Source organism: Colius striatus, chromosome 1 (genome assembly GCF_028858725.1).
Source record: "Colius striatus isolate bColStr4 chromosome 1, bColStr4.1.hap1, whole genome shotgun sequence".
Classification (NCBI taxonomy): domain Eukaryota; kingdom Metazoa; phylum Chordata; class Aves; order Coliiformes; family Coliidae; genus Colius; species Colius striatus.
The window spans coordinates 148,459,548-148,683,963 of NC_084759.1; the positions used below are offsets into that span (position 1 = coordinate 148,459,548).

A 224,416-nucleotide genomic window follows, 5' to 3' on the forward strand; every position below is an offset into this window, starting at 1 on the left:
CTCCTGTACTTGGCACCGGTGAGGCCGTACCTCGAATACTGTGTCCAGTTCTGGGTTCCTCATTACAAGATAGACATAGGGGTGCTGGAGCGTGTCCAGAGATGAACAACAAAGCTGGTGAAGGGTCTGGAGAACAAATCTTATGAGGAGTAGCTGAGGGAGCTGAGGATGTTTAGTCTAGAGAAGAGGAGACTGAAGGGAGACGTGATTGCTCTCTGCAATTACCTGATAGGACAGTTGTAGTGAGGTGGAGGCCAATCTCTCTGCTAATGAATGATAGAACAGGAGGAAATGAGTTTAAGTTGCTCCAGGGGAGGTTTAGGTTGGACATTAGGAAGACCTTTTTCACCAAGAGGGTTATTAAGCATTGGAACAGATTGCCCAGGGAGGTGGTGGAGGCACCATCTCTAGAGATATTCAAAAGACCCAGAGGTAAAGTACTGAGGGATATGGTTTAGTTTAGCAATGGGCTTGGCAGTATTAGGTTAGTGGTTGGACTTGATGATCTTAAAGGTCTTTTCCAACCATAATGATTCTACGATTCCATTACACAAAAAGAAAGCTCTTCTCTTGCTGGTTGCACCAGAGGAAGTTAAACAGAAGGTACACTTACGCCCTATACTTCAAGGTCTGAATGTTTGGTATTTAGTTTAATTTAAAAAAAATAAATCTCCAAAACTTGTTCCTGTAACATATCTTCCTTCATAAAACAAGGTATGATGCTCATCTAATGTCTGTTTTACTAATTTGGACATTTTGATAAGATTCTTGTGAAGCAAACCTGAAAAACAATACTATTCAGGGAGCAGAAGAAGTATCAAAACAGAGAAACAGATTAATTTTCACACAAGGAATCATTGTGCAACCCATCCCCATCTCCAGTTCATAGAGGAACCTGAGCAAGCAACAGTAAATTCTGATTTGAGAAACATTTCTGCCACATTTCAGTCTTCCAGAGCAGTTCAAGCAAAACAGCCAACATAATAAATACTGTTTCTCATGATGTGTGGTATTCCAGCTGATTACAAAATAAAAACTCTAGCATTTGAAATCTCATTTGCAATTAATGCAGAGATTAATTAATTTATGTCTTCTGCACCTGGAACAAGAGCTGGGATATTAATCTCAATACAGATTCTTAGGCTGTTCACCTCTTTCATATCTTACTTCATCCTGGGTTTTAGATTGTAAAGTCTAATGCTTGCCCTGTATGTTGAATGTATTTTATAAACAGGGTAGGAACACAGATTACATTTTCCTGATTGCATTTAAAAAAAGGATACTTTTAGTAAAATACTCATGTAAGAATTAAAAAGATGAATAGTTGTATATGAAATCACATCAAAATCATCTTTTGGATTAGAAGCACTTTATAAAGTGCAATGTTTTGTAATGTTTTCCCACCACCGTCTTAGGGTAACATTTGGCATTCTCTTCAGGTTCTTTGGCTTCATTCTTTGTGACCCAATATTGTTAATAAGCACATTTTATTTTTTTAAGTGAATTGTTTTTCTACTAAATATATGCTTGTATACATATATGTGTATGCCTGAAAAATGGCATGGAATTGTGTATGTATGTATATAGTATTTTATGTGTAAATGCATATATTAATTCCCTTTCATGCTATCTTATCCTCTCCTCAAATGCAAAACATTTTTACATTTCACATAAGGTCTTTGGAACTGTGTAATTTTCCTAATAAATATTTATTCTCTTCTGTATTTTTCTCATGGGAAAAGAGACTTTTGGCATATTTGAAAGGCTTTTAAATTTATAAATTGCAACCATAAGAATTCCTTGCAAATCTCTGTGCAAAATATGAGGGACTTTTTCCAGCCAGATGAGCAGAAAACTCTGCAAGCTCAAGTGAGCAGATGGAGCACACGTGGAGGAACACCTGATTAGGCACTAGGGGTTTGGGGTTACCTCCGAAAGCTAAAGATAGCATTGATTCTAAAATCCAGCCCTGTAGCAGCCTAACTTTAGCATTGCACAGATACACAGACATTTTTCTCCAGTAACTGCTAGATGATAATGGCCCTAACCTTCTGCTGGACACATTTCTTTCTGAAAACACGAGTATCCACTTTAACACGGATAGAGAAATCACTGAGGGAAAGTGGGGTAAGCACTTGCTGAGCAAAAGAACCATCACACACTGAGATCACAAGAGCCCAGAAATGCAGGTGATGCATGGCAGAGATAAGAGAAATGCAAGCATATCCTCACATTATTCTTGTTCAAGTCAATGCAGAGGGGAAAAAAAGCTGATGAAATACATCAAATAAAACGCATTAGCTTATTCCTCCAGAAGAAATAGTGTCAACAGCATTGTGAGCTAATGACCTTCCTTCTCATAGAGGACAGAGAGCTGTTCCCTGTCCCCCAATTCTATGCAAAAAAAAAAAAAAAAAGTGTTCTTCTATTGAAAAGTAGCGTTATTTACTCCTGGCCTGTTGTTTTTTGCTCAAGCTCTCCTGAGTACTTGCATAAACACAGCGAATATCAGCCTATGAAGAGGCTCCTCCTGAGCACCACCACAAGAGCAGCAGATCCCACTTCTGAGACAGTAGGATGGGTTTTGAAACAGAAGAGTGGAAGCGGTGTATGTATGAGGGCTGTTGTGAGAAGCCATGTGGCATTCACCTGACAGCCTGCTCAGTGTCATCGTGTCATCTCTGCAGCACGCAGCTACAGAAATGGCAGTGTTGCTTGTGAACAGCCAAGTGTAACACCATAACGACAAGCCACATGTGCCCATTTGCTTATAAAAAGAAATCTCAAAAACAGTGAATTGTAAAATATTACTTCAGGTTTCCTATGAAGCAAGTTTTCATTTATTTCTGCCTTTTTTTTGGGGGGAGCAGGGGGAGATCCCGTATCTGTTGATATAAAATACAACAGTAAGAAATGTTTACAGAATGAGAATCCTGAATCAGAGCCTCACATCCACATTTCATGTAAGAAACTTCATATTTTGTTCCAAAACTCAAATGACTGTGATTGATTCACCTGCAAACCTTCCCTCACGCAGGGCAACTTCATGAGCAGTCCTGCTTTCATCTCAGCGTTCCTTTCCCATCCTACGTCTACTACAACCAGTCTCACCAGTACCCATCTGAGGAGGCTTGCACAGCTTCAGAAGGGATCTGACAATTCCTTTGCTGCTCTTCAACTTTTCCTCCGAAGTCATATGAAAGGAGACACAAGATAATTCTCAACTACCACAATTTGCTGTTATCAATTAATATTTAATTTGCAGATAGTTCAAACCCACCCAATATAATTTTGAATGTCACTAAAAGTCAGTAAACCTCTGCTTGGAAACTTTCAGTACCTTTCCCATACAGGCACTGTTGGGACAATATGAAATCCAGAAAGCATACAAGTTGCAAAGGCAGCACGTTCAAATTAATCTTTCCCTCCCATACTAAGCTCCTCTGGAAAACACACTAACTCATTTCAGGTTTGAGTATTCTGAATCTAAAACAGCTCTTATCTTAACTTGCCTATGTGAGATTTACAAATGAGAAAAGAACAAATAAGGAGTAATTTAAATTTTAATTTAAAACCCCTCCATTTTCTTATCCCTTATCAAACTGCCAGCTTTTTTCTTGCTAACAATGAGCCAAGTGTCATGGGCACAGCACAGCCCCCTACCACAAACCAAGTAATCTCTTTCATCTAAAACCCTGATCCCTTTAATAAACAAAATACGAAAAGGCAGTCAAAATTACGCTCTGGTTTTATGAAAGAAGCAGGGAAATCCTCAGAGCACAATCCCCTACTTGTTATTTTCACAGACCACGTGACCCAAAGTCATTCTGAAGGATAAAAAGACAGAGGCTGCCACCAGATCTCTGCCATGATTTTTCCACAGTTCCCAGCCTTAGCCCATCTGTTATGCAGCGGCCACATGAATGGCATGTGTCAAGAGAGTCATCACTGTGCAAACTGCCCAAAGAAATCAACCAGCCAACTTCCTTTTGCTTCCATGGCTTCAGCAATTGTTGCTGAGCCGGCCACCATATGGTGAATAATTAGTTTTTCGACCCCACTCTAGAAAAATGTTCACTCCATTGCCAGGCATTAGCAATATGTGTGTTAATGAACAGCAGATGATGAATGCCTATACATTAACAAGAGTTGAGGTTTTCTGGCAGCAATCTGCGCTCACCACAAGAATCCTGACGACTCTTAAGGCATCGAGTGATGGATGGCAGCAAGTTATGGCTGAAAGGTGCAATTCAACCAAAGTTATCCATTTCTCAAACACTAAAGCAACTTAGCAATAAACCATCCTGCTCCTCTCATCTTGCCACTCCTTTTCTTCAAATGATGAATTCAACCCACGTAAAGGATTGGCAATGTAGAGCTCTTGAACAGACATCTTCTGTTCTCAGGCAATTGAGGTGCATTGTGTAAATAGCCAGGACACAGGTTCCTCCACACTTCTCTTTGTCTGAGTGCTTGATGCATATGAATTTATGCTGAATACCTGCAATGTGCAAGCCCCTTGAAGAGTCAGTCCCAGACCTCTGAGCAAACACTCACCTCCAAGGACCAAGGCTGGTAAATATGTCTGATGATTCCATCAGATGAACTTAAAAGCTCAGCTAAGACCTATAAGCACATTTCATTCCCTGAAGTGATTTTTGTTTTTCTAGTCCTCTAATTAAAAAGAGATCTTACCTACATTCCTTTGTAGGATGTAATATCCCCATATTGTGCAGACATCATGGACTTAACGCTCACATTCAGGAAAGCTGATGGGACATAAGAAAGCAGGTGGTTCTGGCTACTGTCTGTCATTAATAAAGTCCCAAATGTACCCTTAAAGCTATTTTAAAATAAAAGCAACTCTTTACAAACAGATCTGTAAGAAATCAACTACTGTCTTTGGCAACAAGTACAACTCTGGCATACACATCCTCTGTAGTACAGACACACGCATTTTAATACACATCACAATTATATTAGGAAAAATCTACTCTTCAGAAGGCAGGGGATAGTGCAGGAAGCCAAGACACCTTAATTTCCTTCACATAGATTTAGAGGAGAAAGGCACAGAGCAAAGCCAGGTACACAACCTGATCCATGTTCAGATCCTGTTGCTGTCACTACCAAACCTCAGAAAAGTCATACAACTTCTGTCGTTCAAGCCTGCATCACATCCTGGACCATGGCACTGATAGTGCCCATCTCCCTCCCCAAAACCTCTTCTTGGCCAAATGAGTAACCCAGGAACAAGCAGAAGTCAAATGGATCACAAAGGCTAGCTGTACATAGGTCTGAACTCACTTTCTGGATTTGACTAGCGGACAGGTATTACATTTGTTTCTGCAGTGGTTATTTCTCTCTTAAGCATGTCCACTTGGCAGGCAGGTTTTTTTTCCCAGGACTCCACTACGTTTTGGACACAGCTAACATGCATAGGCACTACCAATGATTTCAGGTTTTCTTATGTTTTTATGAACAGATAGCAGTTGCAGATTTAGTTCATTTTGGTGCAGTCAAGGCACTAATTGTTCCATTTAATTTGTCATTTTAAGAGTGTCAAACGGAGAAACTGTCTGTCAGAGTGGTCCACTAAATCTTGTTGTTAACAATTGTTAGCACAAGCAGAAGTTCATCCTTGAAGTTCAAACAGTGACAGTGCCTATGAAAATGTGGATTTCATCTGCACAAAGTAAGGCAGCTATTTCTTTCTATTCTCTTTTCTTCCCTATCTGTGGGAGTTTAAAGAACTATAAAGGTAGTTTAACTGATGCCATAAGTTCTTTGGTAGCACCTCATTATAGAAAACATTCACATAATTTAAATATGTCTAGCTTGTTTCAGTGGACTTTTTTTGGTGTTTTGGACCTTATTCAGTGCCTTGGACCTCCTGGGTATTCTATTTTAATTTTGATTAACAGGTAACAGGTAACATAAAAAGAGCACTGAGTGGAATTCTGTCAACACAGCAACAGATAGAGTGTCAGGATTCATGTGTGAAGCTGTGGTCCAGTTTCCAGGCCAAACTTGAGATGAAGGTTGGTAACTGTAAGATGCAGTTTCATGTCTCATAGTCTTCCAGGCAAAGCTATTTTAAGACATCTCTGTCCTCTGTGCTTATCTGTGTTACTGCCTTCAAACTGCGTCCACCACATTCTCACCTGCACAGAAATGCTGTGTTTAAGAAATAACTTTAAAAAATGAAAATCCCTTGGAAGTCCGCGCAAATCAGGAATTAGTTAGGCATGAGTTGTGTTATGGAAATTATCAGCATTCAAAATAGAATTAGCTTTGTCAGAGGCATGTCTAATAACAATATGTTGGGCAAAAGCAATAGGCAATTATTCAATTTTTTACATCAGTAGAATTCTTACATACACAAAATACATCGACCAACAATTGTCTTTCAGTATTCCAAATTCTGAGAACTTTTGTATTTTATGTAAATGAAATTCTGATTATTTGTGATTAAATTGATGCTATTTGTACCCAAGTCACTACCTAATTCTCTGTAAAATTACTTACCTGGTAAGCAAATAGCTGTTTTAAAATACAGAGTATGATCAAAAAAGGTGAATCTTCAAGAAGTTTCTAATCCACCAACTTTGACTGTGGATGAGATAATATCCAATCTAATCCTTCCCTTCTTCAGGCAAAAGTATCCTTCCTGGATTTACAAGATTTTAAATAATATAAGTAAAGTTTTGAAATCTTTCAAGGAGAAATATCCATCGCCTTGTGGATGTCACATCTCCTGGTTGCAACTAGTCACAATGGATATTTCAGTGTTTCTAAGAGGCTGGTATGTTTATCTCTTCACTTTGTGACACAGACAATCTTCCAGCACAAATAAAACAGTAGACGGTACTACCTGCCCTCTGTCATAGAAATATTTCTAAACATCTAACCACCTAAAGCATCCATCGAGGGGACCAGCTACAGTAGCTACAGAAGCTAACCATATTTTACTGAGTAATAAACCATGTTTTCCTGTATTACTCTCAAATTTTCAATCTATTCCTGAAGAATGAATACCTACATAATTCTTTTCATCACCGTGGAAAATCACGAGGCAGATGAAGTGCCTTCACTCCTCTAGAGAGAGGGCTCTCCATGGCTGACCAGGTACTGTGTGAAATGGCATAGTTCCAGAGAAAGCCACAGAAAAGCTCTTAAGTAGAAACTAAAATGATTGGCACAGTTTATCTTAAAGAAGAGATTAACAGCATATATTATATAGATGCATACAACAGTATGCATCTATGCAGATGGCCTAAAAATTGGAAACTTTTATGAATGCTGGCTCAACACTACAGGAACAAAGGAATACACAGTTACAAAGTGCCTCTAGTTACTATAGTGCAAGTATAGTGACATTTTTCTAAAAAACAGCTTTGGGAAATATTTTAGATACTACAGACAGCCTGGGATCTTATCTTGTGTGTCAACAGTAACAGGAAAGAGAAAAGTTAGTTGTTTCCACAATAAGCTGTGTCTTGAGATGTTGGGTTTTGTAATACCTGTGGAACTCTGCTGTGCTTTAGAGAATTCGTAGACATGAGAGTATCAAGTAAAAATAAGAAGTTTGCACAAGTGGATCTGTAGCTCTATTTTTCTTCTGCAGGATTTCTGCTTCTATTGATGACAATCTGTACAAAACAAACAGATCTTGATTCTAAGCTGTCAAGAAACCATAAAGCAGAAATATCTGGAAAAGCTAAATCTTACCTGCTAATCAATTAAATTCAAAACGAGTATGAAACCATGAACTCAGAATCTTTCATGTTATTTTATTGCCACTGTTCAGGTAGAACTAGAATTTAAATAATGAGTGCCCTGGAAATCTACTACTGTAATCCTTGTGAAAAGAATAGAAAAAGGAAGAATTAAGTACATTTATTATCTTTACAGAAAAAAAAATCTTAGTTTTAAAAAGAATAGCATATAGCCAGAATAAAAGAAAAAAACAGCTTGAGTATTTACAAGTATGGAAAAGTTGAAAATTTTCTCAGAATAATTGTAGGAAACGCAAAATCATTGTACAATCTAAAAAGTTTAACTGTCTTCCAAAAATCAGAGACATGGAATTCGAATGTCTTTAAAACACGTATTTAAAAATCTGTGGAATATCTTTTTCAACTAGGCTGTGAAAAAATTCCTTCCATTTCAAAAAGAATATCTTTAAAAGTCATTATGTAGTTGAATGATCTTAAAAGGCCACATAGAGGCAGCCAGGGAAAATTCCTGACATGCATTTTAATGGCACTGGTGCAGTGGCATTTAGAGTAACGTTTGAGATAAGCAGCAAAAAACATATACCATTATTTTCATTTTTTTTCAGTTTTTTTATCCACTTTTAGGACTATTCAAGTAGTTAAATAATGCATCTAAAAGATACAGATTTACTTAAGTATTTCTCTTTAAAATATTGAAATATTTGCCTAAATAAAGGTCTTTGAAGCAAAAGGGCTAATACCTTTGCCCAGATTAATCCAAATTTTGCCAAAGAGGGCTATGTTGGCAACCTGCCAGGAGCTTTAAGGCTGAAGCTAATTTGCATGAAATGGAGGAAATTGCAGCTGCCCTCAGAATTAATATGGAGACACAGACAGTTCCAATTGAGACAGAACATTGACAACGGGATTTGTGAATACAAACATGCCACACTTCCTTATTTAAGATGAAAGTAGCTACAGGCAACAGAGTAAGTCTCCATGAAAGCCATTTAGATACCTTTACCCCTACCTTTCAGGTCCAATGACCTCATTGCAAATCCAGGTGGGGGCTGTCACCACACCACAAATGGAAACGAAAGTTGATTCCATAAGACAACCACTTGCAGAAAAAGTGCTTGAGCAGAGGATTAAATCCCATTCAGATACTCTCCTGGAAAAGAATACAATTCAACATGTCCTTAAAAGTACTTAAAAAATCCTTAATCAGGGTCTCAAAAAACTTCTCCTAGCCATTCTTTGCTGTCACCATCAACACACGGTGATATGGCTCAGAATCACACGAATCATTGAAGCTGGATACACGTTGCTTGAACAACTTTGCTCTGAACAACTCTAGAAAAATTGCATCGGAGTATTATTAGTTTTATCATATAGTGTTTCATACTCTTCATATAAAATAACCTCTTCATGTTATTTTCAGGGTTTGTACAAGATGTTTAACTGCTGTGTCTGCTTAATTTATCAATTTAATAATTTAAGTACTACTGTTATGACTTGCAATGGAGGAAAGATATTGCATTATATTTTCATCATGCTCCTCATCTTACATAACATTGAGTTGACTCTCAGAAATTAAAAAACCTGCTTACTGACTGATGCTGGAAAATGTTTGCAAACGTATACACCACAAGAAGTTAAACGCACAAAGATAATCTCAAATGCTGACCAGAAGGACACATGTTGCAATTCTCAGTAACCAGAACCATCATTATCAGCTAGTTCTATTTATTGTTAGCTTGATTTTGCTACCTCCCTTCAAGAGGATGGATTGGTCCCTTACTCCTGTAACACATATTGTGTGAGAATAAAGTTCCAGTGAAATCACACTGTCTTTTCTTTTGTGACTGTAATAATTAATTTGTCCAGTACTTATCATTGCACTGGAAACAATTGCTGCTTCAGTAAGAGACATCGTTTACAGTGTGGTCAATTGTTCACTCTTTGGTATGTATTACAGAGGCTGTGAGGCTTCTCCTTTATTAAAGGAACACTCATCTTACCTGTGACTCAGATGAAGGTTCTTCACCCTCCTCTCTCTTCTTCTCATTTTTTCCCTATCCAAATCTGCAATAGCTTTAATCCAGCCCCAAATATATACCCAAATCTCTCCACCCTGTAAGAATCATTGCTACTTTCCTGTAAGTTCAGGACTCATCCAATGATGAAGGACAAGGCAGCCATGTAGATTCATTGAGCAGACACGTTGCCCTGCTTCTAAGGTAAATACCTAAAGTAACAGAGCAGGGATTGCCTGAGAAGGTGCTTATCTTTCTCTCCTGTTTACAAAAACAGTTTGGACAAACAGATGTTTAGATTAGTTGCCTGACTTCTAGATGGATAATTTAAAGGGGAAAAAAATCACATCAATCAAGATAAATTAATAGAAGAAGACAGGGCAACTGCTGATTTTTGCTATCCCATTTTCTTGTGGGATTCCTCTAAGAACAGGCACATACCCAGTTGTTGGCCAAATCTCTAAAGGTATGCAGCTTCCTGGGCTTCTCTCCCCTTTCTGGACTGGAGTTTGTGATATGTCTTCTACCAAGTGGAGATGTGTGCTAGAGCTGCTGCAACATTGACCAGAACTCTTCCTCTGATGACCCACCAAGTATTCCATGATTCGGAACTGCTTCCTCTCTGCAATGAAATACTGCACAAATCCTCCACAGTCCCTTACGCTGAGCAGACTTTTCTCTACTCTTTCCTTTCCTATTTTTCCTGTTGCTTTGGCTCTCTTCATTTGATCATGAGGGGCTCCTAAGGATAATGTTACTCAAGCATTTCTTTCATAACCAGGACACTTGGGATCTCTCCAGACCCATCACACTATCAGTGGTCTAGCTGTCATCCTAATTCTCTTATTCTATTCTACAAGAATCATAGAATTGTTTCAGCTGGAAGAGATCTTTAAGATCAAGTCTAGCCTTTGTCCCAGCCCTATCAACCACTAGACCATTTCCCTAAGTGCAACATCCAACCATCTCTTAAACACCTCCAGGGATGGTGACTCCACCACCTTCCTGGGCAGCCCGTTCCAATGCCTGACAACCCTTTCAGGAAAGAAATTCCTCCTCGTATCCAGCCTGAACCTCCCCTGGTGCAACTTGAGGCCATTTCCTCTTGTTCTATTGCTTGTCACTAGGGAGAAGAGACTGACACCCGCCTCGCTACAACTTTCTTTCAGGTAGTTGTAGACAGTGAAAAGGTCTCCCTTGAGCCTTCTCTTCTCCAGGCTAAACAGCCCCAGATCCCTCATGCTCCAAATCCTTTATTAGCTTGGTAGTCCACCTCTGGATCCTCTCCAGCAACTCAATGTCCTTCTTGTAGAGGGAGTAACATAACTGGACACAGTATTCAAGGTGTAGCCTCACCAAAGCTGAGTACAGGGAAATGATCACCTCCCTCCTCCTGCTGACAACATTGTTCCTGATACAGGCCAGATGTCATTGGCCTTCTTGGCCACCTGGGCACACTGCTGGCTCATGTTCAGCTGGCTGTCAGTCAACACTCCCAGGTCCCTCTCTGCCTGGCAGCTTTCCAGCTACTCCTCCCCAAGCCTGTAGCGCTACTGGGGTTTGTTGTGGTCTAAAACCTCTCTTAATTGTTTTTGGGCTTCTAGTATCCACTTCATCACTACCCACCTGAAAAACCAAAAGCAGACAATAATCTGAAGGCTTCACCAGGGTGGGAAGTTTACGTAACACGTCCTTAATCCACACCCCAGGGGACCGCAGACTTCCCTATGAAGTGGGTCCTAATGGCATATGAGGCCCTCTGTACCTCCAGGAGAGAGTCACCCACAACAATGACACATCTGGTATTCTTTTTGGAGCCAGTTTTGATGCTTGGTCTAGGGCAACTTGGTCTTGGTGGCCCTTCTGACCTGGGTGAACTAACCACTTCTCCATCAGTCAGTTCCTCCTGCAGGGTCCCATACCTATTCTGCAAGAGGAGCTGGAAAAGTGAGGGAGGACGGGAGGGGATTCACCTGCTTCTGCAAGCAGAGGCTTGTTTCCATTTGCCCCCATCTCTTTGATCCCCTCCTTCTGACTGGTGGCAATAGGAGAGGGGATCCTCTGTTTTTTGTAGGGACTCCACTTGCTGCTTTTGCTTCAGGGAGCGGCTCTACCAATCTACCTCCATCTCACACACCCTGATATTCCTTAACCTCTCCACTTCCTCCTTAAGCTCTGCCACCAGGCTAAGCAGATCATTCACCCGGTCACACCAGACACAAGTGTTATCTCTGACACCCTCTGGTACCAGTGACAGGCTGAGGCACTCCCTGCAGCCAGAGACCTGCACATCTGCATGCTTGCATGAGAGCTCTGTCTGGGTTCCCACATCTTTCCTAGTGTTGAGTTTTGCACAAGAGGTCACCACAGCTTCTTCCTGGGAGGGAGCAATGTCCACTAATGGAATTAGCTCATTATTAGGGAAGAGGGACCAGTTACTACCAACTGAACTTACCTCTTGTTTGACACACCTCTTTTCTCTGTTTTCGCTCTGTGCACAGGGATCTTGACACAGCTGGACCTGCCTGCATGACTGTAAACTGCCACAGCACACCCAGAGGCCTCACTCACACCCTCTGGGTTTGACTTTCCTCAGTGCCCCTGCACTCCTGGGGCGTTTAAGTAGCCCGCAGTACCTGTGGTTCTGCCCTCTCACAAGAGATGCTGGCACTGACAGGGACCCCTCTGCATGCCATGAGGCTCTCAGCTTCAGGAAACCTTCCTGCACTCAATCTGCTGATTTGCTGCTCTGCCTGGGGATGGACCAGCTCCGGTGGCTGCTCTCAGCAACTAAAGAATGTGGAATAGATTTGTACTTCACCTGAAATCTTACTTCATTGCAACTGTAGCTGTTCGTGTGGCTGAATACCCATCTAGTCAGTTTTACACCCAGTCTAGAGTAACTTAGACTGTAATTATCTAGTTGTCACTTCACATGCTTCAAAACATGTGAAGTCTAACACTTCTCATCTAGCCATAGAAAGGAATACACACATTTAATTTCTCAAGCAAACACTTAGGGGAAGGAAATGCTTTGTTTTGATGAATGAGAAATATCAATTGAACAAGGAAACGTTAGAGGAAAATGGATAAGGGTTTGCAGTTCCTACCAGTCATTGCTCCCACTTTAGCAAACTATAACTCTGTAATTGTGGCTCCTGTTGGCAGTAGTGGTAATACATATCCAGATATCCTATGTGATTCCCTTGCCACATATCACGCAGGTCAGTATCCGTACCATATTCTCGGGGACACTGCTTCTCCTTTCACCATAGGACTTTGCTTAGCATCGAAGAGATAAAAGAAAGATGTAAGAGGCTTTATAGTGGATACTTTCATGACACCAGGCTGTAGGGGAAAATGTTTCTACATTCATCATTAATGAATGGCATTTACCACAGAGCGAAAGAGCTTATACCCCATATGTTTAAAATTCTGTTTATTGAGCAATTCTTCCCATATCATTACCCTTTTCACTTTCAGAATTTCTATGGAAAATTATGCTGCACAACCCTGGAATCACTTATCACCAGTAGATAATAGTCCCAAACAATATTTTAATACTATTGGCTACAAAACATAATAGCAGAAGAAGGTGCTCAGCACAATAAAACCATAGAAAAAAGTGCCTCAATTTCTGCAATACATAGCAGAAAAATTAATATTATGTAGTATATATCAATTGTATAGCATGATTCATAGGAGAATTTTTAAAACTCAAAGAATAAAGCCAGTTGTAAAAAAGAGAATCCTAGGCAAAGCAGATACACTATGAAAGTAAAGGAGGAGCTCACTGCAGGACATCCTGCTGCTTGAAATTGGCCTCATCAGCCTAAAAGAGATTTCTTTTCAGAGCAGCATTTGAAAAGAAAAAGTCAGGTCACTGGTGGTGTAACGCTACAGTCAATCAAGTACCAGTCTGTGGCAGAGGGGAGGAAAGTTGGTCTTAGTGTAAGTGAATGGAGGCACAGAGAGAAAAGAATTCTGAAGAGCTGTATCCTATGAAGGTCAGGGAATGCTGAAGGACTGAAATCAGTGGGGCTGGACTCCAGAGCATTCTGTAAGTGGTGGGTATAATATGACAGTCATCCAGCACTGTAGCAATCGATGTGTAAATAGGACACTGCAGTAGCATGCCAGGACAAAGGTGTGGGTAGGAAGGTAGGAAAAGAAAGAATTTATGAAGCCTGAGAAACAACAAATACAATGAGAAAGAAGTTCTCCTGGCCATGTGAGAAAAAGTTCATCTCCATAAGGATACAGAAGCTCAATATTTGAGAAAATCACTCTGCTGGACTGATTTGTTTTGGCACTTACATCTTTTATAACAGATCTTCATCCATAAAGTAGATAACTTATTGTCCAGAAAGCCTATGATAGAGGATAATCAGTTCATATGCATGCTGAGTTATTGTAACAGACCATGACACTGTAATTTGTTAGGTTCAGTGTAACCCAGGTGTCCTGAAAGGTGAAATGGCTGTGAGACTGAACTAATAGATAAAAGCCAGAATCTCTAATTACATTGAATAAATAATAAACATGGAGACACTTAAGGATCTTCTTGTATGTATATAAAGCTTGGGTATGTGAAGTCACGAGTAGAATACTTTAAAAAGCCTTTAAGGTTTTTTTAATTAGGATTTGGTTTTAATTACTGTATACCCAACCCTAAGAGTGATAAATGAATCACAAAAGGTCAAATGCATTCTCCTCATGAAAAATAAGTCATTTCAATCTTTGAAATTAACTCCATTATGGTCACCCAGGGACTCTAATGTATCCTGTTTGCAAGGTTTGAAGCTTCAATTTTAGCTCTGCTAAACCTGAGATTTCAGACCTTTAATCTACCTATAAGATAAAATTGATTACTACTCATCCTATGTTCTGCACTGATGAAAAGAAATGGAAGCCTACAGCAGAGGAAGAGGTAAGCCTCACATTTGCAAGGAAGGAAAGGATGCTTTTTGGAAAGCAGATGTTGGAAAAACTAGAGAGAGCTGGAATCAGCTCACAGAGAGGGAGTTTAACAGTCAGGTGCCGGATGTTGGCAGCTTATCACATGGCTTCACAAAGGCTAACATTAGCATATATTTTCATGTCTAAATAGATATTAGTGAAAAGTGTGAGTCTGTACCTCCCAAGTCACTCCTGCATATGAAAGTTGCTAGATTTAAGGGTTTCTCTGAAGTTGGCCCCTGCCCACCAGCTCCACTCTCCAGTCAGTGACTGAAATGATACACAAAAGTGTTTGCTCCACAAAAGCAGCTAGATAAGAGCATTCCACATGTGCTGCCTGACACACTCTGCAGAACTGAAAAGAAACACAATAAAAGAAAAAAGTACGGGTTTTTAAACTCCGTATTTTAGGCAGATAGGAACACTAGCATAGGGCTTAGTATGCAGACAAATCTCCAGTGTATGATCCATGGGGAAAAATTCAAGAAGCATACCTTATAGAGGGAGAGGTTTATAGAATTCCCAGTGCCTATGGTACTTATAAATGCTCCATCTTTTGTTCCTGTGGGGCTCCAAAGAATAATAAAAGAAAATACAAAGCAGAGGAGGCACCACTGAGTGAGTGCAACAGTGTTTTATTAATCCATGTGATTAATCCAGCATGCTGAGGAAGATTCTTTACAGAATCAAAACGTTCATGTTTTTGATCCACATGGATTAAAGGAACACTGTGCCATTCGCTCAGTGGTGCCGCCTCTGCTTTGTGTTTTGGTTTTATTCTTTGGAGTCCAGCAGCAACAAAAGAGGGAGCATTTATATGAGTACAGAAGCATGGAGACTTGGATAACCTCCCCTCCCTTCCTGAAGGATGCTGCATGAATGTTTCTGAGGGCTACGTCTCTTGTTTGTGTCTACAGCCTGCCCTCCAGAAACCAAACCACTACCAAATAATAGGAGGCTGTTTCTGGCAAATCCTGAATGACAGTCTTGCTGTTGAGCAGGCTTTCTATAAATCAGGCACATACCTGTGTAAAGTAACAAGACAATAACTAGAAACAGTAGCTACATTCAGAATTTTTGTTGGAGGCGAGGAAAAAACCCACAACATAATTCAGCAGTTTTCGGCAAAGCAAAGGATTCAGACATAGTACCATGAGATGTGACAAATACACTTAAGTCTACACTTATGGTTAAAAGCCAAACCCACACTTAACTGCTTTACATTTAACATTTATGTGCTCAAATGTTCCACTGTATAGAGCCTGAATTTCCCCTTGTTTGAGCTGAGAGCGCCAGCAAAACAAAGTTTGCCTCTAACTAAACTGGATTTAAAAGCCAGAGGACAATCTTTCAGCCTGACAAAAAAAAAAATCAGGATCTAATTTCCAATGAGCTGTCTCATTCACATTCAGAAGATCACTTGTTTGCTAAGCATCTAAGTCAAAGCATGCAAAGTTTATAAACTCTACCCAGTACTGCAGCAGCTCCTCTCCTATGCTGGTATCTAAATTTCTCTTTCCGTGCTCAAAAACTACCGGTAATGTCTACCCCTATTTCTGAATTTTACCTACAGACTTCCTTATACCCTTTTCTTTCTCTTGTGATTTGCTTCTCTCCTCTAGACCTCTTGGATCTAGCTTCTCCCTACTACTCTCTAATCTTGCTGATTTTGATCAAAGTGACCATATTCTTGGGAAATTATCTGATTTTTTTATCCTTCGTGTGCTAAGAACAAGGCAAAGAAACACATTACCAAATACAAAGGCTAACTTGTCCAGTCCAAGCCAAGAGAAGTAATTCTGTTAACTCAGCTCTAAATAGTAATAATGTATAAACACTAGGCACACAATGATCACAAGAAGTGCTGTGCCTACATGAAATGTGTTTCATTTCTGCTGAAATAGAGGAAGGCTGTATGGTCAGCGACTAGGTCTCAGCTAGTGGAGAGTAGCAGCATCTAATCCAAAGTTTTGTAACTTCCCATATTCCCTCTGTGGTTGTGCAACATTTTCAGGCACCTCTGAGATTTACAGCTGTAATAAGAGAACACCTGAACATATTCTCGGTCGTGAAGCTTGCATTCTTGTACCACCACAGCTATGCCCAGGTAGGCAGCTCCAGCAAGGGAGGCTCAGAAGGATACAAAGGAAGAAACAGTCAGAGGCTGTGGACTTTTCCAAGACTTTAGCTGCCTAATTGTTCTCTAAATACAGATTTTCCCTCCCCCTCAATTTTACACTTGGCAAAGTTCAGTGCTCTGCCAAAAGGTAAATCCTGGACAGAGTCATAAATCCTGCTAGAGATGTAGTCCTTGCTCCCAGGAAGCACTGCTGTTTCTCAAGGAAACTGTCTAAATCTTTCCACATTAGCAAAGTACAGTTGTTTTCCTTGATACTCTTCTCAGAAGCTGCATCACTGTTGCAGCCAAAGCTGTTAAAAAGAAAATATTCTCCCTGAGGCTGATAGCTAACACAGAAAAAATAAACTCGAATAGTTAAAATTTAGCAATGTGTCCTTGTTGCCTTCAGTCACTGAACTTTAAGAGTAAGATGTCCATACTACATAATAATGAATAAAAACTAAAAGAAGCCACTATAACTGATAATCAATATAACATTAAAATATTTTCCTACTTCTTCTGGGAACTACAACTTATTCACATACTCAAATAGGATGAAGTTAGTCCTTCTAAAAAATCGAAAAACACTCAGAATGCCCCAACTTGTCTGTTTTCCAAAAATTCTTTTTGATGCACATGAATCAACTCTTTTTCATGTCTGTTTATGTCAATCTTCTTTATGTCCAACATTCAACTTCCAATCTATACAAAGATGCAATCCGAGAACACTTAAATACGTTACAAATTAATGACAATCAATCTTGAAACTAAACAAAAGGATATATATTGATATTGCCTCATATTGCTGGAAATTGTATACCTAAGTCATACTTGCTCTGTCAAGTTCAAAATACACTTCAGAAAATTCTCACATCTCTCAGTCTAGAAAGCAAAAATCCAGCAAAAAATCCTACTCCTGTTCTCAGCATATCTTTCCAAACATCTATTGCTAAGAGTTTGAGGCAGTTCCTAAATCTGAGCTTCTTATCAAGACTCCCCGTGATGAATCTCTGCCCTCTCTTAGCAATAATTTCAGATTAACTGTAGCATTTAGTCTATTGGAAGAAATTTCCAAAGCATTTGGCATTTGGCCTCACACCAATTCTCCTTTGAAGCTGGAGGCTATACAGAAAACGTCTTGCTCCCCACTGAGCAAACATTTGACCCTAGACTACGAGGAAGGAACAAACTGGACCTTCTGCTTTCCAGAATAAGCTAAAAGGTTACACAGTTCCTCCTGCCAAGTCCTAACAACTAAAGGCAATATTCTTAAGTAGGTCTCTCGTATCAAGATGTCGCCATGGCTCTTTCCAAGACACAGAATGCAGTATTCATTGAAATCAGTATGACATGTTTCAGTTGCACTTCCAGTCCATCTTGAAAAAAAGTGGAATTTTATGTCAGAATCATATCAAAACACAGAAGAGAGAAATCACGTTGAAAGCTTTCTCACCTATGAACTGCAACATGGCAGGAGAGAAAGACTAAAATTCCTACCTGCAAAAACTACCTTGAAGATGGATCAATAAATGCACAGTACTATCCAAAAGTGGAAAGTTGGATGTAGAAAAGTGTAAGGTGCTGAGGATGGCATAACTGTTAGGTCAATTGGCCTCAAGGAAATACAGTAGACTGCTCACTCTTGAGAAGTCTTTAAAAAGAAATTGTAAATCTCTGCTCCAATGCTACCACCATCTCTCAGGTGATCTGTTCTGGGCTATTGGAAAGATTAGGTCAGAAAACTAAAATAATTGTTCTTAGTAAGAGAAACGTACTTATATGCTTAGGCAAATTGCAAGCATCATTGTTGGAAAAGACAAGGATAGCAAGAAAGTGGTTCAACACACAAGGCATAATATATTTATACTGCGAATAATAAGCAAGTTAGATTAAGTCATTGCCGTAGGATATTTTTAGTCCATTTTCAATTGTTGAAATTCAAAAATTTGCCAAGAAAAGGGCAGTGGTCTGATTATACTGTAGGTCTATGCCACAAGACACTGTTACCACATACAGTGCAAGAATAATTTTGTTGTGACAGTATAGTTATAGTAAATAAATCCTCTCCACTGGAGTCCTGTTAGGCACCAAACACTGAATGGTTTTGTGTAGAACTTCTATCTTTGTATCCACACTAGCTACACACATCTGAACTTCTCTTTGATATTCTATTTTCTTCTTAAAAACAGTCAAACTGCAAAGCTTCACAATTATAACACTAACAATTGCAAGAAAAAATTATTGCCTGGGTTTTCATAGAACCATAGAATCATAGAATGGTAGGGGTTGGAAGGGACCTTTAGAGATCATCTAGTCTAACCCCCTTGCAGAAGCAGGTTCACCTAGATCAATTTGCATAGGAACATGTCCAGGTGAGTCTGGAAGACCTCCATGAAAGGAGACTCCACAACCCCTCTGGGCAGCCTGTTCCACTGCTCCATCATCCTCACAGTGAAATAGTTTTTTCTTATGTTTAAGTGGAACTTTTTGTGTTCCAGCTTCATCCCATTACCCCTTGTCCTGCTGCTAGCTACTATAGAAAAAAGAGATGTCCCAACTTCCTTCACTTGTATTATTCTGAGATCCTAGTTTGACTTCCTTGTTTAGCTGAAACGTAAGCAGAGGACCACATAACATCCTCAAAAGTGCCACAAGTCTGGAGCCAGGCAACAAAGGCTCCTCCTCTGTGAGTGCTGTGTGAAGTGTAACACCAGTAAGATTCAACACATCGGTGTACATGTGCAATGCTGTCCTACTAAACCAAAGCAACAGCACTGTTGTGGACATGTAGGAATTATTTTCCAGCATATTCTGACTTTATTGAAATTCCCAACATGTGAAGATCTTACAAAGAGAATTAATATATGTATATATGTATGTGTTTGTATATATATATATATATATATATAGTTTTGATACAGTTTGAAAATTAGACAGGCTTTTCCATTCATCTTCACTTCTTGTTTTCTCACATTTATTTTCAAACAAGTAACTTAATTTTCATTTTTTAAGGTGAGCTTTTTAGGCTCAGATGTGCAGTAACTGTGCATTTTACAGCCCTCCTATGTTTGCCACACCTCTCACCAAGTCCTTCCCTCATAGCTTCAGGACTCAGGTGAGCATTTGTGACCTTGTCCAGTCCTCTGTGCATCCCAGTCTGGCTCTCCACCTCCCCTCACATTCTTCTGTGCTGCTCAACCCACCAGCTGTCCAGAGAGGCATAGATGACAAATTCTCATCAATACTATACCTGGCAGCTCTACATTATTCACCCTGGGCACTTAACCCCAATCTCCTGGATAAGCCAAAGAACCCTGTGAAAAGCCAAGGGAGTAGGTTTTGGCAACATCAAGCGTTGACATTCATGGGGAGTTAGCAGGAAGAAGTAGCTCAATGGGAGCTCCACCAGCCTCCAAACTCAAGCCTTGGTCTTTGACCCGGGATGAGAACTTGAGTGATGCAGCTCCCAAGCTCCTGGGAGACTGAACACACTCTTTTACCACCCTTGTCTGCAGGCTTTCATTCTCTGTACATAGCACATGCAAAAAAATTTCCACTTTTCAGTTGTATACAGACTCCCTCTTCCCCTCCAGATTCCCAAATCCTTCAATCCTGGTAAAGATGACAGAATAAAAGTGAGTGCAGTGAACAGCAGCTAGTGGGTTGACTTGAGAATTCTTATTACTCTCCATCACCCCATTTTTCATCAAATTATCAACAGCCCTCATAGTTTCTGATACATTTGAGAGCTTTCCACAGCATCAAGAGTTTTATAAAGTAGAGGTTTACGCTCCTGTGTAACTGAAACCCATAAACAGAAGTTAAAGTGTGGCATCACAAACAACATCTGTTTAATAAATCATGGAAGAAAAGAGAGAATAGCAAAGCAGAACATTGAAATGAATAATAACTTCCATTCCGTGAGTAAGTACCTTTCCATTTCACTGAACTGGCCCAAAAACTTCATGGCTTCCCTATAGTCATCTCTAGCATCTGTTTTCCTTGTTTACACTCCTCCACTATGAATTAAATACTTACGGATGAAAGCCTCAGTGCAGGAAAAGGTAGCATGAGAATTCATCGCAATGGATTAAACTCTCTTTTGATAACATAGAGCGAAAAGAGGCAGAGGCAGGGGGAAAACAATGCAAACCAGAGATCTGTCTTTCCAGTAAAATATAATCTTGAAAAGCACACCATTATTACTGGGAAATTGTTTCTGATATTTCTTAATTGTGTTATTCATTACAAATGTTTCCTTGAGGGCAAAAGTTTATTTCCCCAAGTAGTGCACAGAGCTGTATTCCATTGCTTTTCTGTGCTGTGGGTTCAATGCATACTCCTCCACCAGCCCTCACTGTGATCTCCGCCAGGAGGGAGAACTGTGCTCACACAAACCGTGCCGAGGCAGCTGTCCAGGGGTTTTCACTGCTGTTACCAAGCATATTTATTATGTCCCAAAAATACATTTAAAGAAGAGAATGACTGCAAGGATCTAACCATTCAACTGATTTCTGTTTGATTTATTTTGCATAATAAATGAACAAGCCAGGACTATAGGACATGGAGGGTTAAGTGTGACTCATTGTAGAGAATGTGCCCTTTTCAATAATACCCCTCTTTTGATTAACTAAAAGCAAGACCTTATATATTATAAACAATCCTCTTTTTAAACAAGGCAAACTCCCACACCACAAAGATACTAGAACAGTAAATATTGATTTTCTTGGCTGATGGTACACCTCATGCCACACAGCCCACTCAAGCATCTGCTTGTTACCACAAGCTATTCCCTTTGTCAAAGAAGAAAGAAAAGCAGTGTTATGTGCTATCGGTTGTGGATTGCAAATATTTAAAAGAAATACATTTCTCAGAATGAAAGGTACCTTCTTTTGATTAAAAAAAAAACCAAAACCATAACTATTTACTTTAGGTCTATACCCACTCTGAGCACCTGCACTTTTCAATTGTTGGCTTGCCAAGAACATTGCAGTTTTCATCCTGGCTTTTCTCTTAAATAGCTGTTTATTATGCAAAAAATATTTCTTAAAGATGTACAGTATTTTACTAGAAATGGAAGACAGCTTGAAAATGCTGTAGAAAACTCCAGCTATTGATATGCAGCCTGTACATATTCTGGTACAATAACAAGTGCTACAAATATATTCTGTGAAACAAAAAGCATGCACTAAATAAATCATTTAGGTACTCTCACCCTTCTGTTTTTTCAGTAAATTTAAAGTTACATTTTGCTAAAGTTAGATTTTACTGCAATGGTAATCACAAAAGCAGATTTGCAATTACATCATAGTGGAGTAAGAGAGATAATATGGTATAAAATAACCTTTCTCATGTTTTTATAGAAAATAAAAGTTATGACTGTAAATTAAAAGACTGTATTTAGTGGTGAAAAACAAGAGTCTTCCAATCCTCTGAACAAATACAAATACAAATAATTAAATACAATTACTTCACCAACTATATATATATATAAAGTAAAAAAATGTTTACCAAGTGTTCAGAAACAGGGAGATAGTAAATACAAAGGATTAGGAAAAGAGACAAATAAAAAACTCAAATGTATGGAAAGATAGAAACAAGCATTCACCAAATGCATATTTTAAAAAAAAGTCCTACATACAATGAACAAGGCTAAAGAACAATGTGTCATTGCTTGCTCTAAACTATGGTATAGGGCTTCCTATGGGGCTCCTTTTCTGCTTTATTAATTGGATAAAAGAATCATAATTCAATTACTTAACGATTTATTACAAAATACTTTGCCCACACAAGATTTTTCAGCATGTAAACACCACACTATTAGACTATCTACTATTACAGGCATAGCATTTCAGATTTCATTAGTAAATAAAGCCAGGTTTATTTGTAATAAAGTTAAGCCCTTCCAACCACTGACCATGGAAACGAGATTTTGAAATAATTCAGATTTGTGTTTCTGTTCTTTCTAATTAAGGGTAATATCGGGAAGGACAGACAGTGGGTAGCATTGTTCAAGCACCACGGATTTAAGCAAGAAAATCTGATTATCAGCTCATGTCAGAAGCCAAGCGATAATGCAGCTTAGCATTCGTTTGGGCTTTTTCTTTAGCCAAAAGATAATTACTGTTCGTTAAGTCTTACGTAAGTGTATCTAATATCTATGGTCCTAAAAATTATGAATAGTAAAAGCACAAAATAGGCAAAGAAGAGTTATTGTATTTATTATTTACTTGGGCTGTTCCATCATGATAATTTCATTAGCCAGGAAAGTTAAACTTAATGTCAAACTATAATTTCTTAAAGGCCAAAAAGTTAAACATCAACTCTCATGCAACTGACACCAGAAGTTACTTTTTTTTTTTTTATGAAGACACAAAAGCAGTATTAAAACGACATCGAGCCCATTGCTGCAGGATCTGCACTTTGGGATGAGTGTCTGCAGGGTACCCAGAGCCCTCTGCTCCCACTGAGATCAGTCCAGTTAACTTTGAAACGCTGGAGTCCTCTGAAAAATGGCAATATTTCATCACAAAAGCTATTGCTTTTCTGGGTATGGCATCACTGACATAATGTATCAAATGAGCTTTATGCCTTGGTAACTTATCATTGTACAACATAGCAGATGTCACCTGAAGGAAGGAGCTGAACTCATACTCACTGTCTTCAACAGGCTGGAAGGTACTGAAGGGAAGGAGAAGCCCCGTGGCTGAGAAAGGCAGGCAGTGCAGCAGGCACAGGCAGTGCCAGTACTGCAGGCAGCAGGACATACCTAGGGAGGGAGATGGAAACAACCTTGTCACTGCTGGGTTCCACCAATGTGCACGTACCATGGCTCTGTCTTTGACAGAAACCTCAGGAAATTAAGCAGCAGGGTATATATTTAGCCACCTAAATAAGGAGATTTGGCTTCCTAAACACCCTATGATACAAATCAAAGAAGAGAGATCTCTGGCAGAGAATTCAGAGCTGGAACCTGACTTGGATGCTCAAAATTGCAACAGCTGCTCTCTGAAAACATCACTCTGTATAGCACCTTCCTGGGCATGAGTCCCAGGGGCTTCGGGGGTGATCACTGTGCCTGAGCAGCATCAAGGCCTTATGCACCTCACTAGGAAATAACAGGACAGCTACCAATGCTGAAGTTTGGAGGCATATGCTCTCTAGTTCTTCAAAATGTAATGAAAAATAGAAGGCAGTTCAGTAAAATGTTATTACATTTTATACCAGCCACTTGCCAAGGGAGGCTGTAGGACCCTTGGACAAAATCATTGCTTACCCCCTGTACTTATCACCAAACTCCTTCCTTAACTCAAAGACAGCCTTTAAAGGGGTTGGCATTTCATCAGTCACTTCCACACACAAATTCTCTATAGTGCTTTATAGCTGAAAGGCTTGTTTAGGCGTGATGTACAAGAGAAGTTCTCTGATGAAGGCATTTAATACCCATATTAAAGGAAAAAAGTCCTTAGCATCGAGTGAACATTTATAAAATACAGATAGTTCACACTATTATATTTACTTCATTTTAATTCTGGCAGGGGCAGACCTTGGAGGTAGACCCTATCCCAAAGAAAGCTACAGCCTTACAACCTCATCCTCAGGGGGTTCTCACTCAACTCTCTGAAAGCTAAAAGGACTGATTGCTGAGTAGAATAACACCTCGTTCAGGTTGTCTGTCTTGCTAAAAGGCAGGAGAAATGAGTCTGCAAGACAAACAGTAAGAGCTGACACAGAGTCTCTGAACAGGCTCTGCCCAGGGCCTGATTCCGTATATACAGTCACATCTGCTCAAAGTTGCAATTTGATTCACCATAAGCACTACCCTTGGAATAATAAATAAATTTGCCTAATGAAAGCAAAGTACAAGCAAGAAGGAAGATTTCTACAGATGTGAGGCATACTGAGAACTAATTTGAACAAGGTGATCCATGAGAAATGAAAGAAAAAAGTCATTTTATTTGGCCCAGCAGGTGCAATAATTCTAGCTTTCCTGTTAATGGTGTGTAACAGTAATTAGGAGACAAAGTAAATAGAGGAAAATAAATAGTAAAGTTGCCCACAAGTAATTCACTTTAAAAAGACACTATTTTTATGAGTAACAAAATATCATGCAGGGAAAACAAAATTATTGGGCAAAGAGAAACACAGGTGTAATCAATGAAACACAACCTTATGTTTATTTTTTACATAGGTATTTTATGACTGACAGGGATCATTAGGGTCACTTACAATGACTTTCACCATAAGTCAGGGTATAGTTTTGCTACCTTTAAAGCAAGTCATGATGGCAATAGCACAATCGTTCATGCAAAAATCCTTTCACCTCTCAGAATAGCAACCATTGGGTTTGCCCTCATAGGTTTCTTTCATGCAGAGGATAGTTCTTCTGAAACAAGGAAACTAAATCACCACAGAATCTGGTGAATATTAGTTGGAGAGTGATAAAATAGAGATATGATATCACCAGAGTAGCAACAGGACTGGCATCAGCAGGCAGGAAAGTCTCCACTGGAAGAAGTGTCAGGCTGCAGCATTAACATTGTACCACTGTACTCACCCAAGACATTGAAATTGGTCTTGCACAGTAAAACAGGGAAAAAACCTAAATATAGGTGTCCTGAGCCACCTCTTAAGGCCTCAGTCTGTCTATCACAGACAAAGAGGAAACAGTCAGATGTGCTACCTTGCTGTTCGGCAGAAGCTTAGCAATGGAGTTTTTGCATTACAAACTCTTTCAAACAGCCTGCTCTGGCTACACAAATGCGTGTTAGACCTCTATACAAAAAAACGCTGCATCAGAAGGCGAGATAGTTAATTTTGGTTTATTTTGGACACTGGTAAAAAAGTCTGCCAAGAAAGAATTTAAAAAGCACATCTTTCTAACCCAAATAAAGACTATTTTTAAATGTTCTGTTCACCTATACTAACTAAAATTTGCTTAGCTAAATAATAATAACGCAAAGACAAACTGCAATGGCTAGGGAGACCACTGCTACTGGTAAAGGTTAGCTCTCCTAACCATGGAGGTTTTCAAGCACCTCTTCCCAGAAAACATTATGTCTAAGTAAATAGTACTTTTCTCATTCAAGGAGACAGTTGGGCAGAGGTTCACAGTACTCTTTGGTCCCGAAGATCCCAACTTCTGACACATAAAGCTCTTAAGAGGTGGCTCTTTGACCGTTGGTGTTCTCCAGTAGGGATGCTGACTCCCTCGAAGGTAATGGACAAAGCTAATCCCAGAGTGAGGGAGGCAGGTGGACATCACCTTTGGTGTCACACTGGCCCTGGCAGCCACCTCCTGCAACAGCACCCTCCAGCATGTGGAGTTGAAAAATCATACTTGGCTATTCAGGACCAAGCTATATTTTTCATTACTTTGATACTCAGAAACATTTTAGGGGTCTAAAGCCCACCCGAATATATAAATTTCTTGTCATCAAAAATAATAACACACCTCATTACCTTCACTATATTCACATAATTTTATAATGCCATTAAAAATCTCACCCTTATTAATTAGAAAATACTTGCTCCAAAAATTGACTAAACATCTTTGTTCTTTCTCTTGCAAACACTCATGACTATATAGTGCCTCATTGTTTTCCCTCCTTGAATAGGCGTCTTTAAAAAGCGCAAATAAAGAGAATTAAATGCTGTGTCAAACTACTGGTACCGCATGTTTAAACACCTGCTTCTCTTCATCAGTCCTTCATAACATTGTTAAACGATAATTATACATACTGATGAGTAACGAATCAAAATACTGTAATCTATCTTGAAAGAGGTTTTGCTAATATTACACATAAGGCATTAATGGGATATTTAGACTGTTCTTGTGAGAGAAAACATACCTTTGTACACAGAGAAAGAAAAACACCAGAAGAACTTACTACATTTTTGTCTCTACAGCTGGCATCATACAAAACATGGTTTACTATTCCTTTAGGATTTCATATGCAAAAAGAGGGATTTGGGGCTATTTTTGTGCCTTGGTCTGGATCATATACTGAAGCTAGTTTCACAATTTTTCCTGCAGTAACTGTGGTGTGCTAACCACCACCTCCTCTCTGTCTTTGCCTCCTCTCACCGCCCTCCCACACTTGCTCCTGCACTGTGAAATCCCCAAGAGCACTGCCATGGTCCAGTCCCAGCATCTCTCCAGAGTGGGATGCAGAGACAAGGGCAATGCACTGCCTGAAGAAGAGGGGTGTTTTCAACCATCCATCTAACTCAGGACTGCCACTGCTCTGTCCAAGGAGTTTGGGATTCAGGGCAAACAACATAGCTGCTGCAGTAAAGGCTCAATTGCCCTTCCTCTTCTATTCACTATTTCATTTTCTAAGAGCTTTTTTTTAAATTTAAAAAAAAAAAAAATCACCACTGATTAATTTCTTCATACTTTGTCTGGTATAGTTCCAAGGGGAAAAGGAGTTCCATTTCAAAACAGTAAATAAAAGATAGGGATATATTTTACTGTTATTTACCAATATCCTTAAATGTCAAAGATCTGCAGTTTGTTCTGTAGTTTTTCATAAAAATAATGCAAAACCAAACTCCAGAAATCTGTCATAAAAATATGTGAACTGCTAACAGATCAGCACCTTGCAGGTTGGCTGTCTTTCAGATCACAGTCGAAATAGTTCTCTCCAGAGCTCAACTGTGAATGGGGGTGCCTCAGAGGGCCTGCCTGGTAGGTGAATTTAAGTCTCTTATACCTGAAAAGAAGATTACGCAGTTCTGTCGCTGCACCTCTTGTCCCCCGCTGTTCATCCACTGCACACTTTATAATAACTAATAGCCTCACACAATCCTAAACTGCAATTTCACATTATTTTATCTTTAGAGGTGTTATTTTCCCTTGAAGAGAAGCTTTCCACAGAGACTAAACAAGTTATCTATGAGCTAGTCACTCCAGAGCTGCTTCAGCAAGGTGCTGTCATCTCATTCAGCAGCATGTCTTAATCAATACTTCTTAACATGACATAATCGCTTCACAGTTCAGAAAGTAGCCTTGGCTCTTGGTGCCCTGTTGAATCACACAAATTTAAGATGCCGAATCTAGTGTGCCAATGCACTTGTGCATAATTAATCATATTGACTTCATCAGTCAGTGCTGATGGGATTTTCAAAACTTCCACTTAATTTCAAAGGAAGCAGCATTAAGCCAACACAAAGCATTTTCTTTAAATGCCATCCTATCTAAGCTTGACTAAAACCTCAAGAAGCAGTTTTAAAAGCTGAATCTATAAGCATTTAAGGAGGTAACTCAACAGGTCTAATTAAACTTTTGGTTTACAGGGGTGTAAATCTAGAATCATTCCTCAGAAGTCATCAAAATGTCTCCAGGTATTAGTTGAACCCTGGGTACTTTCAGCTTGGAAAGCAAACTTCTAGACCACTGAACTATCTTAGGGTACGGACAATCAGGTTCTACATTGCATCCTTTCCAATCGTGTGTGCAACAAAATGATACAAACAGGAAGTTGGTCTTTGCATACAAAAAGACATGAAAAATCCAAAGTCATGGAAACTTTTCTCAATTAACTGGGTAATTAAATCAAAAAGTTAGTTACAGTAGCAACATTGATATGTTAAGCATTGATACTAGAGGATCAGCATTGCTCATTTCCTATTGTTTTTGATTCTGCATCACCTCCAGTAGTTTGATTTCCCTTTTCTTTAAAAAAAATCATGGAATTGCTGGGATATTTTATGTTACAGTGCTACCCTCCCTGCAACACTAATAAAAATTTTGTAAATTAATATCAAAATGAAGTCTACTGTATTATTAAATAAACAATTTCTCATGTAACTTTTGTGAGTGAAAGATAACTTCCAAAATTGCTCAAGAGCAAAACAGTATAGATCTTTAACACATTTTCTTTCTCCAACATAACAAATTCCAATTTGAAGTACCATCCTTTACTTAACTGTTAAATTATTCAAGGCAGAGACCGGAGATTTTTTTTCATTCATGTATTTTAGCTCTTTCTTGAGGCTCCTCCACAACACAGATACTATCTCATAACCAAAGAGAGACATCACAGAAGAGCAACATATCTTAGTTCTCTTTCTACTAATATCATTGTGGTTTATATGACAGAGCAATAATTACTGAAAAATATCCATTCATCCCAATACGACATTTCTATAAATCTTGGCAAAATACCATGCAACTTTCCACATGCAAATGCCTTAGCAAGAAAAATAAAGTTTTGATGTTGTTCACTTATTTTCTTATTTACCCATTTGAATTCCGGTACTTCTTCTTCTATTTTGCCAGCAGAAATTTCAGTGTTCCCATGGAGTTCGCATAGAACTGGAGGAGTAAATAGCAGTGAGAAATAGCAGACAATAAATTCTCACCTCTGCTACCTGCAGTTATCAGGAGAATAGAATTATTTAAAAGGGCTAACAGCCTCTATATTGTGTAGTTATGCAATACAGAGTGTAAATTACTTAATTAGAAATACAGTACTTTCGCTTCATGTAAATGTATAACAGTAAGAATGAGGTAGCAAAAGAATGGTCTACACCACAAAACTCTGTCTGCCTAATAACAGTGGCTAAGAGACTCAGGAATAAATTACACTCTCTAAGTAGTGCAAATATACTAGTAAAATACTTCTTATGCACAAATCTAGAGCAGTCGTAGAGTTGTGTGATAAAGCCGTCCTGAAGCTGTTCAAGTTGGTGTTTAAATTTGCTGGCAATCCCTCTCCTTTTGCTTGGCAGACCTCGTGTCTCCACTAGAGGGTATTACCAGTATATCTATCTATCTATGTTGCCATAGGCACACCAGCACTGCCTGCCTCCCCTTTTCTCTTTGCAGGGTCAGAATTTGATTGGTACCAAAATCTGCAAGTTTTTCCCCATCAGGGACCAACAGCCTCTCCACAGCTCTGCAACCAGAGTGACATTCTCGAGCTTCTGCATTACAGAGAAAAACAATGATAGCCTGCAAGCTCCTATATACCTTGGCCAGCAAGAAATTTTCTTCTAGGTGCTGTTAGAGAGCCAGGACTTAAATTATCAGGGTAGTCCTGTAGACCCCTACATAGACCCACTCAAGCAGCACATTTCACACCTCAATGCTGTAAGACTGTGGACATGACTTTTGCATGCCCTGACATCTGGAGGAGATATGTCTTGCTTTAAGAGCTCTTTATAGCACAGGAAAATGCAATGTGAAGAAGCTGCTACAAACACTTGGATTATCTGTACTGCAGAGGAAAAAATATGCATGGTGACAGAAAGGCAAGTGGGGAATCTTCCATATGTTGACCAAATAAAAGCATGAGTCCACTGGAATAGTAATTTGGATTCGTATAGGCAAAAGTTGACTAGATAATTCCTTAGAGTAAACTTTACCAGACTGTCTCCTTTCCCTCCCAGACATATTGTCATCTTTGCAACTATGTTTTTTATCACTGTACAGCTTGAGGGACAAAAGCAACCATGCCAAACATGACACAGTAATAATTCTTTCCTCAAAACTCTCATAGCCTAGACAACACGGGCAAGAGGAAAGATCTGTGGCCAAGCTAAAGGAACACTAAAGCCAAGAGGACAGGAACAACTACTGCCTCAGCACCATCACAAGTTACATTAACAGTGAAGTTTGCAAAAGGTAGTAGAATAGCATCTTACATGATGTTTCATCAGCTGCTCCACCAGCTTTCCTTTTTTTCCTGACTGCCTCTGCCCTAAAAAACTCACAGCTGAAGAAATGGAGGTGATTACAGTTTGGGACCGTCATGAGAAAAGAGGAAGAAAATGGGGTTACTGTAGCCCTAATGATGCTTGTTCTACAGTGTTGGGATAATTCACTGGACAAGTTTCTGTGGCCAGCCTGAGCCTTTTGAGTCACATGCAATCTCAAAAAGATTAGATGCTGTCATTGAGTGAGCTGCATGTTATAGTCAAACAAAAGGAGAAAGAGATTACGACCCACTTTCAACTTCACACAGACTTGAATAAACAATAGCCAGCCAACAAGCTGATTTTTATTACTTAGCACTATTATTACTTAGTCATTATTCACAGTTGGTGGATAAGAATTATCAACCTTATCTTGGCACCATTACTAAATATCACTTCTAAGTATAACAACTTTAAAAACAGTCAGCCCCAGCAAAGTTGTAATACTCATCCTCAGGGTAAAACCGCACTCTGAAATTGAGAAATAATCTATTTACTTCACCTACATTGAAGTAAATACACTTACCTGATGAGTTAAAAAAAAAAAAGTGTTTAAAAATGACAGTATACTTTACGTACATCATTCAAAGTTGTCTTAAATTTCCTCATTCAGGAGTGTAAAAGGACTTTACCTACAATGAAAACAAGGTCTAGCAGCTTTTCTGATATACATTAATTCTCTATTCTTAGAGTAGAAAGTCTGTAGAAAGAGATGGGAAACACTTCTGCACAGGTATAACAGACATAGACACAGAGAGGAAATAATGCAAAGGTAACACTGGTCATCTGATGGGGGTGGAGCTCAGACTGCTCAACACTGACACAACAGCAGAGCATGCAGCACAGGTGGGTACCCACTGCTGTGCTTAGAGCAGGTCACTGGTCCTCGCATGCAGCGACCTGTGTTCAGAATAAACCTGGTCTCAATACAAACAGCAATGGAAAACATTAAAGGATGTCTTTATCTATTTAAAACACTGTGGTAAATTCAAGCAATTGCCACAACTGACCCAATCAGAGAGCTTCATAAAATTGAGCTCTGTTTTCTGAAACTAATGCTCAAAGCACTGTCAGTTCTCACACAATGTGTAATAGGTGATGAGTATATATGTATCTGAGCTAAATAATGTTGTCTCCCATAGGCAGACCAAAGCAGGCTAAATCCTTTCCATGCCAGAATAACACAGGGAAAAAAAATGTGGACAGAGTACGTGGCCTGAGTTTGAGGAGTGTAGTGGTCAACCACTGAAGGCTTATTCCCCTAACTATTCATCACAAATAGGAAGGAAATTAGGACAATTAGAATAGTTAAAATGTAAATGACAGAAATAGCTGAAAACCTTTTTTTTTTTCCCCCAGTTCCTACTTGTTTAAACAAAGCCTTAACAAGCTACAATCAGAGAGGTCTGCAATGGATCCATGGCAACAGAAAGCGCTGGCCTATGGCTACCATCTTCCACAGCACACTGACATTAATATACCAGATATACATGTACACATTGCAGGAAAAATCACTAGGCTCAAGCTTCATTCACTGAAAAGGGGGATCATTAGCAAATGAAAGAAAAAATATAACAGGTCAGCAATTTCCTTGATGAACTCATCTATTTATTTTTATTTGAAAGAGAAAGATGAAATTATTCTTGTAATTTTTGTGCTTTGTACCTCTAGTGAAGAGAAAATTGCACCTATAAAGCTGATTTTGATTCTTACAGAGTAGACGAATAATAAAATCAATGCTTCAACATCTATATATTCCTAAAATATTCTTCACAGAGGCATCTGAATAGCACATTAAATGAAAAGGTGATAGTACTAGAAATAGTACCAAAGATTACACCAAGCGAGGTTTTATTTGTTGTTGTTTTGTATTGCTTTACAGTCTTTGTGTGTGGAAAGGAGGTTATTTAATCAGTCAGAAGATCAAGAGCTATCCAACAGCATGAGAACTCTTTCTCCAAGTCTAATCAGAACAGAGATTCCTCAAAACTACATGTGAAATGAAACATACACACACACACACACACAAACACACACAAACTCCTAGCACGTATTAAAAAGAGTTAAAAATTGATTAACTTTGTGGGTAGAGGAAGGTGGTCTAGGATGGTGCTTCCCATTGGATGTTTACATGCTGTCAGCTTGTAGACCTGGCTCACCTGGAAGAGATAAGCTGTGCTATTCCATGAATTCCCTGCGCTATATGCTCAACTCTGACCCTCAGTGCAGGACTTGCAGGTGCCCTGGTATCCCACCCTTGCCTGCCCTCAACAATCCTTCCCCAGCTGCATGCAATGATATCAAGTTACCAAGCATTTGTGATGTCTAAGGTCTTCAGGTTGCACTTCTTGTTACTGGGGGTTTTTCTCTCCCGTGCAGCAGAAAGAGAGAATCCAAAACACAAGCAATGCTTGTTTGTGTGCAGGATGGCTATCAATGAACAACATCAACAAGTCTAACAACCCGATGTGAAAGGAGGACCGGAGCCAATAGAGCAAAGCCCGCAAAGCCATGCTGAATGCAACATTGCAGCTGGGAGACTGTACATGCAGCACAGAAGTAACCATCTCCAACACATAATACTTCACTCATATGGGCTGTATAATAAGGTACAGCCTGAAAAATGTTTTAAAAGTAGTTTAGTTTAATTTTTTTCTATATTTGTGGGCTGAGCACATCACTTCTAGGAGAGATTTCAAAAAGAGGTTTTGAAGATACAACAGATCTAAGGAGACTCCTGAGTGGCACAAGAGAAATTTTAACTTACTTTTTAGTCTTGCCTCTTGCAGCTTTGCAGTATGATGTGTCACCATCAAATTTCCTCAGCTGGCTTCTCAGCTCTGTACATGTGACACTAGTGAACTGTTTCTGAAATCAAATCTTCAACTCATAATTTACCAGAAATTAAATAATCTAGGGCTAGACATTCTTAAAGCCGGACTGCGAGAGCTTCAGTTTCCACTCCTCAAGTCCAATGGCAAGACAAAGCATCAGATTTCTCCATCATATAATGTATGGTCTCCATCATATACTGTATGTACATTCTTGATCCACTCAGAATGATCCTAAATAAGAAAAAATCAGATACTTTAGACTTAATTTATTATTATTATCACAGTAAGTTAAAGCTCTATGTCAATATCAATTGCTCATCTTTACCTTCCAGGCCAAACCCAGGAACTCATCATACAGGTGTTCTGAAGCCAACCACAAAAGACATGTCTGGAGGTACCACAACTCAGTTCCATATTGCATCTAGCAGACGTTTCAGCTGTCTTTGCCCAATGAAGAACCCTAGCACATGCCTACATCTTGGTACTTCCACTAAATTTCAGTCAAGCAAAGCACTGAGTATACAGAGAGAAAGCTGATGGAATCTGTGATGTCAATAGAAATGATTCAGAAAAATCCCACAGCACATATTTGACCTTGAACATTTGAAATAAACCCCTGGGAATCATTCTGACCATAAGTATTAATTATTCCTGGTAGAGATCAGACAACTTACGTAATACATGCCTAACTGTTATGCTGATACAGGACCCTAATCCTACCAAACTATCAACATTAACTGGGAGCAGATAACATCCTCTGATGCAGCAGTGCCACTATAGTACTTCTGTTAAAAGTAATAAATGCAATTTATTGTCTTTCATTGCATAAATTCTCTCATCTTATTTCACATTGCAATCTATTTGACAGGAACATTACACTTTAACTTGTACTGTGCTTTTTTATTTTAATTGTCCTCAATGTCTGACCAAACAGAAGTCTGCACAGTCACTCTGGGGACTCCTTTTCACCCTGTTTATAATTAGGGCAAATGTATTTCTTCAAGGTTTAGTTACCAATAAGGAGTAATTTCCTTATGGCCATAAAGAGCCATTGTGCTTGAGGTGTTCAGCAGGACCATATTCATCACCATTACTATTCAATATGTTTGTGAAGTCCCTTAAAGGTCTAATAAGGCAAAACAGGAGGGCTGTTGATGGATAACAATGCAAACAATACCAGATATTTTGTTTCCTGAGCCCTCAGAAGAACTACAGCTCCAGCTCAAATGCTCCTAGGATCTCCAGGCCTTCATGTTACCATGGCAGAAGTGATAGCAAACAAAGATGAGCCAAAGCTTTATAAAACAAAATATGAAATATAGCCTAGTTATTATGGACATGTATAAATTCAAATAGCCAAAACTTGTTGGCAGGCAAAGCCTTATAAAGCAATAAAAGATTTATTATTCTATGTTACTTATTACTAAGTATCCACAAAAAGACTACACATGCATGCACATACACACGTTTGCATTCAGGTGATCTAGCACAATCAGAATTACCGAACCTTTGTAAATCAAAATACAATATTTTAAAAGATAACACTATGGCCAACATGTAGGAATTATTTCATCCATTGAAATGCAGTCACAAGTGGTTTAGGAGACACCAACCATGCTGATGAATTAACATAATGTACAATAGTTATAGAGATCAGAAGTTAGATGCACTATCTCTGGTAGAGAAAAAAAAAGAGATGTTTAATATTGTTAGCTGTAAAGCAATTTGGTCAGTGTAGTGTCTTGTATCTGCTCTAGGATGAGTTTAAGTGAAATTTGAACTACAGAAAAAGTCAGGATCCAGTTTTACCTCTGATTCAATGAAAGTCCCAAAGCATATTTTCTGAAGGTCTCAGGTCCTATCCAAGAGTCAATGTAAAACTGTATTTCCATGCCCAACTTCCTCGAGAAGCTCCATGAGCTATTTGAGTAGGGGTTGCAGATGAAAAGACACATTCTTCCAATACTGCTTTAGAAGCTTTAGAAGTTCATAAGGGCAGATCATCCTTGTTGGGTGAGACAATATACAGAAGCTGGGGATCTGTGGTCTAAATTATGTACAACTTGATCATTTCTATTGAGCTGTAACAGCACATGGATATACAGAGGTATGCGAAATAGTAATATTTTATCAAAATTTAGCTAGTGTAAAACTTATTACTGCTTTCAATTTGAATGTGCATCTGTCTTGAACCTTAATGTCTTGCAAAATTAGGTAGAAGCACGAGAGTTTGCACCACATACTTGCATGGCAAGATATATGCTATTCATCAGAATTACAGTATGTTTCAGTATGTGCCATCTAGAGATATTAATCTGACATAATCTCTTACAACTGTAGAAAGGCATCGAGGAATGATCTTTGCCACCTTCATTATCCTAAAATGGTTTAAAAAACATGAGTAGTCCCTGTAAGATTAATCACAAACTGAGGATAAACTAGCTGTTACAGGTTGTCTATCTGCCTTTGACAAATATCTTCAGCATTCCACCTAAAGAAAAAGCACCTGCAACATGGGAATGGTTGTGAGCTTTTACAAAGCTTCGACCTCATCATGTTTCAGTTGGCCTAACACACAGGTATTATTTCTTTGTAGATTAAAGAAGTATTGTAATCAATAAAGAAAAAAACCCCATACTTGAAAGTAACAAGTAGCTCAGATATTCATTACTAGCCATTAACCTGATTTTCTAATGAATACGACATTAGGCATTCATTAACAATCATTTGTGTTTATGTGGAATAGTGGCTGTATAATGAAGGTTGATAAATGAATAGAAATGAAACGAGGGAATTTTGGACACTTGTAAAGCAATTAACTTGTTTGGCATTAATTACATATTGAAAAGCTAAATCAAGTACATTTGGAAAGCCACTAGGACAGAGACACACACCAAGGGTAGATATAAAGACGAGATATAAAAGCTTTATTTCTTTTAAATAAATACAGCCAGAAGTATGGTATTAATGACAAACAAAGTCCATTTCTAGCAAAAAGAAATCGGATTGCAGCCTGCATGTTCATAAAGAAAAAACTTAATGAAAAGTGAAACAATGAAGCCAATAAAACAGCTCCTCACAGTTGACAATGAAGTGCAAACAGGTGGTGCACTAGAGGGTTAATGTTTTTGTTTCTTAAAGAAAGAGCCATACAAGTGGCCACACACTTGAATGTATGCTAATAAACGAAACCACCTAGCAAATTAGATGCTAGAAATGAGGGAATATGGAAGATCATATTACAGTTACGAGGATGCATTCCCTCTAATGAGTTGGCAACCTGATCTTTCCAGGCAGTTTTGACTGCATCGTTTCTGCTTAGTGTGGCCCCAGCCCCAAAAACAGAGGTTTTCCATACCCTTTGCCTGCACAAAGACACATTAACTCTGAGAAAGGTGACAGTCTCAGCTAACATAATCCACATATCTCTTTCACGAGATTAAGACATACAGTATCAAATATAAGGAGCAAAAGCAGGAAAAGGAAGACTGAAGAGCAAATAATGGCAATTTTTTTGCATAAAAAAGGATTTTCTAAAGTGAGTCTCTCCTTAGCAAGGAAGAAGGAGTCTCCCATGCCTTTCTGTATTCCTTTCCTTAGTCTCTTCCCACACCTTGCCACAGTGCTCTCAATGAAGTAGTGTCACTTCACCTCCCAAGGAAAAATGCACGACAACCCACAAGAACAGGAGCTACTCCTCTGCTCCCATCTGCTCCAAGAGCACACAGTGAGCTCCTGTCTCAGTGGGAAAGGACTGTCAGTAGAGCAGGACCTTCAGCTGCCAGAGAGGCCATGCAGTCTGACCCAGGAAACAAAGTGAGACACTGCAAATTGAGAGGCCCTTGTGCTATGACAGCAAATAGCAGCTGATGAGAGGAGCTGTCCCTCCATCATGACATCACTTCTCCTGTCAGAGCGCTGGACCTTCTTCCCTGCCCAAACTGGTGATCTAAGTGCTGTCAGCTACCTGCCTGTCCCACCGAGAAAAGGGAAAGTCTTCACTCTATCTGTTACTAGTGCAGTAAACAGAAATTGTAAGTTTGTCTCCACCAAAGATTCATAAAGATGCTCTCACATTCAGTTATACCAAGAGTCAGTAATGTTTCCCATTTCAGAGATTCAGTAACCATCAAGTACAGAACTTGTCTCCATTTCCAAGTCATTATCAGCCTTTCTCTCTCACCAAATATTCTGCCACTGACTGCACTTAAAAATGCCAATATGATCAAACTAAAAAAAAAGCATATAGAAAATTACTTATATCCAGATATTTCTGCAATTAAAAGAGATCTTTACATGCTTCATCTGGCAGGTGCTAAATCCATCAAGTGATCTGGATTTATATCCTATACCAAAAAAAACCTGTTTATTCTCTCCTGTGTCACAAGCCCATTTCTGAAACAGAAGAACTAAATAAATCCCATCTTGCTCCAGCTAATCTTGCTTGACCTCACAGTCAGGCTCTGGTGGTTGCATGTTCCATACCACATGGTTCACATCAAAGACACGCACTACCACAGGTACCTCACCAACTCTATAGAGAGAAAATAATCTTATTTACCTAGGACCAAATTACACATCACATTCAATAAGCAGGAGTTGTCTCACTTAAAATGTGCTTTAAACTTTCTCAGTGTGCTTTCCATTCACCACTATGTCACTTCAGCACTAGCTGAGAACCCCAGTGAATATTCAGAAAGACGCAGCACCACTATAGGAAGCCACAAATCCTTAACTAATATATGCTAACTTTTCTACTGAGAACAAAAGCAGCATCTCTGTTGTCCCCTCAGCAGAAAACACCAATCAAGGATGACTCTTTTCAGGAACAAATGTTAGCTGGGAACTTCAGTTGTGTTTAATTAAGTTCTTCCGAAAGAAGCTGCATGCTGTGGCACCGAAAAGGTTATCAGAGGTCAGCTGCCTGCCATGACTTTGTGACCCCCAAAAGGCAAAATAAAAGATAGTGGTATCCCTGCTGGTAAGATTGGCTTCTGCATTTGTTTCCCTCCCTTTCTGCTTTAATTTAATAGCAATCAGCACAATATGGCTGCTTTTCTTCCAACAATAGGATGGGCAGAAGTTAGATTTACAGCACTGCAAGGGGGAAAGTAAGGGAGAGGAGAAGCATACTATGGCTCTTGATCTACAATAGGAACATGGCTCTGATATCCATAAATAACTTGCAAACCTACTTAAGATTCATTGCTGTCAAGAGCTGACAGATGTGCACTTTAAAAAAACTTAGTGTTACCTTATGGAGCCTCTCAAACTCACCACTGACTTCAAAAATGAAAGATAATTCAGGGTACAGATCTATGTTGAATATATAATGCATTTTCATATTTTCTGAGCCACTACATATATGTATTTCAATTGTTGGACTCAATGATCTTAAAGATCTTTTCCAGCCTAAACAATTTTAGGATTCTATAGAAGAGCTAACATCATAGGAGGTGTACAAATCCACTTCTAAACACCCAATACAGCAAAACTACTGAGGAGGCTGGGACAACACTGTCAGGATCTTCCCCTAGGTTACTTTGGTCAGAGCAGATGTGTGCTACAGTAACTGAGATTACCCAAGTGTACAGCAGAGACGGGATTTGACCTGAAGCATCCAAGGGGAAAGTCTGTATAATTCCAAATATTTCAGAACAGGAATTATTACACTGCCATCCTCCTAATATGTTTAAAGGACTACCAACAATATTAATGAGATTACCTGTCAAATTTAGAAATCATCTTAGTGATGATAAGGTAAAATGGAGTTGTTCAACCTTCAGATTTTAAGCATTTTACAATGCAAGAACTCTAGACATTAGGAGCCAGGACTTCTGTTGTTGTCTGAGAAGACAGTTGAGCAGTGGGTTGGGGGTTTTTTTAAACTATTTCCAATCTCTTCAGCTGTAGTCTCTCATGACTTTGTCTCATTCCTTCCCAGCAAACTACTTTCTGTTGAACATTTCCATCATATGAAACTTTTCAGCAGTTTCCTTTAGATCCAGCATGGGATAGCATCCATGACCTTACTGATAAATTCCCCTATCACACAAAACCCTGACCATATCCAAGTCCACAGCAAAGCTCTCACTGACTTCAGTTGGACTATTCCCAGATCCTTGCTCAAAATCAAGCTCATCTTATCTTCTTCTCCAATCCCATCAATCTGCTTTCTGAAGGGAAAGAAGATGGAACTCTGCTCCCAAAGCCAGGGCAGAGGTGGAGAGACTTGGAGCAGGGGTAGTCTCAGCCCAGAGAGAGAGCCTGAGACCACAGTCACAACAACCACCACCCTAGCTGCTAAATCCTGTTCTCTCTTAGCAGTTGAGCCATTCACCAAAATAGAGAGACACGATTCTGTCTCCTTTCAGGTCGCCTTCATTTTGGCTTAAGGAAACACTGGGAGACAGGAGGATAATTTGCTGTGATGCAGTAAAATTTCCCACTGAAATCAGTATGATTAGAGGCACGCTAGGAATACAATTTATTTGTAATATGAATATTATCTTTGTTTCCAACCTCATTAAATACAGAAAATACCTTTTATATTTCCTACAGGTCTATAACATTGAACATCAGATTATTACCAAGCTAAACAGCACAAAGCAGGAAATTAGCTATGTTATGGCAGCACCCTGGTTGTTTCTTCTCTGTAATCCCTTTAGTGAGAAAGTATTGTTGCTTTTGTTTTGCCAGGTGAAATACTCTCTAGAAATGCAGTCAGCCTCCCAAGAAGGCATATATCTGTACTATAAAGATGTGCAAAGTTATTATCAATAGCTATCAATTCCAACAGCAAACCAAGCTTTGCAGTTCAGAGGCAGACATTTTAAAGTGAATCACAATTAGAAAACCCATTCGAAGATTAAAGTTATGAGAGATAAAAAGACAGAAACTACTATTAGTTTTTTGTAGCAGCAATCAATCCTGTTTTTCCCTCTGCTTGAGTTTTTTTCTCTGTTGAAACACTGTAGTCATGAGGCTTTAATCAATACACAAAGCAATTACTTTCTAAAGTAAAACAATCTTAGGTCAACTAAAGATAATGGAAATCATACAGGCAGTTATTCATGTCTAAATGCCAAGCTTCTGGTTTCACTTCCAGACAAATCCAAATGACAACGACTACAGTATTTGTTTTCCCTAGTAACGCCCTAGGATACCACAGTATATACTTTAACTGAGCACAGTCTCCTGTGTTTGTCCTCAACTTGTTCCACATAATTCACTAAAATACACAGACGAGTGCCACATCTGGATTTGTTACCTAGGCAGCAAATAAACTTCATCTGAAACCTCACAGCAAAACACACTGTTGGAAATTTTAACTGCTGTAGCAAGTGCCTCATTTATCAAACCCACAAGGAGAAAAATGAAATACAAGTGATCAACAGCATCTCAGTGAAAATGAAGTTGCATTGGGGATTTTCAACTTTAATTACTTTAATTTTCCAGCTCTTTCTTTCATAAAACAATTAAATATTGAAGGGAGCACTGGTTTCTATAACACACCAACATGACAACAGAGTCTTGCCACTATTGAGAGAACTACAACCATCCTCATGACAGCAATTACATTACATTAACAGGACAAAATGCAAATGGGAATGCTTGTGGTTCTACCTACTGTATCAGATGGTTTTAATAAAGAACACATTTGGGAAAAAAAAAAACAAAAAGAACAAGATGAGCTTATACAAGACAGAAAAAAGTACTTAAGAGAAAGACTCCAGTCATCCACAACTCTGCTCAGTTCCATGTAGAGGTTAGGAAAATGCTTTTCATGTTTTTGTGACACTGGATTCAAGGGTCTTTTAAAGAGGTTTACAAACACCGTGTCCTTCAGGAGACTTTCAGACAGGAAGTAAGCAAGATCTTCAAGCTTGTGCTCACCTTGTTGAAAGTAGAGTTCTTTTATATGAAGTGCTTCCAAATATTTTTCCAAAATGAGTGAACAAGCTGACATATTGAGCCACTGGTCAGTTTATGATTTTTCTTGGCCCTTTTAAGATAATGTATCTTTCATCTTCCCTCTAGTAGGAAGTCATTTATACCTTGCATAGTAGCTTATTTGGTCTGATTTCTTTGAGAAAGCAAAACAGATGTCTTTGCTGGCACTTCAAAGGATTTCGTAAACATATCTTAGCTTTCTGTGCTGTGGCTTAAGACATAATGTTCAAAATCTTCAGAGAGAGGCATGATACAGCGGGAAAAATAAATAAATGCTTACCTGAATGTTATCCACACAGTGCTGATGGAAGCCAAGTGGTTTTTTCTCAAGTATTTTCAGCAAGGGGGGCTAATCGTGTAAATGATAAAATAAAGGAGGAATGTACACTCTTGAGGCTCAAATGAAAACCAGTAAATGTGATTACGGGCATAAAGGATGTTTGTTTAAAGAGTAAATAACAATAAGAAGAAACTAACATTTTGTAGAAGAACAAATCAAGTGTCCAGTGTAGTTCAAGATAACGTTACTGTTTGTGTTTAATAAAGAGAAGCACTTGGAAAATGGCTTGTGTACTGGCATTAGTCAGAGGTGCTGGCAGTAAATCGTGGGGGTTTTTTTACCACTCTCAGGCCTTTACACTATCTTTCCAAGAAGAGTAAATCGATCAGATCTCATTGCTGAGATTATCTAGGATGAACTCAGTCATCTCTGGAGCAGAATTCAGGAAGGTATGGGGGAAAGGGAGGGTAATGTCTTATTAATAAAGCAGCTTACATCATCTCAGGTCATTTTGCCAAGTGGCAAATTCAACTGTGTAAGTATGAGATGCAATTATGGACCCATCAGCTTTGGTCTTGAATCTACAAAAGAGTGGTCCCATTGTTCAGATAAATAAATATAATAAACAAAAATTTAAATAACTCCAAATAAAACCAGGTTAAACCCATGCAGAAAACTTAGTTGTATGTGGGACTCCATAACACTGCAGCCAGGTTTACTGTGGAAGAATATTAATGAGGGCACCAGCTGTATTGATACACTGGTATATCCTCAGAGACCAGGAGGAGACATAGCAGGAGAAGCCTTCCCTTCTGTCACATCTTCTTTTTTTCTGTTTTTACCCCAAAATCTTCCCTGAAGACTCAAAGTCAAATCCAGAGCCCTCCATGATGACATGGATGAGACAGAATGGTACCACAGAAGTCCCCAAATGCCAGTTCTTTGTGTGGAAGGAGGAGGCAGAGAAGGGGTAATGGGATGAAGCTGGAACACAAAAAGTTCCACTTAAATATAAGAAAAAACTATTTTACCGTGAGGATGAGGGAGCCTTGGCACAGGCTGCCCAGAGGGGTTGTGGAGTCTCCTTCCTTGGAGGTCTTCAAGACCCACCTGGACATGTTTCTATGCGACCTGATCTAGGTGACCCTGCTTCTGCAGGGGAGTTGGACTAGATGATCTCTAAAGGCCCCTTCCAACCCCTACCATTCTATCATTCCATGATTCTATGAAACCAGTGTCTCCCTTTGAGGAGCTGACAGATTTCTGATACTGTCCTCTACCAGATACTCTGGGTATGAGGGGGAGACTGGGACATCAAACATCCAAACTCTTCAAGTCTCGATAGCCATCAAAACTATGCAAAGTCTGGACGCAATGTCACATCTATCAGCCACACTGCCTGTCACTGCAAGGACTATATTCACAAGCCAACACTCACCACATTGTTTTTCCACTAAGTTTTAACCAAATGACAAGCTCATCTTTGAATCTTGGTTGCTTTAGCATATTTGATCCTGAAAACCCTGCCTCAGCTAAACACCTCTCCATCTGCCAAGTGCAAAGTTAGAGAAAACGGTCACCTACAACCGTATTTAACATTCAAGTGGACTGGAGCACTTTTCAGGAAAAAAAGAAAACTTTTAAAAGGTACCTAAATAATACAAAAATAAGTTTGAAGGGGCTCAGTATGTCATGAAAATAAGATTATAAGATTCCACAAAGTATTTATTTGACCTGCTTCTGCAGAGGAGTCAGACTACATGATCTCTAAAGGTCCCTTCTAACCCTACCATTCTGTGATTCTATGATTTATTTTATACAATTCCAATGTAATGATAGTTTATGTTTAGTACATAATAAATAAATATGCAACTTCCTCAATGTCAGAGCTTGGAACATATATTTTGAAGTCCTGGGGTGTGAGACCACTGTTACCTGCAGAAGAAGAAACAATAATGACTGAATTAAATTAGTACATCTCTATTGAACTCAGCACGGCTGTGCTACTGGGAGAATCTGGCACAAAACTTTGGTTTGAATATTAACACAAGTGAATCTTGATGAAAGAGCAGCCTCTGGGCTCTTTCAACACCACCATACAATTTGCTACCTGTAGTCTACACCGTGGGCTTCAAATCTGTCCTCCAGCAAAGAGGAGACTGAACTGCACTGCCTCAGTTTCACGCTTGAGAAAGTTTCTTCTTCCTGAAGGAAGAAAGGTGAATGTTGTATGCTTTTTACTTGCTGTATTTAAGATGTCATCAAGTCTAATCATGCTATTAAATAATATGAATTAAAGTATTCTCTGGTAAAAAAAAAAAAATCTTAGCAATAGAATACATCTACCTTCATGATACAATTTTCATTCAAACTTTTCTTCTGTCATATTTTGTCAATGCTTTTTAATGAGAAATAACTAAAATGATGAAATTCCTATTTTTACATTAAATCAAATTTGCGAAAATTTGTTCAGCATTATTTATGCAAAACAGAACAAAGTACAAGCAAGACAGCACAGAAATTACAAGTGCTTAGTTACAACTTATCTACACTAGCAATGTTAATCACAGGCCACTGCAGGTGCAGTTTCTGAAATGTTCTACACTGGCTTGATTCCCAGTAGGCCAGCACAGGGTGCGCTGTAAGACATGATCAGAGGTTACTAAAGATTATGGAAAGCATTGTCATCACTATTGGATCCTTCCTTCCAACCATAAGAAAAGCAAAGATTAAAAGAAGGAGTGAAGCAAAATCAAGCCACATACATTCAACTTCACTTATTATTTCCTAAAATAAATCCTTCTCTTTCTATGTGGAAGTAAAATGATTGTTGCTTATGCAAATAGTAAACTATAGCTAGAAAGTCTGGTTAGGATCAGTCCAACCCTTCCCATGGATGGTCAGTGAAAAGAAAGATGCTTTTCTTCTTGTTCCTTGGCTTTCTTGAGAATGACTCTGCAGGGGATGGGACACCAGGAGCATGAGAAGAAGACTCTATCCCCAAAAAGATAGGTAAAAACTGAATGCCGTGTTAAGACTGAAACTATGGTTGTGCCTTGCTGTCCCAGGTAGGATTGCAGTCTGTCTATGAGAACAAAGATCCTCACCGTAAAAACATGTGTTTCATTGAAACCTAGAGCTACTAGCCTTAGCAAGTCCTAGGTGAAATCTGTGCTGAAAAGCAAGACAGTCTAAAGCTAAAATACACCTCACAGTAAGAGCAATAGCTAAGTATAAATCACACTCAAATGCTAACTCTGAAGCCAGCTGAGCTTGTTTTATACAGATTACAACATGGGTATCCTAATTAGTGGCACTCATCCTTCCAGGGTTCTAAATTTATTACTAGGAACTTCTGAATTTCATCCTGATAAGTTATTTTTAAAAATGTATTGTTGATAGCATCAGGTGTTCATTCATCTATTTTGGGTTTTTTTTCCAAATACTTTTATATAGCAGCCATTCCTAGTCACTGTTCGTGCAGCTTTAATTCACTGCCTGAGAGTGAAGACGGTGCTTTAGGCTTCTGTATTTTCTCATAATTTCACATTGGCAAAGTTTGTTCAAATCCCTTTTAAACCTCTAAACCTATCTGCAAGCCAAAAAGGTACGGCTTCAGAAAGCAAAAGAAATAAATCTCTTTGAAATGCTAATGGAGTGGAACATTTTCTGCCATTTCAAGAAATAATCTAGCCTTTTGGAAAATTTGTAAAGAATTTGCTCTAACGAAGATATTTTAATTTATGACACACAATTATGGTTCAGTGAAAACAATATTGCACTGTCACAGCCATGTTCCTTGTGCCGTGAGAATAGAAACGCCATTAAGAGAGAGAAACTGCTGCTTTTAGGCACACACAATGTTTCACTAGCTTTGTCGAAGACGAATAAAGCACTGAGCTCTGCAGATATCTGAAAGTTACAGTTTTCTTTTTACGGTGACACTTCAGTTACCTTTCTTTAAGCATTTTTAAAGGCAGGGGGAAAAGCGTCAAGCATGAGTCTGTCAGGAACCTCGAGGAACTGGAATAAAAATACATACAAAAAGTATAATGCCTGGTATTGTACCAGTCATCATGCATGTGATTAAAAGCCTACCTAGGGCATCGGGCTAGGTCCAGTAACATAGAAAAGAGGCTATGTCCAAATATTGTTCATTCAACTAAATTTGGGATCTGGGAACATGAAAAAACATGCCAAAAAAAAAGGCTTCAAAAGAAAAATAAAACAATGCTGCTAAAATAGGCCTGATTATGTGGGTCACTAAGTACTGTGTATTTCCCCTGTAGCATTTCATAGTCGTTACTGTTGCCAGGGGAAGCTTGATCCTCTCATTATGTATGTTTGTCTTTCACATCAGAGCTCCTCTCTTTCTTTCCATGCCCCGGCACTGTAACAGAAATAAAAATAAGGAATGAAAACCCCATTATTACCCAAATACCTACAAAGCAGAGGGAGTGACCCCGGTGGGTCGGCGGGTCAGCCCCCTCATCATTGATGCACTTGCTCCAGCGGACCCCTGCCTTTTGTCACAGGGTCAAAGCCAAGACCTCTGCTGAGTGTCCTCAGTGAAGAATTATCAACTGTGACAATTTGTGGTCCCTCCCCGCCCCGGCTCCCGGTCCTGCCTGTGTGAATGCTGTAAATAGAGACATCTGGATGGAGGCCTTTCACTGCAGTAATTGAAAATGAACATGGATCAAGTTCTGGCCTGTTGTATTCATAAATCTTCAGGCTTAATTACATTAAAGGGAAATCTAGGGCCTGGCTCTATGGAAACGGCAGATCCTATCGGACTCTCAGATCATGAATCTTTAAGATAAGTGTTTTTCTTCTCTTCAGGACAGTCAGACAAGAAATTTCGATCAGGTCTTTCCTGCATCAGAAATATGGCAAAGATCTATAATTGTTCTCCATCTTTTCCTTTTCCTTCATACGTGACGTGTTTCCACCAGCGGGGAGCTTGGACAACTTGGTTGTGTGAGGCACCAGGCTGCCATTGTACTGGGCATTTAGGTGATTGATCCCAGAGGGCCACGCTCACCCTCCACATGGAAATTTAGGAGAAGGAAAACATATCGCTAGCTCAGTGTCATAGTTTTCACACGGAGAGAGTCCTCAGTCCTTCTTCCCAGGGAAAGAAAGGGCATGATAAGCAAATGGGGTGTGCAATTCTGCCTGCTCATTTCAAAAACAAAATACATTCTGAGTTCTGTGGAAAGTCTCTTCATGATTGTCTTTCAAAAACTTAGCTTTCCTTGAAGGAACAAACTGATATTCCGAAAAATCAATAAACAAACAAACTGGTAGCAGAAGGGGAAAAATTTCAGATTTTAAATTAAAATGTCTAGTTGTTAAGAGCTGGTTTAACGTAAACTCCAACACGTTTTCTGTCTCTGTAATGAGCTCTCACCACAGTTACAGACTCCACAGTGAGCTTGTACATGACACAGGTTTTTAATGCAGCAGAAGCTTTGATAAAAAGAACACCTCAAATGGAATGAGGGTACCCAGGAGTCAAGATATTTTTATGTGAGAGAAGGGTTTTCCTAAATACTACCCAGAAAAAGTGCTGGTATAGACAGACCTCATTAATTAAATTTTGCAGAAACTAATTTGCTAGCATGTAAGTTGACTGCTGTCTCCACAGACACCAGACAATGCCAGTGAGCCCCACGGTAGCCAAGTAAAACTGAACTCTCCTCTTCATTGCAAGACTGGAAGAATATGGTACAGCAAATAAGGAAATCTTTTATCTTGGCTTTTATACACATTCTGAATAGTTTCATGTGGTGGGGTTTTTTTAATTTCATTTGTGAGCATTTTAAAGTTAAAGAAATCTTAAAAGCCACAAGAAAAAAAAAAGTATTTTAACCACCTCAAAAACAACATGAAATCTCAAGACTTTTTGTAAAAAAAAAAAAAAGAGAAAAAAATCGCAAACCCAAATTATTTTTAAGTTGCAACTTTGCTTCCATGAAAATTCAACCTGAATGAATTTCAATATCATGACTACAAACTTTCAACTGATAATAAATGAGGGAATTCCATGCAGAAACCAAAATTCAGTCCTCAGTCCCCACGGCTACAGTTTTACCCCAACCACACTCATTTCTCCACCTAATTTCTTTCAGATCAGAGAAGCTCTGCAGCAATAAGTGACAGTAGCTAACAAGCAGGTCCTCTAAAACTACAGTCTGTGCTGCCTCTTATCTTAAAGGTATATTTTGAGAAATAAAAGTTCCTAAAAATATGTCCTGAACAGTAAATGTGAGTAACTCAACAAATCTTGATTATATTTCAGGACTTGTACAAACTGCTGTAGCAGAGAACTATCAATAATGTTTGCTCTGCAGAAGAGTGGGATTGCTTTTAACCTTCAAAGAATCAGCGCTCCAGCAACAAGTGGTTTTGCTGTCAGCAGTTACCATCGTATTGACAGAAAGGGCTGGGTAATGACTCGAGGATTATTTATATGAAAGCCAGAGCTAGTGGCACTGTAAGTTATGGAAAGAGGACAAGTTCACAAAGCAGAGACTGTGTGTCTGAATGAGAAGGGGCACGCTTTCTGTCAGCAGTGCTCAGGGGCTGAGATGGAGATCCAGAGCTACAGGCTTGCACCTGAGCTCTTACATACATTGACTAACAATGCAGAAGGGTGACAACACTAACAAATAATTCACATTGCAGTAAGACCAATTTTCCTCTCTGCAAGGTTTTCTTATCTGAAAGGTTTACTTACACACTCTTTGTTAATCTCCAGCTATTCTGTTCCAGAATTCTAAATTTCATCTTTATCTTAATTACAGGCTTAATTGTTGAACCATTTAAGTGAAGTCCATTTTAAAGAGGCCTTTCTTTCATACATTTGAAGAGAATTCCAGAATCTAGTCCCCCTTTCTGCTGCTTTTACTACCATGGAAGAGGGACTACTCTTGCAATAATTATCAAAGACAACAGAACTGAATCCTGGGGAGTTTATCCACCCACCTTGTTCATAGCATCAAAGAGATGCCAAAGTTATTTTCCAATATGATACATCCTTCCCAATTCTGAAACTTTCAAACCAGGCTGGTTATCAGGGCTAATTGCTACTACAGAGGTTTATTCCTATTCCCATTCCCTTCCTTTCTCTCTCTCACCAGCATCCAGGCTCATATTCCCTCCTGTACACCCCCTTTCTCAGTGAGCAGGTCAGAAATCAGCGCCTGATTAAACACAGCACCTCCTCTAAAATAGGCTCAGGCAACCCTGTACTGTGGTATTGAAACATTCTATGGGATGCCCTGCTCCTTCAAATGCTTTGAAGGGAAAGTAATTCAACAATTTTATATTCCTCTTCTTCCTTGCAAGGAGTATGCAAAAATAGCAAATTAGTAAAAAATAAATAAATTACTTAAATGAAACATCATGGATTTAGTCCTGATATAACTAATCAACATCTGTCTGGAGTCTTCCAAGAGGTAAGCAGACTCTATGACAGTATTTTATTGACCTTAAACTATTAAATGCATAATAGAAAGCAGTCGGGGGGGGGGGGGGGGGGGGGGGGTGGTGTGCATGTGCGTGTGTGTGTGTGCGTGTGTGTACTGCAGCACATGGTACTCTTCCTTGCCACCTGCATCAGTGCTGGCTGGGAGTTCATTAAAGAAGGTAAATTAATGTCTGCTTATTTTTCGACATCATTTCTGCCCAATTTTATTTAAATTCTGTGAGGACTGGATGCCTAACTCTCAGTGATATCTTTGATAGTACCAGTTTGTGTTATCTGTTTCTGCAAACACAAAAAAAAGCAATGCATCGAGAATGTCAAATAGAGTAGAATATTCAGAAATAACCAATGGCAATACTTCATGAAGTCCACTAACAACAGTTAACTTTACAGCAGGTAACCTCTAAAGAAAATCCAAGTATAATAGTGAAGTATGATACAACTTTTGTTTACCATTCTTTACCAATCTTAACCGTACAACTGTTGATGAATCCCACCATGTATAATTCATCTGAAGATCCATCATGAATATGACAGATACAAATGAAAAAGATCTGTCCAATCATGTTGTACAGATGCATCCAGTCAAAAGTCATCCCAGCAAGTGAGGATATGATTTCTCTAAGGAGCCCATCTTCCCTATACTCTCAGACAACCCATATATTTGCTCACATCTCAGCTGCCACATACATCTAGTCTCTCTATCAACATAGGTCACTATCTTGAAAAAGATAATTATTAGAGCTCTAAGGTCACAGCAGTGACCTTTCTAGAATCATATAATCACAGAATCATTACTGTTGGAAAAGACCTTTAAGATCACTGAGTCCAACTACTAACATAAAACTGTCAAGCCCACCACTAAACCATGTCCCTCTGCACCTCATCTTTGCTCAGGAAGCCAGTGCTTTGCCCAGAGCGGTTTCTGCAGAACTTTTTCTTGAAGCAGCTACATAATTTGAGATAAATAAAATAAATAAAATATTGATGATTAAAATGTCACTCCTTGCGCAGTGGGCCAGCACTAGGCCTTACTAGCAAAAGTCTTCATAGGGAACATGAAACTAAAATCTAATTTCATGAGGAGCCTCTGTAAAGACTTCTGTGAATATTTATGGGTAAAGCCATATAGCATAAAAGACAGATACCGAGGCATTCCTTTTCTACCCGAGCTATATCCAAAGCCATTCATGTCCTGCACTGTCCCAGAAATCATTGCTATTCCTGGGATGCCTGAGCCTGTCCTGATGAAGGGATTCATCAGGAAGAAAGAATTGCAATAGCTTCTGAAAGACAGGAAGGGGAGTTTCTGCTTTGAACAAAGGAAAATTAAAAAGCCTTCAAGCACCATAAAACCTACACGGAGTTTCCAGTATTACTTAGGAAGTGATTACAGGCCTCCTCATATTTGACACTTATTCTTATTTGCATTTCTTCTCCTTTTGACTCTACAGTCTTCACATTCTGGCATACCAGACATAAAAGTAAAGATTCTTTATGATGTAGATGTGCTGTGCCTTTACCATCAAGCAAATTTAATTTGTCTTTTGCAAGCCCAGAAAGCTAGGAAGACAAAGACTACGGCAGCAAATTTCAATTCCCTATGATTGCACTGCCTGATTTTTTATAAACATGTAAATTTTTTTTAATATGTAGATAGATAAATATCATCCAAGCACATTTGAAATTTCAGTAAAACTTACTATGGTCAAAAAACAGAGCCCTCTTCCATCACGTGGAGGCCTCACAGTATCTCTACATATGCTGAAAAGATCCAGTGACAGCTGGCGAGGTCATTGTAAATGAGGGAAAAAGAGAGTCTTGTCTCCATTACCAAACAGCAGCAACTAATCACTGTCACATCATGATGTGGTTCTGGACTGTCCACAGGTTTATCATTGTGGCCATTAACCTATTCAAATATTCTACTTGAGGAGAAATAAAACGTCTGAGGCCCAATCTGGTCCTCTGTAGTCATTTTAACTGCTCCAGAGTTACCATAAAACATCATCGAATTGGACCACATCTATACAAAACAAATACAGTGAGGCAAATCAGAGCTTGAATATACAGTGTATTACTGTCTACAGCCCTCATGCTTTATCTTTTAGCCTGTAAGCAATGCAAAGTAGGCTTTTGCAGCTTGTGCTGCAAGTCAAGCCCTCTGGTATGTACTGCATGATCAGGGGAGATCACTAGGGAATGACTGGGGCTTTGCAAGCTCACACACCACCCCAGAGCAACCTGCTTGTTCTCACTGTGCTTTTTAAGGCCGATAGCACTTTATGGTCACCTTGCTACACTGCAAATAATTATGTCAGAACAGAGAAAGGGTAAAACAGACTGCAGGAAAGGGACAGGAATTGCCTTTTTCCTCCCATTTTGGAGTTAATGTTCTTTGTCATGTATTTACGTTACTTTAACAATAGGGGGTTGATTCCCACACTGATTTTCTTATGGGCTGTCAGCATTGTTGAGAATTATACATGAGCAATGAATAGTCTCTACAGCCACCACAGGTTATTTTTAGTGAGTCTCGTGAATTCAAAAAATGTGTCCTTTGGTTTTTGGTTGTTTTTGTTGTGGTTTTTCACCCCAAGGTAATTAATTGCATGAATGTGAGACAAAACAAGATTATATTTGGTACAGGTGCCACTGCATGAGGGTGATGCTTTTCACACACTGCATGCAGCCACTACCATATCTAGAATAAAATCATATCTAGTAACCAAATAGACAGCAGGACAACCCATGAGAGAACATTACACAAACCTTTATACACAGCAAAGTTCCTAATACTGTATAATCAATGCTCTGTGGTGGTCAGACACAGTGGGAAGTCCCTGCACTTCTGCATTTCATGGCAAAACCCACTTTATCCTCAAGGATAAACCAGGAAAAGAGGGAGGTTAAGGCACAAAACTGACTTTCAGAATCTGTTGCTTAAATTGTCATGGGCAGGGCAATCTGTGTGACCTTCAGAGATGACACCAGGTTGCCCTGATAACACAGCTGTAGTCTGTATGGATGCATCCCTAAGCCCACCACCAAGCTCAGGTACTCTGAGACAGGCAGGAGGGACAGCCTGAAAATCAATACATGGTAATCTCCAAAGTGGTTTTTTTCGGCCTCACCAGCATTCTGTACTGTCACAACATTAGAAATTCCTAAACTACCTAGTGTACATCCATGCAATATATGTTAATGTGACCTTCACAAGGACTTCCATCTCTCAAAGTGGCAGTGAGACTATCTACTCAAGGAACCTAACCCATGTGCCTCAGTTTGCCTTCCGAGCATCTCCACAGTTGAAGAAGCCAGGCTCCTGACCTCAGATTTGTATCTGACCTGTCTGAAACTGGTTCTTCATGCAGGTACCACTGGAAACTAGGAAGAAGATATTGCTTCAGGTATCTGTCTAGTTCATAACCATTTTAGAAGCCCAGCATTACTGTGGGTTTTTGTGGTACCTAATTCTGTAAAGATGTGAGCTTCCAAGGTGAGGCTCTAGCAATTGTTACGACAATAATCTTTTATGATAACAAAAGTAGTTATCTCACATACAAAAATGCAACTCCTTGTGCTCTTCTTAAACTGATGACATAAAAAGGTATTCAGCATAGAAGAAATTGCCAGGAAAATATCAGTGCATATCTGAGCAATAGGCTTTTTCTTCTAAGAAAGTCAAAGAAATAGATGAAAATAATTTATTGGTGTATGAATTCAAACTCCCACGTGTGATATGCAGTGTATTGTGGACACTTAATGCATCTGCCACTCTATAGCTGCATTTTATTTAGCGCTCTGGAAGTACAAACGCTTCCTTACTAGTGGAACCACATAGTTTCCAAAAGCTGTCTTCCATTGAGAGGACAATTGTTTTCTATAGAGATGAGAAACAAATACCCATGACCCACGTCACCTTGCCCCAGCAGGCTTTTGCTGCCGCTTCCTCTGTGCAAATACAACAAAGTCTGGCAGCAGTCAATCCTGCCAGCCCACACTGAGCCACCACAGAGTGCGTAGCTATTTACCCATCCTATTAATCTGTCAGTGTTCTAGTCAAACACGTAAAACAATATGGTGTGTGCATATCTTGACTGGTCATTGCTAAGTTACTGAGGAGCAACATGAATGAGTGGAAAACCATGCAACAAACTATAACACTAGATTTTTAAGGTATGGAATATTGGACTTTTCAATTGTCAGTGAGAAGGAAGCAGCCATGGTATTCGTATCATGGTGACAATAATGTGAAAGCTAGAAACTATAGCTAGTGTGTCTCTTTCAGCATACAATAAATGGGTTCTATTTGTTTTGCTCGGATGTAGATTTAATCCTAACTCTTTTATAGGCTCACTGCTCTGTGTAGTCAAGAAATAATCAGGAAACTTAGGATCCTGTCCCTTAGTTTACTTCACAGAAAGCAATGAGTGTGGTTACCAGGGATATGGTAGAGCTACATTTAAAAGCATTTGGAAGTTGAAATACTGTTTTCTTATAAACACTGTTAGAAAAACCTGGTCTAATCCAAAAGCTGTGTAGTGCACAACTCTATAGCATTCACTCCAGCACTCCTTACTCAGATAAATTCTGTTCAACGGTAGCAATTCCTGCCCAGGAGAGCACCTTTGAGAAAAATCAGTACCTGCTTTCAGGCTGCTGAGCCAAGCAAACTGTTAGCCCTTCTCAAAGTAATAACCTTATTTGATGATGCTTCAAGGCTCTGTCAGAGCTGAAAATTCACACTGCCTGCTATCTCTGTAATCCGTTTCCTTGCCATGAACAAAAGGAAGAGTGTGCATATGAGAAAGCAGAAATAGAGGATATAGGTCAAAGGGTATATTCTGAGTGTCAGGAAGACTTTATCTCAAACAGAATAGTCTTTCCTCAGTCAGCAAACTCCCCCAGAACCAAAAAGAGCTGCAAAAAAGCATGACTATAGACATTACAAAACTAAATGACAAAATAAAAACAGTAGTATTTAGTCATTTTCAAAAACCCTGAACCATTCGTTGCTTTATAGTCAAGAAAGTTCCACTTTGGCACTGCTGGAAGAGAAGATAAACTTTACTATGTGCATAAGTACATATATAAACATTCATGTCTGAAGCCAAGTAACTCATTAACAAAGGCAAAATAGGGATTCATTGCTGCAAAGACTTTGATGCATAGCTTTATACTTCTAACTAGTCTCGTCAACTAGTAATACTATTTATATATGAAAGTACACAGATAATCCTTAAAGGTTTTGGCCTCATGATCTCACACTTGATTGGTATTAACAGAACTACACAAGATTGTAAAGAATTCTTGGATCAGGCTGCAAACTAGTGATTTACAAAGTAATAAATTGCAATAATTAATTATGCTGTAATTGTCCTAGCCAATACTCATTTGAATATGAGGTTCATTGTCTGATCAACTTCAAGTTGACCAAAATAGGTCATGGTATACATCTCTTTGTACTTCTGAAAGATGAACAGTCCAGGGATGTCCAAAAAAGTGTCTGGAACAGATCCAAAGGCAAAGAAAATATCTTAATCTCCATCCATGTTCAAGCGACAACTAGTGAAGCATACAGAAAGCAGAGCTACCCCACACTAATCAAGCTATCACTCTCCAGTACTTACAGCCAAAATATCACCTTTCTAGTAAATCACTGCTGGTTCTGGTGAACTTATTTAACCTCATTATCACAAAGGACAGGTAAGCACATCACCATTTCAAGATAAATCAAAGAACCATGGTCTCACTGTTAATATAATTAAGGTGATAAAATCCCCGACTGCTCAAGGCACTGCAATTTCTTTCAGTGTCCAAGGAAATGCCATTTATTCACAGCCCTGTTCTAGTAAAGCCCACATAGACTAGGAACAGCAATAGCTGAATCAAGTTTTCACAAAATAGCCAGAAGCTTGTCCCAAACAACAACAACAAAAAATTGTAATCTTTTAGCCAGAGATAGCAGATTGCTGTTTAACTCAGGGTAATTAGTGCAGTTGCCAATTCTAAGAGACTTGCTTATCTAGCTCATAACGGGAGAAGAGCACATGCATGTATACTTGATTTTAAACTCCTAGGTGCACTTACTATGGCAATTTGACTTACTGAAAGGGGTAAAAAAATAACAGAATCAAAGTAGTATGTGCCTGCACAGCAGTTTCACTGAAGTTTTAAGTCAGCCAAAGCCCACTGAGGTCAACAGAAAGATTCATTGCCCTTTGCTTCAATTCCAGTCTACCTAAGAAGTAAAAACCATTTATCCTAGACATTTTAAAACAAGAGATAACTACTAGAAAAGCAAGAATTTTGCATTAGAAACCAATGTTTTGAATTACAGTACTTTGAACTGTTGATTTAATAGGACAAACCAGATCCCTGCAAGTTTAAATTGCATTGGTAGAGTTTTCATACTAAATTTTTGAGTATATGTATCTCCACATTGCTTAGATAAAACTGAAAAGCTTCAACTCATCTTGAAAAAAAAAATAAAAGAGTTTCCTTTTTAATAAAACATATTCAAATTGTTTGGGGAACAAAGATTATTTCATTTATTAAGAACAAAGCAGATCTTACTGTTCAGGTTCTCCTTTATCATAGTGTCTCCCAAATAATTACAATTTGCAGGAAAGTCATACAGAGGAGCTTCATGTGTCAGGCTAGTGATGTTAAACTACCAAGCAGTAGTTTCCTTTTGTAGATCACTCAGAAAAGGTAATTCTCTTTCTAGTGATCTGAAAGCCTGCGTGCTTTATCTATTTGTGTACCAGTTTAAAAAGTCATGCTGGAGTCCAGAGACTCCCAAAGGAATCAAGACATAATAGTTCCAAACACTGAGGAGTGTCAGACGAGATCGGTGACTATGCTCTGATTTCCCTGTCTTTGGTTACTGTCATAGCCACAATATCAGATCACTTTCCAAGCAAAACATGCAGTCTATATATCATACTTCAATACATTAACACAGATGCATGCATAATTCAATTATATTGATAAATGAAAAGAGGTAGGAAGAGGTAGGATGAAATTTAGGGTCAAATCAAGGAGTCTTCAGCTAATCCAGACAGGGAATGTTGTTTCTTTATAATTTATCAAAGCAAAACATCTTTTGGTAAATTTAAGACTTCAGAGTGAAAGAAAACCCCAAAAACCCAGAATAAAACAAAAACCAGAGAAAAATGTGAAGTCTGAAGGAATTGCAATTGCATCCAAAAGGAAAAAATGGTCACAGAAAATGGGAATGACCCAAGGATCTAGAGAATCATAATAAGTTATAGTATTTTTTTCAAATTACAAGAAAATCTGCTTCATACAACATTTTAATTTTATGAAATAGTGAACAACTTTTTCTGTTCTGGAAGAAGAAGTTGTTTCTCCCTGGGCAGAGATATCCTATATGCTAATGAGCATCTTTGTTAATGAGTTTTGAAAGAAAATAGCTGCCTATTCTGAAATGAATGGGGGTGTTTGCCCCAAGAGGTTTTTGGGACCTGACTCACAATATACTTACTGGAATGAGAAAACCTGGAGTGCAGAGACATCTACTTCACCAATCTGAAGGCCATGAAGCTGAGAAGCACTTTTATGGTTTCTCTTAATTATATTTTGTTATCTTATTCCAACAACAAAGTGGAAGAAAAATATTTTTTAACAGTCTAATCATATTTTATTAATTTCTAGTACCTAGGCAAGAAAGTCTAGATTCTATCAGCAGTCCCCTTTGGGCCGGATGGAATATGTGAGGACGCTCCTAGGACTTTAGCATAGGCACTTGTTTCACAGAGCATGGGGATTTGGTGACCATTTAAGAGACAGCCTTCAGAGGGAATAATAAAGTCTTAGCTCTTGCCACATTGTCTCAGAGCAGTACTGATACCTTGCCAGATTACTAGGCTGATCTTTCCATGTCTCTTTTCATGTCATTTCTCTGCCTCCTAAGCTTAGTATCCTCTAAATGCTGGCATTTGTATTCAGTAATATTTTAGGGGCTTTTCTAAACTCCATAGTCTCAGATGAGTTAAAAAACCCACCATTGTGCACAACTGTGACATGTAGTGTAACTCACAAACAATGTCTCGCCTTTCTATTTATATATATTTTTGTGTGTGCGTCCTTTACAGCTCCCTCTTTGCAAACCACAGGTGTTTGCGGACATAATGCTCATGATGCTGTAGAAAAGAGTTTATTGTGAGGAGCCTTTTCTTTGCCACTTGTCCCAAACCTGTTCGCAAAGTGCTACATGCGTTCTACCGATCACCATAAAAATCAAGGAACAACAAGTCCTCTGTAAGTCTGCCCAGCAGCACCACTATGACATTGGTTGCGACAGCTTTGTGACCCTGCATTGTTTTCCATTCATTCATAAGCTTTTTTCTTGGCTTTGTGGTTTTTTTTCCCCCTTCACTCCCTCAGAGGAAAAAAAAAAAAGAAAGGAGGGGTGAAGCCTTTATAGGCATTTATATCTACTGTAAAAAAAAAAAAAAGTGTGTGTGTGCTGGGGTAATAGATTTTCAAAAAAACACAACACAGTGTGACAGCTACTTTAGAGAACACTGCATGGAGTTACAGCAGTTATAGTTTCAAAAACCACCTGCAAACAAGTGAAGATACCATAGTAAACTGCCCTTGGGATTTATTTTCTTTTTCCTTACACGCTCCTTCTTTTTCTTTTTTTTAAGTTCCATCTTACCATTCTAAGCCCAAAGTTGGTAATGAATTTATGTGACAGCTATGAAGCTACTATTAAAATTGTGAATAGTGACTAAGTGCTCAAGCCCTCGATGTTAGCATCGTCACACAGCAGTGAATACAGGGCTGTGGCTGCTGAATGAGACAGAAGAGAGGGGGTCAGGCAGGCTGATGGTCTGCATTTTCTCTTATTTATCTGTACATTAGCATCTGTGGAGGAGCTAGGGGGGGACACACATGATGAAAAGTGCAAAATGCAAACATTGGGGCTTCTGGGGCTTCTGCAGTGCACGTTTACAGGCAAGAAGTGAGCATAGTGAGATATTGGAGACATTTTTGGCTAGAGGAGGGAGTGCAATCAGAATAAATAACAGAAACAAAGAGTGAAAGCCATCAGCTTTTGCTTTCATTTAAATATATTTGAACAGAAAAGAAGGAGTTGTGGCCACAGGTAAGTATGGGAGACAACAAACAGGGCAGCAGATAGAGAGGGGGGTCCCTGAAGCACTCTCTCCCCAAGGCAGGGAGGAGCAAATTTGTCATCCTCTAGGTCTATTTTCTACAAGCACATATGCACACAAGGTTAAGGGAGCAGGATGAAGAGGAAGAGAGAGAGATGCACGAGGCAGTGACGGGTGCTGTGGCTCAGAAGACTGGGCTGGGGCTGAGGGCAGAAGAGGCCTTGCAGCTTTCTCACCTCCATGCTGAATAGGAAAGAGGGCAGGAGGCAGGGAGGTGGATGTGGGGCCAGGGTTAAAGGGTCTTGGGGGCAGGGGAAGTTGGCTGCATCAAGAGAAGGGAAATTGTGGGCACACTTTGGTTTCCCCTGCTTTCAGTGGAGGAAATAGAGCTGAAGGTGGGTGGGCAGTGTGAAGGCTCGGACTCCTCTCTTCTGAGTAGTGCTGACTGTGGGCTGTAGTGAAGAGGGAGTAAGGGGGAGGGAGGATGCTATTAGCAGCAAAACCTCAAGACCGAAGTTGAAGCTGAAGAAAAGGAGCAATATGATCAATATGGTTTCATTGTTGAGCTCCGCTTACCTCGGCGGGAGACCATCTGCTCCCTGTCAATGCATCACCTGCTTGTCTCGACTGTTGGCTGGGCAACGCGCGGGTGGGGGGATTAAGGGGGCAGGGGGGGCCAGGGGGCCCAGCCAAGGGCTGTCCCCCCGCTACCGGGGCAGGGGCAGGCCAGCCTGGGTTAGTTGGGAAGTCAGGCAGGCTTCTCGGAGCTCAGCGATTTCCAGAGGAGGGCATAAAACAAATGTGGTGTTTCCAGCCAGTAGGGTGGTTTCAGGAAGGCTCTTCCTGCCCCTGGAAGTCAGCATTTTGCTGCACACACTAAATTTAGGGATGCATGAATGAGCCTGCCACAATGGACACCCGGGGAAGAAAGGGCAGCGGAGGGGTTCCTCGCAAAGCCAGGCATATCACCGCCAGAGTCACCAAAGGAACACAAGGCACAGTGCTCTCACATCCCCACAGAAAGAAAATTTGGTGTGGAAGACATTGAAAGAGCCTAATGTTGCTAAGTCATTTTAATGCCACCACAAAAATCACTGCATTTCCATAGGCTGAATGCAAAGGAAAAATAAAGCAGAAACCCTTGGATGTTGTATAGCAATGAATGCAAATAAGGTGTAGAGTCTGTGCATGTGATCCAAAATTATTTGGTTATTGGATAATTTTGAATACATTTGATATTAAATACCATTCACTTAATAAGCAGATAAATTACAGCTCCCTGGATTCCAGACCAGGCTGTACTAAAGCACTTAACCAATTCCTCAGAAACTCTCAGAGGAGACATCATGCTGCCAGTGTGGAGCACCCTCGGTTTTGGCATGTGCACAAGGATAGGGCTCCCTCCTACTCATCCCTGCAGCTGGCACATTCCTGCAGTGGCCACAGGAGTACCCCTACACCAGCTGCACAAGCACATTGTTTTGTGTAATATATGATTTCATTGATTTGGGGGAAGGTGTTTTATATCTGTACACAGAGTTTTATGTACACATATATATGCAAGTACACATCCCCATATATCATCCTCTTAAGATATTTTGTATCTGCCTTATCTCACATCACCATTACTGAAGCAGGGCCTGCTGTTCCCTGTGTGTTACAGCCACCCCAAACACTCACAGTGATCATCTTTGGGTATTTGGTTACATTACCTATGAAGCAGATTCTCCCAAAAGCAGACTGAGGTTTTTCACCTTTCAGAGTGAAAGAGGGTTCATATGGAGATACACTTCCAAGTCAACAACACCAGAATCCTGGGACAACATCACACATTCCTGCCTAATAAAAGAACAAAAGTCCTTGGCAAACCTTGCTGGTCTGCTGAGTTTCTCATTAGCAAATTTTCTGAACTTTTCTAACCCCAAATAGACGTTCCAGACAAGAACAAGGGATGTATAAACAGGAGTGTATAAGAAGCCAAGTTAAACTCTAGCCCTTGCAGAATTTTCCTCTTTACACATCACTCATCAGGGAGCAGATTCCTCAGATGAAAAGCTATCGGCAACATTCACTATAAACAACTGTATTTGGATATTGTTATGCATTGCAAAGCTATAGCTGAGCAGAGCCAAGCAAACTATTTCCAGTTTTAGAAATATCTCCAGTTAGACAGAGCGAGTGCAGTCCAGCAGTGGTTGCAGGGAGAGGCTGCAAGTTTACAGATGACATGACCTTCAGTAGATGCCATGTGACCACAGTTTGAGAATCAATGTAAGTCAAGCAAGGTAGTGCTTAACTCATCCTTCTAAGGTGAAATGAGGGCTACTAACCTAATGCTTTTAAAGCTCTAAAGCTATGAGATGTTTTCATTAAATAATCTGTGTGAAAATGGTAACTTACTGTAGCTATATATGGAGCTTGTTAAAGAGACACAGATTTTTTTTTTCCAAGCAGTTAAATCAAAACCTCCTGTGTATATGACCCATCAGGATGAAGAGAGATGCTTTCTTGTTAGTTTGTAATCACTGTTGAAGCACTTTTTCACGTGATGCCACACACACGTATCAGAAATGTTAATGGATTTTTCTATTGACATGCTGAACACAAGGAGTACACACTTCTAGGTGTCACAGCCAATAGTCTTCACTGCTTGCATAAATCAATGAGAAGAAATTGGACTCAAAGATGGATGTTTTTTGCCCTGAATATTATTATTCTTTTACATATCATACATTTCAGACCAATCCACACAGAAAGAATATTAAATACTTAAATTCTGGATGTTCCTTGTGTTTTAAAGGGTATTTTTAAGACAACAAAAGGTTTCTACATCTATTATGAAGTAAATGTAGAAGAAATAGCAAGAATCACTTCGAGGAAAACTAAAATCAATAGGTAGGTGACTAATACCAAGAAACAAAGGTAAAGCACATATTGCATGACAATGTGTAAAGTATAACTTCTTCAATCTCCTTTACCAAGTTGTTGAGGAAGTGGTAGCTTGTTTTCCTGATTTTTCAATAAAGAATATTTCAATGAATTCATTGCCCACAATTCAAGATGTAAAGCATCAGGACAAAAAACTTCCTGGTATATCCAAACTAAGGGGTTCTGTTATTTCTTCACTCCCTTATGCACAGATTCACAAAGGCATTTACAAGACTTCATCCACTAAGACATGATAACCCGAATGCTTTTTCCAATCTGAACCTTGGAATTCTAAACATCGAGACCTGCCCCACATAAGGGGAACAAAATAAACATTTCTGTGCACTTGAGGAAATAAGTCACTCAAGCTCCTCACCCTGTTTTACTGCATGGGCTGTGTTGATGCAGTACATTTGAATTGATACAAGACATCTAACTCAGCAAATCATGGCACATTGAGGAAAACCAACATTGATAACATTGATGACATAAACACAGATTAGTGGGCTTTGATTTCAAAAACCAGTGTTGTTAGTGATGAGGTGTTTTGTCAAAGTAATAAAAGAGAGGAAACTGTGCAGTTTGAAAAGGTTTGGACCAATCATGAAAGGACTGGGTGCAGGAGATAGGACTGGGAATTTTCTTACACTCACCTTCCATGGTCAAAGGCTGTGCACAAGTGTTGCATTTCTTGCAGGGATTAAGCTTAGGAAGAGCTATGTATTTTGACCAACAGAAGTACCCTATCCTATTTCAGAATTTCTATGTGCTATTGATTTTAAATAGTCATTTTGCCATGTCTTGTCTGGACTGTTATTTCTATTTGGAAACAAAGGGGAATGTTATCAGCATCTATCCAGCTAACCCCTGCAAGACCCCAGAAATCCACTGGAAATTGTGTCATTATTCCTACCTAGGTAAATCTATCTAAGGAAAAATAACATCAGCCTGACTGATCACACTTCAATATTTATGTGAATTAACTATGAGGTGGAAAACTACAGATCTGGGATAATGAATACAGAGAAATGGAAATCATGTTCTCATTATCAGTAGTCAAGATTGAAGATCTGCTCAGGTCTGTATTGTACATGAATATTTTCAAAGATGGGAATGAGAAGGGCTGGAAAATGGCTCTGTAGACTCCAGCATCCTGTTTGCAACATTAGGAGACTGAACCTCAAAAGGACAAGTAGGAGGGAGCACATAAATCAATCTCTGTTAGAGGTTAAACCAAAATAAGAGCATATCTTTCCACATTACCTAAAGCAGTAGCTTAAGGACACTCATCTCTAGTACTAACAGAATTCAAGTATACACAAAGAATTTTTAAAAGTCCATGACAATACTATTATCCCAACATTATGGCTCACAGGTAGCCATAAACAGCAGCAAATACACTGAATAAGATCCATAGTGATGCTGGCAAGTTATTGGTATTGAAAAAAAATGCTTTTAATGCATTAGACAAGGAAGTCTGAAACTACATTCAAATTAATTTGTTTGTATAGCATGCCATGATCTTTAAGCCTTCCTGTTCAGCATATATAACTAGTACTTAGAAGTGTTATTCTCCTCTTAGCCAGTACTAACCATGTCTCTGGCAGTAACAGTAATTTCTAGGCTCTCTGGACCAAACTGGAAATTCAGGTAGCTTTTTGCAAGTCATGTAAGGCTTTCATCATGTCAAAACACATCTGAAACATTAGTACCACTTTTACCCTAAGGATGACCCATGCAAATGCAACCAAAGTTTTATCTCCAGGATGTAGTGGCTAGAAAATAACACCAGTAATACTTAAAATAAAGGTCTAGCAACACAGTTAGATGTCAAAAAGGCATTCAGACTTGTGGTTTCAAAGCAACAAACCTGCCCCCTTGACCAGCTGGGACATTAACAACAGCCGACAGGTACTGTAAAAATGAGAACGGAGAGGCTTACATTTAGAGAAGAGATTAACTCTGGAGAAGAGGAAAAATCAGTGTTTTTTTTGAACGCAAAGCTACAACTTTGTCCCTAGCAAACCATACTATTTGATTCCACATTTTGAACACAAAAATAAGTCTGAATCCAGCAGGAGCGGCTAGGCACGCCCCAAGGGATGCCAGAGCTGCCTGATAGGGTATGGGTGCTCCCCAAAAGATGAGGCTGTATGTGGAGGTTGCAATGATGTCTCCTTAATTGCAGTGAACCCAGAGTCTGTGGTGTGCTACTTTCCTTAAATATCCTTAAAATTTAGCATGGGCATTAGCTCCAAAATCCAGAGACGATTTTTTAAAATTAAATATTTCACTGTGAAATAATCCTTGTTGCAACATTGAACAATTCATTAAAAGCAAATATTTTGCACAGGATAACTTTGCTTTTGTAGAATCTGACTCTGCTTGGGAAAGCATCTTGACAGAAAGCTCCCTGTTTGTCTCATAAGCGATTTACTAATTCACTGCTTCAACCACTAGTCATCACAGAATTCCTGAACCAAAGTTGGAAGGGACCTTTTGAAATCACCTGGCCCAACTTCCTGCTCAAGCAGAGTCCACAGAAGCAGGTTTCCCAGGATTGCATCCAGATGGAGTTTGAGTATCTCCACAGACACAGACTCCACAGTCTCTCTGGATGATCCCTACAACAAAAAAAAACAACCAACCAAGAAAGAAAAAATGTTTTCTTGCATTCTGAAATAATCTAATGTATTTCAGTTTGTACTCATTGCTTCTTGTCCTGTCACTGGGATCAGCAGGACATCCTGCTGATAGCACTAGCTATCAAGCAGGAATTATCTCGTATTTCCTTCCGGAAATGTATAGTTTATACTAAATTAGTACTCAGGGCCCCATTTAACACCAAGTCTTCCTTGGGTACTATTATCAGGCAATCTCTGAAAAGAAGGACAACTTCTCATCCAAACAAGTTTACTTAAGCCAATATACCTTAAAAAAGAACAAATACTGAAAGGATAAATAGAAACAGATGAAAGTAACATCAGTAAGTCTTCTTAGTTGCACAGGCCAGCTGTATGCAGGCTGTCATACTTGTGAATTTGTTTTAACGATCATTTGTTCTCAAATGACATTTCAACAAAGAAAAGGTTGGGGACAGATCTGGCAAAAGAAGTAGCAGAAGAAAAAGTGTAGCTGGGGACAGACAAAACAGCATCACTGAATAAAATGAAGGGGGTATAACGTGTTTTCTGAAAGAAGTCTATATACAACAAATAGAGCTGCTGCAGTGGAAAAAGTGAAAATAAGGATCAGAATCAGGATCTTGAAATATGAAGGAAAGGTGCAGAAAATACTCCAAGATTCTGATGATACTCTCCAGGCAATAAAAAAGGCCTAGGTAGATATACTGGATGAGGCAGACACTCCTGGTTGAAAGTTTCCACAGCATGGACTAGAAAGAGTAGCCTACCTTCGTGAGACATAACAGAGGAGCACCAGGTGGATTTAGACAGCATTAAGGTGAAGGATAAATGAAAGACAAGTTGAAGTCCAAAGAAAGGCTTTGGCAGTATGTTTGATTAAACCACTCTGGTCATGGTGAGTATGAATCTTCCTCATAAGAAAACATGTTTAGCTCTAGATCTCAACAGAGGCAATCTGTCTGTGACAAAGCCATGTGCAAGGTAGAAAGTTTCCCCTTAAATTTTGGTTTCCTTTTCAACAGAGGAAAATAAAGCCTTTTTTATTTTGGTTGTGGCAGTTACACAGTCTGCAGAAAGTTCCTCCAGTTGGCATTCACCAGTCTATAGATATCACCATCTTTTGTATTATCTTCATTGTTTTCTGACCCATGATCATCCAAAAGCCACATTCTGTGCATGCAATGCAAGATGGCAATTTTTATTGAGGTCTTTAGAGATAATCAGGGACTAGTAACAATACAACCTTCATACCTCTATTAATTGGAGCCCAGATGAGCAGAGATTTCCAAAAATTAATTTTAGAATACATTAGAATTTAAAAAAGACAACACTTTTTACTATGTTGTGGTTACTGGTCTCTAGGTAGGAAAAATTTTCTCCTATCTGTTCTCAACGTTTTCCAATCTCCTGCTACCCAAGATGTTTGGAAGTTTATTGTTCCAAAGTTCTATAAAAATATCTATAAAATCAGCAGTAAATCTATGAAATGCAACAAAATTATTTTATCCAACCACTACAACACAAGAAACACTGTATTATATCCTCATATGCACTCAAAGGATTGATCTGTAGATAATAGATAAAGTATGTAATACCAAAGGCCTTATTTAATAGCTTAATTTCAAATTAAATTAAGCACTGGAAAGACAACAGTCTGTACATTTAGAAGTCTCTTTAGAAGCTAGTCTACAGTTCCCTGGGTAAGGTCTGTCACTGTCTTACCAACTTTACCCTGGGGTCCAGGATTCACTCTAATTAATTTAAGGGAAAACCAAAAATGATTAATTTTATGTATATGATTTGGGATATGGAATGAGAAGCTCAGAATCAGTCTCCTTCTTGCAAAATTATGTATGGTAGGCAAGCAAAATGTAGAGCTCCCTGGCGTTTCCAATCACACAGACCTATTACCTTGGTGCAGCCTCTGCTCAGACTGAAATCACAAGTGTGCAAAGACGAGATGACATGAAAAACTTTCAAATATGAAAGTATGTCAGAACAGGTAAATAAAAATATTTGGACCGAGCCTAGTGATGAGGAAAAATGACTTTGAGAGATGTTTGAGCAACATAATTAGGTGGTAATGAATGCGAAGCTGTACTTGGTATTCCACTCCAGCACACTGGAGGCGAGTATGGGCAGGACGCAGAGCTGAGTCTCCCGCCATGCATCACTGAGGCAGTACGCAGCATGGCCTCAAGTTGATTATCGCTGCTTTCCAAGAGGTTGTCAAAACATGTAAACTGCCAGCAGGAGACACACTTTTAATAAAACAGCCTAGTCTCCAGTGATATTTTTCAGTTATGGAAACAGCATCCTTTCACATAACATGTGCATGTGAGCAAGAGAGCATGTAAACACTGTAGCAGAGTTCCAGGAGAACAGCACTTTTGTTACAAGTAAGCAAATTGGATAGACTAAGGTTCTCAGTGCTGTCTGTTACATGGCAACGAGATGATTTATTGTGCACTGACGAATACACTGTATTTGCAATGTGACTAACCTGTAGTCTCATGCTGTCAGTTTCTCCCTCGATTTTTTTCCAATTCATGCATCTTAACTCATCATTATGAGTGACATCAGACAAGCTCAACTCAGTATTACTTATTTGTGTGTGCATGTCCAGATATGTATGTGAGAACGGATGAGGGCTGCAACACTAAGGTCTTAGATTTGTCAAAACACTCTTAGCACTCAGTATGTCCCAGAACTCTGTAGTCTCTCTAAAAGAGGTGGAGAGGAGGTCTGGCTCGTCCACAATGTCTATAAAAGTAATCTTTGGATATGTAAGGGTAGAGTTAACATAAGCATGTCTTGTATGTCCTATGAGCCATTTCAAAAACAAACAAACCAGATGCAAATTTCAGTAACTTCTCTGAGATTTAGGACCCTACATTTCTAAGCTGCTTTAAAATTTTAAACACTGAGGGAGGGAGGTGAACAAGAACTAAAGAGATGCTATGGGTGCAATGGAGATGATTATGATGAGGGTTGCCTCCTAAGCAAATATGAGGTAAGACCTGCCCTTCATTTGCAGAGAAGGAGTATAAATCAAGGTGAAATTACGATTAGAGTGCTATATTTTTACACAAGTTCTGAGAGGTTGGATGGGCATGGCTGTAAGGGAAGATAGTTCTTTTACAAAGCCCCTTGAATCATAGAGCTTCAGTTCAAGACACAAGTACAGGGAGTGAGTGTTGTGGTGACATAGTACATACACCTATTTTGTTGTGGGGGAAGAGCAAGCACTGACTTTTACCAATAGCTTTTTTTTCCCTTTGTGATACATTTTGTTAAAAACATCTTCAAGATAACTAAATATATAAATGTTATCTTGTTACTGCAGTCTATTAGTATGGCTTTATTTTTTTCTGTGTTGTTCTCCTGCCTCCCATGGTCACAGACTTAATAAGAGTGCCAATGCTTCATTAACTAACCTTCACTTTTTTGAATTCTCTAATAAATGATCCTGTTTGAAAACAGGCTTTCCTTTTCATTGATCAATACCAGTGGGAAAAAAACACAGTAGTCTTTTCAAGAAAGACAAGGTAAAAATGGAAAAAGTGACTCCACACAGTGCATCTTTCACAAATACAGGTCAATTAATGTGTTTGCATTTGCAGGATTTGTCTTTTGGCCCAGTTTATCTAGGGTTTAATTTCAGACAGAGTCTTTGTCTCTACCATTAGCTTGTTTTTCCTACCACTTTACTCCTCTTTTGTACATCATTCTTCTTTGAAGTTTCTTCCATCTATCCTTTGTCTGCTCATTGTATGGGCTTTTTTTATCCCTTGCATTGTTACAAATGCCATAGAACTAGCAAAAGCCCATTTAATTTTTCTTTGTTATAGGAGAGATTTAAAATCATGTAGAAAAATAAGCTGACAGCAAGGGAACCCTTTATTTAAAGGGGAAGGCTTCGGCTAAAGTAGCAGAGCCAAAAATGAAGACAAAAAGAGAATGGTTATAATATTTCATGCCTCCATTTTTGTTCTTAGTATCACAAATAAGCTTAATCATCTCTATTGCCAAAGAGATAAAGGACCACCTTCTCTTTACATCTCAGAATCAAAGATCAAAACAAACTTGGCAATAGGCATATCCACAGTAGTATTTGTCTTCAAAAACAGTTGTCCATGACAATGCTTTGAGCAACTTTCTGTCAGGGTGTCTCATGATTAATAACCTGTCACAAGCAGACTAAGATAAGTACTGTGCTTGATTCCCCTGCTGATGGAAACGTTTGTAAACATGGCAGAAAAAAAAAACCAAAAAACACATTACATTATTATAAGTAGTTAGAGAGCAGCAAAATCGAACACAGAAACACCCAGGAGCCAGGCAAACACCCACAGCAACAGTTTCCTCCCTCTGCTCAGTTGACAGCAGGAAAAAAGAAAAAAGACTCCAGGTATTTTTCAGTGCTTTCCTTCACAGAGAAATATGAATGTTAATCAGGAAGCTGATAGACAAATCAATAGACAATGTCTATCAGAGTCTTAATTAGCATAATTAACCCAGTAACTCTCTCTTCACAAGAGACACTGCTTACCTAATTGTTTGGGGAATCACGCAGCGAAGAGACTCAATAGCTATTTTAAATCTTCTAAAGGAGCTCTGATTTAACCTCTACCTTTTTCTAATGGCTTTAGTTTTATCAGCCAGAGTCCTTCCTCCAGCAACACACTGGTTTTGCTGTGAGGTCTTCCTGCTTGCTGTTCGGTACCCACTGGGACAGCATGCAGGAGGCAGTAAGGAAGCACCCGCACTGCCCTCACTTGCCCTGGCTACAGAGTTCAGCTTTTCACAGGCTGACCCCACCTACCCCAACTGTTGTACCTTTCCACTCTTGTTGGACCTTGTCCTCCTTTTTACTTCCTTTGACAACTCCGCAGGTTTCATCTTCTTTGGGCTCTGACATTGAAATTTCTCTTTCAGTCTCATCTTTTCTTATTTTCTTGATCTCCTGACTGCATATGCAATACAACCACGTTTCAGGGAAATGCTGAGCATTTATAATAAAAAACATTTTGGAAAGGGTCATTTCTGTGGATTGAACTGCTCAACGATGTGAGGCATTCAACTCTGGGCTGCAGTCAGGATCCAGTCCTCAGAAAATCAGCAGTCTTCAAGGAAGATGAGAGATTTAACCTCAGCTTACTCAAAAATGCTTCATCTTTCATTTTGTTATAGATTTAGTGCAACATTCCTCAGCAGAGTTTGATACTTAGCCCACTCTGTCAGATTTAACTGAAACTACTAAAAACAAAACTAGAACTACTGCCTACAGAAATAGTGAGACTTTTTCTACAGTTCCCTTTTACACACACACACTGCTTGCAAGCACAAAATGGTGCACCATTTAAGCCTTCCTATATTTCTGGAGAATTTTACCACTGACAGGGCATTTAATTGCTGTTTTCTTAATCATTTTTATTCATTCACACTGTGGCATTTGAGGAGGTCGCAATGTCCACAGGAGCTCTGATTTACTCAGTCTGCATCCTAACATACAATCTTTGTAACAACTACTTTTTTCCCCAAGAGACTTCATTCTCAAAGTACCTCAAAATAGCAGAACATGTGTATATTTTCTTCACTTACCATAGCAGGCACTCTGAGATAAAGGTCATCCTTCTTCACATACAATTCTTTAGCCAAAGAGGAGATCATGTCTAGGAAACTTCATTATCAACATCAAATTCAAGCTCGGTAATTGACAGTGAAGCAGTCTCTACCTTGTAGGCAATGATTGCAAGTCTCCACAGAGCTTGGGGCTAACTTGCTACTTCAGCCACTAAAAGCATCTGGCTTTCAGCAGCACAAAACACAATAGAAGCTCCAAAGTTCACCCAGAAGCTGGATGAATCATTTTCTGTTATGCTGAAACTACACTGCTAAAGAAAGGTTCTTGCTATAGCTACATAGCAGTACGAATGGGTGCAGATAGTTAGAGGTAGGTCAGCTATATGTACAGAGGATGGATGAGATGTTCTTCCCATCTCATCACATTAAACACATACATCCATGCAAAACAACATATAAGCAAGGCCTCTAGATCACCTATTTATTAAACCTCTACTTTTATTCCTTTAGGAAAAAATAAATCTTAAAAAGGTTTTTTTAAAAGCTTTTTTTAAATGCCCGTTCACTTTTCAGTGGTACCCTCTTGCAAACCAGAGTCATTCCTTAATTCCAAGATATATGATAATGTGTATGTGATAACGCATTTGCAAACTGATCTAGGTGGACTGCAATCTGATTTTTTAAGTGGACCTCCTTCTGCAAGTGGTTTGGACTAGATGATCTCTAAAGATCCCTTCCAACTCCTACCATTCTATGATTCTATGATATCATAGAATTATAGAATGGTAGGTGTTGGAAGGGACCTTTAGAGATCATCTAGTCCAATCCCCCTGCAGAAGTAGGTTCACCTAGATCAGTAGATTGCTGAAGGTGATTTAGTTTCAATGTTTCTTAATCTTTACATATTTATTCACAATGTTAATGTTTTCTGTGTAATTTGATGTAGCATTTTAAAACAGTTTACACAAAATTAGGAATGAAAGCCTAAATTCTGGAGGCAGGGGTGCAATTATCTGAGCTGCTGTCTCTTTGAGATAGTATCACTTACAATTTCTCCAATAAAATTTTACAAACAAAATGCTGAACGTAAGATAGTACAAAGCAAAAAACTTCCTTTCATCACTGCTTCACATCAGTCTGAGAGCAAGATTCCACAAAACTTTGTTCATAGAGATTGCATCACAAGTTGAAGGTCTTAAAACCAAGCTTCAAACCAATATATAGAGTCACAGAAGCATTTAGGTTGGAAAAGACCTTTAAGATCACCTAGTCCAACCATTACCTTAGTACTGCCGAGACCACCACTAAACCATATCTCTAAGCACTATATCTATATATCTTTGGAAGACCTCTAGGGATGGAGACTCAATCATTTCCCTGGGCAGCCTGTGCCAAAGTGATAACCCTTTCTGTGAATATTTTTTTCCTAATATCCAATCTAAACTTATCCTGATGCAACTTGAGGCCATTCCTTTGCATCCTCCTGTTCCTTGAGAAAGTTCTTCTTCCCTATTTCCCTCCTTTGCTCTCTCCAGTCTTCTACCTCCCCAAGTCCTTCCACCTTCTCCAGCTGGCCTCCTCCCCTGTCTCTTCTCACCTCTCTGTGTACCTGGGGCTTAAGGCAGGTATCAGGCTGGCCTGATGCAGCAACACAGTACCTTTGGAAGAGATCCTGCAGAAGAAAGGCCACCCAGCAGGAGATGGGGAGACAGTAAGAATGTGAATGAGACTTCTAGTCTAGACCTCAGCCCCATTTTTGCTCCCACTGATGTTAGTCATGGCTAAACATCAGAGGCTATTGCATCAGGATTTAGCATGTTATATTAACAGAAATAATTCTATTATATGGAAATATATTAATCTACTCCACTTTGCCTTTTAAACAGGACTCTGCCAATTTTATGCCAGTCTTCATTTCTCACATATTATCATGCTACCTTGAGCTCTTCATGTTAGCCAGTGACACATACATCTAAGTGTTCTTAGTTCCCTGTTGCTGGTACACATAGTTTCGACAACTCAGGTTATGAATACAAATGTGATATATATTATTCATACTGCTTTCTAATTTTAAGCCATATTAGCCTTCATAGTAAAGGCCATATTCTACATTCTACATAGTAAAGGGCATATTCTACATCTACAGTTACGGTGTCCAAGGTATGGTAGGTAAACGAGGACAGAAGTAAGAACGCAACTTTTCCCTGACTACATTAAAACTCAAAAAATCAGTCAAGCTAAGTCAGTCTTATTTTACATTCAGCTTGCAAGCAATAAATTATTTCCTTCAAAAAAGTTGCTCTTCAAAAGAACAAGCATAGTCAGGTGAATATCAGTAAGAGCACGAGGTTCTGGTAAGTTATGTACACATGAAAAGGCATATAGCATTTTGTTAATCATTTTTAATTTAATTGTATCTAACTTACAAAATATATAATCCCAGCATCTGCAGATAATAAGATTTATAGTTCACTTAATCACAATCTTTTCATGTACAGTAACTACTGAAATATTGAGAATAAAAATATGTCTAAAAATACTTTCTAATGATCTAGAACTAGGTTTTTTCCTTTACTATTTCAATCTCTAATTCTAAAATCTGCATGAAATAGGCATGCAAATGATTCTATACACTAAAAAAAATAAGATCTTTGAAATAATTTAGTTCTGGTCAATTTTTCTGGATGAAAGTATGGAAAACAAACATGTTTCTTTTAAACAGTGGACTACCGAACATATATAATCCCACTCTTGTCTGTGGTAACATAAATCAGGACCATAACTAAAACCAATAGGACGACATGGGGTCAAACCAGTTTGAAGACCACACACTTTTCATCTTTTAGAATCACTCATACTGTTTTGCTATTGCTTTTCCTAAGTGGGAGACTAACACACATCCATTCATGGATTTAAATTGAAAAGAAACAAAAATAAATTCAATTAAATGGTATTCTCCAAGGATAAGTCAGAGAATTTATAAGCTCTCTGATTATGTTTCTTTTAACAACATTCAATATTACTAAAATAATAGTTTTGATGCAGATTTCAAACTGAAAATTGCTGTTATAAAAAATCCTGACCTGGTACATTTTTCACTGCATGGTGAGCCTAGACAGCTTTCCCGGCTTGACCAACGCATCAGGGGAACAGTTCTTTCAGTCTCTGATAGCAAAACAAGATCGTCATTGATTCAACAGAAGGGACACCATCCAAAAGCTCACAGAATTCAGTGAATCAGTGGTGCCTGGGACCTGAAGTGGACAAAAAAGGAAGAGTGATTCCATCAATAGTTCATCATCCGGAAAGGCAACAGACTCACAAGGCAGGGAAAGCAGCTCTCAGTTCTGCACTTATTGACATTTAAGAGTCATTGGATAATACCATGTTTTGAGGTCACAAGGCGATGCATTAAATTCTACATAATTAAATGTGTTTCCTGTGTTTTAACACATCTTTTGCTGCAGTGGCATTTTCATTCTGTTTTGGTTTTGTTTTCCTTTCCCTTTGATGCTTACATTCAGGTGAAAAAATGCTAATGGAAAACATTCAGTCATGGTGCAATGCATTTCCCCCTTTCATTCAAAAGATTATTTTCCTTGCTACATTTCTTTGAGTTTTTTTCTATTTAGCTTTATATTTTATTTCAAATTTTCTTCTCTTTTATGCTAAATATCAGAGCTCATCTCTCACTCTGTTTGTGGTATGCAGATTTCTTCTGCAGCCTCAAACAGGAGTTTATCACGCCATTCAACTGCTCATAGTTCATTTTAAACAGTAGCTTTATCCTCTTCAGTTTGAGATAAAAATCCTTAAAATCAAAGGCTACTAGTTAGAAGAGCCTACATTTGAAGTGCCTTGAAGTCTTTGGTTTTCCTTTCATTTCTGTGGGCCTTGGATCAGCTTGTACAGTCCTCTTTGTTCATTTATAAGCACAAAGAGGAGATTCTCTTTCATTTATAGGAACCATAGCCAGTCAGACAGAAAAGACATTTTTTTCTTATAAGTGATGTTATGGATTTACAGTCATTTAATGATCTTATAAGCTAAAGGCTCATTACACGTCCCCTTTCAGACCCCTGCTAAGGATCTGAGCAGGACTGGCCTACACACAGAGGCTGGGACGGTCTAACTAAGCTGAACCTGTGCCTGCAGCCTGAAGAACCAGCGAGAAAATGCACTTGCCGGAGTGTGTCATCAGAGTGAAGCCCAGCATGAGCCTGAGGTGGCTTGCCAAGGCCAGTGGGGTAAATCAGGAGCCAGGATTGGCCCCACGCGTGGCCTGTGCTGGAATCTGAGCTGTCACCACCACATGGAGTCAGGATTGACTTATTAAGAGTTTGACGAGAGGCACTTGGTATTCTGCAAGGAAGGCAGCCTTTGCATGTACATTGGGAATGAAGGAGTTATGGCGTTTCTATGGGCCCTGCGAGCCTTTTATTTCATTCAGCTCTCCACTGCTGCACAGCATGAACTGACTGAGCCCCAGAAGAGGTTAACGAGCACAACAGCCATCATTTGTGAGGAGTGGGAAAGAGCCATGTGCTGCACCAGCTTCTTTTCAAGGCTCCTGATTTTTTTTTGTCTTCACACTGGCACAAGGGCAAGCACCCAGCATAGCTTGTCTTGAGGAGCTTGGCAGCACTCTCCCCTCCTGGCAAACCTGACGAAGCCAAATAAAGTAATCTGTGCATTGTCTATTCCTTTGCTTGGGTGACTTTTAGGTTGGGAAAAAAAGGATTGAGGGGTGGATAAGACTTTTGGATTTGGGGCTCTGTTACCATTCATACCATAAGTATCTTCCTTGGGACAAACTAAGTAAAATTGTTGATTTAAACCCCATATATTAAGTAGAAATTATTTTTTGAGATGGCTTCCTCTCCCCCCACCCTCCTCCCCTCTTTTCTGAAACCATCATTGCATAGATTTATTCTATTCAGCCCTCACATTAGCAGATGTGAATGAGGGAATCTGACTGAGCCTGTCAATGCAAAGAAAGCCATGAAAGAAGAGAGAGAAGAAACATTACACAACTATAATGGCAGCCACAATGGAAATATGCTGGCGTGAAAACAATTAATGCAATTGGTGCTCTAAGTTCACGGCTTACCCTGAAACCAAGCAGCCCCTGGAAGCATGAAGCTCGGCGCAATGTAGGGACAAATCCCAATCCACCGAGGAAAGCACAAGTAAAAAGGCTTTGCTGTGCATACAAAGCAGCTCTGGGAAGGGGCTTTAGCAAGTGACTTCTCTGCCGTAAACCACTGTGGCGGCTGCCACATGCCAGAGACTTGCTCAGGGACCAGAAGGCAGACAAGGTAACCTAACACAAGGTTGCCCTCACTGATGTACACAAACCTTTGCCACCGTGACACTGGGTATAAGAGCGGGCCTGAGCAGCCTTCCTCTCCTCTGCCCATCCAAGGATGCAAACTCTTCCTCATCCCAATGGAACAAAAAGCAAACATGCTGAAAACATTTGCAAATCAATAGGCCAGGGAAGAGAAGGAAGGGGTAGATCAGCTGAAATGTTTTCTTCTGATAATCTCAAGTGCTCCAAACCAGAAAAAAAAAATAATCTAGAAAATATTGGCATAGGCAGTTCCAATAACATGTCTGTTCCTGAAAAGAAGGCTTTGTTGTAACTGAATATCATCTCACAGGAAAGAACATTTTCTGGTGGTATCTAACTAGCTCAATTACAAGTACACCCATCTACAACTCACTTCAGATGTCTCTCATAGCACTTATGAGTCACCCAGGACTAGCAGTGCAGTACATTCACACAGCAAAAGTGCTGGTTTCCCACAGGTCATGCCACTAACGACCCACGGTAGCAAAAGCAATAATTGGACCAAAAAAAGTGAAGCGTTACAGAGCGTGCAGCTCCTTCCTAGCCTGCATGGCAGCAGATCTAAAACAGGATTCGAATTCATAAGCTAATTGAGATATTTTTACTTTCAGGATTAACATAAGCAAGACAAAATAAGACAAGAGAAAGAGACAAAAGTTTTCTCCTCTGAGATGTTACAATGTAAGAAGAGATCCAAAGAGAGACCTCTTTCTGATGTCATTGATCAAAAGTGTGACCATCTAAATCACTAACCAGCTCCTGGGCCTCAAGGGCAGAGATCAGGATTGTCAGGGAAGAAGTTGTTAAGGCTCCCTCTGAGCACTACCAAAGACTTTGTCCACCCATCTCCTCCATTTCCAGGAGCACCCTGAGAGAGCAATGAATTTTACCCTCTGAGGCAACCTGTTGCAGTGTCTTCTCCCCAGCTCCAAATTTAGAGGCTTTCTTCGACCTGCTGCACAGTTCCAGTAGCACTTTGACACAACAGTCAAATTTCCTGTTTGATATGTACATATGTATAATTACCAAGAGGGTATCCAATGACCTTAGCTAGTCCCTATTGCCTCTGCTCACGTCATCATTTACTTTTCAAATACCTTAGCAATCTGCATAACAGACCGGATAGATTCAAAATACGGGTTTTCAAAATACTTTTTGCTATTTACAAAGGAACTTTTTTATTTTCTAAAATTATATTTGCATATGTTATGCTACAGATTTCCAACTGTCTCGCCACACTGTACCATTTCATTTAGGTCTTATTCCTTTTTAGTATAGCAATAAAAGAATGGTACAGATATGGCAGTTCTATTTATAATGTATCTCCTTGTATAAATAGAAATGACCCCTCAAAATACAAAGGAGATTCATCAGGGTGGTTTTTTTCCTTTCTTTCTTTGTTTTTAAAATCATTTCTTTCTTTTGTAGATATAAATAAGGCTTCTTTTCTTGCCTTTTGTGAAGTCTAGGGTAGCTATCAGTCACTGGTGTAGGTCACAAACTTGTTACACACTACAGTGATAAATCACTGTCAGTAGGCAGCTACTGTGGAGTTAAACAGGGCTCTGTCCCACATTGATGCAGCAATACATACAAGTGGACCTGCAGTATCCCACTTCACCTGAAAATCCTAAAGTGCACAGCTATTTTCCAGGAGAGTCCCCAATGAGTCTTTTCTCCTTTCCACTTTCCAGTGAAGATGCACGTTTCCATTAAGCTCTGTAGAAGTGCAGATGCCCCAAAGGCAGCCCCTGTCAGAGCGCTGAGTTGAGAGATCCTGGGGGACTTTGCAGCTTTGCCATTCCACGTCTGGCCCACAAAACAGTCAGCGAACCAGAGGGAAAGGGAGGGAGGAAGGAGGAGATGGTAGGTGACACAGAAAATCTGCCCCTAAAGAAGAAGGGCTGAACAATAGTTTTACTGTTACAGAAAACAATTGAGTTTAGAGTCAGGCTGAACATACGGCACTATCAAAAAACTCAGATTGCTAAGAGAAGGTTTGATGAATACCAAAAAATAAATTGGGTATCGAGCATCATACATCAGCTTTCAAATTAAAGTCTGAGCTTCAGATTCAGTACACAATGGAACCAGTTCACATTTCAAATTTTAATTTCAAAATGACAAAACTGTAGATACATCACCCAGTTACCTTATTGCTCTGCTTCATATGCAGTCCCTAAGGCAGCACTTAAGCTATCCAAAGGAGCATATTTTCTCCACTTCTTTTTGTTTGAAAAAGAGTAGACAACATAAACAAGATGTTATAAGCCCACTATGCTAATTAGATTATTATTAGAACGCACAACTTCTAACTATTTGACAAAAAAAAAAAAGCAGAGAAAATGAGGAGAGAGGCAGCAAGCAGCGGTGTTTGCCAGCTCCCTATTATGACAGGGTGTAAACAGAGGTTAGGCTCATGCCTCCGTCTGCGAGGAGGTCACATCAAACCGCTTTCACCCCATAGGCAAGGTGAAAACAAGACCACACAGACAAAGAGGAATTGAGCTTCAGCTGGCATGACTGGAACCAATGCCAGTCAAAGAGTTCATTGAACAGTTCAATCATTTATCTTGACAGGATATGATTCTTTTCAGGCTCCTTCTAGCACTCAGGCACAGCCAGCTCCTAAAATACTGACACAGGATTTAATAGCTCTAATGATCCAAATGAATATTTAGTCTAGAAAATTAACTTTTGATAATAGTGGCTGATATACCCTCTTATGGCATACTGTGTTTATCAAATGTTACGGTAATTTATCACTGGGGAAAACAGAATGTTAGCTTTTATGGACAGACTCCAGTACTTCTTTTTAAATGAAAGCTGAGGGAGGGATTTACAGTGGTCCGTACCACACAGGTTGCCAGTGTATGAATTTGACGTCCTTGATGCCAAAACACATACCTCTGTCACTCCAGAGGAAGCAAGAGTGCTGCTAGACCTCCCATTGAGCATGATGTAAATCATGTGTAACATGTTCACCCCAGTTAGCCTGATTTCCAAACCCCTAATAATCAGAGAATTTTCCCATTCCCAGAAGTTATATTACTGATGTTTCAATATCCCCACATAGGAAAAAAAGGATTTTAACAAAGAAGATTTAGCCATGGAGGAAATTGGACAGTAGTTGGTCCTAGTTTTCTTGTAGCCAAGGTCTGGCTGATGGAATTCCAAGTTTCACAAGAGTCTTGCTGCAGGAGGGGCCACATGGAGATTTCTTCCCAGATTTCTTCCCAGATCCATTCTGTGCTGCATCAAAGCATTCTGCAGCTTTCTGTGGTTTACCATTGACTATAAGGGGATTGGATCCAACACTAGTTGTTTTTGTGGTCCTACCTATGACATCTCTAAGCCAATTGAACACAAAGCCAACAACCTATTCTCCCCTTTTAACCAACTTTGAGTAAGTCTCTCCTTTTCTTACAACTAACTGGATCTTTTTTTACCTGCTCTAGAATGGATTTTAGAAATGTCTCTTTCAGTCACAAATCACAGTTTTTCTCCTCTTGTTCTGAAAGCATTTCAGTTACATTCAGGAGCAATTTCTCTGCTTTCTGCTGCCACAAAACCACTTTTTGGGCTAAAATGATATAATATTCAAACTAAATTCGGCTTTGGTATCATTAACATCTGTCTGCTAACAACCCAAATCAGATGATTTACATAAAATGTACCATCTTGTCCAGGCATGCTTCAAACATGCACCTAAGCCCTAATCTGCAAAAGGGCTAAAGCCCCAGAGTGCAATTTGGGCAGAAGGACCAGTCCTCACAATCCACCCTAAACCCTCTGGCACAGCACTAAGTCTCACTCATAACCATCAGTACAACTGAAGCATCTGCTTTCAAAAGATACCTAAAATCTGCATTTGCTGCTTGGAGTATCATGCTCACCCCAATAGGTTGTTATCTGGACTAACTGTCCAAGCTATAAAAATTACGCATTATTTTTCCTCTTCTGCAAAGCACTTCCTAAGCATTAACTTTCAAGAGAGAACAAAACCCAAACACCTTCTGAAATCAGCAATAACCAGAATGAGAGATTTATGAATCCTTCTGTAAAGGACTCTGCATGATCAAAAGTCTAAGAGACAAAACATCTTGGTGCATCTATCATTCAGAAGGCAATTACAGAAAAGCAATCTGTAGCACTTGCTGACAAATAATAATTTAGGAAATAGAGAATAAAATACACCCTACCTTGTATCATAAACTGTAGTTTTGCCAAGAGATTTTCAAGGTGTTATTAAGCTTGAGAGACAAGCTCAAGTGGTTTAAATAATAGAAGGAAGAAAATACAACTTCCACAACATTATGTCTCAAAGCACACTTCCTTGTATACAATATATAGGGCAGCTTCACTCCAAATACATTTGAGACTTTCTTTTTCATGTTCCACAGATGATGTTTGCAGCTCTGTGCAGATATCTAATTTCTAACCAATCTTAAGACATTACACCAGGGACAGCATGAGATTACAGCAACAAGTCAGTCAGAAGGCAAATTATTCAAAGACTACTCAAAATAATACTGTAATTCTATCTGTTGTGCAACCTTTGCTTTCAAAGGATAGAGCAATATGTTGCTCACAGGACAGAGTTTTTGTAAAAACAACTTACTATTTAAATACTCTTACCAACTTTTAGCAAAAATAACAAGTATTTCACTTTGTGATATCACTAATATATTTTTTTTGTTCTGCATGAGTGCCAAGTAACCAACCACTTCTAATTTCTCCTCATCAAAGGGCAAAAATAAGTGAGAGGATAAGTCTCCACCAACATCTTCATTTTGGATAAAGAAAGGATAGGTGAAATATAAAATCTTTCATGGCAAGATGATGACTCTTCTCAGGCATCTTGGTCAAGAAACTGAGATAATAGGTTTTCTTATGCAATACTTATAAGAACGGGAACAGATGATTAAAGATTTGTGAATTCTCTACAACAGACAGTCTGCTCTTCCAAGGAGTGTAGGTTTCCCACTCTGTCAGAGCTATACTCATTTATATGACCCTATACATGCCATATTTGAAATAGCCCTTTACAAAAGCCTCTGAAACAAATAAAGTGTATGCAGAATAAAGTTCTTTGAGTGGGTCATTAACTGACTGAAACATATGAAATAAAAGAACAGATTGTCAATTTTTCACATTAGAGAAAAAAAATATTAAGAAGGAAGTGAGATACATGACTATGCTGAAAGCATGGGTGAAAATGGAGTTAATAATGAGGCAATAAAAAATATCATGTTACAAAAATATTCAGAGAGGTCAACTGTAAGGTCAATGAGTTAAGTTCCGCAAAAGGATTTCACAGCAAGTCATGTGGGGAACAAGCAGCAAATGAAATCTTGCATTAAACCACACATACATCAAATAAATAACTCTGATCCAAGGGTGGTTTTAAATCAGTATTTGCACTCTACAAAAAGATTTGGGATCCTTGAGGCTCCCTTTCTAAAACATCAGGTCAGTGTTCAAGAAGTAGAAAGCATATACAATGATATGAATTTTAAGGAGAATTGAGAGCAAAACAGAAAAAATACCCTCACATTGCAATAGAAATCTATGATGCACAAACATCTTGAATGCTGTAGGCAGTTTGGTTCATTCCGTTTCCAATGCAACAGATTTGAACTAGAAAAGGTTTTAGCTAAAAGCGAGACTCAGGTCAGAGGTCTGGAAAGACTCCTGTATGAGAAGAAACTGGATAGACTGTAACTCTTACACCTGGAAAAGAAATAATGGGGGCAGAGAGTGGTAGGATAAGATACAATTCCACAAAGTCACAAAGAGAGTATTAGCGGTTTCTCACACAGGGACGTGCAAACACAACATCTGACAAGAGGTTTGAAATAAAAGAGATGGGCTTTTTCACACAGCATGCAACTACATTGTAGAAGTTACTTCCAGAGGGTGCTATGGAGGCAAAAGAAAGAATATAAATCATGTAAAAATTGCTGGTTACAAGTGGAATCCTGAAGCACTTTAAGAACATTACTCTACATTTTATTTCTTTTACTCTTTTGTAGACATCCAGTACTAGGCACTGTCAGGAAAAGGATAAGAGGCTAAACTGGCCTTTGATTTTGCATGGTGTTGTTGCTTTGCTCTTGTATTTTTGTATACATTAAGAGTTACATTCAGAATAATTTCTTCATCCAGGAATTTTGCCAAGAATACAAATTTGGGCACTTTGCCTTTTAAGCACTGTGACAGGAATTAGTTAAATCCAACTTTGTAAAGGACACAGTGCTTAAAACCTTCACTGCTATTCTCAATGCTGCTGTCTTTGGGTGCAACACTGTCATCAGCACAGTCTCTTTTCCCTCTAATCTTTGGTCCTGGGTATAATACTAACTGAAGAATTCACTCTCACTCTTCTACCAAATCTCCTCTTGCTACTTGTCAACAAATCCGGAAACTTTGCTCAATAATAGCATTCAAGTTTTAAAGTGATAGGTCCATCAATGGAAAAAAGGCTGCATTGCATTGATCCTGAATTAACAATAGTACACCCAAGTGCAACCTATAGCTGCTCTACTATTCTGTTTGTTTAGAAATTGTACTTGAAAAAGCTCAAATACTGAGAAAACGTAAAGGTAAATACAGGGAACATAAAAATTTAAGGTTGATAATATGCATCACTTTGTGGTAAGAATTTCCAGAAAGAGCCAGCTTGTACAATCAGATTCAGATGCTATTTACTCACCTAAATAATTGTTAGGAGGTTTTCAAAGGAGCCCAGCACTCAGTGTGCTGAAATCTTTTGAAAACCTGTCCATAATAGTCACAATGGGAACTGAGCTCTTTTGAAAAACTAGTCACAGCTGAGAGTGCCAAGCCAGTGAGAGCTGGATCTCAGACAGAAAACTTGCATCATAACATCTCTTGAAATACTCAGCGGTGGTTGATGGGAACAGATGAGTATCTACCCTGTGATTGCAGCCTGCATCAGATGAACAACCAGTTGTGATTTTTCCATTATATTGATATACCAACAGGAGATCTGAGCTCAATGAAAACCATTTGCTGAGAGAAGATACTGATTTTGAGACATCAGTTTGATTTTTCCCTCAGAACGTTGTTTCTATGCTCTGCAGTTCCCAGGACATCCAAGCAGCCTGTCCTTCCCAACTTGTGAATCCACAGAAGCCAAATTAGGGAGTAAGAATGAAATCTGCATTCTAAAAATTGTGATTCTGTAGAATTTTGCTAATAGAGACTTGGAAAGCAGATGCTTGTTGTCACTCTAGGCTCAGCCCTCTCTAGTCTCATAAACTCTGCAGCTCTTCATGCTTTCAGGTTTCTAGTTCTTTGGAGTCCTTATGTCCATATGGTGAGGTCTTCAAGACCCGCGTGGACATGTTCCTACGCGACCTGATCTAGGTGGACCTGCTTCTGCCAGGGGGTTGGACTAGATGATCTCTAAAGGTCCCTTCCAACCCCACCATTCTGTGATTCTATAACTGGTTTATATGCCTCATGGTACTCCACGTGGCTGCCATGTGCTATTCCAGAAGCACACAGCACTCAATAGCCCTAAACATCCAAGGACATATAAAGAGGCATTAGATACCTATGTTTAGGCACCTGAATTGCTCCAAGTCTTTTATCTCTTTGGCAGACTTTGAGACAAGCTACCACATTTCTGAGTAGTCCAATGTGCCAGGCAGATGCTTTACCCAGCAAGCAAGGTAGAAAAAGGTGAATATATTCATTTTTTTTCTGCAGTAAAATTTCTTCATCTCAGCCTATGAATACTTCCATTCTGAGATAGAGCAAAACAAAATTATTCAAAATAAAAATATTTTCTACAAGAAATAAGTTTGCTTATTAACAGATTCTAGCTAATTGCTGCATAGTAAGTCTATGAAACAGAGCTTTCTGCCTTGTTCCTCTCAACCACAAACTTCTAAGAGATATGAAGACTTACAATTAGACAATAAGAAAATAAGAAGTTGCATTAGCAGAAAAGACCAAATGCTTTTTAATCCCTTATTTGCAGAGCAATAACTTTGTCTGTTTTGAAGTAATTCTTTCAAACACTAATTTTTTGTAGAATTATACAGAAAGAAAACTTAAGAATTTTGCATTTTCTCTCTCTCCACAGTTCATAATATCCCTATTCATTTTATCTCATTCTACTCTTTCCACTCCACACGGGCATTTACCACTTTCTATTCTTCTAATAATAGCCATTTCATTATTCAGGTCCTTCCAGATCCTTCTATATCCTTCATGAGGTGGGATGAACTGGACACTACAGTTGGAAGAATGCTGAAAATAATTTGTCATTAAAATATTCAGGCCACATCTTTAATTACTATTTTAACTCCTCCTAGGAAACTGAGGTGTTTTCTCCCCAGGAAGTCAAACCAGAAGCTGACATTCAGTTTACCTTAGCATATCAATGCTACTGAACAATGTAAGGTTCATGAGGTTATCTCAGAATGGTAGCCCACAGTGTACTTCTGCAATAATGTTATTTAAATAGAATCATATAATAGTAGGGGTTGGAAGGGATATTTAGAGACCATCTAGTCCAACCCCCAGCCAAAGCAGGTCCTCAATTGGTATATGAAGTTTTTACATAGCTTCACATCTGCAGTTCAAAATTTATAAAACAAACAAACAAAAAAAGTTGTTTTGAATTGCATTTTCCTACGGTGCTATTTCATATCCTTAAATAACTACATCCAGACAGTCAGCATTTGTCATGTATGTACACTAACATGGTACAACTCTTTGGGACTGCAGGGACTTTCACATTCTGACTGCTCTAATGGCATTGATGATGAACAACAAGGTCCTAAAGAGATAGTGAATGTAGAAGAGTCTCTATTTACACTTCTTGAACACTGCTTATCCTAAATCTTATCAAAATACATTCTGCAATCACAGAGACAGAGGTATAGTGATGGGTGAGAGTCTTGGAAGTCTATCTGGCAAGGCCAGGAAAATATACATATGCAAAGTGGTGTTACTGGGGACAAATAGTTAATATTGTTCCTGTTTCACATCATCAGACCTCGTTTCTGTAGCTTGCAACCCCAATGGATTTCAATACATGCATTTACACCATTTACAGATGGTTTAGGTCTTTTTTTTTTTAATATAAGTTACTTAATTACCTCTCCAAAGGCTTAAAACCAACCCCAACCAGTTCTTCCATTTTTTTAAAATGAAACCAAGTCAAACACTCAAAAACCAGAAAATTTCTAATTTATAACCCCTGCATAATCTGTTTTTTCCTCTCTTCAGGTGAATACTTCACGCTACCATCTCTAATTGCTGAAATGAATAATCCTATTGGATAAAGCATTTAATTTTAGACGCTTCATACTTCCAAATACTAGATTTCTACATCAAAACTTTCAAAATTATAGCTTATATATATATATAGGATACATAAAAAACTCATCCACATTTGTAGATGAGGACTTTGCACAGTTCTTCACAAGTGCCTTCCCGTTTCTGTACAGAGCCTAGATACACATACACGAGCCTCTGAAGAGATTTTTCTGCATATGTGTGCTCAGCCTAATCTCCTTGTCACTAACTTCACATTTTTATGCTTCTTTAGATTTTCCAGTGTATTCAGCAGAAAGTATGGCCATTTCACCATACTTTTTGTATAAGTCGAAAGGATCTCTGTAGGTTGATTTTATATACAAGAAAACAGTAAACCTCTAAGGTTTAGTCTTTGACATACAACACACAAAACAGATTCTTTCATATTAAACTTCAGTAGATGCTCCTATGTGCTTGAAATCCTTCAATTTTTTTTAATTCATAGTGTATACACAACTCAGTGGGAGTCAGGGGAAAGGCAATGGTTCACTGAGTGCTCAGTTTTTATGACATAGCTTTCATTTCTGCAGGTACCTGGATGTCACCTCAACCCTCTACTTTGTGTCCTATGTACAGTCAGGAATTAGATGAATGCTTCCAAATCTTTCCATCATACAAAATCCGCACTGTTTTAATATTGTCATAATCACTTTTTAATCCATTTTTATGGTTTTCATCGACTTTAGTGGTTTGTTTTCTATTTTTATGCATTTCTTTATAGCCACACGCTCTCAACAATACTTTTAGGAAACGGTTATACCTCAACCACTCAAACGTGTTGACGCTTTCAGACCCCCGCGCGTCTCCTCGGGGTTGCCATGAGGTTCCTCAGGCAGGGAGTCCCCTCTCGCACCACTCTTGTGCATACGGAGGAGGCTGTTTCCAGACGCTGCTGCCTGCGAGTAAGCCGGGGGAAGGGGGAGCGGGCGGCGGGGGGGAAGCGGGATTGGAGCTGTGACTGGGGCTATGCTGCCCTCCGGTGGTCCTGCCGGGAGGGCCCGAGGCTCGGACAGGGATCCCTCACGGGGCACCCTGCCTCCGACCCTCCTGCAAAACTGCCCCAGCTGGACTCCGGAGTTGCCCACCCTTCCAACGGGCTGTGCTGGGAAAGACTGGAGGAAGAAAATGTGTGCACTGAACAGAAGAAGGATGGAGCATGCTGGGAGGAGAAACTGCGTTTTAATTCTTCAACAGTAACTTGCCCTGGAGCCACATCCTCACCTCAGGTGTCACTTTTGGAGGCACTGACACATGTCTATGGTGAAAAGCATATAAACTATAGAAAGGCAGAAAGGGGACCCAAATCCAGAGCCAAAAAGGCAGCATGAGCTTCCTTATACCTCATCCAGATCTGTTTCTTAGGGCAGTGTTCTGCAACCTTTGCTAACCTGCATTAGGAAAGCACCACACTCTGCTCTTTCCAGCAATATCAGACACCTCTGTGGGCAACTTGTTGCCCTTGGGTTATGGCTTAGGGACTACCAGGCTGCAGATCTGATCTAGGTGGACCTGATTCTGCAGGGGGGTCAGACTAGGTAATCTCTAAAGGTCCCTTCCAACCCCTACCATTCTATGATACTCACACTGGGATACTCATCTATCACAGCGGGTCCCTGTAGCCTGATGTAAATCACAGCAAGTTTTTGTACTGCAAGAAGGAAGACAATGGAAGATAACATTGTGCTATTCTACTTGGGGAAATTACACCAACTTGTCTTGTACATGATTTTCTCTCTCAAATTTTGAGGCAACTTTTCCTAGACAAGATAATTGGCTGAATTCAATTCACTGTAGCCACAACCACACACGTTTGGATAATGTTATAAAAGCTGCATTTAAAACAATAAAAAAAACCCACTTGAGCAAAGATTGATTTTTCCACATCATTATCTGCAATTCAGTTCTATTACTAGCAAATTATTAACTATATTAAGCTAACTTTGTTTAGGCCAGACTAGTCAAAACAAAAGCATTACTATGAAGGCACTTAAGCTCTACATTGACCAAAACTACAAACTCTCTTGCATTGTCTATAGCAAGGAAGGAAGTCAGCAGGTAGTATTGCTGCAGTAATAGCACAGACTTTGTTGCTTCTCCCAATCTCCACAAGCTCCCTTAAGTTATGGTTCCTTAGGTTTCCAAATGTCCCCAGTCCTGCTATGGCCAACTGCTAAGATCTGAAAGTTGTGTGCTGCTCTCTGTTCTGCCTCTCTACCACAAAGCTGGAGAAACTGATGTAACATTTATAGCACCAGAAAGCCATGCTTCAGATTCCTTTGTCCACCTCAAATACTGGAATCTCATGGTTTTCCTGGTATTTTGGCCTCACATTCTGCAACCCTAGAGGAAATGCAGAAATATAAGACACAAATACAAACAACATAACCCCAGTCTCCTTCCTGTCTGGATGTTTATAAACTGAAGAAGAGGTCTGTTTGAGAACAGCCATCAAGACCCCATTTGAGCCACTTTCTTATCTTGTGTGAGCCTATTACTTGTTCCTAGTTTCCTCTGATGACATCTTAAAGCTGAAGCTTCTGACGTGCTGACATTACACAAACAGGCAGATGTTAATTCAAACTACAAGTTTTGGTGTATATATCCAGCAGTTCATAACTGTGATTCATTTTATTCCAAATCTGTGCAAGATTAAATATGAGATTCAATGATTCTGAAGAGCATTATTCTGAAGAGACTGTTGGAGTCACAGTGTTCAAAAAAAAAAGTCAAGGTTTTATACCAGGACAGTATCTTCTGTGTTTATCACACCATTAGCTGGCACCACCGTGGGAACATCAAGAACTGCAACACATGAGATGCAGAGGGACAGAAAGACAGCTTTAATCTTCCTCTGCACCACCAGCACTTCCAGGCCCCAGTTACTAAGTCCTTCCCTCTACCTCCATGGCATTGCCATCAAGAAGCACTGTAGCTTCATGTCCTCGTACATCTTCACCTGAATGTCTAACAGCTGAACATGAGGAATGCTCCCCACAAATCAGGGACTTACTTATAGTCCTATACTCTGCTGGATCTACAGGGTACAGGGCCTTACTTATGGCTTGAGCATGACTTTCCTTTTTTTAAGCAACATGTTATTACAGCACAAAAGGGTAGCAAAGGTACCTATGAGCAGCCTCTGATTTATTTTGTGATTGTTCTCTTTAGAGCATAGCTCTCATAATAAGCTCAGCCTTACAGCTCCCCCACCTAACACTCCCTTCAAATTTGTAGTAAATAATGTTGTCCAAGTAAGCGCCACATACACTGCTCTCCTCATGTCTCCCCAGCAAAGCCCTCTCCACCACAGCCTCAGCTAGAATGCCTTTTGTTTACTATTTCACCAGCTGAAAGACTCTTTTGAGAACAAAAAAAAGAAGGGAAAGAAAGAAAGCTGAAGAGGCCACTATGAGGATCTAATCTATGGCTAAGACCACCCCTTGCCTGGCAGTCTGCATTGCCATCAGCTGTATGCATCATGAACACATTCGGGTTTAGATCAGCTGTCTGTGCCTTCTCCCTCATTAACATTGATAAAAGCGATGGCCTCTGCCGGGCGCGAGGCATTCCTCAGCATACCAGCTGCAGCTCTATCTTAATGCATCCTATGGGCTTGGAGAATTAATTAGTTCTGATAGTCACCATGTTTCAAAATGATGGCTGTCATAACCCTGCAGATAAAATTACACACCCCTAAAATTTTCCACATTGCCCATTTAGGCTCTCCGTAGGCCATCGCTGGCTTCCTCAGATGTATGGCACTAGAAAGATTTAACTTGCCAAAGTTGTTTTTTTAATCTCTTTGTTATGTTTCAATTAAGTCTGTGTTAATCAAAGGCAGTATTTCCCAAATATTCCCTCCCCCCTCCTTTCCCCAGGCCTCCTCCTAGGCAACTCGATGGTTTGTGCCCCCCTTCCTCCCACCTACAATTAGCATTCAGACGCTTCTGCTGGCAGAGCCAAAGTCTCCCTCCCCCTAGGAAGCTTTCTTCTTCTGAGCACATTTTGTCTTTTCCTATCCCTCTGCAAGGTGCTTTAGCTAGCCTCCAAACAAAGAGGAAAGTGACTTTCCTCGGGCATGTGGAACCTCAAACTGTATTCAAACACCCCTGAGACAATTTTCTTACTGTGTCCTTCACTAAAACAGAAGCTACATGCAGTAAATGGCAATAATTCATCTATTTTCTGCTGCCTACTTTCAAATTACCAAGTAAGAAAATTAAACGTAGCTTAAGACTGCCCTTATCCTTGACAGTCTCTAAGACCTCACTCACAAGGCTAATGTCCTGGGAGAGGAGATGAGCTGCAAGTAGCATGGGACATACCAGAAAAGCAGTATCACCTTTTATGATGCAAAGTACTGCAATGAGTACTCTGATTCAAAATGGTCATATTTCTTTTATTTCTTAAAGGGTGCCTTTGTCATAGGATTGCTTGTGTAATGACTGAGCTTTGTATAAGCCTCTGAGAACTCACCATACTCTGTTCAGCCATCTCTGGTTGAGAATGCTTCACATTCATAAAAATTCTTAAAATGCAAGAAATTACGAGGTTATCAAAAATATGCATAGAAAGATGACTGCTGCAGCCATCATGTCTGTATATCCACTGGTTTTTTAATTCACTTTTAAATTGACTTCATGCACCAGATACCTGGCTGTGAGAAAGAGAAACTAGCTCGTTGTAACACTGAAATACATTGCAGCACAAAACATCATTTTCAAAAACATCTGCATAAATGAACTATAACATTTTCTCTGGTTGGTTGACATTTCCAGCACAGAAACAGAAGGAGTAACTTGGAGAGAGGCAGTAGGTGGATGAAGAAAGTAAAAAGGCAAGCAGCTCACATCTACTTAAAGTAGGAGCATCCAATCAAGGAGTGCAATGGCAGAGCAGAGGAAAGCTGGGTGTGTTTATACCACAGCACATTGCAGTTGTAGTGTTGCAGCGCACACAATCACTCTTGCTAATCTTTTTCACCAGTCTGCTTGCAACCCAAAAGTTTTCAGAGGTACAAGAGTGAGCAACAGCTGAGACAGGGAGCATCTGAGTAGCCAGGATATCCCCAGAAAGGCTTGGCTGGGCTCCTCTATGTGAAAATGACCCTAGATTTCAAGTATGTCCGTGACCACTCCCATTCCTTGCTCTCACTTCCCTCACCTGTATAATGAAATAAAAATCCAAGGGGATCAACCCATAGAATCACAGAATGGTAGGGGCTGGAAGGGACCTCTAGAGATCATCTAGTCCAACACCCCTATCAAAGCAGGTTCACCTTGAACAGGTCACACAGGAACATGTCCAGGTGGGTTTGGAAACCTCCAGAGAAGGAGACTCCACAGCCTCTCTGGGCAGCCTGTGGCAGGCCTCCCTCATCCAACTTCACAGGTGCATTTGTATTTTGATACTTGTGATCTAAAGTTCCCAAAATTTTCACTTTTCTATAGGAACCAAAGAAATCCAAGGCCTCTCTGCCACCCCAGCTGGACATAGAGAGATGCACAGTGGAAAGCTAAAATAGAACATCCTATTAAAGTAAGAACAAAAGTAATGAGTAGGAAGTGCAAGAGCACAAAGGCCTCAGCTGAGCTATATAAGCAGCAAGACAAGAATGTGTTAGCTTGCCACTACTGTCCTCTGAGGAGTGAAACCCCAGAAATACATGGTCTGGATGGCTATGACATAATAAAAAGATGTCGAGAGCGGGAGCTGGAGGATGGCCAAGATGAAAGTTGGCAGACACAGTGATACTCAGAGTAGCACATTCACAGGTGAAATCCCCATGGAGGATCCCAGACATGTGTGGACCCCTCAGCACTCTATGACCCAGACACCAGGAGAGGAGTAAGGACACAGATCCCAGCTTGTAGAGACCACCACCATCATGTTTCTAAAAGCAAAGGCTGAAGCCTGTCAGAAGGGGTTTCCTGCCCATACCAACAGCGCACCAGAACCCAGCACCAGTACAGACAACAGTGCTGGACCCAGCAGCTGGCCTCAGGTACTGGCCAGGCCACCAAGGCAGCCTCCTTCCAAGCCTGTTTCAAGTTCAAGGCAACACCTTCCCACATCCCAAGTCCCCAGAGAGCCTTGTCCTGTGTGCCAAGTGACGTATGAACCTCTATTTCTGCCCAGACTGGGGGAGCAGCTGGCCAGGTAGACTTGTAGCTATAGTCTATATTTAACTCCTTCGAAGGAGGAAAATCCCCATCATCAATATGAGGAAAGGGTGGCTGGTTGTCCTGGAGCAGGGAAAGCGGTCATGGCTGCAGTTAGTGGGGAGGCTGCTCTCCGACACAAAGTGAGAGGAAGGAAAGGGAAAAAGGGTTTACTTCACACAAATGCCTATAGGGGAGGTAAGAGCAGATAACAGAGAGCTGATGTGTGTTGCTTTTTTATCTCAATCTACAGGACAGGAAAGGGACATGCTTGATTTACAGCTCCTTTCATCACTGCTCAGTCTGAAGTGGTGACAGGCAAGAAACCCAGCTGACCTCAAGCTGCTGCAAAAGCTGTCAGCTTCTGCCATCACATATGCAGGGATCAGGCAAACATGTTTTGCCCAGGTAGCACAGACCCTGCCCAGAGAGCCATCCAGCCTACACTTCAAAAAGGCACAGTTGTAGAAGAAGGAGGGTAAGTTTTACTCTCAAGCATCCCACAAAGGATGGGATGTGGCTTTGGGTTATCATCACGTGGGAGAGAAGATCCTCCAGGACTCTGCTTTTTTGGGGAAAAACATGAGCAATTGCTTCTGCCAGACTAGACCATATATTACATGCAAAACCAAAGCAACATGAAAGGCCTTGACCTCAGAAAAAGAGAAATGGCACTTCTCAGGGCCATACATGCTATCAGCACGTACATTACAACCTCTGGCTGATATCTTGTCTGCATAAACAAGAAATGATTTACTTTCCTCATCATATAGCAGAAAGGAACAGGATCTGATGAGTGCACAGGAAACATCTTGCCCTGCGATCTCCTACCAGCAGTTTTGCAGCATTCAGTTGGAGCACATAAAAAAAAGTAGATGAATATGTGTATTATATGTGTATCACCACCGAGTCCTTTAGGAAAACAATATGGAGTTCAAGATAATAGTTTACAACTGCATCAAATGTTGTATTTGTGGTCTAAAGGTGAATGCAGCACCTACCTAGCCATGCATACTTTCGGGAGGAAACACCACACTTGCAGTCACTGTGGACTTCTCAAAAAACTTTAGGTTTATCTCCAAAGCACAGTTTTGCATTAAGGCATCTGTACAGAGAGCCTTCAAATGGTTGAAAAATGGTAATTTCAGGAGCCCAAAGTGAAACTGGAAAACTAGAGGCAGTTAAATCATTAGGTACTTAAGATGTGAGACTGACCAAACTTGCAAAACTGACTTGAGAAGCAGCGAAGAGCAGTACTCTGAAAAGAGTTAAGAGAAACAGATTTGCTCTTGGTAAATTGAAGTATCTGTCTACTCATCCCTTATATTCCTATGCAAGTAACATAGCTAAGTTAATTTTCCTCTGCTTAGGCCCAGGAAATCAGACAAAATAGTTTAACAAAACTAGCAAAAAGAAAAAATTTATCCCCCTTTTTATCCAGCTAACCAAAGCTGGAAGATGTTATTTTGGCCTCCTGAGGTAAAGTTGATAATATTTCTCCCAAAACCACATTCAGGGGACCCACCCTTACATTATTAGCACTGATAAGCCAACTTCCAGAGATTACTTGCTCGGCCTTAGATCAGTTGAACAAATGTAACAATAACAAGCACAACAGTTACTCCAGTCCCCTATCTATGCTCACCTAAAAGAAGAAAACATTCTTCTGTCATAACAGTTCAATGTCCTTGGTTTTGTCCTGTCAACAGCTTCAGAGAGAGGGATAAACGAACAGAGCGCCATCAGGATATCCTGTCATTCAGTTAGGAAAGGTTTATTTAGCTTTGCAGTGAAAACTTTCAGCAAATACTCTGTGTTTTGGATTTTTTCCTGCCTGCAGGCAAGCTTCACATGCTGTATCCTTCAATCATTTTCCTTCAGGAAGACAAGACTCTTGTTAAAATATTTGCTTAAGAATGGCGAAAAAACAGCAGCCCTAACAAACTTCTTACTTTACATCAGGATTTTGGTTCTCCTGTTTGGGGGTCTCTGAAGGAAAAAAAATCAAATTCTTTGCAATGGGAAAAAATCCAGATGTTTTACTCTTCTTGGCTTTTTTGGCTGCACTGACACTGTGTTTGATGTCACAAGTCCCAGATGAGGTAAGAAGCTTCTTTTTATATAAGCAATGGATTATTTTATGTCTATGTAACACTGGGAATGGGGGGTTTCACTATTATTGAGAGAATCATCAGATACTGTATCTTATAGAACTAAAACCCACTTTAATAGTCACTGAACTATAAACTAAGAGTACTGTAGTTCAGACCTCTGAAATAATAGAAATTATTCTGTTTATTTCACATGAGAATTTGGATCAAAGGATATATCATGAGTACACCAAAAAAAGCTCTAACAAATCATAGAATCATAGAATGGTAGGGGTTGGAAGGGACCTTTAGGGATTATCTAGTCCGACCCCCCTGCAGAAGCAGGTTTACCTAGATCAGGTCGCATAGGAACATCTGCAGGCAAAAAATGGCAAACATAGCAAAAAAAACCCCACATTTATCAAAAGCAACTAAAGAAAACTGATGGAATTTCTGAGAAGCTGGAAGATGAAAGCAGAAATTTTTCCATAGTGAAAATTATCTACTCTGCTTTTCTCAAGGAGGAAAATATATTTCTGATAAGTGAGGGGAAAAATCTAAAGAATTGACTATTAGAAGTAATTGTAGAAAGTTATAAATTTAAGTTAAAAGTTTGAAGATCTTGGGGGAAATGATGCGTTTGTCACATATAAATCCTATGGATCTGTGGAATTTCATGAAATCTAGTTTTACCACCCTTGTAGAGAGGCATAAAATGTTGGGTTGTGTATCTGAACCAGGAACTCAAGAGCAAGACCTCCACTCATCTAAACTATCTCACAAAATGAGTCTTTCAATTACTGCATTCTGGAGAAAACACTTGTAAAAGAGGAAACAAAAGGACAGAAAGAAATTATCTGGGGAAAAAAAGGTGGAAGCCACTCAGCTTTTTTTGTTGGTAGCTGGTTGGCTTTTTAAAATGGAAAAAAAAATTAAAAGTAAAAAAGAGTTCTGGGAAATATGTTAAATTTGTTCTGTCTCTAAAGAAAAAAAAAAAAGAGCCATTAAAAAAATCACCTTTTTTACAATTTCCCTAACATCAAAAAGGGAAAATGAGGTAATAGGAGAAAGTAGAAATAACCTCAGCATTCCAAAACAACCAGTGTTTTATAGATGCTGGTACAGAAAGGATATCACTTATTTTTATTTAAATTTTACTCTTTCAAAATCTCTTTGAATATTCTTGTTCCAAAAATGAAATTTTGTGGGGTTCCTTTGCAGTGACAATTTCTGCAATGAGATAATTTCAGCCACTCCTACCAATGTTTTTTTTAGCTACCAATAGTGTTTTTTACTTCTGAACCTGAATATCCTACAAGCCCAGTAGTTTATCCAGACCCAGACCCTTCATGGCTTAGACCAAGCACCTGCAAGGAACAGGATTTCTGTAGCATACTTGATTAAAGACTCAGAAAAATTAGTCAATGGACCAAATTTATGATTCTTCAACACCAACAGTACTTACATGACTCAGTGGAAAACTGAGTTAAAAGGCCTAGATTGTGTTTGTGCTGAATTGGTTCTTGTTCTGGTACATGCATCTCATTAAAGATGGGCCATTAAGGTGGCTGCACTGGTGCTGAGCACGGGGTGTTGAAAGCCTTGAAGAGTTCAAGCCCCCTCATGCTGCTGTCTCATGAGATCGTTTTGGATGGGAAGCAAGGTTCCGAGATGCTCTGGTTGAAGTTTATGGGAGCAATCTTAGACCTAAAGCCCAGTCAGTCCAGTTCCCACTTGAGCCAAGCCCTGCTAAGAGGGCCAGGAGGCTGCTCAGTCCTCCCAGCACAGCACTTCTTGCCATGCTGGGACAAGTTTATCTGAAAAAAAGGTCTCATTTCTATTTCAAAGACTTCAGAAATGCATCTACACCACAGTAAGAGGTTCACTATCCAAATACTTGAATGTTACTCAAATCAGATTTCACCAGTACATTTATAAAGAATAAAATTTGACAATAGATGTTGAATGGTACATGTAGCTGGGAAATGACTATCAAGTTTCTCAGAGCTCGTGAAATTTACGCTCCTTGTCAGTGTCTGTGATACATGTTAATGATCTTCACCATTGAAATGTGCTGCTATTACAAACATTGAAAGAAGGATAACAAACAAGAAGGAAAATCAGTGGGATGAGGGCTTCATCCAGGACTACTGGGCTGTGGCACACATAGAAATCTTTGCCAAGGTGCCAATGTACTCACCCAGGCCAGCTGCGAGCTTCTGCAAAGAGGCTGCAACATCTCACATGTGCCTAGAAGGTCCAGGACTACCTGGACAACATAGAGTTGCATTTGCACAATTTGGGAATGTCAGGACAGAAATACTGGAGGACATTCACAGAGCAATATGTCCTTCATAGTACTGCAATGTCCCCCATCCTTGGAAGTGGTAGCTTGGAATACACTCTGCATAGCAAACGACCTGAAGATCCTGCAATATTACTGATGCACAAAGATCAATTTGCCAAGGCAGAGGACAGAGAAGACCTTGCATGGTGAGGGTGCAGGTCCCTATTCATATGTATTGCTGAGACAGATCTGACACTTCTCATTCATGTGGGCCATGGGCAAATTGGATGGGTTCCAAAGGAGAGATAGGTGATGTCTCAAGAAGTGGGAAATATGAGTCATATTGGGGAATTCAAGAAACGCTATTTAAGTACATCCAAAAAATGTACTTTGACTTCAGACTGTAAGTATTCATAAGAAGGGAGTAATAAAACTTGTAACAGAACAGATTCCCACTCATCGTGCAAGTTACAGAAGAGCAATGGCTGGATACTGAATCAAAACCATCACAGAAAAATTATGACAGAAGCAACATACCATGGTTTGTTTCTCCATAACTGATCATTTGAAAATTACATGAATGTTTTTTTAAGAGATCTTGTTCAAATTAAATTTCATGCAAGAAGCTCCATTAGCTTATATTATACGCCTCTGGTATAATTGTCTTTCTGACTTTATAATCTGAGAAATTATTTAAGATATCCACAATTATTAACAAATATAATTATTTTCAAATGGACGATGCTGTCAGACCTTGGTGCTACATACATACACACGTGTACACACACACAGTTGGCAAGTACAAGTTTTCCAGATGAATATTAAGCATTTCCTCAAGTTGGCCTGGTAAGGACTCAGACATTGCCTTAATTGACTACTGGATTGCCTAATTGAAATCCCATTCAGAGAGTTATTTTCAATTCAATTGTGTTAGATAGGAAGTATCTCGTAGTCAATATTACTTGAATGAGTTAAGACCATCTAAAGAGGTCCATACTTAGAGAACAGGGGATAAATGGTTATCTTGAAATAGAAAATGTGGCACTTTGCAGTTCTTCTTCAAGAATTATTATTTCATTTCTTATTTTTTGTGATTTTTGAAGATCATACTTTGCATTAGATCATTTATCACCATTTGCCAATTATGAACTTACTTCTACAAATACTCACAAGGGAGAAAAAAGATGAAGCCAACAGTAAATGGAGTTCAGCAAAGAATTTTTCCTTTGAAATAGGACTGGTTTAGTAGTAGGAAACAGACATTCTTTTAGTTATATAGACATTTTAAATCTATGATTTCTACAACCACAAAACACAATGTCACTGCTGTAATAATACCCTAAGCCTTTTCTCTTTTGTGTCATCTCCAGATTTGCATTCTTGAAACTGGAACATCCATAGGAAGGGGCATGAGCCCTTAACGTTTGAGCTAGAGGACTATGGCCAGGTTTCACAAGATGTTCTGGCCCACTCCATGGCCTTTCTCCAGGAAACACTACTGAGAGGAGGCTACTCTTCTCAGTGTGTTCTGATGGGGTCAAGCCCATAACTTCTATAAAAATGAATGCAATGCTAGGCATTATTCTTTTATACCAATTAGAAAATAGCAGCTATAGTCCTTCAGTTCAATATGGTGCTACTGATAATATGAAATCCACTTTTGAGATAAACAAAGGCTTGGTTTGTGTTTTGTATGCACAGAGCCATGAGCAACTTCCTCCACACTTTATGTTTAGCTTTTCCAATGAATGGAGAAGGCACTTGCCAGCATTTGTCTTTCTCCATCTTGCTTTGGACTTGTGAAGCAATTTTGTAAGTAATGCTCCACAGGCTGATGCTGTCTCTGTTACCTGGCTTCTATGTCTGCTGAAGATAAAGCACTCTTAGGAGAAAAAAGACAGTTCGAGGGGTTTATTCTGAAGTAGTTGGACTTATTTTGTGCTGACAAGACTACAGCAAAGCCCTAATATGTGGTCCATTACCTACTTCAGCTCTAGAACAAGGAGTTCCCACTGAACAGGATAGAGCTTGTGGCTGAGAGTGAGAACAAGGCTGAGATAAATTTGTCATTTTTTCAGCACTGGAGCATATTCAGCATTTTTCTGCCACTGGAAGCAGAGTTAAACCAATTCAAAGAACTTTTTTCCTCTTTTTAATTAATTTTCTCCTATTACAGATGAAGAAGAAATGTGATCAAAAGCTGCTCCTTCAAATGAAAACTCAATGTGTGCCTTGCCTTTCAAACCTCGAAACCCAGTGCCTTCCTGGTTACACCAAAATTACCAATGGAACTGGAATACCAGACTGCAGGTATCTCTTCTGTCAGAGCTCTTCTCTGTGAATATTGCCCTATTTTCTTAAGGAGCATTTGTGACTGGCTTCATCAACTCCAGAACTCAAGCTTCTCTCAGAGTACTTCAAGCCTAAAGCTAATCAGCAAACAATCTAAGAGGAAAATAAACAGCATTGTCGATGGCCTATCAGATATTCTTTTGAGTGATATTATAAAATCACTTCCTTCTTTATTTTGCATATTTGATATGAATGATACATAAATATGATGACAAACATATATTATCATGTTATTTACATATCATTCATATAACATATTATCATATAACATATTATCATAACATATTATCATATAACATATTATCATATAACATTATCATATAGCATATTATCATATAACATATTATCATATAACATATTATCATATAACATTATCATATAACATATTATCATATAACATTATCATATAACATATTATCATATAAATAACAGAATTTTCAAACTCAGACTGGGAAGTTGAGAGTAGGAAGAAATATCTCAAATTTTAAATCTTACCTTTCCCATTGAAAAAAAAGGAAAAGCAGTATTTGAAGAAAAAATGCCTCTATTTTGAGCCTGCTTAGCATTTAAAGACCCTTAATATATTAAACATGTTTTAGAATACTGTTTCCAATCAACACTCAGAGAAAATCACTGGGTTTAAGTTGCATTTTTTTTTTTAAAAAAAAAAAAAAGGTAAATGTATTATGGAAAAGAAACAGCTCCAAGGCCCTTTCTAGACTTTGATGTGCAATGTATGTTTTAATGAAGACAAAAAGGCAGATCAACACCAATAAGCTTAGTGTTCTTGTCTGACACTGAAAGGAGAAGAGAAGGTTAAGATATTAATTTTTCCCCCACAGGAGTCTTTGAAATGCTTTAATGCAGCTCCAACTTCTTTTCCTCAGGTATTATCTAGAAACTAAAACACACATGCTTTCTTTTCTGGGATGTCGGCATCATTGTATGAAGGAATTGGCACAACCTGAGTGCTGCCAAGGATACTGGGGGCCAGACTGCATAGGTAAGCTCCTTTTTTTTTTTCATAGCATTTGAGTAATAAGTAAAGCAGAGATTTTTCTTCTTTCCAGAAACTACTTCCATGAGAACTTTGCTCTTCAGAGCTTATTGTAAGAGTAGAAACAAACAGCAATTTTCAGCTAAAACTTAAGAGGATTTGGAGAAAGCTCATATTCAAAGCTGCATTTAAAAAAGAAAAATCATAGAAAAATTTTATAACTCATGAAACACCTTTGGTTTTGAGATTTTTTTCCAAACAAAACATTTTGGTCAATGTCTGCAAAGTTGCTTCTAATTTGGGAGGATCGTAGACTTGTGTGTTTGTGTTTGCTCTTCAAGAACCCAAGCTCAAGTAATTTTGAGATACTTTGCATTGCCACTTATTTGTTTTGCCCTTCTGATGTTTCATAGAATCTACCCACATGGGTTTTTAAAAAAATATTATTTTTCAACCACAAATTTAAATATTTCATTTCAGACTAAAAAATGATGAGACTCATCTGAATCTCAAATGTTTCAAAATCTCTTAAATTCTTTACTTTTTGACACAAGGAAGGTCTTTTCTTTCAGCTTAATTTGAAACAGTTTTTCCTTCCAAGTTTTTTGAACCTCCAGCAAATGCTAGAGGTCATTATTGAAACAGGGTTAATCAAGAGTGCCTCTCCTCCTGTTGCCCCATCCTCAGGAAAAGCTTTTCAACATCTCCACAAGTGCCTCAAATCTCAGGCAACTGAGGTGGACATCAAGACTCAGAGAGGAAGTTTCCCTGCTCAGACAGAACATTTCCTCCTTTAGTTAATGGGGTCAAGGTCTGGTTCAATGTTTGTGAAGTCCTTTGGTCCACAAAATAGTAAAACAAAATTATTTTTGCATGACCCATGTTATGATTTAAATACCAGTCACTTATCTACTCAAGTAGAATAGTTAAAAAACAACTTACAGCTACTTCTATAGAAAAAACAAGCGAGTAGCTGAGTATGTGGTATGCTGTACTGTCTTCTTCTGAAGATAATTGCTTATATGGTGGTTTACCCTTTTTCCCCTAAATGCCTGGCAGGAGGAAGGCAACATTACACGTGGCTGTCATCCCATATTTCAAGGTGCTCTGGGACGTGACAGGTGTTTCTAGAGGGTGGCAGAGCTTGCTGTCCCTAAGCTGGAGCCCTGCCTGCACTACTGCAGGCGTGAGACTATGGAGGCAAGGAAGCCCTCTCTTCCTTCAGACAAATTTCCTGGCCCCAAAAAAAACCCAAAGAATCAAGGTCTCAGTATTGTTTCTGCTGTCATTTAGAGGAAAAAAAGACAAAATAACCATCTCTTTGCATTATCTCAAACAGATGGCACGCCTTGAAATGTTTGGAGGAGAGCCAGTCCTTCCTGAGGCCAGAGAAAAATCTCTGACTAGGGCTTTACTGCACATTTGGTATCTGATGGCAATGGGAAAATTAGGTCTTAAATAGCACTCCAACTTCCTTAAATGATAGCACACACTGAATCACACAGTGTAAACAAAAGCCAAGCCTGGGTACCAACTGAAAGGTGCATGCCTAGAGCACCTAAAGAGAAAATACTGTAATAATAACGAAAAAGAAAAAAGTGAAACAAAAAAGTCAAGACAAAGGATAATAAACCTAATTCTATCAAATTCTATGTCCAAAATACATCTTCTTTAAAAGCTCTATCCACTCCTTCAGCTTGCAGGCGTAACCCAAGAAATGGCTCTATTTGAAAACACTTGGGAAGTGCCGAATTAAAATCTATGAGGCAAAAAAAGTTGATAGTTTAAAGCTCTTCTAGCCTAGGTATAATGAATAGGCCTTTGATCTCGTCAGCTGTAAGAGCTAAGCTAAAACATCCCTTTCTCACTAGTTTTCACAAAACATCCTAAACAGTAGTGAAGGCCTCAGTCCTCCTCAGTACTGAGGTGGCAGCAGATGACTGTGCCAGCACCACTCCAGCATCCTCACAGAGGGGAAAGGACTTTATCTGCCCAACCAAACTCATACAACAATATGGCAATTTGCCCCATGGTGGCGGAATCAAAACAAGAGCCAAAAGCCACTGAATAAGAGGGGAAATGTAATATCAACTATAAAAAAAACCCATTTTTCAGAAATTTTAAAGTATTCTTTCCTAGGTTTTATCCCATAAACTGAGTTTTCTCCTGATTTCACTATCTTTGCACATTTAATAGAAGCAGCAGCACAGTTAAAATCGTTTCTACTCAGAACAAAGATCAAACAGTATGTGCCTGTGTCAGTCAAGCTGTCACGTGGTGGAAAGAAAACAAGATTTAAAAAAATGCCACTTTAAAGATTAAAGTAAAAGTATTTACTGGCTTACTTCTTTTCTGCTTATTTCATCTCGACTTTTAATAAATCTTTTTATTTCAGCACATGACACAAACTGCACTAAAATTGTCATCTTTAAATTTCTTGGGGTTTTTTCATGAGAAGCTTACTTAGATCCACGAGACCTCACAGACTTATCATTAAGAAATAAATTGAGAAATACTGAAAAGTTGATATAAAACCAAAAACTTCACTAAGATTAGGTGTATACGTATACGCTTCCATTTATTTGCCCAGCACCCTGCCCAAATAAAATTAATTTTCATTTAAAATTCCACATCACTTAGACATTCTAAATCAGGATGAAGTTACTCATTGGGAGCATAAATCCAATGTTGCCCATCTCAAACCACGCAGAACAAACTGAGACTCTTTTAAAGCAATAAATCTACCAATAAAGTACATCAGAGAACCTGTGAGGGCAGTAGGAGTTTGATACATTTAAGTATCACCTGCATCAGGATTAGTGTTCCTAATGAGAACTTCAGTTACAGGAAGGAAAGGCTTATGGAAAGGAATTAATAAATCATTTCCATGGAGATGCTGCACAACTATAAATTAAACAATTCTGATTTGGAAATACAGATATTGTTTCTTAGCCTCTCCTGCTGCCTGGAGTTTTTGGTCAGATTCTGTCTCATCTGGTGTCTCACTGGCTGTAACCATGGTTTTAGCAACAGTGTGTCTGAGGAGCATATAATATCTTTCACTGAAAAGTTTTACTAGAGACCAGAGTCCATTGAACAAAAATGGGTTATGAGATACCCAAATTTCCATTTCCAAGAGAATCTGAATGAAATCCCAAATATCACAGTCTATAGGAGGTATCAGGGAAAATTAAAATCTTTCCACACAAAGCAAATGCAATTTGTGTGGAAAAGAAAAAGGTTTATTTAAACCCTAACATAACATCAGATATAATTCTAACAGTAAATCAATCAATACAGCACAAGTGGTCAGGGAAACTCTGTTTCTGTCAAAAAACCTATTAGGTTAGAATGTGTGCACATTGAGGTGAATGAACAGCAATAAAATCAGTACAACGTTTTAGAATAAGAAAACTAATTTTTGTGCAATCTTTTGATTACAGTCACAAGCTTAAATTCTCAGACTAGAGAAGAGATGGTCTCTACTGTAGCTAAGATTCTAGTGAAGAGGTTTAGGCAGATGTGAAACAGCAGCTGTCACTTGAGCTTTGGCCCAGACCCCCAGAGCCTCCAAGGTTGTCACCCCTAACGTGGAAGGGGAGCAAAAGAGTCAGAGTGAGTTGACTGATGGCTTAAATGTCATTTCTAGCCTGTCCAGGAGGAGCTGCATCGCCATGCAACAAGAGAGGACGCTGTTCTCAGGGTATAAATGGGAATGGAACATGTACTTGTCAGGTATGTTCTTCCTTTTCACAGAGTCACAGAATGGTAGGGCTTGGAAGGGATCTCTAAAGATCATCTAGTCCAAAGCCCCTGCTAAAGCAGGTCCACCTAGACCAGGTCACATAGGAAAAAGTCCAGCCAGGTTTTGAAAACCACCAGAGAAGAAGACTCCACACCTTCCCCGGGAAGACTGTGCCAGGGCTCCCTCACCCTCATAGGAAGGAAGATTTTCCTTATGTTTAAGTGGAATTTTTTGTGTTCCAGCTTTTGTCTATTATCCCTTTTAAATAAACAAAAAAAAGGCCAATAGCATGTAAGCTCTTCTAATAAATAATGTATATTTATATAATACTGTATTTATTGCATATGTAATATGCATATTACATTGCATAAATATGTTAAAGGAATTGATTTCAGAAACAGCAGAGATAATCTGCTTGGAGTTCATTTTTTTGCTTGGTTCACACTAATCTTTACACTATTATTTCTACAGGCTTAAGCACATTCAGATGAAATTATTAAAAGTTCTTCCACCTCATCTTCCTGTACAAGTGTTTTGAGCTCCTCTATTTTTTAGTGTGCTGTTACTTTCAACCCTGCACTAACTAGAAAGGACTTTTATCTGGAGCTATACTTTCAATATAATGTTCCTTTGCAATGTACAGTGCTTTATAACTTAATCCAAAAAGATTTAAAAAACAACTCAAATGAATCTTTTCTACCTCACCTCTACTGGTTGTTCTTTTTTATTACATCAGAAACACATCTGGAAACATGGAAAAAAGAGCCAGAGTGAGTAGTAGTCAGAAAATACAACCCGACAATTGCAAAAACTATTTGGGCTCGATTACTGTTATTTATTACTCTTTATTGTTAACTTGATATTCAGAGCACCTGATTTGAAGTGTAAGAACCAAAAATTCCTTAGAAAAAAAAGACGGGGAGAGGAGGGGAAATCATTCCAAGGACAATGTTTTCTAGATTGCAGCAGTCATTTCTGATCTGTTGACTGAACCTTTCGTATTATTTTCTTTTGGCAGCTAAAGATGCTGTTTTCAGGCTGCTAAGCATATATCAATCTGTATGGAGATAGATGAGACAGTTAAGTTTTGATTTTTATTCTGTAATTCACAGAAAGGATTTGGTGGGACAGCCTGTGAAAAATGTGCTGAAGATAATTTATTTGGTCCTTACTGCAAATCAGGTAAGTTTGAGTTTGTTTACCGAAGTGGGGAAAAGAAGGTGAGCAAAAGCTGTATTCAGACACTAAGGAATCACACTGAAATCGGTAGGGGGAGATCTAAGGATTTCCCATCAAGAGCTGCTGTCTGCTTCAGGGAACACGACAAGGAAAAAACAAATAGGCAGTTACTCAGTTCCTTACTGCAGTAGGGCTGCATTCAGCTCAGGACTGTACAGACAACACTCACAGGGTGCTACAAAAATATCTTATCTTAAATATCTTTGTTATAGGCAACCATCAATTGAATTAGGGATTAGAATAACCTCTGTGTTCCTGGAGGTATGTCTTTCAGTTAGCCAGTTACGGTGTTGCTCACTTTTCACCATAAATTATAGATTTACATTTACCTGATCTAAATAGAGGAGGTTGTTATGGTCTTAAAATTTTGAGTGAGCTATTAGGTAGAAGCATATCAAATGTAGCCTTTATAGGGGCTTATAGTGTTTTGATATGTTTTTTAAATACATCAACATAGTGGACCATCTGTTTCAAGGTGTGAAATACTTATGTGTATACCGGTATATCTGACTCAAAAAAAGGCCATTTTGAGTCAGGCTAAAAGTCCTTCTAGCCTAACGTCCCATATTGGAGGCCAATCGTTGCTATCTAGGGAAAGAGTACAAGCAGACAGAGACTGCATTGAAATTGTAGTATTTAAAGGCTCCTGCCGGAACCATCCTCCATAAATTGTTTACCTTTCCTCTGAATCCAATTCTGCATTTGCTCTCCACTGTACTTTGTGCCAAAGAGCGACTTTAGTAGCTATTTTAGTCAGAAGTATGAAAAAGAATTAATTTGGTTGGGGTTTGTCTGGTAGATCATTTCATTGGTTGTCCGTACCTCTATTGGAAGAAGCAGGACACTGAGGAAGGAATCAGCTATGTAAACTATTTAAAATGCAAAGGTATCACAAGTGTATGTATTTGTATAACACTTTCCAGTTTTGCCTGTTTCTAAATGATTTCTTCTCGTGTTCTATTTCTCTTCCTGACCTTTGCTGAGCATTAAACAGACACACCAAAACCACCTGAAAAAAATAGATTTAGAAATATCTCTTTCTTAAGTAGTAATACTTGTTTATCTCTAAGTAAAATTCCTTTTTTATTCCCTCAAGATCTACACAAAATTACCTTTAAAAAAGAGTAACACATAGCCTCACTTTAAATGATCTGTGTTGGCCTTTCTACGCTAATCCTATACCACTGCTGACTCAAAGACCCTTATTTCACCAGATGTCCACTGGATGCCAGTGTTGATACACAGAAAAGTAACCAAGTCAACATTTTCATGAAAACAGGCTACTTGAATGAATTCAGCATCATAAATCTAATTATTTTCGAAAAAGCTATTGCAGGACTCAACTGCATATTAATTTAAACAACATTTTCCACTTCAGGTTTTGGGTATTTGAGCTCCTCCAAACTGTGCATTAGTGACTGCTTTTCAGCAATACCATAGACATCCCTGGTTTTTATATTAGAACTACTAACATGGGTAGAATGCTACTAATTAATAAGTGTAGGTAATTGGCATGAACGCAGGATATCTTTGTAAAGAGAATACACTACATCACTGTAGCTTAAACAAGAAGTCACCAATACAACTCTGTACATCTTAGATGCTGTAAAGGGCCTTTTTAAAAAATCATCATTACCATAATTGAAATAATTATAACTATAAAGCTTTTAAAGTATACTTAAGGTTTCAAAAACCACTTATGAAAGGGTCTCATAGTTGCCTGGACTCTAAATATGGCATCTTGTGTGCATATTGTCACAAGATTTATAACCAGAAAGGAGAGAATATAGGAACAGGATCAGAAAAAAAGCCTGGAAACTACACAGTGATTAATTACCCTTTCAGTTAAATAAATTCTGTTTTTAGGGGGGGGAAAAAGTCCAAAACTCATCTCTTCTGAAGGTTTTTGAGAAAGGTAAACAGAACTGAAGCAAAAATATACAATTTCTTGACAGTTATAAAAATAGTCTCTTACATGTTATATTCCATTTTGTCTATCAAATTTTACAAGTATTATGATATTAGCACCTAGTCAGTTTGCTGTTTATAGTATAGTCCTGAAGATTTTTCAGGCCCTAGGCTATTAACAGCCTGCAAAAATCAGTATGTTATTTACTGATGTATGCAACTGAGTATTGATCTTCTCATTAATGGAAGCCTATAAATTCGGGAACTGAGGTCAAAGCCTGGTTTGGCCAAAGCTGTTGGCCAGGGCACTATTTGCTATGCATAATCACTAATGATGTCTTTCTGAACACCATTATTATTCAGTAAAGCAAACCCATTTCTCCAAATAGTTTGCAACTGCATTCATGGAGTATGTAACAGTGGAATTACAGGGGATGGAAGATGCACTTGCTTCTCTGGATACAAAGGGCTCAGCTGTGATGAACGTAAGTAGATTTTCTATATAAGATATCCTTAGTAGTTCAGCTAGTTAGAATTGGCAAGGAAGAGCTCCCATAACCGTCATCATCAGTTCGGTCACTAAAAATATGACCAATGGGCCCTAAATCAGATGTACTTTGAACTAGTATACCACAGAAGGCACTGCCTCCTGGCACAGCATATAGATGCAGCTTAACCTGTCACATTCTGTCCCTCAGCAATAGCTGAATGTGAGGCCTTGCAGTGCCCTCCAAACTCCAGATGCACTGCCTCAGGTGAAGATGGAAGGCAACTGCAATGCACATGTCTCCCCAGCTACCATGGCGATGGTACACAATGCAAACGTGAGTACATGTCCACTGAGCTCTTTGTATACAATATTATTCATCTTATAGTTCAGATATTGAGCATGCTTTGAACCAAATTTCATCATCTAATTGTTCTTGGGTTTACATACCAAAGCAGTCTCATGAGCACAAACTAGACTGCTACAGGATGAAGCTAAACCTTAACCTGAGCTTCGGAAGTACATCAGTCCAATCTATAACAAGCTTCAGTACATGCAACCAAACCAAAGCTAGTAAACCCCCTTGAAATATATAGTGTGGATACTGGGTCATTAGTACTTACAATTCTGTTCCTACCATGTCCCTCTACTTGCTGAAGTTCAACCACATAGTTTGCGTCCTTAAAAATCAACAACAGCAACCAAGGGCTTATATTTATTGAATATCCATCATATGGCAGCTCAGCTTCATCACTAAGCATAAACTGTGCAGACAAGTAAAGCTCATTTTAGCTTTCCTGTTTTTTCATGAAACAAAGCTAAGAGTAGCTCAGTTAGAGGTAAAAGCCTATCTTAAAGTTGTCTTTATAGAGTCCTCAACTTGCTATTGAGTGCTCACAATAACTGTATCACAAGGGTCCAGATTTTCTTTCATCTGCTTACATTACATATTATAGCACTAGCTCTTCTTTCTAGACCAATTGCTGAGGAAAATGGGTTATCTGATGCTGGAAGCACTACTTAGTAAATGCTGGCTTGGATCAGACCACAAGTATAATACTACTTATCCTGTCTAGGAATATTTACATTATATCCTCTTGGTTCTAACTATGGTGTCATCCTCTCTGATTATTCTTGAACCCCATCTAAGAGCTAGACATCAGAAAATCACTCCACAGGGAATACTCTTCTAGCAGGCAAAATAAATGAGAAACAAAGAAGTCACAGCAACCAACAGAGAAGAGGGATACTAGTATCCCTACCTCTCTTGGGTTTTGTATTGATGCAGTCTCTGTCGAAGTTACTCCTCTGCCCCAGTGCCTTTAGATACTGGGATCATCTGCGGCTTAAGCCAGTGTCTTCTATATTTGACTGGCTAGGAAGTAAAGGACAAGCAGCTCCAGCACAGTTAATTGAGGATAACAGTGGCTGCCCCAGACTCTGCTTGAAGGTAGCATTGCTAATGGTCAATCTGAGCATGTAAATATATATGTACATGTGTGATTTCACACCGGAACAAAAGAGGAGGCTTGAAAGAGTGAAGCTGAGCACTGCCAAATCTCTGAAGGGGAAGAAAGGGAGGAGGAGTGGGGAAGACAGTGAGCCTCACTACCTTTTAGGTGAGTCCAGGGCCTGCCACCTTCCAACTACAATGTGTGCTTATCCATATCCTAAACTGGACACAAAAGTGTTAAGAAGGTGTTCACCAAACAGTGCTGGACTATGAAGAAGGACAAACCACGCCATTGCCTTGGGGAAAAAAAAAATAAAAGGACAGAAGCGATGGAGTGGATGATCTCTAGAGGTCCCTTCCAACCCCTACCTTTCTATGATTCTATGACTCATGGAAATAATTAGTGAGCTTCCAGTCCAGTCCTGAAACTACAGCATTATGGAAGACTTGACTAAAGCATTTGCTGGCCAGTTTTCCATATAGCTAAATGGATGACATTAAATTGTTTAATTACCGGAAAGAAAACAACAAAGGTCTATTGTACAGAGAAATATTTTCCAACTAATCTGACACATACTTAAAACTTGTACAGACCTCGTATCACCTACCTGACCTTTTCTGGTTAAAATCCACCAGAGCACGGGGAAATAGCTGTGATATTTTAATGAGTACATTACGTGTTTTAATCTGTTTATAACTCAATTTGCCAAGTTAAGAGATTATTTCTGTTCAAAAGCAAACAGTTGGTTGCTACGTTAGCATAAACACATTCCTCCCCTTTGTCTTCATGCTACCACGATACTCCAGACTTGGCTGTTATGAAGAGTTTAGTCTACACAGGGATTTTTTGGCATGAAGGTGCTCTGGCAAATTCTCGTCTTAAATTTCAGAACTGTGTGCAATAATTCATTCACTTATTTTTTTCACAAGCTATCAACCCATGCTCCAAAGAGGTCTGCAATCCTAAGGCTGACTGCATTTACCTTGGACCAAATAAACACAAATGTAGCTGTCAAGAAGGTTACAGAGGGGATGGTCAAGTCTGCTTACCCGTAGACCCCTGCCAAGAAACACATGGGAATTGCCCTGCAGAGTCTACCATTTGCATATATGATGGTCCAGGAAAGGTTAGTGTTGAATGGGTGCCCCAGACATTTCCAGTGTCAAATGCCTAGTGGGGAATAATACTTTCTCTCTGAAAAAGAAGCCATGAAAGTATGGGAACAGGCCTCAAGGAGGCCAGGTTCTGCATTCATTGTTTGGTGTAAGCCCTGCCAATGACCAGGAGTGAGTTCCTTTACCTCCCCTCTCTATTCATCTGGGTGATGCTTTCCCCTCTGAAAATAGGGATGGCAATAATGTCCTTTTTCTTAGAATATTTTGGCTCAGATTTGCCTCCTCAAAATTAAGGCACTGAAATGGAGCTTCTCCCAATTACATTTTCTCTCTCTAACCACAGGGAGCTTGTAGGACCCATAGGCTCTTCACACAGGTAGATAAGTGCCTACAGTGAATATATTTAGGAAATAAGTAACCTGGGTCTTTCAAGACTACCAATGAAAGGCACCATATAAAGGCCACATATTATCCACACTGCCGGGAGCTGGCTCGGGTTTCCATGTGTAAAACTTATGCCACCAAGAAAGCAAGATTTTGGAAGACCGTGTCTATTTCCCTGAACACTCTTAGTGGGCAAAAAATGAGCCAACCTTCCAGACTCATCCTGCAGTTCACATTCACATAACTACTGATATGCCTCACTCTTTAGTAATACTCACTGGCACACATTCCGGGAGGCAGAGGGCTGTGAGAACACAGGTAAAAAATCTGACCTACTCACATTGATTTCAAATATCCTCTTGTCACAGAAGCAAATCTAAAGGGCTTTATCTGAAGGAGATTTTAGAGTGAGTAGTTTTCTGAGGTGGATAAAATCTAGATGGGAGTTATATAACTATGGATAAGATTTATACTTGCATCTTAAATTATCAGATACTTAACTAAGGCTTAGGAAGCTCACTTTCTTTAGACCCTAACTCCAGAAACTATGCTAAAATTCACAATTTGTGCATACCTAATTTTCTTTCCCCTCTCCTATACTTCTGATTTAGTCCCACTGTGAATGCAAGGAGCATTACACAAACTTTGTACCTGGGAAAGGATGCAGCATGACAGACATCTGTGAAACAAACAATACCTGCCATAAAAAAGCTAAATGTTCAATGGTTGCACCAGGACAGATTACGTAAGTCTTTTTGCTTACTAAAGCTTTCATTGAGTTTCTCCCTCCACTTCCTAGTAAAGAGGCTACTAACACAAATCCAGTGGACTAACACCGCCTGAAGTTATCATTAATGTTTTCTTTACCAAGGACAAATTCCAAGATTTAATGGGGTTAGGGTCAACCAATTAGCATAGTGCTTGGTTTCATCAGTCCAGTTGCTAATGCAGACTAAGTTTTATTTATAGCACTCAGGGTTATTTCTCTACTGGTAAATAAAAAGGACCAAGACTTTTTTCTGTTCCTCAGGACAAGCAGCATAGTCTGGATCACAGCTAAAATCTCCTCTCCTTCTAAAGCAGAGTAACTGCCTCTTGGCAGAGGTCCTTGGCACACACTTATCCCTTCAGCTGTGCCTGGGAAAATGATATTTGGTGTGGGTCAGAAACATGCCAAGCAGCATGCTAAAAATTAATCATCATTAATTATCATGGGATAGCACTGGAGCCCTGGCTGTTTTTAGTATACTAATACTAAGGAATCTGCTCCCCCCCATGCTGTGAAAGCAACACCAACCTCATCAGATTCCTCAAAGCCTCAAGACAAGCACATAGGAAAAACTGCAAAACCAGAGTTTGTTTTCCTGTCGAGAAATTTGCTACACATGTCGGGAAGAAAGTCAGTTTTAACGCTAAAATTAACAAAGCTATCTTAAACTAAACAATTTGGATTGCATGTTTCTATAGACCAGAGATGGCTAGTACTGGGTTTAAAGAGTTGATGTTAGTTTTCAGGAGCTGAGAGATTGAATGTGAAAGACAAGACAGGTCATTATTGTAAGATGGGAACAGATTATTTATAAGTCTATAGAGACAAAAAGCGTTCACTCAGGAGAGTATTCTTATGGTTAGATCTTGCTTCATCATGCAACTTTCTCTTACAGTGTAATATGAACAACACTTTTGTGTAAGCTATCATGCATTTGGAATAAGTTTACCTAGAATAATCCTAGTTCATTTCTGCAGCATATTACAGTACTCAAACTGCATTTGGTATAGACTTTTACACTATACTCAGTATAGTACACCACTACACTGCACAATATAAGTTGAAAATTAAATTCCACATCACATAAATCAGGACCTTTCTTTTCTAACTTGTCACTGTTGCAACACAATTTTGAACAGCTGAGGAAGTTTTGAGAATTTTAGAATGGGAAAATTAAAAATTACTCCCTGGGAGACAAACAAGCCATTTGAATGCTTTGCACATTTTTCATTCAATGACTTTTAATGGCAAAAACAAACACAGACAAAAAGAATGGGATTCAACTCCAACTAAAATTATCCATTTTGAAAACAAAACTGAAACTATACTGAATAGTTTGCAACTAAGTAAAATCAAATTATGAAAAGAGGAACCTTGCAATGAAAAGCATTGATTGGTAAATGTGAGCACTGAAAAATGCTACATGTGGGCACAGTAAATTGTTTCTGATAAGTGACAAACACTGTATTTTGGCTGCATCCCAGATTTTAAATGTATTTCAGAGAGCTTGTTTTTGTGGGTTTTTTTACTTCTTTTAAAACACAAAGGCGTAACAGAAGCCACAAACCTGTGTTGCTTGCTTTCTTCTGTTCTTGGGTTTGTTTTTATTACAGACACAGTGGAGCTGTTGGTTTCACCCATATAGAATCTCATCTGCTTTAACCATAATCAAATGATTTGTATATGAATAAATCACTTACTCTGTCAAAGATGCAGAAAAAACAAACATTTTGTTTATGAACCTAACAAACTCTTGGAAAATCAATATTATCTCTGTTTTCTCTTTCCATATAGATCTTTTCTAAATAGTTGCTGGCGCTTTCTTTGGCATTATTTCAACATAGTAATTATGTTCAGCCTTGCCCAGAAGCTATGAAGTTTCAACTGGTGCGGAATTACCCTGCATATTAGACCTCTCTGGTTTCCGGTCAGAACACACTTTCCCTCAGACAAACTCAATTATTTTCTTTTTAATCCCACTCTTGTTACTCTAACTATGTCTTCAGGGTAAAAATTAGTAGTTTCATAGGCCAAAACTCTATTAAACAAGTTTTAGGCAAAATGGAGACAGAAATCTGATCTCCTTTTCTCTAGAGAACTCTTCTCCCCCCTTCCGAGTAAAGTGAAATAAGGACTATTCTTGTCTTTTTCAGTCCTGCCAATACCATCCATGCAGCATATCATGAAAACATGAAACAACTAAGTTTAAATAATTCCTTGACATTTGTTGTAAAAGCTATTCCTCTTTGGAGGCACCCAGCTCGTACAGTACACAGTGCACTCAGAGCAAAACCTCTCAAGCCCTATACAGTACTGCCTGGCCACACAGAGTAAATTACTCCATCAGAAGGGGTGAAAGGACAGACAGGTTGAAGGGTTCAATCTCATGCAATGGGTGCCCATTCTATAATTGCTAAATGCTTTCATTTGGCAGTCAAATCCAAACCATGCTACTGGACACCCACTCAGTTATAAGGAATACTGTCTTCCAACAAGAAGTTTCAAGCTATGTAGGTATTTCTGCAGTTCACTGTGCCTCTGGAAATGACAGACAAAAAAAAAGGTACTCTCTGTAATCATCTGCTTCTTTATAACTATTTGCTGAAAAAAAAAAAAAAGATATGATGTTTATTTTGAAACATTAATCTGATTTGTACAATATCTGAAGGATAGTTTCTTCTTTCTACTCTGTTGAACTATTCCTCAGTCCCTTTCAAGCCACAGTTTTTTCTTCTCTGCTCAAAAGTGAGGGAGGCTATGTACATCAATACAGCAATATTTACTCTATTAGAACAAAGGGATCACCTCCCAAGGAGGAGCTACTCCTCTGTCACAGCCTCAAAACCTTCATCTGGGCTCCACAGTCATACTCTCTGTCCATGAGATTCCCTTAAAAAGAATAGAGCTCACCATCAGAGTTGCATCCTAAAAATTTAAGATGCTTTTAAACTACTATTTTTACCCAGCACCAGAAGAAGTCAAAGCTTGAGTCTCTTGACCAAAAATCCCAACACTCTGCAGAGTCTATACGTAACCTCCCAGATTACAAGGATTGTGGGTATTTTCAAATAATATTGCTATTAACAGAAAAACAACTACTACAGAGACTGTATGTAGGAAACAGGAGATGATTTGGCATCAGGTTGATACTGCTGTGGGGTGTGAGTGGCAGACGTGTGTTTGTAACAACCACCACGTGCAAGCAACTACTTTATTAGTAATATAAAGAACATCTTTTGCTTGGAGTAATGTTCTTCCTCTAATTATGCCTTTAGAAAAAAATATACAGAGAGATGAATCATTATGGATAGGACATATACGAATACTGAACATGCTGGGGACTTAATTAGGAAAGGCACTATTAAAAGCCAATGTTTGACGATGCAGAACATAGTTGTTTCATTTCTAAATATAGTTAGGACTTCTTTCTTGCCTGCTACATGTTGACAAGTGCCTGCTTTAATTTTAGTACTGAAGATGAGTCAATGACTGAGTTGACATGTTCAGCCAGTCTCCTGGGAGCAACCAAGTAGGGACTGATTTTCTGAAGAGCTGAGATTGGCAAAACCAGCAGGCATTGATGGCCCTTCGCATTGAGACAGGAAGTACTAACCACCTCTCCTAGTAAACAGACAGACTGACACAAGGTCAAGGCACACACAAGTTCTAGTTGCTTTTTGAAACTCACAACCATTTGTACCCATCACCACCTAATAGCAAGGGCATGTCAATTACTTTGACAACCAACAATTTCTTTGCCACCTCTCTCGCAAGGCTGAAGTATTTCACAGCCATAACACACAGTTTTCACGAAGCATGTTCCTGCTTTCATAGGATAGAAAATGCCACATTGTTACTTGGAGTTGTTCTCTTATAAATTTCCTTTAGATTTCTCCTCAGCTGCAACACACTACTTCAAATCCAGCCCATTCCAAGGCAGTGAGGACACTGAGCCCACCTGGAGGCATTGCCTGCCACTCCCATGGGCATCATGACCTGAGGCAGCCTTGGACATATGAATTGGGGCTTCATACAGCTACCTCCCTGTCACAAGGGTGGCACTCCACACGTTTATGCCCTAGCCTCTCTGTGCCCACAGGTAGAGCAGGTTCAGTGGCTCTCTGGGCTCTAGCAACCATGACATTTGGGGACCAGAGTCTGCGCTGCAACCAGAGGCATTGTGTATTGCCCATTCAAAATGCTTCTGCAAGACTGTGTCTACAGCTGCCTCCTGGACTGACAGACAAGCAGCCACCAGGCTGCCCAACACACTGACACACTTTAGAGCACACAGAAGCAACTATTAAACTAGAATGGATTGGTGCTTCCTAAAAATGCTTTCAGAGAAGCAATTATGTAACTCCTGGAGCAGGTTTAGCTGTAGCCTTGCTGACAGCTCAAGGCATCAAGCCCACAGCTAAAATGATGATCCCTTCACAGGTGTACATGCCAGGAGGGGTCCGTGGGGGATGGGTTTGTGTGCTACGGAAACATCATGGAGCGCCTCCAAGACTTGAATGCAGAAGCAGGAGGACGATGGCAAAGCAAACTGACAGCTGCCCTATCGCTCCTGGGTAAGTGACCACATGCAAGCAGAGTCAGCTCCTGCGGGGTGGGCTGATTTTGCCCCATCTTCCCCTTGGGCTCCCTGCCGCAGGAAGGTGCCACATAACACAGCATGCACACTGCTCACTGCAGACTCCCTCTGACCACCTAAAGTCACCTTTGCTCAGCATGTCATGCAACCTGCAAGAATTTCCAAGCAGAAGTGCTAAACGTGTTCTCACAACCCCTCACTCATCATTTGGTGGGTTTTGTCCCATAGTAGATTGCGGGATCATCTCACTTCACTCTCATTTATTTATCTCTGCCCTCATTCATTTGGATAAATGAGATTTATCTAGAAAAAGTCGACCAAAAATATCAAGATCTCCAGCTGGGTCTCTCTTCCCTGGTCCCCAGCCACCAGCAGTGGCAAGGGGAAGAGACTGATCCCATCCCCTGTCTCCATCATTCTCAGTATCCTTCACCAGAGCATCTTGGCCATAGCTGGAGGGAATCTCCATATTTCCCAAACCATCTGCAGAGGTGAGAGAGTCCCTGTCAGGGCTCGCAGCTTCCAGCCCTCCACAGTTATTGTATTCACCTTGCAAAGAGAACATCATAACCAACTCCATCATGTTTTGTTGCACGGCCATAAATTTGAGCTATGTACAAACACAGTTAGAATTAAGCTGGATCTTTGAGTTAAATTTGTAACTATGTAAAGTTTCCTCCTATTTAATATAATTTTCTCAGTCCTTTTCCATGTGTCCAACAATTAAAACAATGAGCCTGAACTCGAGACAGAAGAGAATAAGAATTCCTCATAGCTGGCCAAGCACAAAGCCTGGCAGGGGCTTTCATGTTCACTACTGAAGATGGAAATCCATTGCCTCAGCACTAAGAGCTCAGTTGAAGTTTCTCTCTGTTTCTTCTTACATGTCTAAAAAGTGCCCAACATGCTGAGCACCATCTGTTAACACAGCAATCCAGATTTTATGTTCTTTGGTTAAGTTTTGGACATAAATGTTCCATTTGATTTACTGGCCAGAAACTACAAAGGCACATTAACATAGGTTATCTTACAATACATTCACCTCACACTGAAGTCTTTCAAGAGCTAAGAATATACAGCAGAATAGTCCACACAGTTTTCTAAGACAGGATGTTATTTTTGAGATATATTCTCTGGTACAACATATCCATAATGACTGCAAAGATTTTTTTTTCAGTTCTGACTTTAAACTTCTCGAAAAAATGTTGACTAGTAGAAATATTTAATGCTTTCAGCTGCAGAATCAGTGCTCTCATACTGCTGTCTTGGAAACAGAAATATCATCTGGGTAGCAAATGAACTTTAATTAACTTTCAGCTCATCGGCTTTTATTACCAGCTATGTGTTTGCTAATATTTGTAGTACCAACAGGTTATCAGTAGCATGTCCCTAACCCCATGACAACTAAATTGATTTAAAGCAGAAGACCATCTTCCTGTAAAGACATATCTCCTAAGAAACACTGGTTTCATGTCCATCACCCTGGTCTGCATGCCACAGAATCAGGAATGCCAGAAGCATTCTGAATGTTGTGCCTCATCCTGTGTCAAATATGCAGTAGCGCCTGGATTTCGCAATCTATCTACCTCTAATCTTTTAATGATTTGGACTTGAGAATCTTAAATTCACTTTCAATAATCACAGATAGTATTCTCGTTTATCCTGCCCTTGCATACCTTGCACCAAGTACACAGTCCCTTCCTCCAATGAGCTTCTCAATACACATCTAAACTTTTTTGTTTCCCCAACTGCCTCCTCGGTTTTCTCCTTGTAAGAAAACGTCTACGAATGGCCGCTGAGTACTCTGGGACCATTTACTGTGCTTGTACCAACAAACAAAGGGCTCAAAGGTACAAATGTAAGTAAACAAGAGAAAAGGGTTTACATTAGGGGGAAATTTAGCTCCTTCAAACATCTGTTTTAAGTATGTGTTGGAATAGATTCAGAAGAGCTTTTTGCTCTATTATGCTTCTGGGTACATTTAAATCTAGGGACCAGAGTTGTCTTTTTCCTACTTGGAAAAAAAAAAAAAGCAAAATAGTTCAGTCATCTTTCAAGTAAGTTTTAGACTGCATTACATAGCTGTGCTCAAGGTCTTTTCACTTGGTAGAGACAGGCTGAATTAAGATCTGAATTTTCAACAAGGAGCCCTACAGGTCACATTTTACATAAGGGTGATGAAAAATACTGGTCTTAGTTTTAAGTAGCCTGATAGGTAAGTGGTCAGCATCCATTGCCTTCCACTGAGGTTAGGACAACTCTGGAGGGACCTACTGCTCCTGCAGGGACATAGGGGTGTAATCTGACCTGAACTGAAACCAAAAGAGGCCTCCACTTGGTTCAGACCCTACCACTTCACTTTGGGGAGAAAAGAAATGTAACAGCTGGAGGGAAAAAAAAAAAAAAAGACATTCACCATGAGATATTTTCCTTTTTAGATGAAGCCCAGATTGAAATAAATGTGTTCTTCTGCTCTTCTAGATAAAGGATCTTCTGAATAATAAACAGAAAGCACAGTATTTCGTGAAACTCCATGTACTTGCTGGTCAGCTGGATACTAGTAGCCTGAATAACACTAATATAATATATACTTTGACTGGCAAGTCAGCAGAGATATCAAAGGGAGAAAAGGTAAGTGGCTTTCCAGCCTACCTCAACAAGAAGGCTGACCTTCGTTCACTCAACAAGGAGTAGGAAAGTTCTTTCTGCAGTGAGAGGTCAGGTTGCAGATAGATGCTGGGTTACAAAAAAACACAGCTGTGGCCGTGCGTTACAAGGAGTTCAAATGAAACTTTAAACCTTACCATCATCAAAGTTCCCACTAAAATCAGTGAAAACAAAAATTATCTTCAGAGACACATCACTGCTGAGTGATGTGGTCCTCTAACACAGACTACTCTAAAAATGTTTGCTAAAACTAAATCATCTTAAGGCTGCAGGCACAACCTACAGAGCTAGGGAAAGAGGCACTAAGAGAACCTAGGTGAAGTAAGAGGGGGTGTGGGGAGGGAAAAGCCCAGAGCTTATGCTGGAAACCTATATGTATTGTTCACACAGAGCAAGCACCAGCTGTGCTGCAGATCCAACCACCCACTGAGCATCAGCATCCTATGAATGATGCAGCAAACAGAAGGCTTTCAGCATAAATAAAATGCACATGGCAATTTATCATAAAAAGTATGGTGTAAAGTTCATCACTAGCCCAGTTTATTCAACATCAGTAAACAACAGAACAGTTTGATTCCACAGTTTAAAAAATGTGTTCTCTGTGGCAGATACACTAGATTTTATAATCTAGAATTATTGCTCTTGGCCTATTAAGTATCTCTTAATGACTTGGGCCTAAGTGAAGGCTTAAATCAAGTACTTCTCATGTTTTATAGTAGGTCAGTAACATCTGAGAATTCCTACAATGAGTACACATTTGTAACAGGAAAATATCACTACTGTCTAAAGCTTGTTAGTTTCCTGCAGGCTTCAGTACAATGCAGAATCAGCAACATTTTGTTATTTCAAATATACATATAAGGAAATAAGTTGTAGTCCGTTAAGATTACAGGAGTTGACCCTTTCAGTGCAAACCCATTTTAAATCACTCTTGTCAGATTTTTGTTACTAGCGGTCATCCGATCCCTTTAGGTACACAGCTCTCCCCACAGGGAGAGAACTTTGCTGAACTGGAACAAAAACCCCACATCTAAAGTCAAAGGAATTCTTTCCATTTCCTTGGTAAGCGTTGAAAGCAACCTCTAGTCTCCCCAGATTTAAACAGCTCGGATGTTGGCAATGGAAGGGAGTGTTAGACTTTATTCAACTCGCATATTCACTTTGTTGTCATTCCATAAAAAAGAGTTCACTATCCATTGCCTAATTTCCTTCAGGATAATCAATTCAGAATTAGAATCCAAGGAGGAAGAAATAAAGGAAAACTTCTGGAGGGAAATATTATTGCTTCCAATGGGATTTTGCACATTATTGACAAAGCCATGGACAACATGGAGCCAACATTTGAAAGCAGTAAAGAGGTGAGCTGTAAACAATATACACACTATAAAACCACCTGGACGCTTTGCTGTGTAACCTGATCTAGGTGGACCTGCTTCAGCAGGAGAGTTGGACTAGATGATCTCTAAAGGTCCCTTCCAACCCTTACCATTCTGTGACTATATGACTGACAGCAGCTAGACAAACTCTACCGAGCCATTGTGCATCAACTCAGAGAAGCAACATTCAAAGTGAAAGGTAATGACACAATCTCCAGAACAAATGGACATTTGCTCTTCTGCCAAGCTGGTCCATGAAGGATTTGGTTGTACTCCCTGCATTTAAGTGTTTCCTTGAGAAACTGGCAGTCACCATCAGAGCATCTCACTGAATTCTAGAACAACATACTAAAGCGGAGGGACTTCCTGACCGATAACAGGCAAAATTTGAATTCAACAATCCCTCCCCGCAAAAGGCTATTATAAAAACTAATGATTTTTTATGTTAGTGTACTTCCTTGAGACTTCACTTCTTTATGAGATATTCCTGCAAATTTTTTTTTTCTCTGACCTTTCTCATTTGTAATGAAAAGCTAATAGCACTTTCCCCATATGCACATTGTTGATATGCTCTGTGACTACACAGTATTCCAAGGCAATGACAAACTCTAAGCCAATATAGCACCAGAACAAGAGTGCTACCATCTCAGCCATTTCCAGACACCATCAGCCACCCAAATAATAAGGAAATCCAGATGTAGTCAATCTGTAACAACTGAGACTCATACAGTAATTCAAAAAGTGTATTATAAGAACTAGTATTCATTCCATGTTCCCAACTAAAATAAATCTTACTTTCATCTTATTTCAGGAAACCATAATGTCAGTACTTCAAGGTAATGGAAGATATAGTCAATTTACATCTTTGATACAGGTAATGATCCAGAAAAGGAACCTCATAAAGCTATTTTCTTATGTTCTTCAATATTCATATGTAATTTCACTTTTATTTTTAAATCAAAACAGAAAACTGGCCTTGGAATGGATTTACAGCAGGACAACAAGCTGTACACAGTCTTTGTTCCAAGTAATGAGGCTTTGAGTAATATGAAAGATGAGTATCTGGATTACCTGCTTTCTGCAGAGGTATGGTCTTTTATAACACAAATCTTTCTCAGTGGATATATATGTAGATATATAGCAGATGCACACTTATGTTTTCCAGTGTTCATCTGAGTTAAGCTCCTATGACAAAGGCTTAAGTTAAAGATCAAGACAACACCTAGAGAGGAGCAGGATTTGGGATCTCCCATCATATAAAGCAATGCCAATCTCCCACACCAGGCCCTTACCCCTCTGCCTGAACAGCCGCTTGGGAAAGCTCCAAACACTCTCCTGGAAGGTATCACCCTTGGTGGGAACAAGGGGAGCAGATGCCACAAAGGCCCCATTGGCTGAGAGAGACTGCTAGTGGCAGTCTGAGGAGGAAGGTTTTGTTATCCTGTCCCCTGGACACCTCCTGTCTGTCGCAACACATACACACACGAGCTGTGAAAGGCCACTGTCAAAATAAAAAGTGATGTAGGAGTGAGGGCATGGAGTGGCAAGGCACGTGCCATGAGCTGTGCACCACCACTGACTTTGAGGTTTCTGATGCATCAGCCAGTGATGCTGTTCTCATCCCCGTGTCCTCTCGACCTGTCAGGTTGGGTTTGTGAGATTCATTTTTTACTAAAATGGCCTTTTTTTCTGTTTTGGCAGGGCTCATGGAAGTTGCTGGAGCTGGTCCGATACCACATTGTCTCCAACACTGAGGTGAGCATGGCACCTTTACTGACCTGGAGTGTAAGACCATTTTTAAACCCTTTGCCACTCTGCAGGCGAGATTTTCCAAGGACAACTTCCACTCAGTGCTGCACAGCAAGGCTGCAAAGGGCAGCTATGCCTCTGTCTTTATTAAGGATAGTCCTATAAAGGTCACTAACAGACAGCACAGACTTTCCATGTTAGTGACACTGATCAAAATAAAATTCAGCTAAAAGGCATGGAGCAGTCTTTGAATCATGGCAAAATTGTCTTGTGTCACTCTAGTGTGTTATATGCAACTAACTACTTCTACTTTAAAATGCAGTTTGTGGTGCTAGTACCTAAGTGGGAGGGAAGAAAGATAAAATATATATATATATAGTCATCCTGGACCCAAGACTCACTACTTGAGCCTGCTGTGGAGCAAGAAGCACTGTCAGGAGGTATGGTGAGCGTGGCAGGGCTGCAGGAAGAAGTATCAGGCAAAGTACTTGTTGATATTGAAACTAAGCTCTCTCTGAGTCTGTTCTGCTAAGACTAGTCTTCTGTTAATCAGAGACAGGTGGTTTTGTCACCTTTTAAGTAAGTCCCCTGGTCTTCCCTCCTTTTTCTACTGGAAACAAAGAGTAGAACTCAGTAACATCACTAGCAACTAAAGCTAGAGACCAAAGTTCATTTGCACTCCAGACCTTGCTACAGGGAAGGAAGGAAGTGCTCGTATCTTTGGCAAAAGGCCCCACTTGCAGCATCCAAGATGGAGGTCATTCCCAGCACCGAGTGGGGTCATAAGGAGTAGAGACACGGGATACATGTTCCTTCACAGGATATCAGCACCACCATTTCCACAATGGACTAAGGATGCAAACAGGGCTGTTTTTAGAGAGAGGTGATAACTTTACTTACTACAATTAGGAGAAAAAATAATATCCTTTTGGACAACAAGCTCTTCACATGCAGCAAGCAGAAAGCTCAGATGAAATTTAATAGCTTTAACTTAGTTAAACAAGCAGATTAGTTAATGTGAGGCTGCCCACATAGCTAACAGGATCATTTGCTCACCCTAAAGAGAAAGATGGTCTTTCTTGTGAAATCTATCTGGACTTGAACAGAGTAATGATATTACATTTCTTTTAATAAATTTGTGTTCTTTTCAGCTAGAGGTTGCCAGTCTCATCTCAATAGAGCACATCAGAAGCATGGCAAAGCAGTTAATTTACTTTAACAGGACCAGCACCGTAAGTCAAAGGCAGCTTGCACCTATGAGTAGCCCTCTCTGATCTAGGCATGAAGAGGGGAATAACTGTTTTGTATGAAGGGGGAATAAAAAAAGAGAGGAGGGGGGACATTATCAGAGAAATTTCTTGCTATAATGAGATAGAAATGTTTAATTTGCCATTTTCACCTACTGTTAGAAATTACTATTATAAAGGATGCAGAGCAAACAATTGGTATATAAGGAGAGCCCACAGTTGTGATTAGTCCCTGTTCAGGAATGATCCTCATCTATGCTTTGCCTATTTTATTTTTGTAAAATCTTTTAAAGAATTCTGTTATAAATTTTGGTTATTTGAAATACTTTTTGGTGCACACACAGATATCTTTTATTCTCTTTAATACTCTAGCCTCTGATGAACCCAGTGAACAGAACTTTAAGTGTTAATTTGTCAGTACTTTTGTGAAACAAATTTACTGGTTATGTTAACTCCCGTCTGTTCTGGAGAATCAATGCACTCATGAAAACATTTATAAAGCCAGAGCAGTAGCATGAGTAAATGATGAAACAATACTTTTTTTTTCCCCCCTGTGAATTTGGATAGATCCCAAATTCTCTCTCATCTTTCCCCTCCCTTTGTCAGAAAGGACCAAGGCATGTTTATGCCCACTGAAATCAGTGCCTGAGGTCACCAGTAGTCTTCTCATTTTGGCCAGTCTTATAGTCACTAGTTCCACAGGCTAACAGTGCAGATCAAGAGAAAAACTTTAGGATACCCCTGTCACAGGCCAATATTCAAGAAAGTGCACAACACATGCACGTGCCTCCTGCATAATACAAGTGTAAAAAAGCATTAGGTAGTGAAAAAGAAGTATTACTAGAATTTTTTTAAATTCAATTATCAGAAGTTGAGAAGCTATGAACATTTGATTATTAATAATGATTTATTGTTTCATAGGGACAAGTCTTGGTGAGTGGAGAAGGCATGGAAGAAACAGATATTGTTGCAAAAAATGGTCGCATTCATACTCTTGCGGGAGTTCTTATCCCACCTACAATTGTTCCAATTCTACCCCACCGGTGTGATGAGACAAGAAGTGAAGTCACAATGGTAAGACAATCACAATAAATCAATAGCTCTTATTTCTGTCTTCCTCTTTAGTACTTTCTCTGACATTATCCATTAAAAAGGGAGTCTTTTTGGAAATTAATATATCAATGGCATATAGCCACATGACTAACAGTACTGCACGGATACAAAAAATTTGCACATCCTATACCACTTTAACGCATCTAGCTTTTGCAGTAGCCCTCTTAAATATGCCGTTTCTCCAGTCAAACTTTTTCCTCCAGTTCCTGAATGCCATCTGTTCATACAAGTACATGATAAGCAATACCAGTTTCCCACTTTTCTAGGGAAACTACTCCAAATCAGTATTTTCATTTCTAATTAATATGCAGGCAAAGAAGCCAGTAAGTTAATTTATGAACAAAATAATTTTATGTTATTAGAAATATGTTCTTTTCAAAAGCCACACGTTCCCCTAGCCCTGTTTTCTTCCAGTTTCTTCAAATAAGGAATTACAAAACTTTTATTTCAAAGGGAGCATTTCAACATACCTTGCTTGGTAAGATAGTACAGCCTTTTACACTTGGTACCATTCAGATACTATTCTGGTAAGTAGACTATCAGAGCAAGCTTTTAATTTGCAGTAAGTGTGGCTCCAATGAGCTGTTAGTGGATCATGTTCAAGCACATATTTGGGCCAGTAACAGTTCCAGTACAGTAACTCAAAATATTTACTACCTTAAAACAGTCCAGAACCACAGCCCTGAGAGAGCTTCCCAGCAGAGCTGGACAACATCAAAATTTAAGGAAGAAAACACGAGAGCTGACAGCAAAGAATACTACCTTTGGTAGTAACTACAAAGCACCATAGGTGCAATATAATCATAAAACAGGCGGAGTGCAGAGTAGCAAACTTTGATACAAAAAGCAATCAAGACCTGGAACACTTCAATAATCTGATTTCCTTACCAGGAACCTACCTACAATCTCTATCTGACATTAATCAATCCTAAAGTGACATGGAGAATAATGAAGACAAAACAAACAACATCTGTCACAAAAAATATTCCCCAAACTGAAGTTTTGTCAGCTTTGAAAGCTTCATGCATTGTTTAAAACACAGTTTAATATCCAAGGTTTTAAGCGAGAAACACCAGAAGGAAGCGATGGCTTTGGCAATTCTCGCCTTTCATCATCATCTTCACTCTTAGAAAACAGGAATAACACCACCTTTAAATACTACTTGTGATATCAGTTAAAAGAGATAAACCTTGTAGGAACTGGCAGGTGTATGCTAATGCATACATATCCATGTAACTATACTCAAACGGTGAAAACTGTACTGGATCCCAACTGAATAAGAGCAGTACTTATTCATAACATCACAAAGAGGGAAAACAAGTCCTCAGTACTGTTCCCATGGCAGGCTTGGCATATGGGAATGTGTGTCTATGCTTCTATTACGTCTCTTAATCTACTACTGAAAAGGGATAGATCTGAAATTGTGTGGAAGTGCAGATGCTTTCTGCTGTTCCCTTCTGCCGTGCTGCAGAACTACTATCCTCAGCAAGAGGAAGGAGTTATAAAGAAGCAAAGGGGCACTTGCAGGGATTTTGAGAAACACAAAGAAAGGTAAGAGCCTAAGTATTTGCTCAGAAAAATCTGACCCACACACCTTTAAAATATAGTAGTGGTGTTGGTACTTCAACTATTTGATGCCCTAATGCTTTTGTAAGCCTGATCTTTTATTCCTTTAAGTCCTGTACAACATGAGGGGCTAACAAATACAAATCAATACCTGACTCTTTCCCCTCAGATCCAGTGATAAATGTGTGAGGGAAATGACATAATTCAGGTTCATAGTCACTTGTCCAATGATTATGAAACAGTGAACACGTCAGATGCCCGCTCTAGGATTTTTCCTAGCTTGATTGAAACACAGTATATTAGCAGTCACAAGCAATGTGGCTTTGACAAACTCCATATCCACACTCTGAAAGGCTCCATTTCTTTGAAGTTATTGTATGTTGAGTTTGCCAGGTGACTCACCTTTAAAATCGGTACTGTGGAGTTTATATCTCCTCAGTCTCTGTCACCACTGCATGGTGATAAATTAGCTAGTGGGGAACCAAAAAGCAAACATATAAAAATAGTTATATTCTACTAGATGATAATGGAGTACAGGATATATCCATGGAAGCAAAGAATATTTTTCTCTTCACTGCCTGGACACAAGCAAATTTCTGTTCACACTGTCTGCATACAAGTATCAACTCGTGTGGTATTCCTAGGAAAAGTCCTCATAGAAGTTAAGTGTGCAGACTGTACTAGATCCTCAGACAGTATTAGTTAATGTATTATACTGAGTTGAGCAAATTATACCAGTACATTCGTGCCCATGTTTGTCTTCTGTTTAGGAAGCTTCCAGTTGTTTTAAAGAAAGGAGAGGGGGGAGAACAAATGAAGGTAAAAATTAGAGCTAGCAGACACAGCTCTGGTGCTGCTGTTCAGTTCCAGATCCATACTGTAAAAGTTAAAAGATGTAGAACAATGTACTTAAAATTTACAGGGTAAATAATCCATAAGTATGCCTCTCAGTAGTTGGTATAATGCCTTTTCAGATGACTATACTTACTGTTTCCATTTAGAGTGTCTGTGCAGGTTGTTCACCGCGTGCGTTGTCACCCTGTCCACAGGATTCCAAGCCCATTGTAAGTGACATTTCTTGACAAATATCCCAGTTGTACAATATGCAGAGAGGGAAAGGGTTCCCATATGTTGATTACCACTCTCTCAAGTGAGCAAAAGAAACAGATATGAGTACAGGAGTTAGCATAAAAACAGAAGAGGACTTTAGTCTCTTTTTGACAATGATTGAATCACCAAGTGATTTCATCATTATTTTGTTTGCTGTTGCAAGATACCTTATAGACTTCAGAGAAGCTCTGACACTTTTCTCAGGTAAAGTAAGATCTATTTTAGATAGGCTTTGGCAGAAGAGAGAGGTGAGGACTGAGAATTACTGTGATTATGCTTTGAGAGTTAATAAATAAAAAATAGAGAAGGAATACATTTAAAATAGACCTCACATCTGTTAAAAATTTCCTTTTGATTAAACATCCTTCTAGAAGTAACTGTCTGCAGAAGCAGCTTCAGAAAGAATTGAAAATTCTTCATCTGCTTTGCATCTAAGTGATGCAAACCTGGCTTTGTGTTTTTCAACAGCCAAAGATCAAGTTTAGCTACCACAGGAATTTTATTCCCCACATTACAAAAATTCACTGGTAGTTAGTCTTATATGCCATATTCAGTAACAACGTAATGCCACTATTCAGTAATAATGAAAAGAAGGTTCACATTATAGCTAGCAACAGGACAAGGGGTAATGGGATGAAGCTGGAACACAAAAAGTTCCACTTAAATATAAGAAACTATTTCACTGTGAGGGTGACACAGCACTGGAAGAGGCTGCTTAGAGGAGTTGTGGAGTCTCCTTCCTTGGAGATCTTCAAGACCCACCTGCACATGTTCCTATGCGACCTGATCTAGGTGGACCTGCTTCTGCAGGGCGGTTGGACTAGATGATCTCTAAAGGTCACTTCCAACCCCTACCATTCTATGATTATGAAAAAATGCATCACTTAATTTTTAAAATGCAATACTACAGCAAGATGCTTTCTCTTCTCCGGTCAAAATATGTTGCAATGTTAAGACTGTATCACAGAACTTGATGTTGCTTAGAAATACTAATGCTTCCATTTTGTGCATATTCCAGCCTTTCTCAAAACGGAGATGCATTATTGAAGGCCCGCTCTTTCAAAAAACTGGCTGTGCTAGAGCCTGCAACATAACAATCAAGGTATAGAGCTACAGTTCCTGAAAGTAAAATGTATATAAAAGTTTTCCAAACGTTTTTAATGTCTTTTGCATTGCAAACTTTCCTTTTGGAGTTGAGAGATGTTTGGAGATGTATGTGTAGTTTCCATACCCTTCTACAGAGGACTGAGTGAAGCAACTATAAATCTTAGGGCAAAACATTAGGAAAATTCCAGTGAGGGTTTTTAGCTACCACACATCACTGAAAACCACCCCTTTTCATACTCTGTAACACGGGAGATTTCATGTAAGGCAATGACATCTGGGTTTGAAGTTATTACCCCATACAATTTCACCCACAAAGAACAGGACAGGTCTCAGTCCTTTCTGTCTCAGGACTTCATATGGCACTGGATAACAAATGAATGGGAAATGTTCCCAAGAACCACACTCCACTCACTCTCCTTGTCAAATCTGTTCCTTGAAGAAGTCTAGCCCATGAGAAGTACTTACACCTTTCTGTCTCCTGTGCCTCCTAAATCAGCTTCTGCATTTCACAGCCACCATTAAGTGACACGCAGAGAAGTCTACAAATCCATAAGCTTTGAGAGCCTTTTTCTAATTTCCATTTCCCTTCAATCACACACATAAATGAGGGGTTTTTTTCCCTAATACACTTTCTGTGTTCTTGATAAATAAATTGATCAAGCAGCCAGTTCATGAATAAAACAAAAGATGCAGTTGAGAGAGACATTTAGCGATGTGCAACGGCTAAATCCCACACTGGTGGAGAGGGGGAAAAGGAAGATGAAAGCAACATGTCTAGCTTTCACAGCATCTCTCTGGAGTACAACACATATTCAAGCTCCTGATCTCAGATGTAAGGGAGATTGCTCGTCTCTGAATGGACTGCACTCCCACTGCCAATTAGAAGAGTGCACACAACATGAACAGACCCCCGTAGGCATGTTCATAACTGGTGACAGGATGGGGAGTTCTAACATGGATGAATCTGGTAAAAATAAAGGAAGAATCTGATGGTTGGTCTGTGTAGTCTCTTCTTGGGCTGCCAACTCTCCTCCTGGTTTTAACAAGGCTATTGCAGACATGGTCTTAGTTCGACACACGCCTTTAAGAACAAGCTACCCTTACAGGCCTTTGCCAAAAGGACAAAACATGACAGAAAGTTGTCTTTTGTGCACTTCCTCCACACTAAGTAATTGGAAAAGATATTTTCTTTCTTTCACAGGAACCAAAGTGTTGCAAAGGCTTCTTTGGCCCTGACTGCAGTCCTTGTCCAGGAGGTTTCTCCAAACCCTGCTCAGGAAATGGGCAGGTAAGCAGAGCATCCATCAACATCCTGCACTCCCATGAAGGGAAGGACAGAATGTGTTCCAAAGATCCCTGGGGCTCTTCTGCACAACAGGAATGTTGCTTCACAAGAGCTGCACTCTCCATTTGTGTCCAGTGATGGCCACGAATTTCAGGTTCAGTTATACAGAGGAGAGAAAATTAATCGTTTTCCTCTCGGACATTCTAATTGAAGATTTCTGGGGTTCCAACAAACAACACACAGGCAAAGCTGGGGCTGAGTGGCCCACTGATACTTTTACTTTGCACAGCCCAGGCTAATGATCCAAATCACTATTCTCACTCTAAAATTACAAAGGAAGTGAGAATATACACAGCAAAGCTCAAGGAAAGCTTTTGCTTTGAAACAACATTTTCATCAAAGCTGAGGTTCTTCTTGCTAGTCTGTCACAGTTATAATATGGACAGGCATTTGGTCTCTTCTCGGGGGGGGGGGGGGGGGGGGGGGGGTGCTTTTTTCAATTCATAGGTAGAAATCACCTTTCTTCCATGTCACAGTGCATGGATGGCCTGGATGGAAGTGGAATCTGTGTTTGTGCTGAGGCATTTCAAGGCTCGCGCTGTCAGTTTTGCTCAGACCCCAGCAAATATGGACCTCAGTGCAACAAAAGTGAGTACAGCTGTACTTCCTCAGCATAGAGCATGGGTGTCCTGTTATGAGGTAGAGTAAAGTTAACTCCTATGAGGAACTAGGAAGTAACGCAGCCAGGGCAGCGGACCCAGGCTGCCCAGCAAGCATTCAATACCATACTGACATCGTGCCCAGTATTTAGGTGGGGGCCAGCCAGAAGGACTTCTTTTGGACTCTAGTAACATTAAGGTAGGAATTAACTGCTCACCAAACAGTCTCTGTGGTGGGTGAGCAAGATGTCTCAGGTTTACTTTCATTTCTTATTTCAAAGGGATACATCTGAAAGCCTTCTTACCAACTTAATTGGGCTTTCTGCAGGAGCCTTTGCTTGTTTTATACTAATTTCTTGTTCAAATTTCTGTCTCCTTCACATAAGTAATTGGAAAGAAAAAAAAAATCATCACTGTTCCATTCCCATCTGGTATTCCCCACAACAGAACATATTCTGCCTGTAATGACAAATATATGTAATCTAAGAACAACTAGATCTATAAACAGATTGTTTAGGTCTAGTTAATAACCATTGTCATTGAATGATTTCTGATTTATTGAATAGCTTGTAGTTCTAACAGTCGTTTTCTATATACTGACAAATCTAATCCTGCTGTGTCAAACCATACTGCATTTGAGAGTCTACAGAATATGCAACATCAAATATAGATCTATTCCCCATCTACACAAGATTTTTTAGTCTTTTTTGCTGTGAAGCAGTCTGTAATTCATAAAGTACATCTCTCTTGAAGATTCAGAAGTACATAGGCAAAAACTGAGAGATAAATTACATAAGAAAAAAGGTGATATTGCCCAAGTTCCAGTCCCACCAAAGCAGTACCTGTTGTCTTAAGTCACCACTGGTACCTCTTGAGATTGCAGAAGTCTTACCTACTATGTCCTTTGGGCACATTGTTATGCCTCCCAGCATCACTAATTGGCCCGGCTCCAGGAAAATGCTGGTAGGTCTGTGCTGCTGCTCTGTGTACTAGCCCAGCACTGTGCAATTTGTAGGATTGTGGACTCAGTATTAAAAGACTTCCCATATCACTGAAAGGATACCAAAAGCTATGCCATGAAATAACTTTAGCCTTCATAGCCTAAGACATAGTATTTTGCTTCTACTTCTCTAGAGTACTTTGAAATTCATTGATAGATAAATGCATTATAAAGGCACAAGGACAACCTAATTCATAAGAAGTACTATGTAAGGATAGATGCCTTTTACCACTGTGGAATTGCACATTGTAATTTATCTCTGGCAGAGTGCCTCTGCATTCATGGGAAGTGCGATAACCGAATAGACAGCGATGGGATCTGTCTTCCTGGATCATGCAGAAGTGGATACACAGGGAAACTCTGTGATAAGCAGATTGTTCCCTGTGAGCCCTCTCTACAGCTCTGCCATGCACATGCAGATTGTCAGCTTAGCGATGGTGCAGTGAGGTAAGGCATCAACTTCCAACTGATTAATATTAACTATGCTGCAGCTCTTTCACATTTGCAGCAGTACACAAACATCAGCTACTGAGATGCTGCTATGCAGCAAATAAGCATGAACATGCACCTCATCAACCTTGAGTTGCAAGATAATAAGTAAGAGTTCTCAATGCCTTATCCTGTACCTTATATTTAACACTGATAAGGTAAATCCAACCCTTGCTCAGAAGGCTGCCTTCCTACCAACATCTACTAAGGCTCTTAGAAACTTCTTTTGTCACCATTCCTTAGTAAATTAGAAGTTAGAACCTGTCTAAAAAAAAACAATGAAACTCTCAAACAGTTTGGGGACAGATACTTTAGTCAGCCCAGGTAAGATTTGTATGCCACAACACCATGGACTTCAGCACAGGCTCTTCAGTCCTGATAGGACCGGTCACAAAACTCTTACTGCCACAGCTGCCTTGTGCCTGCCTCACGATCACCTTCATATGCAGCAAGTTTGCCTCTTGCTGCAGTGTATTCATATGAGTCACAACAGAGAGCAGAACGGACGCTGCTGTGTAAATTAAGCGCTTAAGAAATTCTCTCCAATAAGAGTTAATCTTGAGAGGGCAGAGGCCCAGAAAAACAGAGGCTCCTTGTCTTGCATTTCAGAGAAAGAGAAATCTTCTGTGTGACTGAAAGAGCAACCCCAGCTCATGATTAATTTAGAGTTATTAGCTCTGCTTTGCAAAGATCACATCAACGTAGAATTTACTTTGCTCCCCATCTCATACACAGATCCCTGACTTCACTTAATTGACCCATTCAATAATTCAGAAAAAAACCAATGAATGCAGCTAAGCTATTTGCATCATGAATGAATGGTTACCAATTTTAAGCTGCCTGTAGATAGCATGATACAGTGTAAAACAATCACTTAACTTTACAGTAGTCCTATCAACTTTAATGCCACCCTCCTCTTCTTGTGTTTATAGCTGTGTTTGCAAACCTGGCTACAAGGGAGATGGCATGAGCTGCAGCAAAGTCAATCCTTGTGCTGCTTTAAATCCAGGTGGCTGCAATATCAATGTAAGTATGTGCTTTTTCCCCACAGATCTTGCCATCACAAAAAGTTGTCAGAGTCGAGACGGTTTGGCCAGAAACCTTTGCAGGAGTCACAGTTTTCACAGCAGCTTCAAGCTCTTCCTTTCAAGCTCTTTCCTCAGATGATGGCATTGCTATTGCTTAGTCAAGCTTTACAACTAAAGCCAGATGCCATCTAATCGTCATGAATGATGTGTCTGCATCTCTTCCAGGCTGAGTGCATTCAGATGGGCCCAGGAGGGCACAGGTGCATTTGCCAAGCAGGATGGACAGGTGATGGAAGGGACTGCTCAGCCATCAACAACTGCCTACTGCCTACTGTGGCAGGGTGCCACAAAAATGCAACCTGCATATATGTTGGGCCGGGTCAAGTACGTCCTCTCACATTCCCTGCCACCTTCAGCAGTAGCCCATAACCATTTTGCTTCGTTCTGCTTCCTATCCAGTTTTCTTTCCCAAATTCTCCTCTCCCTCCTAGCCACAAGGTTATTTCATTTCCACATGGCACTCTCTACCCAAAGCAATCTCCTTCAGTTCCTAGCCCAGTGCTCCCTTCCTCCAATGTGGTGGTATTTTGGTAGCTAATACTTTTTAGTACATACATTAGTGGATGTCAGATATAAAGATCTTCTGGAGATACTAATCAGTATCATTCCACTGAAGTCAATGGAGCTACGCAGAAACACAGAGAAACTAATTCACCACATCTAGAATATATGTGCTATTTTAAGCATTTTAATGAATTGCTGTTTTTGTTGAAATGACAGCATGATTGCAAGTGTAAGGACGGATTTCAGGGAAACGGAATTGAATGCATACCCATCAACTCATGCCTGGAACAAAATGGAAAATGCCATCACCTGGTGAGTACTTAATCATTCCCCAAACAAAGTGTTCAGATACATACCACACCTCGCCTCCTGCACACATCATGGAATTTCTTTGCCATTTCAAGCCCGCAGTTTCTGTTTGAGCTGCAACAAAACTTGCCAAGCAGTGCTACAAGCATCAAAAATGTTATGTAGACCACATCAGAATGGTACATGCACTGAGGACAGACTGCAAGGGCTGCTCCAGTTCTAGTTGTGCAGAAGGGTGATCTCAAGCATGGAATAAGTAAATGCTGCTGCTCTGCCAGCAATTACTATTTGGATGCACTAGTCTGTTGGAATGTTTATCCAAGTCATGAATCTCTGTATGAGCATCTATCAGCTTTATCAGGAGCTGCATGTGTTCAGCAGCCCCTCAGGCTCTGCTGTGCTCTGCAGTGCCTGCAAGAGCTACACCAGCCTCAGCTGAGTCACAGGGACAGAACTAAAGCAAAGAGCATTGGTGAGCAGACCATGGGCTTCTCAAAGTCAGGTGAAGGAACATGGCCCAGTTTGTCTAGGGAGGAAGTAAGAAAGGGTAGAGCAAGGTCTCATAGACTGAGTGCCCTCAGCTGGTGGAGTTTGCTCCATATTAAGGGTGAGGATATCCGCGGAAGATGTATGAAAATCCTTTGTTAAGTGCACGATTGTATACAAATGGTTTTCAAGGGGCTTTACAGGCCACCCTTGCTCTTGAGTGGTGTCCTGCATATTTGACTCATTTTCTCTCTGTTTCAAAGGCAACTTGTCAGTTTGAGTCTTCTCGTGGCTGGAAGTGTGTGTGCCCAAAGGGCTATGAAGGAGATGGTAAAATATGCTATGGAAATGCTGCAGATGTAAGTAAGATGGCCGAGCACAGGACCTACAGCACAGTTCTCATGCTGCATTTTAACCAGAGATATAACAAAGTCATTATAAACAGTTAGAAAAAATATGATGCCCACCAGTGCTATCTGCAAACAGTGTTTCTGCTGGAGACTCTTGCCTGATACAAAAATGATCAGTTGTACTTAAAAACATAATTTGGAAAGGGGCCTAAGAGATCTAAGCACATTTATTTAAGACAAATAGGAAAATGCCAGCTTCAGAGGCCTAATGTGTAGAAGCACTAAGCACTCACATCCCAGATGGGAGTGGCAAGCACCCAGCTCTTCTGAAGTTCTGCCTTGAGGGCTGTCTCAGTGGAAACAGTCAATTTATCATGTTAAAACAAACCACGCTGACTAGCAGACAAATAAAATCAAACCAAGTAAATTGGTGAAATAAATGTGTATTTAACAGCATAGGAAAAATGGAAGTGTCATCTACCTCAGCCACTGACAATAATTCTAAGTGGCCCTTGGCGTTATTTGCCATCAATGCTCATACCATCATCTATCTCTGAAGCACTGTGGCAGAATAAAGGCTCTCCACTTGCAGGATGATATGCAAGGTACTGTACAAATACCAAGCAAAACAACATACCTTTTTTCAATTTATTTTGCATTAAAGAAAAGATTCAGATTTACATTCCCCAAAAAATTAATGCTTAGCAAAGGTCAGTACACATTACGTGCCAAGGTCATGTACACTTAATATACCTGAAGTGTTAGTCTGATTTTCAAAGGATTGGGTAACTCATCATTCCCATTACCAGAAAGTATCAGTTCTCAAAAAAACACAAATGTCCTTCCTTTTCACATACACTAAAAACCTTCTCCTTCGTATCACATCAGCCAGGCCAGACACAGTACCTTACACCACAGGGTACAGTAAAGATACTTTACTACAGCTAAATTATGTTGTACATACTCATTACTTTCTTTCTGTTTCTAATCAGGAGTTATCTACTCTATCAGAAGCAGCTGCATTTAACCAGTGGGTTAATGTAAGTACAACTTCATGCCTGATTTTTTTTTTTTTTTTAGTATATTCAGGTTTGCAGGAAAAACTATGAGCCATTTAGCCTTCAGAAATTGGAACCTCAGAGCAATATTCTCATCATATAGTAGAAGTTCAAGCTCTGGAGAGGCACCAGAGTGCCTCTGCCACCAGTTAGCTCCCTATTTCTGCCTGAAAACCAAATTCTGATCCAAAATTCAGTCAAGCAAGGAGAATAGCAAGTATCAAGCTCACTCTCTGAGACTGGAAGCTCCATAAGCCATGACTAGCTCTGTACATAAATATTCTTTAGTCCAGATGACAAGCAGGGGGGTACAAGCAAAGCCTGGATACTCCAAGTGTCACCCTTACAACTTCTCTCATACAATGACAAGTGGAGAGGCTAACCAATGTCTTACCTGTCCCATTTTCACAGAGTTCCATATCAGGAAAATGCTACTAGATGGATGCTCAGCGTCCTGCTGCCACAGCAAGCAAGGAGATAAAAAGTCTGTACAGGCTTGTCTGAAGGGCAGAACATGAAGGAGCAGATTAAGTTGTTTGGCTTCAGATTAGGAAGGAAACATCAATTTAGATGAAAAAAAAATAGTTTTAGATAGATTGTCACTGTCTACTTTTTATTTTCACATGCTATCATCTATTACTAGGGCAACAGTAACATTAGAAGTTTTCTCCTGCTGTGGTTGGCACTGTATGAATAAAGATCAAAACCATATTCTCCCATAAAGAAAACCTAAATCTAAGAAGTGTATAGCGAATACATGGCAAAGATAAAGGAATAGGGATATGTTAATGAATAGCATCAGAAGAAGTCACAGCACATTAGCTTGATTTCATGATTTTCAAAGTTAAATGGCTCAGGGATCATTAAAGCACACAATGGCAACAGGAATCTCCAGACGCTGCTTAAAAGAGAGGCCAGTGTGGCTAATTTAAATCAGTTATGCCTGGCCCTGGGCTCAGGTTACAGCACTGGGCACTGTACAGAAAAGCTAATGAAGTTTAAAAACTTAGCACAATAGGAAAGGCTGTTCACCTGCTAATGTGCTCTTTAGATAATGAAGCAATGGGTGGGGAAGGAATCAGGGAGCAGATTTTGTATAATCTATTGAAATGGGACTGTGGAAATTTTTGCTACACTTCAAGGAAATGTTATCCCTTAAATTAAATAATGGTAGCTACGAACATGAGCAAAAAATATGGAGGTATATCCGTCTGTGGAGTTTTTAACTTCATACTTGAGCAGGAATGTGATGTTTACCACTTTTCATAACCAAATATTTTTCTTGCTGGTCAGGAAGGATGAGAAAGGGTAATCTTTTGTTGCTACTTCTATATTTAAATATTTGGAAGGTGACAGTGATGGTAACTAGGAAGAAAGACGATCTTAACAGAAACAAAATTCCCAGCTATTTAATTAATTCCCTTCTTGACTTAAAGCTCAGTATTGGTTTTGAAGGACTATCCAAAACAGGCCAGCTTCCCAGCATACCAGCTGCTAAAAGGTAGAACTTGCTTGCTCAAGTTTTACAGTACCAAAAAAGGCAAGATGTGGAGCTTGTGGAAAGTTTGGAGGACCATCTTCAGTAAGATTACATTCAAATCTTTAGCTCTCCTTTTTCTACCCCACAAAAAAACCCCATACACAACTGGAAGAATTCTTTCCCGTGGAGGTTCTCTCCATCCTTAAGGTGGATAAAAACATATGGAATATGAATCAGTCCACTAAAAATCAGTAAAAATCAGTACACTACAGAACCCACGTCTCCCATCTAAAATTAGAGCTGTCATCAGCAAGCTCCACTGCAGTGCTATTGGGCACAGATACATCTTGGACTTCTTGAAAAATCCCAGCTACATTAGTCTTATTCCAAACGGGCACTTTGTGTCATGTGGGTTTCTTATTTCATGGTTCGTAATCTTTCTGTCTATTAAATAACATTGAGTACTCTGTAAGAGCAGGTTACATGGAAGTTATCAGTAGCCACTAGTATTAATCATCACAATTATTTTTTTTCCTTTAACATTCAAGGGTATAAAATAGAATCCATGAGACAGGCTAACTTTTGTGCGAGGCAACTTACGTGTTTTGTAATAAAAAACAATTCTGACATAAATGTTGTGTCTGCCCTTTAAATGCTGGCAATCTATTCTGTAAAAAATAGACACTCATTTACCATTTTTGTACAGCTCTAAGTACCTTTGTTCAAGTCATTGCTCAGTATAATAGTTTTTCCTCTCCAGGCCAGTCACAAACTACGTCACATACTCCACCTTGATAAAGAGTCACTGGCTGCTATTTATATATCGTCCTTAGAATGAATTGGTTTTTTCTCTTCACTTTCATGCAGGAGGCTGAGATAAACTCACTGTTGTTCAGCACCTCAAACCTAACTGTCCTTGTGCCTTCTCTCCAAGCAATTGAAAACATGGATGAAGATGAGAAAGACTTTTGGATGTCAAAGAGCAATATTCCAACTCTACTGAAGTACGTTAATGGTTTGAGGGTTCAGGTTTTCTATGAGTTGATTTTTATGCCAAGCAAGCCTTTGTTTGAAGCCACTAAAATAAGACAACTATTACAATTTTAAGGGAATAGGATTCCCCTTTTAGTTAAAGTGATATAAATATCTATAACAACTCTACTGAAAACAAAGACATTGCTTGTATTATGTCAGAAACATTTAAAGGCCCAGCTAAGATCAGAACATAGCCGACAAGAGGTATTGTAGAAAAAATTTGTGTTTTAAAGTACACTTTTAAACACACTATGCAAAAAAAAAAAAAGGAGAGAAAATACAAAACCTTCAAATCCAGTTAATTTCCTTTAGGTATCATGTATTAACAGGAGCTTACAGCTTCGCTGATTTCCAGAATTTATCATCCTCTGATGTGCTGCCAACATCTCTACAGAGCAACTTCCTACACGTGTCTAAAGAAAATGGGGTGAGATGATCTGTAAAGCATTGTGGTATCACACAACAAACCCTGACCCTCACTTCCACCAACTTTTGTGTAATACAAAACCACACAGACATTATGTACCCGCATTTAAAAAAATAGAATGTGTCATAGAATTAAAGGAATAAATCAATTCTATTTGGCCCTCTGGGAGAAACATTAACTTGACTTTCTCCACCATTTTACTTAGCTGATAGACAAATAAATATTATATATTTACTGTCCCAAATAGTATTTATTACTAGTGTCCCAGTACCTGCAGCAAACACTGAACAGTCTCACAACGGAGTGGAAGCACAGTCTGTGAGAAATAATTTAAGACAAAGAGCATCAAGAAAACCCAGTAACTTATCTTAGGGAACTGGCGAGGTAAGAGGAAGCAGTGAAGCTGCACTCATGCCCACATGTGCAACTTGATAGTCCCAAACCACTCACAGTTATTTTTAATGGTAAACAACTACAACTGACAGCACCTCCTCCTCAGCCTTTTTATTTAGCATCCCATGTTCTGAGGAGGATTTTCTGGAAACACACATGGCAAGTATAAGCATTTCATCCCGATAAGGGAGGGGAAAGTTTACCCCACCTCCATGGCCTGAATAAAAAGTCATTAATGGGATCCTTCAAAGCTGCATAGACCAAGAGGACAGGAATTGTCACAGAAGCTCATCCTGCTGTGGGGTGGAGGTGAATGTGTCTACCCAGAGTAACCACTTCAGTGCCAGTAACCTCATGGCTTTGCTGGTCTGCACATGGGGAACTGCCCAGTCTCAAAGTCACCTCTCTTGCTCACAGTTCTCTGAGGGTAATCTAGCCTCTGGTGTGGATTGGCAAAAGCAGAGATGTGATGGAGCCAGAGGCAAGCATTTGGGAAGGTGTAGAAATCCACAGAATAAATGTTAGGAAAATGTCACCATCATGATGTGAAAGCAAACTCTCTCTCCTCTCCCTCTTTCAGAACCTCACCCTTGAGGGTGCTCACATCGTGGCTGGCGACATCGCGTCCACAAATGGGATCATACATGTTATTGATAAGGTATATGGCCACATGGGGAGACTGAATCACAAGCAGTGGGAAATAATTAATAGCCATCGGGGAAAAAAAACCCAAAGTATTTGTGCAGAACAACATTTTATCCTGCATTTGATCCTTGCAGGTGATACCACAGTATGTGCACACACGGTAATGTGAGATATCTGCTCTCTTTTCAGGTTCTGACCCCCCTCCGCAGCATTGTCATGCCAAGGCTGCTGGCCCGCCTGGAGCAAATGCCCGATTACTCCATTTTCAGAGGCTACATCATTGTAAGGTTTCACATCATTTTAAGAATAGAAGTAGTTCTGCTTTGTTTGCATTTCAACAGATTTCAGGCTGTCAGTGGCCATTCTGATTTGTTTTTATGTGTTTCACAACAGCAATACAGCCTGGTAAATGAAATAGAAAATGCAAACACATACACAGTCTTTGCCCCAAATAATGATGCCATTGAAAATTACCTAAAGGAGAAAAAATCTGCTACTCTGGTACGTATTACTCACAAAGCTTGTCTCATCTTAGTTTCAAGTGGATGGATTGAGAGGACACAGATTTTTCTTTCCAAAAATCCAGTAAGCTTGGTTTTGCTTTTAATACCAGAGGAGGAAAGAGGGATCCACCTATATTTTCCCAGCTTGCTAGAAGAGCCTAGCTATCTTTTTTCTGGGGTTTGTCCTACTCTAGATTAAAATCATGCTGATAATATCCAAGAAATTTCATCAGTAGATGTTTTCAGCACCTTTTTTTCAAAGATCAGTACAGGAATGACCAGAAATAACACTAAAATGAGCTTCCTAGGTGAACAAGGCCACTGGCAACCCCATCATTAATAATGCCACAAAATATACTGACTCCTTAAAACTATCCAGATGCTTGCTCTGTCACCCCTTCAGGAATGCTATTGCCCAGCCACTTTCTGCAGACCGTTTCTAATCCCAGTTTACAAGCACCATTGGCCAGTCCTAGGGCTCAGAAAAATTTCCAAGATTTTTCTGGCTACAAAAATTTTTTCAGTAAAAGCCCATTACTGCTACCCACTACCAAGAACCTCACCAGGCTCATGCCTGACCTGGCCACCAGTTCTTCCTGCTGGCTTGAACGTGTCCATCCCACCTCCCCTGCCAACCTCAGTCCTCATGGCCAGAGCTAGTTTATATTATTTTGACAGCACACCTCTGGCCAGTTTATATCCCTTTAGTCTTATGCCAAGAATATGCTCTAGCTGAAATAAATTTCTCCTTCTGGCATTTGTGCCCTGACACATTTACAAGGCAAGTTTTTTCAGTCCTGTCAGTCTCCTCCGAAGATAAGCTGTCCATTTCCTGCACTGTCCCAGAACCTTTCTTTGTATTTGCTCCAGTTTAAACAACTTTATTGAACATACATACCAAGAGCCACACCTTGCAGAGGAAGCTTTGCCTATGACTTGCTCAATGACATTAATATTTCCCTGCCTCTCCCACAAATATTTACCCTGCTACACTGTCCCTACTTTCATGGTCTCCATTTACAGTCACAAAGCTGAAGAGCACAAGGGTCAAAAGACTCATCCCAAAACATTTGCCACCAATCAGTAGACCCATGACAAATGTCTCACTTGCTGCCTCACTGGAAGAATTCACACGTGATCAAACTATGTCTTCCCAAATAACTTTTGAATGCTATTTTAGTGTTTTGTGACACACCACCATCGTTTCTGTGTTACTGCAAAAAGCATTTATAACAAACTGGGAGGGGCACATAGGACATCAGTCCCCTTGGATTCAGGTTATACACACCTTTTTGTTTCCACTACTTACCAATATTTATCTGTCTTACTTCCATCCTCACAACCTTGCCTGTTGTGGCAATCTGACAAAGAAAACCAGAAAACAACCATAACATTAAGCCTCCCTAAGCCTTGTCCTCTTCATGAAACACCTTGGGAGAGCTGTGAGCTCATCACAGGGAAGAAAACGTGTTTCTTGGCCTTGAAGAAGCAAGGTTTTGTTCTGCCAGTGATTAAAGACAGAAATGAAGATAGATGAGAGTTAACTCCAAAGCAGTCAAGTCAGGAGGATTAAATAGGGTTGGACATTGGTGAAGATTAGTTCTTCCTTAATTCTCACCTTGCCTGCCAATATTTCTTTGTTAAGTCTGTGGAAATGAAAATAGTATGGCTTCCACTCCAGGAGAAGTACAGACCACTATTTTATTGTGTGAGCAAAGTTAGGCAGCATCACAAATCTTGAAACCTGGGGTTGCTTCATGCTTTCACATACTTTTGAAGGAGCAGAAGAAGAATGAGTAGCATGAACTTTCAGAAGGGGATAGCAGGAAACAGGATTTCTCACAAGCACCTTTCCTTTCAAAGACACAGAGCTGCTGCAGCACTGTGTCTGTTGGCCAGGCAGCTCTTAAGCTCTTCAAATGCCCCAGCTTCGCTCACATCTACTCATGTCACACAAATACATCTTACTTCTTCTTCCTCCAAATCAGGGAGAGCTCTGGGAGTCTCCTGCTTCAGAACATGATGCAGCAACCTTGGAAAGCTCTCATAAAATTTTTATGTACAGAGAATAATTTCACCACATCAATGAAAAATTAATACACTCTAGCAGAGAGACACGGAAAACTTTCAAATTAAAAGGTGTGGCTTTAACACTGTTGACTGAAGATGACATTAAAAAGTAGAAAAAAAAATAAAACCAGAAATCAACCCAAAAAAATATAAATTATTGTAAACATTCTTCTATAGGTGGTTCAGGAATTGCAAAGGAAGAACAAATGGGTATGGGGAAGATTATAAAAGCATTCATGAATATACAACTTCTGATATCAAATGAAGTCACAAAGTTCAGAGTCCTACAAAGTCATCTGACTAACTTTTCCCTGAATCTATCAGCTAGCCCTGTAAAGACACACTACTAGGCTCAAGCAAACCTTAGTCCAGCCTATTCAATAGCCTCTCATTCTCCATGGTCAATAAAGGTTTCTTTATTCAGGAATACAGGCTCTCCACAGTAGGAAATATGAAACAACCTCCCAGCTGGAGAAACTTCTTAAATTCAGGCAATCTGTGTTTGGCCTTTGAGAAAAGCTATCCTTAATAACTTTTCATGCTTTGTTACATAGCTCTGTAACAAATATTCTTGTGTTTGCAGGATGAAGGCCAAATCCGCTACCACATTGTGCTGGATGAGAAGCTCCTGAAGAATGACCTACACAATGGCATGCACAGGGAGACCATGCTAGGGTCCTCTTACCAGGTTGGCTTCTTCCTTCACAATGGCCAGGTACTGCTGTCTGCATCTGCTTGGAGAAGCAGGTTTCCTGCTTTTTACAAATCCATCTTCAACTTTAAAAGCTAATATGCACTCAAAAAAAGCTGGGCACTTGCCATTAGCTTCTTGATATAAGAGCACAACAGTTGTCACTCAGATGCAATGCCTTTCTCAGATCTGCTTAATTCAAAGTCACTCTTGAAGAGATCAAGCCACTGTGGTGGATGGCTAGCAGCTACAAGTCTGCATTGCAAAGCAGTCATTAATCTCACTTCCAAGAACTATTAGAAACCTGCCTTCAATTATAAAATATTCATTCTATTTTCTGTGGATTTATCCCACTTTCAATCCTAAGAGCTCAAAGCAAGAGGCAACAGATGTGAAGCACCTTTCCACACTCAGTTCTGTAGCACAGCTGGGAAGGGAACTTGGCCCTCCTCCTTCTCTGTCCCAGATATCCCTCTGGGCATAGGCAAAGGAGGTCAGAAAGCTTCTCACCAAAGTGGTTTCACCCCTGCTGTTTGCACTGCCCATGGCAGAGCCTTAAAAAAAGCAGCTGTTCATGGTGCTGTTCCTGGTGAGGGCACAATGGAAGTGTGGAGCAACAGTGAGATGATGAAAGTCCTCCTTGAAGGAGCAGCTACTGGGCAGGCTTCCTTGAAGCACCTGAGTCCCCACAGAGAGCAAATCCATCTCTTGGTTTGTTTTAGGCTCCTTCTTAAAACCTTTTACCTTTACTCCCCATGGCAGAAAAAGCTGCTTTACCATACCCTGTTGCTAAGAAACTTCAACAGGCTGCAAGTCATCTCATGCCCTCCAGTCCAGTGAAGCTCTTGTATGTAGCAATTTGGATGTGAGCAAGTGCTTGAAGTTAACTATGTTCACTGGTTTTCCTGAGTGAGACTGGTACATTGTTCCCTCTTTTGCCTGCTACTGCTATGGTTACCATATGGTTACCAAACAGCTCTGCTGCTTTTCTTTTGCAGTTATTCATAAATGATGCACCTATAAGCTATACAAATGTTGCAACAGACCAAGGAATTATTCATGGATTGGGAAAAGTCTTGGAAATCCAGAAAAACAGATGTGACATCAATGATACCGTGATCATTGTAAGTGGTTCTGTTCATAGAGATGTTTAAAGGTCCCTCAGAGAGATCTATAGCCAAACACAACTCATATGTAAGTGACACTATTTCCCAGCAAGGAGTGTGCACCTTTTCCACAAAAGATATTCCTAACAGAGTTCTAACATCTATTGAGACAGCTTTGATCCTACAATCTGTGTACTGACAGCCTGTATAAAATATAATCAGAGTACTATAGGATAAAGCAATTCCTGAGCTTTAATTTTCAGAAAATAATAGCAATGCACTATTCCGATACATCTTCTTAGCCAAGTATCTTGTTCGTAAAACAAACAAGCGGAGGAAAAACTGAAAATACAACATTTCTAGTAAGGAAAAAAATTTCAAGTGATTACCACTGCACATATCGATGGATTCCTTGTCCCCTCCGAGTAAAGCATTCTCCCTCTTTTGTTCCTTGCAGGAGTCATAAATGGGTTTACATTCCTCTAAAGAATAGGACGTGATTTCCCCACTGCTTCTCAGTCAAATAGGACAGCAAGCGGGCTGTGAGACTTGTGCTTCAGTTAAAGCAAATATAACATGCATGAACTGTTGCAGCTTAATTCTTTTCCTTGGGATATAGTGCCATATTAGAATGTATTTCACTCAAGGCTCTTCCCCAGACAAGTCCTTTGCACAGTCTTTTCTTGTCGAAAACTATGCTATGTTCAAATGCAGCAACATACTTAAACACTTAAGCCTTGTTAAAAGTAAGAACATAGTTAGCTAAACAGGAGTAATATTAAACATTGTATGCTAGGTAAAGTACAGATGTAACCAATTTGGAGAAACTGACCTTACATTTGCAAAAGATTCACATGCACACATAGCATAGGACATACACATAGTATGAGTCTTACATTTCCAAGTTGTCCTTGGGCCATAGCTAAATCGTGGCCAAGCTCAGGATTTGCCCTTTACTGTACTTTAGATGGGGAAGAGTTTGGGAAGCATCACTTCAGAAGACCTTTCTTTCTCCTTCCCCTTGAGAGAAGGTTTCCCATGCGGTGTCCCCACAGACTCCCTGGTAGAGATGTTCTTCCTTGCAGAATAGTGCAGTTACCCTCACCACCTTTACCAAAGGGATTATCCTGTCTGCACCTTAGGCTAGGTTTAGAAATATATCTGGAAATTATGCACTTTCTATTGAACAATTTGTCTGCAGCTCTATAACAGTCCATTAACTACATCCTATTTGCGTTACTTAAGGAAAAGTGCAGAATTTGTTCACAGCCATCAAGTTGTCCCCCAGGAACAAAAGAAATAGTAAGTATTTTGTCATTAATGCTATTTTTGTATCAAAACCGAGCATAGATTCATTCAATTCTGTTTTTAATACAATTGCCTCCATTTCAACAAAAGTTATCATAATTACTTCAGCCTGCTACATACATCACTTACAGTCAATATACTCAATCCACCCAGAGAGCAAGGTAGCAGAATCAAGGGCAGCTTAAAGATAGTTTTATCTTGAAAGACCAGTTTCTAGCGTGCATCAGGACAGTTGCAGACTCCTCAAACTGCAAATGTTACCTCTACCATGCAAAACTGAGGGAGCTGAAGATGGTTTGGAATATACTCACTATAGGAGGAATTACAGCAGCAGTTTTGAGCCCTTCAAATCAGAGATACACAGAAAGGTAAACAATCCAGCAAGATGCTGTGAGTTGTGGTCACAAGAAAGTTTGGAGACTATAGACACTTTGGATGCCTAGGTCCAACACATTAGAACTGCAGATATTTAGCATGTCTCTATCAACCACGATATGACCTAAACTTTCTTGGCATCTAAATTTCTCTGGGAAAGCTTCTCTGCTGGAATCATGTAAGCATGTTTTCTTTTATTATTATTTTTTAATTATTTATGGCAGTAACAGGATTCCAAAGCAGATCAAGGGCCATCCATCCCATTAAAGTAATTAGCTGGTAAAGCCAAACTGAAGTGCTCAAGGGTAAGAATCAAAAACATAAACATCTTCTTTACAATGAACAGCTGGATGGATGGCTATCTCCATCTCCTAACAAGTGTAACATGAGACTGGTGAATCTTCTTCAGCAAGCAATCTTTCCTAACTGTGTCCAAACCTGCAAGATAACGTTTCAACAGCTGTTTTGGCAGAACTGTGGCTCTCAGTTTTCCAAGAAGAATTAGGAAGAACAGGAAATATGTCAGAAAAAAACAGTTTGTCAAATTTCAGAAATAAATTCTGAGCAAAGGCAATGTTAGACATATCTTTAAAATGCTACAGGCCATTGAGTTCACTAGGAAAGAAAAAAATAATCATTTAGCTAATGCAGTTTTACTTCTAAAAGTATTTCCTTCAGTTTCACTGTGAACGTGTGAGTCAGCGCACAGCATGCATAAAGTTAATGTCCCATTTTTTAAAACATTTGAAAGTAGCTGATTAATATTACTCAGAAGTGCAGCTGTTCCTCCAATTTTTGTTCAGGCAGGGCCGAAGAAATACTGCGTCCTTTCAGAAAACAACATGAGAACATACACCATACAGATTGGGTGCAAGCCAAAGTGTGCTAAAACCATCATTGTGAGTACACCCTTTCTATCATGTTAAAAGCCAGGAACCCCTATCCCTGAAGTTCACTCTATTTGTAATCCTCACTAAACACAACAGCATGTCAAGGCAGTCCCTGACAATGTATTTATAGGCCTTTTATTCTGAATGCAGAGACTGGAAAGTTAAAGGCTGCTGGTGACTGCTGCAGAAGGATGGGAGTCAGTGTGGTGCAGAGGGAGCACAAGTTTGGGAAAGGCAACTACACTTGTGCCTAGCAGTCTTGTCTATCTTTCCCTGGGGTGGTGGTGGGTACCCGAGTCCCACCAAGGTCTTGGGGTGGTGGCCTGAGTCCTGGCACGGTAAAGAATGTGGCCAGAGACCAGCAGAGCAGAAGGTAAAAATCCAGATCTCCAGTTTACCTCCACCCAGCAGCAGTCCCAAGAGATGATAGCCAGCGGCCACGTGCTTGCTGCCACACTTACTACCTGGACTCTGACCCCTTAGCACATCATTTCTTGATTTCCAGACCAGGGAGTGCTGTGCAGGCTTCTTCGGGCAGCAATGTCAGCCCTGTCCGGGGAAAGCAGGGAATGCCTGCTTCGGGAACGGCATCTGTCTGGACGGCATCAACGGCACAGGGGCCTGTGAGTGTGGAGAGGGGTTTGTTGGTACTGCCTGCGAAAGCTGCGTCTCAGGCAAATACGGCCACAACTGTGATCAAGGTACTGAGCACCTCCCAACCACACAGACAACCTGTGCTAGTCCTGTCAGATGTCAAAATCTTCCCCTTAGATGTCTTAACTGTGTCAATCCTGGATCCTAAAAAGGTACATCACTTTCAGGGTAATAGACCCGTCTTGTAAACATCATCAACCTCTTTTTTCCCACATTATAGTATTTTCTCTCTATTCCTTTGTCTGGAGACAGTACCTCCAATCCTGGCACACTACAGGCTTAGAAGAGCATCCAGAAAGATTAATCTTTTTTCTTTTTTCTGTTGTGTCTAGTAAAAGGACAAGGGGTAATGGGCATAAGCTGGAACACAAAAAGGTTCACTTAAACGTAAGGAAGAACTTTTTACTGAAAGAGTGACAGAGCACTAGCACAGGCTACTCAGGGAGCTTGTGGAATCTCCTTCTCTGGAGATTCTCAAAACCCACCTGGACACGTTGCTGTGTGACCTGATCGAGGTGAACCTGCTTTAGCAGGGAGGTTGGACTGGATGATCTCTAGAAGCCCCTTCTAACCCCTACCATTCTATGATCCTCTTTAGCACTGGTTTTTTCACCAATGCTTTCCCATCAAATTAGAGTTTCAGTGCCTGTATTTGGGAACAGAGGAAAGATGAGCATCTTTTGAATTTAGATCTACTTTGTACACAGAAATCAAGAGGCACAAGCCAAAGTATTTTTTCAAGTAGCCTAGAGCAGAAGGTGCATCAGATGTCTGGTCCATCTCACCTACCCATCTTTTCCCTGTGTGCCTTGCTGCACACAGCACTGCCCTGCCCAGCAGTTTCCTCCCATCTCTCCCCACAGCATGCACCTGTGTTCACGGGAAATGCAGCAGTGGGATCGACGGGGATGGCTCCTGTGAATGTGATGTTGGTTGGAGGGGAGTGTCATGTGAGACTGGTGAGTATCTCCTCCTTGTTTTTATGGGGTGAGAAGAAAGCATTTGCCAGAACTACAGCCACAATCAGATCCCGGTGCACCACCAGATATCCAGCAGCTTCCGATATGCAGTGAGATATGGGTAATACTCATGTGCTATGGCAATTAATCACCATATTAATAGAGAGCTAGCTGAGATAGTGCTCATGGGACTTAAATGCCTTACTTAGCTAATTCACTACCTGTGTCACCCTGTATCTATCTCAGAAGACATTTGTTAAGGCTATACCTTCTGCAGACCAGAGTTACCTAGCATGTTTTGATCCTCAGATCAAAAGCCTCTCAAGTGCTCCCATAAGTTGATTTAGCTATATAACATTGGCTGTTAAATTATGTTCTTGCTAATATACTAAAGACTAATTAGAAAAAAATGTCTATTTTGTGTTGGTTTAATAGAGCTCCTATATAAAATAAAAATGTATTTTAGTTAGACATAATTAAAATGGATTCAATAACTATTGCAGACCTCTATGTATAATAATATAAAATTTTAAAAAGATATAGGCATGCTATATAGAGAGAGAGCATTCAACATCAGTTTTAAATTTGTTCAGGGAAAAAACAGCAATGAAATTAACTTTAGAGTCAGAGTTGCTGCATCTGAGCAAAAATCAATTTCTTTAGAAAACCAGCACTTGTATAATTAATAATGCTCAAAACTCAGACTGAATGTAAATGACGAGTAAAATGTTTTCCTGGTGATATGTTGACAAGCTTCTTCCTCACAACTAAATTGAAGTGATACCCACCTATCTATGCAGATGGAGAGTCTATATAGAGAGAGAGAGAGTTGTTGTTGTCTGGTGTATAACTCCTAACAGACTGCAGGTCTGCATGGTGGGAGCAAAAGACTGAGAAACTAGATGGCTGTGATCTCAAAAGGTTCTGATCTCTGTTTGATTTTTACTTTTTTAACTCTTACAGAAATCAAAGATGACGCATGTAACGCTTCGTGTCATACCAGTGCTAAGTATGTATGAAATCCACTTATTTGCTGGAGAGGGGAGAAAAAGGGGATCTCTTGCAAGGCAAAAAAGCATAATCCATCTTACTCTTCATTAAGGCTTCTCAATAGCATGGTAACTTGTGTTTCCCACCACCAAGATAAGGAGCAATATTACTATAACACATTTAGTGATGAGAGCAATAAGTTCAAAATGTGAATGTTAAAAAAGGAAATAAATGGGATTTTGTTGGGAAGGAAAAAAAAAAAAGAAGCAAGAAAGGTGAGGAAAAAAAGTGAGACATCCTACCATTCAGTATATGAGGAAACGGATTCTGCAGCACTAAAAAGAACAGGAGGCCAAGTCAAAACTGACCGCAAAGTTAGGTTTCTGAGGTGGGTTTTATCTGCTCCTCCTATTTCCCTTATCCACCACCACATACATAAGAAATGCCATTGGCACTAGAGACTTCACCAAAAAGAGCTGCATCTGGCACAAATCAGCTCTCCTATTCACATCAAAATATGGAACAAAAGAAACTGCTCTCAGTAGTCCAGCACCAATACTGGAAGACTAACTTGTTTTCAAAGGAGTAAGTCACCCACACTAAGAGACTTACTGAACTGCACCTGCTCCCCATCACTGACCAGGCAGCAAGATTTACATTACCCAAGACGTTTAAAATACGAGGAAAGGTGTCTGAAAAGAATTCTCATTTTCAGCCACAGCTCTTCTCTAAGAGCAATCAGAAGGGCAAACCTCCTTTTTTCCCCAGATGTGGATCATTCTCTCCACTACGTTTGTGAACTGCATTTCACAGCAGTGATCTTTTACCAGACTTTTCTGCTGTGTCCCTCAATAAATTGTGTGCACACAAAAAAAAATGTCTGCAGCTTTTGGGTGAGCAGGTATGTGACTTCTGCAGTTCTGCATGAGAAAATAGGATAGCTGATGATCAAAGTGTGCTTTGATAATAAACTAATACATCCAAAACACATTTGGAAACCTTGGTCCAAGTAGGTTCGTTTTAATGACTGTAACTACATCTTACTACATTGTTAAATGCCTTGCTATTCCTATGACATTATGTTCAGAACAGTGCAGAAAAACAAGACCTGACTACTTTTTTTTCCTTTCTTTTTTAAATGAAATGTCTTCTCCCTCCTTTTACTTTTTAGCTGCCTTCTATCGAATGGCACTGCCTACTGCAAGTGTGCAGCTGGGTTTGAGGGGAATGGAACGTTCTGCACAGGCAAGTGGACTTTGTTTCTTCCCTTTTGAAAATACAAATCAAACATGTGTAAAGCACTCTGTGGTCACAGTGGAGCTAGTGAGAGATGAGCACTTCTCTGGGCACCAGTGAAAAACTAGGAATTGATGCCAGTTTGCTCAAAACAAGTAAGAGCCAAACAGGTGCAGATTCATAGCAAACAAAGGGCTTAAAATCTCCAAGTTGTGGGGCATTGTGTTGTGGGAGACCAGAGAAAAGGGAACACGCTGTGCACAAGTCAGGCCTCATTGTTTGCAGAGTAACGAATCCTACATTATTACTTTTACTCCCTTTCCCAACAAACCCCAGCAAAGAAAGGGCAATTCAGGGTACAATAGGACTTCCAGCTACTGGAAGCTGTATAGCACTATCATTTCCTCAGCTTTTTGCACTTGCACAGATTTCTGGGGTGGCAAAATCAACTTCATTAGACCAGAGAGATCTGAAAGACCCTCAGAAAGGGGCAATAGCAGCTCATTTTAAGTATCCTTCTAAGAAACTGGGATATACAGACCTGTGAAAAAGACTGCTTCCGGCTACAGGGGTTGTAATTAATTTTACAGTGGTTTCACTTAATCCTTAACTGATTAAGATAGTAATGCCTTTGGGAACAGAAGCATATTTGTCTGTTCACAATAGCTGGCAGGGTCCTAGTCCAAGATTTTAGCACTCTCCCTGCTTTCATTTTCTCTTCTGACACAAATCAACCAAATCCAACTTAATCTGCAGATGAGGTATTCCCCATGTGCAGGAAGAGGTGGGTGACACAGGTCTCTTGTACTAGCTCTGCATTCACCCTTATTCCTGTATACTGGATTCCTGGGCAAAACCCTTAGAGGACAAGTCATCCCCCTAGGCTGGCTGTTATAACTGCTGAACCAGCAATTTGAGGTCATTTGAAGAAAAAACTAAAGCAATGTTGGGGCTGATTTGATTCACACTGAAGATGAGAAAAGGCTCCCTCCCTGTTCTCAGGGTAATCCACACAAACTCAAGTTGCCAGTCTCTGACTCATCCAGAGTTGGAGAAACAGCATGAGTATCCTTCTGAATAACAACCAGGACTTTTGTCACAGGAGGGTGCTGAGTGGTATTACACGACGTTCTGCAAGAGAAGGCCATTTAATCTATGTGCAGAAACACATAAGCTAAGGGAGAGCTTCAAATGGCCATTTAACCTAGAGAACAATGTAAAGGTTCCTTTTTTGATGCTTGTTTGGAATGGACAGAATTGGAAGATGGGAAGTTACTGAAAGTCAGTCCTGAATGAATTCTTATCTTCTACACTAGAAGCACCTCTCAGATCTCCCTCTTAAATATTTGGCACTAATGAAATCTATAGTCTTTTAAATCAGAAAGGTTCTGTGTTCAGAATACATCAACAAATCTCTTTAAAAGAAAGACAGCTTAACCTGAGAAGCAAAAAGCCATTTAAGCACATTGGTTTATTCTGGGTTTTGTCACTGTTCAGCTATTGATGCTTGCAAGACCAGCAATGGTGGCTGTTCTACCAAAGCAGAGTGCAAAAGGACAACGCCTGGCAACAGAGCCTGTGTCTGCAATGCAGGGTACACTGGAGATGGAATAGTCTGCATTGGTAAGCAGTTGCAATCTCTCATATATCACACACAAGAAAATTACAGGAGTAAGTTTCCCTGTAGTTGGAAGGTCTTTCTACTATGAGCCAGAAGACCTTGATGCCAAAAGGCATCTCTATGTGCCGTGTGGTTGATACTCTTTGGCAAACTATGCAACTAAAGCAGTGTGGTGTGACATCAAAGTTTATATTAATAAAGATCTACCTCTTAACAAGGATAGACCCATCTTCAGCAACTTGATACACTCCCACTCTTCTAACCACTGCAAACTTCAAGTCTTTTAGACATTGTTGTACCATACCTTCCCAGGTATGGTTTCAGAAATGCTGACAGTAGGGTTTTAGCCTTACCTAGACAAATTAAAGACCGAGACTGACATACTAAGTAGCTAAGGAAATTAGTTTCATTGATTTGCTGTTGTCTTAAACCTAGTCGCTCCTAGTATGCTTTACTTAAAATTCTCCCTTCTTGGGTTTTCAGAACTCATTCTTTTTATTATACCGTTTCTGTTTTACAAAGAAATCAACCCTTGTCTGGAGAATCACGGCGGATGCGATAGAAATGCAGAATGCACGCAGACTGGACCCAATCAAGTGAGTACTTTGTCAGGGCAGAAAAAAAAAATCTGACTGGACCAGTATTTTTAATTGAATAAAAAAAACATTTCCCCATCTCAGCTTTGTTCATAAATGAAAAAGTGGATTTCATAACAAAAACTGTGAAAAGTATATACTTCCCTCAAAAAGGTATTTCAGGAGGAGTGTAGTCAAATATGAAAAAAATAATGTCCGTAAAAGAAATCAGAAACTGCAGAGGAAGACAATGTTCTGCTCCTTGATGTGAAAGTCTGTCAGTTCCAAAACATTGCCAGATAATGTTTCCTTTGCAGTTATGAAAACTGTCCATGAAAAATATCCATTTCTAACTAGCCCTTTTGCACAAGGAAACAAAACAGCCTGAATCATAGTTCTCATATAGGTGTCACAGCATCCACTGAGTTCTCCACTGTTCTGCATCTCCCACGCAGACGTGCCACGTACTCTCTCTAAGGAGAAGGACGTATAAAAGGACAAGGAGGGAAAGGAGAAGCAACTTGGCTGGAGCAATCGGGTGACACAGATTAGTGTTCCTATTTTTATAACAGTTTCCGAAGCTGAACACTCTGATTGCAGCACTTCTTATCATCCTCCTATAGTTTCATATTGGCAGGACTGTAATCCTCCTGCAAGCAGTGCACAATAGTAACTCTTCAGGAGCAATGCAGGAAACAGCAACCACAAGTCAAATATCATGTCCTGACTTCCAGTTTTCCAGGAACAGGAGGGGTGATAACCCCATCAGCCCTTTTGCCAGTATCAGTCAGTTAACTCTTTGCTTTGACTGTCATTTGCAAGTCAATATGCTTCTAGTAGGAGCACAGAGCCACTTCTTCCCCACCCTTCTCCAGAAAAGACAGGTGATGGTTTTTTTCTTCCATACACCCCCAGTGGGTATAGAAGTAGAACCTACAATATGATTACTTATACTTTCTTATCCATGAGAATATAATTAACACTGGGACAATAATAACCTTCCCTACAAAAACTTAGCACCAGAGACAAACTTAGAGGACAGAAATGTACCCGCTTTCTGTACAGCTTTCAGTCACCCAGGTACGTAAACTACTGCAATTACACTTTGGCCACAACAACCCCTAGTAGTGCTACAGGCTTGGGGAGGAGTGGCTGGAAAGCTGCCAGGCAGAGAGGGACCTGGGAGTGTTGACTGACAGCCAGCTGAACGTGAGCCAGCAGTGTGCCCAGGTGGCCAACAAGGCCAACGGCATCCTGGCCTGTATCAGGAACAGTGTTGTCAGCAGGAGGAGGGAGTTGATCATTTCCCTGTACTCAGCTTTGGTGAGGCTACACCTCGAATACTGTGTCCAGTTTTGGGTCCCTCTCTAAAAGAAGGACATGTAGGTGCTGGAGAAGATCCTGAGGTGGGCTACCAAGCTAGTAAAGGATTTGGAGCACATCTCCTTTGAGGAACAGCTGAGGGATCTGGGGCTGTCTAGCCTGGAGAAAAGAAGGCTCAGGGGAGACCTTATCACTGTCTACAACTACCTGAAAGGAAGTTGTAGCGAGGTGGGGGTCGATTTGTTTTCCCTAATGACAAGCAGTAGAAGAGGAGGAAATGGCCTCATGTTGCACCAGGGGAGGTTCAGGCTGGATATGGGGAGGAATTCCTTTACTGAAAGGGTTGTCAGGTGTTGGAATGGGCTGACCAGGGAGCTGCTGGAGTCACCATCCCTGGAGGTGTTTAAGAGACAGTTGGATGCTGCACTTAGGGAAATGGTCTAGTGGTTGATAGGGCTGGGACAAAGACTGGACTCAATCTTAAAGACCTCTTCCAGCTGAAACAATTCTATGATTCTACACTGTCTGCCAGTTTTATTTCTACTGCAGAAATCTCGACTTTGCAGTCTCTTACACACTAATTGTGAATTCTGAATTGAGAACCATTAAGCAGTGAATTGGAAAGGAAGATAAGTAATTTCTTTGCAACCATATTAGTTTTTCATCTTTGTGATAACTGCAAGTGCAAAAGAGAATAATTGTGATGTGTCAAATGCATTACTGCTGCATGAGGAGGTATCAGGAACATCAGGACACAATTCCAAGTGTGTTTTGAAGATATATTTCACCACTTAATAAAAACAGGGAAAGGGAAGAGAGAGGAATACCAATCTATGCAAATAAAATGAGGGAAACAAATTAGGGTTTTAGCCTGTTTTGCCAGCAAGATCACCATGTGCAGATGTCAAAGGTTATTTCAAATGACAAGGACAGCAGAGGAGAGATGAGAGACGAATGGGCAGGGAAAAGGCAGGTAGAGCCTCTTGAAAACTGTTATTTGCCAATCTCAGTCTGTGATTGCTCATGCTGGTGAAGGAACTGCCACAGGAGAGATGGTTTTAGCTTAATAAATTGTGCACCACATCACTGTGAAATAATCTGGCAAAAAAAATAAAGTAAATGTGCAGAGATAAAAAAAAATCTATTCTCATGCATGCATGTTTTCTGGTTTTGCTTTGTAGGCAGTATGTAATTGCTTGAAGGGGTACTCTGGAGATGGTAAAAAATGCACATATATCAGTCTGTGTTCACAAGTAAGTACCTGTTTAAGTTTATAAACATTACACTTTTGAGTTTTGTATGCATTCAAAACTAAGTCAGATATGCCCAGAGCCAGCTTACGTTAATTCAGCTAGTTTTTAAATGTGCTTGGTTTAGTATATGCTTCAGTGTTGTCACTATTATAGAAACTAGGTATGCAGTAAAGGATTTTCCTGAACATAACACAAAGAAGGGCTGGACTCACCACCAAGTCTTAAAAAAACACTTCAGATCTAAAAAATAGACCCTAGCCTGTGGTGATAAAACGTTAAGTCAGATCTTCTCAGTAAGTTTTTTCTCATTGCTATACTTTACACAAAAAGACACTATCTGAATTTGTGTTTGGCACACAGAGAGTTTACAACATTTCAATTACTATTTTAAAAGAAAGAAAAAAAGAAGTGGTTTCTAGGATAGAAAATTAGATTGGTTCAAGTGATAAGAAAGGGAAGTGTGATCTACTATTTGTTACATGTAATGACAAAAAATAAACTCTACAGTTCAGGTTGTGGACGCTTAGGGGCCAATTCCAACTGTTCCAGGAGCCAGGTGATTGAGAGCCAAAGAGAATAGTCTACAGTAGATCAAAACACTTATTTTTAATATTCTCCTGTCATTAAGTCTTCTAGTGCAATTTGTGACTATATTTGTGCAGTCTCAACAAGAGAAATGATAAAATCTCAGCATACACATCCTCTTCTCAGTCTGAAATTTTTCTAGCCTATAGTATCAAGTCTCACATTGCTGGGCAAAGTGGTGCTCAAGGGCCTGGGCTGCTTGGAGTTGATGTTTCCAGATCAAGTCCCAGCCTGCAGGCTCATCTAGGATAAAATTCCTATCGGGCAAGCCAAAGAGCAGAGCTCCACAGCCCCTATGGCCATACATAGGCTTCATCCCAAACACATCCCTGTGGATGCATAATATAGGATAACAACACTGCAAACTGCAGCAGAGGTGGCTTACTGAAAGGAGGTGAGATGGTGGATGGGAAAATTAAAGCCTCTCCCGATGGGAAGGCTAAAAGAGGCAAAAAAAAGAAAAAAAAAAAAAAAAGGCATTGTCTACACCAAACCTTTCTCTTCTTTCCCTCCACAACACAAGGCTTCCCATGATATTCCTCATTTTGTCCCTCACCTATCACTGCAGGCTGAGAATTAGACACAGTCATTTCACACAAGCTAGCTCACATACTGCAATCCACGTCTTTGCAGGCAGCTTCATTCTCTGCACCAGCCACATTGCTCTGCCGCTTGGCAAGCTGCAGCAGGGACAGATCTACTCTGCCATGCACTTTAATCCTTTGTGCTCTGAGCAAAGTGACAATAATTCTCACTCTCACAGCCTGGCCTGTCAGTAGAGTTTCTATAACCTTTCAAGGTTGCAGTGATCAAAGAGCAAGGACAAAAACAGAAGCTGGAAGAAGGGAAACTCAAAGTTATGATATACTGCTTCCTATGCATTTTTTATGCTTTTGTCTTTTTCTTCACTTTGTTCCAGCAACTTTCCTTCCAAATTGTCTAATTATGCCATGCTAATTACATATATTAAACAAAGATAGCCTTTCAAAGCATTACTGGTGGACCAGAAGCTAATCTGGCTTCGCAACACCCAAACTTCTGTGCAGCAAAGCTTCATAGGAAGCTGTGATAAGCCCAGGATTCAGATTACCAGCAGTCCACCTAAAGCTAGCCAAATAAATAGCACCTAAACTCACTACTTGCAGCCAGGGCTTACTGAAACCTGTCAAGTCAGGCCTCACTGGCAGTTCCCAAAGGAGCTTCTGCTCACACTCAGAGCCCGTAAAAAAGGATCCCCAAGATGACAAGCAACAGAAAGGACATTATAAAACAAGCACAAGGAAAGAGAACAAGATAGCTTCTCAGTTTTTCCTGATTTGTATTCAAATGCAGGGTAGAAAGTTATTCTCAAACTGAGATGCCAAGTGGAGATCACCCACTTGTGACTAGACAGAGCTCTGAACCCCAGCACACTGCTCCTGGATGAGGAACATCTGTCTCCTCATAGCACAGGAATCTTCCTGGAGGCAGGCTACTGGGCGAGGTGCATCTGCTACTCCAGGCCTAATGTTGCAGTGGTGGTGGATCCAGGAACAGATAAGAGATGTTTTAGAAAAGAGCAGAAGTGGCAGGTCCCTGTTCCAGCTACCCTGGGCCATCAGACAAAGAACAACAAACAGTCCTGTGCTAATGCTCCTCCAGAAATCCAGGATCCTGGCACTGTGAAAGTGATTTATAGCTCTGAATAGTTCCCTTCAGTGTCAGTCAATGCTGCTTTGGCAGAGCAGCTAAAACTCATCCCTAATGTCCAGAGTGAAACTTGCATGGATGTCCTTCTGCTCCTTATAGTACCATGAACAGAAGGTATAAGAGGGAATCAAAACTGCACCCTTTGCATAAAAGGAGAGTTATTTCTTATGAATCTTAAATGCTCTTCATTGGATGAAAAGTGGTGAACTAGAATTGTTTTGTATACCTGGCAATGAAGGAATTAAATATTTTAATTGTTGGTCTTACAAGAATAATGGAGGCTGCAGTGAATTTGCCATCTGTAATGACACAGAGCTGACAGAAAGGACCTGCACCTGCAAACAGAACTACATTGGGGATGGATTTCAGTGTCGAGGCAATATCTTCCAGGTAAAGTGCTACATGTGTTTGCAGTTCACTTATTTTTCTTCAGATTTTTATTTAATACAATGGTTCTCTATTAAAACATGCCTTTTCTTTTTTTCTTGGACAAGTTGCTAAATCTACCCCAGAATTTTAAATAATCCCTATTCAAGAAACCAAGAATGGTTTGGAATGGTTTGGAAACCAAGGATGCTGCAACATAACCTTGCTCATCAAAAATAAACAAAAAAACAAACCAACAACTGATACATAGAAACAAATAAACAAAATCCTTGATGGACAATCATTGAGACTCAAGTACTAGGGAATTAATACTGGCATTTTTAGCTTTCAAAGAAGCCTGTTCTTTGATCAAGCAAGGTAAAAACACTACAGAAGCAATGCAGATGGGCAGCATTTATTCCAAACTAATTCCCTTTTATGTCCAAGTGCTGCTTTTGTTTGCACTCCACAGACATTGCCTCATATTTGCAGTACTGTTACAGAGCCTTGTTCTTGATTGCAGGAACTTCGCAGAGATGCCAGCACATCTAAGTTTTATTTCCACTTAGCGGTAAGAAAACAATGAATGGGATTTGGGGCACAGGGGAGTTTCCCCCTCTGGTACAGTTTGAGGGTTTTTTGCCTCAAGGGTGTAAGGGAGTGATGCAAGAATGTGGCATGTACCAAAATCCTTTATCTTAATTGGGATTTGTATCGCTGGTCACTAATATTGGAGATGCTCTAATTTAAACTATTAACTGCCATTAAAACCTCTAAGGTGTTAATAATCAAGACCAAGATCCCAGAGAAATGTAGGGCCTACAGATCATGTGTAAAATTGAAGCTTTCACCTATTCACAGTTTGAGATCTGCCAGCACACCTATCACGATGTCTGATGTGAACAAATACCACTCTCCTGCTACCCCTGTTGCATTTCCAAACTACAGTGCTGTTTTCAGTTGCCCTTTTGAAACATCACAGGATGCCACGTGTGTTGCTAGACCAACAGTGCACAACACATCGCTGCATTTTTGAGACTGACAGCAGTAATTCTCTGCTTAACCTGAGCCTCAAGACAGTATTAATGTATGCACTGACCTAATCCAAAGTTCCCCATTTTACCTTCAATTCTGCTACTGTGGTAGATGAATGGTTCCGTCTCAGTTTAGCAGAGGTGTCTTATTTTAGTTTGCCAGCAGTCACTGGAAACTACCTGCAGTACCTTAGGTCCGTTGGTACCTTTAATAGTTATTATAATCTACTCCTAGGTACAAGCCATTGTGTATCAGCTAAATACATGTACAAACACATGCATATTATCCACTCTTACTTTTCTCAAGATGAAAAGGTTTATTTATCTTCCCTTGACCAAAAGCAAATAGCTCGCTCTACCCTCCCCACACCTAGCATTTGTTGCAAGTAGTCCCTCTTCTCCTGTTTATGATTGCAGAGGAAAAAAAGAGACTTAGCTATAAGCCAAAAGAGCAGAATAAAATCTTCCATTTCAGATCTGTGGGCAGAGGTGACAGACAGTGCTGGGAAGGAAAGTTCACACTGTACAAGAGAGTTTCTCCTACACTTGCATGGCAAGGAAGGCAACTCAATGTGCAGCAGCAATGGGGCTGCAGGCACCATGTCCCACTCAGTAGGGCTGTCCTCATTGCTGCATGATGCTACACACATTAACGACTCATTACTGCTTTGTTCTCTTATATTTGGCAGGCCCTGTCTATCAGAGATATTGTAGGCCCTGGCCCTTTCACTCTGTTTGTGCCTCACACAGATGTACTAAACAATGATCCACGAGTAAGTAAGAAGGCCAGAATTTTTTGGTGAGCTGGCCATGAATTCCCAGATTTAAATGTCTTTCCCAACTGCTTCTCAACTCCTCCACTTTCTACTGCAGGTCAAGGACTGGACTGCTAAAGGAGTTATGGCTCAAGTCCTTCGGTACCATATGGTGGCTTGTGCCAATCTGTTGTACAATGACCTGACAACAATCACCAACATCACCTCTCTCCACGGGGATCCGATACACATCAGCTACTCTCAGGTAACAGAGCATAAAGAGACAAGAGATGGAATAATAAGACAGTCTGCTCCATTCATTTAAAAAAAAAGGAAAAAAAAAAAAACAGAATGTTTCCCTTTCTTATATAAATAAATAGAAGTAAAAGAAGATTGTCCATTCAAATGAAGTGTTCAGCACTCATCTCCTCTGCAAAGAGTGGAGTTGTACAGTCCCTGCTTTGACACAAGTTATTTTATTATACCTGAACCTACTATTTGCTGCAAAGCAAGGCTGGTCTGAGATCACCATATCAAAGAAATTTGTCATCTGTCCCACCCTCCCAAAAGGTTCCACAGAAAGTATGTTTTTTGTTGCCTTTTCAGAACTCTCTGATACTGAACAACAAAGCTGAAATTATACTCAATGAAGCTATTGGCACAAATGGTGTGATCCATGTCATAAACCAAATTCTGGTCCCACCACATATGCAGGATTTCCCTCTTAAGAAGGTATGTGCAGCTCATTGCCATTCTCAACTGAGAGGATTTTCTACAGTTACTGTTATATATCTAAATCACACAATCACCAAAAAAAAAGTGATAATAAAAAGAGGCTGCAGGTGGATCTCATTAATATTTACCAAAATCTAAATGGTGGATGTCAGGAGGTTGGGGCATCATTTTTTTCTGCTGTATCTACTAACAGGACAAGGGGTAATGGAAAGAAGCTGGAACACAAAAACATCCATTTAAACTTAAAGAAAAACTATTTTAGTGTTCAGGTGAGGGAGCCTGGGCACAGGCTGCCTCACAGGCTGTGGAGTCCTTCTCTGGAGGTCTTCAAAACCCACCTGGACGCATCTCTGTGTGACCCAATATACGTGAACCTGTTTTAGCAGGTGGGGTGGACCAGATGATCTCTAAAGGTCCCTTCCAACCCCTACCATTCTGTGATTCTGTGACCTTATATATGAATAAATTGTTATATTTAAAATTCATTCAGAAATTACAGTTATAGTAAGGTCAGTATAAGAAGATTTCTGCACAGGGTTTCAGCAGTGGCTTTCATTTCATAACAAGAAGTCACTTATGGGGAAAGGAAAACAAGCTAATGTCTGCTTTGCAAATACTCATATAATGTATTTATTAGATAAATTACTGCAATTAATTCTTTGTAGGAAAGCCTTAAAATGGTTGCAGCCAAACATGGATACATCCTCTTCAGCAGTTTGCTAGAGGTAAGGACACAAGAGACAGCAGTCATTGGGCAAACATTTTAAACACTTATTTTTTTAAAGACAAAAGCACAGATGTAGCACATGCCATTACTGGCAGGATGCTGTTCAGAGGAGCCAAAGGGCTCACAACACAGTACAGGACAGCACTGGTCACCATGTGATCCCTCTTTCACAGATGTGGATGGATACCGAGCAGACCCACAGTCACCTTTCATCTCCACCACTCAGTTCTGTCCTACCATATGTTAAATGATAGCCTGACTCAAGTCAGGCTGACTTTTTGAGCAGTCAGCCTGATTCTCACTGGGCAGTCCTGCATGATGAAGCACTTCCAAGAGTTCAGTTTTAACTCAATTTGGGCAGCTCAATTCAGGCAACTGGTTTTAAGGTCATTGTGTTTGCAGGCTGGTGACCAGGCAGCCCACAAGCCTCTGCATTCCAGTCATGTGAGACATTCACTCCGTAGGGTCAGTGAATGGAACATTTAGATGGAGCATTAATTTTCCACCTTGATTTCTGGTGTGTTGCAGAAGAACAATCTGCTTGGGCTGATCAACGATCCTATTCACAAACCCGTCACACTCTTCTGGCCCACAGACGCAGCTATCCGTGGGCTGCCACAGGAGCAGCAGGACTTCCTCTTCAAGAAGTCCAACACTGACAAACTGGTGCAGTACCTCAAATTCCACATTGTTCGTGATGCTGCGGTAAGCATTTGCTTTTCAGAAGCACTGCAAAGGCCAAGATATGCAAGCCCAGACACATGTATCTCCCCTATTTCCTTCCCAGGTGTTGGCCTACCAGCTCCCGGACTCCACTTCACTGAAGACCCTGCAGGGCTCAAATCTCAGCGTTAGCTGTGGGGATAACAGGGAGATTGTAAGTTTTCTCTCTGGTGGTGTGTTTACCCTTTGCCCATACTGCAGGTTTCACCCATGCAGACTCCACTAGCCCTCTGCACAGCCCTCAGAAAGAGTCAGTGTCACTAAAACTCAAAAGGTCCTGGTCAGTCCATTCCAACAGCCACAAAACTAGTGCAGCCACCCCAACAAATTCAGCAAACTAGATGGTTTGCAAGACTCTTTGGAGCTGCCATAGCATGCTACAATAGTGAAAAATTGTTAAAAACAACTCTCAGTTACCTCGAAATTGAAACACTGCCACATTTTAACTTCTCCTACAATTAAATACACTATGGAAAAACTATTAAGATGAACCTGGCTTTAGAAGAATGAATGTAGCATCTCAAAACTCTGGTCTGTAAGCACTTTCAATCTAAGATTGTGGGCATGGATGCAGCATGTTAAGCCAGGACAATGGCACAGGCATTTTTCCAGGCTATGCCTGGAAAACATCTGCCTCTGAAAATGCAACTAAGCCTAAATGTGTATAAGATAATCCTGTGGATGTAGGGCTGACTCACTCCATCCCCTTCAGGGAAGGCAAAAGATCTGTGCATCTGCAACATTACAACATTTGGCTATAGGTTCATGAATTGGTTCAGAACAGAGAGAGGGTTACCCCTAACACAGGACTTGCATTCAGCCTGGCACCAAGGAATACTGGCTCACGACTTGTTGCTCTCCCATGTCCCCATCCTACGTCCCAGGGTGCACTCTTCCTGAACGACAGACAGTGTAAGATAGTGCAGCGGCAACTGGAGTTTGACGGAGGCATCGCCTACGGCATCGACTGCCTGCTGATGGACCCCAGCCTGGGGGGACGCTGCGACAGCTTCCTCACTGTCGATTTCATGGTCAGTCCTCTTTTTAGGTCCCCTGCCCTGGGAAAGATGTAGCTCAAGGGCCAAACCCTGTCCTCATAAAGACTAGGGCAATGCTCGCAGCAACTCTGGCACTCCTGAGGTTAAGCCCCACTACTTCAGACCGGCTTCATCTGCTGCACTGGTTAAAGATAAGGCTAAGAAGTGCAGCACCAATGCCTGAAAGACAGACAACAGAAACTCTGCATTCATGGTACGCCATACACAGGACAAGCAGTTTCAGTTAAGACTAGCTTAGCAAGCCCTGGCCTGTTTTCAATAAGAACAGCACCTTACAAATACAAGCATAAATTTGAGCGAGGACAGATCTTCCCATCAGCTATGAAGTTGGTCACAGAGACTGCATTTACAAGGTTCTCCATTACAAAGGAACAGCATTGCTGTCCCAACTGCACAGAGTATTAAGGACATGAAGTAGAGATCTGCCTAGTCTATTAGCCAGGCTCTCAATCTCACATTTCCTGCTTTCACAGAAATATCTTTTAGCACACGTGAGCAGACACTGTTACCATGGGGGAAGTTTCCTCCATGATCTTTGATGTGTCCCACAAAACGAGAGTTTTAAAATCAAATTTTAAATAATTTCAAGTCCAAATTTACTTCAGTTTAGTTCAGATGTATGAAAGAAATTACCTAGAAGTAAAAAAAATTCCATGTACTCAGTCTTAGAAAAGCTTATTGGAATTTATATATCAGTTATAAAACTTGTGTGTATCCCATCTGCTCAAGTTACCTTTCAGTTTATGATTTTTATTGACTGAAATAATTTCTTCAGACCTGGTCAGCACTTCCTGAGAAGTAACCATTTACCTCTACTCCAACTTAAGACATCCAGATCTGATGCAGCCTATATCAGTATTTGTTTGAAGAACATCCACCACCTTTTCCCTGCTTGTTTAAATCCAGAGCAAAGTTTCTTCTTCCAGACGTTTTATTCTGATATCAAAATTAATTTATTACATTTCATGACACTAAATTAATATCAATGTTTTGTTGTCATTCTCCTCTCTTCTTTCTCCAGAGTTCTTATAACCTGTTTCAAGTATAATAAGTATACACTTCTGTCTGCTTATATTTGCTGCTCTTGCCAAATTGATTTTTTTTTGTCAATTTCAAATAACACTATTTTAATGTACTTTTTTGTTTGTTTGCCTTTTCTATTTTGTACAACAGGGACATTGTGTTAGCTGTTTCAGTAATGCTAAATGCCCTCCAGGGACAAAACCAAAGGTAATACATTAAAATCTTATATTTGAACAGTTTAATCCCCTCTTCTCTGTACTTCTCACAAGCAAACTAGAATTGGTTGCTTTGGAAAAAAATAATCAAAAGAGAATCCTTAACAGTGAAGCCACACTGTTAAGTGATGCCATAAATCCTCTGGGATACAGCTGTCCCCAGGTGAAGACCCAGACACACTTGTGGTTGGAGACACTTGCTACACTCAGCAGGTGATGTGTGAGACTAACAAGTGCTTTAGTGAGGACAGAGGGGCTGCTCTGAAGTCAGCCAACAGTGCTTAGCAGGTCAGGACTCAATGAGAAGGTGACGTCCTCACACATCACATTTTGATTCAATGTACACCAGAAACTGTGATTTAAAGAGGAAAAACCCAAACCTCCACATAGCACTCATCTTCCTATATTTTTCCCTGCCTCTCTGCTCTTCGCTGGCACACATGATGCCCAGGAAGGGATTCAATGGTGTACCTACAAGTCCTATGGGCTGCGGAGGGACGGCTGCCGTAGGAACTGCTCCATGGTCATCCAAATGGCCAAGTGCTGCAAGGGCTACTTTGGGCCAGACTGCCAAGGTAGGTCACCCATCCCCACTGCCAGACCGTGGCCTCCAAGCACAGCTGAGTAGTGCCCAGTAGGCTGAGTCCTGAGAGCTAGGCCAAGGGGCATGAGGAGAGACCAGCCACCAGACAGGAGAACTCTAGTAGAAAAGCCAAAAAGAACAAGCGTTATTGCTTTTCCACTCCAAATAATCTCTTTTTCATGTTTACAGCGAAGTTTTAAACTCCATGCCAGTAGGAAACTAAGTGAATGCAACAGACAGTAAAGATTGCTCTGCTGTAACCAAACCTAGCAAGTATTCATCAGTCACTAGCTGAAAGTCCTTTCAACAAAAAAAGCAGACATCAGGTTCCTTACAGCAATATCAGGACACAGTCACAGTGTAAAATTCTTCAGCTACCTGAAAGCAAGCACATCATTGGTGTAAGCTTAGCAATGGTACCTTTAACCAGGTGTAAACAAGTTTGGGAAGCTTTATCTCTAGCTATTTGTTAGCACATAGTAACAAACCATGTGCTCCTTCATCTCCCAGCCCCACAGGGAAACAATGCTGAAGCTCTCCTCGTGACACATTAGGGTCCAGATCTGGGTCAGGATCTCTGCTAGCAGATGGATCCAGGGACATGTAGCCCTGATAGGCTCATTGTGTCCAGATTTCACAAACAGACACATGGGGCTCCTGTGCAATTTTGGCCAGCCCAGCCTGAGCTTCCCTTTGAGCTCAACCCAGCAGAACGCAAGTAGACAAAGGTGCACAAGCAAGGTTGTATTTGGGCAAGGGCTGGTCAGTGCCATTCACTGATGGGTCCAAATGAGCAATCAGACAGGTAACACCACCAAGACCAAGGGCTGCAAGAGCCCACACACCTTTCTGACAGGAACTGTGAAAGTGTGTCAGGATATTTGGAGCATGAGGCTTGCAGTCACAAGTGTTTCCAGCTGCTTTTGCATGCCCCAACAGAGATGCATCTATAAACCTTTCCCTGTTCAAAGATTTTTACAGAATGATAAATAACAGAGACAATCAACAAACATGCACTTTGGCTAAATTATTTTTTTTTAACCTTTCAGCTTGCCCAGGGGGCCCAGAGAGCCCATGCAATAACCACGGCTCCTGTGACGACGGGTACACCGGGACAGGAGAGTGCCGCTGCAATAGTGGCTTCAATGGGACCTCATGTGAGCTGTGCTTGCCGGGCAGATACGGCCCCAGCTGCAGGCGTACGTTTCAGTTTCCTTTCCACGCTGTTGCCAGCATCACACCTAAACTATTTTGTCAGGGATGGATAAAATGAGCCAAGAAACATTTCCTTCTTTACACTCCAACATTTTCCCAAGCATCGTCTCAAATGGAAGGGCAGCACAAGGTCTTGGAAGGCAGAAGAAAGCTTGTTTAGCTTTCTCTGTAAGGCTCCTCTTAGTCTTTCACAGTACATAAGTAACAGGGAATGGAAACAGAGCTTCCATCAACAAATGTTTTCAATTACAGCACAGCCTTCTCCCTCATCCCCATAAAGGTCAAGACAGCATTTACAGCAATCTGGTTCCTCAAGGACTGCAGGAGACCAAGGTCATGCGCTACTTTTGAGAGAGGGTAAAAAGACTGACATGACGGCAGTTTATGAAGCCAAGGAACTCCTTACATAAACCATTTCACTATGGTTTTAGATGTAAACTAGGTGGAACATTAACCCTTCCATCATAACTGTGTCCACCTGTAGTGCTCATGACACACATACAGTGAGGTTTATAAGTCAGATATCATCAGGGTGGAGGTAAGGCACTGGGCTTGGCTACCACTGCTCAGGAGCATGCTTACCTCCAATTTATCATAAATTTTATATCACAAAATTTTATATCACAACATAGCACAAACTCTTATCTGCCCCAGACTTTGATATCTAACAGAAAAAGTGTTTTCTAGTACTTTCTATCCAATGCATATTTATGCCATCCAGCAATTAGACAACCAGAGTGCGAAGCTCCTTTTCGGAAGCACCAGGTCTTCACAGAATCACTTTCCCCAGTCCCACATCATTTTCCTCTATAGACAACCATATTTCAGGAATAAGGATATGGCAACAAAAGGTGTTGCTTCCTTACATTATAAGAGAGAGCCACCAATATTTCCCTAAGAAGGACTCAGCATACTAATTATTGCAGGCCCAAAGAGTGGGTAAAAAATATCACCTATAAAGCAGTCCCTCCTGCTTCAGTTTGCAGGACACAAAAGGGAACACCCCATAATAAAAGAAACAAGAGGAATTCAAAGCTTTTAGTGATAACAACATCTAAAAACCTTTAAAAAAACCCCAATACAACTAATTTGCCCATATTTTACAGCAAAAATCACCAACCTCATGCTTGATTTCCTTACTTAGACTTTCTCTGAAGCAGCAACCAAACATTCTTTCTTAGCCCACCTCCCTTCTCTCTGACTAAATGGCTTCCTCCCTGCCAGCAGCTGCTCCACATTAGTACACCATCAGGCTGGGCCTTCAGCTTAGCCATTAACTCCTTCCTGCCACAGTCTATTCTGAAGGTAGCTACTCTAATACAGTGCAGATCAATATGCATTTTCACTTTCAGAGGCACATTGAGCAAATGACAGTTATAGGATCACAGGATAATTTAGGTTGGAAGGGATCTCCGGAGGTCTTCAGTCCAACCACCTGCTCAAAGCAGGGTCAGCTCTGAGTTCAAATCAGGCTGTTCAGAGTCTATCCTGTCAGGGCTTGCAAACCTCCAAGGATCAAAACTGTCCAACCACTCTGAACAGCATGGCCCTCTACTAGATTGGCTTTGTGGTAAGATTAATGAGGTTAAATGAGATTAAAGGAGGTTATCTAAATAATTGCAAAATAATGCTGTATATAAACTGACAATGTAGGTGATGTTTCTCTAGGAAAGATTTTTCCCCTTTCCCAAAGGCAGCAAAGTAATCCCTCTGCATTCCTTTTGCAGCCTGCGAGTGCAAGACCAACGGGCAGTGTGACGAAGGATATTTGGGAACAGGACGATGTTTCTGTGAAACAGGATGGACTGGCCGTCTGTGTGAAACCAAGCTAGGTCTCTGCCTCCTCTCACCACATTTCATGGCAGGGAACCACCAGCTGATAGCACTTGCAATTCAACAGAGGCTTTGCATAGAGAAGAAAGGGTTGATAACATCAGAAGCTCTGACTGGAGGCTGAGGGACTCTGCTCTGAAATCTAAATACAGCCCTTCACCTCCCTGCCTCTTCCCTTGTGAAACAGGAATATAAGTGTTTACCTTCTCTGTTGGAGGAGCTTTGGGCTGCTTGAAGGAAGAGAGAGGGAAGAGAGCTAAGCAGTCAAAAAAAACCCCATTCTTACAGGATTTCCAGTTAGCAAGATCAGTATGAGGGCATTCTTTTCTGCATGAAACAAGGACATTGCAATGTACACAGCATTTTCATGCCAGCTGTTCTGCCTTCCCTGCAGCTTTGAAGCCGGTGTGTTCCCCAAACTGCTCAGCCAACGCCGTCTGCATGGAAAACAACACGTGCCAGTGCAAGCCGCTTTACAACGGGGATGGGATCACGTGCACAGGTGAGCTCCCTGTCTCACAGCCTGCCACGCCAAAGCAGCCTGTCGGCCTCTTGCAGATGCACCTGGGTGCAGCTAACTTCTGCTATGAAACACTGGCCATCACACCTAAAAACTTCCAGAGTGCAACAAGCAAAATAAATTTAGGATAGGTGGACCTGCTTCTGCAGGAAGGTTGGACTAGATGATCTCTAAAGGTCCCTTCCAACCCCTATCGTTCTGTGATTCTGTGATATATACAGATGAGGGTGCTTTTTCCTGAAGCAAGTGGCTGCCTTCATTGGGCTTCACTGAGCGGGAGTATGAGCAGAAGTGTGCTTCAGTCAGGTTTTGAGGACAGCAGGGTTTTCAGCAGCATTTTACCTCAAGGATTTTCTTTGATGACCTTAGGCAAGGTGATTCCCCACTCACATCATTGCAGAAACAGTTACTCTTTTTGAGCCAGGTGTCTCCTGTGCTCCGAAGTCATGCTGGCCAGAGCAAACTCCTCAAAAAAGAAGCTCTCAGGCTGGAAAAAGGTGAAACAATATCTCTGGGGAGTGATGCCATGTCTTTTAAACCAAGGACAACCTGGCAAGGGCTTCAGAGCTCTAAAGGATAGCTTTCACATAAGTTCAGGAGTTCCACAGGAAACTCTAACAGTTGCTTTCTCCAAACAAGCCTTAACAATCCAGAGATGGTTTGTCTTTGTGAAGAAAGTGCTCTTTAAAAGCAAACCTTACTCACTTTCTTTCCTTTCCCCCCCAATCAGCTGCAGACCTCTGCAAACAAAACAACGGCGGGTGCCACAAGGCAGCTGAATGCACACAGCTCGGGGTGAGAGTGTTCTGCAGCTGTCTGAAAGGATACAAAGGCGATGGCTTTACATGCCTTCCTATAAATCCGTGCGCAGATGGGTTCAACGGAGGCTGCCATGAGCATGCCATTTGCACTGTCATAGGACCTGTAAGTTGAATGATTTCAGTCACTAGATAGAAAGTCAGAGATTACCTCCTGCTACCAGCAGAAGACTTTTATCTAGCTGGATCACACTCCACACTTCTCAAAGTTGCTGTTTCCAATAACAACCTTGACACAGCTCCGGCCTACATTCCACATCAGTTTGGTATCTTTTTAGCTGAGGAATGAGAAACAGTTTGACATCTTTGCTCTGGTGAAAGGGATACTACAGCAGATGGGATATTTTGCATGTGTAATTTTTCTGTCTCCTTAGCTGTCCCTAACTGGATATCCCTGTTTGCAATAGGAAGTTTGTTGGATTGAATCTGCATATATTTTGGTAGCTCAACCTAGGGACAGCTGGGAGAAAAGTGTCACTTGTTGGTCGGCCAGACTCAGCTTAAAAAGCTCTGCAGCCACATGATAAAAATTCCTTGGCCTACATAGTCAATGTTGTTGAGGAAAACTTGTACCAGTGACTTGATCCAGCACTCGTCTTGGTGCTTTTGGGATCACCTTTCTGTTCCATTTTGGTGGCTTGCCTGATGTGTCTTCCAGGAGCTATCTAGAAAAGCCTCACTGCTAATCCGTTCCAGCTGACAGCCATCACAATCTCTGGATGTCACCAGCTCCTGCTTGGTTTGCAGTTCTCAATTTATCACTATCATTGGGCTGCTAAATTCCTTTCATGCTCCCATGCCCATGTCATTTAAACATCATTTTGATAGGTTTGCCATCCGTTTTTGTTAACTACGTGTCATGTAATTCTCCAGTGCATGTTGTTAGCTTTGCAGATGGAATTATGCTTTGGTATTAATTCAGCAAAGCACCCGAGTGCATGTGTAAATGTTTTGCTTAGAAGAATAAATGTCAGTGTCAGAGTTTGCAGTCTGTTGAAACACAGTTGTTAGTAGCAACTTTTCTGTTTGTCCATTCGTGGCTATATTAAGTGAAATTTTTCCAACAGTTTAGAATGTTGCTTGAAATACCACTTCTTTACTTCAACTAAATACTCGACTTGGCTTTTTTTATTCTCTCTCTGACCAGGACAAACGCAAGTGCGAATGTAAAAATAAGTATATTGGTGATGGGCTGAACTGCTCGGTGATGCAGCTTCCCCTTGACCGCTGCTTGCAAGACAATGGGCAATGCCACCCCAATGCCGACTGTGCCGATCTCCACTTCCAAGGTGAGGATGGCAGGCTGTACACACCACGGGACAGGGTCACCCTCATCCCCATGCTACTGCACTGAAGCCAGTGGCCAGGATCCTTGTGTCTGTAAGCACACTCGGTCCTCTACCTATGTCTCTGTGGTGGTTTAGCCAAGTGCCTATCAACTCATAATATCACCCACCCTCCTAAACTGGACTAGGGGAGAGACAAATACAACAAGAGATTTGTGAGTCGAGATAAAGCCAGGGAGATCGCTTAGCAATTAGCATCACAGGCACCCAGACTCAACTTGGGGAGAAAAAGGTTTGATTTATTAAATGAACAATAAGAACAGGGAAATGAGAAATAAAAATGAATCTTAAAAACACCTCCCCCCACCCCTCCTTCTCCCCAGGACTCTCCTTCCTCCCTCCCAGCAGTGCAGGGAATGGGAGTTGCAGTCAGTTTATTACAGATGGACTTTGCCACTGCTTCTTCTCGGGGGAGGCCTTATCACACTTCCTACTGCTACAATGTGGGATCCCTCCCCATGAGAGACAGTTCCTCACACCCTGCCCCAACATGGGTCATCCATGGGGAGAACGGTCTTTCAGGTACCAATTGCTCCAGTGTGGGTCCCTCACAGGATCACAAGTCCTGACAGAAAACCTGCTCTGGTGTGGGCTCCTCTCTCCTCATGGGCTCCCAGGACCTGCCAGGAACTTGCTCCAGGGTGAGCTTCCCACAGAATCACAGCCTCCTTCAGGAATCCACCCGCTCCAGCGTGGGGTCCTCCACGGGCTGTGAGTGGGTCTCTGCTTCCCAGTGGCCTCCGTGGACTGCAGAGGGACAGCTGCCTCACCATGGTCCTCACCACAGGTCACAAGGGAGTCTTTCTTTCAGGGCCTAAGCACTCTCCTCCTCCTCCCTCTCCACTCAGCTTGGTGTCTGCGGAGATGTTGTTGTCACAGTCTCACTCCTTGCTGCTGCTGCAGTTTAGCGACTGCACAGGAACTTCTTCCCCTTCTCAAATACGTTATTCATGGAGGCATTACCACCATCACTAATTGGCCAGGCCTGGGTCAACTGCAGGTTCCATCTTAGAATTGACTGGCATTAGCCCTATGAGCTATAGGGGAAGCTTCTGACAGATCTTTGCTAAAAGAAGCCACCCCTACAGCAGTCCCCACTATCAAAAACCTAGCCCAGGCAAAACCACTACAGTCCCCTTGAAACAGTAAGATTAAAATTAGAACATGTGCTTACATACTTTGTGATATCAGATTTATGAAGCAACAGAAGGGAGCATTCCAGGTAGGAATGTTTCCCCCAAGGGATCAATCTGTCCTAACTATATTTCACAAAGTTCATGAGTATTTGTGTGGCACGTTTGACTCTTCATCCAGACATGGAAACCCCTCCAGGAAGTGCTGATTCTTCTCTCTCTTCGCAGATACCACAGTTGGGGTTTTCCACTTACGGTCCCCACAAGGGCAGTACAAAATGACTTATGAGAAGGCAAAGGAGGCGTGTGCCAATGAGTCGGCCACCATCGCTACATATAACCAGCTGCTGTATGCGCAGAAGGTGAGGCAGCCTCACAGCAAGAGGAGCTCCCCAGAGCAAACCCAGCCACAGCAAAAATGGGGAGGGAAGAGCAAGGGGGCTGGTCTGTGCTAATACGCTTCATTTTCCCTCCACTCTTTCCCACCATGACCCATGGTGTGTCTGGATGAGAGCAGTTTTCAGGCTGTTTATTGGTTTCGTGCCTGCTCATACAGCACTGAACCTAGTTGCCAAATTCCTGATCCCACTGACAGTGGGGTGAGATGGTAGAGTGAGACTTACAGACTGTTTTCATCGGGGTTTTAATTATTAGCACTTCTTAAAGAAATGTACACTTCAGAATTCTCCTTAGATTAGTATTTTTTTAATGTAAGGCCCCAGGAATGTTTTCCCCAAAGCTGTTCACTTAGCAGAGCCATTTCCACATTTTTTTCCTTGAGTGAATTATAGACAATGTATGGCTGACCTCAGTGGGATAAGCATCACACGTTGGGTTTGTAAAACTTGTTTCAGAAGAATTGGTCAGACTGACTGTGCCTTTCTGGCTCCTTCCCATCTGCTGAAGGAAGAAAGATGCTCATTATTTAGAGACACCTTTAGCACGATGTGAGGCTGGATCATGGCCATCACATAAACCTCCTTCTGCTGCCTGAGGAGATTCAAATTTCAGCCAGAGCTGCATGTCTCCTGCTCCCCGTAGTCTAAACATTCCCCTCAAAGCAGTAAAGTCGGCAGCAGCACTGGCTCCAGTGCTTCCAGGGATTTATTTTCTGTGTTGAACTGGTTTCTCAGCCCTTCCTATGATGACAAAAGGTGGGCTGGCACACAAGGAGCTTATACATCCTGCTTTGGCTTCCACATGCACCTCTGTTCCAGCCCAGCTTTTAGCTTGGAGAAGCTTTTCTCAGGAAAGGATCCTTTGGTCCTTACGGGGAGCATTCGACTTTTAGAGGTGTCCCTGTCTCCACAGGCCCATGGCATAGAGCACAGCACCGGGAGGGCTGCAGGATGGATGGATGGATGGGCAGAGCCCCCTCAGACCCTCAGAAAAAAAAGTGCTAGCAGGCCACGTGCTGCCTGAGCACCCCAGGGAGATGGTTCATTTTACTTACTGAGCCCCATCCTCTCCAACCAGATTTTCTCCCTTTGATCTTTTCTTCTGGCTGTGATGGCTGCAGGCGAGGTACCACCTGTGTGTTGCTGGCTGGCTAGATGGTGAAAGAGTGGGCTACCCAACAGCATTCTCCTCTCCAAACTGCGGTTCTGGGCACGTTGGCATTGTAGACTATGGGAGAAGAGTCAACTTGAGTGAAACCTGGGATGTCTTCTGTTACAGGGAGAAAGGTAAGAGGGTCCTTTGCTTCATCCCTCTGGGCAAAGGAGAGAAGCAGTCTGGATTTCAGTTCCTTTGGCTGCTAGATAATGCTCTGTCTCCTTTTAACTTTAAAAACTTGCTTTCCAGGCACAGGATAGCCTAAAGCCTTCTAGCAAAGGGCACCTGCCCACACGTCTCTCTCTCTGTGTTTGTACCTTCCAGAGGTGAACTGCACCTGCAAGCCCGGCTACGTGGGGGACGGCTTCTCCTGCAGTGGAAACCTGCTGCAAGTGCTGATGTCCTTCCCGACACTGACAAACTTCCTGTCGGTATGGCCCAGCAGAGCCACCAGCTCATAGCTCAGGGTTTGCTTTGCTAATGCACAGGTACAGGTAACCCCTGAAGGAAGGAGGAGTGCTGGAAATCTGCACTGCCAAAATCAGGACTTAGTGTTTTTCAAACCACTTGCTCCAAGGAAGTTTCAGGTTTCTAAAACTCACATGGCAACAAAATTCTCCTGCAGCTTTAGCTTACAGGAGATTCCATGCATGACTGCTCATGGCTTTTTAAGTGTCACAAGGAGTGTGGGGCTTTGTCACAGTATTGAATTGCTCCTGTGGAAAGGCAAAACATCAAATATATGTATATATTTGTATAGATATGAATATGTAGCCTCACAGGCCAAAAGGTCCCAACTCCTGAAAGTCAGTTAAAATGTGCTCAACAAATCAGCAGCTAAAACTGTGATATGAATACAAACTGCTTTTGTAATGTCAGTTCAGAGCTGCTTCATGGCTAGTAACAGAGAACTTTGTTGTCATTATTTATACAGTGTCATATTTTCACCTCCCCGCACAGGAATGCACAATTGCTCTTTACTAAAGCTGGATTTTGTTTCTGCCTAGGACATCATGGCTTACTCCAACAGCTCTAGGAAAGGGAGAGAGTTCCTGCGGTACCTCTCGGACCTGTCGGTGCACGCCACTCTCTTTGCTCCAAGTGATAGCGGGTTAAAGGAAAATGAGGTTAGGGTTTTTTCTTTTTCCCTTCATTGTTTTAATAATGGGGTTTTTTTAACCAGACATTAGGAGTTTCTGTATCCCTGGTGAGCAGTGAGTTAAAAAAAAAATCTTAGTGTGACATGACTTGTGTAAGCACACATAGTTTAAACTGTGCTTCTGAAAGAGGTGAGTTCATCATTTCTGTCTCTTTTCCATAGTTAGGAGCATAAAGTTATTGGATGTTCAAGTTGCTACAGAAACTTTTCCATCAGGTACTTCAGTTAAACAATTATAAAAGAGTCTGCCTGAGATGAAGCCTTCTTTGGCTTATTGTCATCAAGCAGAGTTATTTGCAGAAAGCAATGCACAGATCTGGTATTCCCCACAAATACATTAAAGGCGTCTATTCCCAGCTTCACTTCTATAGTTGGTTATCTTTCCCTCTCTCCTTATTCACGTGAGTTTACACCCCAGCTTGCATCTTCAAGCTGTTTAGAGTAACTTTGAGGTTCATCACGTCAGATCATCCTACAAAAAAGTAAAACCCTTTGTTCCTCCAGAATCAAAGTCTTGCAGGCAGCCATCAGAGGCCAGCTCGGACAGAAGATCCCACTCTTTGCAGGCAGATTTCCTGATAGCCTCTAACCCATACTGCACTTGCATTAATAGCAGAGGGAGACAGGTCACAGGCACTTTGCCTACTGAGATTAATGAGATCGGTTAACGTTCCTTGTATGTTGCTCTTGCTTGCAGACACTCTCTGGGCGAGACATCGAGTATCATTTATCTAACAGCAGCATCATGTTTTATGAGGACTTGACCAATGGAACCACTCTTCTAACTCGTCTAGGGGAAAAACTCCTCATTACAAACACCAGGGGCCAGCAACTCCAAACACCCAACACTCAACAGGTACCTTTTTAATAAACCTCCCATCTTCATGTTTTTTCCTCCCTTATGCTATACCCTGTCACAGGCTCACACATTGATCCAGACAGCAATTTTCTAAGGTCATAGAAGGCAGCACTCAGAGGCTGAATTCAAAAGGCCATTTGCTGCCCAGAAATTGCAGGAGAGCAGCTGCCAAACTGCATATTTACAAGTTTGGAAACACGAAGGAAGCCATTCAGGTGGCCTGCAGAAATGACAGGATGGGAATATGGGCTTGATTTAACCCTTCTCTGAGCCTGACAGGATTATAGGAGAAGGCAGTGTGCTAGGAAGAGAGATGAGAGCAGCAGCTTATTAAAGAAAGGTATTGCCTTTTGTAAAGTTTCTCAGTAACTTTGTGGGAGAGGCAGGAGATGCCAGCACAGCCTTGCTCAGAGCAAAAGCAGATTAAAAAATAAAAGTGGTTTGCATTTTTATTACTATTTCAGTGGGTTTTAAATGCAAAAAAAAATGTATATCCTTTCAGCACATGGAAAATATCCTTTGACATTTTAGGGGAATATATTCTTTGAAAACACGCTCAACTTCTCATCTTTTATTCAGAAAATACTTACTGCCCAAGCATTTCAGATGACCTCTGTGACAGCAACCCCTTGAGACAGAGGCTGAGACACTGTTAGGGGTGATCCTGTGTAGCTGGATATGAAAATAAGAAACCCCATGCCTTAGGCGTGCAGTTAAAATGTGCTCTAGAGAATGGCACTGGACCCAAGGAGAGTTGAGTGCCCAATACATCAATGAAGGTGTTCATGAACACCAACAAAAAGGAAAGAAGTAGTACAGGCAGAGGTACACAAATCATTCTTCTGTGGCCTTTGCTCCCTTCCTCCTTCCCCTTTCAGGAGAAATTGCTTTGGCATGAGAATTGCCATTTATATTCTAAAAGCCATGCTATACTGCAAATCCAATAAACACATCAATAAAGCACATATTTGTGAGAGATCACTCATCAGCATGCTAGGACTTCTTTTGGATCACTTTGATCTGATATTTGAGTTAGAAGATCTTCTTCTTCAAAAAATAAAAGTGTTCCTTTCTTCAAAAGCTAGCCAAGGAACTCTCTGAGCCCATGTACACAAATCTTGCTCCTGTGCTTCACAGCTGCTTAGAATTTTGTGCTTTTCTTCCTTCCTGAGCAAGCCCTCAGTTCTCCTGAGTTCAGGAAGGTTCAGCGGTGCCATGGGGGAAGGAAAGCTGGCAACAACGCTCCAGGTAGCCAAGCACCCATCTGTGCCAACACACCAGGTTTGAGCCCACAAGCTTCCCCCAGGACTCTGGCAGGGCAGCACAGTGGTGAAGGAGAGGGAGGAGGACACAGCTGACCCTCACAGCAAAATGACTGATCCCATCCCTGTCCCTTCCTGATAAGCTACCAAACAGGACCAACTTCTAGCTCACAGGTGTTAGGCCACCAAAAAACACAGGGCCAGTGTCTCCTCATCAATGCTGACCCAGCTAACCCAGTACAAGTGGCATCCTCAGCTTAGAAAGAAGCTGCCATGAGGGCAGGCTGCCTGGCATGTGGGAGTAACAGCACTCCGAGGCAGAGCTCGGAAGTTGTACAAACGTCACAAAAAACCTGTGTTTTAAAAAGGTGAAATGCCTGAAAGCAATGTGAAGCTAACACGATCGTTACTTTATGCACAAGAAAGTTGTGCTCAGCCTAGGGCCATCTCAGGCTAATATCCAGAGAGGCAGCGGTATAAATCCATATGTGATTTTAATCTGTGTATCAGTAACAGAGGTGGAGAAAGAGTCTCAAAGTTTATTTTGGTCCCAAAGGGAGAAGGGCCAAAGCTCAGCTGTTGTTGCTCTTTCTCCTGGCAGAGTGAGATCAGATACGTGGATGGAAGTGCTATTGTTGAGTGGGATATAATTGCCTCCAATGGGATAATCCACGTCATTTCAGAGCCTTTAAAGGCTCCACCAGCACCTGTAAGTACATAATGCTTTGGGGTTTTTTTGGTGGTGGGAGGTAGCTATGTTTTATAACATCCCAGCATCCCAAACTCATTGCTGATATACTCCCAGTTTCCCTCACATTTATGCAGTTTTGATTTACAAGGTTACTTTGAAAGAAAATTAGAAGAAAGATACAAAGCACCAGTGAAGCTTGTTCAAAATGTTTGTCTGAACAAGTTTTCCCCTCATTTATTTTATATAAAGAAGACAAAACCTCCATTTTACAATGGAGCTCATTTTTGTAATACAGGTTTTATAAGGCTCCATTTCATTTTTTCCAAAAAGAGCTTTAAAGCTTCTAAGGAAGTTTTTACTCTTTGCTTTGCATTCATTCTTATATAAAACAAGGTGTTTTGAAAATAGAACTTTGCTTGTATGAATCACTGCAATGGCCCCAGTTATCCAATTGTCTCTCTTATTAGAAAGATCAAAACAAACTACACAGCAAAATTGCACAATTCAAAAAGGGGTGCCATCCCTTCCATGGAGGGAAGTTGGGTCAGCAGCTGCACTGCTTCAAGCTGGAGTTAAAAGGGTATAGGGCCCGGCAGCAGAGGCAGGAACATTGTTCTGTTGATTTCCCATCAGTAAACTTTACTGCTCTGTATGAAAAGGAAGAAAAACATTTTCTCCACCTGCAGTCACAACTGGGATGTTTCACAAAAGTGATCCTCCTGCCCCTGGGAGAGGTGCTCAGTGAGCACCTGTTTTTCCAGTACAAAATGTTTTCCTTAACGAAATACATGTTCATGTGTGCAGCATTTGCATTCCCCAGCTCTGTTCCACCCAGGGTACTCTGTAACAGTCTGACACAGGCTTCAACTTGCAAGAGGACCCATCACTTATTTAATCTGAAGAATTTCCATGCTATCTGCATAACTCATTCTGATCCTTCTCTCAGAGTGCTGGAGGGGCCTCAGTCATATTCACAGCCTATCCACTCCAGCTCTGATTTCAGAAGTGGCTGACCAGCTTCCTTCTTCATCCACAAGATTAATCTCCTTGATGCCCTGTTTCTCACCTTCATTTTGTTCTGAGCAGCCCTTTCTCCTTTACAATCCAGTCTTCTCATTCCCTGGAAGCTCAGTAATATGTCTGCACCATCTCAGTTCACAAAAATCCATTGCAGCCTACAATCCTCAGAAGTAGGAAATGACACACTTGGGTAAAAGTGTAAATTACTGCCTGAAAATTATTCAAAGTAATAGGCAATTTCTGTGAGTCTACAGCAGCATATTACCATCTTTATAACACCTTTCACATGCTAGAGGGCAACTAAAAGATTTCTCCTATACAGCTGTCCATGGTTTCACCATGTAAATTTCTTTGTTTTCTAAAAATTAAGATAGCAGACCTATTAAGACAACAATGTGATTATTTTTGCCAGGGTAAGTTTAATAACTAGTTTTCTAGGCAGGAGGCCACAGAGCTAAGGTATCATATGGAAAAGCAAGAGTAACAGCACAGAAATCTTCTACCCATTTCCAGACCTCTCCTCACTTCTTGGATTGCCAACAAAGAGCACAGCACTTTGAGAAGACTGTAGCCTCGGTGTCTGAGTGCACTGGGATCCCTCAAACTTATAATGTAAGGGTGAAGGAGCCCTGCCACAGGCTGCCCAGGGAGTTTGTGGAATCTCCTTCTCTGGAGGTTTTCAAAACCTGCCTGGGACACATTCCTGTGACTTGAGGTGAACCTCCTTTAGCAAGAGGTTGGACTACATGATCTCTAGAGGTCCTTTCCAACTCCTGCCATTCTGTGATTCCATGATAATCACCCCAAAATGGACAGTCATCTTCATGATATCTGCCTATCAAGACCACAGAGCTTCAGAAGGCAAACCAAAGGCAGAGAGTGGAGTAATTTCTCCTCTTCAGATTAAATCTAGATCATGTGGGAATTTATTTTGTCCCCAGTTACTCAGATTGGCAGTTGACCTGCTTGGCTGAAGAATGATTTCAAGTTACAGGCCTTGCACACGTTAGGGCAAAACAACCTTCCTAAGGCCAGCACTGGGCCACTGGCAGAGCACTGGCTGCCCAGCCCTCTAACCAGCAACGAGATGGGCCTCGTCTCAGAAGCAGTTTGATTTGAGCCCTGGGAAGCATGGCTCACAGGATGGCAATAACCAACACCTCTCCAGCACATAAAACACCAGGGAATAAGCTTGAACCTATCCAGAGTCTTGTAGGGTTTACAGCAAGGGTTTGCAAAACTGCTTAAGGGGATTTGGTGCCCATTTCTCCTCCTTAGGCCAGCGAAGTTTCAGCCTCATTGTAGCTTTTATTGCGACACTGAAAAAACTGACCAGAAAAGATCGCACAGGCACATTCTGTAACTTCAAAGACATAAGATGAAGCTGTACTACAGGCAATGTCCAGTACCCTCCCAAAAAAAAAATCTAGGTTGTAATTACTCTCAGAAGCCCATATTTAACTATATCTAGGGAATATGTATGACAAAACTCAAGCACAAGAGCAGTTCAGGACTAGAGCGTATCTCAAAGGGACACTGCGTATGCCCAGGTGCTAGAAGATGACACACAGTTCACTCACCTTTCTCTTTTGCTTCCAGGCTCCTCTCCCCACTGGAACTGGGACAGGAATATTCTTTGGCACCTGCCTGATTACTGGAATTGTGGCTTTTATTGGATATTCTTACCTCAGGTTCAGGAAGAGAAACATAGGCTTCCAGCACTTCAAGGTAGGCGGTAGAGGGGAATGCAAAGCACTTCCCCAGACCCACCACACTTGCTGAACTCACAGCCTTCAGTTTCTTCTTGCATTTTACTAAGCTAGACACAATCCTGATTGCTTCCCACTTGAATTGTTCAGACTACAGGGGAAGGCTCACACACTTGTCTTAGGCACGAGCTTTAATTTGCCTACTGCTCCCCTAGGCCTCTCCCTGCAGGGTGCCCAACAGGCTCCTGCACTCACAGATACTTCCAACAGCAAGGACCTGCCAAAAGCTCTGGAGACTGCAATGCCAGATTCAAGACTCACATAGTATCATGATGATGCTAAACCAGGCACAGATGCTCAAACAAGTGTTACAAATTATACAAGAATCAATCCAAAAGAAAGTCTACCTCGAAGTAACCAAAAATCCCTCCCCATTCTAGCCCCAGAAACAAAAAACAGGGGCCACAAGCCAGGGGAAACACTTTATGAGGCTTAAAAATAGTAAGGGAGAGGAGAAAAACGTGCCAGTGGTAAGTGACTTGAGATAACACAACCAGAACACAGTGCATACCCAGACGCACTGGTTTAGAAGATAAAGCCAGTTGGGTCGCAACATGCACCCACTGGTAGTGAAACTTGAGTGCCCCACTTAATGCACTGTAGGATGAGGATGGATTTTAAGCAGGTTGATGTGATTTTGTGTAGTCAAAAGAAGACACTGACGTAACATCACTGGACAAGTCACAGCCTTCAAATATCACCAACCCCTCCTACGAAAGTTCTTCTGCACTGACTCCACCAGAAACTACTTACGATCTCTTCTCAGTAAGTGTCACTTTTTATTTGAGATTGAGATACAACTAAAATAATGGCAAGAGGGAAACACCTTATGAAAGGAGAATGTCTACTTGGGGGAAAAAAAAAAAACCATGAATTAATTTGGGAAAACACTGTTCAACTTCCCAGCTTTCCTGTCTCCCTGCTGCTAGAAGTTGGGTAGCCTCACTTGTAGCAAAATTGAGGCTGTGTTCTACAGCTGTACCTCAAGTCTACCTTCAGATATGGATTAAATTTGACTTCAAATGCTACTGGGTGCCACTGATGTACCTATACAAACTTAGAAAGCTGATTTTGTCTTCCCTCCCCGCCCTTGCTGCAAATGCAGCTGAGTGCCATGCCAGGACTCCAAAGAATCTGAAACAAAACAGGAAGGGGGCTGGGAATCAAGGGAAGGAAAGACTGGGTAAAGTATCTGAATAGCTTCACTGGTCTAACTTAGCGAGTCCTTCATGTACATGCAGAGTCCAAAATCAAAAAAGCCATCTTTTTGCATCCAGTAAAAGACTTGTTTTGTGCAAAACTGTAGGCTGCAATGTCTGCCATCTGCATTAGAAAATTTGCCCCAAAGTGACTTTCATTTGTTAATATTCAAGTCTGATTTTCTTCTATTTTACAGGATTCAGATGACCAGCAGCTTGTGATGAGTGGCCCTCATGATCAGAATTAAAGACTTAATTCAGCATTAGTCAATTATAAAACACATTTCTAATTACACTCACTGTGAAAAAAAACCACAGCACCTACACATTTGAGGGAATAAAATCTCATTACAAATGAAAAATCAGAACACAGGTTTGTTTAAGCTGCAGTTTCTAGAGTTCACAGTTACCAACCTCAGAAGTGTTGGCTGTATCTGAGCAGTATCAACTATGAGTGTCAAATGCAAAACTGAATCTCAACTAACCTACCCAGACACTAACACCTCTCTGAAAAGCAGACTTTTATGTCTGCTACTTAACTGCTTTTATTCTTCTTCAGACTTTAAAATAGCCTCAAACACATAGGGCTGCTAACTTGGTCAGTATCCTAAATTTACTACCACTCCACTGCTTTCATTTTGCCTCGGTTACAACGCCAACTCTCGAGTGTGAAGCAGAATGTGTGTTAAACTTCTATTCTTTAAACTGTGAGGATTTCTTGCTCATATACTTCCTTGTAAGCATTTCAGCAGCAGGAAATGCAAAAATTCCAGCTTGCCACCTCTAGTTTTTCCCCCTTTTCTCAAACTTGACTGTGTTTGTTTACATCTCACCTCACTGTATAAATAGTAATTGTAGCAGCTTTAGCAAGAAATACAGGTAATGGGAGAGCATCCAAATACTTATCAATATTTACTTAGCCTTTTTTTTTTTGTGAAAAGCAGACAAGATAGAACATACCTTTACCACATAATGTCCCCATTCAGCTGTTTAGGTCTAAGAAGAGCAGAGGTGACCTGCTAGTTGACTTACTATATTTTTACCGAGGACATGAACATTGCCTTCCAACCAATGCACAGCAATAAGAGCTGTGATTTTTTTCACCATGCTATTAGAAGTGAATCAAACTTGGGTTTTATTTGCTGCCAATTCCTTCCCTCAAAGTATTGATGTCATAGCAAATTGTGAGAACATTACAGAAACCACAAAACAGCAAGGAAAGGAAGATTTTCTTGCTGGCAGCAGTAACATTCCCCTATGATATGCTTGCTGGTGTCTACCACACGTGAGGGGCAGGAGGCAAGGTTTCAACTCCAGGAAAGCATTAGTTACCCCTGAGAGCAACCCCAGGAACAGGATGTGCAGACAAATCCAGGGTTTTTGATGCAGGTATCAAGCACAACCAAGGGAATTTGATGTATAAATATGCCTGGAGGAGACACACTGAAGTAATTTCCTTAACTCCTTCCCTTGCTTCCCTACATATGCCTGTATGTTTTTACCTATATCAAATAATTTAGAACACACATACTTCAAGAATTTTCCCCGTAGTTTTGACAATTAATACAACTCATATACCTTCCTTCTCCCCAGTCAATCAAAACATTAAGGCTCATAGGAACCAGAAAATAAAGTCCAAGCATTTATTTTTGTAATAATCACTAAATATTTTTATCACAAAAAGAGCTCCACAGTTCATTAAACTCTTCTTTTACTGACAGACTATTCTCTTCCACGTTTTTGATAAAACGGAGTGAAAATTTCTTCTTGCTTTGCTGTTCAAATGAACTATACTCTCAAATATAGAGACACTGCATCTTAAATGTGCTCAAAAATTTCTTTGAAGTCAGTTACATAACAAGGTTAAAACAACACAGAGAACACTAAAATAAAGTCATTAAGTTTTGCAAGTGTCTTGCAATTCTGTAAAGAGCAGCATTCTAGCACTGAAAAATAATATTTTAAAATACTTATTTAAATTCACATAATATAGAGTTGGGTTGTTTTAAACGAAAGTAACTGCCATAATTTTTTCATGCAATGTTGTTTATTTCAAGAAGTCATGCAATATAAACAAGATTTTACTTTAGCTGACTGTTATAACATAGCTTTGTACAGAAGTTTGATTCATAATTTAAGGGAAAGGAAGGAATAAGAGAGACAATCACATTGAAACTGTGTATTATGCAGATAGTATCATCCAACCGAATTAATCTGCTCCTGTTTAACATAGGAAAATTAGGCAAACAAGATGACCCTTAGCCAGCTTAAAAAGAATAAACATCACAGAGCTATAACCAAGAAAACATTGCCAAATTCAATAATGCAGAACTGAATAACAGTATTATAATTTGCTGGTGGAAAGATGGAGAATGTACAGTGGTCGAGGGTTGTCGGGTTTTTTTAGACAGTGCATTGAAATCTCTGGAGCATGAGAGGTGCTACACAAGTGTAACACCAAGTTCAGTTCTGGCAGAGCATCAGGATAAAGAACTGAAGGCAAATCAGGGATATTTCCATTCCCATATTTCACTATCAAGTTCCAGTAAATATTTCTCGCACAACCTCAACCAGGTCGTCTCCCAATGAAGCCAAACTAACTTCCTGCAAAACTATCTTTTTCTTCCAGCAAAATGCCAGCACTGTCAGATGAAGTTATTCATTTCAAGTATATTCACCTATTTAAATACACACACACAATCAGGCATGTTGCACATCATATCTGAATCAGAAGTACAAGAAAACCACGTACATAAAATCTGTAACCACCTCTGAGGATTTCAGACTTATCTCAAGCGTATAGGAAAACTACTTTTGAAACTGTGCAGGCAAGATCACAATACATTCTTTATTTTTTTGGCTAACATTTAAAAAATTTGAAAGATACTGCATATGAAATTCAGCACAGGTACTTGTACATAATACAGACAGGATTAAAATAAAAACAAAAAGCAGAAAAACCCCAATATCCAACAAGAAAACTTTTGGTCACCAAAAGTTTGTTTACCCAACAATCATAGTAGGAAGCAAATTATATCCCACACTGAAGCAAAGAATACCAAAGGCTATGTATTTTTTTTTATTATAGGCTTTTAAAAGCAGAGTCTTTAAATAGCTAAAATTTGAAAAAACATTAATCATATTGTGCCTTTTAAAATGGCTGGGGTGGGAAGCACCAGTTTAAAAAAAGCCATTTCCTTTGGATGCAGAGAAACGAAAGCATCCTATTTAAAAACAACTGTATAGCAGTTCTATAAAGTGCCCGTTTGAGGAAACATCAGCAGATGTTTTCCTTGTGCAAAAAGAGACATTTTTCAGCTCAAATCTTTGGAAGGTATACTCAGAATTTCTGCTCAGGCATTACCTGCAATTTCAATAATTCAATAAAACTTCTAATCTACACCACCAAAATTCTTTTGCTTGATGCAAACTGTTCACAAACTCCAATTCATTTTTCAGGACTTGAGCTAAAAAAACCAACAATTATCAGAAAACTCTGGCTTTCATTTTCCTATTTCTTAATTTTGCTTTTAGCTCACTTGCCCATTGTGCGTGTTTACTTTTAACTGTAAGAAGCCATTACTGAAGGCTGTAGGAAATACATTCTCTCCCAGGAAACTGCAAAACCACATTGCATATCACTGTAAGACACTGTTAACATTTTTAAAAGCAGCATTTAGGATCAATCTAAAGCCCAGCAGAGATCTGCCTCCACTCTGAAACGCAAAATGCAAGACCTCTTGAAATGGCTTTACTATTAGAGAGTGGATATTTAAATCATTTTGAAAAACTTAAAAAGAAAAGTGCATAAAGTTAACAAAAGGAAGCTGAAGCAGCCCAACTTACTATCACTTTCAGTTTTAGACTCAGGTCCACCTACAGCCAAGCACAGACATAAAAAGAATAGAAACTGCACAGATAAGAGAAAAAGCCCATGAGCCCGAGCCCACCCATACTGTAACCACTGCAGTGCAACAGAGCCACACCAATGCTACAGTGACTAGTTCGGTTACAGTAAGGCTCTAGCTACGGCAGCAAGGAAAGTTAACGTCTGTACACCACTCCTCTCAGTCTCACCATGAACTGGCTATTACCTGCATAGCACTGAATTACTAAGACTTGATCTAAGCTTTTCAGTGCCAAGATCCATCACGGGCTCCAGCTGGAATGCTGAGCAGTGCCAAAGCAGAGAGTACAGGTATTTCTTTGTAAACCACAAGGCTGCAGATCAAAACTTCCAATAAACAAACAAGAACAATGACCTTAGAACACCATCAGTTCTTCCTCTCAAACGCACCCTCCCTCCCAGTCCACTACTATTTTGGCAGTCCATCATCTCTTCTGTGTGTAAGAGGAGCTTTCTCATCTCTGAGCAAGAGAGGAGAAAGTGGGTACAATGCTTATGAGAACAAAAGATAATTATATCTAAATCAAGTAACCAGATTTAAACAACTTAAATAAAATACAAATACATTCAAAAAAAACCCCCAATGTTGTATTTGCCCCTTTTAGAGAAGCCGTCAAGTGTTTATTTCATCTGAACTGTCTCTTGTAGGAAAGGTATTCTGAATGTACCAGTGCACAGCTGGTCTGACCAGCCAGGAAGTTCATGCTGCAAAGGAGTCCTTCTTGGATAAAATGTGTAATCAAGCTCATAGTTCAAGAGACAACTCAGCGATGCCATGTAGATATCTGCAAATCTAGAGAGACGTCTCAGGAAATATGTTGGATTCTCATCAGTTCTGAATAAGCTTCCAAACTGGGCGTTGAAGAAATTCCTGTTCATCTCCCTGTTCCCCCCCAAAAAAAGGAAAACAAAGAGAATTAAGTGAACATACCCGCTCACACCTCTCTAACAGCTAGCATCCAGAACTTGAAGCAAGCACTTCCTAAACATTTAAAATGCACCACGTAAGAAATGTTTGCAACTCTTGCACTTAAGTAGCCCAGATCTGGCAATTGTAGTAGTGATAAAGGAGAGCTCTCTGACTTCAGAAACCTGCCATGTCAAGCTTTCCTTTCTAGAGACTGTAAAGGAAGTTTTACCTTCCCCTAAATCCTAAAGGCATCCACTTGTCTCAATACTAAAAGAATTTTTTTAGAAATGTAAAGATTTGCCTTTTTCCCTTTTTTCGGTGGTATCTAGCAGCAGGACAAGGGGTAATGGGACAAAGCTGGAACACAAGAGGTTCCATTTAAACATAAGAAAAAACTATTTCACTGTGAGGGTTCACAGCAGAGGCTGCCCAGGGAGGGTGTGGAGGCTCCTTCCTTGGAGGTCTTCAAGACCCGCCTGGACAAATTCCTATGTGACCTGATCTAGGTGAACCTGCTTCTGCAGGAGGGTTGGACCAGATGATCTCTAAAAGTCCCTTCCCAACCTCTAACATTCTATGATTCTATGATTAATGCATACAAAAAGATTAAACATATCTTGGACTTTACTTCTGTTATTAGTTACTACCAAATATCATTGACCATTAATTTACTTTGACGTTTCTGGAGGAGGCTGCTGGTGGTAGAGTTGCTTGCCTGGCCAGCTACACACCCCACACACCTTGCATTTTGAAATTGCTCCTTCATGAGAGTAGTTTTTAGGAGTTTTACCACTACTACCTATTTTTGTGATGAGTTCACTACTAAATCCAGTCTAGTGCAGAGCCCAGTTTCTCTGTATTCTAAAATATATTCTATGTAATCTGATGAAATCATCCAAAAAACCTGAATAAGTGACCCAAGTCTCGATACAGAAAATGCATTTTTAAATCATGCAGAATTAAAGCTGGGTAATCAACAGCAACAGCAATGGCTGAACATAGAGGGACTAACTAACATCTGTTCCAAATAAGGGGAAGAGGAAAGAGGGGTTCATATGCAAAAAAAAGTCAGAGGGGAAAAGGGCCATGCAAAAGACAGGTGAGATTACACAGATCATTTTAGAAGGTCTGTAACAGCCAGGGAATACAAACTAGGGATGGAGAGAAATTCTGAAAAAACATGTGGAAGACATAAGATTGAACACTCAGCTACCATGAAGCATTTGAAAATTCTTTGTCTCTTGTGCCTCACCTCATTTCCTTCCTTTCCTTCTTCCATTCTTCCAAAATCATTTGTGAATCAGGATCACGGTGAACCTGGAATGCAAAGTATGGGTAAGACGTAATTAAGAATGTCCTAATAAACAAGCCTTTTCATTAATAAACCCTTACCAGCTAACAAGGGAAGAGCAATGCTTCAGAGATCAGTATAAAGAAGTTATCCACATGTGTTTTAAACAACCAAAAGCAGGAACCAATCCAGGCTGACCAGTGTAGGAAAGGGACAAGATTCCGAGAAAACTCCTATTAACTGGCCACAAAAGTAATTGTGTTCATTTATCTACAAACTGGTTAACTTCAATGAGACAGAAAGCACTTGCAACACCAATGTCCAGCATTTAGAAACTAGGCTGGAGCCCTTCCGCTAGACAGAGATGATTATACGCGCACAGAACAAACCTGCATGTGTTCCAGTAATCCTGTCAAGGTTTGCAGCCAGGTCATGGTTTGAATGTACTTCTCTGTGTTCATGATTTTAATCTCTGATCGTAACTCTGGGATAATTGCCCCAGTGCGCCAGCCATGCTTCAGGGTCAAATCCTATTTACCAAGAATTACAAAACACAAGCATTAGTATTCAGAAGAACTACTTAAAGAATTTGACCACTGTTTATCCCAAAGGGACACTAATTTAATTCCTTGTTATGTAGAACAGTGGGACTGAACTGTGCCAATATGCAACAGCATTTCAGGGTAAGCTTCAAATCCCACATTTTAAAGCGAGAGAGATCAGGAACATGCAAGCACTTACAAATAACCACTAATTCATTAGGCTTCAAACAAACAGTAGGACATTCCTCATACAGATGAGAGCTCTGCTGCTGTCAGCAACATCTAGAGAAAACCATTTGTTGGATTTGTGGTATTTACCCATAAACTCAGCTGACAGAACAGTCCTATCAGGACACCCAGCTACCTAAGCTCCTCCTGACAAGTACAATATAAGGCAGCTGCCACCTGTGCTCTCTTCTCCATTGTGCCAGAGAAAAACAGAGCTGTGTTCTCCTCCCTTTGGCCCTCAGCCTTCTGAAGCACCTGCTGCTGCTGAAACATGTTACTACAGTTTGGCAGTCAAAGGCAAGTATTGAGGCATTCAGACACAGTCAATTACAAAAGAGTTAAACAGTGTAACTTACTCGAAAGTAACAGTTAACAATACATTTGTTTGTAAGGTAGTAAGAAAATACCTGGCTACAAACCATAGCAAGATCTTGGAAAAAGAAAGTTTACCACTGGTAACAGGAAGATTGCCTCCTACATTCAAAATAGAAGTTCATTCAGCTCTTGTTACACTTAACAGTAAATGTCATCCAAATCAGCCACATCCTGTATGTTTGGGTATCTATTTTAACTCTCCATTACATCTAACAATCAGTATCTGGATCAGGAATACAAACTCATACATTCCTAAGCAGAGTTTATAAACAAGTCAAGCACTACAAGCCAGCTGGAAAATATGGTGGGTCTTATACAGCACCAATTCTCTTCACCGTGAGAAAAGCAACACATGGCTTAACTACCATCACAACTTTTGTTCTATTTAGAAATCTGAAATGAAAGTGTGCTACATTGAGTAACTGGGGAGGAAAAGAGAAAAAAGTAACAAAAAGCCTCATGTTTTATCCTGTTTCTTTAAAGTAAACTACTTACTGCCAAGTCACTGTAAATGTGATCACCGAAGTAGAGAACCTTTGAGCCTCTCCACCCAGTAAGCTTCAGAAATTCGTACAAGTTACCCTGTGGAAACAGTGACACGCATATTTTAGAGGCATGTAACTTCTACCTTCACAGGCATGAAAAGAAGAATTTAGTGCACCCCTAAAAATATTTTTCACATCCAAAAGTTTATATATTATGAATCCAAAATTTCACAGGCAATTTCGGTAATATTATCGCTTCGAGAGGCAAGTAAACTGCAGACACACAACCCCAACAACAAATCATTAAAATAACTCTCCTAAATAACGTACCTACTTTTCAGAAGCCTTTATGGTATCTAAAGAAGCTTGGGATTCTAGGAAATGGGTATTAAATCTGAACTGGAAGAGTTTATTGAAAACGTACCTGTTTGTAGATCTGACCTTTCTGCAGCTTGTGAATTTTGTCCCAAAGCAGCACTCCCCTTTCATTCACCTTCCGAAACGGTCTGGAATAGAATCATATACAATTGCTACATTGATGTAGAAATGCTGACACTTTTTAGGAGAAAACAAACATTTTAGTATTAAAAATATTTTTCTTTCAAAAGGAAAACGTGCTCTTCAGTATCTGAACACTCTGTAATGGACAGAAAAATCAAAGCTCCAAAAGATTCGCTTTAGCCAATGAAATAGAATGTATTTATGCAGTGTACCCATGATGTTTGTAATGAGTTTGAGAACTACCATTGAGAATTAAGACAGGGATCCCAGATAGTGTGAACTGTGTGCTATCACGAGCCAGGAGGAGGGAGAGAGTCAAAAAGTGTAAAGATAAGTAAAATCTTGTCCAATACCTCGTTTTGTTCAACTGAGCAACTGAAGAAGAGGGCAGAAAACTGGGGGCAAGACATACAAAGTTCTTTTCAAAATTAAAATTAAAAGAAAAAGTCTCATCTCTCTTCTACCTCATTTTCAAATCATAAGTACACATAAAGGAGAAGTTTTTTTCCAGTGTAAGAGTAGTGCATGCACATTACAAATGTGTTTACTTAATTGAACAACTACTCCAAATACTTCAGTCTGTCAAGAAAGTCTGCCTGTTAAATATCATAGGTGACTAAAACAGAAATATCAGAAGCAACAAAAGACATTTCCAGAGAAGGGGACAACTCTGAAAAGCATCAAAATATGTCAAGTTTATTAGGGAAGGAACGCACTTCATCTGAGAAGCTAAGACGTTAAAAGCTTCTGCAACCTCAACTCAGTCCAGTAGACCTGTAACACCTGCTGGAACTTTCTTAGGTAAGAAATGGTAGATCTTTGGACTTCAGAATTGGCTGTTGTTGCGTTCCATAGTGACCTTCAACAGGGTTTTATCAAATGTGATTTCATTTTGCATTGCATCCAAATTAAAATATTTCATAACAGGAATGTTATATGGAATAAGCTGCTTGAATCATTCTTTATTGGCTAAATACTCACCTTCGCTTATCATTGAAAAAGTTTGGCTTCTCAGCCTGTACAATGACGACATCAAAGAGATCCCTCCAGTCCTTGCCAACTATGAACTTCATGCCTTTGTCCCTAAAAAGGGCAGAGGGACATTAATGGTGAAGAGTACAAGAAGTGCGGCTCTCTATGCAATGTAAGGGATTACACTGGAGAAACTCATCCTCCCCATCTTTTAAAAATGTGTAACTGAACAGCATACAATTGTACACTTACACAAAGCTGCTGGGACTGTTTGTGATGAGGAACATCTTCTTGCCATGATCAGCTAGCTTTGCTAACACTGCACGAGTTTGTTCAGCATAGCAGATGTATTTCTCTGGGAAGATTGGAGAAAATGCAGTATTAATTGAACAAGTTTTTCACAAGAATTTCCTCGGCATTCAACCATGGGTTCAGAACATGAGGTTATATTTAACAAAGGCACCTTAGACAAGTGGAAAGGACTCTTTCAAGCTCTGAAATTTAGAATATGTAATCTTAAATAAGGAAGGAAGGAATAAGAAAGATCATTATAACATTGGTGAACATAAGCTTTGACAGATGATCTCATTTAGTACTTACCAATATCTGCTTCAATTGCTCTGTACATTATCCCCTTGATGTGGACATCTCTGATTGAATCCTGTCAGGAAATCAATAGAGTCCTAAAGAACTGAAAAAAATCTTTTCCAGTATGAAAACTGTGCTCACTGCCTTTGGTTTTAAAGCAATTCCCTTCTCTGAATTACACTTCAGACTTCACAGAAATGCCATGTGATAGTCATCATATCTACGTCACCACTAGACAAAGAGTAAGCCTGTCCTCAAAGAAACTGACTTCACACTTTTTGGACATACACAACTGTATATAGCACAGGGGCTGTTTTACATAACACTGAAAGGGTGTTCAGAGGGATGAAGTGGGGTGAAAGCCTGCTTGTAGAAACAGAGTCATCACAGAATTCCAATGACCTTCAGAGCAGAACACATTCCTTTCCTCTTGCAAATAAAAACACCCAAAAGCTTTAAAGTCAGACACTTTTCAGATTATGATCAGGCACAAATGCTCTAGCTATTTAAAAAGTACTCATAAAGTGCTCTGAAGGCATTTGGCAGCTCTCCTGAGGCAGCTCTGCACCAGACAGCTTTGTTTTGGACAGTGGTACTGCCATGCTGGTACTATATGCTACTACAAGGCTTCCCAAATGCTGGTAATGCTGAGCAATACAAAAGTTTCTACAAACACTTCAGCAGAAACAACAAGGACTAGCCTTCTGACTCTACGTAACGGTAGTCAGGAGGGAAAATTACTCTGGAGGTCAAACGTTTCTTAAAACTCATCTGGTCTACTTGGGACAGTGAGAAATTAAATGTTCAGGTTCATTGTATACACTGAACAACTGCACAAGTTCAATACAGATCAACAAGGAGATGAGAAAAGGTTTTCCATGGAAAGCTTGTGCAGACAAATATCATCAACTTGGGCATGATCTCTTCTGTTCTTAAATAACCATGACATTAAATTATCTCCTCTGCAGGATACATCCCAAGGAATCAAGAGAGTAAAATTACTCCAGTTAGTATTATTGGGGTTTTTTTTGGAGGACAGGGAAACAGGAAAAACCAAATATGTCAAAAGCAAGAGACGGTATCTCTGGTGAAGATACGGAGTTGGTACCACTGAAAACTCTAAATTGTAATTCCCTATAGATTCTCACAACTTCTACTAGTGGCAAAAGAATACTTTTAACAACAATCAAAAGAAGCTTTATCCATGTACACGAGCTTCCTCATTTTCCCTCATACACCCCTCAAACCTCAGTAAAGAGCAACAGGCCTAGAACATCAGATTTAAAACAAATTTCAGATTGTGGTTGTATAGCAATAATAACACTATCTAAAACTTAAAGTTGAGGTATTTTACTGGTGCTGACAACAGGCTGAAGCTTTCTGTAGTGCTCAGAGAGAAGACGCACAAATGCAGAGGTTTACCCAAATCTTCAAAGCTAGTACCTTGACATCTTTGTAAAGATGAACAGGCTCATAATCTATGTTGTTTTTCAGAAAATATTCATTCACACAAGAAAGGAGTGTCATTTCTGGCAAGGAAAATATATCCATGAATTGCTTCATTGTATTTCCTTGTGAGCTCTACAGGGGTGGAAAGAAAAAAAAGAAGAAAAAAGAAAAGGTCAAGCATTTCTCAGAACACTTTCGTTCATCCAGTATAAACACTTCCACTTAGTTGCAGGTATTTTGCTATCACTGTTTGCATTGCCTTACATTGTTTTTAACTACTACACTTTTAATAAAATAACTCCAGCAAAAGCATTGGTTTTAAGAATTAATTAACTCATTACTCTTAAGAGTAGTATTTTAATTCATAAACACACAAAAGACAATGCTCAGCTAAAAGTCTAGAGACATGCTTAGAGGCCTTCACTGGCACTTGGCACTTCCATAAATAAGAGGCAATGGCCACTGTGATGGAGGAGTGGAAGCTTCATTATTTGGTTAGGGTTTTTAATAAGTGGGATACTGATTAGGACTACAAAACAATTTAACTCCTTGAAAAGAGATAATAAAAAGAATCTACAATAACTAATGCAGTAACAGAGGGAAAGTTTTCTAGTCTGCAAAAGCTGTAACTATAGTGAAGTTCCACAAAAGTAGATAAACTCATTATACAAAATCAAATACAATCCAAATACATTCCAAGAAGAGAGGTAAAGCAACCTGCTCAAGACAGCACGCTGGTCAAGATAACAGAAATGCAGGATGCTTGAGGTTGCAAGGGATCTCTGGAGGTCATCTTGTCCAAGCCCCTGAATCTCCAAGGGATTCTCTCTCCAGCGATGGAGACTGCAGAATCTCCCTGGTCAGCACCAGTGCTCAGTCACCCTCACAGTAAAGGAAGCATTTCCTGATTTTCAGAGGAAATCTCTTGCATTTTGGTTTGTGTCCACAGCCTCTTGTCCCATCATTGTCCTTTCCAAGACCAAAGAAAGCACAGATTTGCAGAGACCAAGGCATCCCACAAGGAATGTCAGGGCAATACTCAGAACTGCTGCAGACACCAGATTTGGGAATTCTAAGTTCAGCACTTTAAAATAAGAACAAGTGCAAAACCAAAAAAATGCTCCACAGAACAAAAGAAGGGCCTTCATGTCAACATGGAATTAACATCTGTAAGTAAAGGGAGTAAAATAAACTTGGTCTTTACTAAAAAGGCAAAATGACTTTTTTTTTGTTTGAGAAAGAAGAGGGAACCTACCAGCAAAAAGATAAACTTCCCTCACAGAGTCTTAAACTTAAAAGCTTTATCCTCTATCATTCATCTTTTGTCAAATCATCTTACTGTCATTCTGTCAGCTTGCACAAAAGAGATACCTCCATATATTTGCTTGCTGCTACATCAATAGCTATTAGATCACCAGGAAGAAGAATATAACCAGGGTAAGGCCACAGGTACAGTTCATTTCCCAGCCTTTATCAGATTTGCTGTGGAACATTGAGCAAGTCACTTGATTTTTCCATATTCTGCTTCTCTATCTACTTCTCTATCTTCCTTATGAGGAAAGGCTGCGGGAACTGGGGCTGTTTAGTCTAGAAAAGGGGAGATTGAGGGGGAACTCATTAATATTTACAAATATCTAAATGGTGGGTGTCAGGAGGTTGGGGCACCCTTTTTTTCTATTGTATCTAGTAACAGGACAAGGGGTAATGGGATGAAGCTGGAACACAAAAAAGTTCCATTTAAACATAAGAAAAAACTATTTCACTGTTCAGGTGGGGGAGCCCTGGCACAGGCTGCCCAGAGGGGTTGTGGAGTCTCCTTCCTTGGAGGTCTTCAAGAACCACATGGACACGTTCCTGTATGAGTTGATCTAGGGGGACCTGCTTCTGCAAGGGGGTTGGACTAGATGATCTCTAAAGGTCCCTTCCAACCCCTACCATACTATGATTCTATGGCAGGGCAAAGGAACAGTGAAAGAAGAAATTGCAGCAAGTAGGGGAAAGAAGAGATATTTGTCACTTCAGAGAGCAAACTTCACACCTAGACCGTAAATCAGCAACATATTGAGAAAAATACAACTGCCAGTAAGAACAAGAACAAAATGCAAACACCACTACCAACCCCCCCCAAAAAAAAATCCTTTTTAAAGATCAGTTTGTGGTTTTACCTTTCCATAAAAGTCACTCATTTGTTCTAAAGGGACATGGGAACCATCATACATTGCAATGACTTCTTCATCTGGGACAACACTGAGGCCTCTGGAAAACAACATTAGGTTTCGTTCAAAAGTCAGATTAAAATTCTCAAGTAATTACCAAATGAAAGTCTGTCAAGTTAATGCTCAGATGTGGAGCTTATTACATACTAAAGATGTCATAGAAATGTTTTAGTTTGTAAGTTAAAACAGCATCTTTCCTTACAGAACAAGTAACATTTTAACAAGCTGACGCACATGGAGCACATTCCAGTTTTAAGTCCTTTTTACTTTCTTACACAGAAAAGAGCTAATTAGTCTCCACTGAAATTATGCCTCAGGGTCTCCAAGAAACTGGAAGCTCTAACTACTACTTAAAGTAATTCCTCACTTTGCCTTTGTTTCAGGCAGCACTGATGATGCGATAGAGTTTAAACCAGATTATACTGTAGCATGACCTTGGAGATTCGAGGGAAAGAAAAACATACACAATCTTTAACTACACAAGAATTTCTTTTAAACTGTATCAACAGTTCAGTTTCTCAAAATTTAAGGTTACTTGAAGGATTCCTGACAAGCAATTAAAATTAAAAAAATATAACAACAAATGGGAAGAAGGAGACATCACCTCTCCTCAGAGTTTCTTTTTCAACTATCAAGAGCTTAAGGGCTTCATTTTGGTTTGGTTTTGAATGTTCACAGTATCAAGCATCTCGCACTAAAGTACCTAAAACACTGCAGACATGCAAAGATCCTCACCAGAAGACACAAAAGTGTTGAAGACTTGCTAAAGACTACAAAACAAAAATGAAAACCAGATCATTTGATTCCTTTTTTCCAAGTGTACTTATGGTGGTTTACAGCCTTGTAAGACACATATTTCTGTGTCTTCTGGTCTTACCCAGAAGTGTTGTGAGGCATTAAAAAGAAGTCAATGAATTAGTTAATAAGCATAGTAACTTTCAATGTTGAGCAACCACACGAGCTTTGCAGTGGAAGGGTCTGAACACCTGAACTGTCTCTGGGCTGTTATGGTAGTAGAGTCCCACATCAACTAGCTCCTTCACTGCACTTCTCAATGCTACATCGACCTGTATGTAGCTCTGCGCTGCTGCTGGTAGGACTCCAGCATTCAAATTAGTATTGTGCACATACAGGGCAGATAATACTTTAGGTTTGTAACATACAGAGTTCAGGGTCACCCACTCCACAGCAGTAAACAAAGAAACGCAAACAAAATGTTAAACATATACCAAGTAAGACGATCAGAACTGAGGAGAATGACTCATCTTCTAGTCTGCAGATAGTGATGTCAAGTGGTATTTGAATACTACCAAAGAAAATGTTTGTGGATAAGCAGCTTCTTAAGTATAAATCAAGACACACATACATGAAAACCAGACAAGAGAGACAACTGTGTATGCAAGCTGTAGCAATTAGTTTTACTACAGTCTTAACACAGTTCATAGTCTTGACACAGTTCACATTGTTTTTACAATGCCTGACTGGCAAACAAAAGTAAGTAGTGAGCACATTACCACCATTTCATAGTACCACATACAGTCCCTCATAGTTAATTACTTGAAGGTTGCATTATCTTTTGGCCCCAAAAGAAAACATTTTCTCCAACAACATTAAGAAAGGTGCTCCACCTGGACACATTCTTGAGTGACTTGATTGAGGCAGACCTGCTTAAGCAGAGGGATTGAACTGTATGATCTTTAGAGGCTCCTTCCAACTCCTACCATTCTGTGCTCAGACCTCTTGTTTAAAGTCTGGTACCAAGCATGGTGTTCATGTCAGTCAAATGCACCCTGCTTCATTACAGCCAAAAGAGCCACACTGAAAACTCTCATATAAAAGACTATCATACATCATGTCTCCATCATGTAATGAAGTCCAGCTGAGATACTTCCAGTTTTACATTAATTCGATAAACTCAAAAAGTATCAGGCTGTGCGCACACAAAGCAGTCGTGCTCCATTCTGCAAGAGAGATGTGGTTGATGTGTCGAAACTTAAAAGCTCTTTGCAAACACAGCAAGACCTCTCAAGTGTCTCTAAAGGCCCACCGAAGTCACGCTAACAGGCATTTTGTGACAATTATTTACAAGAAAGCAGCAGCAGAGAAGTCATCAGCGTATTTTCAGATGTGTTTCAGCACAATTTAACAGCCGGAAACACAGTGAGTCAGCACTATGTGACCAACCAGCTTGCCAACTTCTCCAGCTCTCAGCTGGGGAATCAGCTGTGCTCTATCAGTAAACATGTGTCTGTGTGGACACATAGAGGTGCAAAGAAACCTCCTTCCATAAGACTGAGAAGTTCATTCACATCTCTGCTTGTCAGGACACTGTTCCTAGTATGAATTTAAGATGTAGACTAATAAATGCAACTAAGAGATTTAAAAAGTAGGAGTATAAGTTTTTATTAAGAAATAATTTCACTCACCTGTAAACTGTTCCCAGCTGAATATAATGAAAAGCATCAATCTTCATTAATAATGCCTTGCAGAGGAAAAAAAAATACCCATTTTCATCACATTATCTGACATGAAATTACAAAAATCAAAGCAATTTTTATCTATAACCTTTTCATCTCAAGTACCTTTCCACCCGAGCACCTTTACTTCAACTTCTTTCATAACCTCTACAATATTTTTATCAATGGCTTGCCAAATCAACAAGGAAGCTTGGTCCACTGATCTCAGCTAAGTCATGAAGAAAAAAACCTTTTCCTACTAGCAAATGCCTGCTTAGGTTTGTTCTGCTGCACTCTAAGTTGTCTCCGCCCCACCCACAAAACACCCAAAATATTTTCTACTTTAGAGCTATATAAAAACAAAGAAAATCAAGCTTCCTATGAAAGAGAAAAATAGGAAACAAAACTCTTACACATCAACACAGAGTGAAAAGTTGCATGAATTAAAAGCCCTGTTTATTTTTTGAGGGGGGCTAGGTTCTCAGCATGACATAGTTCATCACAGAGGTGTTTATACGTACCCGGTGCACATCATAATGAAGTCCTCTGATTGCAAAATTGGGATCATAATCGTATTTGCGTATTTCTGCAGGATACTAAGAAAAGAGAGCAATGATTTGATTTTAAATCTGTAACAAAAAATCTGAAAAAAAACTGTTCCTGCAGAATTTTAAAAGCCTACATTTTTCTATACCTCTCATTTTCACCCATCATTAAGAAGCTTTTTGGTAGGTTGCAAAAGATCTGCAGGAACATACACATAGCGCAAGAAAAGCCATGGTCAAAAATGCATGGTCATTTGTTTTAAATCTAAGTCAAGCACAGAACCTGAACTCGGACATTCAGGTACTCTGTAGTAACCATCTTTGAATATTAGCCTCTTGTTCAGAAAGTTACTTGAGTTTATGCAGCTTTGAGAACCACCCTAGATGTTATTAACTTCACAAAGTTTAATAGTTGCATTACTTTGCGTTGAAGTCTCCATATGAAACAGCCTACAACAATAGAGTTTCCAACTCAACCTTCTAGCTACAAACCCAAGAACGTACTTCAATTTACAGACACCTGAACTTTACTGCTCACTTCTATTGAAAGAGAAAGTAATATTAACAGGAGCAAAATAATCTTTGGTATTTTCAAGAGATAAAAGCAGCACACAGCTATCTGCTTTGGCTCAGTGCAGATCATACTCCTCATCTTGGATTTTCGAGTTTGAAACGCGGACCACAGAGGTGTTTAAAGACACAGTGCACTGCAAATAAGCACCAACTGAAGGTAGAAAAGAATTCACAACAGCCAATGTTATCCAGAAAAGCCAAACTCTCCTAAGAGGGACTGTCCTCATGATAGAGAGTGTCACAAAGATTAAGTCCTGAAAGCAATAAGTCGGGCATTAAATGCCATCAGGATGAGTCATTCAGGGAGCCACCACATTGACTCAATTATATCTACCCTGGATAGCATTTCTAACACCTCATTATTTAGACACACATTTTAATTGAATGTTTGTGTAAAGTATTTTTTCCTAAGAAGAGTGTGGCCAGCAAGAAGAGTGTGGCCAGCAAGAAGAGTGTGGCCAGCAAGAAGAGTGTGGCCAGCAAGAAGAGTGTGGCCAGCAGGTCAAGGGAGGTTCTTCTCCCTTTCTACTCTGCCCTGGTGAGGCCTCATCTGGAGTACTGTGTCCAGTTCTAGGCTACTCAGCTCAAGAGGGACAGGGAAGTGCTGGAGAGAGTCCAGTGCAGGGCCACCAAGATGATCAGGGACTGGAACATCTTTCATATGAGGAAAGGCTGCAGGAACTGGGGCTGTTTTAGTCTGGAGAAGAGGAGACTGAGGGGTGATCTTATTAACATTTATAAATATCTAAACGGTGGGTGTCAGGAGGTTGGGACATCCCTTTTTTCTATGGTAGCTCGCAACAGGACAAGGAGTAATGGGATGAAGCTAGAACACAAAAAGTTCCACTTAAATATAAGAAAAAACTATTTCACTGTTCAGGTGAGGGAGCCCTGGCACAGGCTGCCCAGAGAGGTTGTGGAGTCTCCTTCCTCGGAGGTCTTCAAGACCCGCCTGGACATGTTCCTGTGTGACCTGATCTAGGTGACCCTGCTTCTGCAGGGGGGTTGGACTAGATGATCTCTAAAGGTCCCTTCCAATCCCTACCATTCTATGATGATTCTATGATTCTAAGGTTCTTTAGAGATAGCAGAGGTAGCTCACACCACCTATTAAGAAAGTTTGCTAACATTTTTCAATACAAGCTCATTTCCAGTCTATAGTAATTTTGTCCTGCTTCAGGCATAGGCTAGCCATGAAAAAAAACCAAACACAACAGCTGTTGCCTTGAGGTTAAAAGTTTTGTTCATTTGTTTTTAAAAGGTGAAATCCTTTAGGTATTTTTTACAAGGCCTGACAAAAACTATCCTTTCTTTTCTTTCATTTCCCACGGACTACAGCAGTCTGAGAACTTGACAAAGACATCCCAGGCACAATCCTCACCTTCTCTACAACAGTCTCCATGCCTATACGGCCACTTTACAAGCCTTTGTGGAAAAATGTAGATTATGTAGCTTCAATAGAGGCTCCAGATACTTTTTTAAATTAATAAATTAATCATAGTTTCTTCACAAAGTTTTTATCTATGCTGAAGAAGACTTGCTCTGCAACTGCTGTAGATTGTGCTTAGACTGAGCACAGGCATGTACAATTAAAGAATATCTGAATATCTCCTAATATCTGAACTATCATCCCTGCTATCATTTTCAGAAAACATGGGGGAGGCTACTAATCTGAATAAAGAACAGTATCAAAAGCCAACAGAAGGGTTGGGAAGATGTATACATTTGGCCAGGGAACAGGAAGTAGAAAAGACAAGTGAAAACATCAAGGGATGATATAGAATGTGATCAACTAAAAATTACAATGTATTGTACACGCCTCAAAGCAGCCACCTCAAGCATGACCAATGAAATTCACTTCTGACTTGTTCAAATTTCTGTATTCTTTCCTACTTATTCTACCAGAAGCATGTCTTTTTGCATGCACGCCAGTACACACAACAAAAAGATTGAGCCTACCTTGGCAAGTAAATCAAAGCCTCCTTAAAAGCCAAAAGGAAAAAAATATGTATTAAAATTGCACTGTTTGCTTACCCCACTCCTAGCAGGGATACATCTATCTGGATCGAAACAGCAAACCAGATAAGGCAGCACACGACCCATACATCAGGAAAGAAAAACTCAAAAGCAAGAGTTCAACACCTGCAGCCATCTCCAAGATTAGCATTAAATTGATGTTTATCCTCTTGGACACACTTCAGAATTCCTTACTTCCTACATTGTATTTACAATTTCTGATGAATTACCTTACACTGACATGACCAAAATTGGCCATCTTTTAGGTTGACTGTGACAGTCATAATGGGAAATACTTTCTTGAAGATTCTTCTAATGTTGAAGGCGAGAAAAAGATTAACAGTATAAGCAGCTACAGAGATAACATTAATAAAAAACATTGTCCCTCTATAAATTCCAATATGAGATGATACATTTTGGTAAGTGAAAATGTAACTACTTTTTGAGATCATTTACTAGAACTCAAGAGATTTTAATCAAGACAAATTAGAAAGTTATTACTACCTGATTTCATTCAAATAAAGGTAGAGCACCACTTGAATTTTTGTCTCCAAGAATTAATCCTGACTCCTACATTGTTTTTTTGCAAGAACCATGTAGCTTTAATAAAGTGTGTTTAGACATACTACAAAAATTGGTAACAAAACATACCAAAATCTTTGGAGGACCAAGTTGTGTATGCTTGTAGTGCCCATGAAGTTTTGTTTGCTCTTCCAGGGATATTTATAGACGTTTATATATAGCTCCTAACCTTTAGATTCTAATATGAAAGTAGAACACCACCCATTCAGACTTAGGTTGTACAAGATACACAAGCAGTTTTATCAAGTTACTCTATGGATTTCTTGTCTTTTCCTGCAATTCCTGTATTCAATAAACTTTGCCTCTTTCAGGTCACACTCTCTTCCATCTTTTTCTCTGCAATACCTTTGGTTTCCTCAAATCACCCATCTCCTCCCCTTGTTTCCTGGAGTGCTGTAACTTCTCCCATCTCCACACTAGTCCATAACCAACTCCGGGCTGCTTGGATGTCAACTGGTCACTGATGAAGAGAAGCTTCTTACTGAGGCAACAGTGCAGTGCTCTCTCTCTCAGAAGACTACTGAGCTGAACACTTACTTGTGTCTCTTGTACAAAGCCTCTGATTACAGTGTCACTGCACTGGCTGCCTCTATCGCAATCACAAACCTCCGGAGAAGTCAGGCTAAAAATGTTTCCTACAGAAATTAACCACTGTGCCCACAGCAATGCACAGAACAGAGCAACAGTAACTTTTATTTATGAGAGTGATGCCAATAACTGACAGGAAAAAAAAAAAAGACAAAATAACCCCATCACACCACCATTAAAGTAAAAAAAACCAAACCAATGCTCTACTCCTTAGCAGTTATCACACTGTCCTCTGCTCAAAACTGCAGCTGACAATAAACCAGGGCTTCTTCGGTTCACATGTAGCTATTGTACAAAATGTGTTTTAAGGGAGGCAAGCTAGGACTGAAGAACAAAAAGATGAGTCACATCCCTCTCAGTTAGAAATTAATCATACTCTTTATCCTTGTGTTTACTGTTATTCCATTAATTTTACTTACTCGATGCTCATTAATAAGAAGATCTCGAGCAGCATTGAAGATCAGCGTGTGCAGGTGTTTAGAATAAAAGACCAACGTGTAGTCATAATCAAAACCATAAATTTCGATGTCTGACAGGCTCATCTCGTTGTTTGAAAAAATGGCATCCGGATTCAGCATGTTACTCATAATTGAAGGAACCAGCTCTAGGAACAGGGGAGGGAAAGAAGAAAAGTTATATTTAAATAAATACATAGAAATCTACCAGTTTCTAAATATGGATAAGCAGTGATGGAAACTATCAAATTAATTCAGATGAACCAGATAATATGATGCTATTGAAAATGCTGTCCCTAGTTTGTCTTGGTGATCCATAGTTTTTATTTGAAGCACACTTTTCTCTGTACAGTTCAAGTGGGAGAGAAGATGCATTTTTGGCATCCTGGTCAAAGAACCCCAGATTCTTTACATAATTTTTTGATAATTCCATTAACACGTGTATTATTGCTTTTGAAAATGAACTTCTGAAGTTAAGGAGGGTATTATTGTTACCATCACTATAGGAGCCTTGTCTTATTCTCCCATTATCTCGTCCAACTTCTGCCCCAGAAACAGAGCGACACTGTTTTAATTTGATATTGCTTTAATTCCTTTTGCTTCACCATCTCAAGGTTATCACATTACTCCATTTCAACTCAAATAAGTAAACTTCATGCAATTGTCATACTTTCCAAATGCCATACTTTCAAAATAACAGTTAGGTACACTTTGCTATGCTTGTTAGCTTTCTAGCAAATCAGGAAATTGAAAATACTTTGCTTATTCTCTACATACACGTATTTAGAGTGTGTAAATCACTTCCATTTTTAAGGGTATGTTTCTCCTGATACTTGTTTGAAAAGTATACTGAGAAGTTAAGACCACTTAGATATTAGGTAACTTTAGGACCAATAACAACATTAGGACATTTGTGTTTCTTGTTTCGGAAACTTGAAAGAACAACATTAGGAGGATAAATGCTACCTTCCTGGACACATAAAACAAGAGCATGTTTTCCTTCCTTTCCTTAGGTATATACTCTCTTTATAAGCCAGCCTTCCCTACCAGTGGAAAAACTGGGAGTTTTTGTCTTAAATCTGTGCTTGGAAAGCTGAGTTTAAAGGGAATATATGTAGAAAGTAACTAAACAAAGTAGAAGTCTAGTAGGAATTGGTCAAGCTCATCTCAACACCTTCAGCTCAAAGGACAGATATAGTATGTGCCTCACCATGGGAGGAAACCATCTTGACCTGCCTGGGGACTCAAGATCTGCTAGAAAGATAGTGCATTGTTTTGGAAACTCTGGCCAACTCATAGAAAGGGAAATAACATTTCTTTTGTAAAAGCAGTGCCTTAGACTGCAGCACTGTTGACAGGCACATACAATAAGAAACTTGTACAGATGTCCAGTAATCAACAGTAATCTGAAACCATTAAACTTTATCAGATGCCTATACCGAAGACTTTCAATTTTTAAGAAACACAAAGGATAGCCATTTCACTGAGTTTAATTCCAAGTTTTAAATAACATCCAGCATCTCTTTCACCAAAAAAAGAGAGATCTCAGGAGTTTCCCATGGTTAAGCTGACATCTATCTTGCATTTCAGGGGATTTCACAAAATAAGCCTCAATCAAACCATTAGTCCCCTCTATCTCCAGCCAGTGCTTGTAGTAATACAGGAAATAAATTTTATGCTTAGTTGAGGTGACAAAATAATCAAATGCAATTTGACATGCTACTATTAAGGCAAATACTGTTACTCTGTATGAGACAGGAATCATTTCATTAACTTGAAGTCATAACCATAAATTCGAGTGAACTTCCAAAAAACACGTTATGACACTGGTGAGTCAACATTTGTTTTAAAGATATTTATACATCTATATATAGATACAGAGATAAAGCTATTTCACATTTCAAAAAGCTTAGCTAGTGCCTGTCTGAAAACAGGCAGTATAAATGCTTTGTAGCTATTAGACATTCTGGCAGGCGGACAGCATCCCAAGCGCTGTAAACCTTGGGTCAAAAATTAGGACAGCTTTGTCATCTGTAACTAAGTGAAACTTCACATGGAGCCATTGGGGGACTTGGCTTGTGACAAAATATTTTAATTATTCTAGAAGCATTTGCCTGGTCTTTCACCAGCCCACACCCACCAACTGACTTATTTTCTCTTGACATTACCATACTCTCTAGCCTCAGCTCTAAAGTATTATTTGGGTGGGGTTTGGAATAAGAAAAGATTAATTCCAAAAACAAGAAAACGGGGGGGGAAAAATCAAAGTAAAAGGCATTTACTCTCATCTTCCTAGCCCTTATCCCACCCTCCAAAGTCCACAGCATTCCTTTGAGATCTCTAACACGGCTTCCTATTTCGCTTGTAAAACACTTCCACTATTTCAGGTTTGTAAATATTTATGTTTGCACCTAGTATAGCGAAATCCCGGTTCTTGCTCAAAACTCCTAAGTGCAGGGGAATATAGCTGGGGAGTGTTTTAGTAGTTTTTTAAGGGTAAAACACGCAAGTCCAAAGCATTACCCATTAGCACTACAGGACAAGATTTCCCACTTGACACTGCGGAACACACGCTGCCCTTTCTCTTTTGGCTCTCTTAAAAAGATCACATACTCAACCACCTTGTAATAGTCTTCTCACCACAGCAAGGACAGAAGCAAGCAAGCCTCAAGCAAGTATTTAGCCCTTAACTTTTCGCTTAGCTAGGCTGAAGAATGGGACTTCCCAGCGCCACGCACATATCGTTACCGCATATCATACCCTGGCTTCAATACTTCACAGTATTTTAAAGGAACCGTAGGCACAAGTAAAAAAGTCACCCAAAACCTAACAGCATTTTAACTTTTTGGAAGAGCAGTCTATTGCAGAAAGCCCCTCAAACAGACGGCCAACTTCCTGATTTTCTTCTCATACTTGCTTTTCTCCAGCAAACACACCTCCAACGCCAGCCACTCTGCCTGGCCCAAGCTACGCTGTACGAAAGGCTTTTTCCTCAAGGCCCCTCCGAACAGCTCCATCCCCGGCGGGTCAGCCGGGTCGTGGCCTGACGGGCTCACCCCTTCTTCAGGGCAAGGGAAAAACAAGGGGCAGCCGCGCCAGCAGCGCCTGTCCACTCGGTGTCCGGCTCTCGGGACCTGCCGTGGTAACTATGGGCTTAGCCGCGCTCCCGGTTTTGACACTGTTGAGATCACTGGAGGCCACCAGAAGGGAGGGCACTTTTGACACCAGAGCCGTGATGACTTCGCGACCGAACGGCGGCTTCGCCGGGCGCGGCGGGACGGACCCACGGCTGCTCCCCGCGAGGAGAGCCCCCTGCGTGGCGGGCGCCCAGCCGCGCCTCGCCCCCGAACCCGTCATGAACGCCGCCGCGGAGGCTCCCCTAAGGCTCCCCGTTCCTCTTCTCCGAAACCCCAACATGGGTTTGCTTCATACCAGCCGCCCCGCGCTCTCCGGCGGGAGGAGAGCTGGCATGACAGGGGAGCCGCACCGCCACCCCCGCGCCGCCGCTCACCCTTGGTGACTCTCTTGGCCTCCTTGTACCGCGACCACAGGTAGCTCTTCATGTCGGGAGGCGGCTGCTGCCGCTGCTGCGGGGCCACGGTGCAGTAGGGAGCGGTCCCCGCGGCGGCCAACGGCAGGGGCAAGGCCCGAGCCCGGCTCTGGCCCCGCCGCCCGCTCACCCGCCCCGCCGCTAGCAGGGACCGCGCCGCCGCCGCTGCCATGCTCCACGCCACCGCTCACCCCGCCGTACCGCGCCGCTCCGCCGCCGCCGGCTGAAGTCACTTCCTCGGGCCCCGCCCCGGGGCCGCGCCGAGGCGAGAGGCGGGACCCGACCCGGCCCGGCTGCAGGTAGCGGCCGCCCGGCGCCCGCCGGCGGGCTGCGCGCCGAGAGCGGCCCGGGAGCGCTGTCCGCCCGCCGCCGTCCTGCTCGGCCTCCGCAGCGGGGCACGGGGACGCTGGCTGCTTGGCTGTCCTGAAGAGATGACCTCGGTAGGCGTGTACCCGGGGGAAGCTGACCCCCTTGCCCTCAGGTCTGCCCTTCATCTACCCTCTATAACCGCAGGCAGCCTTTTATCACCAGCCACTGAAGGTTTTTATCTCTCAGGTCAAGGTCAAGTGGAGCTCCATGGAAAAGCCGCCCCACCTTCCCATCAACGGCTGCTCCTCGGGTTTCTCGCTCTGCTAAGAGCTGCCTGAGATTCCTTCACAACACACACTACATCAACAGCAACTACTTTTCCATCCAGTGTGCACCTGAGATGCGCTATATGCACCTGCTTACAGCCGTGAAGAAAATAAGCTCAAAACATAAGCTGGATATATAATGTGTAATACAAAGGATACTGCGAACTCTACAGATGTCCTAGTGCGGTTTTAAGGCCCTCATCTCCTTGTGAAACTGTTGCCACAGATAGCTGTGAACCCTGGCAGTCTGAGAACTTGAACCATGTCTGTTCATACCTGTGCAAAAAACAACAGAAAAAAAGATGATGCGTGGATGAGAGAGGACAAAGACCAGACCATTTCCACAGCAGAAAGATTACAGCTGCACATGCAGAATTCCTGATGTGCTCAAAAACATTTATAACAGAAAGAACACATACTTTTTCCAATGCTGTAAACATCAAACTTAGCTTGTTCTTACACCAAGGACGTCCACATAACCCATTGCCTGCACTTGTGTCTAGAAGTTACTCAGTCATTCCTCCCTGTACATCTCTAAAGCAGCAATCTGATACACATCTGAAGGATGTCAGATTAAATACTACTTGAGCATTCTCTTGTTTATAAAGAATGACGCCCACCTTATTTTTACAGGCAAAACAGCAACAAATTGAAATGAAAACAATCAACCTTAGATTTCACAGTATATGTGAGTAACTGTGTGCTCTACCCTCCCAAGACAGAATGTCGATTGACATTTCAATTGTGATTACCAAAAGGCTGGTACCCAAGACTTCCCAGACTTGGTTACATGGGGACACCAGATACAGCTTTCATAGTTCCTACATTACATTGTCATTTCATTATTGCAGTTATGTGATTCTGGTGGATGTTACCACAAATGTGGCATGATAAATTCTGAGAACAAAGAGAGAACAAGATGGTCCATATTTGGAAAACAGACAAGGTGAGAGGAAAGACAACTTCATAAAGAATTTCTTACACAGTACTTGCTTTCTCTGATCTTTCTAGTCAGAAAAGATTCCACAGAATGCTTTCACTACAACACCCTGGGGCAAAGGAAACCTTTCAGCATCAGACTTTCCATGTACAGCTGAAAAAAAATATACTGTCATCTTTTCAGCAGGAGACTTGGTGAAAGTCATTCTTAGTTCATGTCACAGTTCCAGGGTACAGTAGGTTTTCCTGTCACCTCAACTCCTAATTAATCAATTACTTTCAACAAAGCAAAAAATGCCTTAGAACCGGAGAGCTTTTTCATTCCAGCCTACAGGCTAATTAATCCCACATGCAATTCAATTGAAAATAATAGAAGGCGGCACATTGTTCTTCTCCTGAACACAGCCTATCCTGGTCTCCCAGTCCTGAGACTATAAACATTGTGAACAATAACCACATTGATAGGTGCAACATTCTCAAGGAAGAGTTACAAGAACTGCTCCAAATAATACAGGGAGGAGCAGTAATAGAGAAGCCATTTCCAGCAGTCAAATGAGGTGTTGCTGTTCTGGCATAAGCAGCAGGAGAGTACTGCAGAGTCAAGGGTTTATGTTCCCTTAGTGTGACACCAGCATTAAGCTTAGAAAACTTATCTTTGATAGAAAGCTGGAAAGAGACACTGCCACTCACCCCTTGAAACCTGAAGGCTTTGAACTTTCACATTTATTTTTTATACTATCGAACCAGAATGATAGTACTTGTATTTCTTCTGCAGGCATGAGCAAGACAGAACCTTGAGCATGAAAAGTCAGTCTTGTGGGTAGAAATACCCTTTTTTTTCTGCAAACTGTCTATGTTTAGCTCCCCAGACAGCTGTGAATAACCTTCAAGTAGAAATGTGCTTGACCATCTAGTCACAGTGCTTTCAAAGATCATTCTCCCCCACGTCTGACAACATGCTTATGTAATGTTAGCATTTTCTTGATACAAATAAAAATAAAAGTTATCTTCATTACGTAATTATGTTGACTAGAGCAATTTCCATGAGGTGTGTGCTTCTGTATGAAGGCCAGTGGGTTATTCACACAAATCAAAGTAATCTCTAAGTGTTAGCAGCAAGACTAGAAGCAGAACCAAAACATGAGGTAGTAGTGTTTAAAAATAAGCTGTTAAACAATGCAACTTCAGACAACTCTGCCCTTTCCATTGTCTGCTAGTCTCTGAGTAATGACTTAAATACTGGAAAATATGTGGTAATGTAAACTGGCATGAGGGAGCACACATGGAAATTCATTTGTCTTTATCTGGGTTTCAAAGAAGATAGACAAAGATGCATTCCAGTTTCCAAAAGTTATATTAGTTTTTATTTAAACAGAACAGAAAATGTAGAAGTAGATGAACTCAACCTACGACACTTTTTCTAAAATTGCATTTAACAAGACATATAATTCTACAGGCTAAGGTAACTTTAAATGTCTCTTAATCAGATCAGTCCAAGTGATCCTAGCCACAGGATGACTAAAAAAGATGGATTTAATACTTTACACAGTGCACAAAAGAACTCAGGCTTTCCCTCATGTTGTTGTCAGAACAGATCACAACTGTGACACGTATCTGGTACAAATTGAAACTAAAAGGTGTTAAAGTATGGGTGGCAATTAGAAAAAAAAAATTCTCACATCAAACATAGAGCTTCACAGAAAAATTATCCTTCAAAGATGAATCTCAGAGGGCTATCTTAGTACATGGAGCAAGAGAAACCGAAACGTCACATAGTTTCATCAAGTATATACTGTGTACCCTGATTTGTATCTGGCATCCTAATACTATTCAGGACCTGTAGAATTAAGTAGAGGGGGATCATATACATCACTTTTTCAAGATAAACAGAATGCTTATGAACTAAGTGGTTTGCTGCTGTCTGAATTTTGTGACCAGGAATAATTCAGACAGAGGCTATATACTATCCTCAGTTCACAAACTCCAGCTCTAATAATAATGTTTAAGGTTCAAGACATGACTGTTATGTAATCTCCATACATAAAACACCTTTGAGAACCTATTAAGTGTTTCACATGCGCTATAAATGACAATTCAAACCCATAATGACACCACTATCTAACTTCTTTGTTTTTCTTAGTTTTGTTCACACAGGTGAACTAGGCAAATTTCCCTTCAGCCTGCTCAGCCCCATCAGCCCCTTCTCACACCTATGATTACCGAGAGCACTCAAGCCCTCAGGAATCATTTGGCTAATAAAGACACTCCCACACTGAAATGACTGCAAGATGGAATTCTAATCAGCTAGTACAGCCTTCAAGTAAAACCTAAGATTAGGCCAGCAGATACTACAATACATTAAATTCCCATTGAATGAAATTAAAATGCAACACTAGGAAAGCTGACAATGTCTTACTGCAGCTTCATGCAGTACAATGTTCCAAATCAACAGCTCTAAGCAATAAAACTATTTGACAGATTGTATCAGACAGTTATTACAGAGGTGAATGATTTTGGACTGATGGAATGGTCAAAAACCAAAACAGTCCCTTGTGAAAGAATCAGAAGTCTTTCTTACTGCCTGAAAAGATGCTGAGGAATCTTATTTTCTTCATCTTTACTATATCGTCTGCTTACTTTATTGTCTGCTTACTGTCTTTCTAAAAGTGTTTGTAAAAATTATTTGCTTTAGAGGCTGCAGAACCATCAGATTCTGTTAAAAGCTTTCAGCCATTATTGACCCGCTTTGAAACCATGCTCTGTTACAATCCTTTTATCCAGCTAATATCTTTCCCAACAACAAATGTTTCCATAGGGAAAAATCTTGAATACCTGAAATTCTTATGTATTTTTAATTTTGGTATGTAAAAAGAAACAGAACCATGTTTATTTGCAACTATTTGAGAAATGCACCTTTTACTATTTGGAGAAAAATCTCTTTTCTTTTTCTGAGGTACTTATTTCCTTTCTTTGCTTCAGTTGTGGTAATACTAATGCGATTTGAAAAGGTTTTGCCACATCCAATGTGGAAATGCAGCAATATAAGCACACGCTACCTATGCATAATTAATACATGGTTAAAATGAGAGTAGAAAAAGAAAGCAATTGAGATCAGAAACATTACTCTTTGTACTGTTCCTCACAAACTCAAATATAAACCAGAGCTGAATACTTTAAATTTTATGCTTCCATAGTGGATCTGGGTTGTGAAGTTTTGCCTGGTGAACATTTTGTCAGCTGTCCCTCGTTCCAAAAAGATGATCTTGAATGTAAACAAGTTATGAAATTTCCTGGTAACACAAGTGGCACAATTTTACCATCCAGTCACCTTGCCATGTGAATTCTGGTACATTATTCCAGTCATTTTGTCAGACATCCTAAAAACTTGCCAAAACTCTAAACATGTCTTGCTATAATTCGAAATGGCACAGGAAGTTTGTGTTTATGGGTACAGCCTTTTTAAAAAAAAATACAGATCCAGCAATATCAAGCAAACCTAAATGAGGATGCAAGTTTTATAATTGCTTTTTCCCAACTTCCTAGCTTTGCAGCCTAATCTTTTCTCAAGGAGAAGATTAAATAGCAATAATAAAAAAAGAACCTTGTTTTTCACATTCAAAAATGCCTTTTGGACTAGATATCCATCTAGGAGCCAACTTACTAAAGGAGTTAGAAGCCCATCATTTTTCTCTGTTAATGTGACAGGTAAGCACTTAACCAGCATCTGGTCCAAAGGGAAGTCTGAATCTGCAAGGTTAAAAATAAGCAACCTTGAATTCTTTTATACCAGATCTCAAAATAATAATGCTGGAAAAGCAGAAACAGCCAAGTGTTTCTCTACCTAAATTCACAGTGGATGGGAAATGCAAAGAAACACAGTACACAAGCAGCACAACTGTCTCAAAGGAAGATGGGTCATGTCTTAGACATCTCTGCCTGGCCCGGCACTCAACCACTCCCTCCAGCTCTTGCCCAAGCTTGTTTAAACCTCATACAAAATATCCAGAACTAAGACAAATCACTGGGCTCTGTTCTACCCCATGAAACTACATTTAATACAATTTTGCACTGTAAACATGTCATAAATACCTGGACAAAGAAGTGTATATATACCCTTAATTTGACCAGGGCAGTCCCAAAAATGCAGGTATCACTCCTATAAGCATCAGGACATGATTTCATCACAATCATATGATAGAGGATTTTATCCCTGCTTTCAGTATGTGCCTGACAACAGAACAGAAGAAAAAAAAAAAGAAAAACACAGAAAAGCTCACATAACCAAAAAAACCCCTATTGATTTGAGCATTTGCACCAGGTCACAACAGAGGCATTTTCTCCCCTCCAGCAGGAGTTACTGGAGGGACATCATTCTGATTCTGACACATAATAATGTGAGGGAGCAAGCTCTTTTCAGATGACATTCCACAAGAAGCAGGGTCCAAGTATCTAGCCAAAAAAAAAAGGCTGGCCTGGTTTCTGGTGCATGGACTGCTTCTAAGACATCTGAGAACTTATCCAGCTGCAGCATCTCAGAATTTGTATGGGCTAATTTATTCCACTTTTAGCTAATAATTCCAAATATCTGCCTCTGTGCAGAGTAAATTAGCCTACACAGAACTTGGTGCTGTCACACCAAACTGCTTCTGATCCCAGCGAAAATACTGGAAAGGTAGCTCAGGCATCTCTGTATTACACAAATCTGAATTAAAGTAGCTCAAAGAGTAAAGGATATTTCTGGGCTGCTCAGAGAAGCAGGTGTAGGCCAGAATGTCCTCCAAGTTACATCAGCTGATGCTACCCTTGCCCTCTCAAAAAGTGACCCCCAAGGAATTCCAAGCACAGGAGCTAGGAAACGTCGATTTTTAACGATACTACCAAAAGCTGAGTAGGGTTCCATATTCTTAACATGTCATAAAACATTTTTTTCCTTTAAAGGACAAATTTAGGCAAAGTGATCATATAATTATATGCCACTTAACTGCTCAGCACTTTAAATATAGCCCTGACTTTTCACTGTTCTTGAGATGACTTGAAAACTCTGGCAGCTGTCATTGACCTCCAGCTAAAAGATTCATCTTGCCATGCAAAGTGTAACTTGCATAGAAGCAAAAAGGCAAATACCCTTCACCCCCCAAAAAGACTTTCAAGCCAAAATACCTAGTAATAAAAAAACCCACACACCACAATAATTTCATTACTAAAACCTTTTTTTTTTCTAAAAACAGGCAAGCAAATGGAAATTTTCGTTAAAAAAGGGTTGGTTTTTTTTAATGGACATTTTATTTTCCTAAATAAAGTGATCAAATGAAGCTACATTGAAACATGATATGAACACAAGTTTTATATGAGTGTCATACCATAGCTGCTTACACAGTGGCACCCTCAGAGAGGTTTAGCCAAGTCCCAGATGAGCACATGCAAACTGCAATTCTACAGACTTGCAACTTAGCCACAGTCAAGCAGGTTTTCAGAGGGACATTTGTTGCCCATAGAATATAACTTCCCTGCATCTGGTCTAAACCAGAATAGTTTAATTAATTTATAGTTTGTCCTAGGAAATCTCTACTTGAAATTTCAAAACACAGGGAAAAAAAACCTGTTGCAAAAACCTTCAAGTCCACATACTGAAACTTTGCCGAAGTTAAAATCAACTGAAAACAGTCTTATCAAGCTTGTGGGATGTTTCCTATTACAAGAAGCAGGGCCTATAATTAAAAAAAAAAGTTTTTAAAGAGGGGGATTGACCTCCTCTTAAAGAATATCAGCATCTCAAAGCCAAGAGACAATGTAAAGGTGCACATTATTGCTTCAAAATGAATATATCACACACAAACTGTAAAAAATGCAGCCTCTTCATAGACGTTTCCTTGAAAACAGATACTATATTCAGATGAAACAAATAATAATGTTTATTTTCTAATAACAGATCTATTGGATTTGTCTCCAACTATGCCATCCTATTACTTTGCCAGGTATTGGGCACCTCCAAAGTTTGTATCAGAAAAGACTGGTCAATGTTTCTGTACCCATCGCCCTTTCAAAAATGGAAGGAAGGAAGCAAAACAATCGGACCTTAGTGCCTTTTAATATATTTTACCACCAATAAGTCCTACAGCCAGATCAAACTATGAATTCTTCTCTCCTCACAAAGCACCACCAACATGATATGTGCTTTGTGCTGGTAAAGGAGTCTGTTTACTGAATACAAGGTTGTGCCAGACCCAGACACTCACATCATCATTTAACTGTCAGTTTTGTAGCAGAAGTAAATATTCCTGACTCATATCCATCTCTGGGTTACTACATACTCCATCTCATTAAAACTAACGAGTTCAGCAACAGCATCTGGAGACGTGCGTGTCTGTTTAAAGATATATGTACTAAAAAAGAAATTGATGTAAGTATGTCTCATATCAAACATATAGAAATATTTTCCCCTTGCTTCTGGAGGCTTTGGAGGTAAAGTATGATATAGATCAGTAATATTTTTTTCCGCTCCAGGAACCATAGATTATAGATTTCCCAAATCAAGAACATCTGAGTACATAATCATGCCTGAAAAGCATGACTACTCTCAGACTGTAGTCAGGAAGCCAAGTATGTTTTAACATTATTGGCATAAATAAGACTTAAAAAACAGAAAATAAAGAAGAAAATTTCTGCAAGGAAAACCAATGACATGCTTATACCATTAGATTATGATAAATGGGCTTTAAAGTAAGCATAAATTGTACTTCACATATTTCAAATAACATCCTGTTAGAGAAATGTACGGGTTATCTCAGGCCTCATTTACTTGGAAAAATTGCATTGGTTTAACATGATCCAGTTTTCAGATGCTGTAATTAAAACCATATAAAACTACTGCGCTGGTTTAAGAATGTTTCATTGCAATTTGCCTTGTATTAAGAGAACATCTTTTCTATCCTAAAGCAAAACATCTACTCACATCAAAATAAGCATCCATACTGCTTAGTTACATTTGTGCAAGCTTTTCATAGCCTTAGCACAAATGCAAATGAGAAGGCACTCATCATACTGCAGGGTCTTCTCTGATCCTTATAACATATCCCTCATTTGATTATGATAACTAGATTTTGTTCTATCTAAATCAAATTAGCTGTTTGTAATACCTTCTGCATAGAAAGCTTTTGCCTTAACTTTATTCTAGTTTGACAGTGTCTGAAACAACCAAACTTCTATACACTTTAGGAAAAGAGGTATTTTAAAACAACAACAACAAAAACCCCAAAAATACACAGCTCAGTGCTTTCTACTTGATAGTGTAGTATGGCTGCATTCTTTTTATTGTTGTTTTAAGTGTGATCTAGTAACATAGAATCATAGAATGGTAGGAGTTGGAAGGGACCATTAGAGATCATCTAGTCCAACCCCCCTGCAGAAGCAGGTCCACCTAGATCAGGTTGTTAGTCATTTGTTGTTTTGTGAGTAATTTGTGTTTTGTTTTCTAAAGTCTATAACTTTTGCCCAAAATCAAATCATTAACAAATGATGACGATTCTGTCAGCACATATTACCTCAAAAACATAGCCTAAGATAGAATTATCCATTTTAACTTAAAGCCTCATGCATTTTGGCAGAAAACCTTACGTTGCTACACAGTAAAAATATACTCATATCATATATATTTTCGGAAATAAAACCTAAAAAAAGAAACTCTCTTCCTCAATACTCAGAGGCTGTGTTGGAATTATGACCCCATCATTACAATATGCAAGTGTTGGGATAATATCTGCAGAGCTGAAGAGGTATTTAGCTGTAAGTATGATGCATGCCCACCGAAGACAACAGAAGTCAAAAAGCAGCCATCTCTGTTCTGCATCCTGTGAAGATCTTCAAAGAATTGAATCAAACAGATCTGAACCTCCACATCTTACCTACACAATTAGCACCTAAGAATTAAGCAATCAATTAATCATATTTTTTCTGAAATGTAGCACATAAATCTTTCATTTAGCCTATATTTTCCAGGGAATGAATGAGATATATGTGAATGTTATTTCATTTTCCTCCAAAAATTACAAAACACTTGCCTTCAGCACACTACTTTCCCTTTTTTTCTGGAGATTCTAGCCGTCTCCTGTAGTTTTTCAAGGATTCCCTCCTAGCAACATTTTAAAGCACTAAGGTCAAACAAATACAGGGTACTAGTATTCACTGGTTGAAAGACAATTTTTTTTCCCCCCTCTTTGGGGCTGAGATTTGAGAGTATGGGCAATTAAACTTTTTAGTTAATTTCTACTATAATTTTCTGCTGATAAGCAGATAAAATTATAGATGATAATTATCAAAAGTAAGAATATGCAAACATAAACACTAAGTGAAGGTGAAGATTCACGCATCATATTCTTCATGTTCCTTAAATGTGATTATTATCTGTTATCTGTCTCCCTGCATGGCTTTCCTTGTTATGAGGCAAGTCCTCTCCACAAATTACATTATGCTACATCACACCACAGCGCAATGTAACTAATATCATCATAACTACACATCATCTGCAACCTGCAAAAATTTATGGGTACCCTCAACTTAGCGGTCTCCTTAAAGTTTTAACTACTCCTTGCACAAAGTTATTCACCAAGGTAAGTCTTCACAGGCACAAGTTCAAGGAACACAGGATGAAGGAACTATCTTCCCAGGGCATAATGCTAAAATGGTTATATGCAAGTAATGAATGACATTCAGAACAGAGAACTCGGTGAAACTATGACTCCTTCCTCATAACTTTGGCCACAACGTTACTAAGCAACATGAGTTTGCAGGCACTCTATTGCCGCAATGACAGTGATCTCAGATAAAATTGGTACAGCTTCAATCTGCAATCTAAGTAATTTCTGAAGCCTGTAATCAGTTTTATTGGAAGAAGCACTCAGACTGTTTCATTTCACAAAGAATAAACAGACAGTTAATTGAAAGTATTTTTCATATTCTTTGCATTTTCTAGTATGAGATTAAATATGTTTGCCTTTTTCCTCTGTTTTGAGACATATTAAGCAGCAGATGCAAAACCAAGATATCTCTATATCCTAAAGAACTGAACCATATGTTGTAGAATTTATTCCATAATTGCTGGGTTAATGACAACAGTCTCACAGAAGCACATCAGAAAAACTATCAATGATGAGAATCACTGGCAAGTCATTGTGTAGTCAGGGAGGACATGGACTTGGTAAACAATATGATGTCCAAATACATCTGCTGACCAAACAGGGCAAGCTGAGTTATATACCGTAATCATCATAGAGCAAGACCACCAAAAAGCCAATCAGACTCTTTATTCTGGGAACTTCTTACTGATAAGAATGGCACACAGAAGAAATATGGTATTACAACCATCCAGTGTGTCACCATGCCATCTGGGAAACTGAGGGTGTATATTTTCCATGAATTAAACACTACAAACATTTTTTGAGCCTTCCAGGAAATGCCATTACTCTTTAAACCAATGATAATTCGGCCCACCAGAAGGAGTTTACTTTCTAACCTACCCTTTGTTTCCGGAGTGTACAATTCAAGAATTTCTCATGTAAATCCATTTTTAGCAAGTCATTCAAGTAATTCAATCTTCATGTCTCCTCTAGATCAACCTTACAAAAATCAGAAGGGATACAAAACTTCTTGTGCACTTCAGAGTTCAGGAAAATTCAGCATCAACGTGATAACACTTACAGAATAGCATATTAAACTGTGACAGATCTCTGTTACTGCAGTGTCACATATATCTCTGAGGGACAAAATTTTAAAGTAAGACCTTAGAGGCTTCATCACACATATCAGAAATCAACAAGAGCTTCACCTCTATCTCAGGGGGATCGAGCTAAGAGTTAACTACCATAGGCAGCATTTGCAGAATGGTTAAATGCTTAGCAACTCTCACTTAATAATAATAATAAGGAATTGCTGGGTGTAGACTGGCTTTGAAATCTGGCTTAAGATTTGCCTCTCGTCCTATTGAGTGCTGACATCTTTTGAAAATTTGGATGCCTATCTTAATTCAAATAATGAGTGTCATTGAAATTCTACTCTAAGATGCACACTAAAATCTACTAGAGCCTCTTAACACACTACTGTGTTAACAGGACTTGGGGTAATGGACAAAAACTGGAACACAAAAAGTTCCACTTAAACATAAAGAAACATTTCTTTACTGTGAGGGTGAGGGACCCCTGGCACAGGCTGCCCAGGGAGGCTGTGGAGTGTCCTCTGCAGATTTTCAAACCCATCTGGACACATTCCTGTGTGACCTGGTCAAGGTGAACCTGCTTGAGCAGGTGCGTTGGACTAGATGATCTTTAGAGGTCCCTTCCAACCCCCACCATTCTGTGATTCTGTGCTTTTGTGACTGTTAAAGCACAAATTGCTCAGAAAAATCTAAAGCCATAGACAGATACAGTCACCCTTAAAAATCTATTGCCAATCTTTGTAAAGAGTTCATTAGTTTCATAAAATTTATAATTTCAATACACCATCCACTGCATTCTGCTTCTTCTTTAAACCAATGGTGTATTTAGCATTGCTGTTAATAAAAACTTCCAGAAGCTTTAATTTCTTTAAAAGTACTTATGACTTGAAGCTAGAGAACTTCTGAATCATTTGGTACAAAACTATTATAATAGTTATATTATAATATCTCTATATCAGCATGTCTCTTTTGTCTGTCCCTGGCTTTTGGGAGAATGCAGATGATTCACTCCACTTTCTCACCCCCATAGCTTTAATGAACCTAACTCAGACGTGACTGCATTTTGTCTTACACAGCATCTTGTCAGATCCAAAGTCTATTTTTCTATCCTAAATTTCATTACTATCTGCTTTCATTACATAATCATTCTAACGGGTGTTTTCATAACCTGTTGAATACAAGCAGGATTAATAGGGAGAAAAAAAATCATTATTATATAACATTCAAAACTATATTCAACTCTCCAAATCCATATCATAGCTCTGGATAAATAACAAAGAGGTATAATGGATTTATTGAATCACTCATCAGTAGGAGATTGCTGACAACTACCTGTGACTCAAAGGAAAAACTGCACAATTTTTCTGTCTGCCATAGTAGTTCTCATACACTTTAAATATCATTTTGCTTTCAGAAGTACTGTGAGTTAGAACCACATGCTGATTTGCTACCTTTCAGCTAGAATTGAAGAATATTTATTTACAAAAACAACTCACTCCTAAACCTTTTTTTTTTACAACTTTTGTTCAACATATGGTCATAAGCTAAGCAGCACCATATCCTATTGCTAGGTTTGTGCAGCCAGCGCATCATCCAGCTAGGAAGCTCTCATCCTAGCAACACCATTTATCTCAGGAGATACACCCTTTCTTCTATGAAATATCCTATTTCACACAGGAAATTCAAAAGAGACAATCTGGGATTAAATCTGCAGAAGGACTCAAATACTGGCAAGAAAACAGTTTTCAACAGCCTTACCAGCAAATGAAACACACACTTTTCACAAAAATTGAAAAAGACTACTAATATGTAAGGATAGTAAGACAGCTATGGATTAAACATTTGGACACCAAGAGATGGAATAGAGAGCCAAATGAGTTAGCACCTGCAATGATTGAGAAATCCCAGGGTAAAACCACATGAGGAAAGTACCTGAGTGTTCAAATGATAGATATTCTCACCCCTGTTAAAGTTGCTCCACTTTGCTTGCAGCAGTTGAACTATTTGTCACAGAATAGAAAGGACAGTCTAACATCACAGCAAAGGTCTGAATAGGAGTTTTGTGACTAGCATGCTCCAGAACCAAAATGATAAGTCTAGTGTAAAAGAGTAATACATCCTAGAGAAAAACAGCTTTGTCCTGCTTAATACTTTATTTCTTTTGTATTATAGAATCCTGTAGCTCTTTTACCAAGCTGCTCATGCTATTTAGCACTCTTAAAGGGATGAAACTATGAGAGGTCACTGGAGTTTCTCATACCATAGTAGCAGTAAAAAGAGAGAAATTTTATACTTGCTTGTTTAGCTAGAATATATAAAACCCAGGGTGTCTCACTATCCCCTAAATCATTACAGAAAACACCATTTCAGAGTCAAAAACCTGAAACACCTAAAGAGACTCTAACTACCCCAAGCAGCCTGCAACCTTTCTACTCTACAACACCTTTGTGATTATTATTATCTAGCCACCTCAGCTTCAGCTGCAAGTGTTCAAGCTACACTCTGATATGGCAAAGCTGTGTGACCAGGATATTGGGAGGACAGCTATAAGAAGCCTCATCTGGACCTGCATCCACACCCCTCACACCCTTTGGTTCCCAAAGTGCATTTAAGCTCAGGCCTGTGCCTTAGTCCTCATATGGCCTGTGCTCTAGGTACAGCTGGCCTGGCCATGGTGACTCCCTGATTAGACTTAGATCCACCTGATCAATATGGACTTTCATCAGAATCATAGTCTCATCCTTAAAATACAATTCCCAGTCCCCATAGAGGGAGCTTTGTTTTAAATATAACTGGATATACAAATGGTCTGCAAGTTTTACACTGATATAAACCTGTATTTCACAAAATTGATTACAAAAGAAAATATTTTGCCTTACTCTGAGAAAGTTCAAGGACTTTTTCTTAATTAATACTTTTTTCCTATCTGTTTTCCAGGTATGTTATTTTTTACCTAAGATGGAAGAAACAAAATCTTAAAAGACAAAAATCTTACAGATAACAAGTAAACTTTACCTCTAGCTATTTACTGAGATCCTGGCACTCATTTCTATACAATCAAGAGCTCTAGAGTTCACAGGCTACTGCAGTTTACTTGTGATGTCTCTGGATGGAGGAATAAACACAGTTTGTCCTGACACAAATGTTGCTGAAAGGTTGTCTATTAACCTTCTCCAGCAGTACCGCAATGAGCTTCTTTCTGGGACAGAAGGAGAGAGAAGTTATGACACATTTGCAAAGGGGTGGCAATTTGTTTAACCACACACATAGACAAAAAAAATCCCTATTAAAAAGTTGGAGCAATACTTATGTTACATGCATACACACATATGTGCGAAGAATAGTTGAAATAGTTGAGAAATTAGGCTCTTTATGAGGATGAACATATAAAGGCAAAGTAAAAAGGAGAATATGATTCTAAAGTATTTCTTAAAAGTAGGAGGAACAAGAAATATAACCCAGTTATGCACGAAAAGACCTGGCAAGGGCGCTGTCTTGAAAAAACAAGTTCCTCGCATACCGCCAGGGTGAGCTCTTGCCCAGGAAACCCAGCCCCAACTCCGACACGTCGGGTCCTTCCCTCCTCCCGCGCTTTAAGGCAGGGGAGGCGGAGGGAAAAAAACCCGTAAGACTTTACTTAAAGCTTAATGTCTTCTCTTCAAACCTTTTCATATCTTCCTGACTCAGTTCTTGAGCAAAGCATGAGTGCTGGTGTGCAGAAGTGGTGTTTCCCAAGATGTGTTCAGACCCAGACCGTCATCTTTGTGGACACAGGCTCTACTCTGAAAACTTTCCACATCCACTTGAGCAATAAAAAAGCTGGCTAAGCAGGCAGCAACAAGCTGGAAGCTATACCAACGCATCTGAGTGATGCCATGCAAACACTCAATGCTGCCAGAGCTGCTCTATGCTCCCTGAGTCCAGCTTAGCCTTGGTGACCTGCACCAGCCAAAGCTCTTACACCTCCTTAATTAACAGTGCATCTGCTGCCAGGGGCCCTCAGCTTCTATCCTTGTGGTGGAAGATGAAGTGATACTCTTTACATCACTGGGCCTACTTCACTGCACGTGTCCACAAGCTCCTTTTCAGTTAACAGAGTTAACTCTATCTTCCACAATTAGAGTATTTGTGCATTTTAGCTTTTCTCTCCTTCTCCATATTAACACTTCAGCCCAGCATAGCATGGAAGCATGTTTAACTTCAAAGATGTGAATGGTTTTCATGGTTTTTAATTGAAATGCATGCTCTGCCAGAGTTGGCCCCTAAAGCAAATGATGCACCACAGCACAGAAGCTGCCTTGAAAACAAAGGGAGCTCATAGCAGAAGCAACACTTGTGCACTCACTCTGGTGACTCATTTCAAGCAAAGACTTTCTTTAGCCATGGAGAACAGTAATTACAGATCAGAATAAGTCTTAACTGTTATGAGAAGAGTGATGTTCCCTGTGATACGCCTTTTATTCTTAGCCATGGAAATATGTTGCTGCAGGTGCAGATTTCCAGTGATACTGAAACTTACAGAGGTTTTAGTATCTGAAGAGTCAGAGAGGTTTTCATAGTGACCAAAACATGGCTATTTCATCTGTTCAAAGATTCTTCTTACACCAAAGTCCTTTAAATGTTTAAACTGTTTAAACTCTGTTAAATGTTTAAGCCATATGTGTAGCGTGCCTAACATCAGCAAATCTTTCATCAGACTCCTAGTACTTGCATATCAGTGTGAGTACCGTGCAAGCATAGTGTCTGAAAAGTTAGGCATTTCAGACTGAATTACTACAAGATGCTGTGAACCTCCCAGAAATTCCTGGAGCTTAAATTCACAGAAAGTTATAACTCACCTCTAGATCCCTCTTCAGACACAGGGATCCAAAACTGCTGCCTCAAAAAATGCTTCTCCAGCAGTTACCTAGCCGTAGAACCACCTAACAAGTGACAGCAGCTCAGTTTTCATTCTGAAGCTTCCCAGGCACTTTTCTGGTACTGGGAATATTTATTGTGTCAAGCAGTGATGAACCTAGCTCATTCCTGGCCTTCACAAAACAAACTTCCCTCCATCTTTTATGCCAGAGTGATTTCAGTCCAGAAAGGAAGCTCAGAGCATACTTAGTAGATCCAGTTTTTTAAAAAAGATGGAGACTGCTGCCTTCTTTCAAGAACCAGCTGGTGTTCATAGCATTTCTTACTAACAACACAGCAATTGAAATATTAATTCAAGATGAGAGAAACTTTTGTTCAATTCATTCTCTACTTTAGGATATTCGCCATATTTCTCACCACCCTGAACAGTGATCTAAAAATGGTTGGGGAAAGGAAATTGAAAACATACAGGTAACTTCCAACAGACTTCATTGCAATTGTTCCAGCTTGTGTGATGAATGATGGATAGATCTGACTGAACACTATAGTGCCCAAGTCTCCCCATGGATCTTATTCTGACTGTTTTGTATACCCGCTGTGTTCAGGCCCCTAGGCATTCCAGTTATGCAAGCTAAGAACAGACATCTCAGATCAGCCCAGAATCTTGCTTCCTACTGTAGTTGCCCTGGCAAGAACAAAGGACAAGCAGAAATCAATAAAAGTCCACACTGTTCCTGTTCATGTTAATCAGCTCATTGGTCATCTACTGACTTAATTGGCTTTTTCATAAGTAAATAAAGTGGATTTGTCTCCATATTAATATTGAGACAAAAAAAAATAAAATAAAATAAATCAAAGGGTTTCACAAGTCTTAAAATGAATGATGCTGTGTCATACTAGAACTCCTTGGGATCTGGTCTGTGGGGCTACCAATGCTGTTTCATATGCTTTGTTATTTTTTCTCCCTATTGTTTCTCAGTAAACTGGAAGTAAAATAGGTAAAGTGAGAGCCCTGATGTTACTGTACCAATTAAAAAGCAACATTCCAATTTAGTGTCATCATTAAGAGTGATCTGTGCATTGATAAGCAAGTTTTGGTAGTTGTGGAATACTTTGTCATGTTCAGAAGTTACCCAAGTATGAGGGGTGTATATATATGTGTGTGTGTCTATATATATATATGAATGACACTTAATAACATGTCACATTACAGACGTCATATCATAATTGTTGCACCATATGTCACATTACAGATGCTGTATCATAATCATTACAGTTGCACCAAGGCACGTTGTGTCTGCCTAAATGATTTCACACAATCTTTAATCTAAAAGCTCCAGTCTTTCATCTAAAAATTAATGCAAGGAGGAATCTGTCTCAGCAGGAAGCACCTGTTTCTGTGCAATTGGGTATTTTCATAGCCACTCTTACCATGTAGTCAGTCCTGTTATATCACATAAAATCTTTCCTTCTGCTCTGCATCTGACTGTGCATCTTCAAAGGCATCTGTCACATCTATTGCTTATTTTGGTTAAGGTAAAAAAATTCAGGAGGGGTTCAGCGTGGAGCTGGAAAGAAGGTTCACAGCTAACTGGATCCAGAACTCCTACACTCCGCTGCAGGCCAGCGAGCAGCTCTTCAGACAACAGCCCACCATCTCCACCTGTTGCCAGAGCTCAAGGAAGATATTGCTTCTCTCAAAACTGTTCTTATCATGGAGTCACAGATACATACAGTAATAGCTTCATAGGATAAAGAAGGTGCTCACTACCGTTCATGCTCTGTGGGCCCATAGCCAAATATGTTTGATACCACTCTCTGATGTGTATTACTCTCTGCAAAGAGGGTTTATAAATTTGCTAACATCATCACACCAAAAATGATACATCAGACCCTGGCTATTTAGGATCATCCCTACTTCTGATACACCATGGGAAGAGGCAGATTCATGGCCCATTAACAAGATCAGCTCTGTGGATCCTCAGCAGCTTTCCAGTTAGATTTATTGACGTTCAGTTGCATAAACTGACAAATTTCAGAAACCCAGGAGAATGGGATCAAAAGCAAGGGATGAGACTACTGTTGCGAACAGAAATCTACTGAACAGCTGTATCAGGGAAGTTGATCGGCCTACATTTATTGGGGAAAAAAAAAAAGATGAAGAAGTGGGCTTCTATCTGAGCATCAGTCAGACACAAACATTATGGGCTTACTGTTTTCTTTCATACTGTATAATTCAAAGTACCTCAAGTCTTAAATTTCACTTTGGCTACCTTTCTTACACAGCACTCTGCAAAGTCCTTGAAACACTGAATGTTCCTCTACCTAGCAAGTTCCATTAATTGTAACTGTAAAAAAAATAACCTTTATCATAAACCAAACCATATTACAGTTTCTTTGGAAAGAATAAAAGATAAAAAAAAATAGATCTAAAGATGTTTGTACATGAAGCTGTAAAATATTTGGCTGCATAGATTTTCACAGTATAGGAATGAAAAATTAGGCTTTTTGTTAGGATTCTCAACTCTTAAAACTAGAGTGCAGCTGAAATCCCTCATTGGTGGAGACTAACAGTTCTGAGACTAAGTAGGCAGTGATGGATATAGGATGGATTTCTCCTAATCAGAAAAAGGTTGAAGTCAAAACAGAGTATTTTGGTTAATATAAGTTCTTAATAAAAAGAGAGCAAGTAAGAATAATCCATAGCATGGGCATTTAGTAAAGCTTGTCACTATTGTTTACAAACAATAGTATTTAAATCTTGCTTGTATGTAGTTAGTCTTAAAATACAATCTTCTAATATTTGGATAATCCACTTGAAAAGCTAGCTAATCACTGAATCAGAATCTTAAGGACTGGAAGCGACCTTTAAAGATCATCTAGTCCAACATCCCTGCCACAGCAGGACCTCCTAGAGCAAGACACACAGGAACGCATCCAGGTGGGTTTTGAATGTCTCCAGAGAAGCAGACTCAATAACCCATGAGGGCAGCCTGTGCCAGTGCTCCATCACCTCATAGAGAAGAAGTTTTGCCTTGTATTTCTTTGGAACCTCTTATATTCCAACTTGTACCTGTTGCCCCTTGTCCTATCATTGGCCATCACTGAGAAGAGCCTGGCTCTATCCTCATCATCTCCTCCCTTCATCATCTTGGTGGCCCTGTGCTGAACTCTCTCCAGCAGCTCCCTGTCCTTCTTGAACTGAGGGGCCCAGAATTGGACACAATATCTCAGATGTGGTCTCATGAGGGCAGACAGGGACGAGAACCTCTCTCGACTTACTGCCCACAGCCCTTCTAATACACCCCAGGATGCCATTGGCTTTCTTGGCCATGAGGGCACATTGCTGGCTCATGCTCATCCTGCTGTCCATCAGGATCCCCAGGTCCCTTTCCCCTGTACTACTCTCTAAGAGTTCATTCCCCAACTTGTACTGGTACATGGGGTGATTCTTTCCGAGATGCAACACTCTACACTTGCCTTTGTTGAATTTCATTAGATTTCTCCCCTCCCAACTCTCCAGCCTGTCCAAGTCTCATTGAATGGCAGCACAGCCTTCTGGTGTGTCAGCCACTCCCCTCAGTTTAGTCTCATCAGCAAACTTGCTGACAGTGCTCTCTGTTCCTGCATCAAGGTCATTAATGAATATACTGAACAGCACTGGTCCTGGCACCAACCCCTGAGGGCCTCCACTAGATACAGGCCTCCAACTATACCCTGCCCCATTGATCACAACTCTGCCTTCTTTCCTTCAACCAGTTAACAATCCACCTCATTACCTGATCATCCAGGCTATACTTTCTCAGTTTTGCCACGAGGATGCTGTGGGAGACAGTGTCAAATGCTTTACTGAAATAAACAAGCGCCGCTGCAGGGACCTTCTCCTCTGCCTGATGCCTGGGGCCCGGCATGGCCCCAGCGTTTTCCTAGTTGCCCAGGTCTTGACTCATTGCTCTTCTCTAGCATGTCTACTGCCTCATAGATTGCTTCAGTTGAGCCTCCCTACAGCCTCCTTGCAGGGACTATCAGTGGTGTTGGAAGATACAGCAAGCTGAGTGCTTAGCAGGTCTTCATGTGTGCCAGCTTTCCAGTGCTCATCAGCGCAACCATCCTCCAGGGAGCTTAATACCACTCCTTAACCTACCCATGGGGCCGTTGCTTATCCATTGGTGGGTTACCCTTTCCCCCGTGGAGTTGGAGCTCAAGCTGCCTCCACACCCTGCTGATGTGAGCAGAGTGTGGAGTGTGCACACAAATTGGTCTTCTAGTGCCCTGTCAGGGTAGTCTTAATTGAAAACATAATGTAGTTATTCAAGAGTCTAAGCAAAGAACATTTGCCTTTTTCTAGAACTCACCTACAAGCAGTTTGAGAATTTGTTTTCCTCGTCTGCATGATTTCCAGAGTGAGATGCGTTGCTCTATGACTGAATAAGCATTTTGGGGGACATAAGGATTCACAGGGTAAATTTATCTCCATCTTGTAGAATTCTTCTGTTGTCAGGTTTTTGTGGCAGTTCTGTTTTAGCAGTCATTGTGCTGTCAGTGGGAAAATGTGACAATCTTTTTGAACTTTGGTAACTGGAACAGCAGGAATGCAAGCCAATTCTGTTGTTGACTAGGCTAAATCAACAGAGATTAGATTAAGTTTGGTGGAATCTAAGTTGTACCAGTTATGTTTATAACAAGTAGAATGTTGCTTTTGAAGGAGATATGACACCTGATAAACCTGTGTTCTGTGCTTTGAATTTAGAGGTCAGAGTAGTAAGAAGTGTAATGCAGGCAGTGGCATTTCTTGCTTTATGTAGATTATACTGTTTGCTTTCATGAAAGCCCGGTTGGATTATCCAGGAAGAAACTGATAGTCAAAAATTAGGCAGCTGAGTACTTATGCTCTTGCCAGAAAAGTTTGGCCTCTTTACAGGGAGGTTGGCAATTGAAGAAAATACCCTTTGAATATTAAACTTCTAAAATTGTTTTATTTACTTTAAAACTATGAACACATTGTCAAATACTGCTGTCAATACTTTAAGCAAATCTGAGTAGAATTTCCACTGAAAATTTATTAATTTCCTCTTAATTTTGGCTTAAAAACCTCAAGTGAGTTTTTAGGATCCTAGTTGCACTGCTACTGCCATTCTGAATCTCACCTTGTAGGTTTTAATACTGAAGGAAAGATGTAACTTGAGAGTTTCCAGCTCTTCAGCAACTTAGCAACATGGGTTCTGTAAAGCAGTTAGATAGACATTGATGATTGTGTGCATAATGACTGAAATCATGTATTTAAGTGCTGTATTTTCTCTGTTAACTGAAAAATCAAGGGCATGTGGTGATAAGAGCACCAGGAAGCATCTTCCACCATGGAAACCGTGGAACAAGCTCCCCTCCACTCCAATGACACCAAGCTGTGTAGTGTGGTTGACACACTGGAGGGAAGGGATGCCATCCAGCAGGACCTTGGCAGGCTCAAGAGGTGGGCCTGTGCAAACCTCATAAAGTTCATCAAGGCTCAAGTCCTTGTGAGGTTCTACATGTGGGTCAGCACAAGCACAAACACAGGCTGAGCAGGAAATGGATTAAGAGCAGCCCTGAGGAGAAAGACTTGGAGGCATTGGTTGATAAGAAGCTCCACGTGACCAAGCAGTGTACATTTGCAGCTCAAAAAATGAACCGTATCCTGGGCTGTATCAACAGAAGTATGAGGGAAGTGATCCTCTCCCTCTACTTTCTCATGTGAGACCCCACTTGCAGTATGATGTCCAGCTCTGGGATCTCCAACATAAGGACATG

The 224,416-nt window shown here is 40.1% G+C and overlaps 2 protein-coding genes across 2 annotated transcripts; one reads left to right on the forward strand and one right to left on the reverse strand.

The window, feature by feature from the left end:
• Window positions 1-92,289: 92,289 nt before the first annotated feature.
• Window positions 92,290-178,511, forward strand: STAB2 (stabilin 2). Its single transcript, XM_061988914.1, has 69 exons — window positions 92,290-92,373; window positions 96,825-96,958; window positions 97,888-98,003; window positions 101,647-101,732; window positions 102,855-102,924; window positions 105,279-105,374; window positions 105,588-105,713; window positions 107,760-107,956; window positions 108,941-109,074; window positions 113,539-113,672; window positions 115,471-115,553; window positions 116,177-116,326; window positions 117,577-117,720; window positions 118,550-118,612; window positions 118,705-118,824; window positions 119,440-119,493; window positions 120,639-120,719; window positions 121,656-121,808; window positions 124,415-124,477; window positions 125,542-125,625; window positions 126,832-126,918; window positions 127,452-127,563; window positions 128,841-129,021; window positions 129,996-130,089; window positions 130,317-130,475; window positions 130,872-130,967; window positions 131,714-131,809; window positions 132,793-132,840; window positions 135,206-135,342; window positions 135,686-135,800; window positions 136,774-136,851; window positions 137,028-137,120; window positions 137,232-137,339; window positions 139,995-140,126; window positions 141,101-141,226; window positions 142,454-142,510; window positions 143,695-143,790; window positions 144,287-144,482; window positions 145,299-145,394; window positions 146,358-146,403; window positions 147,556-147,629; window positions 149,118-149,243; window positions 149,764-149,837; window positions 152,321-152,392; window positions 154,937-155,056; window positions 155,556-155,603; window positions 156,756-156,839; window positions 156,940-157,086; window positions 157,428-157,553; window positions 158,222-158,281; window positions 158,812-158,988; window positions 159,071-159,160; window positions 159,891-160,037; window positions 161,238-161,294; window positions 161,754-161,877; window positions 162,935-163,084; window positions 164,828-164,932; window positions 165,328-165,435; window positions 166,184-166,377; window positions 167,419-167,560; window positions 168,979-169,112; window positions 170,270-170,435; window positions 170,629-170,735; window positions 171,312-171,431; window positions 172,161-172,319; window positions 174,186-174,293; window positions 176,895-177,023; window positions 177,710-177,829; window positions 178,461-178,511. The coding sequence occupies exons 1-69, from the start codon at window positions 92,290-92,292 to the stop codon at window positions 178,509-178,511; spliced, it is 7,644 nt and encodes a 2,547-aa protein (XP_061844898.1).
• Window positions 178,512-180,357: 1,846 nt separating this feature from the next.
• On the reverse strand, window positions 180,358-202,683 carry NT5DC3 (5'-nucleotidase domain containing 3). Its single transcript, XM_061988915.1, has 14 exons — window positions 202,454-202,683; window positions 198,907-199,091; window positions 194,705-194,779; window positions 194,154-194,209; window positions 191,677-191,767; window positions 189,506-189,643; window positions 188,075-188,135; window positions 187,727-187,829; window positions 187,484-187,585; window positions 186,426-186,507; window positions 186,012-186,098; window positions 184,761-184,901; window positions 184,333-184,397; window positions 180,358-183,053 (listed from the first exon to the last, which is right to left on the reverse strand). The coding sequence occupies exons 1-14, from the start codon at window positions 202,662-202,664 to the stop codon at window positions 182,792-182,794; spliced, it is 1,659 nt and encodes a 552-aa protein (XP_061844899.1). The 5' UTR covers window positions 202,665-202,683; the 3' UTR covers window positions 180,358-182,791.
• Between the last annotated feature and the right edge of the window lie 21,733 nt (window positions 202,684-224,416).

Excerpts from the sequence above, each read along its gene's own strand:
- STAB2 (XM_061988914.1), top strand. The coding sequence starts at position 92,290 with ATGGGAAAAAATCCAGATGTTTTACTCTTCTTGGCTTTTTTGGCTGCA. Across the intron at positions 144,483-145,298 it reads CGGCCACAACTGTGATCAAG|CATGCACCTGTGTTCACGGG; the intron begins GTACTGAGCACC and ends CTCTCCCCACAG. Across the intron at positions 170,436-170,628 it reads CTTCTGTTACAGGGAGAAAG|AGGTGAACTGCACCTGCAAG; the intron begins GTAAGAGGGTCC and ends TGTACCTTCCAG.
- NT5DC3 (XM_061988915.1), bottom strand. The coding sequence starts at position 202,664 with ATGGCAGCGGCGGCGGCGCGGTCCCTGCTAGCGGCGGGGCGGGTGAGC. Across the intron at positions 199,092-202,453 it reads GGCCAAGAGAGTCACCAAGG|AGCTGGTTCCTTCAATTATG; the intron begins GTGAGCGGCGGC and ends CCCTGTTCCTAG. Across the intron at positions 191,768-194,153 it reads CAGCTGGGAACAGTTTACAG|AGGCCTCAGTGTTGTCCCAG; the intron begins GTGAGTGAAATT and ends GTTGTTTTCCAG.